At 34.7% G+C, this 272,752-nt stretch overlaps 2 protein-coding genes and 3 long non-coding RNA genes across 5 annotated transcripts; 4 read left to right on the plus strand and 1 right to left on the minus strand.

Moving 5' to 3' along the window:
* The first annotated feature begins 8,313 nt into the window (after window positions 1–8,313).
* LOC149795876 (uncharacterized) lies at window positions 8,314–141,798 on the plus strand. Its single transcript, XM_089963875.1, has 30 exons — window positions 8,314–8,345; window positions 14,070–14,175; window positions 18,933–20,003; window positions 23,058–24,659; window positions 30,179–30,280; window positions 34,665–34,769; window positions 35,938–36,042; window positions 37,217–37,321; window positions 45,602–45,727; window positions 48,927–49,301; window positions 56,342–56,400; window positions 61,248–61,481; window positions 65,355–65,573; window positions 71,362–71,392; window positions 76,071–76,244; window positions 79,225–79,278; window positions 80,996–81,175; window positions 83,510–83,692; window positions 94,102–95,172; window positions 98,231–99,832; window positions 105,352–105,453; window positions 109,838–109,942; window positions 111,111–111,215; window positions 112,390–112,494; window positions 120,778–120,903; window positions 124,091–124,465; window positions 131,509–131,567; window positions 136,483–136,716; window positions 140,647–140,865; window positions 141,742–141,798. Exons 2-30 carry the CDS (start codon window positions 14,139–14,141, stop codon window positions 141,796–141,798), a joined length of 8,922 nt encoding a protein of 2,973 aa, XP_089820001.1. The 5' UTR covers window positions 8,314–8,345; window positions 14,070–14,138.
* A 1,160-nt stretch (window positions 141,799–142,958) lies between these two features.
* On the minus strand, window positions 142,959–146,204 carry LOC149795877 (uncharacterized). Its single transcript, XR_016422439.1, has 3 exons — window positions 145,876–146,204; window positions 145,091–145,186; window positions 142,959–143,164 (listed from the first exon to the last, which is right to left on the minus strand). It is a non-coding gene; the product is annotated as an uncharacterized LOC149795877 (long non-coding RNA).
* Window positions 146,205–146,381: 177 nt separating this feature from the next.
* LOC149795878 (uncharacterized) lies at window positions 146,382–149,205 on the plus strand. Its single transcript, XR_016422440.1, has 3 exons — window positions 146,382–146,640; window positions 147,264–147,360; window positions 148,219–149,205. It is a non-coding gene; the product is annotated as an uncharacterized LOC149795878 (long non-coding RNA).
* Window positions 149,206–163,439: 14,234 nt separating this feature from the next.
* On the plus strand, window positions 163,440–167,756 carry LOC149795879 (uncharacterized). The gene is made up of 3 exons (XR_016422152.1): window positions 163,440–163,526; window positions 165,210–165,389; window positions 167,580–167,756. It is a non-coding gene; the product is annotated as an uncharacterized LOC149795879 (long non-coding RNA).
* A 28,483-nt stretch (window positions 167,757–196,239) lies between these two features.
* LOC149795880 (uncharacterized) lies at window positions 196,240–223,363 on the plus strand. The gene is made up of 5 exons (XM_089965802.1): window positions 196,240–196,929; window positions 198,695–199,942; window positions 200,522–200,745; window positions 208,686–208,769; window positions 214,339–223,363. The coding sequence occupies exons 2-5, from the start codon at window positions 198,718–198,720 to the stop codon at window positions 215,032–215,034; spliced, it is 2,229 nt and encodes a 742-aa protein (XP_089821928.1). The 5' UTR covers window positions 196,240–196,929; window positions 198,695–198,717; the 3' UTR covers window positions 215,035–223,363.
* Window positions 223,364–272,752: the final 49,389 nt, after the last annotated feature.

Below are 272,752 nucleotides of genomic sequence, written 5' to 3' on the forward strand. Positions count from 1 at the left end.
TAGTTATTAAGAGAAAATAAGAAATGCAACGAAAATACATGCAAGGTTAAATTTTTGAGACACGTGCATTTATATTACCTTATTTTGTTACAAACTTTTACCTTGCTTTTGTGAGAAACATATGGATGGATTACCTGAATTGAGATTAATATATTTTAAAGGATTAATGAAGCTTAAATATTAATTGCAAGAATGCATGAAAGACCGTCTATTGGCTACGAACGTCAATGCGTAATATATACTCAGTTTCCAAGATAATATAAAGTTGAATTCTTAATTGATCCAGCTGACACAAACTGACAAATTTATGTCCCGTCATAAAGCAACAGAAGCGAAATCCGTGTGAACTAAATGCTAACATCGGACAATTCTTTTCAGGAATCTATGTAAACCAAATATTAACAACAGACCAAACTTGTCATTCTTATGTTACTTGTTTTGGCTCTGATAAACAGTAACTAAGAAAGAGTGAAAACAACAATCTTTGACAAATTTAACAAATAATGTATTAACCTGTAAAAACACCGTAAAAATTAAAAAATAAGAACTTACGGTTTTAAGAAACAAATCCAAAAATAATCTAAGAATAAAACCAAGGTTTAAATTTTAGAAGTCCTAGTAATGAAATGTTCTAATGAATTCAAGTTTGAATCCCGACGAAATATTCAGAATGGAAGGCGATGGCGTATAATGTAGCCTTTATGTACGGGTTTGTCTACAGATTTTTGTTCATCCAGAAACAATATTCTGGTGTTTAAATTTCCGAATAAAATTTAAAGTATATATATTTGTCAAAAAATTATGTATGAACACTCAAATATTTCCAGGAAAGAGAATGAATAATTCCAAAATATAAAATTTAGACTCATCTGGTCACAACGAAACACCTTTCAGCGTCAAAGGTAAACGACCAACTGAGAAATATCTCTCTAAACATCACTATTAAATCTAACTACAGCGCAATTTCGGAAAACCCAGAATTGCGAAATAGAGGCTGTTTACGTATCTCAGGTAACATACTCCCAATATGACCTTGATAAAAACCAATCATTTTACTCCGAGAATAAAATAAATATAGAAAGTTGTTTTCTTGTCTCGGTGATTGCTGAATCAAGGTCGGGAACTAAGTCAAAAATAAATAAAAAATGTTTCTATTATTAGGTGTTTATGAAAAGAGTCAGGGCAAACTGAATTTTCTGGGGAAAATGCCCAATTAAGTAAATAAGATTTCCTTACTTTCACATGTAATGAAATTAAAATAAAAAGATTTTTCAACTTACAAACAATTAAATTGAATCAAATATAAATGAAATCAAATGTACATAACACTTCCCCAATAAATAAAAAGATTTATATGATAAAATTTTCTCTTTACCATAGAGTAATTATACATGAGATTAAAAAGAACTCTTTTAAATTACACACAGTGTACATGAAATAATACATTGTTATGCACGGGAAAGCTATTAAATTATCTTTCCTATTGATGTGCCTGATGTCAATATCATGTTCCTGTAACAGCAAAGTTTACCTTAGTAGTCTTTGATTTGTTTTATTATCTTGCCGATGGAAGTAAGGGGGTTGTGGTCACTAAACACAATACTCGAATAAGGAGCTGAACTAATGTAAACTTCAAAATGTTGCAATACCAATATCAAAGTCAAACATTCTTTCTCGATTATTGAATAATTTCTATGGTGCTTATTTAATTTCGTAGAAAAATAGCACAGTGGATGATCAATACTACTTTCGTCTTCTTGAATCAAAACTGCTCCAATCCAACATCACCTGCATCGACAGACAATGTAAATGATTGGCCGACATTTGGAGCTGTAAGAACGGGCGCACTATTTAGTATGGCTTTCAACTTGTCAAAAGCCTGCTGACATTTTTGAGTCCACTTGTTTTTCTTGCTCAAAAAATTTGTCATGGGTTCAGCAATTACATAAAATTTGGATAAAAAAATTACGATAGTATCCAGCCATACCTAAAAATCACATCAGTTGATTTTTATTAACAGGCACGGGAAATTCAGAGATAGCCTTGACCTTAGCATCTATAGGTTTAACATGTCCATGTCCCACGATATGTCCTAGAAAAGTTACACTAGCACAGCAGAACTCACTTTTGGATACATTATTTGTCAAACTTGCATCTGTGAGCCTGTCAAAGAATTTCCGAATTCTTCCTAATGTTCTTTTAAGATGTCGTTGTAGATGATGACATCACCGATGTAAGCATCACAATTATCTAGACCAGAGGTAATCATATTCATGAGACGTTGAAAAGTACTTGGCGACCCTTTCATACCAAACGGAATTACTTTATATTGGTAAGGTCCGTCTGGAGTCACCAATGCCGAAATTTCCTTTCCTCTTTCCTTAGTGGAATTTGCCAAAATCCTTTCAGAAGCTCAAATTTGGTGACATACTTGGCATTTCCGATCTTACCAATACAGTCATCGATTATTGTTATTGGAGATGAATCTGTTTTTGTCACACTATTCACCTTCCTATAATCATTAAGGAAAGTTTTATCTGGATTTGGAACAAGTATGCATGGTGAACTCCAGTCATTTTTACTGGGCTCTATAAAATCATTCTCCAGAAAATATTGAATTTCTTTTTTCAAGTATTCCTACCTGAGAGGGTTCATCTTTTACAGGTGTTGTTTGACAGGTTTGGAACTGACAATTTCATCGTCATGGAAAAAAAATGTGTTCTTGTAGGAACATCTGGAAATAAGTGCTCATATTCAACTAATAACTGTTTAAGTTCATTTCTTTCTTCCTCTTGCAAATATGAAAGTTTCTGGTCCAGATCTTTCATAATTTCTGAATTCCGAAGATTTGTCACTCCCATATCAGTTGAATCCGATGATATTCTTTCACTTAAATCTTCACTGAGTGGGACAGGTACAACTAAATTAATTGCATGTTTAACCCGGCTATCTCTTTCAATATACTGGTACTCCTATGATTTATTTAGATCCCAGGAGCACTAGTATCATAATTTAACTCATTCATTTTCTTCTTAACTTTGTAAGGGCCGTAATATCTACACTGAAGAAAATTTTAAAGAATGAGCAAGAGAGACAGAAACCCATTATTATCAAACTCAAAAGTTCCATCCATTGTATTTCTGTCAAACCTTAATTTCACTTTTTATTTGAACTGCTGATTGCCAAATTCAAGCATAATAGACTGGAAAGTTCCAGACCTAAAATTTTAACCATGACCCGATTGGACAGATTCGGGAAGGCCAAACTGAGTAATTAAAAAAAAAAAAAAACTTTATCAAAGTTTTAATATTCCTCAAAGGAATTACCTCTGGAAATCTTGTTGACGCACATATAATGGTCAACAGGTATTGGTTACCTGACTTGGTCTTAGGTAAGGGACCAACACAATCTACCATAATTCTATATAATGGTTCGTCAAATGCAGGAATATGCTGCATATGAGCCTTATTTATCTTCTAATTGGGTTTCCCTACAATTTGACAAGTATGACAATATCTACAGTATTTACCAACATCACTTTTGATTTCTGGCCAATAGGAGTGAGTCAAGATCTTGTGATAATTCATATTAATCACTAAATGACCAGCCAAAGGAGTTAATGGGCCAGACTAAGTATATCTTGTCTTAAGGTTTTGGAACTACAATGTGATAGTTCACTGACCACTCATCACCAACAGGCATCTCAGGAGGTAACCATTTTCTCATATGAATTCCATGTTTAATGGAATAACAGGCAGTAACTGAAGAGACTGAGTAGTTAAAAGAGGATTACTGTGATCAATACCCTCTGATGGAGCCAAACAAGGAGTGAAAGGGACCTCACCAAAAGCCTCAACAATAAATGTGTCAGCTAAAGGAATACTTTCCTTATCAACATCATTATCAAGAGCATTCTTTGACATAACTCTGGTAATTGCACAAGCTGGAAAAGATCAGCGAATTCTTTTTCAATTTGATCGAGTCTCTGATCCAAGCAGGGCTTGTTAGTTACAAATGGATTAACCACATCCTAGTCTCCAACTAGAACGTTGCCTAGTAATAAATGAATGTCCTGAACGGGTAAAACATACACTGTGCCGACTGTCATGGGTCCTGAGACTAAGTCTGATGACAAATTTACACACTGGAGAGGAATATTAACAAAGCCGCACTCTACTCCCTGAATGAGAAGACTCTCATTAGAAGAAGACTTCTTAGAAAAAGGCAAAGTACCTGGCAATAAAAGACTCTGAGAAGCTCATGTGTCCCTTAAAATTTTAATAGGGATATGGTTGGTCGAATCAGCCAAGAGTGATATAGAACCTTTCCATATGAATGGTTCATAATTCTCCATAATAAAATCAGACTGGGGTTTATTGGACCTAACAAATGTATTGCTTTCAACACATCACCGTGACCTTGACCTCTTAGAAATAAGAACATTTGGAATAGATCTGTCTTGATTCTGATGCTTATTTTTCAATTTGTAGCAATCAGGAATAACGTGTTCTTTTTTATTGCAATAGGTACACGTAGGAAGAGACAAGGATCTTGAATCAAGATTATCAGAAGCTTGATTTTTAGAAGTTGTGCCTTTTGAGTTTTAGAAGGGCTTGTATTAGGAAGAAATACTTTTTTGTCAGAACACTGATGAGTATAAGTATTATTTACAAAAGGAACTTGATGAGTTAAAGAATACTCATCAGCAGCACGAGCAGCATTTTCCAAGGTTTCGGTCTTATCTAGTTTAAAATCTTCAAGTAATACAAGTTTGGGATTTTCAAAATCTTGTTTAACTTTCGTGGCAAAGCACCATTTATCAAATAACTGCTCTTTTTCTCTATCAAATTCGATATGAGTTTTTTCCCGCTACTTTTTTATAGTTTCTGAATTTATGCCGATAAGCTTCAGGAACTAACTCATAACCCATTTAAGATGCATTCCTTAATCGTATCATAGACACCACTTTGCTGAACTGACAGTGAACGGTAAATATCACTAGCCTTACCAGTGAGTACACATTATAATAAATGAGTACAATGCTCCCTTGGCCATTTCAAATTTTCAGCAACTGTTTCAAACTAAGGAAAATATTTGTCTACATCTTCTTCTCTAAACGAGGGCACTAACCTAATGTTCTTTGTAAGATCAAAACTTAAATTTGTATTTGAAGTATTAATGTGCTTTTCACATACAGCTCCATTTCTTTAATTCTAAATTGATATTTCCTCTCTTCCTTCTCTATTTTAATTTGCATCTCTCTCTCTCTCTCTCTCTCTCTCTCTCTCGTTCTTCCTTATCTAACTGCATTTACATTTGTGTTTTTTTCTCTTTCCTGTCTCTCTCTCCTTTATTTCTCATATTATAACTGCATTTGTTTTTTTTTTGTAACTGCGTTTGTCTTTCTTTCCCTTTTTCTTCTGCTTGTAAATGCATCCGTTTTTCTTGTAAGTGCATTTATGTCTCTCTCGCTTTCTTCTTTCTGAAGTTCTAGCTTCCTTAACTCCAATTCTATCTTGTATTTTAATTCTAATTCCTTTGCTTTTATGTCAGTGTCTAATACAGACTTAATGATCGAAACCAAAGCACTTTTATTGAAAACATTCTTTTCTACCAAATACTGAACCAAAATATTTATATTTCTTGTTTCGTTGAGGAAGGCTTTTCCTTCAGAAAGATCATATTTTCTGGCCGATTGAATCAATTCATCTTTTTTTTTCAAAAATCTGATTGTTCCTGGGTAGGATTTGAAAGAAAGGTTTCCACTTTTGATGACATTTTAGAAAAAGCTTGTCGATTTTACTTACTATTTCAAAAACTAAGAGAATTCAAATTTCATAAAACAAAGTTTTCCGAAATATTCTAGCCAAAATTCAAACTCCCGGACGAGCCCCCAGTTTCTTATGTTACGGGTTTAGGCTCGAATATACAGTAACACAAGAAAGATTGAAACAACAAGCTTTGAAAAATATAACAAATAATTTATTACTCTGGAAAAGCTCTGTAAAAATGAAGAAGAAACAAGAACTTACAAACAATTAAATCAGATATAAATTAAAAGAAATATACATAACAGTTGCGTCAAATGCAGGTACGAACTGCTGAACTTTTGTTACTGGAGTTGAAGCTGGCCAAATTTGTGTAACTAAATTACGGTTCAATACTCCGATATTGATTGGTACAGGTTGTGCTTAAGTGTCTCTTTTCAAAAAGGTGTTGTTAGTCTACAAATTGTGGTTAAAAAGGAATAGGATATTTTCACACAGTGGATTATTCTGTCGACAACGAGTGATCTGCCTTGAAACTAAGATGATCGTCTATTCCATAATGTGTAAATGGTGCTGTAGATGCCCATCTCTGAAGAAATCGATTATGCGGCATTGCTCTGTGACAATCCTAATTTAGTCATTTGATAAATATTTCTTTGGCATTTACTATCTGTATAAAGATGCTTGCTCCCTATGGGGACTGTTGACTGAGCCCTTCGTGAAATACCAGATATGAAGATGACAGCTCTAAAAGAAACAAATGATTCAACTAATTACGTTATTTGCATTGAAACTTCATTTCTACCGTTTTAGAAATAGCATACTCATGCATAAGATGGAAATATTAGTTGTCTTACATTTAAACAAAATCGTTTGATTTTAATAAAATGATTTGAAATTATGCCGCAAGAACAAGCTCTTTGGTCGAATACATGATGTTGATTCTAATAGATATTATGTACTACAATGTTATCTCTAAATCAATTATTATAATCCCTTAATTTAATCATTTTATGACAAATAACCTAACTTAACCAATTAGCGGAGATTATACTGATCCAAATATTCCATAGTCTTCAAAATTTTTAAGATCGTAAATCATTATTTTAAAAGGTACATTTCTTTGTGATAAAGAGTCTTAATAAAAAGATTTACAATATTTTTTCATGATTAGTATGTTATTCTCAACTAACAGTACAATTATTTTGTCAGAATTTCACGAATTTCTAAGTCCGACATTTTCATCACACGTTAATGATCAAAAACAAAAAATAAATCAAAGATAATTGCAAAAATAATTATAATTCTTTTATTGGTTTCTTCACATAATTTTCTTTTATATCTAATTTTAAAATCGTAGAAGAGTAACTACAATGATGATTCTAACAGTTATTCTAGCCCTATCAAATAAGTTTTGAAAACAATTGAAAATAAAAGAAATTTCCTGTTGATGCAAATAAGTCAATGAAATACTGATTATGTACCTTTTTTGATTGTTTTTCTTTCATTCTTGCATATGAATAAAACAATGCCAATTAAGAAAATCGTACATTTTGTATTCTGCTTTTGAACATTGTCAGCATGTGCATTCAGTGTCTGCAACACTTCAGCAGCTTAATCTGACGGTAAGTTGATGTCACCGATGAGAAGTACAAGACACAGGTACCTGGCAACTTTGGAACATATTTTATCCCAGAGTTGTTTTATGCGGTAAACAGTGTGAGAAGAGCATGCATACCCAGGAGGTAAGTATTTGTTGAAGCACTTGGTCTGGGAATGACCTGTCACGAGAACAGAGTGAGATTTGTACTCAGCTTTGTAGCTATACTGAATGAATTTGAAGGATCTTCGTAGATTTAGATATTAGTACGAAACTATATATCGCTTTCTACCAATACGATTTGAGATTTGTCCGTTCATTGATGGAACTATTTAAACTTCATCCAACCAAAATTATAATTGCAGTCAATTTTAGCAGTAACAAAACGAAAACCTCAAAACATCTCTGAAAACGATGGCTTCAAAATTGTGGACACTAGAATTTCATTGTTTTCCACACACAAAATATACAGACAAGCCTAGTCTCAAAAGAACTCTTACTTGTTTGGCGGGCAGTAAAATGAGCATTTCTGTACTCCAACCTCAACATTGAGTGCGTAGAGCAATATATATTACACGTACGTTATCACCTTTGTTTAATTCCCTCACTAATTTGTAAAAAAAACACACCTTAAGAACGTGAAATTTTCTTCAAATATTTATGATAAAATGAAGCTAGATATCCTTATCCAATACAGCAGTTCTAAGTTTTTGTCGTTTGGGTTACATTTTTATTAGTTAGCCAGAAAACACATTGTTCCAGATAAATAAGGGAAAAATAAATAAAAAGACATATCTTTTCTTTAACATTAGATTTTAATGGCAATCTTAACAAATATAGTATTTATTGTGTGATTCATTACCAGATTTATCTAAGATAACGTGTTTAGGGAAGGAGGATTTTTGGTACGGATACGTGCACGACATACAACTTTAGTAGTACACACGTGGATTGGGGTTTAACTTTCGCTTTAGACGGTAAAAGGCTTAGAAATAAGACAGTATTTATTAAGTAACTGTGACAAATGCAAATAATGTTGAACTGTTGCTTTTGAGCAAGAATAAGTTAAAATTCATTTTATCTGGAAGGCAGCAACACGTTTTGAAGTCAACCTGGATTAATGAGGAATACAGTTGTTTAAGGGGACTGACGATGGCGAGACCTTGTCCAGTGGGACAACTCACTATATTCGAAATCTTGTCGGTCTCCTCACAGAGAAAATAAAGTTAACATATTTATTTGAAACAGAGCCGATAAGGAGGTTTAATAAATTCTGTTATCTAGTAAATACAATACAAAATACTCTTTAATTAAGTGTAATTTTCATGTAACGTGTACTTTCGATATCAACGATCAAGGGAAGAATTGTTTGACCTTTTTTATTTTAAATAAATGGGTTCCATCTTGTCTTTAAAATACTTAAAAGACGGAAAGATTGAAAACTGAAAAAAGGAAAATAACACAACTGTTGCATGGCTAAAGCAGCATTAATTTGGAAACTCTGCATGACGGAAGAAATGATGGAATGCAGGTTGTGGAATTATGGGATAGTGTCTATAATCAAGTCGCCATTTCAATGTTCACTTTTAATGCTGTGGAAGCGGACATACACTGTGTCTTAGATTTAAGACACTTTGATATTAATTTTCAGTATTGTATCTTGATTGAGATGCCAAGAGGACATTTGTTTCGTTAGATGGATCAACATGCAATGATTTGTTAAATACAGAAGTACACTGGCATGGTTTTATGTAAAGTCCCCAGGGATTGCACAAGGTGTAACACTGACTTTTAAAGTTTATTAAAACAAAAAGAAAAGTAGAGGATACCCTTGGGTGAGTGGGTGGTGGGAATATTCGTCTGTGGTCCATGACCCAAAGCTACACGCACAAGATGCAAGGTATAAAAAATATTTTGTATTTGCCACTCCCATGAAGTTTAGGACTCCGATACAGTACCAGGCACTTCTTTATAAACCCAGTGTAAACATGAATGCCCATTAATTAGCAGCCCTATTGACTGATTCCTTCTGCAAAGAGAAGGAGATGTTCTCTCCTTAATTGCTTAATTGATCCGTGGTCTATATAATCATAGATGACAAACTAATAAGGTCACATACCTTGTGCATTCATTTGCTCAGACTCTACTGTTTTGATAAATATAAAAAATGTGACAAGTTGATGTTTTGCATGTACACTAGGGAAAATATTTCAAATTTCATTTGTTAAGACTTTTTCCAGCCTTAGAGCAATGCATTTCTGGTTATAATCTGCAGTTTTAGGTATGACAAGAGAGTGAAATATGAACATGATAATGTCTATGGATATCATATCTAATATACTTTCTATGTTTACACCCACCCCATCACAGGACAGCCATGGTATAATTTGACTCGGTTTGCTGACATTTCTATTTCTATGTTTTCAACCCTATTAGATTCATATTCATATATATGTCTGTAATAAAGTTAGGCTCATTCATATTTCATTCATCATCAGATTGTTGCATAACTGATCACATTAAAATTCGATTTGCTAAGTTTTGTGCCATACAGGGTTTTGATTAAATTATGTGCAGAAAACCTTTGGTCACAATGAAAATTTGACTTGAGCAGCTATCATATAGCACTTTTACACCAATCTTTTAATTTATTTAATGTATGAACATAATTTAGCTCTGTGACCTTAGAGTTGTTAAATAAGTTTTGAAAAGTCAAATTCTAATGGATAAGTTGGGAAAAAATTAATACAGTGCATTTTATGATTTTACATTAGACGCTAAGTATTTAGCCATAAATAATGATCTTAGTTTATGATTACTGGGTACTAATAGCAAGGTGTTAAAAAGTGGGCAAATCATACTGTTAATTCATCATGGGATGTATATACAATGTCTGATTACAATCACTCTATCAGCATTAGGCAAGTGACCTTTTTAAATTGCCTTTAAATGTGAAATTTAAAAGTCTTTTGCAAATTAATGGCAGAAATCTGATTTTTAGGTAAAAATAGAAAATATGTGTGGCTCCAGTAATGATATAAAAATAATAGGGTAGGAAGGTCTATACTGATTTCCTTTTTTATTACTTTTTTATCCAGCTCTGGTTAGTTCATGTTACAGTTCTAAATTAAAGTTATCAGTGATGTGAAAAATATGGCACGGTTGGTTTTTACCTTTTTTGCATAGGTGGTACAAATGTTATAGGGTCAGTTATTACAATATTAATAAGCATGGTAGTTTTAACAGAATCAAACATATTGTTTTCTCTGGGCTTATTGATTATTTTTATTTTTGCATGAAATCTGGTCAGTAATCACTAAAAATGATGCGAAACATTACACGGTGATTAAACCCCAAAATGGACAGATATATTAAAATACTTTGTGCCTATTTCTCTTGAATATACCCCTTCTCCATCATGTGTGTGAAAGGATAGGCGTACTCCCAGTGTCTTTCAGCTATTGGAGAGTTTGAAGTAAACATGAGAACATTAGTCCTCCCCTGATTGATAGAGATGAACATCACAGTGCTACTGCAGTGGATGCCAAAAGATAAAGGGGTAGCTGAGAGAACTTGCATAAAACTTAGCACCTTTGACTTCTTGATTTGAATACTAATTGTTAGTAAAAAGGTAAATCACAGAACCCAACATGATTCTCAGATCACTCAGATATGTAATTTTTCAGTATTACATTGTTAATACTGGACTCAGATATGTAATTTTTCAGTATTACATTGTCAATACTAGACTCAGATATGTCAGCAAAGTGTCTTCTAACACAGCCATAATCAGAATAGGGTGATGTACTGGTAGTTAGAGTGAAGTGCACTTAAAACAACTAAAATGACATCCTAGTGGTTTGTAAACACTGTAAAATTAACATTTCTGTTTGCTTTAATTTGAATTCACTGTTAAGCTTGTACAAGTTTCATTTGGACTATTATTAAGACTCTCTTGTAAAATTCAGGAAATAATTTATTTCCCTTGAATACAGTCATGTGAATCAAATCCCAGTTAGCCCAAAAAGTTGTATCACATGACCAATTTAGTAGAGTTCCAGTGGTATTTCAAAGAAGTTCCAATAATGAACATGTGACGTGCCTGTTTTATCCAATGTGCTACTGTCCCAGAGGTTTGAAATGTGATGTGTCAACAGAATGAGGTCTATTACTGAAATTATAATAAAGAGCATGGCAAACATCAGGTACACCAGGTTTGTCCAGGGGGAATACCAATGTATTTGACCCAGATTAAGATAATGATCATAATATTTAACTTATTCTCACAGAGATACATTAGCTATGTATTATGTTGTTTATAAAATGAATGGCACTAGTCACGTACACCACGAACTTGATTTTGGACAAAGGTAAATTACAAAATATACATTTCATATAATCATGGAGAAAAAAGCCAACAAATAATACAAATTAAATGAACATCATACTATATCTTTGGTCAGCTAAGTAAAAGCAACCCATGAACTAATTTGTTAAATAAGACTTCAGATCTGTGCTGATACTGATTGAAAGTATGTGGGTGTTATGCTTAAAATGTGCAATTTTGCTGCATGCCAATCTTTCTGGAGCACACCTGAATACAGTTTAGATATATTTATCAGTAAATTCTATGACCATAGCGCTTAGGGTTGTACTATTCAACATGGATATACTTGTTGTCAAACACAGGATTTGAGCTGCTAATAATTATATGCATGCCAAAACAATCCTTTAACCAATGGCAACTCAAGACAGATGAGAAATACTGGCAATTATATAAACTGAATACAGATATGTTGCAGACAGATTTGTATGCAAACGGTTGTACATTTTAATGACATGGTGACATCGTATGAACAAATTGTTCTTCAGTATCAACACTGATTTGGGAATTTGATTTATCAGACAACCCATGGGCTTGTGTACATGCTTGTGTTAACATTTCTTGCTTGATTTCAACATAATTGGCAGTGAAGTTTCAGCCAAACAAGGTTGCTGATTAGTTTTATGATGAGTAGTTTTAGCTGTACTGATCATAGACCAGACTTAACAAATGTCCTTTGTCCACTGTCTGTCCATCCATTAGCACTATACATAAACTACTGTACTTGGAGAATTCCCATGAAACATTACACACACATTGTTCATACCAAGGTTGGTCATGCATGAAATTGTACTGCTTAGACATTCAGTATGGCCGCTACAGCAGCCATGTTGAAGATCTTGTTATCCTTAAGTCTTACTGAATGGATGGTCACAGCAACATGGGGTTTTTGTTAAAAGACTTTTAATAATGTCTAATTGGTCCTAAATGAAGATGAAGCCAATGTTCAACCGAGGATGGATCCCACAGTGGTTAATTTGAAAATCTTATCACTGGAGAAATATCAGAGATGGTTTCAGCACTTTGCAGTTATAAAGAAGAAATGCTCTTATCTTGAATTTTTGGATTTTTTTTTGGTCAGTGGAAGATCAGTTACTTTTATTGTTATTGTTTCTTATAGTCATTGGACTTTTCTTATTTAGCACTTTAATATTAGTTCTCCATCATATAAATCCACCAGATATTTTGGATAGCTTGCATTTCGATAAGGAAACATCTATTCTATACCACAATTGATCAGTACATGTTTGATGTTTTATAAATAAATATATTATTACTATAATTATAATGTAAGTTTTATTGTAAATGAAATGTTTTCTAACTCAGATAAATAACTTTATTCAGGAGTACAGTAGGCAGTACAGTTGGCATGATTCATACACAGAACTGCATGCATGATTTATTCTTTGTTGGTGGAAAGAACAAAATATGTTATGGCCTATGAATGTTTTAATACTGTCAGGTCAAGATGTATTTGTTAGTAATATCAAGTGAGTGCTTTTCGATTGAATATGAGATCAGGCATGTAAAATTAAATGGGTATGTAATGAAAATGAGTTTACAAGATATTACAAATTCTAAGAATATAATTATTGTTATTACCATTCAGTATAATTTTTACAGTCACCTATATAGGATAACATAATGATGTTATATATGAACTTACCTTTTATTAACTAATCTTATATGGCAATTAAAATTTATAACATGTAGTTTATTATATCATCATTTAATAAAATTTATTTTCATATAAGTATAGTATTATATGCATATGAATCAACCTGTTTAAACATTTGTATAGCTTTCAATCATATTTTGGTGAATCTTGGAAAATACATCGTAGCTTATAGAACTTTTATTACTCATCCCCAAGCACCTTCCACATCGAATAGTTACTACACATGAATTTCTCATGGATTTTTTAAGTATATATCTTAGATTATTGACATGTCAAAGGTAACTGGTAGGTGTGATATATTGTTTCCAAAATAGAAAGTGGTAAGGGTTAGTAATGTGAATGTTCACAATGTGGCAGAGGATATGTTGTTTTAGCAAGTGTCAGCAAGGTGCAGTACTCAGTCCTTTGTTGGATAATCTCGTATTGACTTCAGTATATTTTCAGTGAACTTTTTATTTTGTATAATTTCATATAATGTATATGTGGTATATTAAGGTTGATTATGGAAGATTGTTTTATCCTTTTGTCATATGCAATATGGTTTCCAGTAAATTCAATAACTTTCAATCATAGTGTATGAAAATACAGGAAGTTGTGAATACTTTACCTGTAACTGGTAGCTTTTAATCTATATTGCAGATATACTGGTCCAAATGAAGGTAATAGAAGTTGCTTAGTGAAGATAAGGTAGAGGATAGAAGCTTTACCATGGCAGATAGTGGAGCAGGTTCTAACACTGGTGAAGGTAAGAATGGGACTTTTGAGCTCAAGAAGTTTATTGTTGCAACAAAACACTTTCAGCACTTTGTGGTGATTTTAAATTTAGGTTTGAGAAGAAAAAAATAATTGGCTTTTATCTGCCTTACCAGTACTCCAAGTGCTTTTGAGTTTTATTGGCCATTTAAAAATTTAAGCAACCATTATCTATTAATCTGGTCACCATAGGTGACCTTAGGTGTTGTAAATAAACATCATTGTAATGGGGAAATGATCAAATCAGATGACAAAAAATGGAATATTTTAGTTATGGGTTATTAAGGAATAATTACAAAGAAAGCACATAATTATACTTACCTGTAATATAAAATGAATGAAGTTTAGTATGTATGTTTGTTCTCATATGCAGATGATCTTAAAGGGTTTTCTTACAATTTTACAATTTTTTAAAAAATTTCAAAATGTTTTGGAGTTTTATGTTTGCATGCCTGGATTTGGGGCATGCATGTTTTGCAAACACCAGTCTTGTTCTGTATTTTACAAATTTCTTGATATAGACTTTGTATGATTTTGATCCCTCGCATTACATTACATCATTGGAAGAGTTAAGCCCCCTGAATGCACGTCCTTTTAACTTTGGTTTCTGCAGCATAATTTTATTAAGCTTTATTGTGATTAAACCAAGTTTGGTATACAGCTTTACATTGAGTTTAATTTCATTATCATTTAGAATACTTATGGCCCTTGATTGATGGCACTCTTAATTTTGCTTTTGACAGTATAATATTGCAATTCATCCAGTGATACTATGCACCATGTTATTATATATATCATGATGAGATATTTAAATATACCAGTGGGAGAAATATGATATCAGTGCAATGGCAATACAACTTTTAGGCAGTATTGCTTTTGGAATTTCAGTAAGACCTGTTTTGTGAGACAACCCTTCCCCCAATAGAAAGCAGTCTCACAAGACTGGTAGACTCACGGAACTGGTTTGTGCAAGATTAAGGTCAAAATGCAGCTGGTTTAAGAACAGAAAATACCTGCAACTACAATTTTATGTGAAGATCATGTGTACATATAGGCTTGCATATGAATTGCAAAGTATGCCATGTAATATTTATTTATCCAATCCATAACTTAGCCTGACATGTTCATAAAGTTCAGACTCACTTCAGGTATAGCATAAGAACTGCACAGTTAACTATGATAATACTCATCATGTGTATGAATTAGTAGATTTGATCAGGGAAAATGAAAACATTGAATTAAATCCAAAGACAGAATGAATGAATCCAGAAACGGTATAAAAAGACAAAACCAGTGGACAACATAAAGAGATTAAATTGATAAACAAAGGACATAACAAGCCTGCACCACAGTGAACAGATGACCTGATTTTCATTTTGTGAAATGGTAACATAAAGATCATTAAAAGAAACACAATGACAATCAAATCTGGAAAACAATACTCACTTATTAAGGACATAGGCAAAGACCTCATTCATCTCCAGCATTAGAGATTCACTCAAAAGACAAATGATATACTTGGCAACTGCTGTGAAGCCCTTTCAAAAGATTTCTCATTTACGTATTATGTGTGTTTTGCATTTTTTCACAAAACATAAATAGACAGTACAAACTGAATATGTATATATGTAACATCTCCTTGTAAAGATTAGCAATAGTTAATCATAATGGGAATTTGCAGGTCTTATGCACTACAGCTGAGATTCTGCTATGGTTGCACAATGCCAGTACTTTGTACCAGCAAAGACAGACAAGTTTGTACAAGGTCAGATTTTACTGGTACATATGCTAATCAGCCAATATCTTCTATGTATTAATTATCTTTTGCATAAATTCAGGGAAAATTATGTGGAAAAAATGAATGCATTTCTGACTTGTACAGGAGCTGTATTGATAATAAATGACATCACAAATCAGCACCACGACAGTGGTGTAATCCTTAGTCTTACTTTCCTCTGACTTTTCCCACCCCAGTTTTGATATTTTGACATTAATGTTGGGGTGTAGGGTCAGAGCTAATTGCCTATTGAAAATCTGGAATTCATTGCCACCTCATGGTAGCAGCATCAGGTAGCTGCTTACTAGTGGGCCTAGCAAATTAAATACCCTTACAATGGGTCATATCTGCATGAAATCAATAGGAAGATGATTTATTTTCTCAGCAATTGTGAGTGTACCATTTGTTATGTCATTCATATATTATGTACTTATTGAATTGTATTTTTTTAGATTTTTTGTCTTCATTGTTATGTATTATGTTTAACTGATTTTTAGACTTGACCTTGTCCAAATTCAAATTCATTGTTTTCCTGTCACTGGTGTTGTATTTATTTTGTCAATAAGTAATACATACCGGTAGTTAATATTTCTATAGGAGTGTGGGTTAAATATTCAGGTCATTATCATTAGAGATAAACATGTTTATTTTATGTCTGGCTCTAGGACATTGGTATTCCTCATAAAAATACCTAGACTGCCTGATGTTTACTACATACTTATTATAATTTTAGTAACAGGTTTATCTTGTAAACAACTTGGAATGTTGTAGAATGGAAACTTGCATTAAGTTATAATATTTCCACAAATACTAATTATGACCTAGGTCAGGTAGAGAGCTTATAATCTTGTTAACCTGAAAAATTATTCTTCTAGCTTTAACATCTTCGGGCAGAATCTGTCTTATTGTTATGTTCAGATTTTGATTTGGATGAAATTATTTATTCCAATCATTATTCACTGGAATACAGAGTAGTCTTCAAAATATTCTTTGACAGAAACAATAATTTGAATTATAGTGAATACAGACAAGGACATCTAGGATCATATTTTTGTGTTTAATTGGAAGACTGTTAATGCATCATCACACTTCAGGCCACTGGTACATTAGTACATTCAAACACAGGCACATCATCACACTTAAGGCCACTGGTATATTACTGCATTCAAACACAGGCACATCATCACACTTCAGGCCACTGGTACATTAGTACATTCAAGCACAGGCACATCATCACTTTTCAGGCCACTGGTACATTAGTACATTCAAACACAGACACATCAACACCTTCAGTGCTGGTCTTATTTCAAACAGCACTGGAATTTAATTATAACTTTATTCATGAGGACTGTTGAAATAACTTTTTGGACTATTTGGGATTTAATTTGCAAAAAGTGTTTCTTAAATTTTCAGTTTGTATTCAAGGGATATAAAATTATTTGGTGAATTTTTCAAATCTTGTTGTATTTCACTCTTTTCTTTTACTTAGTTTAAGACTTTAGAGTTGTAATAAATCTACTGACAGACAGATGAAATTGGATTGTTGGTGAAATTTGACCTTGTACTTGCCATATGCATGGCTAGTGACAAGACTAAACAATGATCACAACTTACATGTCCATGACATCAGAGATCCAATTGTCTCATGATATCAACAATAAATGCCTCTCTAATGTTGTTGTACAAAGCCACTCAAAATTATTAAATTAAAGTCACATATTATTGTTTGTAAGAAAAACTAATGCATACTTAATTCTCAACATATTTATTCAAAAAATGACCAGAAACCCATTGCAGAAACCTGGAGAATACCAGATGCATCAAACAGAGAGCACATGTCTACTTGGTAGTCATGTGATACCAACAAAAGCATCGCTGAAACATGCTCCATGCTTCACAAACCTGGGTTTCTCCAGGTGGCAACAAATTCCAACTTTTCAATAGCCATTTGGCTCTGACCCCAACCCCTAACTTTTAAAATATCTAAAATGGGGTGGGAAGGGTCAGAGGAAACTCAGACTACATAGTTTTGTTCCACTCATCAACTTAATTCACACACAAAAAGCAACTTTGGATCAGAGTTCAATTTGACCAAATAAATTGTTTTATTTTAGTGTTTGAGTGAATGCCTTGAAAGCATGGCTTGTAGTTCACATGACTTGCAGTCATCCATAAACATGGAGCAGCAAAATCTAAACCAAGCTAGTGTTATGTATATTTATTATTTTATGTAAATTTTAAAAATGACTGTAAATTGTTGTAATTGTATATATCTAAATTTTGTATATGGGTATGGGTTCTATTTTGAGATATTAATAGTGTAGATTGCATAGGATCTATAAATACTTGTTCACATAGGTATTATTTGCCATTGGAGGAGTTAGGTCAGGTGGGTTCATAGAAAAATTGAATTATTTCCCATTGAATGGGTTAGGTCATATGAACAGGTATTTTGAAATATTAAAAGATTGAGTAGTAAGATCTGTCACATGGGCTATAATTGTGACATAAAGTAGTAATCAACTCAGGAAGGTGTAGTTTGAGAATGTTTGATTTCCTTAAAAATAGTATCCCTACATGAGTACTGAAAGATTCTTTTAAAGAGTTCTATTTTTGGTGTTGGCAGTCTTTCCTTTGTACTTTCTTGAAACAGTAGATATCCAGATTGTAAGTATTGCCCTGCTCTGGTCAATTAAAGAGATCGTGTAGATACTGAAGAGCTGATATATTGTGTTTTACAGGATGAAAGAATAAAAATAGTTGCTTCAAACACTGCCATGGCAAAAATAGAATGTCTAAGGCAATGTTTTTAAAAGTATTGAAAGCATTTGATTGAAGAGTGTATGGCTTGAAATTTTTGTATTTCAATGTTGTTTCAAAATAAGATATTCCAATTAAAGCATAGATCACTGTAGAATTAATGCAACTCAATACACTATGTAGATCTGTGGAATTTTGTCCTTTTTTTACAGTTCCTACCAGATGTTGTTGTGAGGAGTCATCTGAAGTTATCCACCCAACTGATACTGAAAGTCATCTTTCATCTGAAGAAAGAGTGGATGGTACAGTAAGAGAATCAAGCACCAGAGATAAGGAGAATGAAAATATGTATAAATCACCTATAATAGAAAAAATGAATCTTCTGGGAAATGGGGTTTGGCTGGTTAAAATAGGTGGAGGAAAAACTTATGCTCTGCCTTTTGCATATGCCACCAAACCACAAATCATATATTCTGAAGGATTTTATTGCATGATGCATGATAATGTGTGGTATCAATTTAAGCAGTGTTGTCTGGATTCACTCCATCTACAAAATATGCAAACAAAGAAGTACATTAAACTGCACAAGTATTCCAAATCTATGCATGGTACAGGGGAAAGAAATGAAAAACATACCAACAGCAGACATGCATCTCATAATGAGTGCCAGGAGTCTTTAGACAGTCATACAATTGCAGAGTCTTCATCTATTGCAATGGAAGGGATAACAAATTCATCTGTAGATACAGCTCAGAGAGCAGCTGAGGGTGGAATAGTAACAAAAACAGACAAAATGGCAGGTAAGAGAACTGAAATCAATAGAGGTGAGACATATGAAAAAGATAATGAGGAAAAACCAATTGATGAGACAGAAGGCAAGGCCAGAACTGGTGCAACCATATCTTCTGGAGGCAATACTGTTAAGGGGTTTGATGCTGAAATAGATACAAACATTGATCAGACACAAACTGGAGACCCTGTACAAGGATTCAGTGGGGAATCTAGTAGAGGAGAGACCAATAACATATCTGGAAATACTGATGAAACAAAAGAAGACAAAAGTCAATCTAGCAAGGAAGAGGTAATTCAGTCAAAGGGAAGATCTACGAGCTTGGGAAAAACAGGAAAGACACACAAGAAAAAGAAAGAGACATTGGTGGAAGAGATTTGTGAGATGGAAAGAATAGACACAGTTGAAAATTTTGGTTGTACAGGAAGTACATCAAAAGGAAATGTCAGCAATATCAGTTCATCATCTGCAGCAGCAACTGAGACAACCTCAGGTAATGAAATACTCAAAATATAAGGAATACTTTTCTGGTGTATCCCCTAAGGGTGCAAGATTGAGATTAGCAAATCCCCTTGGTGACACAACTGGGGGTCAGATTGAGTTTAAAAAAAACAAAAAACAATGATGTCACATCTGGAGGTCAGATTAAAATGTGGGGGTCTCTGATGCACAAATGAAGGCAAAGGGAAACACTGACTTTTCATATGATTTTCAGATGATTGTACATGTATAGAATAGTTTTCATCTTGCATCTTTGGCTTTTGTGGTAGTGAATTATTACATATATAACACTTTAATCTAAAAGAGTTTTATGTCTTTTCTAAGAAATTTCTTAAAGGAAGTGCATTCAACAAGTTATTCAAGATGTTATTGGATAATAATTATCCCTCTCACCTCTCACCCCTTCTGTTTTTTTCTGAGACCAGCAGTCTTGATGGGTATGAGGTGGGAGATACAGCAGAAAATATGTCGATTGGAGAGTTGAAGAAGGTTGTTTCTTGAGTGTAACTTTTATTTTCTGTGGTCATTTTTCTTAAACATTATATGTGGTTTACCCTTGGGTAGAGGCAGAAACCTCTTTTAAGTATTTGGTGTGTTGCATGATTGTTGATGTTTATTGGGTAGGTTGGTCCATGTTTGACCAGCCCTGACTCTTTGTTTCGTTAGCTAAATAGTCCATGTTAAACTACATTCTATGGTTGCATCAGGGTGTTAGGTTCAGTGATCATTCTTCTTTTATGGATGGTTTGGTCTATGTCTGACCATGTTTCATTCTTGTGTGTGATTTTCCATGTTTCACTATGCAATCTAAGGGATAAACATGGTATCCTAGCCATTTTGTAGTTAGGTTCAAGGTCACTGAATCTGAATATGATTTTCATTTTGGCACAGTTAGTCAGTCTAGTCTGTATAGTGTAATTTTCATACAACTTCATTAGTAGAGTCACTTGGGCAGGGCCTGCTCCCTGTTGATTGTGATGTCAAGGCGTGAAAGCACAAAGTCATTGGAGGTAACATTGTAATATTGTCTGTTGGTTTCTGTTTAATAAGTTAAGTTTCCTGGATTCAGTTTTCATCAAACTTAATAGGTTAGGTAGTCTCCTCCACATTGATTCTTAACTGCAGAGGTGAAAGATCAAGGTCAGAAGAGTTAAAATAGTAATATTTTTGGCCTGTACCTCTTTCTAAACCACTGGTTGGCAGTTTGTCAAACTTGGTACATAATTTGCTTATGTGGTAACCAATCACTGTAGGGGTTGTTATGCATCTGTGGTCTTGAACTAAGTAACAGAAAGAAGCAAAACCAACACATTTAGCAAAATTCAACCGATAAATTATTTCCCTAGAATAAAAAGTGAAAATTCAAGACACCTACAGTATTGTGAACTAAATCTCAAATAATTCCAAATGTTCTATCACAAGTCCAGAAGTACAGAAAGTTCTGAATGAATTCCAGTAATCATGAATGTGCTGATGTACCAGTAGTATTGATGTATCACAATGACTTATTACAGAATGCCTTTGAATGAATTCACAATAATCTAAAAGTAGTGTTTTAGTCCAAAATATCATTGGGCACTTTTTAATTCTAAATGATTCCTCTCAAATTAAATTTGAACGCAACTAAAACCTCTGATTATAAACTCACATAGACATATAGAAAAAGAATGAATAATTGTTTACCTAGTCTCTTTTATATACAGACTGTCACCTGAGCCATGATGCAAGAGTATTTTCTGGAAATCTAATGATTTCTAATGGAAAAATTCACAATTTGTAAGCAAATTCAGGCCTATAACTTAAATTTTAGTAAACATCTTGTTTACCTCTTATTTACCTTGACAAACATCAGGTTGGCATTCTATGACAATAGTTAGATAGGCTAAAAATCTCTCCTCAATCATGGACAAAGGTCAATCACACAATATAAATTAGACAGGGTCAGATTTTTAAGCACAATTTTACAATGGCAGTGGCATATTTTAATTTTTCTTGAGCAAACTTTGTACATGTAGTCCTAGCAGGATCTTGTTCTCATTTGCAGTTTTAAAAATGTTTTTAGATCCATTAAATTCATGTTTGGTAGTGATTAACCTATGTGAATTCTTTAAGCCTTCTACTGCAACTAAACCTATCTATCTATCTATCTATGTATCTATCTATCTATCTATCTATTGATTGATTGGTCAATCTAGTGACAGAAAATTAAAAAATTGAAAACAACACAAGTTTCAACAATTTCTCTGTTTGATTGTCCATCTTTTATGAAAAGCCTATTTGATAGTGGAAAAAAATAGTCCAATGCATTACTGACTGCAAGAACAAAGATGGTTTCTGTTCACAAATTTTATGTATAGATCTACCATGTACCTTTGTCAGAGCTATTGGATGAGACTGGTTTATATACTCAAGTCAGTCTACCAAATTTTCTGATTTTGCAGATGGGTATTAAAGTTTAGCTGATTGACTTGGGTATACGAACCCCTGTCTCCAGGGGAATCCTTGTTTCTTGTCTTTCCCCTGATGTCAGTGTAAATATTTTAATGAGGCTGATTATAGAATTTATAGAGATTGTGTAAAACAGCTATTCTTTTTGAGGTGTTAATGTGAGTCTGCATTGATAGGATGACTCTGACTATACTAAGATGGGGATATCTGGGAAATGCATGAAATAGCAAAAACAAAATTCAGCTTGGATGCACATTTTTTTAGTCTATCTTCTAAACAGGCCATTTGCATTGCTGTGACGATACTCCAGACAAATAGTATATTTTACATATCATTGTGTTGAATGTCTGCTAAAATTTTACTGTAGTTGTAACTTCATTACATCTGATGTGACCTTGAACACATTGCCCCAACAATCACTTTTCCAAAGATTAAAGACCCCAAACTATTTAAAGGTATGAAAATCTCAAAATGCCATTTTATTATGGTGCCAAGGACTAACTCATATATAAGTATGCTATTATTTCAGAATAGTGGACACATTAGTAAATAGTCATTTACATACAAATTGTAATTAATTGCTTTTATTTTATTTTAGGAAATACCCAAGTCCTTAAACTGTTGATTAAGTATAACAAGAAACAGAGAAAGAATACTAAAAGCGATGTTTCAAAACACCATGTGTCATGCAGCATGAATTTTCATCTCATGTGGAACTTCTATATGCTAACAGGCTTTGGAAGAAAAATGCTAGATGCCTTGGTAAAAAATTATCATTGTAAGGTGTCATTAACTGCTGATGATAATTTTAAAGAATCCTTCATATTTGAAGTCTTAAATGCACAGTTTCAAAACAAATCATATGTAAACCACTTTGTTGATGGCGTGCTTCACAGTGTTTACACATGTGCTCAGGAGTCCTTGTCCATTGACTCATTTGAAATTGATCCTAGAATACAAGAGGATGTCAGAGAAAGAATCAAGGAGAGAAAAGAATTGGACTGTGCCTGGATTGAATTTGTTGGTGAGGATAAGCCAATAAAAGTATATACTGTATGTTGCAAAGATCAGCAGCACTTTGTAATGCAAATAATAACAGAGGTAATAACAGATGTTACAAACTCTTTCAACAGTCACAAAGAATTGGTTACTGCAGACTTGATGTGGCAATGGGTGATGACAAGATTTGAATATCTTAAGGAAATAAGCCTCAAATTTCCCAGCACAGAGATACTCCAGGATAAAAACCCAAATGCCTTTCTGCTGAAGGGTCCTAGGGATGAAGTCAAGGCTGCTGCAGGACATCTTGAAGAACTCCTGAAGATTGCTCATAAAGAGGTTCATGAGGAAGTCTTCTCTCCAGGTTACCAGTTTGAAATTTTTACTTCTTCAGAAATGTGTGACTATATTGACAAGTCCTTACCGAAGCTTCCAGTGGTATGGATACCAAATCATCTGACAAAGGAAATACATCTCTTTTCCAGAGATCCTGAACAGTTAAAGGGTATGGATAAGAGTATCAAAGGTTGCATTACAGAAAGACTTTATCTGTTGTCAAAAGACCATTCCATGTTGCCATCAGAGAAAATACAATCAATAGAAGAGCTAAAGAAGAAACACAAGGGAATGATTGTGATCAATCTACTAGAATCTCCTACAGGCTTACTTGTGACTACTGCAGATGACATATTTGGAGGTGTTGATGCTGTAGTACAAACAATTATCAGCAGTGAAATAGGTGAAATTCATCCTGAGACTTGTGTTCCAGAGAATCCTGATGGAAGAGATGGACAACCAGACTGTAAATCTGAATTCAGTGCCATCAATTCAGATGTGGAAAAGAACAATTTGTCCTCAGATGGTTCTGACTCTGATACGAAACTTGCAAGATCATTTGAAGTAAAAGACAAAAATTTGTTTCAAAAGCTTTTGAGGGAACATATGGAAAACTTTAATCAAATAGCAAAAGAACATTGTGTCAGCATTGAAATATTTGAGACACAAAGCAGAGTTGGATTCAAACTAAAAGGCTTAGAGAACGAAATGAGTCATGTAGTTAAAATCATCTGTAGGACAGCAAAACAGCAAATGCAACAACAGCAAGATATCAGGGACACAGATGGCGCTGCAGAAAAGATTCATAAACACATGACACATAGACCAAATGCTGTAGGAAAGCCAGAGAGCAGCAGAATGTCTGGTATGTACTATTATATTTCCTTCAGCTGCACAGGCTTCAGCTAATTCACTGGGGACAATAGCTGTGATTTCAGTAGCTAATTAACAAGCAAGACTTCAGGACATTCACTTTCTCATGAACTTTAAAAAAGAGGACATATTGTGCCGCAGCACCTTTGCTGGGAAAAATATTTCCCATAGTATGCAGTTTAAGTAAGTTGACTTTCGCTGCCAATGTCCTAATTTCAAAGCCTGATAATGTAAATTCAGATGAAGTATGTCGAGTAATTAGTCATAGGTCTCCTTGAATTATCACACAGGTTAAACATTACAACAAGTATTTTCATGAAATTAAGTAAAGTATTTAACTTTTGTGTCTTTAAATTTTTTACAGTTTATCCTATTTCATGCCATACACTTAGCAAAGTCAAATGTTCATTAATGAATTTTTAAAAATTGTATTGGCCTGTCATAAGATGGAATGTATTATGTTATCTGTCTGTTCCCAATTTAGTTTCCCCACAAGAACTGACAGTCTCCAAACTTTGTGCATAGTTTACCTTTGGCATAAGGAAGAAGTTTAACAATTTTAGATCAGAATATCACAGTCAAGACCACTGTAACTGAAAGAATAACACGTGTTATATATCATTGACCTGTACCAAACTTTATCGATGGCCTTCACGTAAGAATACAGAAGAGGTAGATCAGTTTTTTGGTCAGAAAGTGAAAGGTCCAGGTCACAATGACTTCAGTTCTCTACATCACAGACCTAGAATAAACTTTGTGGAAGGTTTGTACATTAAGTAAGGTACAAAACTATTGATTTTGGGGTCAAAAGGTGAAGGTAACTGAAAGAAAAATGTTTTTTGCACAGTAACTACATGGTATAGTTCTAGACAATATACCATAACCAATGATTTTAGAAGGTTGCACTGCAGGTATGGAAGAAGCCAATTTATTTTATAATTTTGATCATCTGAGCAAATTCAAATATTTCTTTATTGATAATTGGCACATACTGGTAAGTTGCAAAAATTATCATTCCATGACAATTTCTAATAAATTACTGAAAAATATACTCATTAAGTACGTGTGCCACATTTATGCATCATGAGGTTATACCCTACTTCTGAGCTCTACAACATCAACATCATTTTCAAGACAATTTTACAGACAAGGAGAAGGATGTAGTTCTGCAATTATACCAAATGATACAGACTTTCTACTGGCATTAAAACATACAGCTGTTATGTGTATTTATTTTGTGTGCTTGACTTTTGTCTGTGATTAAGGGTATAATAGTTATGGCCTACTTTACTGTTTTAAGTTTTTGAGGTTGTTTACTGATATTTGTGTTCAAGGTCTAGTTTTGTCTACAAACATAAAATGTTCTGGAAGCAGACTTTTGACCTACATCTTAGTCATTGTATGTGTCTTTGGTTTTAATATATTAAGTCAGTGGTAGACAAAATTATTCATTCCTATCTTAAGATCAGTCTCTGGAATTATTTTCAGTTGTGTTCAGAAATAATTTGAGAGGAATTATTTTTTAATTATTTATTGGAATTATTAGGTCTAATCAAATTTTTGCACTAAATCACTCTTTGGGGAATATTGTGAACTAATTCAAAGACATTTTGGATTATATCATTGTGATACATCAAGACTGTTGGTATCTAAGCACATTCAATATTGGAATTCATTTGGAACACTCAATACTTTTGGACTTATGATAGAAAACTTAGGATTATTTGGGATTAATTCATAATACTGTAAGTACCTCTTAAATGTTCACTATGTAACTTAGAGAAGTAATGTTTTAAAATGTTTACTAAACTTGTTTGTTTTTCTTCCTTAATATTTTACTTATTTTAAAACCATAGAGTCCTAATAACAGTAGACAAAAACATAATTCTTTATATTAGATTTTTTAGATCAAAAATTGTTGATTTTGTAACTGGAGTGTGTGTCCAGATTTTAAACATTTTGACCTTTGATTGAAAGGTCCAAACTGCACATGGACATATGAGCCTTTGAAAACGGTTGAATAACTTTGAGATTTGCACATACACAGGGTAAATAGCTAATCAGAAATGAAGTCTTTATACACCTAAGCATCTGGTTAAATGAAGGTTTCTCTGAAACATGTGTGCTTGCATTCAGAAGCAACCGACAAAATGTGTTTGCAACTCATGTTTCATGTGAAAATTAAAAGAATCTCTAGCAGTCAGTGGGTTAAACTTAAAGACATATTTTGATGTCTTTCTAAGTTTGGTTTTCACTAAAGACTTATAATGTCTAGCTGGTCCTAGGTGACAGTAGTGCTGATCTGGCATTTAATATGGCTACCAGGTTGTCATCTTGAAAATCTTGTTATTGCTACTCCTTCTGAATTAATGGTCATGTCAACATGGGGTTTTCACTAAACGATTTATTATGATACCTAGTTGGGTTTAATTGAAAGTGTTGCGAGTGAAATGTCCAATATAACCACTAGGTGATCATCTTGAAAATTGTGTTATTGCTTGTCCTTCATGGAATGACTGGTCATATTATCATGAGGCTTTCATTAAAAGACCTTTTGTTATGTCTAGTTGGTCCTAAATGAAAATGGAGTGAATCTGACATCCAATATGGCTATCACAGCAGTCATCTTGAAAGTCTTTTATTGCTACTCCTTCAAAATGGATGGTTGTATCAATATTGAGTTGTGACTAAAACACTTAGGATGTCTAGTTGGTGCTAAACAAAGATGGTGCCAATCTGACATCAGAGTTATGGTCAGCACAGCAGCCATCTTGAAAATCTTGTTGTTCTCTCTTTCTGAAAGAATGAGTGTATAATAAGCACCTGATTTTCACTCCAAGACATTGTATGATTTCTAGCCAAATAAAAATAAAATCTATCTGACAACCAATATCATCTTAAAAATCTTATTGCAACTCTTATTGAACAGAAAGTTGTATTAACATTCGGTTTTCTCTGCTAGATTTCTGATGACATCCAGTTGGTTTCAAATGAGACTGGTGCCAATCTGCCACAGCAGTCATCTTGAAAATTGTTATTGCTACTCCTGAATGGAAAGTCATATCTTAAAACGATTATTTTCTCTGTTCTTCTCCAATTGGATGGATATATCAACATGGAGTTTTCAGGAGTAGACATCATTTGATACCTAGTTTATCCTATTTGAAAATGGTGCCAGTATGGCTGCCGTGATGACTGCCTGAAAATACTTGTTGCTACACCTCCCTTAAATTATATCCTGTGTTTCTAAAAAAAAATTGAATATCATGATGGGGTCCTTTTAAGTATCCATGGATAAAATTGGTATAATACTGAGTGTACAAGTATTTAATACAAGTAGAAATTTTTATCTTTTACAATTTGTTGATAATTATTCCAATTTTTTCAGTTTTCAGCTTGTTTTCCAATTCTAACTTTGTGCTTCAGGACTGTAGCCTTGGTGCCAATTGCTTGTTGTTATTTTTCTTGTGCACACTGCATGTATTTTCTTCCTGATTTATGTAACAAGCATTGGTTATTTGTATATATGAACATTATCAGACTATGCAAATGTCTGATCATTTTTGTCTTTTCAGAAAATGATAGACAGTAGCAAGGAAATGTATTCATTACAAGAACTTTAAAGCTATGTATGACACACATATAGAGTGTGCCTTAGTTTGTACTAGTGTTCCTCAGATTCATCATAGTGTTTGTGCTTCATGGTCAGAAAGAATCTGGCCCAAAGTACTGTAAAAATATCTTAAGATCTTAAGAGTAAAGAAAGACTTGACAAGTCTAGAATAATGTAATGCAGTGTGCTGAGTCTGCACCCTTAAACATCATCACTGGCCAGTGTAGTATGGGATGTCATGATGTTTTTCCCACCCTCCTAATCAAAAGTGGTGTCAAGAATGCCAAGGGCTTATGGGTTGTTAGCTCACATTCTTCAAAGGCATGGATGGATTATTGTGCATGAGGTGACTAGTGACAATACAGTTGTTGGCCTCTGGTGAATTTGTGCTCTGTCATTCCTCACAGTTCTCCAGGAATGGCTTGTAGCTAGCTGTAGACTGTCCTGTCCATTAGGCAGCCCAGTGGGTGTAAGTCTCCCAGCATGTCTTAGAGCCTGTATAAGTCTGGACATATTAGATATAGTTTAGACTTTGATGGTATGTTTTGTCATCCATCAATCCATACACCACCATTCTGACTGCTGACATTACAGCCAGTAGCTGGCCATAAAGGTTCATGGCTGACCATAAATCCATCATATCAGTGAACCACACCATATGTCCCAGATCACTGCACCATTGTGCATAGTGTTACACTGTGATCTGATTAATGAATTTGTTTCACTGCTTGTACTGCCCATTGAGCGAACTTAGACCAGGCAGTTAATGGGTCATGTGTCCATCTGGTAGCCATGTTGACCAGCCTGTACACTTCCCAGTATTACTTGCTAGCAATGCAGGCCATGGCACTTGCCTGGCTGATGTCATGCAAGGACTTGGTTAATTCTTTATGATGTACCCATTTGGGAGATAATAGGCCTTAGGGATGATGGTACTGCAATTTCTAAGCATCTGCCACTGTTGCAAACCAGGGTTTGAAGTTGAGGGCCTCAGTAGGCATGGACGATTAGGATGATGAACCCTCTTTCCATCTACTGCCTTAGATGGCACCCCAGCTGGTTGAACTGATCATGATTTTGAACAAAATAGTATCTTTCTTGGGTACTGTACAACAACTGACAGAAATTCCTCTTTAAGATCTTCAGCCAAACTTATGATCAGCATGGATGCGAGTTGGGAAATCCACCTGTCACTCAGCTTCACTACTTAGTACCAAATGAGGGCAAGAATAAGATTCTATCCACATCAGCCTTTAGAAATTAAATCCATTGTAAATGTGTTTCGTTTCTGAAGGAATCACTTCAAAGGAAAGGTTCTGATGGACAATCCATTGGTGGCACCTCCTCAAACCAGACTGGGACAGAAACACCTGACCTTTACATTCTTCCTTGGAAGAAAATCCATTTACACTATTGGTGTCCAGGACAGTGCGGTGTAAATGTTCTCTTTACTATTATATTCAGACCATTGATGTCTACTTGACTCACAATTGTCTTTTTTGAAATGACATGGTCATGATACATGTAAAAATGGCAGATACTTGTTTGGATATTAGGTTTAGCCATGCCCTAATGTCACTTAAGGCATATGTCTTCTCTATATTTAACATTATACAGGATAGTTAAAAGTCATTTACCATTTATCATTTGTTGTTTTCATTCTCTTTTCATCTCATTTCATTTTCACTCCTTCATCAGTCATTTTGTTCACATCAGATGACAACTGTCACACCCCATGAAATTATGGGTGATATACCTTATGATAGGGAAAATAAAAATATCTAAAATGGACACTTTAGCAAAAGTGACAATGATGCATTAACTCATTATGTCATATTATCATTTTCCATAGTAAATACCATACCTACTATATCGTTTTTCTGATCCTTCCTATGTAGACGTGGCAACAGAAGATGTAACTCCTATTCCTCCCCCTAGTGCCAAAAATATGAAATCCTCTGCAACAAAGAATGCTGGGCTTCATGAAGGAGCCAAGGATGGTAAGAACCATATGGAATTTTCATGTGCTAGACTACTTATTAAGCTATAGGGGAAGTCTTTAGGAGATTTAACCTGATCCAAAGTTACAGATATTAATTACATAATCCACTTGTAGCTTGTCTGACAATTCAGTGTGTGATGTCAGCTTCACACATCTGATTTGCTCATACTGCTTGAGTATAGTGTTGTGTATGTGCTCATACTGCTTGAGTATAGTTTTGTGTATGTGCTCATACTGCTTGAGTATAGTTTTGTGTATGTGATGTAGTTAATATTTAGTACATATGTATACCCCTACTAGCAGAAAGGGGTTGACAGATTTATTGGTGTTCGCACATGGGCAAAATCCATAGGTTTGTGCATTCTTGTCTCAAAATTAGCACAGTTACATCAGGTAGATAGAAGAAAGTTAATAAGTTTCTTTGGATACTCTGGTCATTAAATAAATTTAAATATCAAAAATACACTTTATTTTTTCCCCATTCTAGTCAAACCTATCTTAGCAATATCATACAGAAGCCAATTGATCTAGGCAAATAATAAGCATCCTTTATATAATATAAAAATCAACTGATTAGGTTTTCATGCCATTTCAGCAGTGCAAAATTTCTGAATGAATATCTGGGCTTGTTGAGTGGTGCAGTCCTTTAAAGCCAAGAGTTGGTTGAATCACTGTTTAACAGTTAGTTGATACTGACTACATTTATGTCAGAAATATTTCAAATAACTTACATTATGTCATTCTAAAAATAGCATTTAAAAACATTTTGGTTGACTATTGTAGTTGTGGCAAGATGTCATCAAATAAATGAATTGTTTTATGTATTCATTGATGTGTACTATGTTTATAGGTGTTTAAAATTGTGTTCGGTCACTTGGTAGTATTAGTCTGTGTGAACGAGTTCCACAAATCATCATCTAATTCCTTATCATTTGCAGTCTATATATGTTTTTGTTCAAACCCAGAATTACCATCATGCAATTTATCATGAAATTTCTGCTCATCCTTAAGCCAAGAGTGTTGAATCAGCAGTTTTGAGTTCACTTACAAACTTTCTAACTTGTTTCACCATTATGAGTTGTTGTTGTTGTTGTTGTGATTTGGATTTTAACGTAGCTTTAACAATTTTTCAGTCATATTGCTATGATGTCTGCAATGTGGCAGTTTATAGTTTTGTCTAGCACTGGGGCATCATGCCGCAGACACGTAGCATGATGTCCCACCCAGTCACATTATCCTGACACCGGGCCGACCAGTCCTAACACTAACCTCTTAATGCTGAGAGCCAAGCGAGGCAGCTGTTAGTACCGTTTTTGTAAGTCTTTGGTATGACTCGGCTGGGGATCAAACCCATGACCTCCCGCATCTGTTCACCATTATGAGACCTATCTATGATACAAAACTTTTCATTCACTGAGTACTCCTTTGCTTAATTTGTTCCATGATTCCTTTACACAGCTGGACTGTAATAAGGTTCTCAAAGAAGTGCTCGCAGGTTATTGTTGTTGTTGTTGTGGGGTTTAATGCCATTTTTCAGCACATGATAGGCTATGCATAGCAGCTAGTATGGTGGAGGAAAACCATGGGAAGAACTACCGACCCTCGAGAAGCTACTGGCAAGCTTTCTCACATACTCAAATTAGCCGAATCCTAGACTCGAACCCATGCAGACAGAGGTGAGATGGCAGTGATCCATAATGGAGAGCGCTTTGGACCACTCGGCCACTTGGGGCCCCATGCTTGCAGGTATTGATGTGTTGGTTGATTGACATTTTGCATGTTTTAGTAGAAGAGAACATGCCATGGTTATACTTTTTACATTTTAAAAAAGAATGAAAAGATTTAAAACATGAATTTCACCTTATACGACATATTTAATTGGTGTTTATTTCTTTCAACCTTGCCATATGTTTTGGATTTAACAGAATCTTTTTGATTTGTCACTATTTCACCATATATTATTGTTTACTGTGTATAGAGAAAAAAAAAATTTTTCCAGTAGAATCTAACAAAATAGCCATGTTACTGGGACTGTCCCAGCTACTTTGGTGAAAAAGATCCCATTCTGGAAGGTCCACAGCTCACTTTCCTAAGCATTATAAACAGAATCCAGATGCAAGTCTTTAGATTGTTCATGCTTTATTGAACCTTGTATGTTTAACTGGTTGTTATTGAAATGTCGGTATGAACCTTTGACTGAAAATTTCTCCAAGAACCTTTTTCTTAACAATCTTCATCATAGTATTAACAAAGACAAATTTACAATTCAATGTTTTTTCAGTAAGAAAGGGTTATCAGTGGTAACTGGTAACTATGATTTGGTCTGCTCTTTTCCAACTGGTGTTTTTCATGAAGAATCATCTACCATCATTAACTACTGTTCAAACTGAAATCCCCGGTCTCAGATGTATCAGTGCTAGAGATGATCATAGCATTAGCATTGAAAACTGTCTGATGTAGTTTGACAAGATATGCTTGCCTGTATAAATAAATGAATATACATTACATTTGGGACTGGACAGTTCATTGGGGTAAAGGGGGAGGGTACATAACATTTTCAAGTTTAATGGGGGCTTTACAGGTAATACAGCAGTAATAGATACCTCTGTCCAGTTCAGGTGTTAATCACATTGTCAATACAAATTAATTGTGTAACATGAGTCTGTGCTTAATATTGTCTTTAAATAAATCTATTTCATGGCTAAAATACTCCTGAAAAACATGGGTCATTAATATTTATTATTTTAACAAGAGTAAGATAATGAATAACAATAATGTGAACTAGTCTCAAGTTCATTTCATTGTGTTGAATATACTACACACAGGTGGTGTTCTTATCTTGATGGACAATTTATACAGTCCAAAATGACTTGGGTCGATATGTTGTTTGCAGTATGTGCAAAGAGTTAAATTCTTGTCCTTGTAACTATGCTTGACAAAGTAAAACTCCATCAACCCAGAGTTTTTAATTTATTTGTTGCTGGGTTATGTTGATAGGCTTATTGCTGCTTTTTCAAAAATGTATCACACACAGTCTGTAAAGCTATTCTGACAACTGAAATAATCATGCATTTGCATTTTATATATGGAGTAGAATCTGACTTCCAAGAAATATTGCCTCTCTTCAGAAACTTGTCAATAATGTTTAATAAAAATGGTTTAAAAATTCTCATTTAAGACAATTATGTGTAATGACTTGCTTGTAATGTGCTTCAACATGTATCTTGCCTGTCTTTGATTTACCTATAACTTAAAATGATTTGGGTTGTTCCACTTTTGAATTTACCTATGTAAATTAGCCCATTGAGTTCACACACAGCAGTCCTCAAAGGACTTATCATATCACCTCAGTCAGTTAATACATGAAATGGTGGTTGTTATACCTGACTTATGTGCATTTTAATTGCCTCTATGACAGTGTGCTGTATAAGCTGCACCAAGCATAGTTTTATGAGCTCAAAGAATGACTGTTTACCATTTATACATGTCATGTATTACAGGCATATACTAAAGTGGTGTTTTGCATTTTTTCGTTTTTGAAGATTACTCAGACTCATGTTTTTTGAAACATGACGATCTCATGGGGTTTATGTGTGAAAAATCATGTTATTGCATTTATGGGTTTGGGTCAATTCATACCACATAACAGCTTAGTCAGTTACAATGGTGTGACCTTGGGAAAGACAATCAACTGCCTTGGACCAAATAACCTGTTTTGCTGCTGTGCTGTAAAACACATATTGAGCGACTAAGCTTTGAAAAAAGATTGTAAATGTGTTTCATTTTTGAAGGAATCACTTCAAAGGAAAGGTTCTGATGGACAGTCCATAGGTGGCACCTCCTCAAACCAGAGTGGGACAGAAACACCAGACCTTTGCATTCTGTCTTGGAAGAAAATCCAGTCTGGCATAAATATTCTTTTTACCATTTTATTCAGACCATTGATGTCTACTTGACTCACAATTGTCTTCTTTGAAATGACATGGTCACGATACATGTAAAAATGTAACTTTCCTGGCAGATACTTGTTTGGATATTAGGTTTAGCCTTGCCCTAATGTCACTTAAGGCATGTCTTCTCTATATTTAACATTATACAGAATAGTTAAAAGTCATTTACCATTTATCATTTGTTGTTTCCATTCTCTTTTCATCTCATTTCATTTTCACTCCTTCATCAGTCATTTTGTTTACATCAGATGACAACTGTCACACCCCATGAAATTATGGGTGAGATACCTTTTAATAGGGAAAATAAAAATATCTAAAATGGCCACTATAGCAAAAGTGACAATGATGCATTAACTCATTATGTCATATTATCATTTTCCATAGTAAATACCATACCTACTATGAAAAGTTTTTCTGATCCTTCCTATGTAGACGTGGCAACAGAAGAAGATGTAACTCCTATTCCTCCCCCTAGTGCCAAAAATATGAAATCCTCTGCAACAAAGAATGCTGGGCTTCATGAAGGAGCCAAGGATGGTAAGAACCATATGGAATTTTCATGTGCTAGACTACTTATTAAGCTATAGGGGAAGTCTTTAGGAGATTTAACCTGATCCAAAGTTACAGATATTAATTACATAATCCACTTGTAGCTTGTCAGATAATCCAGTGTGATGTCAGCTTCACACATCTGATTTGCTCATACTGCTTGAGTATAGTGTTGTGTATGTGCTCATACTGCTTGAGTATAGTTTTGTGTATGTGCTCATACTGCTTGAGTATAGTTTTGTGTATGTGATGTAGTTAATATTTAGTACATCTGTATACCCCTACTAGCAGAAAGGGGTTGACAGATTTATTGGTGTTCGCACATGGGCAAAATCCATAGGTTTGTGCATTCTTGTCTCAAAATTAGCACAGTTACATCAGGTAGATAGAAGAAAGTTAATAAGTTTCTTTGGATACTCTGGTCATTAAATAAATTTAAATATCAAAAATATAGTTTTTTTTCTTCACCATTTTAGTCAAACCTATCTTAGCAATATCATACAGAAGCCAGTTGATCTAGGCAAATAATAAGCATCCTTTATATAATATAAAAATGAACTGACTAGGTTTTCATGCCATTTCAGCAGTTTGTATGTCTCCAAGTGCAAAATTTCTGAATGAATATCTGGGCTTGTTGAGTGGTGCAGTCCTTTAAAGCCAAGAGTTGGTCGAATCACTGTTTAACAGTTAGTTGATACTGACTACATTTATGTCAGAAATATTTCAAATAACTTACATTATGTCATTCTAAAAATAGCATTTAAAAAATTGTGGTTGACTATTGCAGTTGTGGCAACTTTCCTGGCAGATCGGATCTTAGGTTTAGCTGTGCCCTAATGTCGCTTAAGTCATATGTCTATTTTTAACATTATACAGAAAAGTTAAAGTCTTTTACTATTTATCATTTGTGATTTCCATTCTTTTTTCATCTCATTTCATTTTCACTCCTTCATCAGTCCTTTTGTTTACATCAGATGACAACTGTCACACCCCATGAAATTATGGGTGAGATACCTTTTAATAGGGAAAATAAAAATATCTAAAATGGCCACTATAGCAAAAGTGACAATGATGCATTAACTCATTATGTCATATTATCATTTTCCATAGTAAATACCATACCTACTATAACACTTTTCTGATCCTTCCTATGTAGACGTGGCAACAGAAGAAGATGTAACTCCTATTCCTCCCCCTAGTGCCAAAAATATGAAATCCTCTGCAACAAAGAATGCTGGGCTTCATGAAGGAGCCAAGGATGGTAAGAACCATATGGAATTTTCATGTGCTAGACTACTTATTAAGCTATAGGGGAAGTCTTTAGGAGATTTAACCTGATCCAAAGTTACAGATATTAATTACATAATCCACTTGTAGCTTGTCAGATAATCCAGTGTGATGTCAGCTTCACACATCTGATTTGCTCATACTGCTTGAGTATAGTGTTGTGTATGTGCTCATACTGCTTGAGTATAGTTTTGTGTATGTGCTCATACTGCTTGAGTATAGTTTTGTGTATGTGATGTAGTTAATATTTAGTACATCTGTATACCCCTACTAGCAGAAAGGGGTTGACAGATTTATTGGTGTTCGCACATGGGCAAAATCCATAGGTTTGTGCATTCTTGTCTCAAAATTAGCACAGTTACATCAGGTAGATAGAAGAAAGTTAATAAGTTTCTTTGGATACTCTGGTCATTAAATAAATTTAAATATCAAAAATATAGTTTTGTTTCTTCACCATTCTAGTCAAACCTATCTTAGCAATATCATACAGAAGCCAGTTGATCTAGGCAAATAATAAGCATCCTTTATATAATATAAAAATCAACTGATTAGGTTTTCATGCCATTTCAGCAGTTTGTATGTCTCCAAGTGCAAAATTTCTGAATGAATATCTGGGCTTGTTGAGTGGTGCAGTCCTTTAAAGCCAAGAGTTGGTCGAATCACTGTTTAACAGTTAGTTGATACTGACTACATTTATGTCAGAAATATTTCAAATAACTTACATTATGTCATTCTAAAAATAGCATTTAAAAAATTGTGGTTGACTATTGCAGTTGTGGCAACTTTCCTGGCAGATTGGATCTTAGGTTTAGCTGTGCCCTAATGTCACTTAAGTCATATGTCTATTTTTAACATTATACAGAAAAGTTAAAGTCTTTTACTATTTATCATTTGTGATTTCCATTCTTTTTTCATCTCATTTCATTTTCACTCCTTCATCAGTCCTTTTGTTTACATCAGATGACAACTGTCACACCCCATGAAATTATGGGTGAGATACCTTTTAATAGGGAAAATAAAAATATCTAAAATGGCCACTATAGCAAAAGTGACAATGATGCATTAACTCATTATGTCATATTATCATTTTCCATAGTAAATACCATACCTACTACATGTATATCGTTTTTCTGATCCTTCCTATGTAGACGTGGCAACAGAGGAAGATGCAACTCCTATTCCTCCCCCTAGAGCCAAACGAATGAAATCCTCTGCAACAAAGAATGCTGGGCTACATGAAGGAGTCAAGGATGGTAAGAACCATATGGAATTTTCATGTGCTAGACTACTTATTAAGCTATAGGGGAAGTCTTGAGATTTAACCTGATCCAAAGTTACAGATATTAATTACATGATCCACTTGAAGTTTCACACATCTGATTTGCTTATACTCCTGGAGTATAGTTTTGTGTATGTGCTCATAGTGCTCGAGTATAGTTTTTTGTATGTGCTCATACTACTTGAGTATAGTTTTGTGTATGTTTGCTCATACTGCTTGAGTATAGTTTTGTGTATGCACATGTTTGCTCATACTGCTTGAGTATAGTTTTGTGTCTGTGCATGTTTGCTCATACTACTTGAGTATAGTTTTGTGTATGTGCACGTTTGCTCATACTACTTGAGTATAGTTTTGTGTATGCGCATGTTTGCTCATACTGCTTGAGTATAGTTTCATATATGTGATGTAGCAGAAAGGGGTTGACAGATTTATTGGTGTTCACACATGGGCAAAACCCATAGGTTCATGCATTCTTGTCTCAAAATTAGTTAGCACAGTTACATCAGGTAGACAGAAGAAAGTTAATAAGCTTCTGTGGATCCTCTGGTCATTAAAAAAATTTAAATATCAAAAATACACTTTATTTTTTCCCCATTCTAGTCAAACCTATCTTAGCAATATCATACAGAAGCCAATTGATCTAGGCAAATAATAAGCATCCTTTATATAATATAAAAATCAACTGATTAGGTTTTCATGCCATTTCAGCAGTTTGTATGTCTCCAAGTGCAAAATTTCTGAATGAATATCTGGGCTTGTTGAGTGGTGCAGTCCTTTAAAGCCAAGAGTTGGTCGAATCACTGTTTAACAGTTAGTTGATACTGACTACATTTATGTCAGAAATATTTCAAATAACTTACATTATGTCATTCTAAAAATAGCATTTAAAAAATTGTGGTTGACTATTGCAGTTGTGGCAAGATGTCATCAAATAAATGAATGGTTTTATGTATTCATATGTGTGTACTATGTTTATAGGTGTTTACAATTGTGTTCGTCACTTGGCAGTATTGGTCTGTGTGAAACATTTCCACAAATCATCATCTAATTCCTTATCATTTGCAGTCTATATTTGTTTTTGTTCAAACCCAGAATTACCATCATCCAATTTATCATGAAAATTCTGCTCATCCTTAAGCCAGCCTAAGAGTGTTGACTCAGCAGTTTTGAGTTCACTTACAAACTTTCTAACTTGTTTCACCATTATGAAACCTATCTATGATACAAAGCTTTTCATTCACTGAGTACTCCTTTTGCTTAATTTGTTCCATGATTCCTTTACACAGCTGGACTGTAATAAGGTTTTCACAGAAGTGCTCGCAGGTTATTGTTGTTGTTGTTGTGGGGTTTAATGCCATTTTTCAGCACATGATAGGCTATGCATAATGGCCAGTATTAATGGTGGAGGAAGAACCTGGGAAAACCACGGGAAGAACCACCGACCCACGAGAAGCTACTGGCAAGCTTTCTCATATACCCACATTGGTCGAATCCTAGACTCGAACCCATGCAGACAGAGGTGAGATGGCAGTGATCCATAATGGAGAGCACTTTAGACCACTCGGCCACTCGGGGCCCCATGCTTGCAGGTATTGATGTGTTGGTTGATTGACATTTTGCATGTTTTAGTAGAAGAGAACATGCCATGATTATACAGTTTACATTTTAAAAAAGAATGAAAAGATTTAAAACATGAATTTCACCTGTTAAGACATATTTAATTGGTGTTTATTTCTTTCAACGTTGCCATATGTTTGGGATTTAACAGAATCTTTTTCATTTGTCACTATTTCACCATATATTATTGTTTAGTTTGTATGTAAAAATGAGTGATATAGGTGACTTTTTCACAGTCAGCTTATAGGGGCCAATTTTGTTGATATTGTCATTGAACAAATATGGGATCCATGTCAGACACAGTGTTTACCTACTGGGTTCAGGGCATGAGTTATCAAGGGAGTGGTGTATATAAGGGCAGAGAGTGAGTTACACCCTCAAATGAGGGAGGACCACTATCCTATATCTTCCACTAGGGCAGAGAGTAAGCCACACACCTCATATGGGGGAGGAGCAGCACTCTCTAACATCCAGATGGGCAGAGAGTAATTACACTATCATGTGGGAGGAACAGCACCATTTACTTGCCAATAGTTTGTTGCAGGTTGGAAGTGAATTGTGGCCCCATTGAGGGTGGAGAAACAATATCCTTTCACTCCCTGGTACCCATTGTTGTTACAATGGGGCATTACTGTAATGGTCCATTATAATAACACATGGAGTTGTTAGATTAATCACTGAAGAGCAACAACTGTCCTGGGGACCAGTATAATGTAGATGCTATGTATGGTAGAATAGTCACAGATCCCCTATTCCACCTACATACAATGGTTAACTTGCCATATCTAGCAGGAGGGAGGGAGGGAGGAAACACTCTTCTAAGCATGGAAGACAAGCCACAGAACCCTTATTCCACTAACAACCATACATTAATTTGCTGTATCTTGCAAAAGACAGAGAGAGAGAGAGAGAGAGAGAGAGAACTCTTTACTTTATTATTTATTGTTATTACAATCTCAGTTAATTTTATATATTGGCAAAATGGCATATCACTTTCTTTACAATTTATTTACTTATTTATTTATTTATTTATTTATTTAGGTTGACCAAATAGAATATTCAGTATAGAACTAACAGAAAATGTTAATAGAATAATGCAGGATAGAATATACAGAATATAATAGTAGAAGATACATGGATAGAATTATGGCTTTATTCCTTCTCCATATCTCTGTTGCCCTTCATAGTTTGTTGGAAGCAGTGATGAAGATATTGAGCCATTCATTATCATTATCCATGACTTGATCAGAGGAGCTTCTCCAAATCCACACGGATGTTACTCTGAATACATCCAAAGTCTTACCGGAGTACATTAAGAAGCTGTTGAGGGCTTCTACCTGAAGGTAGAGAGCCTTTTCAGTGGGGTCATTGCCTCCATGGTTTCTCAGAATCTTCAAGACCAGTAAGACTGGTCCCTTGCATAATTTCAGGTCCTTTGAAACCAGCCAAGAAACAAAATCGTCCTGGTTCTTTAACACCATGCAGCCACGTCAAAGGAATGACCCCATTTCCAAATTCTCCTTTGTCAGTTGGGTCCTAAAAGGCCAAAGGAGGAGGTCTGTAGGCTCTTTCCCCTTTCCAAGGGACAAGGGTTGAAAGCCCTAGGGATTGACTTCCTCTCCAGTGCTGTGTCCATCTTCCTTTGTATATTGTAGGTGCCTGGTGAGACCTCTTTTCATAGGCTTAAAGGAAGATGGCTGGGTCCTTTCTATCATAAAAGGTTTCAATTTTGGGATCTTCCTCCTCTAGCAAGGTTCCCCATGTCCTTTTGACACTCACACCACTTGTCTTATGTGTGCATAATTTGTTTGCATGGACAGTTGTCTCAGTTGTTGTTTGTGGCTTAGAAAGATCAGCAGAAGTCACTAGACATATCAGGTGAGCAAGTATGGTCCTGTCTTGTCTTCTTCTGATCAGGAGCTGTCATGTGCTGAAAAATGGCATCAGCCCCCACAAAATAAAATGAACAATCTTCTCCGGAGGACCCCTTGCATCACATACGTCACTTTCCAATGTATGGAATTCACCTGCTTTAGTTAAATGGGTATCTGTAGTTATGAAGCCAACTGTATCCATTTGGGATTGGGGGTGGGTGTTGGATTTGAATTAAAAGGGGGAGATCTTTGGTACATCCCTGTGTAGGGAGTTTGCCAGCTCTAAATATAAGTGAGTCCAGTCTTCCAGATGCAAGGGAAGAATACTTTATCTTGTGCTAGTAGACCTTTGCATGGTCTTATTCTTCAAAGTGGAGATCTCAGGACAGAGTTTCTTCAGTAAGCTCTACATCATCTGCAGACCTGCCAACCCTTACGATTTTGCCATAAGTCTTACAAAAAATGACCCTTAAAATAAGGACTTACAACAGTGCTGTCCAACCTTTTTGACACCATGGGCCACTGAAAAATGTTTTTCTTGAAGCCAAGGGCTGCAGCAGAAAACTGAAAAGCAATGACTTTATAGCTGTTCAGGCTCTGGCGGGCCTTTTAAAATCTGCCTGCAGGCCATGGGTTGGACAGCACCGACTTACAGAATAAAAGCAAAAACTACATGAGGATAATTGTTACCAAATATCCAGGTAATTGGTTCACCTGTGTTTGATTTGGATCTGGGTTTCATTTTAGAATTAGTAGAATTAGTTAGGGAACCAGACTAACTTTAAAGCAGTACCTCAGACACTATCAAACACATATATTTTTTCATGTGAAGCATCTGCATGATTAAACTGTTGATTATAGAATTTTTAAAAATTTGTGTCAAGAAAGCGATGTACATGTATATTGGAAATGAAACAGAAGTTAAGCCTCTTAAAAAGTGTTAATAATCAGCACAGAAGAATAAGAAGGAATATTCATATTCTTCTGAATAAAAGCAGACAGGGACGCAATTATGTCAATCATGTGTCAATTGAGAATGTCTCGTGGCAGAAGATTTGATTGGCATCGTCATGTGAGATGGAAAAAATTTCAAAGAATTAGGTTAGGTTGAGTGATAGTAAGAGTCAATTGAGCTGCATAGGGTTTGAAACTGAAATTTGTGCAACTGTATTATGGTAAATAAGGTCTATGTGTACTTTACAAACATTTCTGTTGAATATAATGTTTGGAATACCAAACTTTTAAATTCGTTTTCAGCATTACAATAGCAGTTTATACACCTTACTGAAACCTGGTCTAACTTACGGAAAATATAAGCTGCCTTACTGAGAGTCTTATCAGAGTTGGCAGGTCTGCATCTGACCAATAACTGGTCACTGTAATGGGCACTGAGCACCAGGCATAGGATACTAGGAAGCAAGAAATGTCTAGTCACAGTCATTGATGGTCTGTCACTAGACATTAGACACAACAATATAGTCATTGGGTGATGTCCCAAATGACATTCACTAAGTTTATGTCACTGGGCACAGGTTAGCACGCTATGGGCACCAGGTACTATCACTGAGCAATGATCAGTGATCATTGGGTATGGTGTATGCATATGTTGTGCTGACCATTCATTTCAGTCTCAGGTCACTGATCACAGTGGACTGACATAATTCTTCCCTACTCTCTCGGGCCTTGTTAAGAGAAGCAGAGGGGAACCTCTACTAGCTGCCTTCAGCAAAGATAGGGAGTCACCATTACTTTCTTCAGTTTGATAGGATACCACGAGTAATGATAGGTCAATGGGATTAGATGATGGAAGAGAAAGAGTTGTGGACTTTAGATAAGGTGGTAAAGGAGGTTTACTACCAACTTCCTCAGATCAGTGTCACAAACTTTACAGATCATCAGGGGTTAAGATTCTTTCCAGTTCTGAGAGACTTTCTAGGGCATAGCCCAATTCAAAATCTGCTGCTGCTTCCTCAGTCAGTGATGATGATTGAACTGACTCACACATTTTCAAAAGATCAAGGGGGGGGGCCAGACAGGAGAAGGTGTTGTCTGTCACCTCTTTTATGATTCAACCCATGTTCTCAGTCAATATCCATATGGTTCATTCACCCTCTTGACCCCATAAGCCTTACCACCTTGCATTCAGGGGTCTTAGCAACCTATTAGTCAATCTACACTTCAAGCAACTTGAAACTTTTGAACATAAGGCATGTACTCTGGTGACTATTACCTCCCATGCTGATATGTTTTTGTTGGCTGTCTTCTTTAGTTTGTTAGAGGAGGAATCTTTATTTCCAGGTGCTTTGCAGAGGGTGAGGTAAAGACTTTGAGATGTGTACTCTTGATGTATATGGTGCTCTCTGCAATAGGGGTGTGGCTTTGAAAACATCAAATGTTCTGCTGGACCACAGCAAAAGACTTTACATTCAACCCTTCTTGAAGCAAATATACTATTGGAGGTTTATTTCCTACAGTGGCCTTTAAAATCAGAGGAGTCATCAATATTGGTCACTGGCCATGTTACTGGGACTGTCCCAGCTACTTTGGTGAAAAAAGATCCCATTCTGGAAGGTCCACAGCTCCCGCTCCTAAGCATTATAAACAGGGTCCAGATGCAAGTCTTTAGCTTGTCCATGCTGTATTGAACCTTATATGTTTAACTGGTTATTATTGAAATGTCTATATGTGCAAAGAGTTAAATTCCTGCCCTTGCAGCTATGCTTGACGAAGTAAAACTCCATCAACCCAGAGCTTTTAATTAATATTTTTGCTGGGCTTTGCTGATGGGCTTATTGCTACTGTTTCAAAAATGTATCACACTGTAAAGCTATTCTGACAACTGAAATAATCATGCATTTGCATTGTATATATGGAGTAGCATCTGACTTCCAAGAAATATTGCCTCTCTTCAGAAACTTGTCAATAATGTTTAATAAAGATGGCTTAAAAATTCTCATTCAAGACAATTATGTGTAATGACTTTTTGTGCTTCAACATGTATCTTGCCTGTCTTTGATTTACCTATAACTTAAAATGATTTGGATTGTTCCACTGTTTTGAATATACCTATGTAAATTAGCCCAGTGGGTTCACCCACAGCAATCCTCAAAGGACTTATCACATCACCTCCATCAATTAATACATCAAATGGTGCTTGTTTATACCTGACTTCTATGCATTTTAATTGCCTTTATGACAGTGTGCTGTATAAGCTGCACCAAGCATAGTTTTATGAGCTCAAAGAAGGACTGTTTACCGTTTATACATGTCATGTATTACAGGCATATACTGAAGTGGTGTTTTGTATTTTTTAATTTTTGAAGATTACTCAAAATCATGTTTTTTGAAACATTATGATGTCATGAGGTTTATGAGTGAAAAATCATGTGATGGCATTTATGGGTGTGGGTCAAATCCTACCTACCATAGATCAGCCTGGTCAGTTACCATGTTGTGACCTTGGGAAAGACAATTTATTCCAATGCCATGGACCAAATAACCTACTTGTGCTGCAGTGCTGCAGAACACATAATGAGCAACGAAACTTTGAAGAATAGCCTTACATTTGTATCTTCAAATCATGCTTAATCTACTTTTGAAAAAGCCCTATCCATACAACATACTGTATGTTTTTTGGTAAATTTTGCATCACACGTGCTGTTTTTTTTGCTTAAATAATTGGTGTGTCATTTGTGACAAGTCTGGTAAAAATCTTGCCAATAAATAAGCCGGTGATGAGACTTGTTTCATATTTGGAGATACAGTGTATAGATGTGACAGCAGGTAATATCTGATTCAGTGTTATCATGATTTACTCTAAGCCAGGTAAAGTCATTGAACCAATGCCTTTGAATTTTATGCTTTTGTTTCCTTCCATCATCTTGGACTTTTTCAGCCTGCATTTTATGCTCTTTTGAGTATTTGCATTAGTTTGTGCATGTTTTGTTTCAATCTTGGATAATAAATTGATTTCTACAATTAATCAAAATTGTCTCACTTGTCTAGACTTTGCACTGTGATGAAATTCCAATATAGTATTGATTGCCAGTAGATGATTTTGCTAAATTTTCACTAATTGATGATATATTTGCCAAAACCAGCTTACAGTTCAAGGTCCGCCAATTTCTACCTCATTTAATTAGGTGATGATGTAATTCATTGCTATCAGAAATCAGGCCTTTCCACTTGTTTTAGGAATAGTATTATAATATTAAATATCATAATCTATAGGATTAAGATACATCTTAAGTATGTATGTGTTTCTAATAGATTATAATGGAATCTAATACTAAACACATTAAAATAAACAGTAATTATTACTATCTTTCATATAATGCACATTGTTATACTTTCCTTAAGAGGTCCTCAAAGGAGAATAGTCCTTGACTAAATGAGTCTCCCTCTATAAATAAAATAGAATTATTATTTAAGTACACATCTATATTGAATTACTATCAAAACTTACACTTGGTCATGGACAACAAAAATGTAATCTTTTCTTGCCCAGCAGTTTTACATGTAGGGACAGGCAAATCACAGTGGATTTTTAGACTGTTGAGACACTTTTTAAAATACTTCTTTTATGCGGTAATTTAGTAATTTAAAGGATGCAGTAATTTAGTTTATTTTGACAAGTTAACCTTTTAAATCATTTGCAGTCACAATTTTAAAAATTTTGCCTGCTAAAAATAATAAATGTTTCAAATACAAAAGTATTTTCATCCCAACAATATTTTCATCAAACATTTTCTTTATTTACTCAGCAAAGACAGAAGAAGCTGGACTGAAACAAAGAAAGTGGTCATACCCCAATGGTAGAAAGATTACTTTGTTGAAGGCTACTTCCTGTGATGCTGATGTCATCATTATACCTGAAAGAAATGATACAGGTAGACATTCCCTTCAGTTATTGTAATCATATTAAGTTCTAGATAATAGGTATAGTAAACAGGTTTCAAACGGGTTGGTGCATTTATTCCTCATAGCCCAAGAAAAATCCAGTGAATTATTGAGTTCAGTGGCTTTCATGGGAGGGGGATACATTTCGTCATGCATGCATATTCTTATATTATGTTTGTATTTATGTCAGGAAATTTGCACAGTGTATACATACTGTTATACTTGAAGTCATAAAATTTGGTGAGGAGAACACTCATCACAAATGTAACAATAGGCACTGTGACCTACATTTCATGCTTCACTGACTTTGTGTTGCAAGTTTATTCAAGCTCAGTGTTCAGGCTGGAATCATCAAACTAGATGATTGGATGCACTATTATTAGAATCAACACCCTTATCACAAAAGAACACCACCATGACTAACAGTTTACATTTGGCTGGTGTAAGGTTAAATTTTCAGGTTTAGCTCAAATGAGATAAAGGTTATTCTGCTTTAGTACCTTGTATATGTATTGTAACATTATACCAAGATATCAAAAATTTGGTCACATAGTGTATATTGATGACTGTTACACCATTATCACAAAAGTAGGTCACTGTGACCCATTTTTTCATGCCTCACTGCCTTGATTTCAGTGTTAAACACTATATGCCAGAATCATCAGATCATATCAAGTAGTTGTATGCATCCTTATAAATACAACAAAAGAGGTCATTGTGACTTGCCTTTGACATCATACTGGCTTATGTTATGTTTTTGCATTTAGCACTTAACCACATTGGTATTACTGTATGTCTGATGTATAATGCACTGTACTGCTCTATCTGGAATTATGTAAGGATTGCATCTTGATAAATACTACATACTGCACCCTCATCTTAAAAGTAGATCACCATGACTATTTCACATTTTACTGACTGGTTCAAATGGATGTTCTTACTTTTCATGCTTTGATCATTAAACTGGGTAATTATATATATATATATATATATATATATATATATATATATATATATATATATATATATATATATATATATATATATATATAACCAAACCAATACTGTTATGGGTTTCTATATCATATATTATTTTATAATATGGTTCTATTTAAGTCATTTGAGTTAATGACATCTAGTTCATTGGCTGTCCTGCACCATAGTAAGAGTACATCCAATCATAAGTCAAGGTTATTGCCAAGTTCATGTTAATGACTAATTTGGTCAAAGTAGACCAACAAAATAATTGAATGGAGGTCAGATCAACAAAAGATGATCATAGAAGGACATTTGTATTCCAGATATGTCTTGCATGCCCTAGTTGTTGTGTTGTTGATTGGCTCAATAATAATAAAAAGAATCGTTATAAATATTTCACAATAATAATGATATTTTAAATACCTATTATCATTTCTAGTGATTCAAATGTGTTGATATGATTTGTACATAGGTGGCTATATAAGGGAATTAAGTATGCAGCATTTCATTCTTCAGTTTTATTCAGTCTCGTGAGAGTCATTGGAGGAATTGTGATTTATTTTTACTCTGAATGTTGAAATTGCAGAATGGAAACCATTTATTCTAAACAAACAGTACTTTGCATAATTATTATTCAAAACATTCAAGGACTTGAATTTTTAATAATATTTTGGGATTACATGACACATTCAAGAATATCTGTGTCATAACCACTTTCATTGGATTAACCTTGACGTAAAACTTTTGGATTTAGAAAAGTTATTATCTGTGGTGTTGGAACCTTTATTTAGAAGACCAGTAGATCATTATCAGATTACTGTGAAAATGAAAGTATATTTAGAAAATTGTAGGAATTTATATAATACTGTAAGTTATTTTTAATTATTTCATTTTTTGTTTGATTTTACATTTTAGGGAAATAAATTACAGTCTCAAGGACATGACAATACAAAAATTGTTTACTGTTTCAAATTTTACTGGCTTTGGTTGGTTGTTGAAATTAGCTCATGACCACATAGGTTTTAGTCTTGCGCTATACTATCCCATATAGAATCTTGAAACTAGGGAGTCTTAATGAATCTCACCCATTTTAATAGAAGATCAGTATCGGCTATCTTCCGTGCTTCATTCACCTGGTTTACGTTTTCTGTTTAATGTTCATTTCTCAGGTACAGTTCATGATGGAATCCTGAACATGATGATATGCATCTTTAATTTACTGCTACATTGTTAAAGCAAAAGAGGGTCATGTTGACCTATTTTCATTTTTTAATTTCTTCATTTCACTTTACACTCATTGGTGCATCCGAGACCCCCAAATATTTTATTTTACCCCCAGTTCTGACACCAAAGTCTTTTTTTTTTACTCAATCTGTGCTCCAGTTCTGACACCAAGGGGATTTTTGTCTCTGAATCTTGCACCCCTTGGGAAAACACTGACTTTGGTTAAATGTTTGCACTTAAGAAGCAAGATCATTAATAACAGAGTTTAAGGACCAAAGATCAAAGTCTTAAAGAAGAAAAATGGCTTCTTCATAATAATATTACATACTTATACCAAATGTTGTGGATGGCTTGTAATTGGATAAAGAAGATGCCTATCAGTTTTGGAGTTGAAACATCAGTTTCCAGGTCACAATAAATGGAAGAAGAAAAAGGATTTAGCACAATAGCATCAATATTACATCAAAATTCTGGACCCTTTTCAACCAAGTATCTTGGTACTGAATCTGAACAGAAACTTTGGAATCAAATTCTTGTATCATCCAAATGCACTGTACAAAAATCTTATGTTATGATTGGATGGGTAAAGGAAATGGCAATGCAGAGACTATATCAGTTTTATGTTATGATTGGATGGGTAAAGGAAATGGCAGTGCAGAGACTGTATCAGTTTTATGTTATGATTGGATGGGTAAAGGAAATGGCAAAGCAGAGTCTTCAGTTGTATGTTATGATTGGATGGGTAAAGGAAATGGCAATACAGAGACTATATCAGTTTTATGTTATGATTGGATTGGTAAAGGAAATGTTATGATTGGATGGGTAAAGGAAATGTTATAATTGGATGGGTAAAGGAAATGCTATGATTGGATGGGTAAAGGAAATGGCAATGCAGAGACTATATCAGTTTTATGTTATGATTGGATGGGTAAAGGAAATGGCAATGCAGAGACTATATTGATGAGATTATTATTTCTGTCTTTGCAGAAAGTCAGTCTCACTCTGGGAATAAAAATTTAGTGAGATTCAAAGTTCCAGATGGGACTGAAATGAAGGCAATGACTGTTTTACAACAAGAGATTAAACAAGTTTTGGACAGAACATTGGAAAAAACAGTTGGCATCTGCATAAAGACTATTGAAGGATGGAACTTTCTTCATTATCTGAAGTGTTTCCTTTATGAAATATTTAATTGCTTCATGAGAAAAGAAGAAAGGCCATGTCCAATTGAATGTGTGATCCTGCTTGTTGATGATGGATCAGACTACAGTAAAGCAATTAAAATTATTCAAAAATGGTCTAAGTTAGAACAGGATAGGTCAGAAGTTGTCGCAAGCCAGAAATTGTTGCTACAGGAACAAGGTATGTATATTAATCTACAGGAATGCTTTATGGATTATCTTTAAAGTCTTGTCTTTAGACAAAGGCAGGATATGGATATCACTTTCAATTTACAGTTATTTGTTGCTACGTGTAGTTGCTGATCTAAATGATAAGTTTAATTTTTGGAATATTATAATATTCATAGTTTTTGAAACATGAATACAATCATGATCTTTGACTTCATTCCTCCTTAAGAAACTTAGTTAAATAAAAAGTGGGGATGCCTATCGTATATACTCCATAATAAGATGAGTCCTCCTTCTTAGGGCTGCAAAATGCTAATTTCTCTTTGACCCTGCTATTAGTTTGTGTGTATTTGCAAGTCAGATTCATTTGAAGGGGTGACCTGTCATCAGTGAGTCAGAGTTGCATCGTGGGAAAACAAACAAGCCAAACTGGATGGATAGATAGGTGGCTATAAAAATTAAGAAAACCATTGAACCGTAAAATACAATTTTATATTTGTGTGGAATATATCACAAATAGAGTGACAGCTTAACATTTTGTCCTCTTTTGTGTCCATATTACTAATGCTTGACATTTTAAATCTGCTTATATGATAAATCTATGAAGTATATTATAGGTCACATGCTGGTATAAAAATAGTAGCCCAGAATGATCAGATTCCAAATATCATACAATATGTTCATTCCACACTTCTTACAAATATGCAGTGAAAGTCAAGTTCTTACTTATGTGATTCACAGTATATATCCTATAAATGTCACTAATGTCATCTGGTACAAAGTTCAAGAATTTATCATCATCACTGGAGTGAGCAAACACAGTTCTGAAATCAACATCATCTAGTGATCGTAAATATTGTCCAACTCCGATTCCTTGTCTTTACTGTCACATATTGGTGCTTATGTGGAAACTGAGCTTGGGCAGACTGAGCTTGGGCTCTGTAAGAGAGACTTTGATTATATAACCTGACTCCTACCCTGCACGAATTGAATTTTCAGTAATAAACATCAACATACAATTGAGTATATATGGTACTCGTAATTTGTATCACTTTTAGGGATGGCTGTGTGAAGTGTATGTGGTCATCTTTACTTTTCAGAGAATGTTGTCATAGTATACTAATGAAACAATGTCCCTACTGTAATTTATCTTGATTTGGCACACAAAAGAAGTTAGATGGATATGATCAGCATATATTACAACAAAAATGACTCAACTCTTTCAGTTGAACACATCTGCATAAACAGTCATTATGCAGATATGTTCACTGTCAGAGTTCAAGTATTTTTTGTTGCACTAAATAATACTTGGATTTACAGTATCATGCTACTGATGTAAAAAAAATACCTAACTTTGTGAATGTCTGTACTTGTGTGTTCATGAGTGGTTGCAGTTTTGTTTCTGCATAATAACTTGAATTCACCAATATCTTTGTAGATGGCTTGCACTTGGGGCAAAAATGAATCCTATCAAGTCAAATAGTCATACTGTAATGACAGTATGTCTAGGAACACTACATGTCTTGGGACACCCATAATTATTTTCAAAAGTAATTTTTTATGACCTATAAAAGCTGGTCAAGGTAACTTTTTCCTGTACTATAAGTCTTAGGATACCTTAGACATATTTTACCTGCTGATCAATTACCATATTTTATTAATTGTAATGTCATTAACTTAACAAATTGACTTTGTGGTTGTTAACTGGTTAAAGGACTATCATTTTGAATTATTATTTGAAAATGTTATAAGTTAACATAATTTGTTTGAAGAGTCAGTAAAATTATATATTTAATTTTCCTTTGTTTTCTTATTATTTCTACTCAATTCCAGTATGTATAATTTGATTGGACAATGACAATACTTGGACATTAGTGGCTTGTTTTACACATTCAGTTTACTATTGTTTGTTTAGCATTATTACATCTGAATTTTGTATCAGTTCACCAGCAATTAAGTTTTTATTTTATCTTAAAAGTTTAAATGCCTAACTTATTAAAATGCAATATACCAATATACAAACAACGAACAACAACAGTGCTTTGTTTAACACTCACATTTAGTGAAGATATTTACATAATGGCATCAGTGCATCTACAGCATATTGAAGATTTTAACTTCTCTGCGCTGAATGACTTACATATCTCCAAAATACAATAAAGTTTAAAAGAATGCTTCAAAAATAATGTAATACCATAAAAGATGTAGTTTACTTTTGATGTAAGTGACCTTAAGTAAGTCTCTGTTTTACTCAGCTGTGGTAATCGTGCTAATGTTAGGTAGTAAAAGTCAATTGCACCACAAAGTACTGGCATTGCCTTCAGAAAATTTCCTCTTTACCCAAGCTAGTTTCATGGTTTAAATGATTTACTGGCCTGGATTGCTGTTGAAAAACAAAAGATAAATCCACCAATTATATATGAAGGTGATGCCGATACAATAAGTGGAAATGAATAATGTGTGGTAAACTAAGATTTTGTTAAACCGAGACACAAAACTAAAATGAATAATGATCTTATTGAATCTGTATTCAGAATTATTCAGAATTATTAACCAGTATTATAGTATTCTTTCATGAATAAACAGTTGGGTGAATATATTCTGCTTATGTGCCTTACACAATTAAATGTATGTATCTTTTTATATAAATTACATCACTTTGTCAGATCACTTATATCATTGACAAACAGTAACTTGTGAACATGTGGATCAAAAGCAAATAAATCAGCAATATATGTTTAGCTGAAATATAATCTGGAAGAATGCGATTTTGGTAAAAACAATGAATAAGCAAAATTTTCATCTAATATTTATATATTGGGGAATAAACATGGAATATAAGAATCACAAAACATGATTGCACTTTGTAAGTACTGTACACTGTATTGTAAAGGTCTCCTGTGTAAATTCTAAGTTTAAATGGCCCATGAATTTCAAGTCTTTATTTATCTTTATTTTGTTTGATGGAGTAATCGGAAAATATGCACATGCAAAATAATAGCACAAACAGTAGTTTATAACACTTTATTGACATGGTAATTTATATTATAGTTAATAATTACATATGATAGCATTTTTAGTTTCCTTCACAAGATCACAGTCTGGTGATGACTGATGACATTCACAGTGATTATTAAGCTTCACACTTAACAAGTTCTCATTAGTTTTCTGGTCCAGATCCCCCCCCCCCGAATTACTTTATATTTTGCAAAGAATGGAGAACGTCCTCTCTTATCAGCAATAGAATGTTGTAATGAATGGACAACTACGCTTTAAGCCTACAAAGGACTTTTAGAAACAGTTTCCTGTTGCTGGGTTTGTAAGGCTGCTGTCTGCTCTCCAACACTTCTTCACATTATGTTCAACCCACGGAGGAAGTCCCTGACTTGGACTTTAGATTTATTTGTGATTCTCATCCTCGAGGACTTCTTTCTCTTTAAAGCTTAGATCCAAAAATCTGCTGGATGATCTGACCACTGTAAATAATTTTTTATAAAAATGTTTGATTTAAACTTGAAATAAACAATGAAAAAACTTACATTGTGTATTTATGTTTTTATGAATAATATTTTCTCAGATTAATTATATTGTAATATATTGTTAACTGATATGTTTTATATAGGGATTTAACTTAGTTTATGTGCATGAAAACTTGTACATAAAGGTTTTATGAAATGCAAAGATGCATACCATTGAGACACAGTGTGTGGCATTCTTCATGTGGAATGATTCACAGAGATGAGGTGGTATTGTGCCAGTTGCATATAAGACATGCACACCTCTTTCCTTCATATGTCCTGAAAGGTACCGTAGGTTGATTCTCTAACAGACTGAGTCCATTGCAAGTATCTGCTGACAGTGGAGCACATTCTTGGTAATGGGATAGACTTTTGCCCCAGCTGTGAGACTGAAGGGTTTAGAGAAACTTTATTAGGACATACAGAAGAACCTCATTAATCTGGACTCTGTTTATCTGGAATCCTCACTATCAGGACATAGTATAATGGGAAAGGATTTCCTAAATGTTAGATGTGGAAATCAAAATTAGGGACAAAAGTATAAAATTGGTATAACACTTGCCTCAATAATCCAGAATTAAATGTGTCCAAAAATAAGAAAATTTTAAGAATCATATTTGGGAATACAGTAAGTTGGATAACACAAATTCACCTATGCATCATGGAGGTGTGTCTGTTTGTTAATCACTGATTGGTCAAATTCTAGTGGCATGTTAAAATTATTAATTTATCACATGATCATGTAGTGTGCCAATATTGTAGCCAGAAATTGTATAAACAATATCTGTTTTTGCTACTCGCTGACCAGGGGTGTTAATAATTAAATAAAATCACTGGGATCAAATCACAAAATTATCAGCTCATTAGCAGCTGCAACAGTTGTAAAATAAACAGATAAAAATGACTGCATTTTGCTAAGCTTACCGTCACACATTTAACTGCAAGATATCAGTTTTATATTCATTGTACCTTTTTACATTTTTATGGTGATATGATCAAGCAAGCGTAGACAAATGGAAATACCAGCCAGCATATAGAAGATTTGCCAGCACAAAGATCACCCAAATGCTACCATTCATATGCCAGCATAATATATCACGAATCATTGCAGACTGAGCCATCAAAAAGTTCAGGCAATAAATGTCACAGATTTCATCAGGAATTGAAATAATATGTACATGCATAGTATGATGTGTTCCATGTGTTCATTGTTTAAACTTATATTTATGTGAATATACAAGTGCATGTTATAATCAGATAAAAAAGGGAAATAAACACTTAAATCAACTGTCATTGAATATGCAGTACATGTACAGCTAGCAAATACATGTTTATGTACAGTACATGTATATGATATGATAAAATTGTAAAATAAAAATGTTCATGATTCAATTATCCAGAAAACTCATTAATTCAGACATATTCACTGGGAATGAAGGTGTCTGGATGAATAAGGTTCCACTGTATAAGAGAAAACCTCTGACTTTTTTTATGGAAATTAGCTTATGGGTATAGAGTACTAATTCAGTAACCATATACCATGATGTTAATGTTTAAAAACCCCACATATTTTCATGGTAAGATCAGTGATTCTATGAACAATCAGTCTAGAGAAGCTAGAACATGATATGCATTGTGTGCCTTGTTCTTGAGAAAAATGGCACTTTAGGTATCTATATAGTTTCCATGTATATATCCAGTAGTACCTGTGTAACAAAAGCATCAAAACTTAAAATGGTTTAGGTTATAAACCAGTGTTGAACACAACTAATATCAATGCATCGACTCCCGACAAATTTCATAAATCTTGTGCAAAAATTAGTTCTCAGCCAATGAGTGACCTTCATTTTTTAAAATATGGTAATATATTACCACACATGTAATTAAATAATTAGTTGGCTGAAACCTAAAATAAAAGTTTACTTTCAGAATGATTTTATAATGAACAACACTTTTCCCCAAATCATGGTTGTCTTGCAATTACCATTTTGAAGATATTGACAATTTTTTTTAACTTGTGAAGCCACTGTAATGATAAATTCATAAAGGTTGCTTAACCAATTAGACATAATGAATCCTGGCATGGAAGCTTTCAAATTTGTGCAAATAATTCCAGTATGATCTCCAGTATGATCTCAAATATGGTGACTGTTACTAAAAATAGAAAAAACTTTAAATGACTTCTTACAACTATTTGAAAGAAGTTGACCAATTTTAGCATTCTAGCACAAAGGGCATTCAAATGTATACAATTGATGTCTGTTCATCATCAAATATGGCCACTGAATGATTGCTGATATTAAAATTTTTAATAGAAAAGTTAGAAACTAGGGCTTCTCTAAACTTCACTATATAATTTAACCAAATTTGACAAAAAACAATTTTGCAACAAGGTCTTTCTTGTCTTAACAAATGGTCATCCACCATCACACTTGACAAACATTTAATTATCTTCTTATGAACAAATGCTCAGCAGAAGTTGATTAAATTTGATGGAAAACATGGGATAATGGGCTTTCAAATTTTATAAATGATGCCATTCTGACAGCAGATATGGATTTTGGTGCCCAAACTTTAAAACCATTAAAGAAGTTCTTTGTCAACAACCTCTTCAACAGACTTTGACCAAATTTGACAGAAAGCATGTTAATAAATGGTTTCCAGAATTTTACAAATGATACCAACATGCCATCAAATGTGGATACTGCTGCTAAAATTAGAAAAATCTTTTTTAAACAGCTTTTCAAAAACTGCTCAACAGAATTTGACCATATTTTGCAGAAAGTATCCTGATATAAACAACTTCCTTGGGTTTTACAAATAATTGCAAACCATCATCAAACTGCCATTACTTAAAATAGAAAAAACTTCAAACAGTTTCTTTCTAAAAGCCGCTACATTGAATATTACCACATTTTACAGAAAGCACCCTGGAATTATGAGCTTTCATATTTTTGCAAATGATGCCCCTCTGTAACATAAAATATAGATGAAGATACAAGAAATGGAGGAACTTTGAACCTTTATAACCATTCACAAGGACTTTAAAAAAAAATGTTGACAGGGTTGGCTTCCCACTAATCCAGATTTCTTCACCAGTTGCTGTTGAATTTGCCTGTTGGCAGATTTAAGATATGTGTACAATATCAGGCCCATATGGATTTCTATTTGTTATATGTATGGTGAGGTCAATTCAAGTATGAACTTGCATAATATAGAGTGTTACTCAGCTACACCCAAGTTTAATATAGGTCATTACAATAAGGCTTTTCTTGTTATAGGTTTCTGATTTACATTACATATCATACATATGTCATTGCATGCATATATTATAACTTGATGTGTGCATGAATCCTGAAGTATATGTAAATTTAAAAATTGTCATGAGGGGCACTGCGATTTTACATATTCTGCATTAACATCAGCTTTAACACTCATGTATTAGGCATCATCTAAGTGAGTAAGACATACATTGTTCCTAAGAGTTCTTTTTAAAGATCTCTTAACTTTGTTTTTTTTTTGTTTTTTTTTTCAGGCTCAGTCTTTAAAAGGATTCGAGTAAAGGTTCAAAAGGGCCAGCTACATGAAGCACAGGTATCTTAATATACAAAACATATATGTACAAAGTGTAATGGCACATCACCACAATCCTAGCCATTAAGTGCCGAGCAAGTTTAATATCTCAAAACAAACAAAGATAAAGACAAATTTGGGCAAAATCCCAAAACTTCAGGGTCCAATTATTTTAGCTCTGCTTGTCATAGATCTGAAGAGATTATGAGAAGACCTGTTGTCTGTCATCCATTGCCCATCCAGTTTAGCACAAGTGTGTTATCACTACTAATCCAAACTGCTTTGGCAACACTATGAACTTGACATGCACACATTCATATTAGACCATGAAATAGTCTTCTTTTGCTATTTACTGATTGTCATGTTTACATAAATACATCCAAACAAATTTTAAAAGTTTTGGTTTTATGTTTAGTAATGTATAGATTTTGCAGTTAAAATGACTACCGATATGTACACATAATTTTCAAATTGTAAATATTTTATGATGTTTATATCTTTATTGCTATAGAGAATTGATTCAAGATGAAATGATTGCAGATTTTGAAAAATGAAAACCATATATATACTGTAATTAATGCTGCAATGGGAAATGGTAATCTTGCACAAATCTGTTGGATGAGACCACCTGTAATGAGAGCCTTTTTGTTGGCAGAAAGGGTGGTCTCATAAAACAGGTTTTACTCTATTTCCCATAAGCTGAACACATCATATTTGTTTAAAATGCCTTGTACATCACCTGAATCTGCTAACCCATGTGTTTTGTAAAATCAATTTTTAATTGCATATATTGCTAATATGTGGCTTCATATTTGTAATGATGTTAGGCAAGTAGCCCTAGTATAACTCCAAACTTGAGGTGCAAGAAGTTTTGGCTTCAAAGGTTGTCAATCTCAATTGTTTCCTGTATATTGTGAACCTACTGTGTTAATTGTAGGATTTTTCCAAAAGAAGTGATGAATTAAGTTACCTTTTTCATGAAGATCACTTTGTTGATGATATGAACAGCCACAGCTATCAATATCTGAAAATGAATTCTGCATATTTAAATAATGCATACTCTCAAACATTCAGTGTTATTTTCTAAGTCTATGGATAAATCTACAGAAGTACATTTTCCAGCATAGATTGTGTATATCTTTTTATTATATTATGACATGTTATTTTTACTGAAAAAACCTGAGTATATGGTATGTTATATATGAGACAGAGAATATGTACAGTTATATAACATCAGAACAGTACAAGTGTGATTCTCTTTAGAATGTAAAATCTTGAAATGCAACAGTGATTCAGTAAAGGATGAACCATCTGCAAAGTGAGCAGAGAGCCAAAACTAAATAGCCGTTAGTCATTGTGGAGTATATGACATCTGTTGACATAGCAACACCACCCAGCATATTTGACACTCACTGAAAGATATGGAGATGCAGAAAGATCATTTTATGCTGTGAAACTTTGACTAAAGACAAGTCTGATGTATTTTAAACTTTAACAAATATCTGGGCCTCCAGTATCTGTAATACTTTTAATGCAATGACATGTAGACCTGGTGAAAATATAAATAACATGAGACCATGTCCATCAGATATAAATGAGACCCCAGAAAATCCAGCAAGATCCCTTGTGATGAGTTAACTCCCTTGTGACAACTTACCTCCCTTTTGATGACTTACCTGAATATGAATACCACTATTCTCAAGATAATGCAATAAAAAGATAATTTTTTTATATGGTACCCTGTCAAATATCCAAACTACATAAAAGATGGTTTTGGCATGTACGTTTGGGAGCTAATAAATTAGTGATCTCATGAAATGCAGTGCACAAGATAAAAGACCTTGCTCTTTATGACTTCCTCCAAGTTTATAGCCAGTCTTTGCCTTCTTTGATTTACTGAAAATTCTCATCAGTTGATGCCAGTCCACTAAAACAGTCAGCTTCAGCATACCTGTTTATTAATGTACAAAAATTTGTACTCCAACACAAGGTCCCAGCTTTGTCCAGTCTAATAGCAACAAGCAGACTTGTATGGAGCTATTGGTTATGCAACCAGACTATAACATTGCCACCCTCAAATAACTCATGATCAGCATGAAATTCAGCCAAACAGGAGGTGAATTCTGCTCTTTGAATTGGACTCTGTTTGAAGTCTTGATGGAATATTGTACACTGTAGTTTAGTCAGTGTTTAGAAGCTTCAATCATTGTGTAATTCTCGTTCACAATCTTCCCATTTCTCATTACTTTTTGTATTCTTTATTTACATCATAAATTTTAAAAACACGTTTAAAATTTTGCATTAGATAGGTTTCTTATTACTGTTGATATTTTCATTGTTTGTTTTTTTTAAATTGCTATCAAAGGAGAATATTCAAATAAGAATCAGTGATGTGCATAGGTTAAGGATTGGCAAAACCTCAGTCTTGCCAGTGTATGACCACTTGAGTGAGATTTCCCTATTCCACGCCAATGCGTATTCTGTTAACCAGTGATATTGATTGCTAATTCAGATAAAATAAAATACAACCTTTAACAGTCTATCAAAATAGCTGCAAAAAAATTTAAATTCATTTGCATGCAGGTCTAAATGCTGTTGGCCCAGGTGCTAGTGTGGTAAATGCCTTGTTGTTGATGTGGGATCAATCATTAATTATCCATCAATGCCAATGTTCAGTTGGTCAGGATAAGATCAATGACTTGCTGAAGGTACCAAACTTGTAAACAGTGACAGAGAAATATGTGAAATCTTCAATAATTTGCATGCGAATGTGGTATTAGACATTGGTATCCTTTTGATCCTCTAACCCATCAGTGTATTAAGGCCATTAAGGACAATTATAGCAACGTGGATACATATTTTTTAATTAAGCAAGTTAACCATGAAGAAGTGTATAAAATGACAAGAAGTTTTAATTAAGAATAAAGGAACAAGAGGGGATCAAATTCCTGTTAAACTGTTAAAAGCATGGGCACCAATCCCTTTGGGACATATTACAGATCTAATTAATAAAATTACACAATGAAATATGTTTCCTGATTGTCTGAGGGAAGCGAAAGTAGTTTTGATTTTCAAAAGAACATTACTCTTGATGAAAGTAATTATAGATTTGTCAACAATTTTACTCATCATATCCAAACTGTTGAGAAATCTGTTGAGACCCAAGTCAGTATACTTTTTGAAAACATTTTTAACAAACATTTGCATGCTTTCTTAAAAGTCATGGTTGCCAGACCACTCTGTTATGCTTGCTTGAGGAAGTTTCAAGATGAAAACAAATATTTAATTTTAGTCCAGATTGATTTATCCAAAACTTTTGGCTGTCTTCATTATGGTATTCTTATTTGCTAATGGATTCTGGTATGTCAGTATGTAGGGCTTTTATTGAGCTGATTATCTAATCATAAGCAGCAATTAAGTTGAAGGGTGTTCAGTAGTTATTCTCAAATTTCAGAAGGGGTTCATCAGGGGTCAATCCTTGGACCATTTCTTTTTAATGCTTTTTTCAATGGTATCTTCTATTTTTATTAGATATGGTTTTTTGTATAGCTATGCTGATGATAACACTGTCCATTTGCTTACAGTATTTTAACACTCTGATTAACATACTTGAAGCAGAATCAAAAATTCTCATTGACTGGTTCATTGCTAACAAAATGTAGTCCAACATTGAAAAGTTTCAAGCATTAGCAGTGGATAAAAAGAAATTCAGTATGAAGCCTGTACTAAACTTAAGTGGTACTGTCATAAATTGTGAAGAAATTGTTAAGCTCCTTGGAATTGACATAGACTATCAACTGCAATTTGATTCACACACAAAAATTGATTAAAAACGTCTTTGTCAGGGCAATTATCTCTCTTGAAACTTATTGGTCATAGGCTAACTAGACTCAACAAACTAACAATCTCATGCATTTATCCTTTCCAATTTTAAGTTCTGTCCCTTAGCCTGGCATTTCTGCGGTGACATGAACACACCTAAACTTGAGAAAATACAAGAGCATGCTCTATTATTTGTGTATGATGATTTTACAGGCATCTATTGTAAACTGTTTTAGCAAAATTGTTAACTCTAAACGGGCACAGACTTTGGGTTATGGCTCAAAAGACATTCAAAATATTGAATAAGCATGCTCCCAAATGCTTGGTTAATTCAATGTTTTAGACACAATAAATATAATTTTAGATATTCAAATGCATGTATTTTGATGTCCCAAGAATTATGACCTCAACATTTATAGCAAAAAAATATTTTAGATATGCAGCTGCCACTCTAATTTTTAAAAAGCTTTGCTTGTTAAGGATAATTGTCACACACAGAGTTTTGTCTGATTTGTATTTTCTTATTAATATTAATTTTCATCTTAATCTTCATCTTCTTCAGTCTATTACCATCACTCATGCTTCCTTCCTTAGTGGGTACTTCAACGTTACTGTCAGTTTCAACCTAAAGCAGTTTAGAAATTTTTCCATCACAATACAACAGGAAATTTATCTTCCTATTGGTTAATTCTCCACATTTTCTGTATTTTTTTCTTGGTCTTGCCAGAATAAAATAGATGGCCAGGATAAAATATAACTGTCACTGAATCTTCAGATACATATATATATCTTCAATACTGTTAAGGCATAAGACAAAAATAGCTTGGTTGAAGGACTGAAGGATAAATGCAGAGTAAATCAGGCATCTTTGATTGATTGAACACCTGTGATGATAGAATGAGAAAGAGAATTATCTTTATACTGGTCAAAGTGCCTTAGACATTGACCAGCATCAAACAAATAACTGTTTTCGTCTTGGTACAGATTGTACCATCTATTATAAAAATAATGATTTGTTAATACTGACATGCATCATCTATTTGCAGGTAGAAGTTCTTGTCAACACAGTAGATAGGAGCTTAGACATGACAAAAGGTGTAATCTCTTCTTCACTCTTGGACAAAGCTGGTAAAGGAATTCAAAGTGAACTTCAAAAATATCAAGGGAACTTTGTATTTGGACAAGTTTTGAAAACTGGAGTGGGCACTTTGGCAAAACCATGCATGGCCATCTTCCATGGAGTGTTGTATGTTTATGAGGGACATTCAGATTGTCTTAAGGTGAGAAAGCAGCGATAAAAAAGTACAAACTTTTTACTGTCATAATTTTTTTCAGATGCCAAATCAATAATTATATTTGTTGATGTGCAGAAATGTTGGGGCAAAGAAAATGATTCCCAACAAAACATCTGTATATAATATAAAGCTTAACTAAGATATTTTGAAACAAGGAATTCAGGTAAAACTAGAATTAATAACCATTTTTAAAATACAGGTCTATATTAACTTTCTCACATTTCTGTATCTTTATGCACATTCTTACATGTGTCAGAATTAGGTTATCAAACCAGTAGATGGACAAATTTTGATCAGTAGATTAGCTTCTAAACCAGTAGATTTTTGTCAATATTTTAAATGTTGTAAGGGGATTGAAAACAAAACAAGTGCAGTTGTTTTGCAAGTAATCTCAAAACTCCTGGGGGCCCTGAGTGGCCAAGCAGTCTAAAGCACTCACCATTACAGATCGCTGCCATCTCACCTCTGCATGGGTTCTGGTCTCAGGTTCAGCCAATATGGGTATGTGAGAAAGGTTGCCAGAAGCTTCTCATGGGTCTGTGGTTCTTTCCAGCGTTTTCTCAGGTTCTTCCTCCACCATTCATACTGGCCATGATGTACAGCTTATCATGTGCTGAAAAATTATATTAAACCCTACAACAACAACAGCAGCAGCAGCAACATAATTCCTACTTGGCCTTCTGCAAACCTTGGAGTGCCAATTTGGGAATCCTAAGTTTGCTTTCATTGCATGACTTGACCAAGTAACTGTGTTGCATTGCAGCTAAATATGGTATGCATTTTTTTATTTGCAATGGGACCCAGTGTGTGTTGTATTTCCAGCACACAATGTACAATCTGCATATTGCCCTTGCCACACTACTGTAACTACTCTGACTTCTAAAAGTAGTTAATGACATTCTCTCTGCTTTGGATAGCTGAAAGATTACAGTCCTCACCTTCCTTGATTTGTCTGCAGCATTTGACACAATAGACCATGATATATTATTTCACTGTCTCCAGCATGTATTTGGCATTCATGATATAGCCTTACCATGGTTCAAGTCCTACTTGGTCAACAGGATACAAATTGTCTGCAAATGGAATACACTCCAGCCCAGTTGATCTGTGTTGTGGTGTTTCACAGGGGTCTGTTCTTGGACCTGTTCTCTTCATTCTATACATTCAGCCACTCTCAAGTGTCATAGATCATCATCCAGTGTCTCACCAATTGTACACTGATGACACCCAAATATACAAATCTAGCCACCCAACTGAAGCTGATGTTACCATCCAAGGTATAGAGAGGTGCATTTCTGATGTGAAATCATGGATGACATGTAACACGCTGCAGATGAATATGATAAAACTGAGGCCATTCTGATCACAACACAAAGACTTTCTCATTCACATCCTTTACCTCAAACAATAAATATCAGCAACACCAACATTAAATTCACACAATCAGTATGAAACCTAGGTGTTACTTTGGGCAGTACTCTCACATTGCACCAACATGTCATGTATATATGCAAGACTGCATATCTTGAGCTGAGACGCATCAGCTCAATTTGCAAATATCTTTTAGCTGATGCCACTAAAACACTGGTGTATTCATTAGTACTTTCAAGACTGGACTATTATAACTCAATTATGTCTGGTTCATCTCAATATCTGCTCCAGAAACTTCAAAAAGTTCAAAACACAGCTGCTTGAATCATACTTAGAGTACCATGATCAGAGCACACCTCCCTGCTACTCTGTACCCTGCACTTGCTATCCATTCAGTCCAGAATCAAACACAAAATTTGTTCTCTGTGCTACGTTTCACTGACGGACTCTAGTCTTATCTGACCTCACCCATGTGTACACACAAGCCAGATACTTACGCTCCTCTTCTGACAATCGTATACTCATTAATCCCATTATGAGAACAAACTCATATGGACAGCGTTCTTTTGCATACCAGAGCCTATCAATGTGGAATTAACTGAACTTAGACACAAAGACACAGTGATCACATTCAAGAGTGCTCTCAAAAGTCACTTATTTTGACTGCAAGAACAAACTTAAAGACCTAATAATGTTTCCTACCTTAAATATTCTAAGCATGTTTTTTTTCTGTTTTCTAATTTCATGGTGTTTGTGTTTGTAATCATATCATTATGTTTTTTATCTTTTAGGTGTTGTCTAATATTGTAAAGTGCTTAGAGCTTCTAAAGATTAGGTGCTATACAAAGTCCTCATTATTATTATTATTATTATTATTATAAAAAGTTGAGAATTTCAAAATGTTGATTCAAATTTTTAGGTCACATCTACTGTTTTAAAAACAAGTAATATATCATGGTTTCAGTTACCAATTTACTTAACTTTAGGTTCTTTGGCATAAAAATTGTTGAATTTTACATGAATTATACGTAAACAAATTTACTTTCAAATAAGAGTTTAACGTTGTTTTTTCTGCCTTTATCATGGTATAAACTGTAAGTTGCCAATTCACACAGCAAATAATGCCCAAAGGGCATTGTGTAAGCTGTGTGAGCCAGCAACTGACAGTTTGTACCATGATAAATGCAAAAAAAACAATGTTAAACTCTTATGATTGAAATTTCAATTATTTGCTATTTTGCTTGCATCATAAAAAAGTAGAAATCTTAATTGAGCGTAGTAATACATGTTTGGGGGTTTTCTGTTACGTAGCTATATATAGCACTTGGGATTGTCCTGCTTGATCGTAATAAGTCATCATAATACCAGTACTTCAAACAATAGAAGCCAAATTTATTAAATTATTTTTTTTGAAAATGTAAGAATGTTGTTTTCCTTTATTGTTTACTTTGTGTCTGCCTTCACAGGCAGTGTTTATCTTATGCTGTACACGTGAATCTATTTATAGAAGTGGAAAAGTAGTTCTCCTTACAGTTCATACAGAAATGAATGCAATTCATTTTGATCACGTGGTAACATTCTGACTAATGGAAATTTTACTTTCCTGTACCAGCTACTGCCATTGCAATTATTGCTCCATGACATCATTTACAGAAGTGGTTGACTGATTGCTTGTCCTCCTAACTGCAATTTTTGGCAGTAAGTTTATTAGATCACGTTTTCAGATTGCATAACAGAAATTTCAGATTGTCATTTTTGAATTATCCATATTTAACATATTTAATAGTGGCATGATTATCTTTCAAGGAAATGATTTTACATTTATATTTGAATAAGTTGCAAAATGGTTACTAGAACAGAGATGTTGATAGTTTTCAAGATTACTGCAGTAAATATGATCAAGGAGTGTGGTTGAGTGAGGTATAATTCTAGTGTGTTCCCTAGCTACTTAGTTTAATCTGATAACCAAATTTATTGGACCTGTATTTTGAATAAATCTTGATTAAATTCCTATCATATAAAAATTTCTTTTCTTTAATTGAGTATATTTTCATCAATGCTTTCAAAATTATATTTTTACTCACTTTCAGCTCTAGGGTTCTGACAAAATATCAAGCTGGGTATGGGAATTGTACACAGACTTCTACCCTAGTTTGTCAATATCACATGACATGTAGCTTGCATAATCAAAGAGATAATGTTAAGAATTTAAATATAACTGCAAGAATGATGATTATCATACCAGTTTAACTGCATGTTAAATATTGACAACATAATCTCAGAGAATTCACATAATAACATCATCAAACCACAGTTAGAGTTGCATTTTGAACACATGTTCTTGTGTTAGGCTTGCAGTATGGTTTCCCCCATTATGCTCTTTTTTATCACACTCAGCCACATGATGTCAGTGGGAGTCTTTAATCTCTCAGGCAGTTGCCAATTCTATGATGTATTTACCTGCTTTAAGTAAGCCTTCTTTTCCAGGTGTTTCAAAATTTCCTCGCTGGTTGTCTTGAAGATGCAAACAAGAAGTACAGATCAATTGCCTTCCCACCAATTGGGACAGGAAAACTACACTTTCCAAAAGATTTAGTGGCTTCAATAATGTTTCAAAGTGTGGCAAACTTTGAAAAAGCTCATCCCACACGTAAACTGGAAGAAGTGGTATTTGTGATTTATGAGAAAGATCAAGAAACATTGAAGGCAAGTAATCATAACTGCAAAATGATTTTGTTTTATTTAAATGAAATCAGCTTTATTATTATGATTTTGGTACTTAAATTTGTGGATTTGGGAAGGCTTCTATATAATTATTCTTAGTGACTTTAAATTTGTTGTTTGTTGCAACTATGACATCCACCAAATTTCATGCTGTGTTTATCTGGTGATAATTCCATTCCTGATGATGAGCTCATCTGCCACTTTTAAAATATTTTGGTTAGTTCCTATGTCAGGATGTTTCATCCAATGAGAAGCCCATTTCCAACTTTGCACGATTTTAGGTCCATTTGACTTATCATGGGAGACATATTGTATATCACAAAAATTGTCAATCCATTCATTATCCATTGCTTTCAAGATGAATATAAGTCTGCTGTTAGTTATTCAGTGAATGCAGTTACATGTACGTAATTAATTTGTTCGACTGACCTTAAAAAAAACCGAGATATCACCTAAGGACTTTGCACTGTAAATTGCTGAATGGAAATGCTCAAACGCTCTGATAATAGGAATACATCAATAAATAGAATGTGGCATATTCTACGCAAGATACATTTTTTATTTAATTTTTTTAAATATAACTGTTAGTCTTTAAAGTGATTGTCACAAGTTGCACCGCTGATAGAGGTCTCATGGCACTTCTTGCAATATACATTTTTCTTTAGGTAGGCAACTTTTGACATGTCTGGGTACTTCAGCTGACATGAATGGTTGTTGATTGGCACATTGGGTCCTGGAACAAGCATTCTATCATTGTTTTTACCTTGTAATCATGAAAGTTTTACAAATGATGTTTAAAATAATGAATGCCTATAATAAAAACTCCAAATGGCTGACTCTCAGAATGATTCATCTTCAGATGACAGTTTCATACTGCAAATACCAGCTGATGATGGCAATGACTTTTAAAGTTTGAAGCTTATCTGATTATTAGTGCTTGGAAAATGTTACTGGAAATATTAGTGAGTGATTTTAAGCCAGAAATTGATGCTGAATATGAGTCCAGTGTTTATGCTTGATGAGCAAAAACAGACTTACCCCAGAAACACTCATAGAAGATATAATACAAGGTATCTTTCTGCCCATGTCTGTGCATTTGCTGATTAAAGTCAGTTTTTGATTTTGTGAACCAGTCTCTGTCTATACAATTGCAGCAAGTTATCAGTCATGTTGGGTTAGGCTCTTGGAAAGAATAGTTTAGATAACTGGAGAGGCCTAAGTATTCAGTGTGTGCTGCACTTTGCAGTTAACACATTAACTATTTTGTCAAGGGTTTATGATCCTTGCATTTCTCAAATACTGTAACATGTAAGTAATCCAAAGAAGTTCTAACCTACAGGTAAACGGTTGAGCACTTTGATGAAAAGTTTAGCTTAATAATTAAAGGAAATTAAAAAAAAAAATCTGTGATATGCTGTGAAGGACATACTGTAATTTCTCTTAGTGTTTGGACACTGTTTGTTTAAAGACAATTTGTTTTGTTTTTTGTTGGTCAAACTCATATTCTTATGCTTAATAATGTCTGGTCATCATTTTAAAGAGGTTTAGTTATGTAAATATGTTTTTGGACACAAAAGCAGCTCTTCATTAATAAAACAAGATAGACCAGCATTGCTTTAGAAAGTTGGGGATTAGTTTGTAATTGCAGATATTCTTGCTACGTTATACAGATGATCCAGAATTTATGAAAATTAGGAAAACCATATGTCACTATTCATCAGCTATCTAACCTTTATATGACGAATATCATCTGTTTAAAACTAAATTACATACCTGTTGATACTGTGGTTAAAACAGTCTCAAATGTAAAGGCATTAGAAGACTGTCATTCTTTATTAAAAGAGATAAGCATTAAAGTGAGTAAGAACTGAGGGGTTATTTTGGAGGCAAAAACTAACTAAACCATTATACTGTATTTTTCTTTTGAGATGAAAGTTCTTTAATTTTTCAGTTCTTGGAGAATGATGTTATGTGGATTGAGTGGAATCTCTTAGTTTTGCATAAGGCATTGAACAAGGTTTATTTCATCAACAGGGCCCACATATTCATATTGAAACTGTAGAATGTTTGGATTTATTTTTTAATTGTTCTAATCAGATATAAGTATACTTTCTCCCATCCAGATCAAAATTTTTCCTTTGTTTGACACTTCATTGAAACTAGGAATGGTTGATGTCTCTACATTTATGATGTTGGATTTTTGAGTCTTTGGTGTATCAGAGATAATGGCAGCCCACTACATGGGGAGTTATATATATTGGAATGTTCCTACTGCCATTTTCTGTTTGCTGTATGTGTCATATTGGGTGTGACATTTCTGTAGAAATTTTGGTTCAGTTGATGTAATGTTGAATGTTAGGCATACATCTGATACAAAAAAGTGTTTTTGTTTTGGCCTTGACAGTTTTCTGAATAATAAAGCTCCTTCCCCCCATTTTTCACAACAAACTTTCAAAACTTTTTAAATGCACGATATAATTTCTGTTAGATATACTCTCCATATGAAATTGCTAGACAATAATATTTACAAACTATTCTGCTGACAAAAAGGAGCTTGCAGACTCATTTTAGATAGTGATGAACAAATCCCAAGTGCAATGAATGATATTAAAATGTTAACAGTGAATGGACATTTTGGGAAAGGCTAGACTTATGAACAAAAAGTTTCAACAATATATGAACCCATTAAATCTCAGTGAAGTCTTTCGTTCCAGTAAACAAGGCAACACTCCCATTTAAGATAAATTTCAGCTAACTATCTTTCATTCTAAAACCAAGTAAAGAACTCTTTAAAAAAAGTTTTCAGTTGTCAGGATCACTAATTTTGGAACAGAATCCCAAGGCAGTTAAAGAAAGTACAAATATAAATGCATTTAATTATAATCTAGTTCAATGTATGAAAAGTGGAACCTGTGTGATTTAACAAATACATTACAACTTAAAGTATAAATTCACTAACCTTCCACTTTGTTGTCTGACTACTTTTGTACTCTATATACACAGTGTTCCTAGTTGTACTCTATATACAGTGTTCCTAGTTGTACTCTATATACAGTGTTCCTAGTTGTACTCTATATACATGATGTTCCTAGTTGTACTCTATACACATTGTTCCCAGTTGTACTCTATATACACAGTGTTCCTAGTTGTACTCTATATACACAGTGTTCCTAGTTGTACTCTGTATACACGGTGTTCCTGGTTGTACTCTATATACACGGTGTTCCTAGTTGTACTCTATATACACGGTGTTCCTGGTTGTACTCTATATACATGGTGTTCCTGGTTGTACTCTATATACACGGTGTTCCTAGTTGTACTCTATATACACAGTGTTCCTGGTTGTACTCTATATACACGGTGTTCCTAGTTGTACTCTATATACACGGTGTTCCTGGTTGTACTCTATATACATGGTGTTCCTGGTTGTACTCTATATACATGGTGTTCCTAGTTGTACTCTATATACACGGTGTTCCTGGTTGTACTCTATATACACGGTGTTCCTGGTTGTACTCTATATACACGGTGTTCCTGGTTGTACTCTATATACACGGTGTTCCTGGTTGTACTCTATATACACGGTGTTCCTGGTTGTACTCTATATACACGGTGTTCCTAGTTGTACTCTATATACATGGTGTTCCTGGTTGTACTCTATATACACGGTGTTCCTGGTTGTACTCTATATACACGGTGTTCCTAGTTGGAGCATGTAAAATCTTCTCTTTATTATGTCCATATATAAATATAATTTATTATCAATGCTTGTGTGTGTGTGTGTGTCTGTGTGTGTGTGACTTTGAATATGTACTTTGTAATCAGAGGGCCACAACATGGATTAGTTCCTTGCATCTAATTGTGTCACCCTTTTTAAATAAAGTCATTATTATTATTATCCAAATTTCCAACATTGTAATATGTAAGGTTAAAAGTGATTCTAAATCTTTTTTATCATAGTGGCTCACTTGAAACTTTTCAGTGTTGTAAGGACCCCTTGTAAATCAAAGCAAGCTGACACAAATTAACCATGATGATTGTTCTTTGTATTTAATTTTCTTTGCTCTGCTTATTTCTTTGTTCCCAATTTAGAATGCTTGTATAAAGTGCATATATTGCTCTGATCCTTAACATGGTGATGAAATCCCAAATTTTGTAAACAGAAGCTCAGAATGAGTTAGAAATACCTTTGAATTATCATTTGTTGACTAGAGACCCCCACCTCAAATTTGTTATTGAACCTCTTTGATTGGGTTTTAGTCAACCTGACTCACAGTACTGATGCTAACTGGATTTGTGACTCTCAGTCTTGTACCCCTATTGGATACACTGATCTGTACATCTTTTGTACTTTAAGGTCAGGGGATAAATATATTTTATTGGGGAACTGACCTCTGTTATACATCTTTAACAGTCACTTTCTTTTATACATCTGTACCAATTACTTTTCTGTTATATATATGTACCAATCACTTTCTCTGTTATACATCTGTACCAATCACTTTCTCTGTTATACATCTGTACCAATCACTTTATCTGTTATATATCTGTACCAATCCCTTTCTCTGTTATACATCTGTACCAATCACTTTCTCTGTTATACATCTATACCAATCACTTTCTCTGTTATACATCTGTACCAATCACTTTATCTGTTACACATCTGTAGCAATCACTTTCTCTGTTATATATCTGTACCAATCACTTTCTCTGTTATACATCTGTACCAATGACTTTCTCTGTTATACATCTATACCAATCACTTTCTCTGTTATACATCTGTACCAATCACTTTATCTGTTACACATCTGTAGCAATCACTTTCTCTGTTATATATCTGTACCAATCACTTTCTCTGTTATACATCTGTACCAATGACTTTCTCTGTTATATATCTGTACCAATCACTTTCTCTGTTATACATCTGTACCAATGACTTTCTCTGTTATATATCTGTACCAATCATTCTCTGTTATACATCTGTACCAATCCCTTTCTCTTTTATACATCTGTACCAATCACTTTCTCTGTTATACATCTATACCAATCACTTTCTCTGTTATACATCTGTACCAATCACTTTATCTGTTACACATCTGTAGCAATCACTTTCTCTGTTATATATCTGTACCAATCACTTTCTCTGTTATACATCTGTACCAATGACTTTCTCTGTTATACATCTGTACCAATCACTTTCTCTGTTATGCATCTGTACCAATGACTTTCACTGTTATATATCTTTACCAGTCACTTTCTCTGTTACACATCTATGCCAATGACTTTCTCTGTTATACATCTGTACCAATGAATTTCTCAGTTATACATCTGTACCAGTCACTTTTTCTGTTATACATCTGTACCAATTACTTTCTGTTATACATCTGTACCAGTTATTTTTTCTAATATATATATATATATATATATATATATATATATATATATATATATATATATATATATATATCTGTACTATTCTCAGTTATACATCTGTACCAATGACTTTCTGTTTGCTTCAATACCAATCACTTTCTTGTTATAAATCTGTACCAATCACTTTCTCTGTAATACATCAGTTACACTCACTTTCTCCTTTGTACATCTGTACCAATCACTTTCTATTATACTTCTGTTCCACTCACATTCTCTGTTATATATCTGTATGAATCACTGTCTCTGTTATACATTTATAACAATCACTTTCTCTGTTTTACATCTTTACCAATCACTATACATCTGTTCCAATAACTTTCTGTGTCACAAATTTCAGGTATTTGAAGAGCTGTATAGAAGACTTGTTGGTAAGTGCTGAAATGTAAACTGCCAGCTCTAATTCAAGGTATTGATTTTGGTGTACAAAAATACACTTTGATTCTCACTGTTTGTGATAGGTTCATTTTCCTTCTCATTTTGTGTGCAATTACAGTGAATATATTTAATTATAAAGGAATATTTGCCTTTTTTTTTTAATAACTTCAAGATTTGTTTTGTTTGTAAATCCCATTACATAGAAGTTGGCCAGGAAACCATTTCAGAATCTACCTTGCTAACAGTAAACTTCAATAATGTATACTTCAGTCACTCAGTAAGCTGGTATCATTTGAAATATCAATTACTAGGTCCCCATATTTGGTCTTTTTATATATTAATCACCCCATGGGGTCTAGCCTGGTTACTTTGGAAACAATGGCTCATGAAGAGTTGCTAAGTTTGTGCATAAACATTTCCATAAAATAAGTGCTAAGTAACTCAGCATTATTTTACATTGAACAATAAAATGTAGTGCTGTTTTTGTTATATCCCAAGGCTTACAACATGCTTGTTTCCCTTGAATTCCTCTCAGTTCCATAGTAAATTGAATGAAAGTGTTTATGCAGTCATGTACATGTAGCAATTTGTGTTACACCTAATTTGTTTTATTATTTCTGCTCAGAATGGTGAATACCCTATAGAAGGTAGCCAATAAATTATGTTGAATATTTCATTCATCTTTATGGCAATATTGCTCGGTTTGTCTGTAATATAGATGGTGATATCTTATTAATTTCTAATAAAGCTATTGTCTGGAAAGAAATCATAAAACAGGCCATGATTTGAAATATTTAAGTGCATTCAGTTGTTGTTGTTGTTGTTGTAGGGTTTAATGCCATTTTTCAGCACATGATAGGCTATACATGGTGGCCAGTATTAATGGTGGAGGAAGAACCTGGGAAAACACCGGAAAGAACCACTGACCCTCGAGAAGCTACTGGCAAGCTTTCTCACATACCCACATTGGCTGAATCCGAGACTCAAACCTACACAGACAGAGGTGAGATGGCAGTGATCCGTAACAGAGAGCGCTTTAGACCACTCGGCCACTCGGGGCCCCCAAGTGCATTCAGTAAGTATGATTGGTGTATCACATACAAACCACAATATGCTAAATCTTTGTTAGAATAATATATAAATGTTAATGCTGGAATGGTTTGTAAATTCCTTAATTGGTTATTGTACCTGTAATATATTAACTGAACTGTAACAGTAGAGGTTAATCAGAGTCAGAAATATTGCATGTACAGTGTGACATGGCAATAATTACAGCATAATCAATGTTTCCAGTTTCTAAAATCCAGTGAAACTTACAGCTTAGACTTGCTAATCAATACAAAAATATTTTAGACTTGGCTTTACATAAGCTCGATGTATATCATTAATTATTTTGTCCTGTTCATGTAATGTCATGCAGTAATCTGAGTATCAATGAGGCAGATTGTCAGGTTCACTCGGATACCTACAATTGAACATGCGTGTTGCTAGCATTAAAATTACTTCGATGCAAACCTGTAAGATGTCTGAACTATTAAATGATATATTTTCTATTTGTATGTTTTGTTTGCGTAAAGTTTGCAGAAAGTATTTTATTCATCCAGTGGTTCCATGATTTTCCATTGATCTTTGGCGAGTGATATATTCAATAACATTGACCTAGTTTTGATATCAGATATGTGATATTCAAATATCAGATGTCTGATTTTAGGGTATAATGATGAGCCCATTTTTATAATATGTTGGTTCATTGTCATGCTTAAAGAATGATATATTCAAAGATACTTCAGTACAGTTCTCAAATTTATTTAATAATAAATTAACAGAAACAATGCAATGTGGATGAAAAGACATTAAACACTATAAGCATATTTCTCTGTGATAACGGTGATGTTAATTTGATGATTAGGAAGCAGGCATTATTGTAGGAGACACCCTGGATCATTTTGGTTATTGTAAACAATGTACAATAGACATTTTCATAAATTTGGTTTAAATTTTGGCTCATTACGACAAATAGATATTAGTTTTACTGGTCATAGACCAGTGATGTTCATCCATCAGTGTCGATGAGGACCATTTAATGTCATCAGTTCACTGGGGTTGATGCCTCTCCTATCCCATACATTTGAGTGGAGTCTGCCAAATGCTATGCTGGCTTTGGCAATCCTAGTGTTGACCTCTTCGTCTATGTGGACTAATTGTGCGAGTGTGCTGCCAAAGTAGGTGAACCTGTCTACATTGTTGAGTTTATGGCCATTCAAAGTGATGGATGGTTCCAGGTAATCTTCTCCAGGAGCTGGCTGATGCAGAACCTCGGTCTTGCTGGTAGAGATGGTGAGTCCGAAGTTGGAGCATGCTGTGGAAAAGGTCCATGCTCTGTTGCATGCCTGCCTCCATACTGGACTTGAGGGCACAGTCATCTGCAAACAGCAGGTTGCAAATGTACTCAGCTTGGACTTCTCTGTTGCCCTTTTGTCATCTGTCAGTTAGAAGATTTTTGTTGTTATTCCTCATGAACAATTTGCAGAATTGTCATATAACTTTGCACACACATTCATTCCAAGGTCTAGTTGGTTCCAAATGATAATGGTACCCATTTGACAGCCAGTGTGACAATAGTATTCTCTTGCCATCCCATTCATTCGTACCCCCTTTCTGATTTTAAAAGCAAAAGAAATCACAGATATGAAAAATGCACAAAGCTTAGTCATTTTATTCATTGATTTATAATTGCTAACCTGATTGTCACCAGGGGGTCCAAAACACTGTCAGCTTGTTCACATTTAGAATCAGAAGGGAGTTTCTTTAGCAACATGGTCACACTATTTGCTTGGGCCAGTCTGTATTTTTAAGCTACATATGTGATGTAGTTTACTGTCTTTGAAAATCGGTAAATTTTGGATTTAGATCTCTTTGAACATATGCATGCAAGAATTCCTCCTATTTATTTGTTCAATTTGTGTTAGAAATGGTATAAGGGGATACTGCAAATATATATTTTTACTGAAATAAACTATTCTAGAAGCTATAAATGGACAGTGACCATTGTGACTGCTTTTTTATATTGGAAGCTTCCATTTGCATTGAAACACCAATAATTTGACATGTTAGGGACCCCTTGAAAACAGGTTAGAAATTATAAATCATTGAATGAAATGACTTATTTATGTACTTTTTTATATCCTAGATGCTTTTCACTTTTAAATCATTAGGTAGGTCAAACAAATGGGAGGGTTTGCAAATACTATACCATGGTAGCCATCTGGAAATCAAGTTAAAGATCCTCCACCAGATGGAATGGTGATATCACAGGAATACTTATTATAATGTCTGGTTAGTCCAAATTGAAAATAGTGCTGATCTGTCATCCATGCCATCCATGAAAAATATTCTAATCACTGCTTCTTCTGAATGGATGGTTGCATGAACACTGGATTCTTCAAAAAGACACTTCGTATTATGTCAGGTTTGTCCTAATTGAAAATAGTGCCCCTGTGCATCAAGTGTGGCAACCACTCTGACCAGCTTGAAATATCATTATCACTTCTACTTCATAACAGAGTGTCATATTGGCATGAAGGTTTCACTTAAAGACTTCTTGTGCAGTACTGTTGGTTTTAATAGAAATACCATTGTTCTTCATGCATGAGACAGAAAAGACTGGTCAGATCAGTACAAATCAGGAGATTTTCAAAATTTGTTTAGAAGTTTTGACTACAAAAGTGGTATGATTTCCATCCACCTGATTTTTAGCATGCAAAATGGACAATAATTACAATTGAACAAATTTACATTTTTAATATTAAAACATGCATATCACTGCATCAAATCAGTCCTTTAACATTACTGTATCTTGTTGCCATTCATATTCTTCTTATACATGTATGTACCAGAAGCATTTTAGCATTTCTTCAGAGATCATTGCATGGATTATATTGGTGACAGTCCTCATCACTGGATCCAAGTTTCCATCATTTAGCATAAAATTCCTTATTATGGGGTATATCATGTAGAAAACAATACAGAAAATAAATTTTGTGTTTGTTTTCTTGCACAATTCATTAGGTGTAAAAATATGGACAAATAAAACAGCAAGTATATACAGTAGGTATTTAATGTTGGTTTAAACAAATGAAGTTTTCTTACATGATAAGGCTGGCTCCAACTGGTTCAGGATGTGCCCAGTTGTAATGTAAAATGTATTTGCACTTTAAAATTCCATTTTTCATGCCACCAGTATGATGTATTAGATTTTAATGTTAACTGATATTTATTTACTTGTTAAGCTATTACAGTGCTCTGAAAAGGCCCAGGGTGAATCAGTTGATATGATCGTTTCCTTATACCAAATGCAAACCATTCACTAAATTTTGTCAAAGCCAACTACAATTATTGTGCACAAACATCTATCATTTTAAGTAACAGTGACCTTGAATTTGCCATTTTAATTACAAAACCTGTAGGCATCTTCATATCCAAGTGAAGATTCAAATATTGGATGTCTGATTTACGGTACACTAATGTCATTTGCAAATTTTGAACCAGATCTGTGAATTAGAAGTAACTGGTAATGTTATTTCATGGAAACATTTCTTCTTTCATTAAGAGTGACCAAAACACGAGTTCATGGGAATTACAAGGAACTATACATAATATTTCTTCTTACAGAGAACACAGTAGCAGATCAGCTTGAGGCAATGCCTGCAGACAGCGGTGTTAGTAGGATGTTAAAGTATGGACAAGTTCAAGTGCAGGCCAAGCTTGGTACCTTTGAAAATGAGAATCAAAATTGCCTGCTGGTGCTATGGGAAAAACAATGTCTGTATAACATTTCTGAAAAAAGTAAGTTTCAATTTTTACGTGAGGCAACACTGGTATATGCCGCTTTTTTTTATATTGAATATGGTAATTATTGCTAACAAGGAAAAAAAAAGATAAAATTATTGTTTGGCAAAAACTGCAACTGCATTTAACAAAATTTGACAGAAAGCATTTTCACATAAAGATCTTTAAATTTTTAACAAATGATGCTGATCCCACATGCAACCGGTACTAAAATTATATTTTAAAAATGATGGTCAAAAATTGCTTAACATAATTTAACTAAATTTGACAGAGAATGAAAAGGATGTATATGTTGTACAAAAGATCCAGAATCCATTATCAGATATGTCTGTCATTACTAAAATGAAATAAACTTTTAAACAACTTCTTTGCAAAATTCTTTCAACAGAAATTTGAGAGGAATATTATTCTTGCATGATGATCTTTAACATTAAGTTTGTAAAGAATAAAGATGATTCGGATTGGCTGTCAATTTGGCTAGTTTTATGAAAGTCTGGAAATGATAAGTAACTTTCATAAACTGTTCCTTAAATAAATGACCAAATTTGACAGAAAGCATCCTGTTATAATGGACTTTTAACTTTCAGCCAAAATTTTCTATCAATAATCAACACAATAAAAAAAATATAAATAAAAATCAGCACAGTCTTTATACTAACTCAGAAATCATTTATTTTTGACTTTTAAATTGATGTCAGCTAGGTGATTGTTCTCAGCCCGCTTTGGCCTTTTGTTCCAGAGTTATGTCCCTTGTTGGTGTTAGATACTATATTATATATAATAATTTTTGTGTGTGCAACAAATCTCAAAATTTGTGATATTTCCCTGAAGCTTGACAGAAGTTAGAGGCATGAAACCAATGTATCATTCTTTCACTGATGGACTTGTTTAGAGTTATAGTTTTTTCATATTAAATAAATGAGGTATAATGTATGTGATAATTCTTGCATGTGTGTGTGTGTTTGTGTGTGTGACTAATATCAGACCTTTTGATAAATTGACCTGAAATGTGGCAGATTTTATTGTCATCATGTGAACATGTGCATATCATTCTGCTTTGAATCATTTTTTCCAGAGTTAATCCTCAATACTTTTATTTGAATATTTCTATGGGCAACTAGGTTTTGATAAATTTTACTTGGCTTATTATTAACATCATATCAAAATGGTTTATTCTTGATCCAGTAAATTAAATCAACTGCTCAGAGACTTGAAGAGCTTAATGGGATGGCCTTTATGTATTGTCCATCATATGTCCATTGGCACAAGTTTGTTTTCACTGCTTCTCTTAAACTACTTGGAGGATTGCCATGAAACTTTTCAGACATGTTCGTCCCAAGGACTAGTTGGTCTTAAATGAAACAATACCACTTTATATTCATTTTGGCAACCATAGTGGCCATCTTGTCAATATTACTGTTACTCCTCCAGAATGAATGGTCATATTGACATAGGATTTTTATTTAAAGATTTTTCTTTAACTCTTGTTGGTCCTGCATGAAAATGGTGGTGATTTGCTGTCTGATATGGTTGGCATGGTGGCCATTTTCAAACCTATATTATTGCTTCTCCTGCTGGATGGATAGGCATAATAACATAGAGTGTAATGTTACAAAAGACTTGACCCTAAATGAAAATGGTGCTGATCTAACATCCAGTATAGTCATCATGGCAACTGTATTAAAAGTTGTCCACATACTCTTCCTAAATTGAAAGTGCATATACATTCGTGTTTTCATCGGTAGTCTTCTTATTGTGTCGAGTTTGTTTAAATGAAAATGGTGCCAAACTGACATCAGGATGTCCACTGTGTTGTCCATCTTGAAAATCTTGTTATTACATCTCCTTCTTGAATGAACGATCATATCAGTCTAGTGTTTTCACAAAAAGCACAGTGCCCATCTTAAAAATATTGGAAAGACTACTTATTCTAAAGATATAGCCATATAACATGGGACTTCATACTTTTTTGATTATAACCTAGTTTATCATAAATGATTGTGGTGCTGATCTTACTCCCAATATGGCAGCCATTATAGCCATCTTGAAAATGTTGTTATCACTACTCTTGAATAGTGGTCATTTTATGAAAAGACTTATGATGTCTGGTTGGTCCGAAATGAAAATGATTTGGAAATTATATGGAAATCATGAGGATCATTTTATTGGTTAAGAACTTGAGAAATGATTTAAACGCTTGGCACTTAAAAGAAAGAAAGGGTCTCATCATTTACTCCTTGAAATACTTTTCAGCTGGTCATGTCTCTTAGCTTCGTTCCTGTATAGACCAATTGTACTGATCTAAAATCCAAAATAGTTTTCTTGAATTCTAAAATCTTTGTATGAATTAATATCCTGAATGGATGGTCTTATTGACATCAGGTTTTTATTTTTAAAAATTTTCAGAAATAATTTAACTGGTTGTGAAAGAAAATATTGTTCATATGCCTTTCAGCATGGCAACATGTCCTGTTATTCCATCTCCTCTGCCATGAATGATGGCATTGACATGGGGTTTTCAATAAAACACTTCCTGCAATATTTAATTGGATCTGAATCAGAAGTTATTGTTTGCAATTTTTGTACTTCACTGTGCTTACAAACATGAATAAGTGAATTTTGAGCCTACTTTCTACTTAATTGCATTACAATGAACAAGATGATGGCACTATGACATTGATTTGAAGGTCAAAGTTTTGACTCTTTTTGTTAGTTGTATTGGCATCTGAGCATGATGACACTAATAAGTATGGATGTGATTTTTGGCCAAATCAATTACTTGCTATTACTGCATTGCAATATCTTTAAGTCTTTTATTGCCTGTACTGTAAGTAATACCCTGTTTGTGTTTTATTTGACAATCAGTACACACTACCTTTAATGATGTCAATCATAAATCTGACACAGAAATTTTTTTCCTCTTATGTTAAGAAATAAAGCTCTTTATAGTTAAAAGAATAATTTTAATTTTTTCCAGACCACATATTGCATTCAGCTGGGACAACAGTCTTACCAAAGTGGAGAGATCATAGTAAGTTATGAACCAGTCATGGAAATTTATATATGTAGAAAATCTTCTAATATTAATATTGCTATATATATATATATATATATATATATATATATATATATATATATATATATATATAATAGTTCCGCTTGCACCTTAACTTTCATGGTTATTATTACATTTCCATGGTTTTATATTTCTGATGGGGAAAAAATACAAAAGAGCAACCAAAATGGCCTGCACATGTAAACTCTTGTCTTTTCACATTTACAATTCAGCCAGAAATACATGATATAACATGTCAGTCATATTTTGAATGCTTATAACATTTGAAAAATAAAGTAACATTCACAGGTCACTGTGCATAAAATAAACCTTTGGGAACATTTTCATATACACACTGGTCTGGAGTTGAGTGGCTTTCCCAAGGACATACCAAGGCAGGTGTCCTGGTGTGTGAGGGCATAAAACCTACAACTGACACTCTTCAACTAAGCCAGTGTGGCTCCCTGTTGAGCAGTGACTGGTGCTGTTCAGGTACCATGTTCTATGCCAGATGGCTAAGTATAATATAAATGACTTTCCAAGTCTGTATCTGAAATCACATTCATTTTTTATGTTAATTTATGTTTGTAGTTTATAACAATACTGACACTGATTATTCAGAACTGCAGTAACAAACCACACAAAGGTCAGGTCCTTCAAAAGTTCATAGTGGGCACTTTTAGAACTTTCATGATTGACCTAGATGATGTCACTGCAGTGGGCAGGACATTTATAGATAATGCAGTTGTGAAGGGCAGTGATGAATTAAGCTCATTTAAAAAATTTAGCAAATTGTCACTCATCTTTTATCATGCTGTCAAATGAGAATGTCTTAGCATTATTTTAGTCCATTAGAAAATTAAAAATTTCATTGCTTTTGCTAAATGTAAGCATCAATAACTCATGTTCATATTCAGCTTATGTAATCCTGTTGTTCATGGTTGAATCAGGAAAACAAGTCTCTCAATTTTTATATGGTGTGATAGGTAGCATATTGTATTAGGATTTTTATAGTCAGGCAAGGATGATGTCACAGCACTAACTGGATAGAGAAGATTAGAGCGATGTTAAGTACTGTAAGAAATAAACAGAATTAATTTTAAAAATTGCATAACGTTCATATATATTTATTTTTTGTGATATCTAATTAGAATGTCAATGAAAGATTATTTGGATTCATTAGCAAATTGGCAATAAATTTATTAAAAATATCAAATATCTCCATGTTCAAACTAACTCTCTTTTTCAGCCATCCAGAGATGATAGAAATGGCCATTTCACATCACTATATATTACATAGTGCATAAAAGTATTGATACTGCCATTATTATTCAAGGACTAACCAGTTGGTTTGCATTTCAGTGTGGATATTATATCTGTCAGAGATCTCTGTTATCTGTTCATATGCCCACCATAAGGAAGAGTGTGTCATATTATAATGACATCATTCACCTGTTAGTAGTTTCATTTCTGCATAATAACTAAAAATAACAGAAATGTATCTAATCTTAGTATGATCTCCATCATTCATCCAGGCACTATGGATTTGAACCCCATTGTGGACACAGATTATAATACTGCATTTATACTGTAGAGCAATGTATATTAACTTATTCGATGTAAAAGGTTAAACAAATACTGTTGATTTTTCATCTATAACTATATTTCAATAGTTTTAATGACAATTTTGTAGGAAATACAAAACAGTTTTACCGAGATGTTGCCTTGGTAACTCCAGGTGGTAATCTAAGGTACGAGGAAATCATTCATGTTGCAAGTGACATCAACAACATCAAGAAGGCTGCTAAAGCTGGGCTGAAAAAAGCAGACATTGATAAAATGAAGACTGTTGTTGTTCCTGTTATAAAGGGTGGTAATTATGCATAAAATATTGTTCTGTATAAATCTGTAATATAAATATATTTCAGTAATTTATGCAGTGTATCAGATACAATTATGTTGAAGTCGTTCCCAATACAAACGGTGGTAATTATACATAAAATATTGTTCTATATAAATCTGTAATATAAATACATTTCAGTAAATCAAGCAAAGTATCAGATACAATTATCTTAAAGATCAAAAGGGAAATAGCAAACTCTATAAGACTATTTTCATATTTTTGGCATTTCTGTAAATTTGCTTAATCATAAAAAAGTTTGATATAGCATTTTATCTCAACTGGTCAGAGATTAAAGAGTATATACAGTTGTCTGAAAGGTGTTCTCCAGCATCTGTCCATTAGAACAGGTGTGTTATCATTACTTCCCCTAAACTTTTCAGAAGTAAAAGTCATGAAACATGGCATGAAGTTTCATCCTGTGGTGTAGATGGTCCTAAATGAGAATGATCCCTTTCAACTTCCATTATGGCCACCATTTTGACAAACTTGTTATAAATACATTTTGCGAACCTAAAATTATATTGAGATTGGATTTTATTAAAAGAAATTGTATAACATGGAGTGGTCCTAAATGAAAATGGTGCCAATCTGAAATCTAGTCTGGCTGGCATGGCTTGTTATAACTACTCTTCCTGAAAGATGGTCATATTGACATGGTGATATCAAACATAGCCAGTATGGTGGATATCTTGAAAATCCTGCTAACACTGTTCCTTATACTTCGTGGATGGTGAGATCTACATAAGTGGTTTTAAAGAAACACTTCAGTTATATAGTTGAAAATAAACATATTGCTGATCTGATATCCAACATGGCCACGATTCTATGGTTGTCATCTTTAAAATCTTGTTTTTACTACACCTTCTAAATGGATGGCTGTTTTAATATGGGTTTTTTATTTTCACATGTCTTTAAATCTATATTTGGTCTTGTATTATATTGATACTGATCTAACTGCTAGAATGACTGATTTGGTAGCTTGAAAATCTTCTTGTGGTTGCTTTTCATAAATGGATGGTTGCATAAGCATGGCTTTTGCACTCAAACATGATAACGCTAATTAGCAGGTCCCAAATGAAAATAATGCTGACTCAATCAACAACATGGCAACCATAGTGACCATCTAATAAATGTTATTATTACTCTCCTTGAAAGATTGGAGACATTTTTCACTAAAACACCTCTTGCAGTGTGTAATTGTGGTCGACTTTGTATTTCTTGGTTTTTCAAAAAACAAGTTGTATGTTTTTCAATAAACAAGTCGTACTTTGTCATTGATTACAAGATCATAGGTCTTGATTCAGGCCTTTATTAATATTATTGGTTGTAGACAGCAGACATGTAGCTTGATATTCCACCCAGTCACATTATTCTGACACCAGGCCGACCAGTCCTAACAGTAACCTTTTAATGCTGAGCACTAGAGAGGCAGATGTTAGTACCATTTTTATAAGTATTTGGTGTGACTTGGTCAAGATTCTACCCCGTGACCTCCATCATCTGAGGTGGATGCTCTAACCACTAGGCCACTGGAGCAGTCTGGTTGTGGAGTTCTGTGATAGCTTGTTAGCACAAGTTATCACTACTTTTTCTAACTAGAACATTTTATCACATTTGCTAATCTTCTGAATGGAAATTGGTTGTAACATAGGGTTTTTACTGAAAGACTTATAACGATATCTAGTTGACCTTAAATAAAAATCGTACTGATTAGAACTCTAACATGATGGCCAGGGTGACAATGTTGAAAATCTTTGTTATCACTAGTCCATATTAATGGATGTTGATATTGACATGTTTCTAGGCAACACTATGACATTGATATTAAGATCAATGGTTTTGACTCAGGTTTTTAGCTGCACTGGCTTATACATTGATACATAAAATAAATATGATTGAATTTTTGTCTTTTAATCCCATTTTATGGATATATCTGAAGAATACCTTGAATGACACCACTTCAGTATTATTTATTGACTTAATCAAACTTAACTTATGGTTATAATACATTGCCTTAGAGATGTTCATTTATCGTGTGTCAGTGATATCATGTTCAAGGTCATTAGCCTTGATGAAATATTTTTACTGCACTTACAGGTATCTTATGAACATGTCACCTCATTACAAATTAGTTTTATTACCTGGCTTTTTATGTTGGAGCTTCTTAACGATATCTGTGATGATTTCAGTACTATGAAATCAAAAAGATTAAAGATAAAAAGACCGATGCAGTGAACTTGTCATGAATTTCTGAAAATTAGTTTTGGCCACTAGGTGGGCTCTTGTTTGTCATTTTTCCTCCAGATTCATTCCTGAGAGATACCAAGAAATTTTGTGTGGGGATCCTGAAGGCAATAAATAAACTGGCCACAAAGTTGAAGTTTGTTCAATCAGTTACTCTTGTCATTCAAGGACAGCATAATTTCCCATTCTTCAATGAAGTATTTGAGCAGAAAGGCAGAATATATGGGACTGAGAAAAAAACAGGTATGTCAAATCACCCAATGAAAATGTTATTTCACATGTTACAAAGTAAAGTATAATTTATCATGTCACTGAGAACAATGAGTGAAAGTCATTGCTTATGAATATTATTAAATACCATTGGTATTTCCTTTATCAAGGGTGTAGTCTTTAAATTTCTTGTTTGTAATATGCATACAAAATGGTGTAGAGTATCATTCTGCATCATTCAGCTCTCTGTCCATTTTGTTTTCCAATTTTGTTTCTGCACCACATACCACAACCTTGGTATTGCAGCTCTACCTGTCGTATGATATCTAGTTTGTCTGACATGCAAGATAGCTGCCATGGTGGCCGTCTTAAATTCTTATCACTCCTTCTTGTTAATTATATGCTGTAGTGTTATGTATATTTAATTTGCTTTGTTTGTTTGTTAGTTATATTTTAATTATTTTTTAAATTTCATTACATGCTATTGTAATGTAACATTGTATGTTGGACTTGACCTTTTCCAAAACCGAGTTCATTTCTGTTTGACCTGAATTGACTTTATTCTATTAACATCTAATGCATAGCTAAATTATTCTCTATGTGTATGGGTTTAACATCAGTATTATTATTAACATAAGTAAATATGTTTAATTGGGTCTAGGTCTAGGTTTTGGAATTTCCTAATGTATTTTACATAATCCAGGTTCTGGTTTTTATTCTGTAAACACCAGGAGCAATCCAGAGGGCTATTTTCCATTAGGTAATAGTTTTGTTAGAAAATGCTAATTGTGACCTGAGGTCAAGTAGAGAACTATATAATCCTGTAACTGAGAGGATTTTTGAGTTGTGCTTTAATATCTAGCATATTCAAGTTGTATTATATGTTATTTCCAGTTGGGCTGAAATCTATTTTCTTCAGATTATTGGACTCGAGTGAATATTTTCTCTGGAAATACAAAAAAGGGATAAAATTCTTGGATAAGGACATTCACTGGAATTTATAGTGAATTCAAACCTAGAATTATATTACTGTGATTCAATAAAAGACTCTTGACACATCACCACTCTACAGGTTACCACAGAAACATCATTACCTTTGGTGTTTGGATTAAGTCTGGACTTCTACTGAATATTATTCGTGACTTCAAATTACTAGGACTTGTGTCTGTAATTCTTGGATTATTTGGGGATATAATTCACAATACTGTGAGTTCTTTTTTTCTATTTTCACTCTGTATTCATAGGAAATAACGTATTTGTTGAATTTTACACTGCTTCTTGCTTTTCACTCTTTTCTATTACTTATTTTAAGAGCATAGAATTGTAACAGAAATTTGGGCACTCGTCCTTGAGATACGAATTTTGTAAAATATTTCCGAAAACTTTGTTTTTTATATTTAAATTCGCCTTGTTTTGGAATTTTCTAAATCTCAGGTATTATTTCACATTCAGAAATCTTTAGTGAAACCAGCAAGCTTTTACAATGTCATCTAGAGTGGAGGTTTTTATTTCAAATACATGTACTAGCCAAGAACAGTTAGACTCCATGAAAATGGATAAATTGCTGCAGCTTGCCAGAAAGTATGATCTTTTTGAGGCATAGACTTCTTTAATGAAGCAAGAAATAAAAAATATTTTGGTCCCATATTTGATCAAAAAGAATGTTTTGGATAAAAGTGCTTTGGATTTGATTGGTAAGTCTGCATCTGACTCTAAGATACAAGTTATGGAATTGAAATTAAAATGCAGGAATGAAATTGAGTTAAGAAAGCTTGAGCTTCAGGAAAGACAAATTAGATAAAGAGGAAAGAGAGAGAAAAATGCAGCTGCAGAAAGAGGAGAAAGAGAGAGAGAGAAAGAGAGATATGCAGTTACATTTCACTGTCACCACAGCAGAGTGCTGATTATGATGTGGTTAAGGAATATATCTTAAAGGGTTATGAGTTGGTACCTGAGGCATATCAACAATGTTTTAGGAAATCTAGAAAATCAACTGACCAGACCTATGTTGAATTTGCATGGGAAAAAGCAACCATTTTGGCAGGTATTTTATCCCAGCCCATTGTTACTGAACATGTACTGCTGGATCTGATTAAATATGCCCTGAGGAACAAGAATTTCTTACAACCATTGATGGAGAAATTGCTCAAGTGAGATGGCCCTCCTGCTTAAAAACGTGTGAATGCAATGGAGCATATATTCACAGGTGTGTGCAGAAGAACACCATTTAACACTGCAAGCAGCCATACCTCAGTAGCTAACTTGACACCCATCACAGTTAAAACCTACCATCCCACAATCACTGGTACACTGTGTTATTATGCAAGTGAGGATATCAGACAAACCAAAGACCTATCCAGGGCCAAATGAGTTAAGAAAGACCAAGCCATTGCATCATGACCCTTCATACCCCTCACAGAAGGAAGGATGTCATATCAACACAGACATTTCTATCCTGGATGAAGGGGTTATTTGTTCTGCATATCAGAAATAACCCCACTTTTAATGAATTTGTTTCACATCCTGCCTCACAAAGTTAGGACAGTCATCACAAACACAGCAGATGAGCGAAACTGTTCTTTGTAATTATCCTTGCTGTGGGATTGTGATTCTAGTATACTTCTCCAGCTTTTATCTCTGAGATGCTCCCATCCTAAAAGGTTCAACTTGACCTGGTGGGACCTATTGCTACAGTACAGCAGGTTGCCTTCTTCTTTTCATTTTTGAAGAGAAACAATGCTCAGTTTCTACTATAGCTATCAAGCAGCCCTTTCCGACACACTTAAGTTTTCAAAAGGCCCTCCCATTGGGACAGATTTTCACTTAGCAGACCCGCTTAGGTATTTTGAATTGCAGAAACCAGTGTCTCACTCTGTAATGCCTGAATGGAATCTCGTATGTGCCTTCTGATCTCTAAATACCCCCCCCCCCACATGAATCTTTTGGTGAAGCTTCCTTTGAGTATCTTACCCTCAAGGCAGTTTTCTTGCACACCTCAGATTATGTGAGAAAAAGAAGCAGGTTTCACACCCTGTCCATAGAGCAGGGCTTTATCAGGTTCAGTGGGAATTATAAGTTTCTCCATTGCCAGCCAGGTTTATTTATAGGAAAAAAAACCCAGCTTCCTTCAGTTGCATCACTCCTGATTGAGATCACCAGTTTCAGCCATATCTGTGCTAGGGACAATGAAGATAAACTTTTATGTCCAGTTAGGGTTCTCCATGTTCACTTGGCAGCCTTTAAAGGGGAAAGGAAGGGTAGGAAATGGCTTGTTGAACTAACTATTATAGGTTGAGATGATATTTCAGCTTCCAGTCTCTAGATAGATTGCATTAACAATGAAGAGAGCTTACCAATCACATACTAACTGAGACCTGCCTTTTGTGAAAATTAAATCTCAAGAGGTTCATGCCTTTGCTTTAATGTATTCATCTTTGGAAGATGTGATGAGAACTGCATTTTGGAACTCACACTATTTTCTCCTCCTTTTACCATCACTTCTTAGATCATCATTTCATTTTAGTATTTTTGTTTGAGTGAATGCCTTGAATGCCAGCATGGCTTGTAGATCACATGACGTGCAGTAATCCATAAACAGGGAGCAGCAAAATCTAAACCAAGCTAGTGTTATGTATATTTATTATTTTATGTACATTTTATTCATGGCTGTAAATTGTTGTAATTGTCTATTACTAAATTATGTGTGTAGGTATGGGTTTTCTTTTGAGATATTAAGAGAGTAAATTGTATAAGGTCTATAAATACTTTTCTACCTAGGTGTTTTTTCCCATTGGAGGGGTTAGGTCAGGTGGGTTCATAGAAGAATTGAATAATTTCCCACTGGATGGGTTAGGTCACATGAACAGGTATTTTGAAATATTGAAAGATTGAGTTGTAAGATCTGTCACATGGGTAATAATTGTGACATAAAGTTGTAATCAACTCAGGAAGGTGTAGTTTGAGAATGTTTGATTTCCTTAAGAATAGTATCCTTGCCTGAATACCGAAAGCTTTTAAAGAGTTCTATTTTTGGTTTTGGCAGTCTGTACTTTGTACTTTCTTGAAACAGTAGATATTCAAATTGTAAGTATTGCCCTGCTCTGGTCAGTGAATGAGATCAAGTAGATACTGAAGAGATGATATGTTATATGTTTTACAGGCTGAAAGAATAAAAATAGCTGCTTCAAACACTGACATGGCAAAAATAGAATGTCTAAGGCAATATTTTTAGAAGTATTGAAAGCATTTAATTGAAGAGTGTATATCTTGAAATTCTAGCATTTCAGAGTTGTTTCAAAATAAGATATTCCAAATTAAAGCATAGATCACTGTAGAATTAATGCAACTCAATACTCTATGTAGATCTGAGGAATTTAGTCTTTTTTTACAATTCCTGCCAGATGTTTTTGTGAGAAATCGTCTGAAGGTATCCACCCAACTGATACTGAAAGTCACCTTTCTTCTGAAAACATAGTGGATAGTACAGTAAGAGAATCAAGCACCAGAGATAAGGAGAATGAAAATATATATAAATCACCTATAGTAGAAAAAATTAAACTTCTGGGAAATGGGGATTTGCTGGTCAAAATAGGTGGAGGAAAACTTTATATTCTGCCTTTTGTATTTGCCACCAAACCACAACTTGTGTATTCTGAAGGATTTTATTGCATAATGCATGATAATGTGTGATATCAATTCAAGCAGTGTTGTCTGGATTTACTCCATCTACAAAATATGCAAACAAAGAACTACATTAAACTACACGAGTATTCCAAAATCTATGCATGCTACAGGGGAAAGAAATGAAAAACATACCAACATGAGACATGTATTTCATAATGAGTGCCAACAGTCTTTAGACAGTCAGACAATTGCAGAGTCTTCTTCTATGGCAATGGATGGGATAACAAATTCAGCTGTAGATACATCTTAGAGAGCTGAGGGTGGAATAGATACAAACATTGATCAGACACAAACTGGAGAGCCTGTACAAAGATTCTTTGGAAATTTTGTAGAGTACAGACCAATAACATATCTGGAAATACTGACAAAACAAAAGAAGACAAAAGTTAAGCTAGGAAGGAAGAGGTAATTCAGTCAAAGGGGAGATCTATGAGCTTTAGACCACTGGGAAAAACAGGAAAGACACCCAAGAAAGAGACATTGGTGGAAAAGATTTGTGAGATGGAAGGAATAGACACAGTTGAAAATGTTGGTTGTACAGGAAGTACATCAGAAGAAAATGTCAGCAGTATCAGTTCATCATCTGCAGCAACAAATGAGACAACCCTAGGTAATGAAATGCTCAAAATATAAGGAATACTTTTCTGGTGTATCCCCTAAGGGTGCAAGCTTGAGATTAGCAATTCCCCTTGGTGACATAACTGTAGGTCAGATTGAGTTTTAAAAAAGGAAGAAACAGTGATGTTACAACTGGAGGTCATTAAAATATGGGGATTTCTGATGCACAAATGAGGGTAAAGGGAAACACCGACTTTTCATATAATTTTCAAATGATTGTACATTTATAGAATAGTTTTCATCTTGCATCTTTGTCTTTTGTGGTAGTGAATTATTACATATATGACACTTTAATCTAAAAGAGTTTTATATCTTTTCTAAGAAATTTCTTAAAGGAAGTGCTTTCAACAAGTTATTCAAGATGTTATTGGCTAATAATTATCCCTCTCACCCCTCACCCCTTCTGTTTTTTTTTTCATGTGACCAGCAGTCTTGAGGGGTATGAGGTGGGAGATACAGCAGAAAATATGTCGATTGAAGAAGGTGGTTAGTTCAATGTAACTTTAATTTTGTGTGGTAATTTTTCTAAAACCTTATATGTGCTTTACCCTTTGATAGAGGCAGAAACCTCTTTTAATTATTTGGAGTGTTGCATGATTGTTGACGTTTATTGGTTATGTTGGTCCATGTTTGACCAGCCCTGACTGTCTTTGTTTTGCAAGCTAAATGATCCATCTTTAACTAGATTCTATGGTTGCATCAAGGTGTTATGTTCTGTGATCATTCTTCTTTTATAGATGGTTTGGTCTATGTCTGACCATGTTTCATTCTTGTGTGTGATTTTCCATGTTTCTTTATACAATCTAAGGGGTAAACATGGTATCCTAGCCATGTTGTGGTTAGGTTCAAGGTCACTGAATATGAATATGTTTTCATTTCTATACAATTAGTCAGTATAGTCTGTATAATGTAATTTTCATACAACTTCATTAGTAGAGTCACTTGGGCAGGGCCTGCTCCCTGTTGATTGTGATGTCAAGGGGTGAAGGCACAAGGTCATTGGAGGTAACATTGTTATATTGTTTGGTGGTTTCTGTTTGATAACTTAGGTTTCATGGATTCAGTTTTCATCAAACTTAATAGGTTAGGTAGTCTCCTCTATATTGATTCTTAACTGCAGAGGTGAAAGATCAAGCTCACGAGTTAAAATTGGAATATTTTTTGCCTGTAACTCTACTTCTAAACCACTGGTTGGAAATTTGTCAAAATTCGTACATAATTTGCTGATGTGGTAACCATTCACTGTAGGTGTTGTTATGCATCTGTGGTCTTGAACTAAGTAAAAGAAGAAAGAAAAACCAACAAATTTAGCAAAATTCAACCAATAAATTATTTTCCTAGAATATAAAATGAAAATTCAAAAGACACCTACAGCATTGTCCAGAAGTATAGAAAGTTCTGAATGAATTTCAGTAATCATGAATGTACTGATGTACCTATAGTCTTGATGTATCACAATGACTTATTCCAGAATGCCTTTGAATGAATTCACAATAATCTCAAAGTAGTGTAATTCCTCTCAAATTAAATTTGAACACAACTAAAAACTATGATTATAACTCACAAAGACATATAGAATAGGAATGAATAATTGTTTTCCTAGTCACCTTTATATACAGACTGTCACCTGAGCCATGATGCAAGAGCATTTTCTGGAAAACTAATGATTTCTAATGGAAACATTCGTAATTTGTAAACAAATTCAGACCTAGAAGTTAAATTTTAGTAAGCATCTTGTTTACCTCTTATTTACCATGACAAACATCAGGTAGGCATTATATGACAATAGTTAGATATGCTAAAACTCTCTCCTCAGTCATGGACAGAGGTCAGTCACACAATATAAATTAGACACGGTCAGATTTTTAAGCAAAATTTTACAACAGCAGTGGCATATTTGAATTGTTCTTGACCAAATTCTGTAAATGTAGTCTTAGCAGGATCTTGTTCTCATTTGCATTTTTAAAAATGTTTTTAGGTCCATTAAATTCATGTTTGGTAGTGACTAACCTCTGAGAATTTTTTAGCATTCTACTGCAACTAAATCTATCTATCTATCTATCTATCTATTGATCAGTCTGGTGACAGAAGAATAAAAATTTGAAAACAACACAAGTTTCAACAGTTCCTCTAAATGATTGTCCATCTTTTATGAAAACCCTATTGATAGTGGGAAAAAACAGCCCAATGTATTACTGACTGCAAGAACAAAAATGGTTTCTGTTCACAAATGTTATGTATAGATCTACCTTGTACCCTCATATGATTTTCAGATGATTGTACATGTATAGAAAAAATGAATGCATTTCTGACTTGTACAGGAGCTGTATTGATAATAAATGACATCACAAATCAACACCACGACAGTGGTGTAATCCTTAGTCTTACTTTCCTCTGACTTTTCCCACCCCAGTTTTGATATTTTGACATTAATGTTGGGGTGTAGGGTCAGAGGTAATTGCCTATTGAAAATTTGGAATTCATTGCCACCGCATGGTAGCAGCATCAGGTAGCTGCTTACTAGTGGGCCTAGCAAATTAAATACCCTTACAATAGGTCATATCTGCATGAAATCAATAGGAAGATGATTTATTTTCTCAGCAATTGTGAGTGTACCATTTGTTATGTCATTCATATATTATGTACTTATTGAATTGTATTTTTTTAGATTTTTTGTCTTCATTGTTATGTATTATGTTTAACTGTATTTTAGACTTGACCTTGTCCAAATTCAAATTCATTGTTTTCCTGTCACTGGTGTTGTATTTATTATGTCAATAAGTAATACATACTGGTAGTTAATATTTCTATAGGAGTGTGGGTTAAATATTCAGGTCATTATCATTAGAGATAAACATGTTTATTTTATGTCTGGCTCTAGGACATTGGTACTCCTCATAAAAATACCTAGACTACCTGATGTTTACTACATCCTTATTATAATTTTAGTAACAGGTTTATCTTGTAAACAACTTGGAATGTTGTAGAATGGAAACTTGCATTAAGTTATAATATTTCCACAAATACTAATTATGACCTAGGTCAGGTAGAGAGCTTATAATCTTGTTAACCTGAAAAATTATTCTTCTAGCTTTAACATCTTTGGGCAGAATCTGTCTTATTGTTATGTTCAGATTTTGAGTTGGATGAAATTATTTATTCCAATCATTATTCACTGGAATACAGAGTAGTCTTAAAAATATTCTTTGACAGAAACAATAATTTGAATTATAGTGAATACAGACAAGGACATCTAGGATCATATTATTGTGTTTAATTGGAAGACTGTTAATGCATCATCACACTTCAGGCCACTGGTACATTAGTACATTCAAACACAGGCACATCATCACACTTCAGGCCACTGGTACATTAGTACATTCAAACACAGGCACATCATCACTTTTCAGGCCACTGGTACATTAGTACATTCAAACACAGACACATCAACACCTTCAGTGCTGGTCTTATTTCAAACAGCACTGGAATTTAATTATAACTTTATTCATGAGGACTGTTGAAATAACTTTTTGGACTATTTGGGATTTAATTTGCAAAACGTTTTTCTTAAATTTTCAGTTTGTATTCAAGGAATATAAAATTATTTGGTGAATTTTTCAAATCTTGTTGTATTTCACTCTTTTCTTTTACTTAGTTTAAGACTTTAGGTTTGTAATAAATCTGCTGACAGATGAAATTGGATTGTTGGTGACATTTGACCTGGTACTTGCCATATGCATGGCTAGTGACAAGACTAAACAATGATCACAACTTACATGTCCATGACATCAGAGGTCCAATTGTCTCATGATATCAACAATAAATGCCTCTCTAATGTTGTTGTACAAAACCACTCAAAATTATTAAATTAAAGTCACATATTATTGTTTGTAAGAAAAACTAATGCATACTTAATTCTCAACATATTTATTCAGAAAATGACCAGAAACCCATTGCAGAAACCTGGAGAATACCAGATGCATCAAACAGAGAGCACATGTCTCCTTGGTAGTCATGTGATACCAACAAAAACATCGCTGAAACATGCTCCATGCTTCACTAATCTGGGTTTCTCCAGGTGGCAACAAATTCCAACTTTTCAATAGCCATTTGGCTCTGACCCCAACCCCTAACTTTTAAAATATCTAAAATGGGGTGGGAAGGGTCAGAGGAAACTCAGACTACATAGTTTTGTTCCACTCATCAACTTAATTCACACACAAAAAGCAACTTTGGATCAGAGTTCAATTTGACCAAATAAATTGTTTTATTTTAGTATCTTTGTTTGAGTGAATGCCTTGAAAGCATGGCTTGTAGATCACATGACTTGCAGTCATCCATAAGCATGGAGCAGCAAAATCTAAACCAAGCTAGTGTTATGTATATTTATTATTTTATGTAAATTTTAAAAATGACTGTAAATTGTTGTAATTGTATATATCTAAATTTTGTATATGGGTATGGGTTCTATTTTGAGATATTAATAGTGTAGATTGCATAGGATCTATAAATACTTGTTCACATAGGTATTATTTGCCATTGGAGGAGTTAGGTCAGGTGGTTTCATAGAAAAATTGAATTATTTCCCATTGGATGGGTTAGGTCATATGAACAAGTATTTTGAAATATTAAAAGATTGAGTAGTAAGATCTGTCACATGGGCTATAATTGTGACATAAAGTAGTAATCAACTCAGGAAGGTGTAGTTTGAGAATGTTTGATTTCCTTAAAAATAGTATCCCTACATGAGTACTGAAAGATTCTTTTAAAGAGTTCTATTTTTGGTGTTGGCAGTCTTTCCTTTGTACTTTCTTGAAACAGTAGATATCCAGATTGTAAGTATTGCCCTGCTCTGGTCAATTAAAGAGATCGTGTAGATACTGAAGAGCTGATATATTGTGTTTTACAGGATGAAAGAATAAAAATAGTTGCTTCAAACACTGCCATGGCAAAAATAGAATGTCTAAGGCAATGTTTTTAAAAGTATTGAAAGCATTTGATTGAAGAGTGTATGGCTTGAAATTTTTGTATTTCAATGTTGTTTCAAAATAAGATATTCCAATTAAAGCATAGACCACTGTAGAATTAATGCAACTCAATACACTATGTAGATCTGTGGAATTTTGTCCTTTTTTTTACAGTTCCTACCAGATGTTGTTGTGAGGAGTCATCTGAAGTTATCCACCCAACTGATACTGAAAGTCATCTTTCATCTGAAGAAAGAGTGGATGGTACAGTAAGAGAATCAAGCACCAGAGATAAGGAGAATGAAAATATGTATAAATCACCTATAATAGAAGAAATGAATCTTCTGGGAAATGGGGTTTGGCTGGTTAAAATAGGTGGAGGAAAAACTTATGCTCTGCCTTTTGCATATGCCACCAAACCACAAATCATATATTCTGAAGGATTTTATTGCATGATGCATGATAATGTGTGGTATCAATTTAAGCAGTGTTGTCTGGATTCACTCCATCTACAAAATATGCAAACAAAGAAGTACATTAAACTGCACAAGTATTGCAAATCTATGCATGGTACAGGGGAAAGAAATGAAAAACATACCAACAGCAGACATGCATCTCATAATGAGTGCCAGGAGTCTTTAGACAGTCATACAATTGCAGAGTCTTCATCTGTTGCAATGGAAGGGATAACAAATTCATCTGCATATACAGCTCAGAGAGCAGCTGAGGGTGGAATAGTAACAAAAACAGACAAAATGGCAGGTAAGAGAACTGAAATCAATAGAGGTGAGACATATGAAAAAGATAATGAGGAAAAACCAATTGATGAGACAGAAGGCAAGGCCAGAACTGGTGCAACCATATCTTCTGGAGGCAATACTGTTAAGGGGTTTGATGCTGAAATAGATACAAACATTGATCAGACACAAACTGGAGACCCTGTACAAGGATTCAGTGGGGAATCTAGTAGAGGAGAGACCAATAACATATCTGGAAATACTGATGAAACAAAAGAAGACAAAAGTCAATCTAGCAAGGAAGAGGTAATTCAGTCAAAGGGAAGATCTACGAGCTTGGGAAAAACAGGAAAGACACACAAGAAAAAGAAAGAGACATTGGTGGAAGAGATTTGTGAGATGGAAGGAATAGACACAGTTGAAAATTTTGGTTGTACAGGAAGTACATCAAAAGGAAATGTCAGCAATATCAGTTCATCATCTGCAGCAGCAACTGAGACACTCTCAGGTAATGAAATACTCAAAATATAAGGAATACTTTTCTGGTGTATCCCCTAAGGGTGCAAGATTGAGATTAGCAAATCCCCTTGGTGACACAACTAGGGGTCAGATTGAGTTTTAAAAAAAACAAAAAACAATGATGTCACATCTGGAGGTCAGATTAAAATGTGGGGGTCTCTGATGCACAAATGAAGGCAAAGGGAAACACTGACTTTTCATATGATTTTCAGATGATTGTACATGTATAGAATAGTTTTCATCTTGCATCTTTGGCTTTTGTGGTAGTGAATTATTACATATATAACACTTTAATCTAAAAGAGTTTTATGTCTTTTCTAAGAAATTTCTTAAAGGAAGTGCATTCAACAAGTTATTCAAGATGTTATTGGATAATAATTATCCCTCTCACCTCTCACCCCTTCTGTTTTTTTCTGAGACCAGCAGTCTTGATGGGTATGAGGTGGGAGATACAGCAGAAAATATGTCGATTGGAGAGTTGAAGAAGGTTGTTTCTTGAGTGTAACTTTTATTTTCTGTGGTCATTTTTCTTAAACATTATATGTGGTTTACCCTTGGGTGGAGGCAGAAACCTCTTTTAAGTATTTGGTGTGTTGCATGATTGTTGATGTTTATTGGGTAGGTTGGTCCATGTTTGACCAGCCCTGACTCTTTGTTTTGTTAGCTAAATAGTCCATGTTAAACTACATTCTATGGTTGCATCAGGGTGTTAGGTTCAGTGATCATTCTTCTTTTATGGATGGTTTGGTCTATGTCTGACCATGTTTCATTCTTGTGTGTGATTTTCCATGTTTCACTATGCAATCTAAGGGATAAACATGGTATCCTAGCCATTTTGTAGTTAGGTTCAAGGTCACTGAATCTGAATATGATTTTCATTTTGGCACAGTTAGTCAGTCTAGTCTGTATAATGTAATTTTCATACAACTTCATTAGTAGAGTCACTTGGGCAGGGCCTGCTCCCTGTTGATTGTGATGTCAAGGGGTGAAAGCACAAGGTCATTGGAGGTAACATTGTAATATTGTCTGTTGGTTTCTGTTTAATAAGTTAAGTTTCCTGGATTCAGTTTTCATCAAACTTAATAGGTTAGGTAGTCTCCTCCACATTGATTCTTAACTGCAGAGGTGAAAGATCAAGGTCAGAAGAGTTAAAATAGTAATATTTTTTTTTGCCTGTACCTCTTTCTAAACCACTGGTTGGCAGTTTGTCAAACTTGGTACATAATTTGCTTATGTGGTAACCAATCACTGTAGGGGTTGTTATGCATCTGTGGTCTTGAACTAAGTAACAGAAAGAAGCAAAACCAACACATTTAGCAAAATTCAACCGATAAATTATTTCCCTAGAATAAAAAGTGAAAATTCAAGACACCTACAGTATTGTGAACTAAATCTCAAATAATTCCAAATGTTCTATCACAAGTCCAGAAGTACAGAAAGTTCTGAATGAATTCCAGTAATCATGAATGTGCTGATGTACCAGTAGTATTGATGTATCACAATGACTTATTACAGAATGCCTTTGAATGAATTCACAATAATCTAAAAGTAGTGTTTTAGTCCAAAATATCATTGGGCACTTTTTAATTCTAAATGATTCCTCTCAAATTAAATTTGAACGCAACTAAAACCTCTGATTATAAACTCACATAGACATATAGAAAAAGAATGAATAATTGTTTACCTAGTCTCTTTTATATACAGACTGTCACCTGAGCCATGATGCAAGAGTATTTTCTGGAAATCTAATGATTTCTAATGGAAAAATTCACAATTTGTAAGCAAATTCAGGCCTATAACTTAAATTTTAGTAAACATCTTGTTTACCTCTTATTTACCTTGACAAACATCAGGTTGGCATTCTATGACAATAGTTAGATAGGCTAAAAATCTCTCCTCAATCATGGACAAAGGTCAATCACACAATATAAATTAGACAGGGTCAGATTTTTAAGCACAATTTTACAATGGCAGTGGCATATTTTAATTTTTCTTGAGCAAACTTTGTACATGTAGTCCTAGCAGGATCTTGTTCTCATTTGCAGTTTTAAAAATGTTTTTAGATCCATTAAATTCATGTTTGGTAGTGATTAACCTATGTGAATTCTTTAAGCCTTCTACTGCAACTAAACCTATCTATCTATCTATCTATGTATCTATCTATCTATCTATCTATTGATTGATTGGTCAATCTAGTGACAGAAAATTAAAAAATTGAAAACAACACAAGTTTCAACAATTTCTCTGTTTGATTGTCCATCTTTTATGAAAAGCCTATTTGATAGTGGAAAAAAATAGTCCAATGCATTACTGACTGCAAGAACAAAGATGGTTTCTGTTCACAAATTTTATGTATAGATCTACCATGTACCTTTGTCAGAGCTATTGGATGAGACTGGTTTATATACTCAAGTCAGTCTACCAAATTTTCTGATTTTGCAGATGGGTATTAAAGTTTAGCTGATTGACTTGGGTATACGAACCCCTGTCTCCAGGGGAATCCTTGTTTCTTGTCTTTCCCCTGATGTCAGTGTAAATATTTTAATGAGGCTGATTATAGAATTTATAGAGATTGTGTAAAACAGCTATTCTTTTTGAGGTGTTAATGTGAGTCTGCATTGATAGGATGACTCTGACTATACTAAGATGGGGATATCTGGGAAATGCATGAAATAGCAAAAACAAAATTCAGCTTGGATGCACATTTTTTTAGTCTATCTTCTAAACAGGCCATTTGCATTGCTGTGACGATACTCCAGACAAATAGTATATTTTACATATCATTGTGTTGAATGTCTGCTAAAATTTTACTGTAGTTGTAACTTCATTACATCTGATGTGACCTTGAACACATTGCCCCAACAATCACTTTTCCAAAGATTAAAGACCCCAAACTATTTAAAGGTATGAAAATCTCAAAATGCCATTTTATTATGGTGCCAAGGACTAACTCATATATAAGTATGCTATTATTTCAGAATAGTGGACACATTAGTAAATAGTCATTTACATACAAATTGTAATTAATTGCTTTTATTTTATTTTAGGAAATACCCAAGTCCTTAAACTGTTGATTAAGTATAACAAGAAACAGAGAAAGAATACTAAAAGCGATGTTTCAAAACACCATGTGTCATGCAGCATGAATTTTCATCTCATGTGGAACTTCTATATGCTAACAGGCTTTGGAAGAAAAATGCTAGATGCCTTGGTAAAAAATTATCATTGTAAGGTGTCATTAACTGCTGATGATAATTTTAAAGAATCCTTCATATTTGAAGTCTTAAATGCACAGTTTCAAAACAAATCATATGTAAACCACTTTGTTGATGGCGTGCTTCACAGTGTTTACACATGTGCTCAGGAGTCCTTGTCCATTGACTCATTTGAAATTGATCCTAGAATACAAGAGGATGTCAGAGAAAGAATCAAGGAGAGAAAAGAATTGGACTGTGCCTGGATTGAATTTGTTGGTGAGGATAAGCCAATAAAAGTATATACTGTATGTTGCAAAGATCAGCAGCACTTTGTAATGCAAATAATAACAGAGGTAATAACAGATGTTACAAACTCTTTCAACAGTCACAAAGAATTGGTTACTGCAGACTTGATGTGGCAATGGGTGATGACAAGATTTGAATATCTTAAGGAAATAAGCCTCAAATTTCCCAGCACAGAGATACTCCAGGATAAAAACCCAAATGCCTTTCTGCTGAAGGGTCCTAGGGATGAAGTCAAGGCTGCTGCAGGACATCTTGAAGAACTCCTGAAGATTGCTCATAAAGAGGTTCATGAGGAAGTCTTCTCTCCAGGTTACCAGTTTGAAATTTTTACTTCTTCAGAAATGTGTGACTATATTGACAAGTCCTTACCGAAGCTTCCAGTGGTATGGATACCAAATCATCTGACAAAGGAAATACATCTCTTTTCCAGAGATCCTGAACAGTTAAAGGGTATGGATAAGAGTATCAAAGGTTGCATTACAGAAAGACTTTATCTGTTGTCAAAAGACCATTCCATGTTGCCATCAGAGAAAATACAATCAATAGAAGAGCTAAAGAAGAAACACAAGGGAATGATTGTGATCAATCTACTAGAATCTCCTACAGGCTTACTTGTGACTACTGCAGATGACATATTTGGAGGTGTTGATGCTGTAGTACAAACAATTATCAGCAGTGAAATAGGTGAAATTCATCCTGAGACTTGTGTTCCAGAGAATCCTGATGGAAGAGATGGACAACCAGACTGTAAATCTGAATTCAGTGCCATCAATTCAGATGTGGAAAAGAACAATTTGTCCTCAGATGGTTCTGACTCTGATACGAAACTTGCAAGATCATTTGAAGTAAAAGACAAAAATTTGTTTCAAAAGCTTTTGAGGGAACATATGGAAAACTTTAATCAAATAGCAAAAGAACATTGTGTCAGCATTGAAATATTTGAGACACAAAGCAGAGTTGGATTCAAACTAAAAGGCTTAGAGAACGAAATGAGTCATGTAGTTAAAATCATCTGTAGGACAGCAAAACAGCAAATGCAACAACAGCAAGATATCAGGGACACAGATGGCGCTGCAGAAAAGATTCATAAACACATGACACATAGACCAAATGCTGTAGGAAAGCCAGAGAGCAGCAGAATGTCTGGTATGTACTATTATATTTCCTTCAGCTGCACAGGCTTCAGCTAATTCACTGGGGACAATAGCTGTGATTTCAGTAGCTAATTAACAAGCAAGACTTCAGGACATTCACTTTCTCATGAACTTTAAAAAAGAGGACATATTGTGCCGCAGCACCTTTGCTGGGAAAAATATTTCCCATAGTATGCAGTTTAAGTAAGTTGACTTTCGCTGCCAATGTCCTAATTTCAAAGCCTGATAATGTAAATTCAGATGAAGTATGTCGAGTAATTAGTCATAGGTCTCCTTGAATTATCACACAGGTTAAACATTACAACAAGTATTTTCATGAAATTAAGTAAAGTATTTAACTTTTGTGTCTTTAAATTTTTTACAGTTTATCCTATTTCATGCCATACACTTAGCAAAGTCAAATGTTCATTAATGAATTTTTAAAAATTGTATTGGCCTGTCATAAGATGGAATGTATTATGTTATCTGTCTGTTCCCAATTTAGTTTCCCCACAAGAACTGACAGTCTCCAAACTTTGTGCATAGTTTACCTTTGGCATAAGGAAGAAGTTTAACAATTTTAGATCAGAATATCACAGTCAAGACCACTGTAACTGAAAGAATAACACGTGTTATATATCATTGACCTGTACCAAACTTTATCGATGGCCTTCACGTAAGAATACAGAAGAGGTAGATCAGTTTTTTGGTCAGAAAGTGAAAGGTCCAGGTCACAATGACTTCAGTTCTCTACATCACAGACCTAGAATAAACTTTGTGGAAGGTTTGTACATTAAGTAAGGTACAAAACTATTGATTTTGGGGTCAAAAGGTGAAGGTAACTGAAAGAAAAATGTTTTTTGCACAGTAACTACATGGTATAGTTCTAGACAATATACCATAACCAATGATTTTAGAAGGTTGCACTGCAGGTATGGAAGAAGCCAATTTATTTTATAATTTTGATCATCTGAGCAAATTCAAATATTTCTTTATTGATAATTGGCACATACTGGTAAGTTGCAAAAATTATCATTCCATGACAATTTCTAATAAATTACTGAAAAATATACTCATTAAGTACGTGTGCCACATTTATGCATCATGAGGTTATACCCTACTTCTGAGCTCTACAACATCAACATCATTTTCAAGACAATTTTACAGACAAGGAGAAGGATGTAGTTCTGCAATTATACCAAATGATACAGACTTTCTACTGGCATTAAAACATACAGCTGTTATGTGTATTTATTTTGTGTGCTTGACTTTTGTCTGTGATTAAGGGTATAATAGTTATGGCCTACTTTACTGTTTTAAGTTTTTGAGGTTGTTTACTGATATTTGTGTTCAAGGTCTAGTTTTGTCTACAAACATAAAATGTTCTGGAAGCAGACTTTTGACCTACATCTTAGTCATTGTATGTGTCTTTGGTTTTAATATATTAAGTCAGTGGTAGACAAAATTATTCATTCCTATCTTAAGATCAGTCTCTGGAATTATTTTCAGTTGTGTTCAGAAATAATTTGAGAGGAATTATTTTTTAATTATTTATTGGAATTATTAGGTCTAATCAAATTTTTGCACTAAATCACTCTTTGGGGAATATTGTGAACTAATTCAAAGACATTTTGGATTATATCATTGTGATACATCAAGACTGTTGGTATCTAAGCACATTCAATATTGGAATTCATTTGGAACACTCAATACTTTTGGACTTATGATAGAAAACTTAGGATTATTTGGGATTAATTCATAATACTGTAAGTACCTCTTAAATGTTCACTATGTAACTTAGAGAAGTAATGTTTTAAAATGTTTACTAAACTTGTTTGTTTTTCTTCCTTAATATTTTACTTATTTTAAAACCATAGAGTCCTAATAACAGTAGACAAAAACATAATTCTTTATATTAGATTTTTTAGATCAAAAATTGTTGATTTTGTAACTGGAGTGTGTGTCCAGATTTTAAACATTTTGACCTTTGATTGAAAGGTCCAAACTGCACATGGACATATGAGCCTTTGAAAACGGTTGAATAACTTTGAGATTTGCACATACACAGGGTAAATAGCTAATCAGAAATGAAGTCTTTATACACCTAAGCATCTGGTTAAATGAAGGTTTCTCTGAAACATGTGTGCTTGCATTCAGAAGCAACCGACAAAATGTGTTTGCAACTCATGTTTCATGTGAAAATTAAAAGAATCTCTAGCAGTCAGTGGGTTAAACTTAAAGACATATTTTGATGTCTTTCTAAGTTTGGTTTTCACTAAAGACTTATAATGTCTAGCTGGTCCTAGGTGACAGTAGTGCTGATCTGGCATTTAATATGGCTACCAGGTTGTCATCTTGAAAATCTTGTTATTGCTACTCCTTCTGAATTAATGGTCATGTCAACATGGGGTTTTCACTAAACGATTTATTATGATACCTAGTTGGGTTTAATTGAAAGTGTTGCGAGTGAAATGTCCAATATAACCACTAGGTGATCATCTTGAAAATTGTGTTATTGCTTGTCCTTCATGGAATGACTGGTCATATTATCATGAGGCTTTCATTAAAAGACCTTTTGTTATGTCTAGTTGGTCCTAAATGAAAATGGAGTGAATCTGACATCCAATATGGCTATCACAGCAGTCATCTTGAAAGTCTTTTATTGCTACTCCTTCAAAATGGATGGTTGTATCAATATTGAGTTGTGACTAAAACACTTAGGATGTCTAGTTGGTGCTAAACAAAGATGGTGCCAATCTGACATCAGAGTTATGGTCAGCACAGCAGCCATCTTGAAAATCTTGTTGTTCTCTCTTTCTGAAAGAATGAGTGTATAATAAGCACCTGATTTTCACTCCAAGACATTGTATGATTTCTAGCCAAATAAAAATAAAATCTATCTGACAACCAATATCATCTTAAAAATCTTATTGCAACTCTTATTGAACAGAAAGTTGTATTAACATTCGGTTTTCTCTGCTAGATTTCTGATGACATCCAGTTGGTTTCAAATGAGACTGGTGCCAATCTGCCACAGCAGTCATCTTGAAAATTGTTATTGCTACTCCTGAATGGAAAGTCATATCTTAAAACGATTATTTTCTCTGTTCTTCTCCAATTGGATGGATATATCAACATGGAGTTTTCAGGAGTAGACATCATTTGATACCTAGTTTATCCTATTTGAAAATGGTGCCAGTATGGCTGCCGTGATGACTGCCTGAAAATACTTGTTGCTACACCTCCCTTAAATTATATCCTGTGTTTCTAAAAAAAAATTGAATATCATGATGGGGTCCTTTTAAGTATCCATGGATAAAATTGGTATAATACTGAGTGTACAAGTATTTAATACAAGTAGAAATTTTTATCTTTTACAATTTGTTGATAATTATTCCAATTTTTTCAGTTTTCAGCTTGTTTTCCAATTCTAACTTTGTGCTTCAGGACTGTAGCCTTGGTGCCAATTGCTTGTTGTTATTTTTCTTGTGCACACTGCATGTATTTTCTTCCTGATTTATGTAACAAGCATTGGTTATTTGTATATATGAACATTATCAGACTATGCAAATGTCTGATCATTTTTGTCTTTTCAGAAAATGATAGACAGTAGCAAGGAAATGTATTCATTACAAGAACTTTAAAGCTATGTATGACACACATATAGAGTGTGCCTTAGTTTGTACTAGTGTTCCTCAGATTCATCATAGTGTTTGTGCTTCATGGTCAGAAAGAATCTGGCCCAAAGTACTGTAAAAATATCTTAAGATCTTAAGAGTAAAGAAAGACTTGACAAGTCTAGAATAATGTAATGCAGTGTGCTGAGTCTGCACCCTTAAACATCATCACTGGCCAGTGTAGTATGGGATGTCATGATGTTTTTCCCACCCTCCTAATCAAAAGTGGTGTCAAGAATGCCAAGGGCTTATGGGTTGTTAGCTCACATTCTTCAAAGGCATGGATGGATTATTGTGCATGAGGTGACTAGTGACAATACAGTTGTTGGCCTCTGGTGAATTTGTGCTCTGTCATTCCTCACAGTTCTCCAGGAATGGCTTGTAGCTAGCTGTAGACTGTCCTGTCCATTAGGCAGCCCAGTGGGTGTAAGTCTCCCAGCATGTCTTAGAGCCTGTATAAGTCTGGACATATTAGATATAGTTTAGACTTTGATGGTATGTTTTGTCATCCATCAATCCATACACCACCATTCTGACTGCTGACATTACAGCCAGTAGCTGGCCATAAAGGTTCATGGCTGACCATAAATCCATCATATCAGTGAACCACACCATATGTCCCAGATCACTGCACCATTGTGCATAGTGTTACACTGTGATCTGATTAATGAATTTGTTTCACTGCTTGTACTGCCCATTGAGCGAACTTAGACCAGGCAGTTAATGGGTCATGTGTCCATCTGGTAGCCATGTTGACCAGCCTGTACACTTCCCAGTATTACTTGCTAGCAATGCAGGCCATGGCACTTGCCTGGCTGATGTCATGCAAGGACTTGGTTAATTCTTTATGATGTACCCATTTGGGAGATAATAGGCCTTAGGGATGATGGTACTGCAATTTCTAAGCATCTGCCACTGTTGCAAACCAGGGTTTGAAGTTGAGGGCCTCAGTAGGCATGGACGATTAGGATGATGAACCCTCTTTCCATCTACTGCCTTAGATGGCACCCCAGCTGGTTGAACTGATCATGATTTTGAACAAAATAGTATCTTTCTTGGGTACTGTACAACAACTGACAGAAATTCCTCTTTAAGATCTTCAGCCAAACTTATGATCAGCATGGATGCGAGTTGGGAAATCCACCTGTCACTCAGCTTCACTACTTAGTACCAAATGAGGGCAAGAATAAGATTCTATCCACATCAGCCTTTAGAAATTAAATCCATTGTAAATGTGTTTCGTTTCTGAAGGAATCACTTCAAAGGAAAGGTTCTGATGGACAATCCATTGGTGGCACCTCCTCAAACCAGACTGGGACAGAAACACCTGACCTTTACATTCTTCCTTGGAAGAAAATCCATTTACACTATTGGTGTCCAGGACAGTGCGGTGTAAATGTTCTCTTTACTATTATATTCAGACCATTGATGTCTACTTGACTCACAATTGTCTTTTTTGAAATGACATGGTCATGATACATGTAAAAATGGCAGATACTTGTTTGGATATTAGGTTTAGCCATGCCCTAATGTCACTTAAGGCATATGTCTTCTCTATATTTAACATTATACAGGATAGTTAAAAGTCATTTACCATTTATCATTTGTTGTTTTCATTCTCTTTTCATCTCATTTCATTTTCACTCCTTCATCAGTCATTTTGTTCACATCAGATGACAACTGTCACACCCCATGAAATTATGGGTGATATACCTTATGATAGGGAAAATAAAAATATCTAAAATGGACACTTTAGCAAAAGTGACAATGATGCATTAACTCATTATGTCATATTATCATTTTCCATAGTAAATACCATACCTACTATATCGTTTTTCTGATCCTTCCTATGTAGACGTGGCAACAGAAGATGTAACTCCTATTCCTCCCCCTAGTGCCAAAAATATGAAATCCTCTGCAACAAAGAATGCTGGGCTTCATGAAGGAGCCAAGGATGGTAAGAACCATATGGAATTTTCATGTGCTAGACTACTTATTAAGCTATAGGGGAAGTCTTTAGGAGATTTAACCTGATCCAAAGTTACAGATATTAATTACATAATCCACTTGTAGCTTGTCTGACAATTCAGTGTGTGATGTCAGCTTCACACATCTGATTTGCTCATACTGCTTGAGTATAGTGTTGTGTATGTGCTCATACTGCTTGAGTATAGTTTTGTGTATGTGCTCATACTGCTTGAGTATAGTTTTGTGTATGTGATGTAGTTAATATTTAGTACATATGTATACCCCTACTAGCAGAAAGGGGTTGACAGATTTATTGGTGTTCGCACATGGGCAAAATCCATAGGTTTGTGCATTCTTGTCTCAAAATTAGCACAGTTACATCAGGTAGATAGAAGAAAGTTAATAAGTTTCTTTGGATACTCTGGTCATTAAATAAATTTAAATATCAAAAATACACTTTATTTTTTCCCCATTCTAGTCAAACCTATCTTAGCAATATCATACAGAAGCCAATTGATCTAGGCAAATAATAAGCATCCTTTATATAATATAAAAATCAACTGATTAGGTTTTCATGCCATTTCAGCAGTGCAAAATTTCTGAATGAATATCTGGGCTTGTTGAGTGGTGCAGTCCTTTAAAGCCAAGAGTTGGTTGAATCACTGTTTAACAGTTAGTTGATACTGACTACATTTATGTCAGAAATATTTCAAATAACTTACATTATGTCATTCTAAAAATAGCATTTAAAAACATTTTGGTTGACTATTGTAGTTGTGGCAAGATGTCATCAAATAAATGAATTGTTTTATGTATTCATTGATGTGTACTATGTTTATAGGTGTTTAAAATTGTGTTCGGTCACTTGGTAGTATTAGTCTGTGTGAACGAGTTCCACAAATCATCATCTAATTCCTTATCATTTGCAGTCTATATATGTTTTTGTTCAAACCCAGAATTACCATCATGCAATTTATCATGAAATTTCTGCTCATCCTTAAGCCAAGAGTGTTGAATCAGCAGTTTTGAGTTCACTTACAAACTTTCTAACTTGTTTCACCATTATGAGTTGTTGTTGTTGTTGTTGTGATTTGGATTTTAACGTAGCTTTAACAATTTTTCAGTCATATTGCTATGATGTCTGCAATGTGGCAGTTTATAGTTTTGTCTAGCACTGGGGCATCATGCCGCAGACACGTAGCATGATGTCCCACCCAGTCACATTATCCTGACACCGGGCCGACCAGTCCTAACACTAACCTCTTAATGCTGAGAGCCAAGCGAGGCAGCTGTTAGTACCGTTTTTGTAAGTCTTTGGTATGACTCGGCTGGGGATCAAACCCATGACCTCCCGCATCTGTTCACCATTATGAGACCTATCTATGATACAAAACTTTTCATTCACTGAGTACTCCTTTGCTTAATTTGTTCCATGATTCCTTTACACAGCTGGACTGTAATAAGGTTCTCAAAGAAGTGCTCGCAGGTTATTGTTGTTGTTGTTGTGGGGTTTAATGCCATTTTTCAGCACATGATAGGCTATGCATAGCAGCTAGTATGGTGGAGGAAAACCATGGGAAGAACTACCGACCCTCGAGAAGCTACTGGCAAGCTTTCTCACATACTCAAATTAGCCGAATCCTAGACTCGAACCCATGCAGACAGAGGTGAGATGGCAGTGATCCATAATGGAGAGCGCTTTGGACCACTCGGCCACTTGGGGCCCCATGCTTGCAGGTATTGATGTGTTGGTTGATTGACATTTTGCATGTTTTAGTAGAAGAGAACATGCCATGGTTATACTTTTTACATTTTAAAAAAGAATGAAAAGATTTAAAACATGAATTTCACCTTATACGACATATTTAATTGGTGTTTATTTCTTTCAACCTTGCCATATGTTTTGGATTTAACAGAATCTTTTTGATTTGTCACTATTTCACCATATATTATTGTTTACTGTGTATAGAGAAAAAAAATATTTTTCCAGTAGAATCTAACAAAATAGCCATGTTACTGGGACTGTCCCAGCTACTTTGGTGAAAAAGATCCCATTCTGGAAGGTCCACAGCTCACTTTCCTAAGCATTATAAACAGAATCCAGATGCAAGTCTTTAGATTGTTCATGCTTTATTGAACCTTGTATGTTTAACTGGTTGTTATTGAAATGTCGGTATGAACCTTTGACTGAAAATTTCTCCAAGAACCTTTTTCTTAACAATCTTCATCATAGTATTAACAAAGACAAATTTACAATTCAATGTTTTTTCAGTAAGAAAGGGTTATCAGTGGTAACTGGTAACTATGATTTGGTCTGCTCTTTTCCAACTGGTGTTTTTCATGAAGAATCATCTACCATCATTAACTACTGTTCAAACTGAAATCCCCGGTCTCAGATGTATCAGTGCTAGAGATGATCATAGCATTAGCATTGAAAACTGTCTGATGTAGTTTGACAAGATATGCTTGCCTGTATAAATAAATGAATATACATTACATTTGGGACTGGACAGTTCATTGGGGTAAAGGGGGAGGGTACATAACATTTTCAAGTTTAATGGGGGCTTTACAGGTAATACAGCAGTAATAGATACCTCTGTCCAGTTCAGGTGTTAATCACATTGTCAATACAAATTAATTGTGTAACATGAGTCTGTGCTTAATATTGTCTTTAAATAAATCTATTTCATGGCTAAAATACTCCTGAAAAACATGGGTCATTAATATTTATTATTTTAACAAGAGTAAGATAATGAATAACAATAATGTGAACTAGTCTCAAGTTCATTTCATTGTGTTGAATATACTACACACAGGTGGTGTTCTTATCTTGATGGACAATTTATACAGTCCAAAATGACTTGGGTCGATATGTTGTTTGCAGTATGTGCAAAGAGTTAAATTCTTGTCCTTGTAACTATGCTTGACAAAGTAAAACTCCATCAACCCAGAGTTTTTAATTTATTTGTTGCTGGGTTATGTTGATAGGCTTATTGCTGCTTTTTCAAAAATGTATCACACACAGTCTGTAAAGCTATTCTGACAACTGAAATAATCATGCATTTGCATTTTATATATGGAGTAGAATCTGACTTCCAAGAAATATTGCCTCTCTTCAGAAACTTGTCAATAATGTTTAATAAAAATGGTTTAAAAATTCTCATTTAAGACAATTATGTGTAATGACTTGCTTGTAATGTGCTTCAACATGTATCTTGCCTGTCTTTGATTTACCTATAACTTAAAATGATTTGGGTTGTTCCACTTTTGAATTTACCTATGTAAATTAGCCCATTGAGTTCACACACAGCAGTCCTCAAAGGACTTATCATATCACCTCAGTCAGTTAATACATGAAATGGTGGTTGTTATACCTGACTTATGTGCATTTTAATTGCCTCTATGACAGTGTGCTGTATAAGCTGCACCAAGCATAGTTTTATGAGCTCAAAGAATGACTGTTTACCATTTATACATGTCATGTATTACAGGCATATACTAAAGTGGTGTTTTGCATTTTTTCGTTTTTGAAGATTACTCAGACTCATGTTTTTTGAAACATGACGATCTCATGGGGTTTATGTGTGAAAAATCATGTTATTGCATTTATGGGTTTGGGTCAATTCATACCACATAACAGCTTAGTCAGTTACAATGGTGTGACCTTGGGAAAGACAATCAACTGCCTTGGACCAAATAACCTGTTTTGCTGCTGTGCTGTAAAACACATATTGAGCGACTAAGCTTTGAAAAAAGATTGTAAATGTGTTTCATTTTTGAAGGAATCACTTCAAAGGAAAGGTTCTGATGGACAGTCCATAGGTGGCACCTCCTCAAACCAGAGTGGGACAGAAACACCAGACCTTTGCATTCTGTCTTGGAAGAAAATCCAGTCTGGCATAAATATTCTTTTTACCATTTTATTCAGACCATTGATGTCTACTTGACTCACAATTGTCTTCTTTGAAATGACATGGTCACGATACATGTAAAAATGTAACTTTCCTGGCAGATACTTGTTTGGATATTAGGTTTAGCCTTGCCCTAATGTCACTTAAGGCATGTCTTCTCTATATTTAACATTATACAGAATAGTTAAAAGTCATTTACCATTTATCATTTGTTGTTTCCATTCTCTTTTCATCTCATTTCATTTTCACTCCTTCATCAGTCATTTTGTTTACATCAGATGACAACTGTCACACCCCATGAAATTATGGGTGAGATACCTTTTAATAGGGAAAATAAAAATATCTAAAATGGCCACTATAGCAAAAGTGACAATGATGCATTAACTCATTATGTCATATTATCATTTTCCATAGTAAATACCATACCTACTATGAAAAGTTTTTCTGATCCTTCCTATGTAGACGTGGCAACAGAAGAAGATGTAACTCCTATTCCTCCCCCTAGTGCCAAAAATATGAAATCCTCTGCAACAAAGAATGCTGGGCTTCATGAAGGAGCCAAGGATGGTAAGAACCATATGGAATTTTCATGTGCTAGACTACTTATTAAGCTATAGGGGAAGTCTTTGGGAGATTTAACCTGATCCAAAGTTACAGATATTAATTACATAATCCACTTGTAGCTTGTCAGATAATCCAGTGTGATGTCAGCTTCACACATCTGATTTGCTCATACTGCTTGAGTATAGTGTTGTGTATGTGCTCATACTGCTTGAGTATAGTTTTGTGTATGTGCTCATACTGCTTGAGTATAGTTTTGTGTATGTGATGTAGTTAATATTTAGTACATCTGTATACCCCTACTAGCAGAAAGGGGTTGACAGATTTATTGGTGTTCGCACATGGGCAAAATCCATAGGTTTGTGCATTCTTGTCTCAAAATTAGCACAGTTACATCAGGTAGATAGAAGAAAGTTAATAAGTTTCTTTGGATACTCTGGTCATTAAATAAATTTAAATATCAAAAATATAGTTTTTTTTCTTCACCATTTTAGTCAAACCTATCTTAGCAATATCATACAGAAGCCAGTTGATCTAGGCAAATAATAAGCATCCTTTATATAATATAAAAATGAACTGACTAGGTTTTCATGCCATTTCAGCAGTTTGTATGTCTCCAAGTGCAAAATTTCTGAATGAATATCTGGGCTTGTTGAGTGGTGCAGTCCTTTAAAGCCAAGAGTTGGTCGAATCACTGTTTAACAGTTAGTTGATACTGACTACATTTATGTCAGAAATATTTCAAATAACTTACATTATGTCATTCTAAAAATAGCATTTAAAAAATTGTGGTTGACTATTGCAGTTGTGGCAACTTTCCTGGCAGATCGGATCTTAGGTTTAGCTGTGCCCTAATGTCGCTTAAGTCATATGTCTATTTTTAACATTATACAGAAAAGTTAAAGTCTTTTACTATTTATCATTTGTGATTTCCATTCTTTTTTCATCTCATTTCATTTTCACTCCTTCATCAGTCCTTTTGTTTACATCAGATGACAACTGTCACACCCCATGAAATTATGGGTGAGATACCTTTTAATAGGGAAAATAAAAATATCTAAAATGGCCACTATAGCAAAAGTGACAATGATGCATTAACTCATTATGTCATATTATCATTTTCCATAGTAAATACCATACCTACTATAACACTTTTCTGATCCTTCCTATGTAGACGTGGCAACAGAAGAAGATGTAACTCCTATTCCTCCCCCTAGTGCCAAAAATATGAAATCCTCTGCAACAAAGAATGCTGGGCTTCATGAAGGAGCCAAGGATGGTAAGAACCATATGGAATTTTCATGTGCTAGACTACTTATTAAGCTATAGGGGAAGTCTTTAGGAGATTTAACCTGATCCAAAGTTACAGATATTAATTACATAATCCACTTGTAGCTTGTCAGATAATCCAGTGTGATGTCAGCTTCACACATCTGATTTGCTCATACTGCTTGAGTATAGTGTTGTGTATGTGCTCATACTGCTTGAGTATAGTTTTGTGTATGTGCTCATACTGCTTGAGTATAGTTTTGTGTATGTGATGTAGTTAATATTTAGTACATCTGTATACCCCTACTAGCAGAAAGGGGTTGACAGATTTATTGGTGTTCGCACATGGGCAAAATCCATAGGTTTGTGCATTCTTGTCTCAAAATTAGCACAGTTACATCAGGTAGATAGAAGAAAGTTAATAAGTTTCTTTGGATACTCTGGTCATTAAATAAATTTAAATATCAAAAATATAGTTTTGTTTCTTCACCATTTTAGTCAAACCTATCTTAGCAATATCATACAGAAGCCAGTTGATCTAGGCAAATAATAAGCATCCTTTATATAATATAAAAATCAACTGATTAGGTTTTCATGCCATTTCAGCAGTTTGTATGTCTCCAAGTGCAAAATTTCTGAATGAATATCTGGGCTTGTTGAGTGGTGCAGTCCTTTAAAGCCAAGAGTTGGTCGAATCACTGTTTAACAGTTAGTTGATACTGACTACATTTATGTCAGAAATATTTCAAATAACTTACATTATGTCATTCTAAAAATAGCATTTAAAAAATTGTGGTTGACTATTGCAGTTGTGGCAACTTTCCTGGCAGATTGGATCTTAGGTTTAGCTGTGCCCTAATGTCACTTAAGTCATATGTCTATTTTTAACATTATACAGAAAAGTTAAAGTCTTTTACTATTTATCATTTGTGATTTCCATTCTTTTTTCATCTCATTTCATTTTCACTCCTTCATCAGTCCTTTTGTTTACATCAGATGACAACTGTCACACCCCATGAAATTATGGGTGAGATACCTTTTAATAGGGAAAATAAAAATATCTAAAATGGCCACTATAGCAAAAGTGACAATGATGCATTAACTCATTATGTCATATTATCATTTTCCATAGTAAATACCATACCTACTACATGTATATCGTTTTTCTGATCCTTCCTATGTAGACGTGGCAACAGAGGAAGATGCAACTCCTATTCCTCCCCCTAGAGCCAAACGAATGAAATCCTCTGCAACAAAGAATGCTGGGCTACATGAAGGAGTCAAGGATGGTAAGAACCATATGGAATTTTCATGTGCTAGACTACTTATTAAGCTATAGGGGAAGTCTTGAGATTTAACCTGATCCAAAGTTACAGATATTAATTACATGATCCACTTGAAGTTTCACACATCTGATTTGCTTATACTCCTGGAGTATAGTTTTGTGTATGTGCTCATAGTGCTCGAGTATAGTTTTTTGTATGTGCTCATACTACTTGAGTATAGTTTTGTGTATGTTTGCTCATACTGCTTGAGTATAGTTTTGTGTATGCACATGTTTGCTCATACTGCTTGAGTATAGTTTTGTGTCTGTGCATGTTTGCTCATACTACTTGAGTATAGTTTTGTGTATGTGCACGTTTGCTCATACTACTTGAGTATAGTTTTGTGTATGCGCATGTTTGCTCATACTGCTTGAGTATAGTTTCATATATGTGATGTAGCAGAAAGGGGTTGACAGATTTATTGGTGTTCACACATGGGCAAAACCCATAGGTTCATGCATTCTTGTCTCAAAATTAGTTAGCACAGTTACATCAGGTAGACAGAAGAAAGTTAATAAGCTTCTGTGGATCCTCTGGTCATTAAAAAAATTTAAATATCAAAAATACACTTTATTTTTTCCCCATTCTAGTCAAACCTATCTTAGCAATATCATACAGAAGCCAATTGATCTAGGCAAATAATAAGCATCCTTTATATAATATAAAAATCAACTGATTAGGTTTTCATGCCATTTCAGCAGTTTGTATGTCTCCAAGTGCAAAATTTCTGAATGAATATCTGGGCTTGTTGAGTGGTGCAGTCCTTTAAAGCCAAGAGTTGGTCGAATCACTGTTTAACAGTTAGTTGATACTGACTACATTTATGTCAGAAATATTTCAAATAACTTACATTATGTCATTCTAAAAATAGCATTTAAAAAATTGTGGTTGACTATTGCAGTTGTGGCAAGATGTCATCAAATAAATGAATGGTTTTATGTATTCATATGTGTGTACTATGTTTATAGGTGTTTACAATTGTGTTCGTCACTTGGCAGTATTGGTCTGTGTGAAACATTTCCACAAATCATCATCTAATTCCTTATCATTTGCAGTCTATATTTGTTTTTGTTCAAACCCAGAATTACCATCATCCAATTTATCATGAAAATTCTGCTCATCCTTAAGCCAGCCTAAGAGTGTTGACTCAGCAGTTTTGAGTTCACTTACAAACTTTCTAACTTGTTTCACCATTATGAAACCTATCTATGATACAAAGCTTTTCATTCACTGAGTACTCCTTTTGCTTAATTTGTTCCATGATTCCTTTACACAGCTGGACTGTAATAAGGTTTTCACAGAAGTGCTCGCAGGTTATTGTTGTTGTTGTTGTGGGGTTTAATGCCATTTTTCAGCACATGATAGGCTATGCATAATGGCCAGTATTAATGATGGAGGAAGAACCTGGGAAAACCACGGGAAGAACCACCGACCCACGAGAAGCTACTGGCAAGCTTTCTCATATACCCACATTGGTCGAATCCTAGACTCGAACCCATGCAGACAGAGGTGAGATGGCAGTGATCCATAATGGAGAGCACTTTAGACCACTCGGCCACTCGGGGCCCCATGCTTGCAGGTATTGATGTGTTGGTTGATTGACATTTTGCATGTTTTAGTAGAAGAGAACATGCCATGATTATACAGTTTACATTTTAAAAAAGAATGAAAAGATTTAAAACATGAATTTCACCTGTTAAGACATATTTAATTGGTGTTTATTTCTTTCAACGTTGCCATATGTTTGGGATTTAACAGAATCTTTTTCATTTGTCACTATTTCACCATATATTATTGTTTAGTTTGTATGTAAAAATGAGTGATATAGGTGACTTTTTCACAGTCAGCTTATAGGGGCCAATTTTGTTGATATTGTCATTGAACAAATATGGGATCCATGTCAGACACAGTGTTTACCTACTGGGTTCAGGGCATGAGTTATCAAGGGAGTGGTGTATATAAGGGCAGAGAGTGAGTTACACCCTCAAATGAGGGAGGACCACTATCCTATATCTTCCACTAGGGCAGAGAGTAAGCCACACACCTCATATGGGGGAGGAGCAGCACTCTCTAACATCCAGATGGGCAGAGAGTAATTACACTATCATGTGGGAGGAACAGCACCATTTACTTGCCAATAGTTTGTTGCAGGTTGGAAGTGAATTGTGGCCCCATTGAGGGTGGAGAAACAATATCCTTTCACTCCCTGGTACCCATTGTTGTTACAATGGGGCATTACTGTAATGGTCCATTATAATAACACATGGAGTTGTTAGATTAATCACTGAAGAGCAACAACTGTCCTGGGGACCAGTATAATGTAGATGCTATGTATGGTAGAATAGTCACAGATCCCCTATTCCACCTACATACAATGGTTAACTTGCCATATCTAGCAGGAGGGAGGGAGGGAGGAAACACTCTTCTAAGCATGGAAGACAAGCCACAGAACCCTTATTCCACTAACAACCATACATTAATTTGCTGTATCTTGCAAAAGACAGAGAGAGAGAGAGAGAGAGAGAGAGAGAACTCTTTACTTTATTATTTATTGTTATTACAATCTCAGTTAATTTTATATATTGGCAAAATGGCATATCACTTTCTTTACAATTTATTTACTTATTTATTTATTTATTTATTTATTTAGGTTGACCAAATAGAATATTCAGTATAGAACTAACAGAAAATGTTAATAGAATAATGCAGGATAGAATATACAGAATATAATAGTAGAAGATACATGGATAGAATTATGGCTTTATTCCTTCTCCATATCTCTGTTGCCCTTCATAGTTTGTTGGAAGCAGTGATGAAGATATTGAGCCATTAATTATCATTATCCATGACTTGATCAGAGGAGCTTCTCCAAATCCACACGGATGTTACTCTGAATACATCCAAAGTCTTACCGGAGTACATTAAGAAGCTGTTGAGGGCTTCTACCTGAAGGTAGAGAGCCTTTTCAGTGGGGTCATTGCCTCCATGGTTTCTCAGAATCTTCAAGACCAGTAAGACTGGTCCCTTGCATAATTTCAGGTCCTTTGAAACCAGCCAAGAAACAAAATCGTCCTGGTTCTTTAACACCATGCAGCCACGTCAAAGGAATGACCCCATTTCCAAATTCTCCTTTGTCAGTTGGGTCCTAAAAGGCCAAAGGAGGAGGTCTGTAGGCTCTTTCCCCTTTCCAAGGGACAAGGGTTGAAAGCCCTAGGGATTGACTTCCTCTCCAGTGCTGTGTCCATCTTCCTTTGTATATTGTAGGTGCCTGGTGAGACCTCTTTTCATAGGCTTAAAGGAAGATGGCTGGGTCCTTTCTATCATAAAAGGTTTCAATTTTGGGATCTTCCTCCTCTAGCAAGGTTCCCCATGTCCTTTTGACACTCACACCACTTGTCTTATGTGTGCATAATTTGTTTGCATGGACAGTTGTCTCAGTTGTTGTTTGTGGCTTAGAAAGATCAGCAGAAGTCACTAGACATATCAGGTGAGCAAGTATGGTCCTGTCTTGTCTTCTTCTGATCAGGAGCTGTCATGTGCTGAAAAATGGCATCAGCCCCCACAAAATAAAATGAACAATCTTCTCCGGAGGACCCCTTGTATCACATACGTCACTTTCCAATGTATGGAATTCACCTGCTTTAGTTAAATGGGTATCTGTAGTTATGAAGCCAACTGTATCCATTTGGGATTGGGGGTGGGTGTTGGATTTGAATTAAAAGGGGGAGATCTTTGGTACATCCCTGTGTAGGGAGTTTGCCAGCTCTAAATATAAGTGAGTCCAGTCTTCCAGATGCAAGGGAAGAATACTTTATCTTGTGCTAGTAGACCTTTGCATGGTCTTATTCTTCAAAGTGGAGATCTCAGGACAGAGTTTCTTCAGTAAGCTCTACATCATCTGCAGACCTGCCAACCCTTACGATTTTGCCATAAGTCTTACAAAAAATGACCCTTAAAATAAGGACTTACAACAGTGCTGTCCAACCTTTTTGACACCATGGGCCACTGAAAAATGTTTTTTTTGAAGCCAAGGGCTGCAGCAGAAAACTGAAAAGCAATGACTTTATAGCTGTTCAGGCTCTGGCGGGCCTTTTAAAATCTGCCTGCAGGCCATGGGTTGGACAGCACCGACTTACAGAATAAAAGCAAAAACTACATGAGGATAATTGTTACCAAATATCCAGGTAATTGGTTCACCTGTGTTTGATTTGGATCTGGGTTTCATTTTAGAATTAGTAGAATTAGTTAGGGAACCAGACTAACTTTAAAGCAGTACCTCAGACACTATCAAACACATATATTTTTTCATGTGAAGCATCTGCATGATTAAACTGTTGATTATAGAATTTTTAAAAATTTGTGTCAAGAAAGCGATGTACATGTATATTGGAAATGAAACAGAAGTTAAGCCTCTTAAAAAGTGTTAATAATCAGCACAGAAGAATAAGAAGGAATATTCATATTCTTCTGAATAAAAGCAGACAGGGACGCAATTATGTCAATCATGTGTCAATTGAGAATGTCTCGTGGCAGAAGATTTGATTGGCATCGTCATGTGAGATGGAAAAAATTTCAAAGAATTAGGTTAGGTTGAGTGATAGTAAGAGTCAATTGAGCTGCATAGGGTTTGAAACTGAAATTTGTGCAACTGTATTATGGTAAATAAGGTCTATGTGTACTTTACAAACATTTCTGTTGAATATAATGTTTGGAATACCAAACTTTTAAATTCGTTTTCAGCATTACAATAGCAGTTTATACACCTTACTGAAACCTGGTCTAACTTACGGAAAATATAAGCTGCCTTACTGAGAGTCTTATCAGAGTTGGCAGGTCTGCATCTGACCAATAACTGGTCACTGTAATGGGCACTGAGCACCAGGCATAGGATACTAGGAAGCAAGAAATGTCTAGTCACAGTCATTGATGGTCTGTCACTAGACATTAGACACAACAATATAGTCATTGGGTGATGTCCCAAATGACATTCACTAAGTTTATGTCACTGGGCACAGGTTAGCACGCTATGGGCACCAGGTACTATCACTGAGCAATGATCAGTGATCATTGGGTATGGTGTATGCATATGTTGTGCTGACCATTCATTTCAGTCTCAGGTCACTGATCACAGTGGACTGACATAATTCTTCCCTACTCTCTCGGGCCTTGTTAAGAGAAGCAGAGGGGAACCTCTACTAGCTGCCTTCAGCAAAGATAGGGAGTCACCATTACTTTCTTCAGTTTGATAGGATACCACGAGTAATGATAGGTCAATGGGATTAGATGATGGAAGAGAAAGAGTTGTGGACTTTAGATAAGGTGGTAAAGGAGGTTTACTACCAACTTCCTCAGATCAGTGTCACAAACTTTACAGATCATCAGGGGTTAAGATTCTTTCCAGTTCTGAGAGACTTTCTAGGGCATAGCCCAATTCAAAATCTGCTGCTGCTTCCTCAGTCAGTGATGATGATTGAACTGACTCACACATTTTCAAAAGATCAAGGGGGGGGGGCCAGACAGGAGAAGGTGTTGTCTGTCACCTCTTTTATGATTCAACCCATGTTCTCAGTCAATATCCATATGGTTCATTCACCCTCTTGACCCCATAAGCCTTACCACCTTGCATTCAGGGGTCTTAGCAACCTATTAGTCAATCTACACTTCAAGCAACTTGAAACTTTTGAACATAAGGCATGTACTCTGGTGACTATTACCTCCCATGCTGATATGTTTTTGTTGGCTGTCTTCTTTAGTTTGTTAGAGGAGGAATCTTTATTTCCAGGTGCTTTGCAGAGGGTGAGGTAAAGACTTTGAGATGTGTACTCTTGATGTATATGGTGCTCTCTGCAATAGGGGTGTGGCTTTGAAAACATCAAATGTTCTGCTGGACCACAGCAAAAGACTTTACATTCAACCCTTCTTGAAGCAAATATACTATTGGAGGTTTATTTCCTACAGTGGCCTTTAAAATCAGAGGAGTCATCAATATTGGTCACTGGCCATGTTACTGGGACTGTCCCAGCTACTTTGGTGAAAAAAGATCCCATTCTGGAAGGTCCACAGCTCCCGCTCCTAAGCATTATAAACAGGGTCCAGATGCAAGTCTTTAGCTTGTCCATGCTGTATTGAACCTTATATGTTTAACTGGTTATTATTGAAATGTCTATATGTGCAAAGAGTTAAATTTCTGCCCTTGCAGCTATGCTTGACGAAGTAAAACTCCATCAACCCAGAGCTTTTAATTAATATTTTTGCTGGGCTTTGCTGATGGGCTTATTGCTACTGTTTCAAAAATGTATCACACTGTAAAGCTATTCTGACAACTGAAATAATCATGCATTTGCATTGTATATATGGAGTAGCATCTGACTTCCAAGAAATATTGCCTCTCTTCAGAAACTTGTCAATAATGTTTAATAAAGATGGCTTAAAAATTCTCATTCAAGACAATTATGTGTAATGACTTTTTGTGCTTCAACATGTATCTTGCCTGTCTTTGATTTACCTATAACTTAAAATGATTTGGATTGTTCCACTGTTTTGAATATACCTATGTAAATTAGCCCAGTGGGTTCACCCACAGCAATCCTCAAAGGACTTATCACATCACCTCCATCAATTAATACATCAAATGGTGCTTGTTTATACCTGACTTCTATGCATTTTAATTGCCTTTATGACAGTGTGCTGTATAAGCTGCACCAAGCATAGTTTTATGAGCTCAAAGAAGGACTGTTTACCGTTTATACATGTCATGTATTACAGGCATATACTGAAGTGGTGTTTTGTATTTTTTAATTTTTGAAGATTACTCAAAATCATGTTTTTTGAAACATTATGATGTCATGAGGTTTATGAGTGAAAAATCATGTGATGGCATTTATGGGTGTGGGTCAAATCCTACCTACCATAGATCAGCCTGGTCAGTTACCATGTTGTGACCTTGGGAAAGACAATTTATTCCAATGCCATGGACCAAATAACCTACTTGTGCTGCAGTGCTGCAGAACACATAATGAGCAACGAAACTTTGAAGAATAGCCTTACATTTGTATCTTCAAATCATGCTTAATCTACTTTTGAAAAAGCCCTATCCATACAACATACTGTATGTTTTTTGGTAAATTTTGCATCACACGTGCTGTTTTTTTTGCTTAAATAATTGGTGTGTCATTTGTGACAAGTCTGGTAAAAATCTTGCCAATAAATAAGCCGGTGATGAGACTTGTTTCATATTTGGAGATACAGTGTATAGATGTGACAGCAGGTAATATCTGATTCAGTGTTATCATGATTTACTCTAAGCCAGGTAAAGTCATTGAACCAATGCCTTTGAATTTTATGCTTTTGTTTCCTTCCATCATCTTGGACTTTTTCAGCCTGCATTTTATGCTCTTTTGAGTATTTGCATTAGTTTGTGCATGTTTTGTTTCAATCTTGGATAATAAATTGATTTCTACAATTAATCAAAATTGTCTCACTTGTCTAGACTTTGCACTGTGATGAAATTCCAATATAGTATTGATTGCCAGTAGATGATTTTGCTAAATTTTCACTAATTGATGATATATTTGCCAAAACCAGCTTACAGTTCAAGGTCCGCCAATTTCTACCTCATTTAATTAGGTGATGATGTAATTCATTGCTATCAGAAATCAGGCCTTTCCACTTGTTTTAGGAATAGTATTATAATATTAAATATCATAATCTATAGGATTAAGATACATCTTAAGTATGTATGTGTTTCTAATAGATTATAATGGAATCTAATACTAAACACATTAAAATAAACAGTAATTATTACTATCTTTCATATAATGCACATTGTTATACTTTCCTTAAGAGGTCCTCAAAGGAGAATAGTCCTTGACTAAATGAGTCTCCCTCTATAAATAAAATAGAATTATTATTTAAGTACACATCTATATTGAATTACTATCAAAACTTACACTTGGTCATGGACAACAAAAATGTAATCTTTTCTTGCCCAGCAGTTTTACATGTAGGGACAGGCAAATCACAGTGGATTTTTAGACTGTTGAGACACTTTTTAAAATACTTCTTTTATGCGGTAATTTAGTAATTTAAAGGATGCAGTAATTTAGTTTATTTTGACAAGTTAACCTTTTAAATCATTTGCAGTCACAATTTTAAAAATTTTGCCTGCTAAAAATAATAAATGTTTCAAATACAAAAGTATTTTCATCCCAACAATATTTTCATCAAACATTTTCTTTATTTACTCAGCAAAGACAGAAGAAGCTGGACTGAAACAAAGAAAGTGGTCATACCCCAATGGTAGAAAGATTACTTTGTTGAAGGCTACTTCCTGTGATGCTGATGTCATCATTATACCTGAAAGAAATGATACAGGTAGACATTCCCTTCAGTTATTGTAATCATATTAAGTTCTAGATAATAGGTATAGTAAACAGGTTTCAAACGGGTTGGTGCATTTATTCCTCATAGCCCAAGAAAAATCCAGTGAATTATTGAGTTCAGTGGCTTTCATGGGAGGGGGATACATTTCGTCATGCATGCATATTCTTATATTATGTTTGTATTTATGTCAGGAAATTTGCACAGTGTATACATACTGTTATACTTGAAGTCATAAAATTTGGTGAGGAGAACACTCATCACAAATGTAACAATAGGCACTGTGACCTACATTTCATGCTTCACTGACTTTGTGTTGCAAGTTTATTCAAGCTCAGTGTTCAGGCTGGAATCATCAAACTAGATGATTGGATGCACTATTATTAGAATCAACACCCTTATCACAAAAGAACACCACCATGACTAACAGTTTACATTTGGCTGGCGTAAGGTTAAATTTTCAGGTTTAGCTCAAATGAGATAAAGGTTATTCTGCTTTAGTACCTTGTATATGTATTGTAACATTATACCAAGATATCAAAAATTTGGTCACATAGTGTATATTGATGACTGTTACACCATTATCACAAAAGTAGGTCACTGTGACCCATTTTTTCATGCCTCACTGCCTTGATTTCAGTGTTAAACACTATATGCCAGAATCATCAGATCATATCAAGTAGTTGTATGCATCCTTATAAATACAACAAAAGAGGTCATTGTGACTTGCCTTTGACATCATACTGGCTTATGTTATGTTTTTGCATTTAGCACTTAACCACATTGGTATTACTGTATGTCTGATGTATAATGCACTGTACTGCTCTATCTGGAATTATGTAAGGATTGCATCTTGATAAATACTACATACTGCACCCTCATCTTAAAAGTAGATCACCATGACTATTTCACATTTTACTGACTGGTTCAAATGGATGTTCTTACTTTTCATGCTTTGATCATTAAACTGGGTAATTATATATATATATATATATATATATATATATATATATATATATATATATATATATATATATATATATAACCAAACCAATACTGTTATGGGTTTCTATATCATATATTATTTTATAATATGGTTCTATTTAAGTCATTTGAGTTAATGACATCTAGTTCATTGGCTGTCCTGCACCATAGTAAGAGTACATCCAATCATAAGTCAAGGTTATTGCCAAGTTCATGTTAATGACTAATTTGGTCAAAGTAGACCAACAAAATAATTGAATGGAGGTCAGATCAACAAAAGATGATCATAGAAGGACATTTGTATTCCAGATATGTCTTGCATGCCCTAGTTGTTGTGTTGTTGATTGGCTCAATAATAATAAAAAGAATCGTTATAAATATTTCACAATAATAATGATATTTTAAATACCTATTATCATTTCTAGTGATTCAAATGTGTTGATATGATTTGTACATAGGTGGCTATATAAGGGAATTAAGTATGCAGCATTTCATTCTTCAGTTTTATTCAGTCTCGTGAGAGTCATTGGAGGAATTGTGATTTATTTTTACTCTGAATGTTGAAATTGCAGAATGGAAACCATTTATTCTAAACAAACAGTACTTTGCATAATTATTATTCAAAACATTCAAGGACTTGAATTTTTAATAATATTTTGGGATTACATGACACATTCAAGAATATCTGTGTCATAACCACTTTCATTGGATTAACCTTGACGTAAAACTTTTGGATTTAGAAAAGTTATTATCTGTGGTGTTGGAACCTTTATTTAGAAGACCAGTAGATCATTATCAGATTACTGTGAAAATGAAAGTATATTTAGAAAATTGTAGGAATTTATATAATACTGTAAGTTATTTTTAATTATTTCATTTTTTGTTTGATTTTACATTTTAGGGAAATAAATTACAGTCTCAAGGACATGACAATACAAAAATTATTTACTGTTTCAAATTTTACTGGCTTTGGTTGGTTGTTGAAATTAGCTCATGACCACATAGGTTTTAGTCTTGCGCTATACTATCCCATATAGAATCTTGAAACTAGGGAGTCTTAATGAATCTCACCCATTTTAATAGAAGATCAGTATCGGCTATCTTCCGTGCTTCATTCACCTGGTTTACGTTTTCTGTTTAATGTTCATTTCTCAGGTACAGTTCATGATGGAATCCTGAACATGATGATATGCATCTTTAATTTACTGCTACATTGTTAAAGCAAAAGAGGGTCATGTTGACCTATTTTCATTTTTTAATTTCTTCATTTCACTTTACACTCATTGGTGCATCCGAGACCCCCAAATATTTTATTTTACCCCCAGTTCTGACACCAAAGTCTTTTTTTTTTACTCAATCTGTGCTCCAGTTCTGACACCAAGGGGATTTTTGTCTCTGAATCTTGCACCCCTTGGGAAAACACTGACTTTGGTTAAATGTTTGCACTTAAGAAGCAAGATCATTAATAACAGAGTTTAAGGACCAAAGATCAAAGTCTTAAAGAAGAAAAATGGCTTCTTCATAATAATATTACATACTTATACCAAATGTTGTGGATGGCTTGTAATTGGGTAAAGAAGATGCCTATCAGTTTTGGAGTTGAAACATCAGTTTCCAGGTCACAATAAATGGAAGAAGAAAAAGGATTTAGCACAATAGCATCAATATTACATCAAAATTCTGGACCCTTTTCAACCAAGTATCTTGGTACTGAATCTGAACAGAAACTTTGGAATCAAATTCTTGTATCATCCAAATGCACTGTACAAAAATCTTATGTTATGATTGGATGGGTAAAGGAAATGGCAATGCAGAGACTATATCAGTTTTATGTTATGATTGGATGGGTAAAGGAAATGGCAGTGCAGAGACTGTATCAGTTTTATGTTATGATTGGATGGGTAAAGGAAATGGCAAAGCAGAGTCTTCAGTTGTATGTTATGATTGGATGGGTAAAGGAAATGGCAATACAGAGACTATATCAGTTTTATGTTATGATTGGATTGGTAAAGGAAATGTTATGATTGGATGGGTAAAGGAAATGTTATAATTGGATGGGTAAAGGAAATGCTATGATTGGATGGGTAAAGGAAATGGCAATGCAGAGACTATATCAGTTTTATGTTATGATTGGATGGGTAAAGGAAATGGCAATGCAGAGACTATATTGATGAGATTATTATTTCTGTCTTTGCAGAAAGTCAGTCTCACTCTGGGAATAAAAATTTAGTGAGATTCAAAGTTCCAGATGGGACTGAAATGAAGGCAATGACTGTTTTACAACAAGAGATTAAACAAGTTTTGGACAGAACATTGGAAAAAACAGTTGGCATCTGCATAAAGACTATTGAAGGATGGAACTTTCTTCATTATCTGAAGTGTTTCCTTTATGAAATATTTAATTGCTTCATGAGAAAAGAAGAAAGGCCATGTCCAATTGAATGTGTGATCCTGCTTGTTGATGATGGATCAGACTACAGTAAAGCAATTAAAATTATTCAAAAATGGCCTAAGTTAGAACAGGATAGGTCAGAAGTTGTCGCAAGCCAGAAATTGTTGCTACAGGAACAAGGTATGTATATTAATCTACAGGAATGCTTTATGGATTATCTTTAAAGTCTTGTCTTTAGACAAAGGCAGGATATGGATATCACTTTCAATTTACAGTTATTTGTTGCTACGTGTAGTTGCTGATCTAAATGATAAGTTTAATTTTTGGAATATTATAATATTCATAGTTTTTGAAACATGAATACAATCATGATCTTTGACTTCATTCCTCCTTAAGAAACTTAGTTAAATAAAAAGTGGGGATGCCTATCGTATATACTCCATAATAAGATGAGTCCTCCTTCTTAGGGCTGCAAAATGCTAATTTCTCTTTGACCCTGCTATTAGTTTGTGTGTATTTGCAAGTCAGATTCATTTGAAGGGGTGACCTGTCATCAGTGAGTCAGAGTTGCATCGTGGGAAAACAAACAAGCCAAACTGGATGGATAGATAGGTGGCTATAAAAATTAAGAAAACCATTGAACCGTAAAATACAATTTTATATTTGTGTGGAATATATCACAAATAGAGTGACAGCTTAACATTTTGTCCTCTTTTGTGTCCATATTACTAATGCTTGACATTTTAAATCTGCTTATATGATAAATCTATGAAGTATATTATAGGTCACATGCTGGTATAAAAATAGTAGCCCAGAATGATCAGATTCCAAATATCATACAATATGTTCATTCCACACTTCTTACAAATATGCAGTGAAAGTCAAGTTCTTACTTATGTGATTCACAGTATATATCCTATAAATGTCACTAATGTCATCTGGTACAAAGTTCAAGAATTTATCATCATCACTGGAGTGAGCAAACACAGTTCTGAAATCAACATCATCTAGTGATCGTAAATATTGTCCAACTCCGATTCCTTGTCTTTACTGTTACATATTGGTGCTTATGTGGAAACTGAGCTTGGGCAGACTGAGCTTGGGCTCTGTAAGAGAGACTTTGATTATATAACCTGACTCCTACCCTGCACGAATTGAATTTTCAGTAATAAACATCAACATACAATTGAGTATATATGGTACTCGTAATTTGTATCACTTTTAGGGATGGCTGTGTGAAGTGTATGTGGTCATCTTTACTTTTCAGAGAATGTTGTCATAGTATACTAATGAAACAATGTCCCTACTGTAATTTATCTTGATTTGGCACACAAAAGAAGTTAGATGGATATGATCAGCATATATTACAACAAAAATGACTCAACTCTTTCAGTTGAACACATCTGCATAAACAGTCATTATGCAGATATGTTCACTGTCAGAGTTCAAGTATTTTTTGTTGCACTAAATAATACTTGGATTTACAGTATCATGCTACTGATGTAAAAAAAATACCTAACTTTGTGAATGTCTGTACTTGTGTGTTCATGAGTGGTTGCAGTTTTGTTTCTGCATAATAACTTGAATTCACCAATATCTTTGTAGATGGCTTGCACTTGGGGCAAAAATGAATCCTATCAAGTCAAATAGTCATACTGTAATGACAGTATGTCTAGGAACACTACATGTCTTGGGACACCCATAATTATTTTCAAAAGTAATTTTTTATGACCTATAAAAGCTGGTCAAGGTAACTTTTTCCTGTACTATAAGTCTTAGGATACCTTAGACATATTTTACCTGCTGATCAATTACCATATTTTATTAATTGTAATGTCATTAACTTAACAAATTGACTTTGTGGTTGTTAACTGGTTAAAGGACTATCATTTTGAATTATTATTTGAAAATGTTATAAGTTAACATAATTTGTTTGAAGAGTCAGTAAAATTATATATTTAATTTTCCTTTGTTTTCTTATTATTTCTACTCAATTCCAGTATGTATAATTTGATTGGACAATGACAATACTTGGACATTAGTGGCTTGTTTTACACATTCAGTTTACTATTGTTTGTTTAGCATTATTACATCTGAATTTTGTATCAGTTCACCAGCAATTAAGTTTTTATTTTATCTTAAAAGTTTAAATGCCTAACTTATTAAAATGCAATATACCAATATACAAACAACGAACAACAACAGTGCTTTGTTTAACACTCACATTTAGTGAAGATATTTACATAATGGCATCAGTGCATCTACAGCATATTGAAGATTTTAACTTCTCTGCGCTGAATGACTTACATATCTCCAAAATACAATAAAGTTTAAAAGAATGCTTCAAAAATAATGTAATACCATAAAAGATGTAGTTTACTTTTGATGTAAGTGACCTTAAGTAAGTCTCTGTTTTACTCAGCTGTGGTAATCGTGCTAATGTTAGGTAGTAAAAGTCAATTGCACCACAAAGTACTGGCATTGCCTTCAGAAAATTTCCTCTTTACCCAAGCTAGTTTCATGGTTTAAATGATTTACTGGCCTGGATTGCTGTTGAAAAACAAAAGATAAATCCACCAATTATATATGAAGGTGATGCCGATACAATAAGTGGAAATGAATAATGTGTGGTAAACTAAGATTTTGTTAAACCGAGACACAAAACTAAAATGAATAATGATCTTATTGAATCTGTATTCAGAATTATTCAGAATTATTAACCAGTATTATAGTATTCTTTCATGAATAAACAGTTGGGTGAATATATTCTGCTTATGTGCCTTACACAATTAAATGTATGTATCTTTTTATATAAATTACATCACTTTGTCAGATCACTTATATCATTGACAAACAGTAACTTGTGAACATGTGGATCAAAAGCAAATAAATCAGCAATATATGTTTAGCTGAAATATAATCTGGAAGAATGCGATTTTGGTAAAAACAATGAATAAGCAAAATTTTCATCTAATATTTATATATTGGGGAATAAACATGGAATATAAGAATCACAAAACATGATTGCACTTTGTAAGTACTGTACACTGTATTGTAAAGGTCTCCTGTGTAAATTCTAAGTTTAAATGGCCCATGAATTTCAAGTCTTTATTTATCTTTATTTTGTTTGATGGAGTAATCGGAAAATATGCACATGCAAAATAATAGCACAAACAGTAGTTTATAACACTTTATTGACATGGTAATTTATATTATAGTTAATAATTACATATGATAGCATTTTTAGTTTCCTTCACAAGATCACAGTCTGGTGATGACTGATGACATTCACAGTGATTATTAAGCTTCACACTTAACAAGTTCTCATTAGTTTTCTGGTCCAGATCCCCCCCCCCCCCGAATTACTTTATATTTTGCAAAGAATGGAGAACGTCCTCTCTTATCAGCAATAGAATGTTGTAATGAATGGACAACTACGCTTTAAGCCTACAAAGGACTTTTAGAAACAGTTTCCTGTTGCTGGGTTTGTAAGGCTGCTGTCTGCTCTCCAACACTTCTTCACATTATGTTCAACCCACGGAGGAAGTCCCTGACTTGGACTTTAGATTTATTTGTGATTCTCATCCTCGAGGACTTCTTTCTCTTTAAAGCTTAGATCCAAAAATCTGCTGGATGATCTGACCACTGTAAATAATTTTTTATAAAAATGTTTGATTTAAACTTGAAATAAACAATGAAAAAACTTACATTGTGTATTTATGTTTTTATGAATAATATTTTCTCAGATTAATTATATTGTAATATATTGTTAACTGATATGTTTTATATAGGGATTTAACTTAGTTTATGTGCATGAAAACTTGTACATAAAGGTTTTATGAAATGCAAAGATGCATACCATTGAGACACAGTGTGTGGCATTCTTCATGTGGAATGATTCACAGAGATGAGGTGGTATTGTGCCAGTTGCATATAAGACATGCACACCTCTTTCCTTCATATGTCCTGAAAGGTACCGTAGGTTGATTCTCTAACAGACTGAGTCCATTGCAAGTATCTGCTGACAGTGGAGCACATTCTTGGTAATGGGATAGACTTTTGCCCCAGCTGTGAGACTGAAGGGTTTAGAGAAACTTTATTAGGACATACAGAAGAACCTCATTAATCTGGACTCTGTTTATCTGGAATCCTCACTATCAGGACATAGTATAATGGGAAAGGATTTCCTTAATGTTAGATGTGGAAATCAAAATTAGGGACAAAAGTATAAAATTGGTATAACACTTGCCTCAATAATCCAGAATTAAATGTGTCCAAAAATAAGAAAATTTTAAGAATCATATTTGGGAATACAGTAAGTTGGATAACACAAATTCACCTATGCATCATGGAGGTGTGTCTGTTTGTTAATCACTGATTGGTCAAATTCTAGTGGCATGTTAAAATTATTAATTTATCACATGATCATGTAGTGTGCCAATATTGTAGCCAGAAATTGTATAAACAATATCTGTTTTTGCTACTCGCTGACCAGGGGTGTTAATAATTAAATAAAATCACTGGGATCAAATCACAAAATTATCAGCTCATTAGCAGCTGCAACAGTTGTAAAATAAACAGATAAAAATGACTGCATTTTGCTAAGCTTACCGTCACACATTTAACTGCAAGATATCAGTTTTATATTCATTGTACCTTTTTACATTTTTATGGTGATATGATCAAGCAAGCGTAGACAAATGGAAATACCAGCCAGCATATAGAAGATTTGCCAGCACAAAGATCACCCAAATGCTACCATTCATATGCCAGCATAATATATCACGAATCATTGCAGACTGAGCCATCAAAAAGTTCAGGCAATAAATGTCACAGATTTCATCAGGAATTGAAATAATATGTACATGCATAGTATGATGTGTTCCATGTGTTCATTGTTTAAACTTATATTTATGTGAATATACAAGTGCATGTTATAATCAGATAAAAAAGGGAAATAAACACTTAAATCAACTGTCATTGAATATGCAGTACATGTACAGCTAGCAAATACATGTTTATGTACAGTACATGTATATGATATGATAAAATTGTAAAATAAAAATGTTCATGATTCAATTATCCAGAAAACTCATTAATTCAGACATATTCGCTGGGAATGAAGGTGTCTGGATGAATAAGGTTCCACTGTATAAGAGAAAACCTCTGACTTTTTTTATGGAAATTAGCTTATGGGTATAGAGTACTAATTCAGTAACCATATACCATGATGTTAATGTTTAAAAACCCCACATATTTTCATGGTAAGATCAGTGATTCTATGAACAATCAGTCTAGAGAAGCTAGAACATGATATGCATTGTGTGCCTTGTTCTTGAGAAAAATGGCACTTTAGGTATCTATATAGTTTCCATGTATATATCCAGTAGTACCTGTGTAACAAAAGCATCAAAACTTAAAATGGTTTAGGTTATAAACCAGTGTTGAACACAACTAATATCAATGCATCGACTCCCGACAAATTTCATAAATCTTGTGCAAAAATTAGTTCTCAGCCAATGAGTGACCTTCATTTTTTAAAATATGGTAATATATTACCACACATGTAATTAAATAATTAGTTGGCTGAAACCTAAAATAAAAGTTTACTTTCAGAATGATTTTATAATGAACAACACTTTTCCCCAAATCATGGTTGTCTTGCAATTACCATTTTGAAGATATTGACAATTTTTTTTAACTTGTGAAGCCACTGTAATGATAAATTCATAAAGGTTGCTTAACCAATTAGACATAATGAATCCTGGCATGGAAGCTTTCAAATTTGTGCAAATAATTCCAGTATGATCTCCAGTATGATCTCAAATATGGTGACTGTTACTAAAAATAGAAAAAACTTTAAATGACTTCTTACAACTATTTGAAAGAAGTTGACCAATTTTAGCATTCTAGCACAAAGGGCATTCAAATGTATACAATTGATGTCTGTTCATCATCAAATATGGCCACTGAATGATTGCTGATATTAAAATTTTTAATAGAAAAGTTAGAAACTAGGGCTTCTCTAAACTTCACTATATAATTTAACCAAATTTGACAAAAAACAATTTTGCAACAAGGTCTTTCTTGTCTTAACAAATGGTCATCCACCATCACACTTGACAAACATTTAATTATCTTCTTATGAACAAATGCTCAGCAGAAGTTGATTAAATTTGATGGAAAACATGGGATAATGGGCTTTCAAATTTTATAAATGATGCCATTCTGACAGCAGATATGGATTTTGGTGCCCAAACTTTAAAACCATTAAAGAAGTTCTTTGTCAACAACCTCTTCAACAGACTTTGACCAAATTTGACAGAAAGCATGTTAATAAATGGTTTCCAGAATTTTACAAATGATACCAACATGCCATCAAATGTGGATACTGCTGCTAAAATTAGAAAAATCTTTTTTAAACAGCTTTTCAAAAACTGCTCAACAGAATTTGACCATATTTTGCAGAAAGTATCCTGATATAAACAACTTCCTTGGGTTTTACAAATAATTGCAAACCATCATCAAACTGCCATTACTTAAAATAGAAAAAACTTCAAACAGTTTCTTTCTAAAAGCCGCTACATTGAATATTACCACATTTTACAGAAAGCACCCTGGAATTATGAGCTTTCATATTTTTGCAAATGATGCCCCTCTGTAACATAAAATATAGATGAAGATACAAGAAATGGAGGAACTTTGAACCTTTATAACCATTCACAAGGACTTTAAAAAAAAATGTTGACAGGGTTGGCTTCCCACTAATCCAGATTTCTTCACCAGTTGCTGTTGAATTTGCCTGTTGGGCAGATTTAAGATATGTGTACAATATCAGGCCTATATGGATTTCTATTTGTTATATGTATGGTGAGGTCAATTCAAGTATGAACTTGCATAATATAGAGTGTTACTCAGCTACACCCAAGTTTAATATAGGTCATTACAATAAGGCTTTTCTTGTTATAGGTTTCTGATTTACATTACATATCATACATATGTCATTGCATGCATATATTATAACTTGATGTGTGCATGAATCCTGAAGTATATGTAAATTTAAAAATTGTCATGAGGGGCACTGCGATTTTACATATTCTGCATTAACATCAGCTTTAACACTCATGTATTAGGCATCATCTAAGTGAGTAAGACATACATTGTTCCTAAGAGTTCTTTTTAAAGATCTCTTAACTTTGTTTTTTTTTTGTTTTTTTTTTCAGGCTCAGTCTTTAAAAGGATTCGAGTAAAGGTTCAAAAAGGCCAGCTACATGAAGCACAGGTATCTTAATATACAAAACATATATGTACAAAGTGTAATGGCACATCACCACAATCCTAGCCATTAAGTGCCGAGCAAGTTTAATATCTCAAAACAAACAAAGATAAAGACAAATTTGGGCAAAATCCCGAAACTTCAGGGTTCAATTATTTTAGCTCTGCTTGTCATAGATCTGAAGAGATTATGAGAAGATCTGTTGTCTGTCATCCATTGCCCATCCAGTTTAGCACAAGTGTGTTATCACTACTAATCCAAAACTGCTTTGGCAACACTATGAACTTGACATGCACACATTCATATTAGACCATGGAATAGTCTTCTTTTGCTATTTACTGATTGTCATGTGCACATAAATACATCCAAACAAATTTTAAAAGTTTTGGTTTTATGTTTAGTAATGTATAGATTTTGCAGTTAAAATGACTACCGATATGTACACATAATTTTCAAATTGTAAATATTTTATGATGTTTATATCTTTATTGCTATAGAGAATTGATTCAAGATGAAATGATTGCAGATTTTGAAAAATGAAAACCATATATATACTGTAATTAATGCTGCAATGGGAAATGGTAATCTTGCACAAATCTGTTGGATGAGACCACCTGTAATAAGAGCCTTTTTGTTGGCAGAAAGGGTGGTCTCATAAAACAGGTTTTACTCTATTTCCCATAAGCTGAACACATCATATTTGTTTAAAATGCATTGTACATCACCTGAATTTGCTAACCCATGTGTTTTGTAAAATCAATTTTTAATTGCATATATTGCTAATATGTGGCTTCATATTTGTAATGATGTTAGGCAAGTAGCCCTAGTAGAACTCCAAACTTGAGGTGCAAGAAGTTTTGGCTTCAAAGGTTGTCAATCTCAATTGTTTCCTGTATATTGTGAACCTACTGTGTTAATTGTAGGATTTTTCCAAAAGAAGTGATGAATTAAGTTACCTTTTTCATGAAGATCACTTTGTTGATGATATGAACAGCCACAGCTATCAATATCTGAAAATGAATTCTGCATATTTAAATAATGCGTACTCTCAAACATTCAGTGTTATTTTCTAAGTCTATGGATAAATCTACAGAAGTACATTTTCCAGCATAGATTGTGTATATCTTTTTATTATATTATGACATGTTATTTTTACTGAAAAGACCTGAGTATATGGTATGTTATATATGAGACAGAGAATATGTACAATTATATAACATCAGAACAGTACAACTGTGATTCTCTTTAGAATGTAAAATCTTGAAATGCAACAGTGATTCAGTAAAGGATGAACCATCTGCAAAGTGAGCAGAGAGCCAAAACTAAATAGCCGTTAGTCATTGTGGAGTATATGACATCTGTTGACATAGCAACACCACCCAGCATATTTGACACTCACTGAAAGATATGGAGATGCAGAAAGATCATTTTATGCTGTGAAACTTTGACTAAAGACAAGTCTGATGTATTTCAAACTTTAACAAATATCTGGGCCTCCAGTATCTGTAATACTTTTAATGCAATGACATGTAGAACTGGTGAAAATATAAATAACATGAGACCATGTCCATCAGATATAAATGAGACCCCAGAAAATCCAGCAAGATCCCTTGTGATGAGTTAACTCCCTTGTGACAACTTACCTCCCTTTTGATGACTTACCTGAATATGAATACCACTATTCTCAAGATAATGCAATAAAAAGATAATTTTTTTATATGGTACCCTGTCAAATATCCAAACTACATAAAAGATGGTTTTGGCATGTACGTTTGGGAGCTAATAAATTAGTGATCTCATGAAATGCATGATGAGAGTAGTGAATCTCTAAGATAATAAAAGAATAATAAAGACAGTGTCAGGAAGTACCGGTGCACAAGATAAAAGACCTTGCTCTTTATGACTTCCTCCAAGTTTATAGCCAGTCTTTGCCTTCTTTGATTTACTGAAAATTCTCATCAGTTGATGCCAGTCCACTAAAACAGTCAGCTTCAGCATACCTGTTTATTAATGTACAAAAATTTGTACTCCAACTCCAAGGTCCCAGCTTTGTCCAGTCTAATAGCAACAAGCAGACTTGTATGGAGCTATTGGTTATGCAACCAGACTATAACATTGCCACCCTCAAATAACTCATGATCAGCATGAAATTCAGCCAAACAGGAGGTGAATTCTGCTCTTTGAATTGGACTCTGTTTGAAGTCTTGATGGAATATTGTACACTGTAGTTTAGTCAGTGTTTAGAAGCTTCAATCATTGTGTAATTCTCGTTCACAATCTTCCCATTTCTCATTACTTTTTGTATTCTTTATTTACATCATAAATTTTAAAAACACGTTTAAAATTTTGCATTAGATAGGTTTCTTATTACTGTTGATATTTTCATTGTTTGTTTTTTTTAAATTGCTATCAAAGGAGAATATTCAAATAAGAATCAATGATGTGCATAGGTTAAGGATTGGCAAAACCTCAGTCTTGCCAGTGTATGACCACTTGAGTGAGATTTCCCTATTCCATGCCAATGCGTATTCTGTTAACCAGTGATATTGATTGCTAATCCAGATAAAATAAAATACAACCTTTAACAGTCTATCAAAATAGCTGCAAAAAAATTTAAATTCATTTGCATGCAGGTCTAAATGATGTTGTCCCAGGTGCTAGTGTGGTAAATGCCTTGTTGTTGATGTGGGCTCAGTGATTAATTATCCATCAATGTCAATGTTCAGTTGGTCAGGATAAGATCAGTGACTTGCTGAAGGTACAAACTTGTAAACAGTGACAGAGAAATATGCGAAATCTTCAATAATTTGCATGCAAATGTGGTATTAGACATTGGTAAAGTTGTTCCTTTTGATCCTTTAACTCATAAGGGTATTAAGGCTATTAAGGACAATAGCAACATGGATACATATATTTTAATTAAGCAAGTTAACCATGAAGAAGTGTATAAAATGACAAGAAGTTTTAATTAAGAATAAAGGAACAAGAGTGGATCAAATTCCCGTTAAACTGTTAAAACCTTGGGCACCAATCCCTTTGGGACATATTGCAGATCTAATTAATAAAATTACACAATGAAATATGTTTCCTGATTGTCTGAGGGAAGCGAAAGTAGTTTTGATTTTCAAAAGAACATTACTCTTGATGAAAGTAATTATAGATTTGTCAACAATTTTACTCATCATATCCAAACTGTTGAGAAATCTGTTGAGACCCAAGTCAGTATACTTTTTGAAAACATTTTTAACAAACATTTGCATGCTTTCTTAAAAGTCATGGTTGCCAGACCACTCTGTTATGCTTGCTTGAGGAAGTTTCAAGATAAAAACAAATATTTAATTTTAGTCCAGATTGATTTATCCAAAACTTTTGGCTGTCTTCATTATGGTATTCTTATTTGCTAATGGATTCTGGTATGTCAGTATGTAGGGCTTTTATTGAGCTGATTATCTAATCATAAGCAGCAATTAAGTTGAAGGGTGTTCAGTAGTTATTCTCAAATTTCAGAAGGGGTTCATCAGGGGTCAATCCTTGGACCATTTCTTTTTAATGCTTTTTTCAATGGTATCTTCTATTTTTATTAGATATGGTTTTTTGTATAGCTACGCTGATGATAACACTGTCCATTTGCTTACAATATTTTAACACTCTGATTAACATACTTGAAGCAGAATCAAAAATTCTCATTGACTGGTTCATTGCTAACAAAATGTAGTCCAACATTGAAAAGTTTCAAGCATTAGCAGTGGATAAAAAGAAATTCAGTATGAAGCCTGTACTAAACTTAAGTGGTACTGTCATAAATTGTGAAGAAATTGTTAAGCTCCTTGGAATTGACATAGACTATCAACTGCAATTTGATTCACACACAAAAATTGATTAAAAACGTCTTTGTCAGGGCAATTATCTCTCTTGAAACTTATTGGTCATAGGCTAACTAGACTCAACAAACTAACAATCTCATGCATTTATCCTTTCCAATTTTAAGTTCTGTCCCTTAGCCTGGCATTTCTGCGGTGACATGAACACACCTAAACTTGAGAAAATACAAGAGCATGCTCTGTTATTTGTGTATGATGATTTTATAGGCATCTATTGTAAACTGTTTTAGCAAAATTGTTAACTCTAAAAGGGCACAGACTTTGGGTTATGGCTCAAAAGACATTCAAAATATTGAATAAGCATGCTCCCAAATGCTTGGTTAATTCAATGTTTTAGACACAATAAATATAATTTTAGATATTCAAATGCATGTATATTGATGTCCCAAGAATTATGACCTCAACATTTATAGCAAAAAAATATTTTAGATATGCAGCTGCCACTCTAATTTTTAAAAAGCTTTGCTTGTTAAGGATAATTGTCACACATAGAGTTTTGTCTGATTTGTATTTTCTTATTAATATTAATTTTCATCTTAATCTTCATCTTCTTCAGTCTATTACCATCGCTCATGCTTCCTTCCTTAGTGGGTACTTCAACGTTACTGTCAGTTTCAACCTAAAGCAGTTTAGAAATTTTTCCATCACAATACGACAGGAAATTTATCTTCCTATTGGTTAATTCTCCACATTTTCTGTATTTTTTTCTTGGTCTTGCCAGAATAAAATAGATGGCCAGGATAAAATATAACTGTCACTGAATCTTCAGATACATATATATATCTTCAATACTGTTAAGGCATAAGACAAAAATAGCTTGGTTGAAGGACTGAAGGATAAATGCAGAGTAAATCAGGCATCTTTGATTGATTGAACACCTGTGATGATAGAATGAGAAAGAGAATTATCTTTATACTGGTCAAAGTGCCTTAGACATTGACCATCATCAAACAAATAACTGTTTTCGTCTTGGTACAGATTGTACCATCTATTATAAAAATAATGATTTGTTAATACTGACATGCATCATCTATTTGCAGGTGGAAGTTCTTGTCAACACAGTAGATAGGAGCTTAGACATGACAAAAGGTGTAATCTCTTCTTCACTCTTGGACAAAGCTGGTAAAGGAATTCAAAGTGAACTTCAAAAATATCAAGGGAACTTTGTATTTGGACAAGTTTTGAAAACTGGAGTGGGCACTTTGGCAAAACCATGCATGGCCATCTTCCATGGAGTGTTGTATGTTTATGAGGGACATTCAGATTGTCTTAAGGTGAGAAAGCAGCGATAAAAAAGTACAAACTTTTTACTGTCGTAATTTTTTTCAGATGCCAAATCAATAATTATATTTGTTGATGTGCAGAAATGTTGGGGCAAAGAAAATGATTCCCAACAAAACATCTGTATATAATATAAAGCTTAACTAAGATATTTTGAAACAAGGAATTCAGGTAAAACTAGAATTAACAACCATTTTTAAAATACAGGTCTATATTAACTTTTCTCACATTTCTGTATCTTTATGCACATTCTTACATGTGTCAGAATTAGGTCATCAAACCAGTAGATGGACAAATTTTGATCAGTAGATTAGCTTCTAAACCAGTAGATTTTTGTCAATATTTTAAATGTTGTAAGGGGATTGAAAACAAAACAAGTGCAGTTGTTTTGCAAGTAATCTCAAAAACTCCTGGGGGCCCTGAGTGGCCAAGCGGTCTAAAGCACTCACCATTACAGATCGCTGCCATCTCACCTCTGCGTGGGTTCTGGTCTCAGGTTCAGCCAATATGGGTATGTGAGAAAGGTTGCCAGAAGCTTCTCATGGGTCTGTGGTTCTTTCCAGCGTTTTCTCAGGTTCTTCCTCCACCATTCATACTGCCCATGATGTACAGCTTATCATGTGCTGAAAAATTATATTAAACCCTACAACAACAACAACAGCAGCAGCAACATAATTCCTACTTGGCCTTCTGCAAACCTTGGAGTGCCAATTTGGGAATCCTAAGTTTGCTTTCATTGCATGACTTGACCAAGTAACTGTGTTGCATTGCAGCTAAATATGGTATGCATCTTTTTTATTTGCAATGGGACCCAGTGTGTGTTATATTTCCAGCACACAGTGTACAATCTGCATATTGCCCTTGCCACACTACTGTAACTACTCTGACTTCTAAAAGTAGTTAATGACATTCTCTCTGCTTTGGATAGCTGAAAGATTACAGTCCTCACCTTCCTTGATTTGTCTGCAGCATTTGACACAATAGATCATGATATATTACTACACCATCTCCAGCATGTATTTGGCATTCATGATACAGCCTTACTGTGGTTCAAGTCCTACTTGGTCAACAGGATACAAATTGTCTGCAAATGGAATACACTCCAGCCCAGTTGATCTATGTTGTGGTGTTTCACAGGGGTCTGTTCTTGGACCTGTTCTCTTCATTCTATACACTCAGCCACTCTCAAGTGTCATAGATCATCATCCAGTGTCTCACCAATTGTACACTGATGACACCCAAATATGCAAATCTAGCCACCCAACTGAAGCTGATGTTACCATCCAAGGTGTAGAGAGGTGCATTTCTGATGTGAAATCATGGATGACATGTAACACGCTGCAGATGAATATGATAAAACTGAGGCCATTCTGATCACAACACAAAGACTCTCTCATTCACATCCTTTACCTCAAACAATAAATATCAGCAACACCAACATTAAATTCACACAATCAGTATGAAACCTAGGTGTTACTTTGGGCAGTACTCTCACATTGCACCAACATGTCATGTATATATGCAAGACTGCATATCTTGAGCTGAGACGCATCAGCTCAATTTGCAAATATCTTTTAGCTGATGCCACTAAAACACTGGTGTATTCATTAGTACTTTCAAGACTGGACTATTATAACTCAATTATGTCTGGTTCATCTCAATATCTGCTCCAGAAACTTCAAAAAGTTCAAAACACAGCTGCTTGAATCATACTTAGAGTACCATGATCAGAGCACACCTCCCCACTGCTCTGTACCCTGCACTTGCTATCCATTCAATCCAGAATCAAACACAAAATTTGTTCTCTGTGCTACGTTTCACTGACGGACTCTAGTCTTATCTGACCTCACCCATGTGTACACACAAGCCAGATACTTACGCTCCTCTTCTGACAATCGTATACTCATTAATCCCACTATGAGAACAAACTCATATGGACAGCGTTCTTTTGCATACCAGAGCCTATCAATGTGGAATTAACTGAACTTAGACACAAAGACACAGTGATCACATTCAAGAGTGCTCTCAAAAGTCACTTATTTTGACTGCAAGAACAAACTTAAAGACCTAATAATGTTTCCTACCTTAAATATTCTAAGCATGTTTTTTTTTTTCTGTTTTCTAATTTCATGGTGTTTGTGTTTGTAATCATATCATTATGTTTTTTATCTTTTAGGTGTTGTCTAATATTGTAAAGTGCTTAGAGCTTCTAAAGATTAGGTGCTATACAAAGTCCTCATTATTATTATTATTATTATTATTATTATTAAAAGTTGAGAATTTCAAAATGTTGATTCAAATTTTTAGGTCACATCTACTGTTTTAAAAACAAGTAATATATCATGGTTTCAGTTACCAATTTACTTAACTTTAGGTTCTTTGGCATAAAAATTGTTGAATTTTACATGAATTATACGTAAACAAATTTACTTTCAAGTAAGAGTTTAATGTTGTTTTTTCTGCCTTTATCATGGTATAAACTGTAAGTTGCCAATTCACACAGCAAATAATGCCCAAAGGGCATTGTGTAAGCTGTGTGAGCCAGCAACTACAGTTTGTACCATGATAAATGAAAAAAAACAACGTTAAACTCTTATAATTGAAATTTCAATTACATGTATTTGCTATTTTGCTTGCATCATAAAAAAGTAGAAATCTTAACTGAGCGTAGTAATACATGTTTGGGGGTTTTCTGTTACGTAGCTATATATAGCACTTGGGATTGTCCTGCTTGATCGTAATAAGTCATCATAATACCAGTACTTCAAACAATAGAAGCCAAATTTATTAAATTATTTTTTTTGAAAATGTAAGAATGTTGTTTTCCTTTATTGCTTACTTTGTGTCTGCCTTCACTGGCAGTGTTTATCTTATGCTGTACATGTGAATCTATTTATATAAGTGGAAAAGTAGTTCTCCTTACAGTTCATACAGAAATGAATGCAATTCATTTTGATCACGTGGTAACATTCTGACTAATGGAAATTTTACTTTCCTGTACCAGCTACTGCCATTGCAATTATTGCTCCATGACATCATTTACAGAAGTGGTTGACTGATTGCTTGTCCTCCTAACTGCTATTTTTGGCAGTAAGTTTATTAGATCACGTTTTCAGATTGCATAACAGAAATTTCAGATTGTCATTTTTGAATTATCCATATTTAACATATTTAATAGTGGCATGATTATCTTTCAAGGAAATGATTTTACATTTATATTTGAATAAGTTGCAAAATGGTTACTAGAACAGAGATGTTGATAGTTTTCAAGATTACTGCAGTAAATATGATCAAGGAGTGTGGTTGAGTGAGGTATAATTCTAGTGTGTTCCCTAGCTACTTAGTTTAATCTGATAACCAAATTTATTGGACCTGTATTTTGAATAAATCTTGATTAAATTCCTATCACATAAAAATTTCTTTTCTTTAATTGGGTATATTTTCATCAATGTTTTCAAAATTATATTTTTACTCACTTTCAGCTCTAGGGTTCTGATAATATCAAGCTGGGTATGGGAATTGTACACAGACTTCTACCCTAGTTTGTCAATATCACATGACATGTAGCTTGCATAATCAAAGAGATAATGTTAAGAATTTAAATATAACTGCAAGAATGATGATTATCATACCAGTTTAACTGCATGTTAAATATTGACAACATAATCTCAGAGAATTCACATAATAACATCATCAAACCACAGTTAGAGTTGCATTTTGAACACATGTTCTTGTGTTAGGCTTGCAGTATGGTTTCCCCCATTATGCTCTTTTTTATCACACTCAGCCACATGATGTCAGTGGGAGTCTTTAATCTCTCAGGCAGTTGCCAATTCTATGATGTATTTACCTGCTTTAAGTAAGCCTTCTTTTCCAGGTGTTTCAAAATTTCCTCGCTGCTTTAAGTAAGCCTTCTTTTCCAGGTGTTTCAAAATTTCCTCGCTGGTTGTCTTGAAGATGCAAACAAGAAGTACAGATCAATTGCCTTCCCACCAATTGGGACAGGAAAACTATGCTATCCAAAAGATTTAGTGGCTTCAATAATGTTTCAAAGTGTGGCAAACTTTGAAAAAGCTCATCCCACATGTAAACTGGAAGAAGTGGTATTTGTGATTCATGAGAAAGATCAAGAAACATTGAAGGCAAGTAATCATAACTGCAAAATGATTTTGTTTTATTTAAATGAAATCAGCTTTATTATTATGATTTTGGTACTTAAATTTGTGGATTTGGGAAGGCTTCTATATAATTATTCTTAGTGACTTTAAATTTGTTGTTTGTTGCAACTGTGACATCCACCAAATTTCATGCTGTGTTTATCTGGTGATAATTCCATTCCTGATGATGAGCTCATCTGCCACTTTTAAAATATTTTGGTTAGTTCCTATGTCAGGATGTTTCAACCAATGAGAAGCCCATTTCCAACTTTGCACGATTTTAGGTCCATTTGACTTATCATGGGAGACATATTGTATATCACAAAAATTGTCAATCCATTCATTATCCATTGCTTTCAAGATGAATATAAGTCTGCTGTTAGTTATTCAGTGAATGCAGTTACATGTACGTAATTAATTTGTTCGACTGACCTTAAAAAAACCGAGATATCACCTAAGGACTTTGCACTGTAAATTGCTGAATGGAAATGCTCAAACGCTCTGATAATAGGAATACATCAATAAATAGAATGTGGCATATTCTACGCAAGATACATTTTTTATTTAATTTTTTTAAATATAACTGTTAGTCTTTAAAGTGATTGTCACAAGTTGCACCGCTGATAGAGGTCTCATGGCACTTCTTGCAATATACATTTTTCTTTAGGTAGGCAACTTTTGACATGTCTGGGTACTTCAGCTGACATGAATGGTTGTTGATTGGCACATTGGGTCCTGGAACAAGCATTCTATCATTGTTTTTACCTTGTAATCATGAAAGTTTTACAAATGATGTTTAAAATAATGAATGCCTATAATAAAAACTCCAAATGGCTGACTCTCAGAATGATTCATCTTCAGATGACAGTTTCATACTGCAAATACCAGCTGATGATGGCAATGACTTTTAAAGTTTGAAGCTTATCTGATTATTAGTGCTTGGAAAATGTTACTGGAAATATTAGTGAGTGATTTTAAGCCAGAAATTGATGCTGAATATGAGTCCAGTGTTTATGCTTGATACCCGGCTGTAGAATGTCCATCATATTCCATGAAAAACGATGGAAATGCTGGAAAATTCTAGCATGGAAAACGCTGGAGTATTTGGACTAATATTCCAGCCTCTGTCCAGGGTAGGCTGGAAAACCCTGAACAATTCTTGCATGGAAAACGCTGGACAATTCTAGCATGGAAAACGCTGGAGTATTTGTACTATTATTCCAGGCTATGTCCAGGGTAGGCTGGAAAACCCTGGACAATTCTAGCATGGAAAACGCTGGAAAATTCTAGCATGGAAAACGCTGGAGTATTTGGACTAATATTCCAGCCTATGTCCAGGGTAGGCTGGAAAACCCTGGACAATTCTAGCATGGAAAACGCTGGAAAATTCTAGCATGGAAAACGCTGGAGTATTTGGACTAATATTCCAGCCTCTGTCCAGGGTAGGCTGGAAAACCCTGGACAATTCTTGCATGGAAAACGCTGGAAAATACTAGCATGGAAAACGCTGGAGTATTTGGACTATATTCCAGGCTATGTCCAGGGTAGGCTGGAAAACCCTGGACACTTCTAGCATGGAAAACGATGGAAAACCCTGGACAATTCTAGCATGGAAAATGCTGGAGCATTTGGACTAATATTCCAGTCTTTATCCAGAATAGGCTGGAAAACCCTGGACAACACTAAAATTTAGCTGAAAATTGTTGAAATATTTTATGAAAACGAGATTTTTAACAGTGATGCAACTTTTATTTGATGATAATTTCAAGAAGAACATGATCCAAATTACCCCAACCAACTCCTTGTATTGACTGTGATGTTTAGTAACTTTTAAACAAGGAAACAAAAATTAAAAACTATACTTGTCACTGGTAGCTTAATAGGTTGTGCACTAGTATTCAGTAGACAACATGGCTTAAGTTGTCATAAATATCGCTACACTTCTACTGGTGTGTCATAAAATCCAGATTACTGGCTCCTTAACATCATCCGAGTTTCTAAAAATATGTTCTCTTACTCTAGTTATAGTTTGAATTTATTCTGAAGCAATCTTAACAACAAAATAACAGAAATTCACGTTAATTTCTATCTCAATTTTAATTAAAAAAATTTAAAATATTTTTTTTTACACGTGTTGTTTCATAGTTCATTCACCACATTTCTTATTTTTCTGTTGTCACCACTGGAGTCTGTGGAAGTGATGGTACTCTTGATGGTTTAACCAAATCGCAAAGCTTCTGTCTCACCATCACCTCCCCAATGTTATACTTCTCCTTCATGATTTCTGAAATACAAATCATTGTATATTAATGAATAGAATCAAGCAAGATTTCAAATTTATTTCAATCCCATATATATATATATATATATATAGAGAGAGAGAGAGAGAGAGAGAGAGAGAGAGAGAGAGAGAGAGAATGAGTTATGCCTGAAACATTTCATGCAATTACAGTACTTTTACAATCCCTGAGGTTGGTAATTGTAATGAGGCACTTGGCTTGATGACTAATTTGATAGGCTTAAAAACCTGTGGTTTCCATCACAAATTAAACTGGCTACCTAACTGCTCCCGTGGCCTAAGTCTAAGTGGTTAGAGCGCTGCTACGGGTGTGACAGGTCACAGGTTTGAACCCTTAACTGAGTCATACCAAAGACTTATTAAAAGAATGGTACTATTAGCTGCCTTGCCTGGTGCTCAGCATTAACCCTTTACCTCATGCAAGCGTCTTTTGATGCCTCTACTCCATTCACATGGAAGCGCCTTTTGATGCCTGCTGTAAACATCAGCCATTTTAAGCTGGTTCTCATAGCGCCACCTTCGGGGAAAACCCCCATTTAGATACTACATTCATTTCTGTGAATGACAATTACATCAGATCACGTGGTCACTGTTTATGCCCTGGTCGATATCTGCTATTTAAAGTAACTGGGTCATAATCTCCACTCTCCAAAATGGAGGTCGCGGATTTCATTCAGTACTTACGAAGTTTTCACGATTAGAATCAGAACTACGAAAGATTCAATAATTTAGGCAAAGGCTCTGATATTGATGCAGACAGCAATTAGTTTTCATAAATTATCAAATTCAGATGACTTAGTAATGTAGATGCAGACGACAAATTGTAAATTTCAAGTATGAGAAATGGCAGCTATGATTGGTCACGCGGTCTCACTGACATGACGGTGAATGAGTCCTCTCAAGATTTTAAAGCACGTAAAAAATTCTTCAGTAAAAAATAATTACGCAGCTATAACAATCAGACTTTCAATCTTAAATTTGTCCACACATAATAGATGTGTACCAAAAATGTAAAATGGTTACAATTGCTGTTTAACATAAAATACACTACATTGCTTAACAGTTAACAGGCAGGCCTATGCGTATGGAGTTGAATAGGTAACAGGTGCTCTATTTAATGCATGCTGCACTTTGTAATTATGCTCTTTAAGGTAAACGGTTAAGAGGTTAGTGTTAGGACTGGTCAACCTGGTGTCAAGATAATGTGAATGGGTGGGAGACATTATGCTACATGTCTGTGGCATGATATCCCAGTGCTAGACATCACTATAAATTGCCACACTGCAGACATCGTAGTGATGTGACTAAACATTTGTTAAAGCTACGCTACTAAACATCTGAATCCTGCACACACAAACTGGCTACCATAGACATGCAGTTGTGATTATACCGTTTAAACTGAAAGTAGATTTACATTGTCCATTTGAATATTGCCTGTCTACACTATGTTTCAAGTAGTAGTTGTGTATACGTTTAAATTTCATAATAATGTTCCAGCCTTAGTTCATAAAAAAGTTTTGTTACAATTTGGCATATATTTTGTCATAGGTTAACAAAGTTTAAAACGCATGGTTAATAATTTCAAATATACCATAATTTATTTGAATTCTGGGCTGGTCTTGGAGAGGTGGCCTTGTGTGTGCTTATTATTGGCTCTTGCCCCAGTTAGTGTCTTGCCAATATATTCACCAGAGCTGTACAGCATTCTGAATATTTATTTAGCAGCTTTGTTAAAATCCAAAATTTGACATATTTCTGCCTCATGCTGGGTGTGAAAAAAAATTTAATCCAAATTTTCACCATGATGATTCATATGCACTAAGTTTCTGATATATTTATTTATCTACATACACAACTCCAGGTTACAGCTAATGTTCTAGACATTTGAATTTGAAACAAATGTGGTATTACCTCTTGCTTGCTTAATTCAAAATTAAAAGATCGAAGAATTTCAATGAAGCTGTCGCCATCAAGTTGTTTACATAACTGTGCCTTGCCACTTTTTTTCTGAAATTAAAGGACACAAACTAAACAAGTATTTTTGGTGAGGAAAATTGATAATCATTTCCAACAGTTTACAACTGTACATTCTTATTAATTATACAATAAGTTACTATTAAATATTACTGAAATGGCTGAATATAAATTGGATAGACAGAAACAAGCCATAATCTGAATTGAAGATTAATTGGAAAAGAGATCTACCGGTATATTTCCGAGTCACAGTCTAAAATTAATTAAAACAAATATAACTTATTGCTACAAATAGCACACTGTCTGGAAAATAATAACGAAAATGTAAAAAATACAAATACCAGTCAGATCATTAATAATATCAAGGGTGAATAAAATTTAAATGAAATTTACAATTTGGAAATGTATATTCGCAAGGCCGGCACGTACCAACTTGTTTGAAAGACAGACACGAGATGACTGGTCATTGTGCATTAGGATAAGTAAAAAATGTTGCCAATTATGTAAACAAAGCTTAAAACATAACACATACCTTTCAATATCCTTACAAGTTTGACGTTTAATTTATCAGTCTTCAAACAGCATAAAATAAAGAAATTGTTCCATAGGATATATTTCGTAATAGCTTTCCGTAAATTTACGTCACGCGAAGTCTTTCGCAGCTAAGGTACTTGGCGGCCGTGCAAATAATTTTGCTACAACTGGACTGAGTAATGACTTACCTGCTATTTTCGCAATAATACACTCATGGTATCTCTTGAATCCACGACAAACCGCCATCACTTTCTCTCCCGTGAGATATTCCTTCATTTCTTTTCGTGGCGAATGTACATCAGCCATATAGATTATGCCTCCCTGAATGGGACGATCATTCACCCATATAACCAGTGATATTTCTGGTTCAGTGGTCATCTTAAAATCCTGGGATATTTTATATTTTACAATTTCAATGACACTCCAATCGAAAATTGCGCCCAAATTCTAGACTGGTTATCCAAAGCGTTTTACGGTGCCAAATTTGGAACCAAACGTTACAGAAACGTTTTTTTTTTTTTTTTTTTTTTTTACTTTTTACAGAAAATTTGGTTCTAACGCATGAAATCGAAATATGCCGGCTTTTTCAATGTAGTAATTGGTTAAAAAAAAATAAGTTCATAATTTTATATCCCATCATAGTCAGCTTCATCAGCCATCATCATACGGAACAACCTCGGCTATTTCTGCGTGACAAAAACGTGACTCCGATACGTGAAGGCGAATACTTGACAGAAAAATCAGACATTTTGTTCTCTTTTGATTTATGATTTATCTAAAGAGTTAATATCTATACATCGGATAACAACGCCGTGATTTGGATATGTTGGGGAATGATTGGTTTACATTAAAGTGGTTTTAGAAGACAAAGTTTACGACCAAGAGGCAATATTGTGTCGAGGTGTGGAACACAAATGGAAAGACAACACAAATTGGACACCCAAATATTATAGGTGAGTATGAAATAAACGGAGTCTCGACTTTATCTCGTTTGCCCAAGTATAAACTGACTATATGATTAACCGCCCAACACTGTATATGTATTACTGATAATTAAATTGTAAGCAAGTATTTCAATAAATGTGAAAAGATATACAAGGTCAAAAACAAGTTTCCTTTTGCACCAGTTTTAAAATAAGAGTAGGTATTTTTGTTGTTCAGTATATATGTATATATAACTTTCAAAGCAACCTAATTTGTGGAATTTTATTTTAACAGCCATAACCTTGTAATTGTCAGTCTTGGAAATGTTAACTCCAGTGATACATGTAAGCCCAAACAGGGACTGCTCTGGTATTATGATAAAATTGTGAATTTCTTGAGTATTTGTAGATCTAGTCCAAAAAGGTCTTTAGGTTACTGCTAAATTTTCAGACTGCTACATATATAAGTAAAATCATAACTTCAGTAACTTAAGTCCTGGAAAAAGAAATTTTGAAAAATTTCACATTAATCTTAGCAAGATTAAAATATACACAAGTTTTACCATGAAGATGATTTTTGAACGATATGTTAATGTTTTAATCAGTCTGACTGTACAGTCTGTAAACGTTTTAATGCTGTTTGTGTATTACAGGTACTGGTGTTCAGGACAAAATATATAAGCAATCTGAAGTTAATTCCACAAAGTCCATTCCTAAAAGCACCATGTACTGGAGGAAGAGAAAACAATGGTAATTCCAGGAGTAATAGAGAGCTTTTTTACATTTTAAATAATGTCTGCAGCTGTCTCCCACAACAGTGTTTATTTGTGTGAAGATAAGCATTATTCTTTATACATTTGTTCTTACCTAGTACATTCACAGCTTAACATGGCTCATATCTTAAACACAGTTTCATTACCATATCAATAATTTAAGGAATAAACAAATTTCACTATACAACACTAAGTGGAATTTTCAGAGTCCAACAAATTCTGAGTATATGGTGAAATCGTTCAGTATTTACAGACAGAATATTCAGTGTACGTGTTTGAACAGAACATTCACTCTGTATGGGTTATCCAACACACCATACACAATATATGCACAATGTACACCATATTTAACCAAATCAGCCAATTACAGAAATTCCAGGAAATATCTGATCAGGATTGATTCTTGCAGAACAAGATATAATAATTTATTGTTATGCATTGTCATACTTCAGTTTTTAATTATTTAAAATGTTAAATATAATTTTTACTTTCATTTTTCTTATAGTGCCCTAAAACGTTATGAAACTTGAAATGTTTTTCTGAAAACATCACATACATTTATGAAGTGTATGTTGTATCACATGTACTTTGTATGATTGAGTACATTATTGTGTATCAGTTACTTGTCATTTACATGCATTCATTGTGTATCATATTTGCATTACCCATGTTTAAATTATGCATGCATTAACATTGGATTTGTCAAACTAAACTACTGTAACAGTGTAATATTAACTGTACATATTCAATTCCCACAACAAAACAGTAATGTTTGAATGTTAAGATTTTAATATGAATTATACATGTTCACTAAAATTTGTATTTCTCATTACAGTGTTGTTGATCTAGGTGAATCCAGTTCTGTTGGTCTTGGATATTATGAAATTGGTGACTGTACGTAATACTAATCTTCAAATATAATGAGAATATCAACAGATGAACCAACTAGATATGGTGACATTGACATGAGTTTTTCATCTGACTCAGAAGAAAGTATAGAGTTTTAATCAAGTTCAGACGATGAACAGTATCATCAGGTGAATGAAGCAACTCAGTCTTACCCATCCCATGTCACAGATCCCCCATTTTATGTCATAGCCCCATAACAAGATATATATTGTAGTGAAATCACAAAGTCTGAACATGTTATTGTCCTTGGGGCTTTGCCAACAAGACATAATTTGTCAGATGCTAAATATGTGACTTTTTGGACTTAATTCAGTTGCATCTTCCTTCAGCAAACACAGGATTGACAATTGTCAAAGATTTGAAGGAAAAATGTGAATTCAGTAAGGAGGATCTCAAATAGAATTTTTATTGTGAGATCTGCGAAAAATTGTACTCCGATAAAGAAGAAATGTGTGAAACTGGGGGCTGTACAGGTGTACATAACTAATAATTATGAGCAAACATCTCTTTGGAATGAAGTTGGCTCTGACAAGAAAGAAGACTTCCTTTCATCATCAAAACTAGGATCAAGTGTCTTCGAGAACCTATTATTGTTGTTGAAATTGGAAATGCCATTTATGGTACTGTTCTCCCCAATCATCATGAAAAGGACTAAAATGGCTCTCACCATTGCACAGCAGAATTTCATACTTATACACTGTAGTGTCAAGCTCAAGTGGTGAACAGATTTGGACATATTTATGATTTTATATGCACCAGATATTTTCTGGTCAGGATTTAACTAATTTTTCAGGATATCTTTTCATACATGTATAGTTTGTGTTACACCAACATTTTTGTATAGTGATGTTCTTTTGATAATGAACATTTAATTACATATGTGGTACATACAATAAATGATGTACTACTTCAACACTTGTAGTTTGTTTTTTTAAAGCAGGGGTCAAGTGTGTGTGTGTGTATGGTTTAGTTTGTTTATTTGACTTGTGTCCTCTATTTCTCAGTATATATTTATCATAGGTTTGAAATAATAGTTTAGTTTCAAGTTCAAAAATCTGTGTTACAGCGCAGTTTAGTCATGATTGCTCTTTCTTTAGGTAATTCAAAATAATTCTTTGTACCAATCTTGAAAATTGACTAAGTTCTTTTCCAGGGTTTTCCATGCTGAAATTTATCCAAAAAATTCTAAGTCTAAACTGTCCATGCTTTTCCAGGGTTTTCCATGCTGAAAAAAATTCAGAGTCCAAAATGTCCATCATTTTCCAGGGTTTTCCATGCTGAAAAAAATCAAAGTCCAAAATGTCCATCGTTTTCCATGCTGAAAAATTTCAAAGTCCAAAATGTCCAGCATTTTCCAGGCATGTCCAGCATTTTCCATGCACAATGTCCAGGGTTTCCATGCTAAATTCTGCAGAATATTTCATTTTTCCATCGTTTTCCAGGGTTTTCCATGTTTTTCCATCGTATTCCATCCTTTTCTAGAGTATACGATGGATTAAAGTACAGCCAGGCGAGCAAAAACAGACTTACTCCAGAAACACTCATAGAAGATATAATACAAGGTATCTTTCTGCCCATGTCTGTGCATTTGTTAATTAAAGTCAGTTTTTGATTTTGTGAACCAGTCTCTGTCTATACAGTTGCAGCAAGTTATCAGTCATGTTGGGTTAGGCTCTTGGAAAGAATAGTTTAGATAACTGGAGAGGCCTAAATATTCAGTGTGTGCTGCACTTTGCAGTTAACACATTAACTATTTTGTCAGAGGTTTATGATCCTTGCATTTCTCAAATACTGTAACATGTAAGTCATCCAAAGAAGTTCTAACCTACAGGTAAACGGTTGAGCACTTTGATGAAAAGTTTAGCTTAATAATTAAAGGAAATTAAAAAAAAAAATCTGTGATATGCTGTGAAGGACATACTGTAATTTCTCTTAGTGTTTGGACACTGTTTGTTTAAAGACAATTTGTTTTGTTTTTTGTTGGTCAAACTCATATTCTTATGCTTAATAATGTCTGGTCATCATTTTAAAGAGGTTTAGTTATGTAAATATGTTTTTGGACACAAAAGCAGCTCTTCATTAATAAAACAAGATAGACCAGCATTGCTTTAGAAAGTTGGGGATTAGTTTGTAATTGCAGATATTCTTGCTACGTTATACAGATGATCCAGAATTTATGAAAATTAGGAAAACCATATGTCACTATTCATCAGCTATCTAACCTTTATATGACGAATATCATCTGTTTAAAACTAAATTACATACCTGTTGATACTGTGGTTAAAACAGTCTCAAATGTAAAGGCATTAGAAGACTGTCATTCTTTATTAAAAGAGATAAGCATTAAAGTGAGTAAGAACTGAGGGGTTATTTTGGAGGCAAAAACTAACTAAACCATTATACTGTATTTTTCTTTTGAGATGAAAGTTCTTTAATTTTTCAGTTCTTGGAGAATGATGTTATGTGGATTGAGTGGAATCTCTTAGTTTTGCATAAGGCATTGAACAAGGTTTATTTCATCAACAGGGCCCGTATATTCATATTGTAACTGTAGAATGTTTGGATTTATTTTTTGATTGTTCTAATCAGATATAAGTATACTTTCTCCCATCCAGATCAAAATTTTTCCTTTGTTTGACACTTCATTGAAACTAGGAATGGTTGATGTCTCTACATTTATGATGTTGGATTTTTGAGTCTTTGGTGTATCAGAGATAATGGCAGCCCACTACATGGGGAGTTATATATATTGGAATGTTCCTACTGCCATTTTCTGTTTGCTGTATGTGTCATATTGGGTGTGACATTTCTGTAGAAATTTTGGTTCAGTTGATGTAATGTTGAATGTTAGGCATACATCTGATACAAAAAAGTGTTTTTGTTTTGGCCTTGACAGTTTTCTGAATAATAAAGCTCCTTCCCCCCATTTTTCACAACAAACTTTCAAAACTTTTTAAATGCACGATATAATTTCTGTTAGATATACTCTCCATATGAAATTGCTAGACAAGAATATTTACAAACTATTCTGCTGACAAAAAGGAGCTTGCAGACTCATTTTAGATAGTGATGAACAAATCCCAAGTGCAATGAATGATATTAAAATGTTAACAGTGAATGGACATTTTGGGAAAGGCTAGACTTATGAACAAAAAGTTTCAACAATATATGAACCCATTAAATCTCGGTGAAGTCTTTCGTTCCAGTAAACAAGGCAACACTCCCATTTAAGATAAATTTCAGCTAACTATCTTTCATTCTAAAACCAAGTAAAGAACTCTTTAAAAAAAGTTTTCAGTTGTCAGGATCACTAATTTTGGAACAGAATCCCAAGGCAGTTAAAGAAAGTACAAATATAAATGCATTTAATTATAATCTAGTTCAATGTATGAAAAGTGGAACCTGTGTGATTTAACAAATACATTACAACTTAAAGTATAAATTCACTAACCTTCCACTTTGTTGTCTGACTACTTTTGTACTCTATATACACAGTGTTCCTAGTTGTACTCTATATACAGTGTTCCTAGTTGTACTCTATATACAGTGTTCCTACTTGTACTCTATATACATGATGTTCCTAGTTGTACTCTATATACATTGTTCCCAGTTGTACTCTATATACACAGTGTTCCTAGTTGTACTCTATATACACAGTGTTCCTAGTTGTACTCTGTATACACGGTGTTCCTGGTTGTACTCTATATACACGGTGTTCCTAGTTGTACTCTATATACACGGTGTTCCTGGTTGTACTCTATATACACGGTGTTCCTAGTTGTACTCTATATACACGGTATTCCTGGTTGTACTCTATATACATGGTGTTCCTGGTTGTACTCTATATACATGGTGTTCCTAGTTGTACTCTATATACACGGTGTTCCTGGTTGTACTCTATATACACGGTGTTCCTGGTTGTACTCTATATACACGGTGTTCCTAGTTGTACTCTATATACACGGTGTTCCTGGTTGTACTCTATATACACGGTGTTCCTGGTTGTACCCTATATACACGGTGTTCCTAGTTGTACTCTATATACATGGTGTTCCTGGTTGTACTCTATATACACGGTGTTCCTGGTTGTACTCTATATACACGGTGTTCCTAGTTGGAGCATGTAAAATCTTCTCTTTATTATGTCCATATATAAATATAATTTATTATCAATGCTTGTGTGTGTGTGTGTGTCTGTGTGTGTGTGACTTTGAATATGTACTTTGTAATCAGAGGGCCACAACATGGATTAGTTCCTTGCATCTAATTGTGTCACCCTTTTTAAATAAAGTCATTATTATTATTATCCAAATTTCCAACATTGTAATATGTAAGGTTAAAAGTGATTCTAAATCTTTTTTATCATAGTGGCTCACTTGAAACTTTTCAGTGTTGTAAGGACCCCTTGTAAATCAAAGCAAGCTGACACAAATTAACCATGATGATTGTTCTTTGTATTTAATTTTCTTTGCTCTGCTTATTTCTTTGTTCCCAATTTAGAATGCTTGTATAAAGTGCATATATTGCTCTGATCCTTAACATGGTGATGAAATCCCAAATTTTGTAAACAGAAGCTCAGAATGAGTTAGAAATACCTTTGAATTATCATTTGTTGACTAGAGACCCCCACCTCAAATTTGTTATTGAACCTCTTTGATTGGGTTTTAGTCAACCTGACTCACAGTACTGATGCTAACTGGATTTGTGACTCTCAGTCTTGTACCCCTATTGGATACACTGATCTGTACATCTTTTGTACTTTAAGGTCAGGGGATAAATATATTTTATTGGGGAACTGACCTCTGTTATACATCTTTAACAGTCACTTTCTTTTATACATCTGTACCAATTACTTTTCTGTTATATATATGTACCAATCACTTTCTCTGTTATACATCTGTACCAATCACTTTCTCTGTTATACATCTATACCAATCACTTTCTCTGTTATACATCTGTACCAATCCCTTTCTCTGTTATACATCTGTACCAATCACTTTCTCTGTTATACATCTATACCAATCACTTTCTCTGTTATACATCTGTACCAATCACTTTATCTGTTACACATCTGTAGCAATCACTTTCTCTGTTATATATCTGTACCAATCACTTTCTCTGTTATACATCTATACCAATCACTTTCTCTGTTATACATCTGTACCAATCACTTTATCTGTTACACATCTGTAGCAATCACTTTCTCTGTTATATATCTGTACCAATCACTTTCTCTGTTATACATCTGTACCAATGACTTTCTCTGTTACACATCTGTAGCAATCACTTTCTCTGTTATATATCTGTACCAATCACTTTCTCTGTTATACATCTGTACCAATGACTTTCTCTGTTATATATCTGTACCAATCACTTTCTCTGTTATACATCTGTACCAATCCCTTTCTCTGTTATACATCTGTACCAATGACTTTCTCTGTTATACATCTATACCAATCACTTTCTCTGTTATACATCTGTACCAATCACTTTCTCTGTTATACATCACTTTCTCTGTTATACATCTGTAGCAATCACTTTCTCTGTTATACATCTGTACCAATCACTTTCTCTGTTATACATCTATACCAATCACTTTCTCTGTTATACATCTGTACCAATCACTTTATCTGTTACACATCTGTAGCAATCACTTTCTCTGTTATATATCTGTACCAATCACTTTCTCTGTTATACATCTGTACCAATCACTTTCTCTGTTATGCATCTGTACCAATGACTTTCACTGTTATATATCTTTACCAGTCACTTTCTCTGTTACACATCTATGCCAATGACTTTCTCTGTTATACATCTGTGCCAATGAATTTCTCAGTTATACATCTGTACCAGTCACTTTTTCTGTTATACATCTGTACCAATTACTTTCTGTTATACATCTGTACCAGTTATTTTTTCTAATATATATATATATATATATATATATATATATATATATATATATATATCTGTACTATTCTCAGTTATACGTCTGTACCAATGACTTTCTGTTTGCTTCAATACCAATCACTTTCTTGTTATAAATCTGTACCAATCACTTTCTCTGTAATACATCAGTTACACTCACTTTCTCCTTTGTACATCTGTACCAATCACTTTCTATTATACTTCTGTTCCACTCACATTCTCTGTTATATATCTGTACGAATCACTGTCTCTGTTATACATTTATAACAATCACTTTCTCTGTTTTACATCTTTACCAATCACTATACATCTGTTCCAATAACTTTCTGTGTCACAAATTTCAGGTATTTGAAGAGCTGTATAGAAGACTTGTTGGTAAGTGCTGAAATGTAAACTGCCAGCTCTAATTCAAGGTATTGATTTTGGTGTACAAAAATACACTTTGATTCTCACTGTTTGTGATAGGTTCATTTTCCTTCTCATTTTGTGTGCAATTACAGTGAATATATTTGATTATAAAGGAATATTTGCCTTTTTTTTTAATAACTTCAAGATTTGTTTTGTTTGTAAATCCCATTACATAGAAGTTGGCCAGGAAACCATTTCAGAATCTACCTTGCTAACAGTAAACTTCAATAATGTATACTTCAGTCACTCAGTAAGCTGGTATCATTTGAAATATCAATTACTAGGTCCCCATATTTGGTCTTTTTATATATTAATCACCCCATGGGGTCTAGCCTGGTTACTTTGGAAACAATGGCTCATGAAGAGTTGCTAAGTTTGTGCATAAACATTTCCATAAAATAAGTGCTAAGTAACTCAGCATTATTTTACATTGAACAATAAAATATAGTGCTGTTTTTGTTATATCCCAAGGCTTACAACATGCTTGTTTCCCTTGAATTCCTCTCAGTTCCATAGTAAATTGAATGAAAGTGTTTATGCAGTCATGTACATGTAGCAATTTGTGTTACACCTAATTTGTTTTATTATTTCTGCTCAGAATGGTGAATACCCTATAGAAGGTAGCCAATAAATTATGTTGAATATTTCATTCATCTTTATGGCAATATTGCTCGGTTTGTCTGTAATATAGATGGTGATATCTTATTAATTTCTAATAAAGCTATTGTCTGGAAAGAAATCATAAAACAGGCCATGATTTGAAATATTTAAGTGCATTCAGTTGTTGTTGTTGTTGTTGTTGTAGGGTTTAATGCCATTTTTCAGCACATGATAGGCTATACATGGCGGCCAGTATTAATGGTGGAGGAAGAACCTGGGAAAACACCGGAAAGAACCACCGACCCTTGAGAAGCAACTGGCAAGCTTTCTCACATACCCACATTGGCTGAATCTGAGACTCAAACCTACACAGACAGAGGTGAGATGGCAGTGATCCGTAACAGAGAGTGCTTTAGACCACTCGGCCACTCGGGGCCCCCAAGTGCATTCAGTAAGTATGATTGGTGTATCATATACAAACCACAATATGCTAAATCTTTGTTAGAATAATATATAAATGTTAATGCTGGAATGGTTTGTAAATTCCTTAATTGGTTATTGTACCTGTAATATATTAACTGAACTGTAACAATAGAGGTTAATCAGAGTCAGAAATATTGCATGTACAGTGTGAAATGGTAATAATTACAGCATAATCAATGTTTCCGGTTTCTAAAATCCAGTGAAACTTACAGCTTAGACTTGCTAATCAATACAAAAATATTTTACACTTGGTTTTACATAAGCTCGATCTATATCATTAATTATTTTGTCCTGTTCATGTAATGTCATGCAGTAATCTGAGTATCAATGAGGCAGATTGTCAGGTTCACTCGGATACCTACAATTGAACATGCGTGTTGCTAGCATTAAAATCACTTCGATGCAAACCTGTAAGATGTCTGACTATTGAATGATATATAGGGTTATTTTCTATTCATATGTTTTGTTTGCGTAAAGTTTGCAGAAAGTATTTTATTCACCCAGTGGTTCCATGATTTTCCATTGATCTTTGGCGAGTGATATATTCAATAACATTGACCTAGTTTTGATATCAGATATGTGATATTCAAATATCAGATGTCTGATTTTAGGGTATAATGATGAGCCCATTTTTATAATATGTTGGTTCATTGTCATGCTTAAAGAATGATATATTCAAAGATACTTCAGTACAGTTCTCAAATTTATTTAATAATAAATTAACAGAAACAATGCAATGTGGATGAAAAGACATTAAACACTATAAGCATATTTCTCTGTGATAACGGTGATGTTAATTTGATGATTAGGAAGCAGGCATTATTGTAGGAGACACCCTGGATCATTTTGGTTATTGTAAACAATGTACAATAGACATTTTCATAAATTTGGTTTAAATTTTGGCTCATTACGACAAATAGATATTAGTTTTACTGGTCATAGACCAGTGATGTTCATCCATCAGTGTCGATGAGGACCATTTAATGTCATCAGTTCACTGGGGTTGGGTCCAGAGATGGCTGATCAGTCTGATCCGGGCCCGGAAGAGTCCTTTGCAGTGGGGACATGGATGTGCAGGTTGCTGACCTGGAGTTGCAGAACTGCTATTCCTGGATTTGTGCAGATCATGTTTTTCAGTTGCATCAACCAGTCTTTTCTGCTCAAAGGCTTCTGCACCAGCGTTGACTTGACTGTGCCAAGCAGATCAGTTAGCAGTGACACTCTCCCTGCTGTCAGGATCAATGCCTAGGTTCTTCAGCAAAGTGTTGAGGGTGTCCTTGTACCTCTTTTTTTGACCACTGTGAGATCTTTTGCCTTGGTGTAGCTCACCATAGAAGACCTTCTTAGGTAGGCATTGTATCAGCATGCAGACAACATGGCCAGCCTATCAGGGTTGTGCCTTGCACAGCATTGTGTGGATGCTTGTCATGCTGGCCTTAGTGAGCACCTCTGTGTTTGGCACCTTGTCCTACCATCTGATTTTCAGTAGTTTTCTTAGGGAGCTCATATGTAAGTGGTTCAGTTTTCTAACATGGCAGCTATACACAGTCCATGTCTCGCAAGCATAGAGGAGGGTGGGGAGAACAACTGCTGCATAGACTTTGAGTTTGTTGGCAAACTTGATGCCTCTCCTATCCCATACATTTGAGTGGAGTCTGCCAAATGCTATGCTGGCTTAGGCAATCCTGGTGTTGACCTCATCGTCTATGTGGACTGCTTGTGAGAGTGTGCGCCCAAAGTAAGTGAATCTGTCTACTTTTTTGAGTTATGGCCATTCACAGTGATGGATGGTTCCAGGTAATCTTCTCGAGGAGCTGGCTGATGCAGAACCTCAGTATTGTTGGTAGAGATGGTGAGTCCGATGTTTGAGCATGCTGTGGAAAAAGGTCCATGCTCTGTTGCATGCCTGCCTCCGTGCTGGAGTTGAGGGCACAGTCATCTGCAAACAGCAGGTCATGAATGTTCTTTGCTTGGACTTCTCTGTTGTCCTTTTGTCATCTGTCAGTTAGAAGATTTTTGTTGTTATTCCTCATGAACAATTTGCAGAATTGTCATATAACTTTGCACACACATTCATTCCAAGGTCTAGTTGGTTCCAAATGATAATGGTACCCATTTGACAGCCAGTGTGACAATAGTATTCTCTTGCCATCCCATTCATTCGTACCCCCTTTCTGATTTTAAAAACAAAAGAAATCACAGATATGAAAAATGCACAAAGCTTAGTCATTTTATTCATTGATTTATAATTGCTAACCTGATTGTCACCAGGGGGTCCAAAACACTGTCAGCTTGTTCACATTTAGAATCAGAAGGGAGTTTCTTTAGCAACATGGTCACACTATTTGCTTGGGCCAGTCTGTATTTTTAAGCTACATATGTAATGTAGTTTACTGTCTTTGAAAATTAGTAAATTTTGGATTTAGATCTCTTTGAACATATGCATGCAAGTATTCCTCCTATTTATTTGTTCAATTTGTGTTAGAAATGGTATAAGTAGATACTGCAAATATATATGTTTTACTGAAATAAACTATTCTAGAAGCTATAAATGGACAATGAACATTCTGACTGCTTTTTTATATTGGAAGCTTCCATTTGCATTGAAACACCAATAATTTGACATGTTAGGGACCCCTTGAAAACAGGTTAGAAATTACAAATCATTGAATGAAATGACTTATTTATTTGCTTTTTTATATCCTAGATGCTTTTCAGTTTTAAATCATTAGGTAGGGCAAACAAATGGGAGGGTACGCAAATACTTTACCATGGTGGCCATCTGGAAATCAAGTTAAAGATCTTCCACCAGATGGAATGGTGATTTCACATGAATACTTATTATAATGTCTGGTTAGTCCAAATTGAAAATGGTGCTGATCTGTCATCCATGCCGTCCAGGAAAAATATTCTAATCACTGCTTCTTCTGAATGGATGGTTGCATGAACACTGGATTCTTCAAAAAGACACTTCGTATTATGTCAGGTTTGTCCTAATTGAAAATAGTGCCCCTGTGCATCAAGTGTGGCAACCACTCTGACCAGCTTGAAATATCATTATCACTTCTACTTCATAACAGAGTGTCATATTGGCATGAAGTTTTCACTTAAAGACTTATTGTGCAGTCCTGTTGGTTTTAATAAAAATACCATTGATCTTCATGCATGAGACAGAAAAGACTGGTCAGATCAGTACAAATCAGGAGATTTCCAAACTTTGTTCAGAACTTTTGACAACAAAAGTGGTATGATTTCCATCCACCTGATTTTTAGCATGCAAAATGGACAATAATTACAATTGAACAAATTTACATTTTTAATATTAAAACATGCATATCACTGCATCAAATCAGTCCTTTAACATTACTGTATCTTGTTGCCATTCATATTCTTCTTATACATGTATGTACCAGAAGCATTTTAGCATTTCTTCAGAGATCATTGCATGGATTATATTGGTGACAGTCCTCATCACTGGATCCAAGTTTCCATCATTTAACATAAAATTCCTTATTATGGGGTATATCATATAGAAAACAATACAGAAAATAAATTTTGTGTTTGTTTTCTTGCACAATTCATTAGGTGTAAAAATATGGACAAGTAAAACAGCAAATATATACAGTAGGTATTTAATGTTGGTTTAAACAAATGAAGTTTTCTTACATGATAAGGCTGGCTCCAACTGGTTTTGGATGTGCCCAGTTTTAATGTAAATTGTATTTGCACTTTAAAATTCCATTTGTCATGCCACCAGTGTGATGTATTAGATTTTAATGTTAACTGATATTTATTTACTTGTCAAGCTATTACAGTGCTCTGAAAATTCCCAGGGTGAATCAGTTGATATGATCGTTTCCTTATACCAAATGCAAACCATTCACTAAATTTTGTCAAAGCCAACTACAATTATTGTGCAGAAACATCTATCATTTTAAGTAACAGTGACCTTGAATTGGCCATTTTAACTACAAAACCTGTAGGCATCTTCATATCCAAGTGAAGATTCAAATATTGGATGTCTGATTTACAGTACACTAACGTCATTCACAAATTTTGAACCAGATCTGTGAATTAGAAGTAACTGGTAATGTTATTTCATGGAAACATTTCTTCTTTCATTAAGAGTGACCAAAACACGAGTTCATGGGGATTACAAGGAACTATACATAATATGTCTTCTTACAGAGAACACAGTAGCAGATCAGCTTGAGGCAATGCCTGCAGACAGCGGTGTTAGTAGGATGTTAAAGTATGGACAAGTTCAAGTGCAGGCCAAGCTTGGTACCTTTGAAAATGAGAATCAAAATTGCCTGCTGGTGCTATGGGAAAAACAATGTCTGTAAAAATTTCTGAAAAAAGTAAGTTTCAATTTTTACCTGAGGCAACACAGGTATATGCCGTTTTTTTTTAATATTGAATATGGTAATTATTGCTAACAAGGGAAAAAAAAGATAAAATTATTGTTTGGCAAAAACTACAACTGCATTTAACAAAATTTGACAGAAAGCATTTTCACATAAAGATCTTTAAATTGTTAACAAATGATGCTGATCCCACATGCAACCAGTACTGAAATTATATTTTAAAAATGATGATCAAAAATCGCTAAACATAATTTAACTAAATTTGACAGAGAATAAAAAGGATGTATATGTTGTACAAAAGATCCAGAATCCATTATCAGATATGTCTGTCATTACTAAAATGAAATAAACTTTTAAACAACTTCTTTGCAAAATTCTTTCAAGAGAAATTTGAGAGGAATATTATTCTTGCATGATGATCTTTAACATTAAGTTTGTAAAGAATAAAGATGATTCTGATTGGCTGTCAATTTGGCTAGTTTTATGAAAGTCTGGAAATGATAAGTAACTTTCATAAACTGTTCTTTTAATAAATGACCAAATTTGACAGAAAGCATCCTGTTATAATGGACTTTTAACTTTCAGCCAAAATTTTCTATCAATAATCAACACAATAAAAAAAATGTAAATAAAAATCAGCACAGTCTTTATACTAACTCAGAAATCTTCTTATTTTTGACTTTTAAATTGATGTCAGCTAGGTGATTGTTCTCAACCCGCTTTGGCCTTTTGTTCCAGAGTTATGTCCCTTGTTGGTGTTAGATACTATATTATATATAATAATTTTTGTGTGTGCAACAAATCTCAAAATTTGTGATGTTTCCCTGAAGCTTGACAGAAGTTAGAGGCATGAAACCAATGTATCATTCTTTCACTGATGGACTTGTTTAGAGTTATAGTTTTTTTCATATTAAATAAATGAGGTATAATGTATGTGATAATTCTTGCATGTGTGTGTGTGTTTGTGTGTGTGTGTGTGTGACTAATTTCAGACCTTTTGATAAATTGACCTGAAATGTGGCAGATTTTATTGTCATCATGTCAACATGTGCGTATCATTCTGCTTTGAATAATTTTTTCCAGAGTTAGTCCTCAATACTTTTATTTGAATATTTCTATGGGCAACTAGGTTTTGATAAATTTTACTTGGCTTATTATTAACATCATATCAAAATGTTTTATTCTTGATCCAGTAAATTAAATCAACTGCTCAGAGACTTGAAGAGCTTAATGGGATGGCCTTTATGTATTATCCATCATATGTCCATTGGCACAAGTTTGTTTTCACTGCTTCTCTTAAACTACTTGGAGGATTGCCATGAAACTTTTCAGACATGTTCGTCCCAAGGACTAGTTGGTCTTAAATGAAACAGTGCCACTTTATATTCATTTTGGCAACCATAGTGGCCATCTTGTCAATATTACTGTTACTCCTCCAGAATGAATGGTCATATTGACATAGGATTTTTATTTAAAGATTTTTCTTTAACTCTTGTTGGTCCTGCATGAAAATGGTGGTGATTTGCTGTCTGATATGGTTGGCATGGTGGCCATTTTCAAACTTATATTATTGCTTCTCCTGCTGGATGGATAGGCATAATAACATAGAGTGTAATGTTCCAAAAGACTTGACCCTAAATGAAAATGGTGCTGATCTAACGTCCAGTGTAGTCGTCATGGCAACTGTATTAAAAGTTGTCCACATACTCTTCCTAAATTGAAAGTGCATATACATTTGTGTTTTCATCAGTAGTCTTCTTATTGTGTCGAGTTTGTTTAAATGAAAATGGTGCCAAACTGACATCAGGATGTCCAGTGTGTTGTCCATCTTGAAAATCTTGTTATTGCATCTCCTTCTTGAATGAACGATCATATCAGTCTAGTGTTTTCACAAAAAGCTTGTGATGTCTAGCTGGTCCTAAATGAAAATGGTGCTATTCTTAAATTCAACATAGCCAAAACAGTGTCCATCTTAAATATTTCATTGGAATTAATGTCAGAGATGGTTTCAATGCTGTATTTAAAAAGAAGAAACTTTCTTATTTTGGATTCCTGGAAATTCTTTTCTGCCAGGAGAGTGTCAGTTCTTTTGAGGAACTGTAGTTAGCTCTACTGGTCATAGACCAAACTAGCATATAAGATGGCCTGTTATCAGTCATCTGTTTTATATCCATCCACTGTTAGTTTAGTATCACAAGTTTGTTATTGCTACTTCTTCCATGAAACTTTACACACATGTTCATCTCAAGGCCTTGTTGCTCATTAAGAATATGATGTTGTTCAGATATTCAGTGTGGCATCCACAGTGGCCATCTTAAAAATATTGGAAAGACTACTTATTCTAAAGATATAGCCATATAACATGGGACTTCATACTTTTTTTATTATAACCTACTTTATCATAAATGATTGTGGTGCTGATCTTACTCCCAATATGGCAGCCATTATAGCCATCTTGAAAATGTTGTTATCACTACTCTTGAATAATGGTCATTTTATGAAAAGACTTATGATGTCTGGTTGGTCTGAAATGAAAATGATTTGGAAATTATATGGAAATCATGAGGATCATTTTATTGGTTAAGAACTTGAGAAATGATTTAAACACTTGGCACTTAAAAGAAAGAAAGGGTCTCATCATTTACTCCTTGAAATACTTTTCAGCTGGTCATGTCTCTTAGCTTCGTTCCTGTATACACCAATTGTACTGATCTAACATCCAAAATATTTTTCTTGATGGCCATTCTAAAATCTTTGTATGAATTAATATCCTGAATGGATGGTCTTATTGACATCAGGTTTTTATTTTAAAAAATTGTCAGAAATAATTTAACTGGTTGTGAAAGAAAATATTGTTCGTATGCCTTTCAGCATGGCACCATGTCCTGTTATTCCATCTCTTCTGCCATGAATGATGGCATTGACATGGGGTTTTCAATAAAACACTTCCTGCAATATTTAATTGGATCTGAATCAGTAGTTATTGTTTGCAATTTTTGTACTTCAGTGTGCTTACAAACATGAATAAGTGAATTTTGAGCCTACTTTCTACTTAATTGCATTACAGTGAACAAGATGATGGCACTATGACATTGATTTGAAGGTCAGAAGTTTTGACTCTGGTTGTAAGCTGTATTGGTATGTGAGCATGATGACACTAATAAGCATGGATGTGATTTTTGGCCAAATCAATTACTTGTTATTACTGCATTGCAATATCTTTAAGTCTTTTATTGTCTCTACTGTAAGTAATACCCTGTTTGTGTTTTATTTGACATTCAGTACACACTACCTTTAATGAAGTCAATCATAAATCTGACACAGAAATGTTTTTCATCTTATGTTAAGAAATACAGCTCTTTATAGTTAAAAGAATAATTTTAATTTTTTCCAGATCACATATTGCATTCAGCTGGGACAACAGTCTTACCAAAGTGGAGAGATCATAGTAAGTTATGAACCAGTCATGGAAATTTATATATGTAGAAAATCTTCTAATATTAATATTGCTAATGCTTTACATATATATATATATATAATAGTTTCACTTGCACCTTAACTTTCATGGTTATTATTCATTTCCATTGTTATATATTTCTGATGGGGAAAAATGCAAAAGAGCAACCAAAATGGCCTGCACATGTAAACTCTTGTCTTTTCACATTTACACTTCAGCCAGAAATACATGATATAAAATGTCAGTCATATTTTGAATGTTTATAACAATTGAAAAATAAAGTAATATTCACAGGTCACTGTGCATAAAATAAACCTTAAGGAACATTTTCATATACACACTGGTCTGGAGTTGAGTGGCTTTCCCAAGGACGTACAAAGGCAGGTGTCCTGGTGTGTGAGGGCTTAAAACCTACAACTGACACTCTTCAACTGAGCCAGTGTGGCTCCCTGTTGAGCAGTGACTGGTGCTGTTCAGGTACCATGTTCTGTGCCAGATGGCTAAGTATAATATAAATGACTTTCCAAGTCTGTATCTGAAATCACATTCATTTTTTATGTTAATTTATGTTTGTAGTTTATAACAATACTGACACTGATTATACAGAACTGCAGTAACAAACCACACAAAGGTCAGGTCCTTCAAAAGTTCATAGTGGGCACTTTTAGAACTTTCATGATTGACCTAGATGATGTCACTGCAGTGGGCAGGACATTTATAGATAATGCAGTTGTGAAGGGCAGTGATGAATTAAGCTCATTTAAAAAATTTAGCAAATTGTCACTCATCTTTTATTATGCTGTCAAATGAAAATGTCTTAGTGTTATTTTAGTCCATTAGAAAATTAAAAATTTCATTGCTTTTGCTAAATTTAAGCAATAATAACTCATGTTCACATTCAGCCTATGTAATCCTATTGTTCATGGTTGAATCAGGAGAATAAGTCACTTGATTATTATATGGTGTGATAGTTAGCATATTGTATTAGGATTTTTATAGTCAGGCAAGGATGATGTCACAGCACTAACTGGATAGAGAAGATATGAGCGATGTTATGTACTGTACGAAATAAACATAATTAATTTTAAAAATTACATAAAGTTCATATATATTTATTTTTCATGAGATCTATTTAGAATGTCAATGAAAGATTATTTGGATGCATTAGCAAATTGGTAATAAATTTAATAGAATTTATTTTCTCCCCATGTTCAAACTAACTCTCTTTTTCAGCCATCCAGAGATGATAGAAATGGCCATTTCACATCACCATATATTACATAGTGCATAACAGGATTGATACTGCCATTATTATTCAAGGACTAACCAGTTTTTTGCATTTCAGTGTGAATATTATATCTGTTGGAGTTCTCTGTTATCTGTTCATATGCCCACCATAAGGCAGAGTGTGTCATATTATAATGACATCATTCACCTGTTAGTAGTTTCATTTCTGCACAATAACTAAAATAACAGAAATGTATCTATTCTTCGTATGATCTCCATCATTCATCCAGGCATTATGGATTCAACCCCCTTGTGGACACAGATTATAATACTGCATTTATACTGTAGAGCAATATATGTTACCTTATTAAATGTAAAAGGTTAAACAAATACTGTTGATTTTTCATCTTTAACTATATTTCAATAGTTTTAATGACAATTTTGTAGGAAATACAAAACAGTTTTACCGAGATGTTGCCTTGGTAACTCCAGGTGGTAATCTAAGGTACGAGGAAATCATTCATGTTGCAAGTGACATCAACAACATCAAGAATGCTGCTAAAGCTGGGCTGAAAAAAGCAGACATTGATAAAATGAAGACTGTTGTTGTTCCTGTCATAAAGGGTGGTAATTATGCATAAAATATTGTTCTGTATAAATCTGTAACATAAATATATTTCAGTAAATTATGCAATGTATCAGATACAATTATGTTAAAGATTAAAAGGGAAATAGCAAACTTTATAAGACTATTTTCATATTTTTGGCATTTCTGTAAATTTTCTTAATCATAAAAAAGTTAGATATAGCATTTTATCTCAACTGGTCAGAGATTAAAGAGTATATACAGTTGTCTGAAAGGTGTTCTCCAGCATCTGTCCTTTAGAACAGGTTTGTTATCATTACTTCCCCTAAACTTTTCAGAAGTAAAAGTCATGAAACATGGCATGAAGTTTCATCCTGTGGTGTAGATGGTCCTAAATGAGAATGATCCTTTTCAACTTCCATTATGGCCACCATTTTGACAAACTTGTTATAAATACATCTTGCAAACCTAAAGTTATATTGAGACTGGATTTTATTAAAAGAAATTGTATAACATACTGGAGTGGTCCTAAATGAAAATGGTGCCAATCTGAAATCTAGTCTGGCTGGCTTGGCTTGTTATAACTACTCTTCCTGAAAGATGGTCATATTGACATGGTGATATCAAACATAGCCAACATGGTGGATATCTTGAAAATCCTGTTAACACTATTCCTTATACTTCATGGATGGTGAGATCTACATAAGTGTTTTTAAAGAAACACTTCTTTTGACATGTATCAGGTAGATAGTTGTAAATAAACATATTGCTGATCTGATATCCAACAAGGCCACCATTCCATGGTTGTCATCTTTAAAATCTTGTTTTCACTACACCTTCTAAATGGATGGTTGTTTTAATATAGAGGTTTTATTCTCATATGTCTTGAAATCTATATTTGGTACTGATTTAACCTCTAGAATGACTGATTTGGTAGCCATCTTGAAAATCTTCTTGTGGTAGCTTTTCATGAATGGATGGTTGCATCAGCATGGCATTTGCACTCAGACATGATAACGCTAATTAGCAGGTCCCAAATGAAAATAATGCTGACTCAGCCAACAACATGGCAACCATAGTGACCATCTAATAAATGTTATTATTACTCTCCTTGAAAGATTGGAGACATTTTTCACTAAAACACCTCTTGAGGTGTGTAATTATGGTCGACTTTGTATTTCATTGTTTTTCAATAAACAAGTTTTATATTTTTCAATAAACAAGTTGTACTTTGTCATTGATTACAAGATCATAGCTCTTGATTTAGGCTTTTATTAACATTATTGGTTGTAGACCACAGACATGTAGCATCATGTCCCACCCAGTCACATTATTCTAACACTAACCTCTTAATGCTGAGCGCCTAGAGAGGCAGTTGTTAGTACCATTTTTATAAGTATTTGGTGTGACTTGGTCAAGATTCTACCCTGTGACCTCCCTCATCTGAGGTGGATGCTCTAACCACTAGGCCACCAGAGCAGTCTATTTGTGGAGTTCTGTGATAGCTTGTTAGCACAAGTTATCACTACTTTTTCTAACTAGAACATTTTATTGTATCTGCTAATCTTCTGAATGGAAATTGGTTGTAACATGGGTTTTTTACTGAAAGACTTATAACGATATCTAGTTGACCTTAAATAAAAATCGTACTGATTAGAACTCCAACATGATGGCCAGGGTGACAATGTTGAAAATCTTTGTTATCACTAGTCCATATTAATGGATCGTGGTACTGACATGTTTTTAGTCAACACTATGACATTGATATTAAGATCAATGATTTTGACTCGGGTTTTTAGCTGCACTGGCTTATACATTGATACATAAAATAAATATTTTTGTCTTTTAGTTCCATTTTATGGATATATCTGAAGAATACCTTGAATGACACCACTTCAGTATTATTTATTGACTTAATCAAACTTACCATATGGTTATAATACATTGCCTTAGAGATGTTCATTTATCTTGTGTCATTGATATCAGGTTCAAGGTCGACAGCCTTAATGAAATATTTTTACTGCACTTACAGGTATCTTATGAACATGTCACCTCATTACAAATTAGTTTTGTTACCAAGCTTTTCATTTTGGAGTTTCTTAACAATATCTGGGATGATTTCAGTACTCTGAAAGATAAAAGATGAAAAGACCGATGTAATAAACTTGTCATGAATTTCTAAAAATTAGTTTTGGCCACTAGGTGGGTTCTTGTTTGTCATTTTTCTCCAGATTCATTCCTGAGAGATACCAACAAATTTTGTATGGGGATCCTGAAGGCAATAAATGAACTGGCCACAAAGTTGAAGTGTGTTCAATCAGTTACTCTTGTCATTCAAGAACAGCACAATTTCCCATTCTTCAATGAAGTATTTGAGCAGGAGAGCAGAATAGGTGGGACTGAGAATAAAACAGGTTTGTCAAATCACCCAATAAAAATATTATTTCACATGTTACACAGTACAGTATAATTTATCATGTCACTGAGAACAATGAGTGCAAGTCATTGCTTATGAATATTATTAAATACCATCGGTATTTCTTTTATCAAGGGTGTAGTCTTTAAATTTCTGTTTTGTAATATGCATGCAAAATGGTGTAGAGTATCATTCTGCATCATTCAGCTCACTGTCCGTTTTGTTTCTGCACCACATACCACAACCTTGGTATTGCAGCTCTACCTGTCGTATGATATCTAGTTGGTCTGACCTGCAAGATAGCTGCCTTGGTGGCCGTCTTAAATTCTTATCATTCCTTCTTGTAAATTATATGCTGTAGTGTTATGTATATTTAATTTGCTGTTTGTTTGTTAGTTTTATTTTAATTTTTTAAAATTTCATTACATGCTATTGTAATGTAACATTGTGTTTTGGACTTGACCCTTTCCAAAACTGAGTTCATTTCTGTTTGACCTGAATTGACTTTATTCTGTTAACATCTAATACTTTAATACTTAGCTAAATTATTCTCTATGTGTATGGGTTTAAAATCAGTATTATTATTAATAGAAGTAGATATGTTTATTTGTGTCTAGGTCTAGGTTTTGGAATTTCCTTAGTGTATTTTACATAATCCAGGTCCTGGTTTTTATTCTCTAAATGCCAGGAGCAATCCAGAAGGCTATTTTCCATTAGGTAATAGTTTTACTTAGAAAATGTTAATTGTGACCTGAGGTCAAGTAGAGAACTATATAATCCTGTAACTGAGATGTCTTTTGAGTTGTGCTTTAATATCTAGCACTTTCAAGTTGTATTATATGTTATTTCCATTTGGGCTGAAATCTATTTTCTTCAGATTATTGAACTTGAGTGAATATTTTCTCTGGAAATACAAAAAAAAGGATACAATTCTTGGATAAGGACATTCACTGGAATTTATAGTGAATTCAAACCTGGAATTATATTACCGTGATTCAATAAAAGATTCTTGACACATCAACACTCTTCAGGTTACCACAGACACATCATTACATATGGTGTTTGGATTAATTCTGGACTTCTACTGAATATTATTCATGACTTCAAATTACTAGGACTTGTGTCTGTAATTCTTGGATTATTTGGGGATTTGATTCACAATACTGTGAGTTCTTTTTTCTCATTTTCACTCTGTATTCTAGGGAAATAAATTATCTGTTGAATTATACAATGTGTCTTGCTTTTCACTCTTTTCGGTTACTTATTTTAAGAGCATAGACTTGTAACAGAAATTTGGGCACTCGTCCTTGGGATACGAATTTTGTAAAATATTTCCGAAAACTTTGTTTTTTATATTTAAATTCACTTTGTTTTGGTATTTTCTAAATCTCAGGTATTATTTCACATTCTAGAAATCTTTAGTGAAACCAACAAGCTTTTACAATGTCATCTAGAGTGGAGATATTTATTTTAAATACTAGCCAAGAACAGTTAGACTCCATGAAAATGGATAAATTGCTGCAGCTTGCCAGAAAATATGATCTTTACGAGGCAAAAACTTCTTTAATGGAGCAAGAAATAAAACATATTTTGGTCCAATATTTGGTGAAAAAAAATGTTTTGGATAAAAGTGCTTTGGATTTAATTGGTAAGTCTGCATCTGACTCTAACATACAAGTTATGGAATTGAAATTAAAATATAAGAATGAAATTGAGTTAAGAAAGCTTGAGCTTCAGGAAAGACAAATGCAATTAGATAAAGAGGAAAGAGAGAGAAATGCAGTTACAGAAAAAAAGAAAAACAAATGCAATTGGAAAAAGAGGAGAGAGAAAGACAAATGCAAATGCAAATTGAAAAGGATGAAAGAGAATTGCAGAGAGAAAAAGAAAAGGAAGAAAAATGAATATCAATTTAGATTAAAAGAATTAGAGCTGTTAAGTGAATAAGCACATCCCTACTTTACCCACAAATTCAAGTTTTGACATTACTAAGAATATCAAGTTAGTACCCCCTTTTCAGGAAAAAGTAGTAGTTCAATATTCTGTTCATTTTGAGAAAATTGATGAAATTTTGAAATGGCCCAGAGAGCACTGGCCTTTATTATTACAACGTGTACTTATTGGCAAAGCTAGTGATACTTACATTTCACTGTCACCACAGCAGAGTGCTGATTATGATGTGGTTAAGGAATATATCTTAAAGGGTTATGAGTTGGTACCTGAGGCATATCAACAATGTTTTAGGAAATCTAGAAAATCAACTGACCAGACCTATGTTGAATTTGCATGGGAAAAAGCAACCATTTTGGCAGGTATTTTATCCCAGCCCATTGTTACTGAACATGTACTGCTGGATCTGATTAAATATGCCCTGAGGAACAAGAATTTCTTACAACCATTGATGGAGAAATTGCTCAAGTGAGATGGCCCTCCTGCTTAAAAACGTGTGAATGCAATGGAGCATATATTCACAGGTGTGTGCACAAGAACACCATTTAGCACTGCAAGCAGCCATACCTCAGTAGCTAACTTGACACCCATCACAGTTAAAACCTACCATCCCACAATCACTGGTACACTGTGTTATTATGCAAGTGAGGATATCAGACAAACCAAAGACCTATCCAGGGACAAATGAGTTAAGAAAGACCAAGCCATTGCATCATGACCCTTCATACCCCTCACAGAAGGAAGGATGTCATATCAACACAGACATTTCTATCCTGGATGAAGGGGTTATTTGTTCTGCATATCAGAAATAACCCCACTTTTAATGAATTTGTTTCACATCCTGCCTCACAAAGTTAGGACAGTCATCACAAACACAGCAGATGAGCGAAACAGTTCTTTGTAATTATCCTTGCTGTGGGATTGTGATTCTAGTATACTTCTCCAGCTTTTATCTCTGAGATGCTCCCATCCTAAAAGGTTCAACTTGACCTGGTGGGACCTATTGCTACAGTACAGCAGGTTGCCTTCTTCTTTTCCTTTTTGAAGAGAAACAATGCTCCGTTTCTACTATAGCTATCAAGCAGCCCTTTCCAACACACTTAAGTTTTCAAAAGGCCCTCCCATTGGGACAGATTTTCACTTAGCAGACCCGCTTAGGTATTTTGAATTGCAGATCACATGACGTGCAGTAATCCATAAACAGGGAGCAGCAAAATCTAAACCAAGCTAGTGTTATGTATATTTATTATTTTATGTACATTTTATTCATGACTGTAAATTGTTGTAATTGTCTATTACTAAATTATGTGTGTAGGTATGGGTTTTCTTTTGAGATATTTAGAGAGTAAATTGTATAGGGTCTATAAATACTTTTCTACCTAGGTGTTTTTTCCCTTTGGAGGGATTAGGTCAGGTGGGTTCATAGAAGAATTGAATAATTTCCCATTGGATGGGTTAGGTCACATGAACAGGTATTTTGAAATATTGAAAGATTGAGTTTTAAGATCTGTCACATGGGTAATAATTGTGACATAAAGTTGTAATCAACTCAGGAAGGTGTAGTTTGAGAATGTTTGATTTCCTTAAGAATAGTATCCCTGCCTGAATACTGAAAGCTTTTAAAGAGTTCTATTTTTGGTTTTGGCAGTCTGTAGTTTGTACTTTCTTGAAACAGTAGATATTCAGATTGTAAGTATTGCCCTGCTCTGGTCAGTGAATGAGATCAAGTAGATACTGAAGAGATGATATGTTATATGTTTTACAGGCTGAAAGAATAAAAATAGCTGCTTCAAACACTGACATGGCAAAAATAGAATGTCTAAGGCAATATTTTTAGAAGTATTGAAAGCATTTAATTGAAGAGTTATGGCTTGAAATTCTAGCATTTCAGAGTTGTTTCAAAATAAGATATTCCAAATTAAAGCATAGATCACTGTAGAATTAATGCAACTCAATACTCTATGTAGATATGAGGAATTTAGTCTTTTTTTTACAATTCCTACCAGATGTTTTTGTGAGAAATCGCCTGAAGGTATCCACCCAACTGATACTGAAAGTCACCTTTCTTCTGAAAACATAGTGGATAGTACAGTAAGAGAATCAAGCACCAGAGATAAGGAGAATGAAAATATATATAAATCACCTACAGTAGAAAAAATTAAACTTCTGGGAAATGGGGATTTGCTGGTTAAAATAGGTGGAGGAAAACTTTATATTCTGCCTTTTGTATTTGCCACCAAACCACAACTTGTGTATTCTGAAGGATTTTATTGCATAATGCATGATAATGTGTGATATCAATTCAAGCAGTGTTGTCTGGATTTACTCCATCTACAAAATATGCAAACAAAGAACTACATTAAACTACATGAGTATTCCAAAATCTATGCATGCTACAGGGGAAAGAAATGAAAAACATACCAACATGAGACATGTATTTCATAATGAGTGCCAAGAGTCTTTAGACAGTCAGACAATTGCAGAGTCTTCTTCTATGGCAATGGATAGGATAACAAATTCAGCTGTAGATACATCTTAGAGAGCTGAGGGTGGAATAGATACAAACATTGATCAGACACAAACTGGAGAGCCTGTACAAAGATTCTTTGGAAATTTTGTAGAGTACAGACCAATAACATATCTGGAAATACTGACAAAACAAAAGAAGACAAAAGTTAAGCTAGGAAGGAAGAGGTAATTCAGTCAAAGGGAAGATCTATGAGCTTTAGACCACTGGGAAAAACAGGAAAGACACCCAAGAAAGAGACATTGGTGGAAAAGATTTGTGAGATGGAAGGAATAGACACAGTTGAAAATGTTGGTTGTACAGGAAGTACATCAGAAGAAAATGTCAGCAGTATCAGTTCATCATCTGCAGCAACAAATGAGACAACCCTAGGTAATGAAATGCTCAAAATATAAGGAATACTTTTCTGGTGTATCCCCTAAGGGTGCAAGCTTGAGATTAGCAATTCCCCTTGGTGACATAACTGTAGGTCAGATTGAGTTTTAAAAAAGGAAGAAACAATGATGTTACAACTGGAGGTCATTAAAATATGGGGGTTTCTGATGCACAAATGAGGGTAAAGGGAAACACTGACTTTTCATATAATTTTCAGATGATTGTACATGTATAGAATAGTTTTCATCTTGCATCTTTGTCTTTTGTGGTAGTGAATTATTACATACATGACACTTTAATCTAAAAGAGTTTTATATCTTTTCTAAGAAATTTCTTAAAGGAAGTGCTTTCAACAAGTTATTCAAGATGTTATTGGCTAATAATTATCCCTCTCACCCCTCACCCCTTCTGTTTTTTTTCATGTGACCAGCAGTCTTGAGGGGTATGAGGTGGGAGATACAGCAGAAAATATGTCGATTGAAGAAGGTGGTTAGTTCAATGTAACTTTAATTTTCTGTGGTAATTTTTCTAAAACCTTATATGTGCTTTACCCTTTGATAGAGGCAGAAACCTCTTTTAATTATTTGGAGTGTTGCATGATTGTTGACGTTTATTGGTTATGTTGGTCCATGTTTGACCAGCCCTGACTGTCTTTGTTTTGCAAGCTAAATGATCCATCTTTAACTAGATTCTATGGTTGCATCAAGGTGTTATGTTCTGTGATCATTCTTCTTTTATAGATGGTTTGGTCTATGTCTGACCATGTTTCATGGTTGTGTGTGATTTTCCATGTTTCTTTATACAATCTAAGGGGTAAACATGGTATTCTAGCCATGTTGTGGTTAGGTTCAAGGTCACTGAATCTGAATATGTTTTCATTTCTATACGATTAGTCGGTATAGTCTGCATAATGTAATTTTCATACAACTTCATTAGTAGAGTCACTTGGGCAGGGCCTGCTCCCTGTTGATTGTGATGTCAAGGGGTGAAGGCACAAGGTCATTGGAGGTAACATTGTTATATTGTTTGGTGGTTTCTGTTTGATAAGTTAGGTTTCATAGATTCAGTTTTCATCAAACTTAATAGGTTAGGTAGTCTCCTCTATATTGATTCTTAACTGCAGAGGTGAAAGATCAAGGTCACGAGTTAAAATTGGAATATTTTTTGCCTGTAACTCTACTTCTAAACCACTGGTTGGCAATTTGTCAAAATTCGTACATAATTTGCTGATGTAGTAACCATTCACTGTAGGTGTTGTTATGCATCTGTGGTCTTGAACTAAGTAAAAGAAGAAAGAAAAACCAACAAATTTAGCAAAATTCAACCAATAAATTATTTTCCTAGAATATAAAATGAAAATTCAAATGACACCTACAGCATTGTCAAGAAGTATAGAAAGTTCTGAATGAATTTCAGTAATCATGAATGTACTGATGTACCCATAGTCTTGATGTATCACAGTGACTTATTCCAGAATGCCTTTGAATGAATTCACAATAATCTCAAAGTAGTGTAATTCCTCTCAAATTAAATTTGAACACAACTAAAAACTATGATTATAACTCACAAAGACATATAGAATAGGAATGAATAATTGTTTTCCTAGTCACCTTTATATACAGACTGTCACCTGAGCCATGATGCAAGAGCATTTTCTGGAAAACTAATGATTTCTAATGGAAACATTCGTAATTTGTAAACAAATTCAGACCTAGAACTTAAATTTTAGTAAGCATCTTGTTTACCTCTTATTTACCATGACAAACATCAGGTAGGCATTATATGACAATAGTTAGATAGGCTAAAACTCTCTCCTCAGTCATGGACAGAGGTCAGTCACACAATATAAATTAGACATGGTCAGAATTTTAAGCAAAATTTTACAACAGCAGTGGCATATTTGAATTGTTCTTGACCAAATTCTGTAAATGTAGTCTTAGCAAGATCTTGTTCTCATTTGCATTTTTAAAAATGTTTTTAGGTCCATTAAATTCATGTTTGGTAGTGACTAACCTCTGAGAATTTTTTAGCATTCTACTGCAACTAAATCTATCTATCTATCTGTCTATCTATCTATCTATCTATTGATTGATCAGTCTGGTGACAGAAGAATAAAAATTTGAAAACAACACAAGTTTCAACAGTTCCTCTAAATGATTGTCCATCTTTTATGAAAACCCTATTGATAGTGGGAAAAAACAGCTCAATGTATTACTGACTGCAAGAACAAAAATGGTTTCTGTTCACAAATGTTATGTATAGATCTACCTTGTACCCTCATCTGAGCTATTGGATGAGACTGATTAGTTTTCTCATATAGAATTTATAGAGATTGTGCCATGACAGCTATTCTTTATGAAGTGTTAATGTGAGTCTGCATTGATAGGATGATTCTGACTATACTCAGTTGGGGACATCTGGGGAATGCATGAAATGGTAAAAAACAAAATTCAGCCTGGATGCTAATTTTTGTAGTTTAGCTTCTAAACAGGCCATTTACATTATTGTGAAGATAATCCTGACCAACAGTATATTTTCCATGATATCATTGTGTTCAATGTCCGCTCAAATTTTACTGTAGTAACTTCATTTCTTCTGATGTGACCTTGAACACATTGCCCCAACAATCACTTTTCCAAAGATTATAGACCTCAAACTATTTAAAGGCATGAAACTCTCAAAATGCCATTTCATTATGGTGCCAAGGACTAACTCATATATATGTATGCTTTTATTTCAGAATAGTGACACATCAGTAAATAGTCATCTACATACAAATTGTAATTAATTGCTTTAATTTATTTTAGGAAATACCCAAGTCCTTAAACTTTTGATTAAGTATATCAAGAAATGGAAAAGAATACTAAAATTGATGTTTCAAAATACCATGTGTCATGCAGCATCAATTTTCAGCTCATGTGGAACTTCTACACATTAACAGTCTTTGGAAGAAAGATGCTAGATGCCATGGTAAAAAATAATCATTGTAAGGTATCATTATCTGCTGATGATAATTTTAAAGAATCCTTCATATATCAAGTCTGAAATGCAGTTTCGTGATGAATCATATGTAAACCACTTTGTTGATGGCGTGCTTCACAGTGTTTATGCATGTGCTCAGGAGTCCTTGTCCATTGACTCAGTTGAAATTGATCCTAGAATACAAGAGGATGTCAGAGAAAGAATCAAGGAGAGAAAAGAATTGGACTGTGCCTGGTTTGAAGTTCTTGGTGAGGTCAAGAAAATAAAAGTATATATTATATGTTGAAAGGATCAGCAGTACTTTGTGATGCAGATAATTACACAGGTAATGACAGATGTTACAAAATCTTTAAACAGTCACAGAAAATTGATTACTGCAGACTTAATGTGGCAACAGGTGATGACAAGATTTGAATATTTTAAGGAAATAAGCCTAAAATTTTCCAGCACACAGATCATCAGTGATAAAAACCCAAATGCCTTTCTGCTAAAGGGTCCTAGGGATGAAGTCAAAGCTGTTGCAGGACATCTTGAAGAACTGAAGATTGCTCATAAAGAACTTCATGAGAAAGTCTTCTCTACAGGTTACCAGTTTCGAAATTTTTGCTTCTTCAGAAATGTGTGATTATATTGACAAGTCCTTGCCAAAGCTTCCAGTGGTCTGGATATCAAACCATCTGATGAAGAAATACATCTCTTTTTCAGAGATTCTGATTAGTTAAAGGGTATAGATAAGTGTATCAAAGTTGTATTAAAGAAAGACTTTATCTGTCGTCAAAAGACCATTCCATGTTGCCATCAGAGAAAATACAATCAATAGAAGAGCTAATGAAGAAGCACAAGGGAATGATTGTGATCAATCTACTAGAATCTCCTACAGGCTTACTTGTGATTACTGCAGATGACATATTTGGTGTTGAAAATTATCAGCAGTGGAATAGGTGAAATTCATCCTAAGACTTATGTTCCAGAGAAACCTGATGGAAGAGATGGACAACCAGACTGTAAATCTGACTTCAGGACATTCACTTTCTCATGAATTTTAAAACTGAGGACATATTGTGCCCCAGCAACTTTGCTGGTAGATCGTTTGCCATCACATGCAGTTTTAGTTAGCTGACTTTTGCTGCCAATCTCCTAATTTCAGTGCCCTTCCCTGATAATTTAAATTCAAATGAAATCAAGTAATTAGTCTTAGTTCTCCTTGCTTTATCAATCAAGTTAAACATTACAACAAGTATTTTCATGAAATTAAGTAAAGTAGTTAACTTTTGTATCAGTATTCACTTTAAAACACTTTCTTTACATATCATATTACTAGCACAACACATCAATGATATGGCAGTTAAATGTTGTTAAAATGTTATATTTTGAAACTGGATGTGTCAATCTTAATTTGTCTTTAATTTTTTTAAAGTTTATCCTATTTCATGCCATACACTTAGCAAAGTCAAATGTCCATTAATGGAATTTTTAAAACTTGTATTGGCCTGTCATAAGATGGAAAGTATTATGTTTTCTTTCTGTTCCCAGTTTAGTCTCCCTACAAGAACTTTCATTCTCCAAACTTTGTGCATAGTTTACATTTGGCAGAAGTTAAACAATTCTAGATTAGAATATCATAATCAAGACCACTGTAACTGAAAGAATAACACATGTTATATATCATTGACCTATACCAAACTTTATGGATGACCTCACGTAAGAATACGGAAGAAGCAGATCAGTTTTTTGGTCAGAAAGTGAAAGGTCCAGGTCACAATGACTTAAGTTCTCTACATCACAGACCTAGAATAAACTTTGTGGAAGGTTTGTACATTAAGTAAGGTACAGAATATTGATTTTGGGGTCAAAAGGTGAAGGTAACTGAAAGAAAAATGGTTTTTGCACAGTAACTACATGGTATAGTTTTAAACAATATACCACGACCAATGTTTTTAGATGGTTTGCACTGCAGGTATGGAAGAAGCCAATTGATTTTATAATTTTGATAATCTGACCAAATTCAAATATTCCTTTTTTGATGATTTGCACATACTGGTAAGTTGCGAAAATTATCATTCCATGACAACTTATAATAAATTACTTAAAAATGTACTCATTAAGTATGTGTGCCATGTTTATGCTTCATGATGTTATACCCTACTTCTGAGCTCTACAACATCAACATCATTTTCAAGACAATTTTACAGACTAGGAGAAGGATGCAGTTCTACAATTATACCAAATGATACAGACTTTCTACTGGCATTAAAACATACAGCTGTTGTATGTATTGATTTTGTGTGCTTGACTTTTGTCTGTGATTGAGGGTATAGTAGTTATGGCCTACTTTACTGTTATAAGTTTTTAAAGGTGTTTACTGATATTTGAGTTAAAGGTCTAGTTTTGTCTACAAACATAAAATGTTCTGGAAGCAAACTTTTGACCTACATTTTGGTCATTTTAGGTTTTAATGTATTAAGTCAGTGGTAAATAAAATTATTCATTCCTATCTTAAGATCAGTCTGTGGAATCATTTTCAATTGTGTTCAGATATAATTTGAGATGAATTATTTATTTAAATTATTTACTGGAATTAAATAGTGCTAATCAATTTTTTGGACTAAATCACTCTTTGGGGATTATTGTGAACTAACTCAAAGACATTTTGGATTATATCATTGTGATACATCATGAGTGTTGGTACATCAGCTGAGTCAAGACTGTTGGTATGTAGGCACATTCAGTATTGGAATTCATTTGGAACACTCAATACTTTTGAAGTTGTGATAGAAAATTTTTAATTATTTAGGATTAATTCATAATACTGTAAGTACCAATTAAATTTTCACTATATAACTCAGCGAAAAATTGTTTTTTAAAAGTTTATTAAACTTGTTTGTTTTCCTTCCTTAATTTTTTACTTATTTTAAGACCATAGAGTCCTAATAACAGTAGACAAAAACAATTCTTTAGATTAGATTGTTTACCTTTGTTGATTTTGTAACTGGAGTTTGTGTCCAGATTTTAAACATTTTGACCTTTGGTTGAAAGTTCAAACTGCACATGAACATATGAACCTTTGAAAAAGGTTGAATAACTTTAAGATTTGCACATATACAGGGGAAATAGCTATCAGAACTGAAGTCTTTATACACCTAAGCATCTAGTTAAATGAAGGTTTCTCAGAAACAGGCATGCTTGCATTCAGAAGCAACCAACAAAATGTGTTTGCAACTTGCATTTCAGGTGAAAAGTAAAAGAATCTCTAGGGGTCAATGAGTTAAACTTAAAGACATATTGTGATGTCTAGTTGGGTTTTCACTAAAGACTTATGATGTCTAGCTGGTGCTGAATGAAACTAGTGCTGATCTGACATCCAATATGGCTACCAGGTTGTCCTCTTGAAAATCTTGTTATTGCTATCATTCTGAATGAATGGTCATGTCAACATGGGGTTTTCACTAAAAGATTTATTATGATATCTAGCAGGGTTTAATTGAAAGTGTTGCCAATCAAATGTCCAATATAGCCACTAGGTGACCATCTTAAAAATTGTGTTATTGCTTCTCCTCCATGGAATGACTGGTCATATTGTCAAGAGGCTTTCATTAAAATACTTTTGTTATGTCTAGTTGGTCCTAAATGAAAATGGAGCAAATCTGGCATCCAATATGGCTATCACATCAGTCATCTTGAAAGTCTTGTTATTGGTACTCCTCCACAATGGATGGTTGTATCAATATTGGGTTCTCACTAAAAGACTTAGGATGTCTAGTTGGTGCTAACCAAAAATGGTGCCAATCTGACATCAGAGATATGGTCAGCACAGCAGCCATCTTGAAAATCTTGTTCTCTCTTTCTGAAAGAATGAGTGTATAATAAGCACCCGATTTTCACTCAAAGACATTGTATGATTTCTAGCTAAATGAAAATAAAATCTATCTGACAACCAATATCATCTTTAAAATCTTATCGCAACTCTTATTGAACAGAAAGTTGTATCAACATTGGGTTTTCACCACTAGATTTCAATCTGTCCTCATTCTCCACAAGATATCTGGAAAACGCATTATAACCCAAGACTTTCTTTCACAACAAAGAAATCAGTAAACATGCCGAGACAAATGCGTTTATTTGGATTACACTGTCAGGGATTCATTGCAGATTTTGTTGGTTTTTAACTTTGCTGCAATAAAAGAAAGATCTTAAAGTTCAAGTGTTACTTATTAGAAACAAGATGAATCATTAGCCTCCTTGATTTTTGGATAAATTTGTTCTGGGATGAAGTACAATGAAACCGATGATAGTACACATTTTATGACAGGCAGTAAGTTGACTGTCATTCAGTTAAAAAGATTTATTAGGCTTTTTCTATTGGCTTGTATGTAATATGTTGGTCTATAATATTGCTTCAAAAAGATTATAAGGAGACTGTTAAAAGTACAGTTTTAAAAGAAAAACGAACTAATAAAATTATTCTTTGAATGGACAATGCATTTGTTTGTTAATTGTGCATGTTGGTTTATTTGTGTGTTTAGAGAGAGAGAGAGAGAGAGAGAGTATGTTGTGCAAGTTGCAGTATCCTATTTCAAGCTGAAAAAGTATGAGTTGGATGAAAATTTGTCAGTATATTTTTGACCCCCACATTTTTTATTTGACCCCCAGTTCTGACACCAAGGTTTTTTTTTATCCTCAGTTTTACACCCCTGGGGGATACACTGAATTAAGTTACTCAATCATACTACCTTAGGAGAACTTGTGACTAACTTGCAAATCCAACCTCCCAGATAATAACGTTTTGCAAAAATGGCAAAAGTTATCTGCCCACATAGGAGACAGATTGAGTAATCTCTCCTTGATACCTGGATTGGCACCAAATTCCATGAATTCTTCAGTTACTACTTCTATTTGTGCTGTTTATAATGCTTTCTATGTACAGAGTCCTCACACAATCCTACAATCAATTTGTAAGTTTTCTACCTTAAAACAAGTTGGAGGAGTTTCATCTTTGAAGTGAACAATACTTCATCTATTCATTTTGAACTTTTCTGTTCATTCTCTTGTTAGGAACAAAGTTTCTGACTTGTAAGTACTATGGCTTTGTTTCCTTCACACAAACACTCTTGGAACATACCAGCACAGATAATAATGGAGTCCCCTCATATTGCTATGACCATATTTAATAAGTGCAGGTCTTCTGCATGATATAGAAAATTCATTTAATATTGCTGTAAAACTTCTGCTACATCTGGATATATACAGATAAGTTTTTTGTATTATCGAGTATTAGAGTCCACTTCATAATTATGTGTTTGACACTTTACTAATTTTACCTATATATAGCTTCATTTGGTGTTTCCAATAGGTATCATTGCCTTACAAGGGATAAAAGTATTATCAACTTCATAAGTATCAATAATTATGCTTCAGTGCCTTGTTTATGTGCAGTTATGGTTTGGTACTGTATAGAACTCATTTATATTCCTTCCACCACAGTTGGATACGTACAGGTCAGTTTGCTATACATGGTTTACTTATAGTGTCCATTTCACAGTTACTATATGGGGCATTTGAGTGTTTTTACCTGTGTAGGCAGTAAAAATTGGCATTCCTACAGGTACCGCATTAATTTAGATTTGACAATTTAGCACCCAATTTATAAGTATTATTAGTGACACTCTATTTCTTTGCCTACACAGGCACACATGTGCCCTTTTACAGCTAATTTCATCCACACTACATATGTATGTGTGTATGTATGTACGTACATACACACATGTATAGCTCCACTCTTTTTGTCATTCTTTGAATACATGTCATACTTGCATATGTTGGACATAATGGTTGGCAATTCTATTGATCCTAAGTGGAAGGCACAGAAGCATACAATGAGGGACAAAGACATCAGCTTTCATGTGAAGGTTTGAAATGCTATCTACTGGGGAGTAAGAATAGAGAGCAGCAACGGCCTAAGTTATTATCTTGCATATTAGAATTATGGACTGGATACATGGATCAATATTCTGTACCCTGTCCCAGCCTCAAGAATTGGACAACATCAAGCAAGTCAAGATGGCTCATTTCCTTCACAACCAGACTCAGCTATATACCCCTGATAGCAGTGGGCCAAACTGCAGTTGATCAAACAGTATCAGCCACCAGAAGAATGTCCTTTGTCCAGATTCATGACTTACAGAGTCATTTCCTGCATACATTACCCATATTAGCAACTCAGTACCCAAGAATCTGTTTTCATGAACCTAATTATATGGCAGTCAAACCCGCTTAGTGATATTATGTACTTCTGTGGGCAATGTCCAGTTTATACAGGCAATGAATGGATTGATCCAGCCTGCTTTGTGCTGCCAGATATTTCCTGTGTACGATATCCAGCTTTGTGCCTCAGTTCCCAAGAAATGTCATTTACTCATTCTCAAGCCTTTGTCATGCAAAGGAATCTCTGATTAGCAACAGCTTGGAAGTAACAGGATGACTCTCATCAGAGTTCTCTCTTCTTCTACAATACCTGCCTGGTCTAGAGTTCCATCATCAGATGATCAATGATTAGGAAGAATCTAATTTCAATTACTTCAGCAATCTGACAGAGTTATTGATATTTTGGGCTACCTGTATCTGTTACAGTCCCAGTATCTATGAATGCTTTTTCTCACAGACATGTTCCCTTGAATTTTAGTCAGCATTTCCAAAACCAAAATTACCAGCTTTTGTTAAAAGCTTGCCAAAAGCTCATTTAGCAAGCTTGTGACAAGCTTTTATTTGGAACATTCCAGCAAGCTTGCTCAAGCTTGTACAAGCTTAAGGGTGCACAAGCTTGTTATTAAGAAAGACAGTAGAATAAGCATCCACAAGCTTGTTACTAGCTTGATACTAGATTGCGACAAGTGGGCACAGCTTTCTTGCTACAATCATGTAACGTGGCTTTAAAAGAAATAGAAGTTCTGTTCTGATCACTATTCAGTCAAAGTAACTTGCATACTGTTGTATCAAAATATAATGAAAATGATTCATAAAATAACAGAATGTCACTGATGTAAGCATTATAAAATGTAAAAAAACAAACATGTGGAATATATGACATTATTTGGACTTTAATGCCCTGTAAGATGTAGCTCATTTATTGTTTATGGCTTCATTGAAGACTGCATCGGAAAGGCAGGAATTTCCTCTGGATTCTTTTTTAAAATGTTTCAAAAGACATTCTTTGATGGCTGAAATTACTGGCTTGAAGTGGGGGAGTTTTTAGTACAGCATCAAGGGCATTTCTTGCCCCTTTTAAGCTTGATCTTGCCAGCATTTCTTCAGTGCAAAAGCAGTCAAATAAGGGAATCGTAAGTTTTCTGGGAATAGCCTGGGAGAGTTGACCTCGTGTTAACTACACTTCATAGTGTTGCACAAGTTTTACCTTCTTCACACCAGAACTCAGAACAAAAATTAAATAAAATCACAAGTGATACATACATTTGGTTCCTGGAGTTAGGTTGTATATGACCAAAAATAGTTCGGTTATTCTGCTGGGGTGACATGCTAACAGGTAAGGTGGGTGACTAAGTCACCTAAAAAAAGTAAACTTTGCCTTCCTTTTTAGGAAAGCGAAAAAAAACTTTGTCCCGCAATTTAATTTATGAACAGTGAATGACAGCAGCTTATGACTTTTGAGATGCTTCTTCATCATATTTAAGGGCCCCGAGTGGTCTAAAGCACTCTCCATTATGGATCATTGCCATCTCACCTCTGTCTGTGTGGGTTCGAGTCTCGGATTTGGCTAATGTGGGTATGTGAGAAAGCTTGCCAGTAGTTTTCATGGGTTGTTGGTTCTTTCTGGGGTTTTCCTGGGTTCTTCCTCCACCATTAATACTGGCCACCATGTATAGCGTATTGTGTGCTGAAAAATGGCATTAAACCCTACAACAACAACAACAATTCATCATATCCAAGTAGTTCTGAATGATCTGTTGTACCCCAAGGCAAAATCTATTTCATGTGGTATTGATATCAATTGTACTGATAAACTCTTGCACATTCACAGGTGTTTTAAAAGCTGACTTTCCACAAGTTAACTTTTGACGATAAAAACACACAACTTCTGTTTTCAAATTTAAACATCAACCTGTACAAGATAATAAGCTTTAAGAATAGGTGAATTTCTCATTTGAACCCCGAAAATGAACATTTTTAACTGCTGCATTTGCATTATTTTCTTTTTAAGATCAGTTGACACTCTAAGTAAACCTGTAATGGCAGTCATCATCATGTCTAGAAGTACCACTTCATCAGATTGTCTGTTTACTAAATCATCGGCAAAAAGATTTAGGAAAATATACAATTATTAAAGTCTAAATATTATGTGATAGAAGATTTAGCCTAATAATGTAGTCAAGTAGGTTAGAGACATATGGTATAATGCTGTTGTGTAAGTCAATAAACACTGTAAAGTCAAGGTTGTTTTCTGACATCACTCATTTTTGTGAAAATATGAAAAGTATGGAAGCAAATAATATTTAACCAAAGCATGACATTACTACTATATAAGTATGTAGGCAAATAAAATAAAATCATGAATTTGTGATTGCCAATCCTGTCAATGGATTTTTTTAATAAAGCCAGAAAGTGAGAGGTGAAATTAAGAAAATTCCTGTCTAAAAATAGATGCACTCACATGTCATGCATTGCACCATATTTGTTCTTGTGTCTATTTGGTTGGAAAGAGGGTTTAGTTCATAATATATTGACTTTCATCCTTTAGTGTGTTGTCTATGAATTAGGATGAACACTATGGTTTGATGACACTTGTGTATTTGCTTTCATGTACATGTTGCAGGGGTTGTTTCAAAGTGGTTTAGAAATATTTTCAACTGCCATTTTATGGTGAACTTTGAGAAAGTAGAAAAATGTGTTTATCTGGTAGCTGATAAAGCAATTTTACCAGCTTGCAATTACAATGCAGCAAACTAGTTACTTATATCAGTTACAATTAATTACAATGTACAGTTTCTATTCTTTTTTAAAGTCACATGGCCAAAATATACTACATGTGACTCTCCATCCAAACATACATGCTTTCAAGTATGAATAAAATGCATAAAATGTAATAATTTTTATACGCATAAAAATGTTTATAATAATGAAATAACACAGAATTTTCTACTTGAAAACAAAGTATTGCTTAAAACCAATGTTAAATGCAAATATGCATACTGAGAAATAGAGGATATAATTTATTTAAGAAAAACAAGAAATGAAAATACACATAAATGCATGTGCACATGCACATATACAGTGTTTCTTGCTTGCTCTGACTTGTCCCTGTTCAGTTCTCAGTACTGAACTACTCTCTCCAAAAGTCATTTCTCCCTAAAAAGTATTGCTTGACTTCTGATTCTGAGTCATTTTCTTCTCATTATTTCCTGGTGTGAAAATAGATGCAATAGGTATTGGCACAAAAGTGAGAAAAAAAAAGGCCACTTCCCAAAATAAACCAAGAAAAAATCACCTGTCAGTTATCAGAAATCAGGTTGAAAGCAGGATTAATTACAGTAGCATTATACATTCCTCCCATGGTATTGTTTTCATAGAATCATCACAGAATAAATTTCCAACATCCACCTGTTGAGGAACTGGTTGAGCTACAGCTTCCTGCTCATCAAATACCAAGTTTTATGGGATTAACCTTAGGAGCTTCCTTTGGAAAACAATTATGTGACTGTAAAAAAGAATTATTTAATAACAGTTCTTTTCACTTCTATTTTAATCTATCAGTCATTTTTTAATGTTTGTTTCCTAGAAAGTGTGCTACCTAAGTACAGTAATCCCTGATACAATGATTCATAAGTCAATAAGGCACTGAATCTGTGCTAGATTTCATATATTAAATTTAACTGGTCTGAATTTTTCAGTTCTACTTAAATAATTTTGTGAGAACCAACATCTCAGAACAATTAGAATTATGAATGGAAGAAATTGTACTTCAGATAAATACAATTATGTGTGCATCAATTTGAATTAAGGTTGAGAGATTATTAAGTGAACCAGTAAAATCAAATTTTCCTTGAATAAGTTAGCAAGCTGCTTCAGGAAATTCACCTTCCTAGTTGTAACTTCAACATCAGAAAAAAGTTGTTTTGTAAGAATGATGTCTTTTAATGAAGCAATCCTAATATTAATGCAAGTTTTTCTAGCTTAACATTCCTGGATGACATGTTAGTGCAAAGTATGAGAGGATCTCCACGGATCTCACACCAATCAGTGAGAAATTGAAAAGTTGTTCCTTAATTTTAAATGTGATTTGCACTTAACAACCTTCTGTTTATATTTTATTTCCACTTTAAATTAATCTTACTTTAAATTGATCTTTTCATGTCAATTTTAAATGAAATAGCGCATCAAAAACCACCATCTGCAGTCTCATCTTAACTTCTCTAAATGACACAAATGACTTCTTGATAACTTTAAAATACAAAATAAAAAATAGGCAAATGTGTTATATTTTTTAAAGACCTACAATATAATGACTAGATGCTTTGTTCATGGCATACAAAATTAACACTTTCTATTCAACTTTTCCACTAATCAAGTTTGCAGTACAATCAAGTGCAAGAAATTTCATGCCTGAATTTTAAAGGCTTCTCCTTATATTAGTATTTCTCAACTCATTTTGTTCACAAGAATCATGCAGAAGGTAAAACGAGTTTTTGGGAATACGAAATATTACCTTATTTATTATAATTTATCTCCCATTTATATGCATAGTGATTTATTTATTTTCTGTTGAATATTGTTGATTCTAAATTGGCAGAACACTGATTATCTTTCAGTAACGAAACCTGGAGTCTTCTTCTTTAACTGCCCCTTCAATTGTTCATTTTCTTCTGTTTCTGGTTCTCCAGCTCCAACTGTCTGTTTTTCTCCAGAATTTCATTGTACAACCATAAAGGCTGATCATAAGTTGTTTCTGGAGGAGTCACACAGACGGTCTGGAGGTGGAGACATCAGGTCCCCAGCACAAGTGTACAGCCTAAAGGCACTGTATCTTGCACCGAGGTTAGCTCCCTTGCCAGCTGTATCTTCCATACATGTCATCTTGTGCAACAGGTGACATAAAGTCACCACTGCTTGATGCATATGCCCCACTTGGGTTGCATGCACCTATTATAGACAAAAGATCATTGTTGCTGTTTGAAGAATTAACAGTTTCAGTTTCTTTTGACATAACTTTGTCTAGTACTTCAGCATTGAAACTCCTTTCTTTAATAATATCTTCCAAATGCTTGTTTTTTGCATCAAGCCTCTTCAATTCCTCCATTTTTCCTCTTCCTTTCCTCTGATTTTGATTCCTCTTCTGTGCTTGTTTTCTTGCCAGCTTTATATTAAATAAAAATATGTTTCAGTCATAAATTAAACTGGCATTTTTTTAATTTAAGTACATAATGTTTTTCTTTTTTAACTAAAAAATACATCTTGAAAGTATTTTGTAATGCCTGTAGGTTAGGTGGCAATTTGTCATGAATAATTATATATCTTTTATGACTTGTTAAAATGCATGCAGTCTGTCTTGTAGTGGACAGTAAAAAATTGGTGACTTAAACAGCAAAGCCCTTGATTATGATTCATATGATATAATGGGGCCATCAGGTTTAACAATTTTCAATTTCAAGTCTAGAATGTAAGCAAAAATTTCAGACAGTGTTTGAAACAAATTTGACTTCAATTGACCATAGCCTGGCATGTCTCAGCACAGAATGCAATTTTGGACAGAACACTGTATCATATATACATATAATACATGCGTTTTCTGAAAACAGGCATATAATAAGTATTTATTTCAAGTTAAATACCAGTTTAGGACAGCATAGAACTAAAGTCTTTGTAATATGAATATTCACCAGAGTTAATGTCTTCATATTCCATTTAAAAGTTCAAGTTCCAAGCTGAAATTTCTGCTTCTCATTCATCTTTCTGGCCAAGTCTTTCTTAGATGCTTCAGGAAATTATTTGACAAATCAAGGATATCTCCATTTCCTTTTTTAAAGATGAACTTACTTTGAAAATGAACATTTACTTTTGGTTTCTTGTCTTTAAAATCATTTTCACTATATAGAATCAATAACCTGGAGTGGGACCATGACTTCATTAGTAGTATAAGCAGTGAATGTTACACAAAAATAATTACCCAAAAATAGAATGCAGTATACAATGATTAATTATCTTTTAGTCAGACTTTCTGGCATATATATTAATGGGACAGAATATATATTACATCCACTACAAATAAAAAATATAACAGTAACTTGAAATACTGGAATACAAGAAAATACACACAATATGACCAAAATGCATGCATCTCTCATTATTACAATTGTATATCAGATAGTTTTTGGATAAATGTTTGCATGGTCAATCGGGTTACTATAAATATTATGTAGTTCATTCCAGACATTGACAAAAGCATCACAAATTTCATCTATTTCTGTAACTCAGTAAATTATCTGGTCAACATCATTAAATGTAGCTAAGATTACCTAATTTGTTTCACATGAAATACTTGAAGTGAATTAGGCACTTTTTGCTGCATTTAACAAAACTGACCTGGAAATGTACTTAGTTACACATATGATAAAATTCACGCTCATAATTATATTTTAAATTTATTAGCAAATTCTTCAACTGATGCTTGCTTTCAACGTATTCTTTATACAGTAGCTAAAATGCTTTTCTGAAATAAAAAATAAAGAACAAATTGAGTAATTACAAATAATACATTTTGGGTACAATACTCACCACTTATTTCGGCTAATACTCCATGCCAAAGACTGAACTGTGGCAACTTAACCAATACTTTTTCACCCAGAATATACTCTCTCCAAGGCTTTCATGATTCCTTGATAATGTTGATGGAATTAACAGTTGTTGTATTAAGATCCCAACAAAATAGCAATGTCATCTTTGCTGTGATCAAATTTACTAATATCTATGTGCCTCTGTTTTCATATGCCAATATGGCAGATGCCTGGAACTATAATGAAATCCCACTTCAGTTTTATCCTTTGTGCTAAAACAGGGTGGCATTGGCTTTCATTCAGTCATCAGTGCTGAGGCTGGCTAGGCATATGTTCTTTCATTTGGCAGTTTCTATCACTGTCATACAGGCAAAATAACAAATTAATGTATGGCATTTCCAGTAGAAGACATAATTAGCCTGGGAATACGTGTTAGCTTTTCTGATGAAAAAGTCTGTATCTCACTTAGGCCAAACACTGTAGCAAGTGACTAAAAAATGAATCGATGATGTACAAGTTGTAGACGATGCAAAATATGCCAAGTAACAATGTACAGGTAAACACAAATTTTCTATTTGTTCTGAAAATTTGAAATATAGCCAGCATATGAGTATCATTGGTAATAAAATATCAAGTAATTTATTCAGAATTAAAATTGTTCAGGAACTTAAATGAATTTCTCTTTGTATCAGCACCATTAGTTGGTGCTGAATTCCATAAAACTTGTAAGTGCTTTCTTCTTCGTATGAAAGTGATCAACCACATTAAAACCCAATACAAACAAAACTATACTAAATTGTAACATTTTCATAATACTCTTTTGTTCACTTAAATTTGTTTATTTAAACTTTAACCACTTTGTCTGTCTAAATGTTTATTGACAAATGTGATATTTCTAAACAGCTATGTAAGGTCAAGGTTAATAATAATATCTGAAAGAACTGGATTATTCATGGTACCATGGTGTAGTGATGCATTGAATCTTGAGGTTACAAATGACTTTTGTCATTAACATCCACAAACTACCAAATCCATTTTTTATTTTAATATAGTCACGATATATATTGTAAATAAATATATTTGTGTACATGTTTTCTATAATAAATTCTTTTAGAAAATTATGTTTCTTAGTGGAATTGCAGTAGGAAATCAGACTTACTAATTCCTGAGAAGGCTAAATGTTTGCTAAACCACCTGCATGTTTAATAAGGCAAAAATATATATTTTTCCTGCTGCACTGGTTTAAAACTATAGTAGGTTCAGTTAGATTTGTTAAGTCTACACTTCACTGTCATAAAAACAAAGTAATTATGATGTGGTTAAGGAATGTATCTTGAAGGGTTATGAGCTGGTGCCTGAAGCATATCAGCAGAGGTTTAGGAACTGTAGAAAAGAATCTGGACAGACTCATCTCAAATTTGCATGGGAAAAATACTAACTATTTGATAAGTGATGTACAACCAAGGCTGATAAAGATTATGAAAACTCATATTAATTGAAGAGTTCAAGAATTGCTTCCAGACTGCTCCAGTGGCATAGTGGTTAGAGCATCTGTCTCGGATGTGTGAGGTTGTGGGTTTGATTCCTGGCTGGGTCATACCAAAGACTTATAAAATGGTACTAACAGCTGCCTCGCTTGGTGCTCACTACCTGCATTAAGAGTTAGTGTTAGGACTGGTCGGCCTGGTTCAGGATAATGTGTCTGGGTGGGACATCATGCTACATGTCTGCATCATGATGCCCCAGTGCTAGACATTGCTATAAACTGCCACATTGCAGACATTGTAGCGATATGACTGAAAAAATGTTAAAGCTACGTTAAAAATCCAAATCATACACACAAACTACCAAGTTCATTTCTTATTTTAATATAGTTATGATATATATTGTAAATTAATATATTTGTGTACATGTTTTCTATAATAAATTCTTTTAGAAAATTATGTTTCTTAGTGGAACTGCAGTGAGAAATCAGACTTATTAAATGCTGAGAAGGCTAAATGTTCGCAAAACCACCTGCATGTTTAATAAGACCAAACAAATATATGTTTCCAATTGCACAGGTTTAAAATTATAGTAGGTTCAGTTAGAGGCACAAATTAATTTTGGTAATTTAAACAAAATGTTTACCCTGAGGGAAAAAAGTACTAGGGTTGGTAATGAAAAACAAAGATGGTCAGCCAACCAGAAAGACACATTTGTTGTTGGCCTTCTTAATTAATTTGATTTTATAGCAGCATTGCAGTGGAAAACAAACTTATTCAGTCAAAACATTCAGTTAAATTCCAGTGATCAAGTTTATTCATTTAATACAAGCTTATATACAAGATTGCATAAGTTTTATATGTTCCTGCAAGCATATGCATGCTGGCTGGCTAATTGGTCTAGATCAGTTAATTAGCTAGCAAAAGCAAAATGAGGTATAAAGAACTTGCATCAACCTGGTTTGATTTTATAAAGCAAGCTAGAAAGCTTGTGCAAGCTTGTAGCTATATATGCAACTAGCTTGCCTAAGCCTGCACCTGCTTGCACAAGCATCCGTGTTTGCTTAAAATCATCAAACTAGCTTGCTGCAAGCTTTCCAGAAGCTTGTGACAAGCTTGCTCCATGGAAGCCCCTCATGCCAGTTTCCCATTTGGATACCAACAACTGATGCATAAGGTCATGGCCATGGGATCAATATTGCATCTAGTAACTAAGGTGATGTTTCAATAGGCAGAACAAAGTTTATCTTCACCCCAAATATCCCAAGACATGTTTGCAAAACGTTTTGTAGAATGGTCCACATCGTAAACATAGAGGCCCAATATGCTATGGCGATGGCCATAATAGCAGCTATGCACTTACAACTAGTGGAGTATGATGCAATGGTCTCTACCTCCACCTTTCTTAAAGACATTCATAAGACCAACATACACTTCCAGCTTTAATCATCTAATCTCTTCTTTACTGATCGGGTTGATGGAATCTGCAAACAAGCCAAAGATACACACTTTCTATCCCTCACAGCCTCAGTTACAGCAGAGGGATTTGCAAGGCAAACAAGAAGAGATGACAGGGACATCCCTAAAACACAGGCCACTGTGAAGCAGTCCTGCTGAATTTACAGCTGTCAAAAATGACAGTTCTCTCAAACTAATGTGGACAAGAGCAGAGGGAGGGCAATCATTTTGCAAATGTTTCCTTCACAATCTCAAATTACATTATGTTCACACTGCCCTAATCACAAATCCCTATAGCAGGACTGCTTCAAACATTCATTGCCTGATGAGGAAGATTGCTGTGATGACATGTGACATATGGACCTGACAAATCTATTCCAAGTGTCTCATTGTCACTTTCAGTGCACCATTACCCAGGGTTCCCACAGCTACAAATGCAGCACTTCACTCAGTCATCAACCTAAGTGCAATCAGTCGACTCATTTGTGCTCTATGCTTCATGATCTAATGCAACACAGGGATCTAAATGCCATTCATTGGGGAGACAATGCGATCAGTATGAACTTGGAAGAAGCACGACTTCACATCTGCACTCACGTGGCTTCCAGGAAGTTCCTGTGAGTTGCATACAAAAACTGTAGGCTACAGACAGCATGCTACCTATATCTTGGATCAAACCATGACATCACTTTTTACTCTTCTTCTCATTCTCAGTCTCCTTGTCAGCAAGGACATGTCCAATCTGGTACCATTTCAAAATTTTGGTCATCTAGGTCTGGAACTCAACATTCAAGTAAACAGAGCATGTCTCCCTTAGGAACAAAATTTAATTAGTTGAGTTGGGGATTCCTTGTTTATATTAAGCAGACCACCAGCTAGAGAATTCTGTCACATGCTGGGTTTGCTCACTGTTGCTGCAGATGTCTTAGTCCTTGATTGCCTTTTTGATATTCCATTGTACGAATGCTGTGGTCCAAATGTAGGCTGAACCTTTTGACCATTGAACCAACTTTCAGAATCTGGTTCCCTCTTGAAGATAGCGAATACTCATATCAGGGATACTTCTCAATACAACTGCCAGCAAACATGATCTGTATGGATGTGAACACAGATGACTGAGGGGGAGGCAGTCTCTTTCTATTATTATGGGATAACACTGGTGTGTGGCCCCTCATGATAACTATTTACATGTTATCATTTTCAAGATGAAAACTGTTCTGAAAGCTTTTGATTGGTGGCTGGAGATCCTACATAGGAATGCAGTTTTCATTTAGTCTGAAAATTCCACTGTGGTGATTTAATTCTGATGGCAAGGTGGAACCAAGTCCCCAGACCTTTGTGTTCTTCTTTGGCAAGCTCGTCATGATTTTCAGTCATTGTCTTTGCCTAATCCCTAATTGTGAAGAATTGTATGCTTTGATGGTGGGCTGGTCTTTAAAAACACCCCAGAACCAAATTACTTATGATAACAGTTGTGGTATTAAATGTGTTAGTGGAACAAAAGTCAGGATTTTAATTCAAATCTCTGTATTTATGCCAGATGTAGCAGTGAATAACTTCATTACTCAACTTAATTACAGAACGTAATTACTGCAGTATGGATTAAACCTGTTTGCTTGCACACACATATTAATGAATGTCCATATACAGTACTAGTAAACTTATGCAGAGACATGTGCATTTTATTTTGTACATATATCCATGAAATTAAGTACCCACAAATATCTTTTACCCAAGCCATGAAATTTGAAACCCATAAAAATAAAGTGTTTTATAGTATTGCTTCTATCAGAGATTTATAGGTCATGGGATGTGGGTAAGTGTGGGCACAAGAAATCCTGTGTGGTAACAAACAATGTGCATATTTTGCATTAGCTGTGTATGTAAAGAAGGATTTCTTATATGTTTATGAGGAGATAAAGTATGGGACTTAGAAAAACATGATAGCACCTATGCAGAGAGGAGTAAAGACCCTACTTCCTCCTTGTCATAACAAGGTAATTCCAACAATTCCCAGGAAGGAGGGGTCTGGATCCCTTCTGGTTTAGGGAAGTCAACTCCTCATAGGGAGCTCATTAAGGATAGATCCTTGGTTTCTCCCACGGGAGGAAAAGTGCCTAAGAGTGAGTTGTGCCTTCCTAGAATAGAGTTGCTATTCCCTCTGAAGGTAAACTTTGTGCTGAAGACTAATATAAATGAGATGCACCCTTAATAGCAGTGAACAGGCAAGATCAAAAGTATGTTTGTCAGTCACCAAGCACCAGTCATCTATAGGTCACAGGGTTCTGAGTACCAGTCATCAAATACTGGTCACCAGATGATGTCCATCAAGCAGCTGGAGAGCAGACTTTGTAGGTATGGGGACAGATATCTCGGTTTGGATGAGGACTGGATTGTCATCCACCCTCCATCCCCTGCTTCCCTGTGTTCATATTTCCCATCAGGATTTGTGGGCCCCTTTATCTGGTATTGGGTCTCCCGCACCTTCCCACATGACATGGATGTCCCTGCAATGGTTTCAAGGTATAGCAGAGCAACAGGTTGGGGACCTGTTTAGTTGCTTTCAGCTTCACCCAGCAATAAGGAAGCAAGCTACCTCCTGTTTGAGTAGGATCATTTATTCCATTCACCTAGGAGGGAATTGTGTTGGTACCATTAACTTTGTGAGCTGTTATGGGATGACACAAACTCTAATGCAGTGTCTTCCTCTTCAGAGAGGGCTGCAAGGGATCAATCCTGTTTTACCTAACGAGTGAGTTCAGGACGACAGTGCCCTTTCCATTGTGGTAGATTCAAATGAGTTCTCAGATTACAGCAGGTCCATTTCTTTCATTCTGGTCCACTACTCTTTCCCATCTGTCAGATTAGGTATTGGAGGAGCAAGCCTGGACATTGGACAAGATGATAATTTTCCCTGAGACTTGTGCCCAAAGCCTTCTGGGGCTGAGGACACTAAGATTTTATCCAGTCTAGAGAAGGTTTTGTGGTTCTACTCTTATTCAGATCTGCTGCTGCTTCCCCACTCTGCTATAGTTCAGGAGCTTGTGTGGAAATTTCCCAGGGACCAAGAGTCTGCCAGTGCACAGAAGGATGGTCTGTCCACTCTTCTGCTCTCTAACCACTGGTCTCTTCTTCCAGTTACGGGGTTCCGCTTGGCTCTGTAGGTCTTCCCCTTTGGACTCTTAGAGTATCAGTTGGGACCTGGGCTCATCTTGCAGTAAATACCTTGGAGATCATGGAGTTTAAGAGTCAAACTCAGTGGGTGATTACCTCTCATGTCTGTCTCATTTTTGTTACGTCTTTCAGTCTCTTGATGGAGGAATCATAGTCTCTTACTGGAGGCTGTGCCATCAGTGTCTGAATATGCAATCTTATCAATCACCCTCCAGAGAGCTTCTCACTTACACAATGATACCCCTTTGGATTACAATAAGAACAGTTTGCGAGCTGCTTTGCTTAAGATGGAAAATCTCTTTGGATGTCTTATCTGCCTTTTAGCATTGCAGGATTTGAAGGACAAGCAACACCAGTTCCTGACTGCTACTCCAAGTCCTTTAGAGGTCTTTAGGAATCCCAGTCCTACAGCATTTTGGTGACTGGTTGATATGGGTGAATCAATACACCTCTGCTGCATATCAATACAATTCACGATACACAGCCTATGATACATTATCGATACATATATCAACTTGGCAGTCTTTTCATCTTTAGAACATCTCTCAGTAGTTAGTGGTGCCATTTTATATGTTTTCATTTTGGCTGTATTTCTGGTATGTATTTTACAGATGGACAGACATATATTTATCCTTTGTTTATATGCCATCCTTGACAACATAAAAATTTCTTCCAGACTACCTTTTAGCTGTTAGTAATTCAACATTTTATGCTATTTCAGTCTGCTCTATTTGATCAGATACAGGGCTCATTTCGATCACCATGCCTAATATTTTGCACTGCATAAATGCTTTTACAACAATTTACTGTCAGTTTCAGGTCTTTAGTTGTTTGGAAGTCATGATAGTGTTATCTTCAAAACAGAAGAAATACGCAGTTTCCTTGTGCAATGAAAATTTTATTTAGAACAAGTTTTAGTATATGAGTGGAGATGACTAATGACTAAATCCCGCATACTGTACCTCCTACAAAGCAACTGATGCGGACAAACTCATTTATGTGATTGAAAAAGGAAATTGCTAAAAACACCCACTTCTTTTGTAAAAATGAACTCGGTGATTATTACTCCTGCAGTTTGGAGTCTGTTGATTCTGAGCTAATTTCTTTTTATTCCGTTTGCAAGTTTTCTCAGTATAAAAGGAGACATTTCTGACTTTTTTCCCATGTACTATTTAAGTACTTTACATTAATAGCCACTTTAATCTCAGTTGCTTTGTATCTGTTTCTATTGATTTTTTTATGCCACTACTTCAGGCAGTGAATAAGCTACAGTTCTGATTGGTGCAAATAGACAAAAATCAGAACTACTTAACAAATTTACATTTTCTTAAGTATTAAAATATGTACATCATCTCATCACATCAGTACTTTCACAGTAACTTGTTGCCATTCATACTCTTCTTGCACACACCAAACATTTTTAGCATTTATTGGGAGATCATGGCAGGATTATTTTGGTGGTAGTCCACATGTTTGTTGATTTTACCACTTAGAAAATAATATACTGTTACTGGATCCTAGTTTACATCATTTAATGTAAAATTCCTCATGATGGAGTATATAATAATAATAATAATAATAAGAAGAAGAAGAAGAACGACAACAACAACAACAAGAATGTGGATATAGTACAGTGCCTATTCTTTAGGAGCTCTAAGCACTTTACAATATTAGATAACACATAAAAACATATACAATGATATGATTAAATAATTAAACACCATGAAATTACAACAAAATTACACATGGGTGAGGTCAGACAAGTATATTGGATTGGAGCCAGTCAACAAAATGTTGCATATTGAAAAGATTTTGTATTTGATTCTGGAATGAATGGGTAGGCAGTAAAGGTTACATAGCAGGGGGAAAGTATTTCATTATTTTGTATGCAAAAAAATGTCAGAGTCCTATGGCTTCCTTATGGTTTTGCAGTCAGAACATGAAATTTGCATTTGTTTAAGGATTTATTTAAGTATTTTTTGTTTTTTTATTCTCATTATATATTAAAATGATTCTAACTATATATTAAGACTGAACAGTTGCTGGAAACTTTAATATGGTCATGCTAGACCCCTTCCCCCCTCTCCACCATGTAGCCCACACCCCTATGAAATGTCTGAAAGCTTATAGGTTTTCCAGACCTCTCTGTGTGTGTGTGTGTGTGTGTGTGTGTGATTTAAAATGAAACAGTTTTGTAAAAGGTCCAGAATGGACACCTTTTTTATATTAATTGTTATTAATAACTTGTTTTGGCCACATCACAGTGGTTAGTAGAAGTGTCAAATCATATGTCTTTGAAAAGAATGTACTGATTGGACACTACTAATTTGAATGACACAATTGCAGTTGAACAAGATGGTGGAATTCCTGAAAGAACACATTCCAACAAGTCAGCAACAGAAAAAGGTAACCAGCAAGAATGGAGATGTTATGAAGGTAAACAGGAAAGCTGTTAGACTTTGCTTAGGTTTTTATAGCTTGTGTTTATTGTAACATTTTTCCATACTGTCTAGCATTCAAGGTGATGCTGTGTTGAATTTAATACTGCTAAAAGGGTGCTGCCTACCACAGCCTTGGGTATTCCACCTCACCTTAAGGTCAAGGTCACAACAAGGGAAAATGCAATTCATTGACTTGATGTTTAGAATGCAACTTTTTGCCCACTGAAAATAATTTGATGAAGCCGTTATTAACTCTTCACATACCACAGACATGTATATCCATTACATACATTTACAGTGACTGGTAAATCCATTCATAAAAAAGCCTTCCTGTCATAGTGAATATATATGCCAGTTGGTAATGTGCCTTAGACCATAGTGACTGATTGATCCACTATGTTAATGTTATATTCTTTAATGATTGGTGGTAAAAGGACAATTAACTGACTAAAGTAGTGTGTACAATTTACAAATTATTGTTCTTTATCTGTCAATGTCATGTACAAAAATATTGTTGCTATAGGTTTGGGAGTTTCTGGAATTTATTTCTCCAAATGATAGTACATGCAATTGTTTTAGTGGAAACAGTGGTTTTTGCTAGCGATTCACAATCCTAATTTTAAGGTTTCTCAGATAATGAAATTGATGATATTGAATTTGTAAGTGTTGGCAGAAATTGAAACAGAATCTTATGATGAAAACTTAAGTGAAAAGTGGCAGAGTTCACTGAGCTTATTTGTTCTCCTTAGATAGATTTCTTCTTCTTCAAATATTTTCCCCTGATAATAATTGAAAGAATTGTGGCTACACAGCAAAATTATGGCAGAGAAGCCAAACATTGCTTGAAAGAAAGACAGCAGCATGACTTGTCTGTAATGTGCAAGCACTGTCATGGTCATTTTATGTGAAGCATAATTGCTTTAAATATCAACACAAAACCTGTTGCTATTGCATAGCTGCTTCATTTCTAGGTGGAAAATGACCCAACCATATGATGAGAATTCATCCTCCCATTAGGGTGAGCCAGAACATTCTAGAACTTGAAATTACCATGGTCCAACCCGCAGATATGTTGCCCGTGCAAACTGTCCATTATTTTTCTAGTCACAGCCATTACAGGCTGCTGAATGGTTTAGGGAAATGGCCACTACTTTGTGTTTGATAAACACAATTTGAGTTTTTTTCTTTATGTCCATTGTTTTTTGTTGTTGATAGAATTGCCCCAGATTAGGATTTTCTTAAGCACAAATTGAGCTCTCTTGAGAACTAATAGCATTTTCTTGCTATATTTGCTATGGCTTTAATGTTCTTACACCATACTGTTATTGTTGAGAATTTATTTCTAGCTCAGTAGAAAATTTAAAACTTTACTGAGAGTCTTTAGTAGTGAGGGCAGTCAATATATATATATATATATATATATATATATATATGTGCCCAAGCTACACAGTACAGTGTGCTATAAATAAAACAAGTAGCGGTATTACCTATATGTTGCAATGCAAATTTATAGCAGTGTAGTATATGTTAGTTCAAATTACATTTTAAACATTTTAACTTTCTTGTACACTTATTATTTATAGATAGATTTAAGAGACTAAAATTTTGTCATTTTAGTTGTATAATTATTCTTCATGAACATGTGTTTTTATATGCTTAAAATTTTGTCAGCTCATTATTTTTATATCACAATAATGAGGACATTAGTAATTTAATTAATAGTTGCATATTAATTAGAATGAACTTCATTTTTTTAACAGGAAATACCCATGTCCTTAAACTGATGATTAAGTATTTCAAGACACATGGAAAGAAGACTGAAGCTGATTTTTCAAAACACTTAGTGCGATGCAGTTTGAATTTTCAGCTAATGTGGAACTTTTACACTCAAACAGATTGTGGAAGAAAGATGTTAGATGCCATAGCAGCAAAATATCATTGTAAGGTATCATCATCTGCTGATGAACATATGAAAGAATTCTTCACATTTCAAGTCTCAGATGCACAGTTTCAAGAAGAATCAGATGTGAAGAATTTTGTTGATCATATGCTTGACAATTTTTACATCTGTGCACAGGAGTCATTGTCCATTGACTCGATTGGAGTCGATCATAGAATACAAAATGATTTCAGAGAAAAACTAAAAGAGAGAAAGGAGTTGGCATTTGCCTGGATTGAATTGACTGGTGAGAGTGACCCAATTACTGTACATACTGTATGTTGCAAGGATGATCAGCAGTATGTGAATCGAATAATTGCAGAGGTTATAACAGATGCAACAAAATCTTTCAACAGTCACACACAAATGGTTACTGTAGACTTCATATGGCAAAGGGTGATGATAAGATTTGAATATCTTAATGAAATAAACTTCAAATTTCCCAGTACAGAGATCATCAGTGATAAAAACCCAAATGCCTTTCTGCTAAAGGGTCCAAGGGATGAAGTCAAAGCTGCTGCAAGACATCTTGAAGAAGTCCTGAAGATTGCTCATAAAGAAGTTCATGAGAAAGTCTTCTCTCCAGGTTACCAGTTCGAAATTTATACTTCTTCAGAAATGTGTGACTATATTGACAAGTCCTTACCAAAGCTTCCAGTGGTGTGGATACCAAACCATCTGACAAAGGAAATACATCTTTTTGCCAGAGATCCTGAACAGTTAAAGGGTATAGATAAGTGTATCAAAGGTTGTATTGAAGAAAGACTGTATATGTTGTCAAGAGACCCTTCCAAGCTGCCTTCTGAGAAAATACACTCAATAGAAGAGCTAAAGAAGAAACACAAGGGAATGATTGTGATCAATCTACTAGAATCTCCTACAGGCTTACTTGTGACTACTGCAGATGACATATTTGGAGATGTTGATACTGAAGTGCAGAAAATTATCAGTAGGGACATAGGTCAAATTACCCCTGAGATTTATGTCCGAGAGACACCTGCTGCTAGAGTTCAACAATCCGGCTGTCAGCCTAAGCTCAGCACCACTAATTCTTGGATAGAAATGAAAGGTTTGTTCTCAGAAAAAGTTTGTTCTTCCATTAAGAAGGTTACAAAATCAGTTGAAATAATAAAAAAATTATTTAGAAAATTTCTGATTGAAGATCTGGAAAAGTTTAATCAAATAGCAAAATAATGTTGCGTCAGCATTAAGGTATTAGAGACACAAAGCAGAGTTGGATTTGAACTAAAAGGCTCAGAAAGAGAAGTTGGGATGAACCGTGATTGTAAAGACAGAGTGAATATTAATCCTATATGTAAACAGTACAATTCCTTCCAAAATCCATAAATTTAGGTACAAATGAAAATGTAATTCTACACAAAACCATGAAAATTAATAAAATAATTCACAATATATGTTAACATAGTTGTACAACATATGGCTGAAAACAAAGTTAAGTACTTTCTGCCTATGTTTTGGTCTATATATATATCTACCTACCTACCAACTATCCATCCATCCATCCAGCTAATCTAATTTAATCTAATCTACTCTAGTTAATCTAATCTATATATCATCATGTTAATGTTAGTAAATAAAGACCATGTACACATTAAATAATTGTTTTCTTCACTTATTTTGTCAAAAGGCTGGAAAGTCCCAATGACTTGGGAAAAGGTTCCAACACCAAGCGCTGAAACAGCAAGAACATACCTTGACATGATTGGTGATGCCAACAATACATCTGTCAAAACATCTGATACAATGCAGGAAAGGTCACAACGGTTTAAAACTACGGTTGGAAAAGAGACAAGGGCAAGACACTCAGATAGCCAAAGTTCAAATGTTCTGATTGGATCTTTTGATATCATTGTACGTATGAAAATATTTATTCTGTTTTGTGCCATATTTGTTAGCATATCACACATAACTCAACAGTGAGTAGTGGAGACACAGATATGGCAGCAAAAATTGTGTCATCAAATCAGGATCAATGATATGTCTCTACTAATGAATTAAAGCAAACAGAACATGTTTTTCTCTGATAACCTGCTGAACACAATTTCACCAAATTTGCCAGAGAGCATTTTGCTACAATATTTCAGACTTTTAAGTTTGTGTATATAATGGTGATCAGTCTTCATATGGCTGCTATTAATAAACAATATAAAAGCTATAAACATTTTTCCCCCCAGAAACAGTTGAATAGAGTTTGACAAAGCAGCCAGACACAAAGGCATTTTAAGTTTATATGAACTATGCCTATCTGCAAATGTACAACCAACATTATGTAAAATAGAAAAACCCTTTGATTGATTTCTTGAAAATGGATCAATGGAAGGTTACAAAACTTTACAGAAAGCTTCATAGACTTCTTGTCAGGTTGCCATGAAACTTTACACATACATTCATTCCATGGTCTAGTTGGTCCTGAATGGAAATTGTGTTTCTCAGACATCCAATATGGTCACCACAGCATCCAATTTGAAAATCTTATCTATTCTCTTCCTGAATAATGGTCCTGTCATCTTGAGTTTTTCACTGCAAGACTTCTTATGATATCTAGTTTGATCTAGTGCTGATCTGATGTCAAGTATGACCACCATGGCAATGATTTTAAACTTATTTTATCATTACTCCCCAGGAATGAAAAGTCATAATGACATTGCATTTCACACAAATTCTTATATTTTCTTCCAGCTTGGTAGAAATGTTCTTTAGCATATGCGATGTAACTAAATAGTACATCTTCCATTAAGCTAGAAATATTGTAGATTCCATGGCAGCTAAGTAATTCTCATCTTCCAGAAACTGTCCAAACACAAGATTTCACCCAGGTTATTAACTACTGATTTTTAACTCACCAAATCAAAGGTCAGATGTGCTTATGGTATAGCCTTCTGTCAATAATGCATCGACAATCAATAATTACAATCTTTTACTTTTTTTAAAAAGTTGCTTGGCTGGTTTCGATGACACATGATGGAAATATTCTCTATTCTGTATCAGAATTGATCTTAGTGTAGTGTGCCTATCAATGATGTGGCTTTCACAGCAACCAGGTGGTAAATCTATTTTTAATTCAACTGGTCATAGACCTGAAAAGCATATGGGATGGTCTGTTGTCTGTCCGTCCATTAGTTCAAATTTGTTATTGCTACTTATTCTAACTTACCTGGAAGATTACCATAACACTTCAACACTGAGCAGTTGAAAACAAGAAATATGGGATATACATAGTTTTTTTAGTACATATATGAAAACATTTCTCAAGTGAAGTGGGTAACATTATATTGTCTCTAGTGGTGAAGCCACAAGTAACAGTATAAAATCTTTCCACATCATGAATGAATTATTACCTTATATCTACTCAAAAACATAGATTTTCTTTATATTATGTATTTTTAAGGAAAAAAAACTTCAATTTACATGAATTTGTTTCTCCATTCTGCATCAGTTATTAATAATAATAATAATAATAATGCCTTATTTATAGAGGGTGACTCATTAGTCAAGGACTATTCTTCCTTGAGGCCCTCTTAAGGAGATTATAACAACGCATATTATATGAAGATAGCAATAATTAGTGTTTATTTTAACGTTTAGTATTAAAATACTAAATTCCATTATCTATTAGAAACACATAAATGCTCATGATATCTTTTCTTAAATACTCTAATATTTTCAGCAGATTTTACATGTATAGTGGAAGCTTTTTCCACAGAACTGTACCAGAGTATTGAAAACTCTTTTTAAATTGCTCTGTTGTTGGTTTTGGTGCTAGAAGGTTTCCATGTGATATTGATCTCAACTGGTATCATGTTGAAAAAGGCCTGAATAAGTCCTGAAGATACTCTTGTGCAGTTCCATGTAGACATTTATATAAAAACTGCCTTGTTAAAATCTATCCTGCCATATATTGTAAACCATTTGAGTTCTGTAAATAATGCTTTTGAAGAATGATCAATAGATGCATCTAAAATTATGTCTGCTGCTCATTTCTGAAATTTATAAATCCTGTCAAGCTCAGATTTAGCACAGTTTCCCCATATATTTGAACAATAATCAATTGTTTGAAGAATATATGACATGTAGTATAGATTGTGAGTTTTCCATAGGTAAATATTTCTTGATTCTGCTGAGTAGGGCAATTCTGGATGACAGAATTTTACAAAGCTTATCAATATGGTCATTCCATAATGGATAACTTCAGCATCAGAACTTAATGTATACAAGGTTGCAGCATCTGCAAACAAATATGTGTATGTGGATTCATTATTTAATGGTAGATCATTGATATACGGTAAGGAAGGTGATTGACAGCTTTATTACTACATCACTAAAATGAAGTTTCAAAGTTTAAATTTTTTTATAGGATATTGACTTTTTACAAATTTAGGTGATACATACATATGCATGTATATATATATATATATATATATATATATATATATATATATATATATATATATATATATATATAATGCTTCAGCTTGTATATTTTGTCAGATTAATAACCGAGATATTTTGGTTTTTGTTTAACTGCATTTTTTTACACTGATTGATAATGAACATTGCTGGGGTGAGGTATGATTGAAACAAGACAGAGCAGTCTAACAAACTTCAGAAATAAATAAAAAAATTTAATGATTGTGAGTTTTCTTGAAAGGACTTTGGCTTCTAATTTTGTTTATTTCTTCATTAAAAAGTGAATAATGTGTTGGCTAAATCATATTTTAATTCAGTGACACACTCTGTACCCCAATTTGTATTGTCACTTAAGTTTTGGTTGCAATCAGTACTCATCAAGCCCTGGTTTATCCATCATTTTCAGACAAGAGTATGATGACAGTTAAAATCACTGCTTATTTTTTTTTATTGCTGTATGTAATCATGAGTTTTTCTTTAAAATATGCATCATCTGTCATTTGATGTAACAAGTATATGATACTGTATGGGTGACATAGTAACAGAACACGTAAATTCAGCCACTAAAGATTTGCATATAAAAAACTTTATATAAAAATGTTAATAATTAAAGCCTACTTTTTGTTGCTTCGGGCTTATTTTTAGATATTCTTGATAGTGCCTTCTGATTGATTGTATACATGTATGCTGGAGTGTCAACAGTCTTGACATATTTTAAGATCTACTAATCGTTATGGGGAGTGAGTGAGGGGGAAAGGGTTACGAGATAAGAAAACAAGGGCCTAAATATAGATATACAGGATTGAATAACATATATAGTGGCAGATATACATCCTAATTGGAAAAATAAATAGTTACAAAAGTGATATCTACACTGTGGCAATAAAAGTGGTATTGCCCAGGGCCAGCATGAGGCAACAGGTGAAATAGGCAGCCACCTAGGGCACCAATATTTGTGGGACACCAGAAATGAAGTACACTGTCAGGTTATTCATTTATTATCATTGAATATATAGACTAAATAATGAAATTAATAAATGATGAAGCCGAATTTGTATTAATACTAATAAAATGTTTATAATAAGTGATGCCAAGGGTGTGGGGGGGGTGCAAGGTGAAGGGTTCATCTAGGGTGTCACATACCCTTGCACTGGTCCTGGTATCACCACTGTTGCAATATAATTTTTCTCTCATTGATATATTTTAGTATTTCATTATAAAATATAAAAATTGTATTTTTTTTAATTTTTGGAGAAAAGTAATTTCAGTAGAACCTCAGTCTTGTCTCTTTGATATTTTATTTATTTATTATGATATTTAATTTGATACAAGGTTGGACTGAACATAAATTCAAAATGTTTTTCCATTATTCCGTTCCAAGTAAAATTATGTTGCATTGTTTCAGCATAAACTTTATTGACATGCCCAATCACTTTAAACATGCATCAATTTGCAGTATTGAAAATATGCTATCAACCCTATTTTGAGCATAAAACGTCTACTCACAAGCTAGACTCAATCTCCGTACTTGGTTTGCTTTTTTCAATTTTAGGTTGTAATAAAGTTTGCTACGTGAAAATTACAAGTGTTTCAAATATAAAATAGTAATTCCATGAAATTATAAGATGAAGAAGGTTACAGGGGATACTGCATTACTTTCAGATTTGATATAGCCTAACTTCTTTTCACTTACAAAGATACACTGGCATAAATCTGTTAATTTTTTTATGTTAAAGGTCTATATTAAAGATGCTAATGTGACCTTCATACATGATACTTGGCAAGTAAATGACAATTGACAGTAAATTGATTGCACAGGTATTATACATTTGTCCAAAGTTGTTCTATCTTGAAGAAAACCAAAAAGTGGTTGTTATTTTAATTATACATCTCTGTGTTCTCATGATTAAATAAACAGGGTTCCTGCACCCTGCTGATTTTAAGGAAGTCCAGGAATTTAACTGGAATTTTAATTGAAATACAATTTTTTGGAGACATCTATGAAAATTGCTACTTGTCATAAAAAGTCATGGAATATGATATTAAAAAGCTAAATTAATTTTTTTATAGAGAAAATAAGTTATTTTTCCAATGCAACATGGTAGTAAATGATTTTGCATCAATTGTAATATCTGACTCTGAATCTGAATGTGTGCAGTGTATGGCTAGTTATGGCATAAATTGCACTGGAATCCGAATGTATACAGTGCAGGGCCAGTTACGGCATAAATTGCACTGGAATCTGAATGTGTTCAGTGCAGGGCCAGTTATGGCATAAATTGCACCAGAATCTGAATGTGTACAGTGCAGGGCCAGTTATGGCATAAATTGCACTGGAATCCGAATGTATACAGTGCAGGGCCAGTTATGGCATAGATTGCACTGGAATCTGAATGTGTATAGTGCAGGGCCAGTTACAACATAAATTTGCCTGGAATCTGAATGTCTGCATTGCAGGGCCAGTTACAGCATAAATTGCACCAGAATCTGAATGTGTGCAGTGCAGGGCCAGTTATGGCATAAATTGCACTGGAATCTGTGCAGGGCCAGTTATGGCATAAATTGCACTGGAATCTGAATGTATACAGAGTAGGGCCAGTTATGGCATACATTGCACTGGAATCCGAATGTATACAGTGCAGGGCCAGTTACAACATAAATTTGCACTGGAATCTGAACATGTGCAGTGCAGGGCCAGTTATGGCATAAATTGCACCAGAATCTGAATGTGTGCAGTGCAGGGCCAGTTGTGGCATAAATTGCACTGGAATCTGAATGTATACAGAGTAGGGCCAGTTATGGCATAAATTGCACTGGAATCCAAATGTATACAGTGCAGGGCCAGTTACAACATAAATTTGCACTGGAATCTAACATGTGCAGTGCAGGGCCAGTTACGGCATAAATTGCACCAGAATCTGAATGTCTGCAGTGCAGGGCCAATTACAGCATAAATTGCACTGGAATCTGAATGTGTGCAGTGCAGGTCCAGTTATGGCATAAATTGCACTGGAATCTGAATGTATACAGTGCAGGGCCAGTTATGGCATAAATTGCACTGGAATCTGAATGTTTACAGTGCAGGGCTAGTTACAACATAAATTTGCACTGGAATCTGAATGTCTGCAGTGCAGGTCCAGTTATGACATAAATTGCACCAGAATCTGAATGTATGCAGTGCAGGGCCAGTTACGGCATAAATTGCACTCAAATCTGAATGTGTACAGTGCAGGGCCAGTTACAACATAACTTGCACCGGAATCTGAATGTGTGCAGTGCAGGGCCAGTTACGGCATAAATTGGACCGGAATCTGAATGTGTGTAATGCAGGGCCAGTTACGGCATAAATTGCACTGGAATCTGAATGTGTCCAGTGCAGGGCCAGTTATGGCATAAATTGCACCGGAATCTGAATTTGTCCAGTTCGGGGTAGTTACGCCCTAAATTTGCACTGGAAGTGAGAGCCAACTAGAAAGTTAGTAGTATTGTTCAAGAGCTCTCTTGAAGCTCTCAACTGATTGCATGCACACAACACCATCACTCAGATGATTACAGTCCACAATTGTTGTTATGAAGAAGGAATTTCTAAATTGTTCTGTTCTACACTGCTCAACTACAAAACATCTACTGTTATTTGTTACTAGTTTTTCTATAATGTTTATGCTTTCAAAATTTGGAAAAGATTTGGCTTTAATCTGGCATTTTTGTCTTAATGGTTTTAAAGAAATATTTGGTGGGAGAGCTGGCACTAACCCCTCAACTACTTTATAGGGATATGTCAAACAAATCCTACTGTTCCTTTCTTGGAGTGTTGGTAGACCCAGGTCATTTAACATTTTGGTGATGCATGCTGCATCAGTGGTATTGTCGTCACCAGATATAAATCTTGCATTCTGGTTTTGAACGTTCTCGATTCTGTTAACATTCTTAGCACAGTACGGATCCCAGACAACAAAACCATACACTAGCATAGATCTGACTAGTGCTAGATTATACTAAGGCAGTTTGTCTACATGTCTGCAGACAGTGTCTGAGGTTTCATTTTAGAAATGCTAGTGTAGTGTTTGCTTTCTTGGTCAGTTTGATAATATGCGATTCCCACTTGAAGGTCTCAGGTAGGTTTTCACTGACATTTTGTACCATGTGGTTATTAAAGGTGTAGAAGTGAGATGATTCAGTTGTTTTACTGGTCATACACATGAGGTAACATTTAGTGGCATTGAAAGTCCTACTCCAATCAGTTGCCCATTTCTCAAGGACTGTGCAATCATTCTGGAGGGTATGGTAGTCATTCTGGTTCTGTAAAGGAGACAGTCATCTCCAAACAGCCTGACCTGAAATTTCGCACAGTCTGGAAGATCATTAACATAGCAGAGGAAAAAGAGTAGTCCCACTACAGTTCCCTGAGGGACACTGGAATCGACAGTGACTGCTCCAGATGATTTTTCATCCACCACTTCTTTAATGTGTCGCTTTGTCAAGAACATCTCTAGCCAACAGTGTAGTGGCCCAGTGATTCCATAGTTTACCAACTTGAACAGTAATTTACAGTGATAGTCATTACTATAAACTGCTAAAATGCAGACATCATGGCAAGATCACTCAAATTTGTAAAGCTTCTTTAAATATTTGAAACACACAGTCACACACAAACACACATTTATTGTTTCTAAAGGCATAAATATTCATAATTATTATTAAAGTACATGTACAAGATTATAGTAGATATTTTGATTTATCATATATGCATTGTGTATGGAGAGATGGACATCTTGAAAACTCATAAGAATAACCATCCATTTGCATATTGGGCATTTTATCAAGAATAGCAATGGGTCTGCATTGCCTCTTTTAAATTAGTGACTAATTAGTAACTGAAAAAGAGATACAGCAGTGACTACATAGAACATTTAAAAGAGAAAGTCTAGAATGTCTTAATATACTATATATAATAGGGACTTCTGACAGCTGACTGAGCCTGACATTAGAGACTGAATGGTGTCTGTAAAGCACAGTTAACATAATTGGGCCTTTATAAAATTGTATACAGGAAAGTGACTGGTATGGGACTGGTTTCAACATATTCCTAACTATAGTCCTTAAATGAAAATACTGTAATGAGACTGTTATTGTTGTATGTATAAAGGACTATAAAACACAGGACAGGCATATAATGTACCATTCATGGTAATCATTAAAAATTGTATAGTGTTATGATACAGTGTCATAGACACAAAGTGAAACCTTACTGATGATATCATAATATAAAGATCATGTTATTTTGAGCTGAATGGCATGAATTGTACAAATGCAGACCACCTTAATACATGATAATGTCCTTTGTATTCATTCCTCAATTTTCATCATCCTAATCTACATTACAGAAAGTGCCAGATGAAGACACAGATGTACCTGGTAGTTGTCCATCTGTGACCAATTTGTCTGAAGTGGACCAAGATGACTCTATAGTTTGTATTATTCTGCTCCAGACTTATTTTCCATTAATGACTTTGATCTGTTGTGTTTTTAACAGATATTATTATCTCTTCAGTTTTATTTTCAATTGATAAGGACAAAAATATACCATCTTCAGTCTACAGCACAGAATCAACATGGTTAAGTGGGAGTGATCTAAAATTTAAAGAGGTTCTGATGTTATAATTTCTTTGTATAGTTTTCCTTCTTAAACTTGCATTCCTGGGGTCCCTTGGTGACCAAGTCATCAAAGGCACTCTCCTATACTGATTCCTGACATCTCGCCGCTGTCTATCAGTGTGTCAGTCTTGGGTTCCACCATTGTGGATATTTGAGAGAGCTTGCCATTAGCTGCTCCTGGGTCAATGGTTCTTTTCAGAGTTTTCCTGAATTATTCCTCCACCACATATACTGGTACCATATATAGCCTATTACGTTGAAAAATAGCTTTAAACCCAAAACAAGAATAGCAGCAGCAAAGTTTGTTCCTGTCGGTATGTATTTTGTTGCAATCATTTATTGGATGGTGAGTTCATAAAGCACATTTTGATAGCAGTAATATGTTACCTATCACAATTGTTATGCTTACTTTTTCCATAATGGAAAACCATGTCCATGCTAGATATCAATACTCCTCCTGTTCTCTATTCTTTAGAACACATGCATAGACCCAGTCTGAATGTCATTATCCATGCACAGTAGTGCAGCCTCATTCTTTTTGCAGACAACACATTAAGTCAGATGTGGAAAATAGCCATTTCAAGAAAAAAATACTAAAGTGATAGTTATGCTATATCTGTTTTTGATATTCATGTTTTGTTTTAGTGAAAACTTATCCCTCAGTCCGTAATTATCAAAATATATTGTTCCATGAGACACTTGCACCACATGTCTTTTGTGCACAAAATGTACACAACTGGATGGGACCTTGCCAGCAGTTAGTGCATGACTTGCTTCTACACAATGAGAAACAGTCCCCATTATATCATATGACCAACTCTTGGTCCATAATGACTTATTCCCTCAATTAGGATTTATTCAAAACCTGGAGAAATCAGATCTCATTCCCTCTCAGCATTTCAGGTACATAAAAATGAATTTCCTTATATCAATGGGTCAGATTCATGTTTCCCCAGAAATATTCAGAATCCTGGAACTCGTGAGGACTGTACAGACCAAGATATCATTGACAATTCAACTTCATCTCTCTCTTCTGCTGGGAACTTTAAATTCCAAGGTAGACCAGATATCCCTACGGAGAATTGATTTGCATCCTCTCTCTTTTTTTTTCTTGACAATCTGAAAAGAATGCAAGAATTTATTGTCAGATTGAATTTCTCTAGGATTGGCTATTCAGTACCACCTCAAGTGGTGGAACAATCAAGACAGGTTTCTGATTGAGTTCCTCTGTATACCCATGAATCCCACTTCTGTCTGTTAATTCTATGGGAGAAAGCACTAGAGATATGTTGGCATTGAAACTCATAAACAAGCTTCCATTTTGTTTCCTCAGTCCCAGATGAAAGAGCTTTGACAGAGGATACTTTCTGCTGGAAGTAGGATTGCTTATGCATTCTCACCCTTCTGGTTGATTCCTCAAGTACTTCACAAGACCAGGACCTCCACAGCTTGAATTATCTTGATTGCACACCTGTGACCTTGAAGATCTTAGATCAGTGACCTATGATATGTTGATTGACCAACCCAACGTATAAAGTCAGTGATAGAATCTACTCTTGCAACACAGATGTTCTCTGTTAACACCAATCCTCAGATTTTCCACCTTTTCACTATATTCTTCTCAAATGATCCATCTGCCAGGCAAAGTTTTCAAGCAAAGTTATGGACTGTCTCATTCAGGCCAGGGATAGTCTGCATCAGAGATCTATGATGCAAAGCAGAAAATCTTTTATGATTGTTGCACTAAGGATGGCATTAATCCTAACAACTCCTTTCTTGCTGCAGGTATTATAGCAGATTTTCTACTCTTCTTTTCTGAAGAGAGATCTATGTTTAGTCTCCACAATAAAAGTTTATAGGTCTGCCCTTTATACACACTTAAATTCTCCATTGGTACAGGCCCTTATTTGTTTGATTGTATTAACTACTTCAGTCTACAGAGACAAGTGTCATTAATGCCAAGATGGAACCTTTCATATGTCAACATTTCCAACGAATCTTTGAAAGAAACCTTCTTTGAAAGTCTTGCACTGAAAATCATCATCTAGCTGTTGTGTCAGCATGGAAAAGACATACCCTTAGTTTACCCGATTGCTTTTCTACAACAACCATATAATTTACCCATGCAGTATGTGATGTAACCAGGGAAATGATATTTTCATTTTCCATGTGATCAAGTTCAGTTTTTAGTCTGTCTTGAAGTGCAACAGGTACTTGCCGCAGAGGGTGAACTACAGGTGTAGCCTTGGTTGTTGATGTGTATGGTACATTCCCCTGTGAAAAGACCTACGCCATTGAAGACATCAGCATATTCCTTGAGAACAACTGCCTTAATGAGGGGCATTCTCTTGTTACTTTGTAAATTTGACATCTGTGTCTGAACAGAATATGTAAATTTGACTAAGCCTAACTCCATGCAAGATTATAAACCAAGTATGGGAGGTGCTTTCTTTTTAACAATGTAGAACTCGAGTTCATGTGTATGCTCAGTGCGTTTATATGTGAAATTGACTGTACCCATTGTACTTATAATTTGCCATCATATGCAGGTAATGTGTTTAATGTAGGTTGAAGGGAATGCTTAATACCTTGCTTTTTGAATATATGCGAGGGTATAATGTTAACTTGAGAGCCAGTATCCAATTTAAAGTCAATAGAAACTAAATTAGGCCCTACCTCTATTGCCGCATATGCCTGGCCATTGGCAATTATATCCCCATTGGCACTGTCTATATATATATGAATCCTCATTTTGATGTTCCATGTTAACCACACTGACCATTTTTGATCTACAGAGTTTATGACACTTATTGCAGGTCTTTCCTTTTGCAGGGCACTTGTCCTTGCTTAAATGTGATATGTATCCGCAGTTTCCACAGGTAGCGTTGACGCTCCATCTGAAAGATGTCCATTTCTTCTTCGGCTGTAGTTCTTTTTTGTCTTGGCCTGTCATTGAATAATTGCATGCACTTCCAGTCAAGCTGATGCAGATATAGTCTGGAGCTGCTCCTCAGGGCATATTCATGGCTTTGACTGATGTTAATTGCCCTTTCCAAGGTCAACTCTTCACCTTCACTGCTCAGTTTTTCTTCTATCTTTAATGATGATACCCTGGAAACAATTCTGTCATGAATCATATCGTCTTCATCTGTGAAGAGCCAGTCTTTGGCCAAGAGTTTTAATGAAGTCACATTGGTCTATTGTCCTGGAGCCTTGAATTTCATTGTAACACTCGAATCTGGCAAAGACCAAATTTAATTTTGGTTGCACGTGATGTTTGTATTTTGTGAAGAGCGTTGATGTGTCCTTTTTTCTTCACCCATCAGAGTCCATGAGTTGAAAATATCTCTACCTTTTGTCGCCTACCCAAAGTAGAATGTAGTTGGCTTTGACCGCATCACTTGTTCCACTCATTGGTCCATTAAATATTAATTCACAGTGTTCTTGAAATTTAGCCCATGATGTAAGGTTGGAATTGTCTCAGTCCGTCATAGGGATTGGCACGCTGAAAAGATCCATTTCAAGGGTATTAAGTTCATATGCTGAATTTTTTAAGTTTTTAAGGTTCAAAATTTGTGCAAAATCTTATTTTAGTTGACAAGTAGGTTGTAGCAAACTGATTCGAAGTATTGCCTAAATTGCCCATCATTGCTATAGTTATTATTATTAAGATAGTAATATATCATTACTCTAAGCACTGGCCTAAGGAGAATTACTCAAGACATTATATTATAAGGTTTATTTATTTATTTAATTATTCACCATGGTAGACAAATCTAGGGACCTTGATTATTACAAACACTCCCTATCATTAAACAAGCAAATCAATAATTTGTTCCATGTCTGGATTCAAATGTGGGTCCTCATAGGTGAGATATGGCAATCAGCATGTTTTTGTTGTGTGATTTTATGGTGTCTGTTTTTATAATCTTGTCATTGTATATGTTTTATGTGTTATCTAATATCGTAAAGTGCTTAGAGCTTCTAAAGATTGGGTGCTGTACAAAGTCTACATTATTATTATTATTATTATTTATGTGTTTTAAAAGGATATTGAGTTGGAGGCATTAGTTAGTTTTACTGGTCATAGACCAGAAAACTTAGGGGGTGATCATTCAACCATTGTTAGTCCATCCATTAGCATAAGTTTGTTATCACTACTCTTCAGAGAATTTTCCCATGAAACATTACACACACATTCATCCATTTGTCTAGTTGCCCTAAATGAAAATGGTGCCACTTGGATATCTTGTATGTCAACCACAGCAGCCATCTTGAATATCTTATTGTCCTTAAATGGATGGTTATATCATCATGAGATTTTCAGATGAATAATTTCTTATGATGTCTAGTTGCTCCTAAATGAAAATGTGATCGATTTGAGATCCAGTATGGCCAACATAGCAGCCATTTTGAAAATCTTATTTCTACTCCTCCAGAAAAGGTCATATTGACATTGGGTTTTCACCAGAAGACTTCTTATGATGTCATGCTGGTTCTAATGTACTATGGTGCTGGCCTGATGTCTGATATGGCTGCCATAGTGGAGATCTTGAAAACCGTGTTATTAGTACCCCTTTTCAGTGAAAGCTACACCGACATTGGGTGGGTGGGGGTTGCTACTTGTCCAAAACTACTTCCAGGATTGCCAGTAACTTTACAAACGTATTCATCCCATGGTCAAGTTAATGGTGCTTCTCAGACATCCAGTATGGCTACCACAGCAGCCATCTTGAAAATCTTCTGACTGCTAATCCATAATAGCTGGTCATATAACATTGATGGTCTTAATTAAAAGACATGTGATGTCTAGCTGGTCTGGAATGAAGATAATGACAACAGCAGCCAACTTTAAAAAATTGTATTGCTGCTCCTTCTGAGTGAAAAGTCAGATTTATATGGGTTTTGTTACCACCATCTGTTAAAACAAGTTTGTTATCTCTACTTGACCTAAGCTGCTTGGAGATTGCCATGAAACTTTACACACATTTATGCCTTGGCTGATGTGATCCAAAATGAAATGGTGCTGCTTGGATATCCAATATGGCCACCACATCATTCCTTGTCTTGTTATTGCTACTTCTCCTGAATTACTGGTCTTATCAGCATGGGGTTTTCATTGAAAGACTTCTTTATAATGTTTAGTTAGTTCTACATGAAAATAGTGCTAAGCCAGTATGGCCACTACAGCAGCCATCTACATAAACTTGTTATGGACACTCATCCTAAACAAAAAGTCGCATTGACCCAGCAGCTAAAAAAGAAGAAATGGTCTTTTTTTTAAATTCCGAGAAATTATTTTTTGTCCAGTAGATTCATAAAACTTGTCAATCCATTTGATAGGCTTTAGTTTTTCCTCTTGATACAATTTATATACTTCAGGTTTACATAGAGTGCAAGATAGAAGTTGCAGAGGATGTTTTGAACAGCATCAAGATCACCTATGGACAGAATGGAATTGATTCTCTCATATCTGACTTGGATCAGCTTGCTAAAGTTGACACTCATGAAGGCAGGATTCGTGTCCATTGTGATTATAAACATGCAGAAAATGTTCAGAAATGTGTGAGAAATCATTACAACAAAGCCAAAGCGGAAATAATTCAAAAAGAGGAAAATAAGCATTTAATTCATGGAGGAAATGACAGTCTTAAGGAGTGGCTTCAGTTTGCTTATGGCCATACCAGTTGGAGTAAGAATTTGCAACTTCAAGGAGGCAAGTTGTATTTGACTGGGACATTGCAAATGAAAAGAGAAGTTGAGAAAGCAGTTCATTCCATGAAGTACTGGTACCAAGAGGAGTTTACACTCTCTTCTGAAGAACAACAGAAAGCAGATGAAGTTGTAGCTGTGGTTAAAATTGAACTTCCAACAATATTTATCAAACAAACAAAGGAAACAATGGTTGTTTTATCAGACAATAGAGATAACTTTGACAGGGCAAGCTTCAAAGTGAAAGTGGCACTTGGTAGGATCAAAATCACTGCCAGAGGAAGAAGACATAGAGATCATCTGCTTTACGGTGAATCTTGTTCAGGGCTGTCTAATGATGACAAGATGGATGCAGAAACCTATTGATGTCAGACTCAAAATCAAAGTCACTGTAACCGAGTTACCACAATGTACAGTTTACAGTCTTTGAAGATAGCTTGTACATTGGGTAAGGAAGAACTCAGTTTTAGGGTCAAAACATGAAAGGTTAAGGCCATTGTTATTGATAGATGTAAAATTGTTTTCACATTGATTTCTCCATCAGCCACATTTATCCAACCTTGTGATGGCTTGTACTTGGTGTAAGGAAGAACCCTATTGATTATTGGATTATAGGTCAAGGTCACAGTGTCTGAAAGAATAAACAAAATGGGGTGGGTGTATAATGTGCTATTCACAGTACTCTTCTACTGCTGTACAAATACATGTTGTGGCCAGCAAAGCAACATTATGAGAAAAATTCATCTTCATTAAGAAAAATACTTGGTGAAAATGTTTGGAAGTTCTTGAGAAGAATAAAAACTGTTCAAGGCAGTATGAATCATGTGCAGTGGTCTCCCTCTTAAGACCCCATGCCTTCTGCAGCAGGACTATACCAGGTTAATGCCTGTAATGCTATATCTGATTTGCTGTCTTAGTTGGATTCAGAGCTAGACAAGTCAACTTCTGGGATAATTTAGCATTTACAAACTCCATTGCAGATTGTAGCCAGTTTTATTAGATGCTAATGTTATGTTAATTGACTACATTGTTTATTGTAAAACTGGAAATGTTTAGTTCATGCCATCCAGTGATTAGTTCTGGGTTACTAATGTGATTATTTTATTGATTTTAATTAATGGATAGGTGTGGCTTTGGCCCAGCATTTAACAAATAAAGCATTTGGCATCATTGTGGAATGATTGAGATAATTCAAGGTGAGGAAACTAATTTTGAATTTACCCAGTTTGGTTGAAATGGCTCTGCTGTGGTATGTTCTTTTATCAAAGGAAGCATGTGGATTGATTTACTTTAGACAGTTTAAGGTTTCAATGGTAAACAAAACATGATTCACCATACCCTATTCTGTTATACTGTTTTATGATGAAAAGAAGCAAACAGATTTTGGCTATTTATCAATCTTTACAAAAACCTGTGGGTTTTGTACTTCTTCAAGTATTCTAATATATTTTTTACATACAATAGAAAAACTGCGTGTAATAAATGAGTGCATGTTATGCTTGGATGCATGCTATATCCACTAATTTATGGTAGTAAGTGTATTGATTGCACAGTAATTTCAAGTCAGACTTGTAGATTTTGCACAATATATGCTCCTGTCAAAACTGATTTATTTTTTCTCAAGGCTTTTTGGTTGTGAGGGGTTTCTGTGTGAATGTATTTTTGTAAGTTCAGGCACTAATGGGGGTATACATGTTCCATAAACTTATTCCTAGTTTAATTTGAAAGGTACAATCTCATGGCATTTATATGTGTATGTATATATAAATGCCATGAGACATTCCCTTGGACTCCTTAGGTAAATTAAATGCAGATAATGCACAAAATCTTTGGAGGAATGAAGGTGTGAACTTCAACATGCAATTTAATAAAGCCAGCAGCATCATTTAACTCCTGTTATGACTGTTGTGTTTACATGTTATATAACCCTGTTATGCTTGTTCAGTTTGTATGTTATATAATCCTGTTATGGTTGTTCAGTTTGTATGTTATATAACCCAGTTATGGTTGTTCAGTTTGTATGTTATATAACCCTGTTATGGTTGTTCAGTCTGCATGCTATATATAACACTGTTATGGTTGCTCAGTTTACATGTTATACAACCCTGTTATGGTTATTCAGCTTGCATGTTATATAACCCTGTTACAGTTGTTCAGTTTTCATGTTTTACCCAGTACAGTACATTAAGCAATTCAGAGTTTTAAATGCAATTGTTTGCAATGCAAAATGAAGTCCAAATAATTTGTTGGGAGTTTATTCAAGCTAAATAATTGCATGCTGCATTTATTAAAAAGTGTGATTGTATTAACTTCAAAAATAATAAATTTTATGAAGTGTCATTGACCATCAGACAATGAAGAACATAATCTGGTCTCTAATATACTCTTGTCTTATGATATTCCTGACTGCTTATCCAAAATTACACAATAGTAAGATAAAATTGTGTTAGATGTATTAACCCTTGAGTGTCATAAATTTGTATATTACTAGAATGTTTTGCAGTGGAATATATCTTGTAAGATACACACATACACACCCTTTACAAAAATTCATTGTTTCTTATCTTAATGCAGGTGACAGGTGATTACACTATATAGTTAATAAATCTGTTCTCAGGACAAGATGGCTGTCATATAAGTGGTCTTTCAAGAAAGGTGGTCTCATAACTGGTGTTTCAAGATAGATTGTACAGCATTCAGCTTTTTCAGAGACATATACAACACGTCTCAGAGTTTTTGTTGCATTTGAGTACATGTATCTTGGTTTAAACATTTGTTAATAATGGTGCTAGCTGGGAACATTTTAGTCTTGCAGAAGTTTCTTTGAATCATGCTGTTGAAAACTATATAAGTAACCAGAAAGTACACATATTTTTATGTATATTGTCCTTTATAATAATATTTTAAGCTTAAATTCATTTATTTGTGAAATTAAAATGCATAATCAGAATATACAGTTTTAGATTTTGAAGTACAACCGATTTTTTAAGCTGATTTTAAATTTTTTTATATATAAATTCCTGCCTTTCATTAAATCATATCATGCTATGACATCAATTTATTTCTATCCATCTTTCCAGACTGTTTTCTGTGCGGTAATTCTGGCTGAAGATTTAATACTTTGATCAAACTTTGTGAATGACTTGCACTTGGGATGGGGAAGAAACGTTTTGCTTTTGCAGTGAAAAGGTCATGGTCATTGCCTCAAAGAAGATATTGTTTTTTTGCACAAAAAATTTAGTTCTAGAAATGTAACTTCACTGAACGTTTTAGATACCTTTCTCTTGAGGTAAGAATGAAATCCGTTGATTCTGTTTGAAAATGTCAAATGTCAAGGTCACTTTGATGCATAGAAGAAAAATGGTTTCCAACAAATAACTTGTTATCAAGACTACATAACTTTACTAAATTTCTGTGCATGGTTGCATGTCATGTAGGGAAAAACATATTAATCTTGATGTAAAAGTCAAAGGTTCTTGTCAGTGGGGGACAGGAGATCAAAAATGATTTTGATTTAACAGGAACAGTATATAGCACAGGACTCTCAGATATTACCCCCTTATTTTTTTACAAGTAAATGAATGTCCCTGTGGTCAGTTGAACAGTAAGATCAGAGGCACTGAAGGAGTGAATTTGCTATCAGACTTGAACATAGCACCTAGGTGACATGTAGAAATTCATTCTGATAGTGTTCAATTTGAAAACTGCCTTTCCTGTATTCACATTTAATATTTACAAAAGAGACATCAACTTTTATCCTTGGTCCTGATATTTTTTGTGTATGTCCACCATTCTGTCAGATTGTATTATGCTATGACCTTGTCTGTCTGTGTGCCCTTCAGTGTTTTCTTTTTTTGTGTAATAACTTTAATGCTAGCTAGCATATGGGTAATGAAAACTCCTATCAGTTTGGGAATCAAAAGAACATTGGTCAAAACCATTTTTATTAAAAGAAAAAGATTATGTTTTCTGAACAATAACTCAGGTTTTCCACTATTAACAGTTACCAGACTTTTTGGATGGCATGCATTTGGGTTGGGAAATAACACTTTCAGGGTCAATAGTTGAATCACATTGACTGAAAGTTTCCACATGATAACTTGAGTTCTTCATCATCTACATTACCAAACAATATGGGTGGTGCTTTCACCTGAAATGAAGAAGAAGCTGGTTAATTTTGGGATCAATAAGTCATAGTCACTGTGATTGAAAGAAGAAAGTTGCTCTGTACATTCTTTACAGCAATTAGAGTTCTGCATCATAGACATGATTAACCTTGTAGACAGCTTGCACTTACATCAAGGAATGAACCTATTGATTTTGGAGTTAAAAACTGACCAATGAAAGAAAAAAGCTTTTTTGCTAAATAACTTTAGTTCTTGACCAAATACTTTGACCAGACTTGTGTAGGGCTTGCATTTAAGGTATGGAAGAGATTTATTGACTAGGGGTCAGAAGGTCATGGTCATTGTAGTGCTAGCAAGTTCCTTGACCAAAACTTTTGAATGGCTTGTAACTATGATGATAATGCAACCTGTTGATACTAGGGTCATGACATCAGAGGTCATGATTTTCACATCGTTAATAGGAAAATAGTAGGTTCTGCACAATAAATTTATGATCACAGACAAATAATTGCATAAATGGTGTGTTGTCTTAGCATCATCATATGGTTGTGACCAACCAATCTAACAAAGCCAGTTGCATCGAGTATCCTTAATATGACCGTCAGTTTCTTATACTCCAGTTCAGAATCAGTGCTCTAGATGCAGATGTGTACAAGATACAAATAGGTCAAAATACTGTGTACAATTATAGTGTAGTTCATTCAAACAAAAAAAAAAACCTGCATGTTCCATTATTAAGTGTGAATTTATTAGAAATTAGAAATTTCATAATTAATGAATTTGTATGCATTGCTGAAACATAATCTGATTCTGAATCTATTCTAGTCAAATGACATTCACAATGATTTTCCTGTAATAATACAACATTAAGACACAAAAATTGGGTTAGCTCTTGAGTATGTTACATTTTAGCTCTGTTGGTTATAGACCAGAAGAACTTATGGGATGGTCTGTTGTATGTCATTTGATGTCTGTCAATTAGCACAAATTTGTTATTGCTACTCTTCCTCAACTGATATGGGGGAATGGTCATGAAACTTTACATACACATTCATCCCATGGTCTAGTTGCTAGTAGATGAAAATGGTACTGCTTACACATCCAATATGGCTGGCACAGTATCCAGCTTGAAAATCTGATCACTACTTTTCCTCATTGTAAGGCCATATCAACATATGGGTTTCAGTGAAAGAAATCTTATGATGTCTAGTCCTAAATGAAAATGATGGATATTTGGTGTCCAATATGGACACCATAGCATCTATCTTGAAACTAAAAGACTTCATATGGCGTCTGGTTGGTCCTATACCAGCCATGTTGAAAATCTTGTTACTGTTACGTCTGAATGAATGATTATAATATCAGGTTGTTTGAACAGCAAAACTTTTTATGATGTGTAGTTGGTCCTAAATAAAAATGGTGATGATCTGATGTCCAGTATGGCTGCCATGGTAGCCATCTTGAAAATCTTGCCATCACAAATCTTCCCAAATAGAAATTAATATTGACATCAGGTTTTCAGCAAAAGACTTTTTCTGATATCCAGTTAGTTGTAAATGAAAATGGTTCTGATATGACATCCAATATGGTTACCACAAAATGTTGTTATCATTGTACTCCTGAATGGATGTTCATGCATATTCATATACACATATGCACTCACTGATTATGCCAGTATCTTCTACACATTGATGAAGTGTATCTTGGTTTACCCGGCCTTGGGCATAAAGTGGTGTTGCATATTTAGGCACCATGTGGCTTGTGTCTGCCTGTGCATGTGAAGGTGTAAAGAAGTGGGGTCTTGATTGGCTAGGACTACTTGGATTTTTATGGGGTCTTGATTGGCTAGGACTACTTGGATTTTTATGGGGTCTTGATTGGCTAGGACTACTTGGATTTTTATGGGGTCTTGACTGGCTAGTACTACTTGGATTTTTATGGGGTCTTGATTGGTTAGGGCTACTTGGATTTTTATGGGTTCTTAATTAGCTAGGACTACATGGATTTGTATAGGGTCTTGATTGGCTAGCACTACTTGGATTTGTATGGGGTCTAGATTGGCTTGGGCTGCTTGGATTTTTATGGGTTCTTAATTAATTCGGACTACATGGATTTGTATGGGGTCTTGATTGGCTAGGACTACTTGGATTTTTATGGGGTCTTGATTGGCTAGGACTACTTGGATTTTTATGGGGTCTTGACTGGCTAGTACTACTTGGATTTTTATGGGGTCTTGATTGGCTAGGGCTACTTGGATTTTTATGGGTTCTTAATTAGCTAGGACTACATGGATTTGTATAGGGTCTTGATTGGCTAGCACTACTTGAATTTGTATGGGGTCTAGATTGGCTTGGGCTGCTTGGATTTTTATGGGTTCTTAATTAACTCGGACTACATGGATTTGTATGGTGTCTTGATTGGCTAGGACTACTTGGATTTTTATGGGGTCTTGATTGGCTAGCACTATTTGGATTTGTATGGGGTCTTGATTGGCTAGGACTACTTGGATTTTTATGGGTTCTAAATTAGCTAGGACTACATGGATTTGTATGGGGTCTTGATTGACTAGGACTACTTGGATTTTTATGGGTTCAAAATTAGCTAGGACTACATGGATTTGTATGGGGTCTTGATTGGCATGCACTACTGGGATTTGTATTGGGTCTTGATTGGCTAGGACTACTTAGATTTGTATGGGGTCTTGATTGGCTAGGACTACTTAGATTTTTATGGGGTCTTGATTGGCTAGGACTACTTGGATTTGTATGGGGTCTTGATTGGCTAGGACTACATGGATTTTCATGGGGCCTTGATTGGCTAGCACTATTTGGATTTGTATGGGGTCTTGATTGGCTAGGGCTACTTGGATTTTTATGGGGTCTTGATTGGCTAGGGCTACTTGGATTTTTATGGGTTCTTAATAGCCTGGACTACATGGATTTGTATTGGGTCTTGATTGGCTAGCACTACTAGGATTTTTATGGGTCTTGATTGACTAGGACTACTTGGATTTTTATGGGTTCTAAATTAGCTAGGACTACATATATTTGTATGGTGTCTTGATTGGCTAGCACTACTTGGATTTGTATGGGGTCTTGATTGGCTAGGACTACTTGGATTTTTATGGGGTCTTGATTGGCTAGCACTGCTTGGATTTTTATGGGTTCTTAATAGCTAGGACTACATGGATTTTTATGGGGTCTTGATTGGCTAGCACTACTTGGATTTTTATGAGTTCTTAATAGCTAGGACTACTTGGATTTTTATGGGTTCTTAATAGCTAGGACTACTTGGATTTTTATGGGGTCTTGATTGGCTAGCACTACTTGGATTTGTATGGGGTCTTGATTGGCTAGGACTACATGGATTTTCATGGGGTCTTGATTGGCTAGTACTACTTGGATTTGTATGGGGTCTTGATTGGCTAGGGCTACTTGGTTTTTTTGGGTTCTTAATAGCTAGGACTACATGGATTTGTATGGGGTCTTGATTGGCTAGCACTACTTGGATTTTTATGGGGTCTTGATTGGCTAGCACTACTTGGATTTTTATGGGGTCTTGATTGGCTAGGACTACTTGGATTTTCATGGGGTCTTTATTGGCTAGTACTACTTGGATTTTTATGGGGTCTTGTTTGGCTAGGACTACTTGGATTTGTATTGGGTCTTGATTGGCTAGCACTACTTAGCTGAAATGAATAAGCATCAGTCCAATCAAGTTCTCTTTGTAGCTTTAGAATTATCAAATGCATATTGCGCCAAACATTTATTAATAACAATTGCTGCTTTTGATAAATGCTACCTTCCAGGAAGTGTCAGTTTGGTATCTTTTACCTGTATGCTGTCGATACGCATATTATTAACTGGATAAAATATCACATAAATGTATTTATATTATCCACTATTTCAAACATTTATCCATGTATTAATTGTGATAATTAAAAATCTTAACTGTTTCATTATCAAATTTATTGTTATTATTTAATGTGTACAGAATGAGATACATTTTTATACTTGTGGTTTGATTGATTCCTTGAAAATTCTGTTCAGTCACTAGAGCATCAGGTCCATTCAGGTGACTCTTATTTGTAGGTTTAGAATCAATGTACCTAGGATTAAACATTTATTAATAATGTTGGTGAATTGTTGTGCTATTGATCAATGCTGCCTTCCAGGAATTTTCACTTTGGTATATTTTACTTGTATGCTGTGGATAAAAATATGATTAACTGGAGAAAATAATATATCTATATTATGCAATATTTCAAGCTTATATCCATCTGTTGTTGAAATGTGATAATTAAAAATCCTAAAAGGAATGGAGACATTTTAGCTTTTGGACTACAGGTATGTTATCAAAGTATTTTTTAAACTGATTATTATTTTTAAATGTGTGCCTTCAGTCAAAGTACATCATGGTATGATAGCATCCATCTGTCTACCATTTTTTCTTCTTAGCGCACCTGGTCAAAGATTTTAAGAAGTTGTGCACTGGACATGCATCCATTGCCATCTGTTATTCATTTACATTACCTCATAAACAACTCAGTCATTAAACTTTAAATTTCATTCTGAGTTCTAGTTGGTCCTAAATGAAAATGGTGGCCCTCAATATGGCGTACATAATGTCCACCTTGAAAACATTGTTATCTCTAATCCTCTAGATGGACATATTTACATGAGGTTTTCAACAAAGACATTTCATGATATATAGATGACATTTTTTATTATGAATATAAAAATAATGGATATGAATGATATCAATATGAGGGTTTCACTTAAAGGCTTCTTTTGACTTTTTGCTATTCTTAAATGATCTTGTTATTGCTACTCAGTTTGCACAGATGTCCCGATTTAGATTTATTCAGACATATTAACAACCATCTCAACATTATTGCTAACCATACTTCTTCCAAATGGATGGTCATATTGATATGAGGTTTTTATTATGAAACTATCTTATGCAGTTGGTCCTAAATTAAAACAACATAACATGTATGGATATGCCCTTTAGGTAATGAAAATATCCCAGTTATCATGACAATCTATTGGTGACTAGTCCACCTGAATGAACATGGACAATTTTCAGAAACATTTCTTGCTGGTCTGTATTCAAATGATGCTGATCTATTCTACAAAATGGCTGCCTTAGAAGCCATCTGTAAAGACTTTATAACTACTTCATTAAAACACTGAAAATATATGCATGAATCAATAAGTTATGAACACAGTGACTTGTACATATACAGCTGACTTTTGGTTAGTCTTACATTTCAAGAAATAAGTTTACTTATTAGTCTGTACTCAGACATTTATTTATAAATCAGAGGTCAAGGTCTTGACTATGGTTTGAATTTATCGTCTTGTCAGCATAATAAAACAAATAAGCATGAATGGTTCGTTATCCAACCCTGTTTGTATATGCATACATACTTGAAGATGAATGAACTAAAATTAGCACACTGGTGTATCTTAACAGTATCTCAAGAACCATAACGGGTTCTTAATCAACAGTAATGAGAAAGATATATGTACTTATTTTGTAATCATGCTAACATGGTCCTGCACAAAGTATTTCTTACCATATTTGATATGTTGTCGTTCTAAACAATTTACATTCCTTGGTCGCATTAATGTTAGGGATATGAGCCTGTTACCCCTTGAATCCAGCCCTATTGAAAAGATAAGAATTTGTCATTTCTGTCATGGATAAAGGACAGTAAATCATTTGCCTTACCTCCCTTTGTCGCTAGTGTTTGAAGCTTTACAAAACTATCATGTGAGACACCCTCTGTGAACCAAGGTCAAATTTGTTTAAAATTTGACCCACCCATACAGAATCTTTGATTTAAAAAGATTAATATTCATTCCTAAACAGGTGGTAAATATTTTATTTTTTTATTTCTTAAATATATTGTGAAATTTTTACACTTTTTTGGACTCTAAATTTTTAAACCTCGTGGTACAACACACTGTTATTGATGTCCATTGTTATTCATGGCTTTGTGCACTATTGCTCATTCACCAAGTTATTAACTGGTGTTGTTTTAGTGACTCATTAACTCACTGCATCATTAATTGATTCAGTTTTGGTTGTTTTATCTTGTTGTTTCAATGAATCCTGCAATGAAATGTTATAAAGTCACAACAAATTCAACACTAAGGAATACATGCATCAGCTGTGCCTAGTGTTTACATTTCATCAGTACCATGCAGTGTGTACTCTGTACTGTCCAAGAGTTTCTAGACTTCGGTTTTGCAAAAGTTGACCAAGGGACAGAAAGAGGGTCATGACAAAGTAAATTTTTAAATTCCTACAAGTAATTAGAATACAGTAGGGAGTCTACCCACACGTCTGACCATGGCTTTCAAACCAGCATGCCTGGTTGCATGAGAATTTTAACTGAATCAGCTACCATATTGCCTTCCAAAGTTGTCCATGATTCTCTAGCCAACTGAGCCAGCATTCAGATATCTCATTCAGGGATCTTACTGAAAAAGTCTGTCCACATCGCTAGACCTAGGCCTTCATCCTTTGACAATTATGAAAAACTTAATGATAGTGTAATATTACCCAAAGACTTTCTGATGAGGATTTTAATGATAGATCTGTCCATGGCCATAGTACATGCCAGTTCTGGTATCAAATGCATCACCTTCCATACTGCCAATAACCATACCGGCCATACTCCCTGTGAATCAGCTATCCTCAATGGTATGATGAAATCATTGGGCAAAGCCAGCTTCTCCTTTATTGACTGCTCAGCTGCATGATATTGGCTTTGAATTCTGTAGAGATAATAGTGCTGTGTCTTCATTGTCACAGGGGATGGGTTATCCCAATATGGAAGCAGACCATGAACAGTCTGGCACAAGATACATTCCACTGCCTATCATACTGAACTCTGGCATTGGATATTTATTGGCAGTTAACAAATTTAACATCAGTTAACATGTCTGTCCCCACTTTTTATAATGTATAAAAAAATATTCTCACCACATCATGGCAGGTTTGGAACATTGTCACCATGTTGATGACATGGGATTTGGCATCCTTGGCAATTTTCTCAGTAGTGGGAAAATGTGACCAACCAACATGTCTGGGGGTTGGTGGCCCTAATTGCTCAGGTCATTAACATAGCAGCTGATCATTCAATGACAAATGTGTTTATTTCCTCTGCCAATCATAACTTCCTACATTGCAATGCTTGTTTGTACTCCACGATGCTTTAGGTAAATTAAAAAAAACTATCATGCACTGGCTTGCCATTGCTGTTTGGGGGCAAGTTGGAAGCAGGCAGCTCAAGAACTACCCCTCCAACTTGCTTCAGCTGATACCAGATGTCAATGTTACAAGGGATGGAAGATATGCAAGCCAAGTAAATGGGTCTTTTACATCACAAGTGTCATTCAGATCTCAAACTCATGCCAGCAAATAACAGCTGAAAACTAGTCTGAGACATCCGTGAAGAGAAGTCTAAGAGACCAAGTTTCTGACCCCAAGACCTTCTGTCTCCTGCCACTGACTTAACATCTCTGCCACCCGCAGACAGTCTGCAACGGTGTGCTTGAGTTCAGCAACTCTGATTACATTGGATCAACTTAATTGCTGCAAACTGAATGGGTGATTCAAGTCATTTTGGAGGGGTTTCAGATTTTGTTGATCACACCCCCTCCTCTTACTTCCTCTCCCCTTCTAACTTTTATTCTAGACCACATGCCATCAACTATACATTTGAGTCTTAAATTATCACAACAGGCCAGATTTTTAATTCGCTTTTCATCAGACATAAGTTCAAGCTTGTATCATTAATATCTCAGACAAGTTCAGTTATGATTGAGATTCATGCATCTTAATTATATGTTCTTTCACTGGACTGCTTGAACTTGTTATCTCTCTGGAGGCCCAGTATATTTGTGGACAGATTTTGATCAGATTTGGAACATATTCTGTCATCAAGATCTTAGACAAGCTATATTATGAGCCTGTTCCATGGATATGAATGAAGTGATCACACATCCTTTTTTAAAGCCATACCTCCAACACTACCAGGATTATAGATTGCCATCAAACTCAATAAATATGTTCAACCCATGGTCTAGTTGGTCTAATAAGAGAAAATGGTGTCTGTCAGACATCAATACTGTGTCCATGGCAGTCATCTTGAAAATTGTTTTTTCCATACTCCTGAATGGTTGTTCCTATTGATATGGTGTTTGAAGATATACAGCTGGTAATATATTAATATGGTGCCAGTCTTAGTGGAATCCATGAAACTCTTCTTATTCTGATTCCTCATGAATACAGCATTGTATCATCATGATGCTTTCACTAAAGTCTTCAAGTTGGCACTAGACAAAAATTTATGCTGAGCTAACATCCAGCATGGCTAACATAGCGGTCATCTTGAAGATATGTTTAATGCTTGGACATGGATGGTTAAATGAAAATGAGTTTTTCATTTAAAGATATGATATGTTGCTGATACTGTATGATTAGAATAAGCTCTGATCTGACCTCTAGCATGGCAGCCATGGTGGCCCTCTGGCAATTCAATGTTATGAAAACTCCCGTTAAAGAGATAATGTTACTGATGTGAAGTTTTGATAAATGATTTCATGCAGTAATATATGTAGTCTTATATGAAAGTAGTCCTCCTTGGATAACCAACACTGATACCTTAGTGGTAATGAGAAAACCTTCTTGCTGGTCCTCTGAACAAATAATCATATTAACACAGGGTTTTCACAGAAAGACTTTATATGGTATGCTGTTGGTCCCAAATGAAAATATTTCTGTTACGGTGTTCAAAACTTATACCATGGCAGCCCTATGAAAAACTTTGATGTACCTGCAGGACCCAGCAGCAATGCAGGTTACATTGACATATGCTTTTCACCAAAACACTTATTATGAACAAAGTTGGTTCAGTTTTAAAACAAACAAAAAATGGCACTAATCTTACCTCTCAAAATGGGCACTACAGTGGTCATCTTGAAAATATTATGGCTACATCTCCTGCACAGATGATTGTATAGATACAGAATACCTACTGAAACATTTTTGATAATACGCTAACTGGCCAGTAGGAAATTGTGCTGATCTCTCTGTGGTGATGATCTTTAAAATGATAACAAATAATCTATAGACAGGATTTTCCACAAAACACATCTTGCAATTTAATATTAGGACTTTACCCATTCACTTAAATGATATCACAGTGCCTCATCAGTGGATAGTAAAATACGTGGAAATATGGAACAACAATGATGAATAAAATTAAAGCTCAATAGTTTATTAACAGTACCTCTTTCATATAACTCCTATTATATCAAAGAAGAATATTTTTACAATATTTCAGTCCTCTTGAGAATTGGAAAATTCCATTGGGTTTATTTTAAATACTCTTTAACTTATGTTCCACAATGGGGACTAGAGAATCCTGCCACACGGTGTTAAATCTGAATGACAAGTCATATAATGACTTTACATACTGCATGAAAGGGCTAACAGTTTGTCCTAAATGAAAATGGTGCTGGTCTGTCATCCATTTTGGCCGCTACAGCAATCAAACTGGTCATATTGTCACAGGTCTTTCATTTTGTTGCAATAATATGTTACCTCTATGAAACCTCTGGAATGGCTGCATTGACAGCCATCTTCAAATCATCTTTTAATGACTACTTCTGAATAAATGGTCATATAGATGTGGGATTTTTGCTTAAATACATAACAATATGTAGCTGGTTCAGAATGGAAATTGTGCTAATCAAACATCCAACATTACAACTATAGTTGTTATCTCAGAAATGTCATCGCTACTGATCTTTTTCAACAAATGGTGACAGTGACATCAAGTTTTCACTAAAACAATTCTTGTAACAAGTTATTTGTCCTGCTTGACAAGTTTGAAAACATGGTGATCTCACAAGTCACTGTTTGGATTTTTTTATTTCACTGAGCTTAGACACATATGGATTTCTACAGATACAAATAAATTTTGACCAGGTTTGATACTAAATGTTTTGTTTCTTCTATCAAATGTTAATAGACAGCACTATGCACAAGATGGCTGCCATGTATATATGGTCTTAACACAGCTCCACTCAATTCAATGAACTTGGTGTAAAAACTGGTGTTAAATATGCTAATACCAGTAGCCATAATTTATACTGTGGATTTATGACAATATTAAGTTAGTGTAAGTGAAGTTTTATGTGCACATGTTCATGTATTCACGTGAATTTGGAAACCTGTTCAAAACAAAGGATTTTTGGTTATCCAAGATGGCTACCGAAGTGGATATACTTGAAATTGAACTATACCTACCATATCTGAACTTCAGTTGATACCAACTCAAACACATTATGCAAGTTTCATTCAAAAGTTTATGGATATGTGCTAGTCATAAATAAGGATTTGATATACTTTTGCTATCACTGCTATGAACAAGCTGAAAATATCAGAATCATGGAAACATATTTAAATACCAGCCTTGTACGTTCCTTACTCAGCACACTCAGCTCAACCTTTTCTGAATCATTCTCTGGCTTTAGTATATCTGATATACCTGATGATCAGAGCCACACAGATAATCCCATGCAGGAAAGTCATCTTCAAAATAAAATTGAAAAGAATGGTGCAGATGATGATTTGGAGTGATTCCAATATGGCCAACATTTATCCAGAATTCTTGAGGGTCAAAACATAATAAATACAGTATCACTGTGAATATAGATCCACAAAAGTTTGAATTTGTAAAACAGATATTGGATTCAGAACCTTGCATGACTTCATGCAGTTCAAGTGTACAAAATGGTATTATCTACAGAACACAAGAGAAAAACACTGTGACAGCTACATTGTATAAAACAACATGTGTCTTACATATACAGGGGCTGAACAGTCTCACATGGTTAGATCATATTATCTGTAAATGTAGAAAGGATGAGAATACCCATGCTAAAGGCAGTTATATGCTGACATCTACATCAGTAACTAGATGTAGTACCAAACATGAAACAGCTCCTAAAGTCTTTGACCAAACTGACTCAGGCAATAAAATTAACACCCCTCCAGAGTGTCAGGCAATTACACGCTCCATAAATCATGACCACAGCAGTTATGGCTTAAGCCTTAATGATTTCTTCATGTGTGTACATCAAAAAACAATTAGGAAATTGGAGGCCCAAATTGAAGAATTAAAACTACAGTTACATGCTATTAAATCAGCACAGGGAAAGGTTAATGAGCAAGTAACCTCATGTGAAACAGCAATTTAGACAGACTCCCAAATATCAACAGTATCAGATGCTCAGACACAGACAATCCCAGTACCAGCCAAAAGAAAATTTAAAATAACCATGTAAATAAAAACTGATGCCCAAAGTAATCCTGCATTGCAAACAACAGTACCCCCCTCTCAGTCATGTGTCACACCTGCAACAGCAATAAGTGTACATCCATGGCCCGCAGTTCAGACAAGTCTGTTACCTTCACCAACAACTGCATTTCCCAGTGCTCAGACAAATGTGTCAAAATTAACACGAGTAGTTCACACAACTGAAACACCAATTTCAGCACCCCTTCCTCCAAGATATGTGTCTGAAATACAATCCAGAGTCCAACTCACGACATCACAAGCCAGAAAAGATAGGACTCTAATAATTGGCTCCTCAATTTTGAAAAGTATAATACCAAGAAGACTTTTTAAATCAGATGTACAGACTCTAAGAGGTGCAAAAATCAACAACATCACAGACACACCAAATACAAACAAATTATTATTTTAGTAGGTGGAAATGATGCCTGTGAGAGAAGGTCACTAAATCAACTCAAAACAGATTTTGAAAGTTTATTGTATGCTGCTAGGTATTGCAGCCCAAATACATGTAAATTAATGATATCGGGACTACCTCCTCGTGTGGACACCAAGGCCAAAGAAATGAATGATCTGATAATTGACCTATATGAAGACTTCAACTTACAGTACATTCCACAATACACATCTTTCTTTCTTCAGAATCAGGATGTCAACCTTAGTCTCTACCACGGAGACAAAATTCATCTAAGCAGAAAAGGAACCTCTCAGCTACTGAGAAATATTAACATGTATGCCTCCATTTTTAAGCACTTTAATGAAGAGTGCTGTCTCAACTGTGGAGAAACTGGGCACATGACACAGGTATGCCATCATGGCAAACATATCGAGTGTTTCAGGTGCCATAAATATGGACACAAACAAAGACTTTGTCGATCAATGTATACATATTAGGAAGCTGGCAAAAAGGAGAATGCCAATGCTTCATTTACAAAAAAATCTAAATGTACCCAGTGGGACTCTTGACTCTAACTATTCAATGGACACTATTGTTGATGCAAATGTAAATAGATTTTCAGGGTTTGTATGTGACTTTGAAGATGCTAATATATCTGAACATTTAAATATAGAAATAGGATGTCATAATGATAAAAGTAGTATGGAGACAATCTCAGTGAGTACCCCATTGCATGATGACATAAATATAATTGATATGAAACTAAATACAAAAGGTTTTAACATAGGTCACTTAAATGTACAATGTATAGTGGGAAAGATAGACCAGATTAAGTTAATGTTGTCTTTCAAGGAAAATAATATACACGTTTCAGGACTCACTGAAACCAAATTAAATGCTAACCACAATGATGATCTATTTCACTGTCAAGGCTACAATAAGCCATTTCGCAGGGACAGAGAGACAGTGGGGGGGGGGGGTCTTGTTGTATACATTAGGGAAGATGTAAATGTAAAAAGGCAACTTGACTTGGAGTCACATGAAATTGAGAGTATCTGGGTGGAAATCTTTCAAAATAATGCAAAATCTTTCCTAGCTGGTTTCATTTATAGACCACCTTCCTCCAAAGCATTTTGGAATAACAACTTTTTGAAACAAATGGAAAATGTTCCAGCACAGGAGAAAGAAACATATATACTTGGAGATATAAATAAGGACCTTCTCAATACTCAAATAAGGAACAACTGGATGGAATTTATTGAATCATTAGGCCTAGACCAGCTGGTAAATGAGCCTACAAGTGTAACAGAAAAATCAAGCACTCTTATTGATCACATTTATACCAATCTACCAGACAATGTGGCTTGTGTTAATGTACCGAATGTTGGTCTTAGTGACCACTATCCTACTTTTTTGACAAGAAAGGTTAAATGCAAGAAAAATAAGAAAATTGCACATAAAACAATCACTTACAGATCGTTCAAAACTTTTAATGAAGAACAATTTCTCAATGACCTATATAAAGTTCCATGGAGTATGATCCAAAATTTGGATGACATAGATGAAGCCATGAGGGTGTGGACTGACTTATTTATGGATGTAGTATCTAAGCATGCACCACTGAAAGTACATCGAGTAAAGACTGAAATTCAACCTAATTGGCTTACTACTGAAATCCTAGATGCTATGAAAATATGAGACAAATTCAAGGCTATGGAAAACCATGCACAATATAAAGTATGGAGAAATAAAATTAACAAGTATGATTAAAAAAGCTATAAAAAAACTTATTATCAATCATTGCTTGAAAACAAAAACAGCAACACAAACTCCATTTGGAAAGTCTTCAATGAACTCACTGGAGGAATGCACAAAAAACAGACAAATAAAATTCACTCACTTCTGGTAAATGACACCATAGTCACTGATGAAACTGACATTGCAAATGTTTTCAATGATTTTTTCATCAACATTACCACAAAGTTAAAAGAGCCAGTGAAAGAAAACAACTTTAATGAACTAAAAAAGTTCTGCAGCAGCAAAATCTCTAAGGAGGAATGTTTCTCTATCCCACCAGTGTCAAAAAACTTTGTTAAAAAATGTCTCAGTGAACTTGATACCAAGAAAGCTACAGGACTTGATCAGATTGGTCCACAACTCATTAATTTTTCTGCCTTTGCTATTGTAGATAGCATAACATTCATAATTAATTTAAGTACTGCAACCTCATCTGTCCCCAAAATATGGAAAACTGCAAAAGTAACTCCTATTCACAAATCTGGTTCTAAGGATGATGCTGATAACTACCGACCAATCTCAATACTACCAAACTTGTCAAAATTGATTGAAAAACATGTCCATGACTCATTCATGTCATATTTAACCAAACACTTGCTGTTACACCCTAATCAATCAGGCTTTAGACAGAACCATTCCTGTGAGACTGCCTTGATCTCCCTAACTGATAAATGGCTTCAAGCACTTGACCAAGGTAGAATAATAGGAACTGTATTTGTAGATTTCAGGAAAGCTTTTGACATGGTGGATCATGAAATCCTTTTGAAGAAACTGAAAATCTACCAGTGTGATGAAAGAACAGTTAGATGGTTTACTTCGTACTTAAATGAGAGAACACAACATGTTTACATAAATAATGTTCTGTCTGAACCTGAAACAATTAGATATGGAGTACCACAAGGCTCAATTCTAGGTCCACTACTATTCATTTTATTTATTAATGACCTACCACTTTTACTAAGAGACTCAATATCATCTACAGATCTCTATGCAGATGACACAACATTGACAGACATCCAAAACACAAAGCATGAGCACGAAATTTTTTTACAGAATGCACTAAACAAACTGGAAAACTGGTGCACATGTAATGGCATGGTGGTAAATACTGATAAAACTAAAATATTACTTATCTCAACACGGCATAGAAGGACAAATCTTGATAGTGATGAACTATGTCTGACATGGAAGGATACAAATCTGCAAATAGTCTGTCATGATAGACTACTTGGTGTTCTGGTAGATAATAACCTATAATGGACTGAACATATCAAACATACCAGTAAAAAAGTCAATTCAAGTTTATGGCTTCTCAGTAGGATAAGACATTTTCTCCCTGAAAGGCACAGAAAACTATTTTATAACAGTTACATACAACCCTATTTGGACTACTGTAGTACAGTATGGGGTAATTCAAATGATAATAACATAGCAAAGCTGGCACATCTTCAAAAAAGAGCATTTGGGCTAATATCAATCCAGAAAGAAAGCAAGGAAAGTTTAGCTGGTACGTTAAAAATATTACCTACTAAAGATCGAATCTGTTTGAGAAAAGCCAAATTAATGTACAGGATATCTCAGAATAGTGCTCCTGAATATTTATTTTCACTATTCCAGCATAGGCTACCTGGTAATATGCCCCACCTGCGATCCATGTCTACCAAACAGTATAAAATTCCCAAACCAAATAAGGAGATATTTAAAAAAAGTTTCCAATACTCTGGAACTCGGCTCTGGAATAGTATTCCAGTTGAGATTAGAAATGCCCACTCCATTTCCTTCTTCCAAACCCAATATATCCAGTGGCTTCAGAGATGCAGCTTAAATAAATGAATTCCTTTGTATGAGGGCCTCAAGGTAGATTAGTTTTTAGCTAATTGTGTTACCCTCTTTAAATAAGGTCATTGTTATTATTATTATTATTATTATTATTTATTATTATTATTATTATAGAGATGATAGAACTGTCATGTTTTCATATCAAGTTCCTGATTACATCCAAATGTCATTACATTATTTTAGATATGACACAATACAACAAATTCAGAATTCTAGTTAACCCATATTGGTCACATAATCAATTCTGAAAAGCATATTAAATATTTGGTTCTTCATATAGCTAACTTACTTTCGGGTGAATGTATTGTCAGCAGAATAATTAAAAAAGTAACTACTACCGGTAGGTTAAAGCTTCTCTTTGGACCAATTGAATTTTTATCACTGAAAATATTTTAAAAAAACAAGCTCCAATTTAATACAGTGTAATTTCAACTATTCGTTTTCTTTGTTGTATGCCAGACTTGGTGAAATCCTCAATAAGAAATTCCAAATAGCTCTGTATAAAACTATATTATTCATAAGTAACCTCATTCCCAGATCAAGCATCCGACAAAATGAGCTTGAAAGTATGGAAATTATGCTCACAGAATAAATATTAAGATCATTATTCATTGTAAACATGTTTACTTCAGCATTAGTTATAGATACAGTCTTGAATCTGTCCTTAGAAAGTTCCAGAAATGGAATTTTCCATTAAGATGACTGAGCATTTCCAAAAACTGGTAATTGCAACATAGGTCAGATGGAGGCATATATAAAGTTGTTTACCTTAGGATTACTCATTTCAACCTTTATATCCAAAGTGGGATCAACCATATTTTTGTGTTGAGTTTTTAATTTGGGTGGATTTTTAAAAAGATTATTCACTGGAATTACAAACTGTACATGAATACTTCTTGGACCAAGTCATTAATTTAGAATTGTAGAAATTCAGACAAGGACAATTTGAATTATATTATTGTGATACACTTAAAGACTGCTAACACATCACAACATTCCAGGCCATGGCACATTCAAGACTACAGGCACATCAACAAATTCTATATTAGAATTTATTTTGGAAAACACTGGAATTAAATTGGAACTTCATGCACTTGAAATTGTAATATAAATTTACGGATTATTTGGGATTCAATTAACAATACTATAAGTTCTTTTAAAATTTTCACTTTGTATTTATGGAAATAAATTATTTGTTGAATTTTGCAAAACTTGTTGGTTTTTGCTCTTTTCTGTTACTTAGCTTAAGACCATAGAGGTATAACAAATAATGGTTCTCTCTGTTATTGTCATGTTATTATTATCAGTTGTAATCTGCCCTATTGTGTGCATGTATGTGTCCTGGCAGAGAGGCAGACAGATGTGTGTACAGTTTAATATATTTGATATTACAATATGTTAAAATATCCCTTATGTGATTCTGATTGGTTCAAAAAAGCCTTTGAAATGCTTGCACAGTAATCTCTTTACTGATTGGCTGTGATCATGGGAAATTTTCATTACCCTGCCTTCTGGAACTGTTTGTGTTTACTATTACTGTCAGCATTTTGGCAGTCATTTTTCAAATTGATTGCTGAAAGAGGATTTGGATAGAAGGTCCCATCTGTCTTAATATGACCAGTTTATCCCACATGGACATGTTACATCCTGTATTTGCATATCATGTGCTGAAAATGGCATTAAACCCCAAACAACAACAACAAATAAAATTAAGGGTATCGGTTAATATATAGCAGGTGTGGGGGTGGTGTGGGCTGTATACCTGTAACATGGAATCTACCTAATATATATGAGTGGTTTTAATGCTAACTTCCAGGAGTAAATAAACTTACCTCTGTTCATAAAAGTATGTGGATATAAACTGGTCTCCCAAATGACAGAACATTATCAAATCACATCCTTTTTATATGGTAAAATAGCTTTAACAATCTGCTGTTTCTTATGTGATGCAGTTTTGACTGTCTACTGTTCCAGAATCAAATAATACAAATATCTGATCAAAAATACTATACAGTAAATCTGCATCTGGCAATCATCCTTTTACATGAATATCCAACAACTTCCAGTAGTGAAACTGACACACATTAGGTGTAACCTAAACTGATTCAAAAAAATATGTGACATCACATGGAACTTCCATACACATTCTACATTGAATTATGATTTTGTTTGAGTCAAATGTTCTGTCATTGTTACTAAAATAGATATTTGCCTATGCATTTCATTTCCAATGATAACAATCTTACTAGCAGATTTCAGTTGTTCTTTCATTGGATTATTTTTTACAGAAACATCTTTTCTGTATTTTTGCACACTTCTGATGACTAGGTTTCTTCCAATAGCATACACAGAATTTTACCTATGCATAAATTAAATGTAATACAAAAAACTTCAACAAAAATGTTTATTTATTTTTCACTTAGTGCATTAACATGAAAGGTAACTATGTACTTGACTTGAGACTACTGCAAAATATGGATTTTGTTTGTGGCTACTTAGAATGTCCGTGATTCGATTACATAAATCTTGACACTTTATGTATATTTGTGTCTCCCCATCCTGAAGGTAAAAGTTAAAGTACAATATTATTTTTAAAACAGAATACAAATCTATTGGGATGCTCTGGTGGCCTAATGGTTAGAGCATCCACCTCAGATGCAGGAGGTCACAGGTTTGAACCCCAACTGAATCATACCATATACTTGTAAAAATGGTACTAACAGCTGCCTCGCTTGGCGCTCAGCATTAAGAGGTTAGTGTTAGGACTGGTTGACCTGGTATCAGGATAATGTCACTGGGTGGGACATCATACTGCATGTTTGCAGTATGATGCCCCAGTGCTAGACATCACTATGAAATGCCACACTGCAGATATCATAGCGATATGACTGAAAGCTTGTTAAAGCTATGTTAAAAATCCAATCACACACACACAAATTTTTGATCTATTGCAAGAGACAAAGCATAATAAAACCTATCTCCCTCTTGAAATATTTATTTAGATCAATATGTCCCCAATTTGATGGTAAAAATCTTATGTCCCCATTTTGTAGATTTTACAAGAATGTGTATCATGTGCTTAGGAATGAATAAAACCAACAGTCACAATTAACTCACTGAGATACAGACTACATTTATTTCAAGACAACATCCAATACAAATTAGCTCCAAGGAAAAAAAATATTAACATTGAGCTTAATCTAAAAAACAAATTAACACTGACATTAATTTAAGGTGTTGATTGGCGTTCTTACGGCCATGGACACTGACACTGATCTGATAAATATATTAATATTCTGCCAAGGTGGGATTGACAAAAAGGTAAACTGGGGCATAGATCTATCAAATATTGGTATGGTTTAAAAAGGAAATGAATGAATTTTGTCACATTCACCAGATTAGATTCCAAATAACAAGGCCTTCTAAGCTAACACTAAATAAGTGTAGCGATAATGTTCAGGTTGAGGATGGAACTTTATGTCTTTGAAACCATCCACTCAGTGTAACATATGGTGATGATCACCTGTATTGTACAGAAATACACTGACTAAAATATGTCAAGAATAGTTTATATACAATTTAGCATGATTTTCTGTAACAAGTTAATAATGAAATTATGCAAACAATTCGTTAACATGATTATCACCATAACACCAGACAATATACTATAATTAGAAAAGAAAGATAGCTCTAATTTTCATGGACACAATCCAAACAATAATAACAATAAAGTATTTCTGCCAGCGAGGGTCAGCTATTGTTTTTCTAAAATTACTAGCATCAGACATTTTAAGTGATTTACATTTTACACAAAACCCAAAACAAAACTGTACAAAAATATATTTAAGCTAGTGAAGGTCAAAATATTAGCTTCCTAAATTTATTGGCATCTGGCATCATTTGCAGCCATTTTATTTTACAAAGAAGTACAACTGTCACAATATATATATATATATATATATATATATATATATATATATATATATATATATATATATATATATATATATAGGGAGATAGAGAGAGATATATAGATATGGCATGCTATAACAATAACGTCCTGGTTCTTTTCACACCGTGAATATTTTTATAAAATGTAGCTACTTAATTAATTTCAGCTCTTAGCATATTATAACAAAGTATATTCAATTTAACAACCATAAATGATAATCTCTGCTACAATTTTGCATTCCTAGATATAACAAATACACACATTGGCCATAGAGTGAACTAATACATACACATAATAATTATTTTATTATCATGGACTTTTAATATGGACCATAAAACCATTACAGTGAGGGACAACTGCATATAGTAAAATATAATAAAATATGCCCCTAATAATCAAACCATGCTTGCAGTATAAGGTGGTCAAGCTTACAACAAGGTGTACTTTTATGCCCTCTCCCATGCATTAGAGTTATAAACTATTATATTCTAAGGCTGCATGAAATATGGAAATGGATTAATAATATCTAATGGTTTTCCATTTTATAGAATAAAACATAAAAATTATCAGATGATACTTAGGGACAAAATGATCTGAAATAAAGAACACTACTTCATCATAATACATGTATAATTTAAGGCCTGAAAGCAACAATTGTATCAGTCAACTTGTATCATAAAACTGATCTGTATTGATTGTTATGTACCAAAGTGTACACAACATCCTTAAAAGCAATATCCAAATACAGAATGTAAGCAATAGTGAGTTTAATATCAAGAGAACAAGATTTTTAAAATCCTTTTCAGGCTAAATTTGGTTGAATTTGAATTTATTTTACCATATTTATTCTTCTATAACATACACTCAATAACAAACATAACAGACTAAAGTTTCACACCAAATAATGTGCCAACAGATCTTGGTCTGCACTGATTGCATGAGGATATGAGTGGAATGGACAGCTGAAACGTCTGATATACCAACATAGTATGTGGCATAAAGGCACACTGGTTCAACTCTGTGAATTTTCGATGTGAAATCATGGATGACATGTAACAAGATGTAGATGAATGATGATAAAATTGAAGCCATCCTGCTCCCATGTAAAGATGTTCTCATTGACACCATTTACTTCAAACAATAAGTATAATCAGCAATACCAACATTAAATTTAAACATACTACACCAACGTATAAGGAATATATGCAAAGCTGCATATCTGGCGCTGAGATGCATCAGTTCAATTTGCAATTTTCTTTCAGTTGATGCCAGTAGAACACTTTAAAAGCAATCACAACTGGACTATTGTAATTCACTTCTATCTGGTTCAAAAGTTCAAAACATGGCTGCTCAGATTATCCTTAGACTACAAAGAACTGAACACACATCCCTCCTGCTCTGTAATCTTCACTACCTGCTTGATCCAGAATCAAACACAAAATCTGTTCACTATGCTTGTTTTTGCTGACTGGCTCCGGTCAAATATTCCTCTCACCTCATCCATGTGTACATCTGATCTAGAAACTTTTATAATGATCCTCTTCTGAGACCCTAATTTTCATTGTTCACACTGTTAAAACAAAGTAATATGGACAACATTCTTTTGTGTACCAGGGCTCAGCTACAGGGAATAACTTGCCCGTTAGACATTTGGACACCATGATCTCATTCATGAGTGCTTATAAAACTCACATATTTTGACTTCAAGAACAAATTTAAAGATCTAATTATCTTTACTTCCTTAATTAATGTCAATATGTTTTTGTTTTGTAATTTCATGGTGTTGTTTATGTAATTTTATCATTATATATTTTTGTGTTATCTTATATTCTGAAGCACTTAGAGCTTCTAAAGATTAGGTGGTGCTGTACTACTATGCTGACATCATTATCATTTTTATTATTAGTAGTAGTAGTAGTATTATGATTATTATTATTACTCAGTTTGTATTTTATGGGAATAAATAAAGTAATTAATAAAGCTAGCTCTGAAGAAACGAATGGTAAGCTATGTGAATACTGGCTTTCACTCCAAGGTTATTTAAAGTCTGCGACTTTCACCCAGTAACATATGGGTCAAGGAGTAGATATAGCTTGTGAACCAGATTTTAGAAACAATTCTTTTTTTTTAAACCCACAAAATCAACATCAATCCCTGGTCTGTATCAACTCTTTATAGTATCTCTACCTTTGATATTAGAGAAGAGAAACTTTGTTTATATCATTCATGACCTGTCACAATTTAGATACATAGGTGTGTATGTGATTAGGCAGGTGATTCATTTATTATGTATGTGAGTTCAATACTGATTGTATAGTGCCATTTAAAAGTTAAAATTTTCAACTGTAGATTGTTTAAAAGTTATTCTCTATTTTAGAGATGTCAGATAGGTGAGCATTCTCAATTGGGGAATTGTGAGGGGAATTAATTTCTTACACTGTTTTGGAAGGTACATTTAAGCTTTATTCTTCTCAAAGTTCCTTTGATGTGAACTCGTTCCACTTCAGTTACTCGATTTGTTTGTAAGTATATTATTCCTAAGCCTGAAAAAGCTTACCAACATTCATGAGCCAAATCAAGTACAATAGACATGAAACATAAAGTGTCATTGTTTGACAAGAATACTCAATGTTTCTTCTTAAAAGAGAAAGAAAGAGATGGTGAAGCAACCATGTCCACTGGAATGAGTTCACCTGCTCCAAACTGAGTATGCTATGAGAATCAGGAAGAAGATGAAAAGGTATTATTGGCAGGAAATAGCTCCATCACAGGTAAACTTCCAATTATTATTTTCTCCCTACAGAATGATGTAGTTCTTACAGGTAAAATATAATCAAGTGGGTTATGACTGCCTGCCTGATTTCTTAATGTCTGATTCTGATATACCAAGACTCATAGAGCAAACTGCTGACCTGATGGCCATATATAAATGTATTATTTTGTCAATGCAAAGACATCATAGGTTGTCAATTTTGGCAGGAAGAAGATAAACAAGATAGTGATGCATCATCTTAAACCACTGTGGCTTTAGCCTCTTGCTAAATTTACGAGCTTATGAAATAAATATTAAGAACCACAAATAAGTTATATGCAAAATTTAGATTCAGTAATGTATATATATGTTCAACTGTCCATTTCCATATATCGATAAATAAAGCTGACACTTTTAATAAGGCACAATTTTTTAATATCTATAGCCTTACAATGTATAGTCATGACAGCTTTAATGATTGTCCCAGTAAAGGACTGATTCTAGAAATATCTCTTCTAAGTTTTCCTGTCCTTTTTTTAAGGAAAAATGTTAGTACTTGCACCATTAAAATGCTATCCAGTTCCCAAAGTAATCTATAACTCATTGTATAAACCTCAAAATTTTAGTACATGATAAACAAAATTGGGAACTTTTTCCTATATTTCACAAAATTCTCATTATCAGAACTCATTTTTCTTATGATCATCATAACAAAACATATGACAGTACATTAAATGCTACTGATAATATAAAATTAGGTCATTTAAACATATGTAGTGTTACATGCTCAGCCATACTGAACAAGTGTTTTACAGATTTTTGACCACAATTTTATGATGCAACATATATATCACATTCCAAAATTGGTTGTCATGCGTGCAATTCACCCCTATCAATGTGTTGCTATAGATATTGTCCAATCATGCATAGCCCATCGGTTTTCTCTCGGAAAATAGTCTACAGACATTTTCAGAAAAGAGTACAGTAAATGGCATATGCCTTCTAATGTTTAATAGTCCCCTATATAAATAAATAAAATGTTTAGTATAAACCACTTTATTTCTTTATTCAGAGTGACTTTGAAATTTTACCCCAAATGCAAATTATCCACAAAGTTTGGTAATGGTAGAATTATTTTACAGAATCCATTTACAAATGTTTAGCTACAGTGACCCTGACCTCTGAGATTTTATATTTTGAAATCGATAGGGTTCTTCTCCAGCCAAAATGTAAACCATCCGCAGAGTTTGATAACTCTTGATGGTGGACTACAAAATTTATTCTTTGGAAGCAAAAGTGGTTAGAGATGGTGGATGGATAACAATATAATATGCTGTGCCATATGCCACTTTAACCTTCACGTCCTTAGACACCCACCCTCTTCAACTCAGACTGGCTGCCTAGGGTGTCCTTTGGAAAAGCATATAGTACCCATTCTTTCGGCAAGATATAGCCAATAACGTAATGCCATTAAAACTGACAAAAGAAAAATGACAAAACAAATATATATAAAAAACAATCAAATGCTACCCTCTGTTAATGGTATTGCATTATCTTGCAGCCACCTAGCAATCATTGTGATACTAAAATAAAGAAGACAATCGGGTCTTGGTAAATTTGCTTTCAACCTTCGTTATGTGTTGCTATCTCCAATAGCTAGACTGGACTATCTGATGGTGTTAATATATTATCATTAAAATAAGGCTAATGTATTTAACATATGTATGCTAGCACAGTCTGACAGGATGCCTTAGTTACATGTATATTAACATCATGACATGGATATCACCAAAAAAATTAAACTGTAGGTTTAAGTCATAATATGGAGGGAGAGAGAGAGAGCAGGTTGCGAGCGGTCACTGAAAAATATTGCATTAGAGCTCAAAGCAAATTTCATTATTTTAATTTAGAACCGTTTATTAGAAAAGATGTATCAGGGTTATTTGACAATTTCTGTTTTGCTATAACATTTTTTGTTTGAATCTGTCAAAGAAATCTAATGCCGATCGATAGGCAAAATAACATTTTTATGAAATAATCCTCAGCTGCATGTGCTTCACACAGGACCCATGTAGACACATGCCTGAGAGAGAGAGAGAGAGAGAGAGAGAGAGTATTCTTTTAGTCTTGGAAATGGAACAAATGTTCCCACATTATTATTTACTTCAGAACAATGTAAATCAGTATGTACTGACAAGCACCAATCCAGGTATCTAATTTCTGCTGTTACTTGCTGGGGTTTAATTGGGACTGTTATATACGACACTCCAAGTCAGCAGGCTTCTTGTAATATAAATTAAACCTTTCCTAAACTGTGATCTGAAATGATCAATTGTCAGTTTTCCAGTCATCAAACTTCTCCTGTTCATTAATTGCTGTGCTACAGTTGGAACAGTAAAATACTACACTTCATATCAGTTGATTTTGTTTAATATAAATTACATGTAAACACTTGTGTATTGAATATACAAGACTCTTTTGAAAGGAATTTTGTTGTGTTCCAAATATACAATCAACATCAAAATGGGTGTCTAGTTGTTACTATTCTACAAAAGGTATGTGCGTCTTTTTTTGTGAAGTAAATGACTACGAAATACATAACTTGCCCTTTTTGCGGGTATTCTTACCAGATATTGACACATAAGTCTTTGTTAAACATGAACATAAGTGAAACATTTGAATAAAAATGAAAATAAGTATCAAAGGTGCTTAAATATGAACAGTATTTACACAATATTGCAAAACAAAAGCAAGCTTTATGTTTGTTATTCTTGACTATTTTGCATACAGAGCATACATGTAATTCCTCAACTAATGTCACAAGCTTGCATGCCCATTTTGAGCTGCTTTACAAAACAGTTGCTTGGTTATATCGTTGGATGTCACATGGGTGGTAATCAAATGATCCATAAACACCCTGATCTAATGCATGAGTGTGCGTCAAGTCTTTACAGTACACATGAAATGTCCAACAAGTTAAGAATCTTGATTTTAGTTTCTAGCAATACTGTCTACCATTAAATCATGATTATATTGGCCAAGCTTGCCAACACTTCAGTCACTTATTTATGATCATATGTTTTTTAAACTTTGTAAATATTCTTATATTGTCAATTATATATAGCATGAAGTGATATTGCATATAACTGCCTGAATTTCATACCACTTGTAAAATTTTATTTCTTGATTAATTCTAATTAAACTAGTAAATAGGCTAATATCACCTAAATGATTATTATTTGTTATGAGCAAGACATTGTATATTTATAGGTTTCACAACTGCATGTGTTTACTTCACATTTGCATGATTTATCAGTATGCTTTTTCTAAGCCGAAGATTGGTATTTTAATCCATGTACTACAAAACATATCAAACACATAATATACATAATTTGTCCTATTGCAAACGACTAAACACTTTAACACGATAATATTTTGAGAATTCATTATTTTAAGCAAGGGTCCATTTTACAAAACTAATCCATGGTACAACACAGTCTCGTGAATAGTATACCATACATTATTACTCGGTTGAGAATATCGTCCAAGCACCGATTGTCCATTATCAAATATAAAATCACTAAAATCTAACAAAACTGTAAAGGAAGACGTAAATACAAATAACACATACTCTATGTTAATTAGAATATTAACATTTTAGTAGGCAATTTTATTACTAGTGAGGTCTGTACTTAAAAATGACATACCTTGCATTTGATATGGCTGATGTCACCTCCGTAGAGTTAGAAACTATATTTCTCATCCAATGTCTATCAAACTTGGTTTAAATGTGTTTATTCAGGTTTTAGACTTAGATTATGAGCAATAAGTTATGCATATCAATTATATGAATTCAGCTTTTGAAAGTATGTTTTAAATTTTTCTGTTATTAGGATCTAGTAAAATATGTAAACTCAAAATGGTATAAAGATTGAAAAATTGTTTACATAAGTTCAGTTCTTATAATACAAAAAAGCCTGATTAGTAAAATAGTAAAATGTGAAGTTATGTAAGCCATGTAGCAGCAGAGAGACTGAGCCCACCAAATATTCGGCCAAACAGAACCCTCTATCGAGAATACTCTTGATAGAGGGTCTTATTTCACAAAATAAACCCTCTATTCAGAAAACTATGATAAATAAACCTTCTCTGCTGACAAGAAGAGTTAGTTTATGAAAAATAACTAACTATAAAAATACTTCTTGACTCGGGGGGGGGGGGGTAGACGAAACACTTGGTGGCCTAGTCTCTCTGCAGCTATTGATTTAAAAATTCTAGGATTTCTGCTGTGAATTAAAAATTTAAGTTAACAATAATGGCCAACATTGAAGAAGCACATTCTGCTAGACTAGCTCGAGAGCGACTAGAAGCAATAAAAAATTTATTCCTGTGCGAGACAGTGTAAGACAAAAATTACAAGCGCGGCAACAAGCACAAGTTGAATTTGCAACAGGTGCAGAAGAATTATTTAAACCAATCACTGAGCCAACCAAAAAGATCGCTGAAGCCACAACAGCAACACAGCAAGTTATCGCGGGATTACCAAAACAGATCAGCGAAGCAATGGAGTCTGCTGACAAAACCCGTGCTGAAATCGAAGACGTTAAAAATATTGTCGAGGATTTATCTAAACCAGAGTTAAAAACTAAATATTTTGCTCAGCAGGGTTATGCAGAAGTTATAGCCGATCCTGTTAAGGTCGCTGCAGCGGGATATCAAATGCGTCATCAGCTTCTAAAGCCAGAATTTTATAACACTCCAGAACATGAGTGGAACGCGAGGGTATTTCGTGAGTATAAAGGTATTTCACAGATCAGCAAAAAATATAAGCGCGAATATGATAATTTTGTTGAGCGAGTTAATGAAATGAAAGGCGGTATTTCAACACCAATAAAGCAGCGATCTCGACCACGAAGACAACCATCGCCTGACCCGGGTGTAACCGGTAGTGGTTTGGGGGGTGATTTTATTCCCTGCCCTGATAATATCATCAATGATGTATCACGGCCAGAAGTTCTCTTAGGAAAACGAGCTGGAAATAACTCACCAGAAATAATTAATGAAGCAGCTGATATCTGTCAGCGATTATTTCAAGGCGGCATCATGGATGCTCACATCTATCGAGAACTTATTGATGAACTCACGGACAGCGATTAGAGAAATAACTAATTAAATAAAATGATTGTACACAATTCTCATCGTAGACCAGTCATGGTCAGGGTGGTAAATTCACAAGTACCTGTATACAGGATGACTTATGGAAACGGATTAGGCGATGTTGTTCAGGGTTTATTTGCGAGGATGGCACCTAAAGCAATATCGATCGCAAAAAAATTATCGATGAAAGCCATTGATGTTATTAAAGATAAAGCTATTAGCGCTGTTGGTAGCGCTGCCAGTAAAGCATTTCAATCAGTCAAGGATAGACTAGCACGACTGATACGTAGAAAACCCCCGCCAGTAAAATTACCAGCCACCGCAGACATGCCAGCAAATGTTAGTAAAGTAATAAATGAAGCCGCAAATCAAAAACTAGCGGCGCTGATAAATCCTGAACAAATAAATACAAGTTTGATTGCGGGAAGTGGTCTTCGTTTTAGACGATAACTTCTATAATAAAATGTTTAAATGGGAATCCGACCCAGCATTCGACATAGACGAACCGGTTCTTAAAAATGAATCAGTGCGTGATTATCAGTATTATTCTTATGACGCACGAGAATCAAATAAACGAGGACGAAATGAACTTCAGGTTCAGGATACAAGTAGATATTTCCTGCCCGCTGAAGCATTTATTGAGGTAGAAGGTGAAACACAGAATATGGACCCAATGTTAAAATCGGTTTTGTCAATAACGAATTATGGCCTTGTTTGATAGTGCTATCTACATGATTGATGGAAAAAATATTGAATCAATTCAGAAGGATGTCGATGTTGCTACAACAATAATTGGTCTAGCGAGATATTCTGATGATTATACAAGATCAGCCAGTCCATCAATGATGTTTGCCAAGAACACTTCTAATTTTCCTAACAGTGATCAGTACGATATTAGACGATCAAGAAATTTTGCCGATATCGCTGACGCTGATGTGTGGCCAGTGGTTCGTGGTGCTAATGCAGAATTTAATTTAGGTTTCGCTGCCCATAGACAAATGCTAAAAGGTAATCGTAGAAATTTTTCATGTGCCATTCCGCTGTCGCACATCTTTGGATTTTGCAGAGATGTCAGAAAGGTGATTTTTGGAGCAAAACATACAGTCGTGCTTGTTAGAAAAGCCGACGAGAATGATACGCTATGGCGACCTCTAGGTGAAGCTGGTAAGGTAAACATAACAAAACTATCACTGTGGATGCCGGTAATGACTCCTGCAATTACTGAAGAACAGCGACTGCTTTCTTTTATGGATCAAGGTGGCAAAACGCTGCTTTCGTGGCTTACAACATCCACAAATAGTATTCAAAGTGCCATCAATGGTTTATTCACATGGCATATTGCATCACAGCAGGGGGTTGCCGCGCCGCGACATATTTTCATTGCTCTTCAGGATGCTGCACGGGTGGGTAATGAAACACGTTCGCATATGATATTTGATCAACTTGGTATCACTGACGTTTCTCTGAGAATAAACGGACATCAGGAACCATCCGAGAACATAATGCTAAATTTTGCTAACAACCATGTTGCACGTGCATATCAACGATTGACAAAATATCTAGCGCGTGATCTAAATATCGACACTGGTTTGCAAATATCACAATTGGATTTTATATCTCATTATCCAATCTATTACTTCTCGCTGGAGCATCTTGATTTAACCAGACAGTCTGTCGTTGATATTCACTTTCGGGCTACCGTAAATAGAGACGCAGGAGTTATAGCTAATTACAGAGCAATCGCGGTCATACTTTCCGATAAAGCAATGTTGCTTGAAGGTGCTGGCGGCCGAATGATACTCGTTGATACACCAGTGGAAAATATGTAATATTTTCCGAAGATACGTAACAATTAGATCAATCGCTAACAAAATAATGTCATATAATCAAGTGAATGTTACACTGACTCCTGGTCAGATCAAGAAATTAAAATCAAAGCAAGCAAATGCCACAGGGATATCAATAACACTCAAACATGGACAACTAAGTGGTGGTCAAAATAAGCTATCAGTTACTCAAACACAGCTTAATCAAATCAACCACGCTAAATCGACAGGAAGAGGAATCAGACTTGATTTTAGTGCCGCAGCTGTCCATGATATGATCAAATCCGGTGGAATATTTCCACTTATCCCAATATTACTCGGTGCACTTGCCACAGCGGCGCCGGATATAGCAAAAACAGCTGCAGGAGCCGTAGCACTTGGAGCACTTGGAGCCACGGGTAAAAAAATAGTAGATAAAGCAACTGGGGGAAAATATAAGAAACAAGGAGGAAATATACCAGCAGCACTCATGGGCGCTTTAGCTCTGCCAATGATACAAAAAGTACTTTCCCGTCCTGAAGTAGCGGCAAGAGTGCCACCCCTTGCTCTCTTCACAAGATTACAAAGAGCTCAAACAGGATCCGGATATAGAAAAAAAATGGGCCGAGGGCTAAGACTTCCAGGAACTCCGCCATCATGGTACCCAAAAAGGTTTTGAAAACACAAGGTGTTTCTGTTTCACTTACAGCGTCCAACTTTGATTTACTTGATGCCGCTAAACGATTACGCGTAAAACATTTCAGAGGTGTCTTTATGCGAGATCAATTACCGAAACAACCGCGCAATCCACAAACAGGAATTATTAATCTTGATAACAGCGATGGTCCAGGAACTCACTGGGTTGCTTACGCGATCGATCCACGTGGAATTATCTATTTTGATTCGTACGGGCTAGCACCGCCAATTGAGTTTCTTCGATATGTATCCCCACTGACTTCGTCAGCAAAGGTTTGGTATTCAACGTTACCAACACAAACACTAACCGATCCTCCGATATGTGGCCGTGAAGTATTAAATGTTCTTGATGCAATCTCGAAATCAGCGAATTCTCCTCACAAAGTCGTGCATGAATACACGTTGAAATCACAGATGTGATTTCCAAATTTAAACAACCCCATAACTAATAATGGTTGATATTTACGGAAGATCAAGCAGAACAAAGGAAGAAAAAAAAGATATCGATTTATCAAAGTATGCGACCAAAGATGAAATTGATAATCTTTTAACGTTAACCGGAATAGACCCAGATGAGGTTGTAATTTTTCAAGATCGACATGGCAAGCTAAAAACCAGTAACATTAGGTGGAATGACATAATTCGCAGGGTCCTTGGAGCTACCGCGGACAACATCGTTGTATTCACTGACAGCGGCAGAATCAGAGATTCGTTGATATCAATTGCGATGCTGCGAGATGATGCATGAAAAGCCGCAGGGGAACGTGTAGCGAAGACCGGTGATACAGTGACAGGTGAACTCAGCATGAACGGTAACAAAATAACCGTTTAAGAGATCCAACATCCCCGGAAGATGCCGCAAACAGACAATATGTAGACACGAGTGTCCAAACAAGCACTAGCGCCATTGACGGTAAACTAGCCACGTTGCGGGCAGAGTATGATGTTCACGTGAGCGCGTTTACAAGACTTCGAAGAAACTTCGCAAAAACTGATGAGGCCGTGGATAAGTTCTTTGGGACTCCTCCAGTCATCGACATGAAACTTTCTGAAATCATACCAAATCTTACTAATAACGCCAACGATATCAACAAGATTAATACCCGGTTAGGTGTAGTCAGAACAGATAGAAGTTTTTCAGATCAAATCCAGATAATAGAAAATAACATTAACACAATCAAACAAACACAGCAGGATATCGTATCGGGAATTCCTGAGATCGTTAGCAAAACCAGTTTGATTAAAGTCCCCACTGGAGTTACCCCCGGGCATATCACCAACATAGTATACACGGTATCATCGGGATTCGCAACATGGTCCCGACAAAATAATACTATCAAATATACAGCAACAGCCACTGGTGTGTACAGGTTGTCTGTATTCAGTGCTGCAAAATTTGAAATCTTCACAACATATCCCTGGAGACATTCCACTGACAAATATACCGGGGTGTGACTATCATATTAAACAAGGAAACTGAAGAAACATTTATACTTGAAGCCGTAGACAAGAAATTAACCGCAACATCTTACTGGTGGTGTTTGGAATTTGTAGCTGAAAAGCCTCAATTGGTTACCGCGTAAAATAATAAATGCAAAGTGTTTCGGCATCAACGACAACACTAAATGCTCAGCAATATAGGTATGATCAAGTACGCGAATGGAAGTCAGAGTTAAAAACCACTAATGACAATTGTGCAACAAAGATATAAAAATACAAACGGCGTGTAACTGTATTAGACACAATAGTGTATTCGGTATCCGCGGTAGTTGCATCTACTGGGGTGCTATTATCAGCGCTGACACCAGTGACAACTGCAATCGCGATTACAATCACAATTTCAGCATCAACGACGATTGCAGGAGTTGCTAATATAATTGCGAAAAAAATACACACTCGTGTGCGCTAACAAAATTACACGAATATGAAAAGTTAAACAGCGCGGCCACGAGCACCTACTCGAAATTGTCCTCGTTGATATCATCCAGCCTTGACGATACAACAATATCCGATTCCGAATTCACGTTGATGTCCAGCGCATACAACGATTACAAAAACACAAAGTACTTTGATTTGAAAACGATGAAGATAAATAATGACGGAATTACTTCAGCAGATAGCCGCAAACACAGCTCCGGCAAAAACATCAATGATAACAATATCTTCAACGCAACCAGAGTTTAATATTAATTTTCCAACTGCGATTCCAGTAAAAGAAATCGCGTTGGCACAATTACGAGTATATCACAGTTGGCCCAACATCAGGTCGACATCATTTCACGGACAGTTGCCAGATAATTCATTTGTATTTTCGTATCAGAATAAACCTGGTGCCGATGGCACTGACGGCACACCAGATTGGAATGTCATTCATTTACCAACAGGGTCTTATCAGATAGAAGAAATCAACAAAGAAATACAGCGTCAAATAAAGCGTATCACCGGAAAAGAAGCAAAAATATCAATAATCGCACACGAGCCAACGTTGTCAACGATCATCGAAGTCGCTTCACCGGGTTACGCCGTAGACATTTATAACAGTTCAATCAAAACAGTATTAGGATGGCCTGAATCAAAACCACCGACACCACCGATACCACCTGAACCTAAAAAGTCTGATTATATCACCGACGAGGAGGAATATCATTACCTTAGCAAAGATGAAGCCAGACGTTTTATCCCGGTAATAACGCTTTTTGGTGAAGATCCAGAATTTTGGTTTTACTACGGAACACCAGACAAAAACAACTGGGCGGTAAAATACTACAGTGAAAATTTTACATATTCGCTGGAGGATCTTACTGATCTATTTAATTATTATCGTGAATCGCACAATCAACGACTAAAGAATTTACGTTCGCATTTTCAATCACATATCAGCGATATAACAGGTTCCCGTCACAATATCATCAATGAGATCAAAGCATTAAATAAAATCGCGAGTTACATGGACATTTTGAACAACAGAGCAGTTGCTGCTATAGTCGAAACGATCGAGCAACAAAAAGATCAGTAAGGGATGCTTTAGAAAGCGAAGAAAGACGAAAGGCTTTTTTTTTTACAGAACGTGATATTCCACAAGGATTACGAGAAGCTGTGGAAAGAAGAAAAAAAAGAAGATAAACTGCGTGATCTCCGAGAAACATTAGATAGACTTAAAATCAAAGAGGATAAACTTGCAGATCTTAAACTGCCAGGATATATTTCCCCGGTCATCTTGAAAAAATTTGTTACTGATGTCATCGATGAATACTGGGTTTTTGATTGTACAAGAGCCAATCAACTCAGTATTTCTGCAGTGTTTAAGTCCAACGCTGACAAGGATAAATTTTAAAGTCACTGACCAACAGGGTAGACTTTTGGACTTGAGAAATGTAACTATTAGTATTAATTTGCTGGTGAAATCGTAGACTTTCAATTAATAATATCATATCATAATAATGTCCCAAAAATCTTCGACTTACAAGAAATGCAAAGCGTTTCCGAGAAATTCGAAGAATTACCAGAAGTATGATGATGATGATAAAAATCTCTCTGACAGTGATTTTATTGTTAGTGACAGTGAAACACAAAGTGTTTCCACTGACAGTGATTTTATTGTTAGTGATGAAGATGTCTCTGACAGTGATTTTATTGTTAGTGACAGCGACGACGATGATGGCACTGTTGGTAACATCACCATCAATTACAGCACTGTCACAATAAATTATATTAAATGATAAAAAAAAAATATAGCATGTATCAGCACGTGAAATGTTCCATATACGACAAACAAACACTTGAAGAATATATCAGGAAAATATTCAGCGGTAAAAATCATTTGATAGGTGAAGTTAAAATAGTTATTGATAAATGATAATTTTTTACTGACAGAATCGCAGTTAAAGCAACTACAAGAAAATCATATCATAGCGATCACATGTTTTCCAGACCAAATCATGAATTATGCTCACTCGTGCATTTCACGGGATCATCTTGATAAGATACTGCAGTGAAAGTCAAGGGGAAAAATCACAGAAATCGGACGATTTCACGATAATTTTATTTTTTTTGTGCAGTAAAAATATTTGAAAATTCTAAAGAAATTTTACTTTATATACATTTTTTTAACACTGACAATTTCACTGATTTTGATAGGGTATTTGCTAGTAGCAATCAGTGAAATTGTCCATTTCACTGGTTTTGACAGGGCAATTGCTAGTAAAAACCAACGAAATTGTCCAAGTTGCTGATTTTCATATATGATTTTTACACCACTGACCATTTCACTGATCCTGACAGGGTATTTGCTAGTAGCAACCAACGAAATCGGACAATTGCATAATTTGGACAGTAAAAAAAAGTAATATTTTTTTTAACTTTCGATTTCACTTCCAAGTACTCGATTTCACTTCCTTGATTTTATTGAGGTAAAATGCAAAGCATTTCAAGGTGAGGTATTTACTTCCTCGTTGATTTCATTGCTGACAGTGTCAGCGGACATACAATGTTTCAATTTTCGAACGCGATTATTTATTATCTTTTTAGTTTCATTCTCGGCTGCCAGTGCCAGCCTGATCTTTTTGATTGCACGAGACAGTGGAACAAATTCATTTATTTGTGCCTCCGCTACGCTGGCCAGCGATTTATACAAATTATTTTGGATCATCTTTATGAATCGATATTGAGCAGGAAGAATATAACGCCCTGCGCATTTAGATTCATATAATGATTCAAAATCAGACAGAATTGTTTCAGGATTTAGTGATAAATTAAATCCCTGTTTTTCTAATTTTTAATAGCAATCACATTATTGATATTTTCGTGATTCATATTTATATATATTTTTATATATTTAAAATAAAAAAAAAATAAACAGCAGTCATTGATGAGCGGTTAGTCTTATACTGGCTTATGGGTCTCCACGAGGTCCTTTCAGACTAGATTTTTTACTTCCTTGATTTTGTCAAGGTGATTTTGTCACTTTGTGTTTTGAAACACTTTGTGTTTTAGGTGACTTTTTTATTTTTCAGATTTTTTTTATCTCAGTCTTACAGAGCTTTCTTATAGCTTCTCGGCATCCTCGTGATCGGTTCTTTTAGCCATTTTGTTTTTGACCGTAGAGCTTATACATCCAATGACTGCTGTTTATTTTTGGGGCTCCAAGCGAAAGTGAAACTGTCTGTGTGCATACCCCGCCCCCCTAAATCGAATCCAAAGGGTAAAACGTACCCCCACGATTCGACGTGGAGGAGATATGCACACAAGGCCCCTGCTGGAGCCCCGACTATTATAAAAACCCTATAAATCGGGCCTGTCGAACAATATGTCCGTAACGAGGATTCGAACATGACATTTGATAGCGTCGGGACGAAAGTCAAACGCGTTACCACTGTGCCACTGTCCAATCTGATAATATAGGATTTAAAAATTATTATATACTGATCTACCTGTTGTGAAATTTATACAGGTAGGCCTTGTGTAGAAAATCGTCTGCTTGTTACCTGTGAATGCGGAAGTGTTATAGCGCGTTGACAAGGTGACAAAGGGGAAATAATTGTATCACTGACTTCAAAAATCCTTCGGATTTTCACACAGTCGCTGCAGAGTTATCTCCATAAGAAAATATAATTTTCTGATTATTATATTTTTTTGACAACGCGGATTTATCCATTTTTTCTGCGACTCTTCGTACTGAAGCCATACAAATATCAAAATACTTGCCAGCTGCATTCATCGAATGAAATATTATTTCTTCATTTGTATTTAAATTTATGGAAACAACCTTCTTGGCTCTTTTATTACCATGACCAGTATTACCAGCCCTACAATTTTCGCTCTGCGTCACAGCTCTCAGATTGGATAAATTATTATTAAGTTTCTGTCCTTCAATGTCATCAATTACAAGACCGTCTTTGATCTCTCCTCGGAAACACTCGAACACGACCCTGTGATTATAATAGTTTTTACCCCCAGCCCTAAATCTTAAATAACCAGAATTACTAACAACACCAACTGTTTTTTTTAATCTGCAATGTCTTACTATTCCCTCGCGTGATGCTTCATAATTTTTAACGGTTGGATGCCGAACAAATTCTTGGCTCATTTATAACTTCATGTATTTGTCTAATTTATAATTTGTCTGAAAACTTAGTTATATAATCACTCTCGGATTTCAACGCATCTCCATTATTTTTTTTATTGTAATATCGGTTGAGTTCCAGGTATCGTTTCCCCCGCATCCCGCACATAATTGTGTTTTACCCCTGACACCAATGCCACATCGCAGGCGTGGGATAGGTCCTGTGCTTCCTCGTTTGATGCTTTGTATATGTTCACCGCAGAATTCCTTCCTGCAGGGCTTATTACAGACTGTTACGGATCCTCTTTTTAACCACTTGCAGTTATTCATTGTATATATAATATTTCTTATTTAAATATTTGTCTTAACTATAATATGGTGGTGTTTTCGAAATTATCCGCAGTTGGCGCCGGGAGATTCGATCTTGACAGGCTAAACAGAGACTCACGACGACGGAATCTAACTGATCTGTTTAATATTATCAGGTAGGGTAAAAAAGAATTCCGCGACGACGGCGCTTCTCATGTATGGTCATCATTTAAAATTATCCTTAACACTGACTTTGTTGACACCGACGAAGTCATCGATGCTACAATGACTGATGCCCGAGCAAAAACAATTATTGATTATCTCTTTGATGGATATGAAAGCGATGGACACAGTAAGAAATATTTTCTCAGAATAAAATTTATCGTCAGCGTTGAAGACGATGAATGGATTATCCGTGACAAACTCGACCCTGTTCTTGCTAACGGAAAGACCATTCTGTTAAGTAGTGGTTGTAAAATAGGAATGCTGACCGGGATTGATAAACCATATTACGCTCGAGCGTATCCTGTAACCGCAGTCATTTATGGAATATATCCGGTAAAAAAACCAAAAATTGATAAACTCACCCCGATGAGAACATTATCAATGACTACGTTAAATTGTGTAGCCGAGCGAGTAATGGAACATTTTAAAAACGCAAAACGAGGAAACGGTTTAACCGATCTGCGACGTGAAAAAATAACAGCATGGGCTGAGCAAGTCAAAGATACTGGGGCAACAATAAATGATGTTGCTGTGCTATCAAGTAAATTAAAATGTTCAATAACAGTAAAAACAATAACCGGGGAAATATTATATAGTTCGAAGCATTATAAAAAGTCAGGATCACCGATTGAAATTATTGATCATAACTCTCATGCCTGGACTGATGCAGTTACAATATTTCCACGAGATCGTGTTGACAAATTTTATTCCGGAAACACATTTGATGCTATTTACACACTGAGTAAAACCGACCCTGTGTCGGTGTGGTTATTTAAGAGTTCCGAAGATTCCGAATATGATCAATTTGTAAAACCCAACGGGGAATTATACCGGACAGAGTCGTTGCAACAACAAATGAAAAAACTCGCAGAGAAATATGTGAAAGAAAACATTGAGCAGTTATTGGTTAATTGTTTTACAGTTCCAAGTGTTGCCGCTCACGCCGCCAGAGAAAGAAATTCGTGGAGACCAACCCGAAGTCAGTTTCTTTCGGATATACAATTAAGTTGTGTTGAGTACGGGCATGGCGGGCTGTGGAATACCCGATATGACCACCGGGATATGATTTCCGTTGATATGATTGCTTGCTACCCAGGAAGCTTTCTCGGGAACGGCGAGTGCAGCGAATACTTTAAGCGATTTGGACATCCCACGAACTCGATGACACGAGTTGCTATAAACGGCAGTTTACCCGACTTTGACCTGACAGGATTTGCTCGTGTGACTTCATTTGAATTCGCCGTGGGACTTCATCCGTGCTGTTATGTTTGGTTTGGCAGACACTTCTCAGAGAAGCGCTGGGTACCAATAGTGTTATTGCGATATATGCTTGACAGCCGAATACTGGTATCGTTGACTGTCAGTGAAGCAATCATATCATATCGACCGCAGACCTCAGTTTGGTTGCCAACACCGGAGCGTGTCAGTGTAGATGAAGTTATCGGCGAGTATGCACGAGAGAGTCCAAATACCCCGATGGATGTCATTGTCAGTGAGGCTCCTAAAGTTCTCAAGATCAAACTCAGCAATAGTGAAAAAGCAGCAAAAGATCTTGGACGAAGAATAATCGGTAAATTTACTCAGGGTGCAGCACTTGATCATAAAATGCATCACTCGCGACTGATTATCGATGATGCTGAATTGGATTTTATAATTGCTGACGCTGTTGCGAGAAATATATTTTGTAATCGGGAGGATGTGTTCTTGTCCGACGGAAGAAAGTTGGGCACAATTGTAAGTTATATCGACGGAGAATCGCCTCAATACACACTTCTAAGATCTTCAATGCTGGGTTATGTTTCTATAAATTTACTTTCAATGATAAATCGATTTCCTGACACCGCAGTTAGAGTTGCAACGGATTCATTTTACATCAATAAAAGATATTCAGAATCACTGGCTCGTTTTACAAGGAAAGTCGAAGACTTTTGCGATGAATCATGGAGTTCGTGGGGAATAAAGCGGAGATGTTACACGAATATTGTGAATCCGCTGATGTTGCAATTAAGGATGATTATTGTAAATCAGAAATGTCAGAAATATCTTCCGCACCATCTGTGTATGATCCAATCACTAGACACAAAACCGTTTATTTGAACGGAGCGGGCAGGTCTGGTAAAACAACTCGAGCGATTGAATTATTTGGAAAATCGGATATGATTGTGCTAACACCTACACACAGGCTTGCCAAGGAGATGAAACAGCGAGGAGTCAATTCTTGTACTTATCACAGCTTTTTCAAATACAGCGGCGGTGTGTGGACGTCAGATCGAATGGGAACAAAATATATTCCCGAGAAAATAATTTGGGATGAGATATGTACGGTACCGCTGGAAACATTAAAAACATTTCTTGATTGGCTGCTAACGAAAAATACTGCAGTCGTTATGTGCGGCGATCACGGTCAACCACCTCCGTTTGTCGGCGCATCTCCGCATGATTGGTTAAAAGATTTTGTTGATTATTACGAAGAAGTGTCTGATGATCCTAGAGCACTTGATGCAACGTTGAAAGAATTTAAAACATTAATCAGATTACAACCGAATAAAATTCAATGTGAAATTATGCGCGAGATGATTCCTGAAACTTCAGTGAGTGACTTTTTACGCGTATGGAAACCAGACGATTTGATAGTGGCAAGTAGAAAGATAGTCAGAGACACACTTCAACAGCAGTTATTTCAATTACAACAAGAAAAGTTTCCAATGCTGCCAGTGCCGTTATGTTATAGACCAGCTGATACGCGGTTACAAAATATAGATGTTGATATTCCTGGAAAAACAGAGAAACAGAATTTAGTACTGAATGATATTGTGTTAGTTGATATTAATGCTGTCAAAGATGCACTAAAAATAAATAAATCCCCGTGGACGCTAGGATACGCAATGACCATTCATTCATCTCAAGGACTGACTATTTCAGATACAACTGTCTGGATTGTTGATGATCGAATCGAATGGTCAAACTTAGTTTACTTGGCTGTGTCCAGAGTCAGAAGAATATCTCAACTGCGAAGGATTGTCTTGGAAGATTCAATAGCTGATAAAATTAATAATGAAAACAACAGCGATGATGATGTAATAAGAAGATAACTCGCCGGTTACAAACAGAGTGACAAAAAAAAATAATCGCGATTTTGATCTTGATGTTGAATTTATCAGAGCGCTGAAACAACAACAGAATAATCACTGCGCGAGCTGTAATTGTATAATGCTATGGCAGTATTCGAATAAAAATTCAAAACAATTTACCGTAGACAGAAAAGATAACAATCGCGGTCATACACGTGATAATATCATGTTGACCTGTCTTGAGTGCAATCGACGTAGAGGCGCCAGAGCTAGTTAAGTGATCGAAATCACTGAAGTAATTTTGGCGGTAATTGCGTATCCTCGGGAATTACCTGCAGTTGCTCACGTGTGAATCCACGTTGAGGAGCAGTTGAATCCAACCTGTAGATTGCTGGTCTACCAGTGGATCTTGTCAAGGTGGATATCTTGTGTGTGGTAACACTCCAGATAGGATCAGTAGCTCTTCGTTTACCACCTTCAAGTTCACCCGGTTCATATAAATATCTTACAGTGACATTACCCAGTATTGGCTGCGCTGAAGAATCACGTCGTACGGGTATATGTTTTTTTGTGATTGCGATGGCAGGTTTCATGTTGGTTGTTCGTGTGATCTCGTTATTTAGTGCAGCTATCAAGCTTGGTAATCTTGCAACCCATTCGCGCGATCTCGTATCTTGAATGAATTCCTTCGCGTATTGATATCCAAATAACCGCTCAGCAAGAGTTCGATTAAATCGCTCAACAATTGCCTGATCACGGTGAATTTCAGTATGTCCTCGTCTGATGGTGACGTTTTCATCAACGATGATACTGCACCTTGAAATTCTTTGCCAGGATCAACTTGTAATAGATTTGGCCAACGTAGACCACGTTGATAAATTCGTTTAAACGCAGAAGCAACCTCAGATGCTGTTTTAGTCGTTAACGGTTCAGCATCTTTGTATCTACTTGCAACATCAACTACAGTTAACGCGTACTTGTATGTGCGTCTTCGGATAGTATCATGTGGCAGAAATAATATATCAGCCTGATGAACCTCATTTGGCACACTAACATCGAAATGCGCAAAGTGAATTTGTTTAGGACGCGGTAGATAAATTTGCCATATTGCCTGTCGGGATAACCAATTTTTAGCAGCAACTTTTGTAACTTTTGCTGCTTGAGCGAGTTTACTAATTGCTGCGTTACCTCTCCAGTATCCGCTTGGGGAATAATAAATCGACTCCATTATAATTAATTACCAGCGCCTAATACAAGCTTAGATTTCATTGCAGTTTTTATTAACCAGGATGCTAACTTTTCTTTGAAAGATTTATCAGGGATGGCATTTAACGCGTGAATTAATTTCACGTCCGCGAGATGGCGCTGTTGCAAATCCTTACTTCGGTAAGCTACATCATGAGCATGACACGCCTTATCAATATCATTTATCGGATACTCACCTGGATTGGGCTGATCCTGAGCATCAAGTCTGATATCAAGTCGGGTTCCAGGACCACAGTAATTATATCCTGGAAGATGTTTTTATCCTGGGTATTTAGCCCACGGTGTTCCTGGTAACTTGGCTAACTTGGCTGCGATATCACCGCCTCGCTTTTTTTAAAAATAAATTTAAACTTTTTTATACCGCATCGTTCACACTTGCCTGTAAGCGCTTGTCGATTATTTTTTGTTGTAATTGTTGTCATATCCGCAGTTGGGGTATATGTTCGGCATTTCACACAATATAAATTCATATTTATTTTATGACATATCTAATGGAGATCACTGACTTTTCTGCGTCAAAGCGACGAGAGCCAATTAAACATAACTCAGTGCTACCAAATTCAATTCGAATGATTATTATAGGCCCATCTGGGTCGGGTAAGACACAGTTGTTACTTAATTTAATAATGAAGTGGATGAAGTGGGATAAATTATATTTGATAGCACCATCAGTGGACGATCAGCGATGTTATCAGGTATTAAAAGATTTTAACGAAAGTGCAAAATCGATAAGTGAAGAAGATGTTATTGATTTTATAACTGATATTGATGAAGCACCGAGTATCGATGATATTGATGGGAGTATTAATAATTTAGTCGTGTACGATGATATCATGCTGGACAAACAATCAAACCCTGCCAGGATATTTTCACGCCGCAGGCATAAAAACACCGATGTGATTTATGTAACTCAACGTTATACACAAATCCCGAAAGTGATCAGAGATAACTGTAACATTCTCGCGGTATTTAACGGCGTTGACGCACACACGTTACGAAATATTCATCAGACCTGGTGCAGCGGTAACATGGACATAAATAAATTCAGAAATTTCTTTAGTCGTGCTCATGCAAAACCATACGGATTTGTAACAATAAATTTACATGATCCTCGGACACGGTATCGAGTTGGGTTGGATACAATTTTTAGTTAGAAATCCTGAAGGATTAAAAATATTTACATTAAAAATGTTTGCATTTTGAGCAGCAGAGAGACTAGGCCACGAAGTGTTTCGTCTACCCCCCCCCCCCCCCCGGAGTCAAGAAGTATTTTTATAGTTAGTTATTTTTCATGAAATAACTCTTCTAGTCAGCAGAGAAGGCTTATTTATCATAGTTTTCTGAACAGAGGGTTTATTTTGTGAAATAAGACCCTCTATCAAGAGTGTTCTCGATAGAGGGTTCTGTTGGACGGAATAGTTGGTGGGCTCAGTCTCTCTGCTGCTCATGTGAACGATATCAGACGAACTTGGACCTCTTGTAGTAAAATATCAGGAACATCACATGCGACAGCTGTTGAAACAGGAGTAATAAAACATTTACCTTTTTAATGTGTACTGTGTTACCTTTTGTACAATAATATTTTGCCACATGTCTCAACATTTTATGCACTATTGTATCTAGATGGATATACAATTTAAGTGCTATTAATGTAACTGACGTTCGGCAAATTTCGTGCTTTTAAACATGAAGACACGTTAAACTGCCCCATAATGCACACCTCCCGCAATGATTCATGATCTCGTGATTTTACTCCGACATTTGTATTAAGTCGTTACCAAAATGACTCTTCCTTTTGGAGGTATTTATTGGTTGAGTCGCGTGACAAACTCTACTTTCGTTTTGGACATCGCTATGTAAAAAGTCGACGACGATAATATAAGATTTTTTTAAGGTCGGTATGATTTAAAACACCAATTCAACATAAGCTCTAATGAGCTGTTTTAACCGTCATCAAACATGTTAACTGCCACTTTTGACTATTGTTTGACATTACGGGTCTCGAAGCGGGGAGCAACTGTTTAGAGTAGTCCTTCAGTGTACGACGTCGACCTTAAACTTTATGTTTTGGGGTTTATCTATAAATACGTTGACGCATTCACACTTGACTATTAAGCAACGGGTGGTACGTGGTCAAAGATAAAGTAAAGATGGAAGGGATAGGACAGTCAGAAGAGTAATGATGGGAAAGGCAGAAATAAGTAAAAGTGTGTCAGTGTACGTTTTCGTCCCTTCATACTCAGACCAATCCGGCTACCGTAGCGGCAATGAGATATGGAACCTCAACCGGCATAGCCCTGAGAATCACTAGGTCTTACTTTAGCTGACTAGTTCATTAGAATGTGATTTAGGAAAGCTCCTGCTTGTGAGATACCAAATCAGGAGCTTCTGCAATTATTGATGGTAATTTGTTCCAAGTCACGGTACATGGGAAGAAGCTGAACTTGAAACAATTTGTCGATGCTGACTTTAATTGGAACTTTTTCCTGTGGTTTGCCCTAGTTTGGCTATATGCCAGGGTCAGGTATTTGCCTGCTGGTATGTCCACTAGGTTGTTCACAATCTTGTACATCATGGTTAGCTGGGCCTTGGTTCGCCTGGATTCGAGTGATTCCCACTGGAGATGGTTGAGCATTGCACTGACACTGCTAGTGTTATGATATTTATTTGTGGTAAACCTAGCCGCTCTCCTCTGAACCATCTCTATCTTAGTTGTTAGATCTTTACTATGTGGGTTCCACACAGTCGAGCAATACTCAAGACCTGGTCGAACCAGAGTGAAATATGCCGCACTTTTTACTTCTTCATTGTTGATTTGGAGGTTGCGGCACAGGTTACTGTTCCCTTTTTTTACTATCTTGTCTATGTGCCTTTTCCAAGAGAGGTCTCTAGACAATTCCACCCCGAGATATTTTAAGCATGGGGTCGAGGTCTACTGATGAAATAATGGCACGGTAGCGTCTTCTGATGTCGATTAACATTGGAATAATAATTCACATTTTCAGGAATGTCTCGCACACTTGGCAGTCCATATCGACGTATTTCCATAAATTAAAGCCATGATGTTTTAGTCAGACTTAATCTGGTATCTAATTTGTGATAAATTCAAATTCTCACACAAACAAATGGATATGTTGGCAAGTTCCGTTGACCTACATTTCAGTTTTCTGGAATGCAATGGAAGCCGGGAATACTGAAATTGGTTAAAAGAATGAAACGAATCTTGAAAGAAATGAATCTATCAAAACACTTTCTTCAGTATTAATATTGTTATTAATATATTTTTATTTGTTTCCTTAAAGAAATATACTTCAACTTAATCCGATTTTGGCATTTTTGGCATCCATAACAGTCCAGGCAATAGTACTGGTTCAGTTGACATTTCATCTAGCTATTCTGTGTTACTATCAAGTAAGACATGCACCTCTAAGCCAGAATATAACCATTCAGCAATTTTCGTGTTCAGTATTCAGTTTATCATAGAGCTGAATACATTTTATATTGATTTCTGAACTCACTTTATGTCTAATTGGTTGTCATAAGCTATGTCTTGTATTCAGAAACTGTCGGTGTAAGCTTTCTACATAGTGTATTATATCATCTTTACAACAATTACCAACTAAGGGACCCTAAATAGTTTTTATTATAAATTGTGATATTAGGGAATAATATGGAGTATGCAGTGTGTCTGATATGCACTGAATAAATCATGGTTGAACTGTTTATATGTTTTGCATGGACTGATCATCAGGCATGGTCTTATCATACAGAGTGGCCTTATCATCAGGCATGGACTTCTCATCAAGTATTGATTTAATCATCAAGTATAGATTTATCATCAAGTATGGGGTTATCATTAAGTATGGATTTATCAGCAAGCATGGGGTTATCATTTTGTTCAAATTGCTGAAAAACTTAAAGAACCCAGAACTTCATCTGATCATCTGGAACTCAAACATTTTTGTTCTAAAAAAACTACCAAACAATATAAAGTTTGAAATTCCTGAAATGAGTCCTGAATTTGTGTTGAAATATATAACAAAAATGGATGACTGTAAAGCTACAGGACTTGATATGATTGGACCAAGGCTACTAAAGGTAGCTGCACCTGCAATTGTAGAGATCGAGCATAGCTTTCATTTGCAATGAAAGTATTAGGTCTAATAAATTTCCACAAACATGGAAAACTGCCAAGGTTATACCTTTGCATAAAGCAGCAACAAAAGATGATGTAAATAACTACAGGCCCGTCTCTATTCTTCCTTGTCTCTCCAAATTACTAGAAAAACATGTACATGATTCTTTTGTCAACTATTTACACACATATAATCTTATTCATGATAATCAGTCTGGCTTTCGCCAGAATCACTCATGTGAAACTGCACTTGTATCTTTGATTGATAAATGGCTGAAAGCATTAGATCAAGGAGAAATGGTAGGCACTATTATGGTTGATTTTCATAAAGCTTTTGATCTTGTAGACCATGAAATTTTGCTTGAAAAACTAAAAATCTATCAATGCAGTGAAAACTCACTAAACTGGTTTACTTCTTACTTAACCGATAGAGTGCAAAAAGTATCTTTAAATGGTCAACTTTCTGAAAGTAAAAATATTAATTGTGGAGTACCACAAGGCTCTATCCTTGGGCCTCTCTTACTCATACTATTTATCAACGATTTACCTCTTAAGATTGGAACTTCAATTTCTTCCACTGACCTTTATGCAGATGATACTACACTGTCTGAGACTGGTAAAACCAAAACAGTACTTGAAAATAACTTACAAGATGCTCTCAACAGACTTCAAGTATGGTGCAAGGAAAACAGTATGATCATAAATACAGAAAAAATGAAAGCCTTACTAGTTACAACACAACAAAAACGAGCAAGGCTAGATAGCGACAAACTCCAGGTTCTATTCGACAATGTGAGCCTCAATATGACCTCTCAAGATAAAATTCTTGGTGTATTCATGGATAACAATCTTACTTGGTCTATTCATATTAAACATATTTCAAAAAAGGTTAACTCTTATCTTTGGCTACAGAGGAAAATCAAAACATACATTCCTCTTCAGTATAGGGTCATCTTTTATAAAAGTTATATTCAGCCATATCTGGACTACTGTAATGTAATTTGGGGTAGTATCTCTAATTCAAACATAACAACACTTTTAAGACTCCAAAAGAGGGCTTGCCATTTAATTCTAGATCAAAGTATAGACAATTTTCAGGATGCAATGAATAATATAAAGATTTTAACAATACATGAAACAATATTTCTTAAAAAGGCCAAATTGATGTATAAAGTATCCAGAAACGACATTCCGGTCTATCTAAGCAATATCTATCACCAAAGAGATGCTGATGGTACTCCAAATTTAAGGTCCATAAGAAGAAAAAATTACATATTACCAAGGCCAAAGAAGGTATTGTTTAAAGAATGTTTTCAATATACTGGTGCACTGGTATGGAACAACATTCCCAGTGATATAAGGCAGGTTCCTAGCATTTCATCTTTTAACAATCAATGTCTTAAATAGATGAAATCTTTAGAAAATTGAAAGTTCTAGTACAAAAAATACTGCCTGCTTTTCTGTAATTTTACATTATTTTAATACCTGAATATTTCAATGCAGGATTATATTTTATGTTTTATATATATGTTTATGTTTTCACTGATGCATGTGAATGTGTTCCAGGCTTGATACTTTGAATTTTAAAATTACTTAATTATTTAGTGTCAAGCCAGACTCTTCACATCATGTTGTATATACTGTATATATTGTACATAACATATAGAAGGCCTCAAGGTAGATTAGTTCTGTAACTAACTGAGTTACCTTCTCTAAATAAAGTCTTTATTATTATTATTATTATTATTAAGTATGGATTTATCATCTAGCATGGGTTATCATTAAGTATGGATTTATCACAAGTATGGGCTTATCATTAAGTATGGATTTATCATCAAATATGGACTTATCATTAAGTATGGATTTATCATCAAGTATGGGCTTATCATTAAGTATGGATTTATCATCAAGTATGGGCTTATCATTAAGTATGGATTTATGATCAAGCATGGTCTTATGATCAATTGTGAGCTTATCAGCAAGCATGGGCTTATCATCAAGTTTGGGTTTATCATCAAGTATTATAATCAGACATGGGGTTTGTCAGGAATATGCTTATCATCAACTATGGTCTTATCATCAAGTATGGGTTTATCATCAGGCATGGGATTATCATCGAGCAGGGGCTTGTCAGCAAGCTTAATCTTATCATGAAGTATGGGCTGATCATCATGTATGATCTTATCAGTACTGGCCTTAGCAAGCATGGGGCCTGATTTAGATAATTTTGGCATGCCCCCTGGATTTACCCATGGGGCCCCCTGTAAGCACCACATTTGGAAATAAACTTTTAAAGAAGTTTTATATGATATTGAACTTATCATTTTCGTCCATTGCTTCTAAATTACTTTCTGACTTTGGATATATTTAAACAAATTGCTAATGCATGGTGCCTCTGTTAGAGAAGTGCTGGATTAGGCCAAATTGGTCCAATCAGTCTAAAGCTGGTTCTGGATCTTATCATCAGGCATTTGCTTATCAAGAATTGATTTTCATGATGCATGGGCTTATCATCAAGCATGGGCTTATCATCAGGGATGGTCTTATCTTCAAGGATGGGCCTATCATCAGGCATGGGCTCATCAAGCATGGAATTATCATGAAACATGAACTTATCATCAAGCATGGGTTTATCATCAAGTTTGGGCTTCTCATCAGGCATGGGATTATCATTGGATAAATGTGGTCAGTTACTAAATAACATGACAATCAGCTTACTTTAAGTTTTCTTAACATGTATGTAATTTATAAGCATAATTATATGCTTACTTATTCATGCCATCTTTATTTTACAGATTCCTGTTGTAACTATTAAGCTATGAACATTGGAGGTGAACACCTTACCATGGCAAAAGGTGGAAGAGGTAAGAACTAAAGTATTCTTATATGACTGATTAACAAACACATAAATTAATTAAGGGGATTTCTTGATAAGAAAGTGATATTCAGATTTGATATATAAATATTTCAAAAACAATGTTTACACAGGTATTAACCTTATATTAGCAGTATAGTTAATTTTCATCGGGTGTGAGATTACCCCAGGATTTGTCTAAATAGTCCAGTGTGACCTCTGCCGGGGAATAAGTTCATTGCCTCAGCCAAGTTTTGGGAAAACTATTTGATTTTATAGATGAAGAAAGATCTCTGGCAAACAGTTTTAATATGTTCTAAAGACAGGAGAAAAAATAAATAACATAAGCCATAGAAGATTGAATAACACACAGAAAAAACTGGAAGTAGCCTAAATGGTTTTGTCTCAGAGTCTTTGTTCTGCTGCTGTAGTCTAGACCTGAATTAATGTTGGACAAAGACTATTGGTCTCATGAAAAAAATAATTTCTTTACATATGTAGTATGATGAGATATATGTGGTTTATTTAATTATCCAAGGCAAATAAAACATCGAAGTCAAACTTTATGTACAAAGTGAGATAGTAAATAATAACTTATAGGATAGGACCCACCATGAAAGGTCTTCATTTGTGTGGTTCCACATAATCCAAACATAACTAACTTGACATGTATTGATATGCTGGGAATGCTACCATAAAAAAATCAATATGCATACTTTATAAAATATATTGATCCATGAAAATATATGATCAGTTTGAAACTGAGTTTTACACTTTAATTCTTCAAAGCATTTTGCATTCAGTAGGTACTATCTGTAGCATTCATGTTTTCCCATACAAAATAATTTTAAATGATTTTCAGACCATTAGTTACCCTGAATAGTTATTGCAATGTTTTCTGATGATCCTATTCAAAACACACATATAAATTGCTGTATTTGTTTTGACAAATGCAGAAGCAAAAAGATTTTCTAAGAGATTTCTTGCCTGCTGGGTGACCAGATTTCACAGCATGGTTGCCCAATGAATCTGCTTTTCCCCAAATTTCCATAGATAGTTGCAAGGTACAAGATAGAGGATATATCACATAGTACTTATTGCAGGAATGATACAGTGTTGAATTTGATTATAGACAATTTTATATTCAATGTCAATTTATTCTTAAAATGTTTGTCCTTTATAAAAATTAAACTATTATATTATGACTTATCAGTTAATAAATATTACAGCACATTCTGCCATATTTGGATGAGTTTCATCCAAGTCACAAAATCCAGAATTGCTTGAAAACATAAACACATTTATATGTGCAAGTCTCTAGCACTTATATAACTCATACCTATGTGTAATTCCATTGATGAGTATATGTTCCAAGGCATTTATAGCATTCGGGTACTAACTTCAATGTTTTAACTTGTATGGGCCATCTGAGTGAGCCTTTTTCCTACAAGTATTGCCTTATAATAGAGATTGTCACATCTACTGCGAAGGTCTTTTGTGTGTCATGTACACACTCATGCACGTTTCTGTATTTCTTTTGCTCTGGTCAGACAAATACAGTTTAGCACTTTATAACTGTTTTGTTCATTCACAGCCTGCACATGTATGTTTCTATAGGTGACATTTGAGCCATACACTTTTAATTATATTTAACAAGCACTTATTGCTTGCATTGGTTAGCCTATGTGACTTAACAAGCTAGTGCCGGCTACATTATTTATATGTGTGCAAATCTTTATGCTCTTACGAAACTCCTTATATGTATAATTCTTTCTTTTCTGGCAAATACAGGTGAGTTTCATTTACCACGATATCTTTAGCCTTGGAATGCTATGCTTGATTGATTCTACTTGTAAAGGCTGTCCATGACCTACCCTATAGGTAGCATTGTATTAAGATTGTCTGCTATCACTTTTTTTCCAGTTAACCTTCATTTTGTATAGCTCTGTGCCCACATGGTATTCAAACATCATGTGCAGGTCCTTAACATTATAACTTCTCTTCCGTGCAGGTAGTATTATAATGATATTTTACCTTCATGCTTTATTGCTTTATTAGACTGTTATCAATTCCTCAATACAGCCTTTTCATATTTTAGCTCTGCATGGACATTTGTTCAAAAGACAGGTGCATGGCTACAGTTTATACATTTTGCTCTATTTTGTCTTACAGATTAGAACTATGGGCAAAGCGCAAACAACACGCAGCTGAGACCAAAGACATCACCAGTCTGCATGCTGATTTTTACTGATTCATCTTACCCTTTAGCCACAAAGCACATGAGATTGAGAAGCACCCAAGTCACACCACAGGACTCAGAATTTTTTTAACTTCCTTTACCTTGATTATCAGGGTCTTACTTGATTTTCCATCCGAACAGCGAGAGACAGAGTTATCAAACAGTCAAGTTCCCTCTCATTCAGCAGACATACAAACAGGTTACATGGATCAAATATACCATAACCCGTCCCAACTGATGATGCCGCTTCACATTGATGGCCTGTTTCCATTTAAACTGGCCATTGCCATATACTATGGTTCATGAAGGGCCCAACATCAACATTATGGGCTCAATCAATAACAGCACGTCTTCTGGTACATTGAACATGACTTTTGCCGAACTATGCAGGGCCCAGTCTAACTCGTACCACCTCAAGACTCTCATTCAGCATGATACCATGAGTAGATCCTCATGCCGCCTAAAGATTTCACTTTGCAATTTCTCTACACTCTGCCATGAGAAGAGACTTTTTACTCAGTGACTGTCTGGAAGATATGGTTTCTAATTCACAGTGTTCTACGAGTTTAGTGAGTGACAGACCCTGTCAATCTTTGCTAGCTAAGTCTCAAGTGTTACAGGGATTGTAGCCTCACCCCACACAATGAAGATGATGTTGCTTGTTCTCCAGTGCTTTCATTTATTCTACCTTGTCCAAGGGCATGGGATGATTCATCCTTCTGAGCCTCCTTTGAAGATGTTTTCCATCCCTGGAGCTTTGTCCTCCTCCTCCTCCATCAACCACATGCACCAGAGCTCCAGCTTCTGTTGATCTTATGAGGAATGGAAGATTCTGACTTTTGCAGTCTGGGAGAGTTGCAGAAGTTCTGACCTGCCTTCATCATTAGTTTGTTGGTGGTTCTGTCTTTGCCCTCCTCCTCCCAGCTTTCTTTTGGAACCCCAGCAGTTGAAAGTGATCTTGCCACTTTGGGGATGACACAGCCACACTCTATACGTATGGATCAGAGAGTCTTTGTTGGCACTTAGCAGTTAGTGAGCAACATCATTGTCATAACTTTGTAGTTGTACTTTCAGAGTTGTACTTTCAGTCTTCAATCTCTCTGGCTATCTTCCAACTGATGGAACATAGCTTATCTTCTCCAGCTCCAAATATCTCAGGTCATGCATGGGGTTAGTTTCAACAATGGCTCAAGTACTGAGCAGAGCTGCTCACTACACTTTGGCCAATGCTATAACCACAGCTACCAATTCAATTGGCAGATCAAAACTCAGTGCCCTCAGCCTGCACTTACCAGAAGGACCTCTATACGGCCAAGCTAAGAGCACAGCCTTTATATCCTAACCTTCTTTTTAACATCCCAATGGATGAAGTTCACAAACAAGCCATCAAGGAGACACATTTCCCTCCCTCCCACAACCACAGCATCAATACAGGGATAGTATGGGAAATCAACAAAAGGATCTACGAGCTACACATGGGACATGAATGTCTGATCAAAGATCCACCCATCAAAAGTCATTTTATTTCATACTGAGAAGGTTCTATCATTCATTCCACCCCTGTTCTTGGTCTTAACGGCAATCAACTCTCTTCATCTGGTCATTGGCCTAATCACCCTCAATCCATTTATCCATGCCCCTTGATTCCAACTGGAAACACCAGAGTGCATTGTGAACGCTATCTATGCGGGAGAATTTGCCATCACTGTGCATTTAGATGGTGTATACCTTCATATGTCTATTCACAAGGCTACCAGGATGTTCCTGCGATTAGCCTACAACATTGTATACCAATTCAGGGCACTCCAATTGGAACTCAACATTGACCCCTGTCAGTCTTCACTCTGACGAATTGAGTAATGGCGAATGTCCAGACCATCTTTATGGGTGAAACATCAAGTTACCTGGATGATATCCTGCAGCAACATCAGTGAGTTCACTCTAACAAGACATGATAAGCCTTGTTACCAATCTGGACTTCTCATCAACAAGGAAAAATCCTACCTAGTACCATCTCCACAATTCGTTCACCAGTGGTATGGAGACCAATATACAGGTAACATATTTCATCTCCCTTAGTCACAGGCATTGAAACAATCCATGGTAGCACCTTACTTTCATAGAAATTCTATCCACATGGGAATCCCTTCGCTGACTAGGCTTGCTCAACGTGACAACAAACATCATGGTCATAGGTCGCCTTCTACTGCATTGCTTAGTAACTGTTTCCTCTGCACAAATGGAGTCCTCAAGTTTGCCCACTGGACCATCCTCTTACCATCTGCACCCAACTGAGGCACCATCTGTTGAATTGGGAGCTACCTAACTTGGCTTTATGTGGGTATACATCTATGTGTCCACCCACTTGAGATTAAAGTCTGTACTGATGCAAGCACGAAAGGCTGAGGAGCCTGCCCAGTACCATCCTTTTGGGATGCCAGTGGTGCATGCTCTCCCCAGGAACAACATCTTCATATCAATAATTTTGGAGAAAATGGCCATTGTGATAATATTAGGTTTGCCTTTCCTAAATTTTCTGAAGCACATGTGTGATTAAAGTTAAAATGACCTGGAACATCACATGTGACAGCTGTAGAAACAGGAGTAATGAAACATTTACTTTTTTATTAGGTACTATGTTACCCTTTTAAAATAACATTTTGCTGCAGGACTCAACCTTGTATGCTCTATCATATATAGATGAATATATTTTCAATTGTTTTTACTGTAGCTGACATTTGGCAAAATTCATGCTTTAAAACATGAAAACATTAAACCACCTGTGTACATCTGTAGTGCATCATGATCTAATGACTGAATGTAATCCACATTTACCACAGAAGTACAGCAAGATTCAGTAGGAAACCAAGCAGTTTTCTATATAATCCAAGCATGTCATAATGTTTGATTGTGCTAAGGAAGACACTACGGAATTAGAAAGTCATAATATTAGGTGGGCCACATGCGCTCATTACAAATGAAATTAAGAGTAATTTGGTCATTGGGTGATACAAATATTAGTACTAAATGGGTCGAGTGCTGGAGGGTCTAAAAATCAAAACATCTAACTATAACCTGATGTACTGACCTTTATTACACCAACATCATATGATGTTTATTAGTACTGCCATTGTCACATTCTGAATTGACCACCTGTGTAATCAGTGGCTGTAGAATTCCTATGCAAACTATTGTCCCCCACAGACCCCCACCAAACCAGTATGATACCCATCAGTACTAAAATTGATGACTGTTTGCCTTTAGTAGCTCCAGTGTATTTATTTCTGATCAATCACTAGTTTATGCATATTTAAAATATTCAAGGGCTGTCAGGCTCTTTTTCTGGCTGCCATGTACCTTGACTGTGAAAGACTATTTGCCTGGCTGATATGCATATAATTTATGTAATGATTCTTGTGATGCAAATATGTCATTATGATGTAGCCCTGAACTATTCAAAATCAGCAAATGTCAGCATGCAGTTGTATGCATAGACAGTGTTAGCTCTTTAGTAGAGAGGGCCAAAGGGAGAAAAATTGAACCTGACAATGACCAGAACATGAGCAGTATCCAAGATATGAATGCCTTAAAATACTGAACTGTTGTGATGTTTTTCTAAATGGAGTACTTTGTATGCTTTCTTATGAAATACCTGCACAGTACCTTGTCTTCAGTCATTTTCATCTAGTAAGGTATTATTATATCAATTTCCCCGGCAACGTTAGTATGGAAATATTTGGAGCTAGAAACCAAACTCAAATTCAAAGTACCAAATTGTCTATAACTTAATTAGAAAAAAGATACATATGGAATCACATACTTTTATCTTAACCTGGATCACTGTCATAGACTGCCAAACCTTAATGACATAGTACCATATCTAATTTGGTGGCTTTTAACTTGAGAAACTAATTTACCCTCAGGCAATATTTCTTTCCATGATGTAGTCTTTAGCTTTTTCTTCAGGTGTATAAATCAAGAGTACTTGATTAGTTGACATTTCATCTAGCTGTTCTGCGTTG

Source organism: Sinohyriopsis cumingii, chromosome 7 (genome assembly GCF_028554795.1).
Source record: "Sinohyriopsis cumingii isolate HCF-2022 chromosome 7, ASM2855479v2, whole genome shotgun sequence".
Lineage (NCBI taxonomy): Eukaryota > Metazoa > Mollusca > Bivalvia > Unionida > Unionidae > Sinohyriopsis > Sinohyriopsis cumingii.

Excerpts from the sequence above, each read along its gene's own strand:
- LOC149795876 (XM_089963875.1), top strand. The coding sequence starts at position 14,139 with ATGGCAGATAGTGGAGCAGGTTCTAACACTGGTGAAG. Across the intron at positions 56,401-61,247 it reads GCCAGCTACATGAAGCACAG|GTAGAAGTTCTTGTCAACAC; the intron begins GTATCTTAATAT and ends ATCTATTTGCAG. Across the intron at positions 95,173-98,230 it reads AGCAACTGAGACACTCTCAG|GAAATACCCAAGTCCTTAAA; the intron begins GTAATGAAATAC and ends ATTTTATTTTAG.
- LOC149795880 (XM_089965802.1), top strand. The coding sequence starts at position 198,718 with ATGATTAAGTATTTCAAGACACATGGAAAGAAGACTGAAGCTGATTTT. Across the intron at positions 199,943-200,521 it reads TTCTTGGATAGAAATGAAAG|GCTGGAAAGTCCCAATGACT; the intron begins GTTTGTTCTCAG and ends TTTTGTCAAAAG. Across the intron at positions 200,746-208,685 it reads TTGGATCTTTTGATATCATT|AAAGTGCCAGATGAAGACAC; the intron begins GTACGTATGAAA and ends TCTACATTACAG.